At 42.6% G+C, this 282,284-nt stretch overlaps 2 protein-coding genes, 1 long non-coding RNA gene and 3 pseudogenes across 9 annotated transcripts; 2 read left to right on the top strand and 4 right to left on the bottom strand.

Annotated features, from left to right (window-relative positions):
- Positions 1-55,314: 55,314 nt before the first annotated feature.
- Positions 55,315-91,240, bottom strand: LOC143664353 (14-3-3 protein zeta pseudogene; annotated as a pseudogene).
- A 23,560-nt stretch (positions 91,241-114,800) lies between these two features.
- LOC143664148 (uncharacterized) lies at positions 114,801-120,791 on the bottom strand. Its single transcript, XR_013166348.1, has 3 exons — positions 120,709-120,791; positions 117,171-117,240; positions 114,801-115,164 (listed from the first exon to the last, which is right to left on the bottom strand). It is a non-coding gene; the product is annotated as an uncharacterized LOC143664148 (long non-coding RNA).
- Positions 118,274-119,715, top strand: LOC143664739 (polycomb group RING finger protein 6 pseudogene; annotated as a pseudogene).
- Positions 120,792-121,283: 492 nt separating the features above from the next.
- Positions 121,284-208,724, top strand: THOC3 (THO complex subunit 3). Of its 5 annotated transcripts, XR_013166347.1 has the most exons (7): positions 121,285-121,606; positions 122,245-122,401; positions 123,780-123,984; positions 127,529-127,690; positions 127,809-127,909; positions 136,055-136,272; positions 141,193-141,447. XR_013166347.1 is itself a non-coding variant. In XM_077137695.1 (6 exons), the coding sequence occupies exons 1-6, from the start codon at positions 121,340-121,342 to the stop codon at positions 208,409-208,411; spliced, it is 903 nt and encodes a 300-aa protein (XP_076993810.1). In that variant the 5' UTR covers positions 121,284-121,339; the 3' UTR covers positions 208,412-208,724. The 5 variants fall into 5 exon arrangements, 4 of the variants coding, with proteins under 4 accessions (XP_076993810.1, XP_076993811.1, XP_076993809.1 ...); XM_077137695.1 differs by lacking the exons at positions 136,055-136,272; positions 141,193-141,447 and adding an exon at positions 208,401-208,724 and having other exon boundaries at positions 121,284-121,606; XM_077137696.1 differs by lacking the exon at positions 136,055-136,272 and having other exon boundaries at positions 121,284-121,606; positions 141,193-141,451.
- LOC143664145 (aldo-keto reductase family 1 member B1 pseudogene) lies at positions 150,008-151,312 on the bottom strand (annotated as a pseudogene).
- A 12,318-nt stretch (positions 208,725-221,042) lies between the features above and the next one.
- On the bottom strand, positions 221,043-245,321 carry CPLX2 (complexin 2). Of its 3 annotated transcripts, none has more exons than XM_077137692.1 (4): positions 245,027-245,321; positions 226,878-226,996; positions 226,580-226,755; positions 221,043-225,157 (listed from the first exon to the last, which is right to left on the bottom strand). In XM_077137692.1, the coding sequence occupies exons 2-4, from the start codon at positions 226,906-226,908 to the stop codon at positions 224,960-224,962; spliced, it is 405 nt and encodes a 134-aa protein (XP_076993807.1). In that variant the 5' UTR covers positions 226,909-226,996; positions 245,027-245,321; the 3' UTR covers positions 221,043-224,959. The 3 variants fall into 3 exon arrangements, with proteins under 3 accessions (XP_076993807.1, XP_076993806.1, XP_076993805.1); XM_077137691.1 differs by lacking the exon at positions 245,027-245,321 and adding an exon at positions 233,668-233,772; XM_077137690.1 differs by lacking the exon at positions 245,027-245,321 and adding an exon at positions 233,326-233,439.
- Positions 245,322-282,284: the final 36,963 nt, after the last annotated feature.

The following is a 282,284-nucleotide window of genomic DNA, read 5'->3' as shown; positions in this document are numbered from 1 at the left end:
GAGTTGTTTAGTTAGTAACAGGATAAGAAGCTGAAAAAAGCACAAAGAGAACCCGTAAAGTAGCAGAGGCTAGGAATAACTAAATATTATCAGTAAGCAAAAGTTATAAAGTTGATAAAATATATGTTGAATAGAGGAAGAAGTGATAAGTAGTTGGTTGGCTGGTTTTAGGACAGGATCATTAAAATAAAAAGTAGGACCTGTGTTACAGTAAATGTGGGGTATTGACAAACTTCTGCTGCTCCAGATCCAGCAACTTGGCAAAATATATGAACAGATGCAAAGAAAAACATGTTTATCAGAAGGGGGGTTGGTACCTAAAGGAATGGATTTGAGGTGCCACCTAAGCACTGCCTAATGCAGTGGTGTACAGATTGCTGGGTCTCCCCTCAGAGTTACTGATTAAATAGATCCCGGGTGAGGACCAATACTCTATATTTCTAACACGTTCCCAGATGATGTTGATGCTGCTGGCTTGGAGATCACTCTTTGAGAACCACTTATTGTGATCGTTCTTATTGTGAAGGGATTCACTAAGTTGTCATCACCTAATGCCATTAAACATTTATTTGTCTTCCTTGAAACACTATCTTCCTAGGCTTCTGTGACTCTGCACTTAAAAAACATTTTTTTTTTTCTTTTACATGGACAGGCACAAGGAGCCAAACCCGGGTCTCCAGCATGGCAGGCGAGAACTCGGCCACTGAGCTACTGCTGCCTGCACAACTCTGCACTTTTGTATCTTCCTTCTGCCTTTCTGATGACAGTCTTCTTAGCTGACTCCTAATCCTCGACACGTTCCTTAAATCTTGGTGGTCCTCAGAGTCCTGACCTAGGCCACCTGCACAGACCATACCTTCTCCTGAGACAATCTCAACTATTCCCCTGGCTTCAATGATCATTTTTATGCCGAGGGCCATCCCCCGACCCCAGCATTTATCCTCAGCCCAGCCCTGTTCCTGAAGTTTCAGTTGAATAAACCATCCATCTATTGGAGAGATCCCTGTGGAAAACTCACTGGCATTTCAAGTTGAATATGACTAAAACTGAACTCATCCCCTCTTTCCCCACCCCTGCAACACAAACACACTCTTCCCCTCAAAAAAAGCCTGCTTCTTCTCCTGTGTTTCCTGTTTTAGTTAGTGCCAGCCAATTGCTCAAGTCAGAAACGTGGCATTTTCCTTGATCTCAGACTTTTCTTCATCAACAGGTCCTGTCTATTTCCTATCTATATCTCTTGCATCCATTCATATCTCTTGGTCTCTGGCTGCTATGATTCTAGCTAAGCTAAAATGACCTCTGGCTCAGCCTCATGCAATAGCCTCCTATCCAATAGTCTCCCTGGATTTACTCTTGCCCCTTTTATCCTTTTTCGCAAAAGTGATCTTTAAGAAAGCATATAAATCTGATCATGCCTCCTTCAGTGGCTTCCCAATAACACTACAAACTTTCAAATATAAAGACAAATATAAAATATATGTGTTTTGTAGGTTATATAAATAAATAAATAAATATATCTTTATATAAAGTAAATATATAGATGTAAATTTAAAGACGAACTTTGAGCAAGGTTCTGAATGACCCTGGCCTCTTCCTATTTTTCCAGTTTCATCTCAGGCAAGTCACCCTTTTATTCTTCTCACCCATTCTCTGGCCATACTAGATTTTTTCCATTTGGAAAAATAAAACATGTTCCACACTTCCACACATCGTTTCACATGCTATTCCTTTTGTCTTCTTACCATCACCATTTGAACAATTTTTAAAGTCTTTTTTATCATGGAAAGTTACACACATATATAAAAATAGAATAAAATCAGAACAGGGCTTACCTCTGGAGGGGCAGGGCGGGGATTAACATGAAGGAACCTCCTGGAGTGATGGAAATGTGCTATATCTCGATAGGGTTTGGATTGCACGATATATACATTTGTCAAAACCCATCTATGGTAGACTTTTTTAAGGTTTGTGCATTTCACCGTATATCAATTTTACCTTAAAAAACCTGGAAAAATGTTTGAATTCTAGCTTATGATATGTATGCTGTAGTGTTAAGGGGTGAAATATATTGATGTCTATAACTTAATTTGAAATGCATAAAAAATGAGATGGATGGTTGGGTAGACAGACAGGGATAAGACAAATATAGCAAATGTTAACAATCGTCCAACTTAGGTGGCAGCTAAGTGGGTGTTCACTTTTAATTTTTACATCTGTTTGAATATTTTCATGATAAAATGTTGAGAGGAAATTCAAAATTAAAAGAAACTTAAAAAAAGAAGAAGAGTATAATGAATCCCCATGTGTTCATCATCCACTTTCAGCAATTACTGTCTCAAGGCCAATCTTGTTCTATTTATACTCCACTCATTCCCCCACCTTCACCTTCTTGAATTATTTTAAAGCAAATCTTGGACATCACAACTTTCTTTATAAACATTTCAGTTTGTGTCTTTAAAAGATGAGGAGCCTTCATTTGACAAATGGTTGTTGAAGACGTGGCTATACTCAGTGATACAATAATGAACAAAATAGACATGGTCTCTGGCTCTTGTTTAAGGGGAAAACGAACAATAAATTAGTAAATAATCATAAATATGATAAGTGTATAACCAGTTTGAGAAGTCTCAACTTGGGAGACACAAACATGAAACAGTTTTAATTTTTTCCAATAACCTTATCACTGTCTCTAAATATCCTTTTACACTCTGGATAGTGGATTCCCTTAAGACTATCTTCATCTGGTCCTATAATTTTGCGTCACTTTGAGTAATTAATTCAGTCTTATTCCAAGTATTGAGACTGAGGGCTGCCTGTTTTTAAGTATTTGATGTCATATTTAATTCATAGCTCTTCCTGTTCTGTTAGCGCAGCCTGGACTTGTGGTTCCAACTGCTGTTAGTGGAGGGGGTGATAATGTCACTCCCTTCCCTCCTCTTGGCTTTCTTGCTCCTCCCAGGTCAGGAAGAGGAGGAGGGAGAAAGAATGTTCTTTGCAACACTGTCCACGAATAGTTGGTTATACTCTTTCTTCTTGTTTTGCTGCTTGGATAACAGTTCTTCCAGTGTGGCCGACGTCCAGATGCCAGCTCTCTTGCATGGGTGCTTTGTTGCTCTCTGGGAACCTCCCCTACACACTCCCTGACCTGGGAGAGCTCAAACTCAAGCCCTTTCTTCCGGGCATCCGCCATCGGTCCCTGCCAGGGCCAATCTAACACACAGCCTTTTGTTGTTGGAGGAATCCTTCTTGGGAAATACCAGTAAGACATCTTGAGTCTCAGCCACCTTCCGTGTTGACTCACGCATGGGGGATTTAAGGTGGAAAGGAACGCATGCATCTCCTATCCCAGTCCCCTCTTTCGGCACTACCATCTCACTCTTCCCTTTCTTCATCCCCCGAAGCCTTGGGCACTCTGCCAGGTCAATGGTTCTGCAACTTCAGACAAGTTCTCAGCTTGGGGAAGGGGGAGGAATCTCTTTTGCACCTCAAGCTTATGGGAAGGGGCTGGAGGAACAAGTTGAATGCCACTCATCTCCTTCAGCTGGGGAGGAGAAGTGGATGACTGCTGTCTTCAATAAGGAATATTTATTCAAGGATACATGAACTAATTGGGAAAAATTTTAAGTACTTATTTTGTTTCAGAGTTTATGGTAAAGTGATTAGTAAGATGACTTTAAAGCATAAAAAGAATGATGTGACTTTAGGGGCACAGCAATATCTGACTTTATTTATCTCCTTCATCAGCCATCTTGTCTGAAATTAACATTCAGGAAATACACAGAGTCCCTGATAATGTCATATGAAAACATCTTGTCCTTACCTGGCGGCCCAGAGGGATGAATACTGGCCCTGAAGTTGCTTCCCTTAAAACTGTAAGTAGTTATTATGTTTTCTTGGCTATCCTGTGTTTGTCCTGAAATATGCTGTTTACTCAAGACCTCCAAAATGATATCTTTTTCAGAATTAGGGTGTGTGTATTTTTGAAGGTGACACTTTTTCATAGACTTAGTCTCCCCAAGTCCTACATCAATCCCATGTAATTGAGAGGCGAATATAGTCCAATGAATATGGTATTTTTGGTGCCACTAGGTGCCAGGTACCATGTTAGGGGCTGGGGATACAGGAGTGGGCAAGATATCCTTGGCTTGTTTGTGAAAGAAGAAAGAAGTCCTATTTTCCTTACTTTCTTTTTTTAAAAAATTATTTTTTAATTGAAAAAATGATACATGAAAAACCAATAAGTGAATAGTTTCCTTAAAAAAAAAGAAAAAAAGAAAAGCGTTATAGACCAGGCTAAGGGTCCCTTTGACCACCTCCTTCATTCTGCTTCCCAATTCCCTCTCTTCAGTGGCTCAGTGTTTATGTTTCTAGACCTTTTTTCTGTGAATTTCTAGATGGGTATATACCCGTCAAAATGACATAGAACATTGGAAATAAAAATGTTCTAAAGCAATGGGGCTTCCTGGCTTATTAATGGTGATTTTTTGGGTGAACATGCATCTTTAATAGTTTTTTTTGTTTTTTGTTTTTTTCATTACATGGCAGGGTCAGTGCCTACAGACCTGCTTTTGTTTATGCTAAAGCTGGCCAGCTCAGATTTCAGATTTCTTTCCACCCTAGGGAACACTCTGTCCCCACTACTGGACTCCCACATTCGGGTCATTCCTAGCTTTTCCAGTAGACTACCTTAGCAGGCATCCTCTCAGTTTAAATCACTTTATTTAATTCATTTTTTGATATGTTCCCCTATTTCTACTCTAGCTGCTAATTTGGTGAGATGTCAAGATATTTGTAAAAATTTTGCTTTATTCCCTAGGTTCCTCATTTGAGAAAATTAAAGCAGTTCAGAATGGTCAAAAAAGCCGAATGTGTAAACATGTCACACTTTGATTACATCTTTCTAGACCACTCTGAATGGTCAATATCCACATGTGCAAAAATGGTTTGACATAAATGGGATCATATTATACACATTGTGTTATGACTGGGTTTTTTTAAAATTCAAAGATATGTCCTGAACAGGTTTCTGCATCAGTGAATATAGATCTACATTAGCTACCGCCATCCATTTTATTGCCTCAAAATGATATTTTAAAAATAGTATGACATTTGTTTTTGTTATGTTTATGGAAAAGTAGAAAGAAGCCAATAAAAAGGTATATCACTCTCTCCTAGCCCTGATACCGAATGTTGAAAGAGGTTGTATAATTGAAAGAAACATTTCTGTGAGATGAGAAAATTCATACTACAAAAAGTTACAAAATGAAAAGTGAAAGTTGAAAGCTACCCTCCCTTCTTCAGTTCTTCCCGAGGCTAAATACTTTTATCAGTTTCTTGTGAATCCTTCAAAACATACAAAGTTATTACATACACTTATTTCTCTTTTTGTTTGCTTGTTTTTAAATGCAAAATGTTGCACTGTACATACTGTTATTTACTTTGCTTTTCCACTTAATCTATCTTGGTGATCATTCCTTTACTGCAGTGTAAATTTATCTTTCTCTTTTTAACAGCTGCATAAAAAAGTAATTTGTTAGGTTACCGCAATTTATTGAACCAGTTCCCTATGAGGGCTATTTGGTTGTTCCTAAGATTGTGGTTTTGTGTGGTTTTATTTTTACTGCTATAAATAATGTTACAAGAACATCTTTATATTTATTTTAACAAGTCTTGCCAACATATCCCCACAGAAATTCTTAAGCACCGGCAGCTGGGTTAAAGAGTGCATGTTTGTATTTTGCATGTGGTTTTTACATGACATTTGCCAAATTGTCATCCAGAAGTTTGCACAAGATTACACTCCCGCCAATAGTGTTTAAGAGAGCCTGTTTCCCCAGAGTTTCCAAACACTGGTTCTCAAACGTTTCAGTGATTGCCAATCAAATAAATTAAAACTGGTACCTTGTTCTCAATTGCATTTACTTTATTATGAGTGAAGTTGAGATACTTTTCAATGTTTATTGGCCATTTGCATTTTTTCTTTAAATTGCCTGATCATATACATCAACTATTTTTTATTCCTAGACTTTTTCATTAGCTATTGGTAGAATTTATATGAATAGTTAACATTTATTGAACCAGGTATTACCTTGCTTGGATAATTTATTCAAATAGTTTCCCAGTAATGAACACTCAGGACTTTGCAATATTGTGCTGCAGCTTCAAACATTCTTGTACATAACACTTTGCCTAGGGACCAATGATTTCTTTAGGATAAATTTCCAGAAGTGAAATTGCTGGTTCCACCAAATTCTTTATTTCGTGATTTTCAAAATATTGTTTAATGGGTGAATTGACCAAGCTGGGGAGTGGGAGAGAAAAAGAGAGAGGAACTAGATAGTTGCTTCTAATTGCAAGGCCAATCAGCTCTAAATTAGAGCTAAACTATCAAGTTAATTGCTGATGTTATCATTCTAGCTGCTTTCATAAGTAAGCTTCTTAAAATCATAAATCTTTTCCTCTATTTTGTACTCAGACTTGCTGGGCATCTGTGAAATCTATAGAAAAAAGAGAAGTAATTAATTCTGTAGTTCCCAAGTGAATAGTAGTATTAAAAATAATTATAGGCACATTCTGAATCATTTTATGGCCATGCAATTTTAATGCTGGCTTTACATTTCTGTTTACAATGGTCTGAATTGGTGCATACTGTACAAGGACCATTTGGCAATAGAATATTTCATAAATTTGAGTTGAATGGAGGGAAGTAGTGGGAGAATTGAATCAGCTCACCTGGGAGGCCTGTGGGCTCTTGGACAAGCAGAGCTGAAAGGAACCTGTTCACAAGGCAATCGGTTAAATTAGAAGAATATAGGAAACAGTTTTGGGGAGGATGAATTGCACAAATCCTGTCTTTATACCAACCACTTGCTCGTAAACTGCAAGTATAATAGAAAATATGGAGTGAAGAAGTTTTACATTTCTGATTTGACTAATAATGGGAAAAGACGCAATTCAGGCCAGATTGCATTAATGGCCACAATGCCAACCTTGGTTTCACAGGACTTTAAGTGACACCGAATTAAACTAGGCACTCCAGGCTTGTGCAGGGCAGTTTGATCAAGTATGAGGTCTGCCCTGAATGAGCAAAGAACTGAAGTTATTGATACCATTTGGTACAACATAAATATGTGAATAGGCATTTTCTTTTCTCTTTTGTATGCTGTATGGCAGGGTCACCTTTCATTATTTTACCATGTGAATGTCCCGTTATTGCAGCACCATTTGTTGAATTTTTTTGTTTGTTTGTTTTTGTTAGTTTCTTTGTTTGTTTGGTAAGTGTGTGGGCCAGGAATCGAACTCGGGTCTCCCGCGTGGCAGGTGAGAATACTACCAGTCAAGCATTTTCTGTATTTGTATTATTGACATATAAAATTAAAAGACAAAAATTTATTTAGTGTTTTAATATGTATTTGATTTTAACAAGGATATATATATATATTTCATTTTTCCAATCTAACTTCCTTATTAAAAAACAGAGATCCAAGACAAAAAATATCTACTCAGATTGTTTGCCTTTCTTGTTGTTACCACTGGATACATATTCAGTTTTATATATTTGCAACAGTATTATAGCTAGAAATTTTACTTCTACATTTCATTTTATACTATAAATAATTTTCCATGTGCTAATCTTTTTTTCATTCTTATCTTCTTTTACACTCTTGCCTTATACACCCTCTCTTGACTCCCATAATGTAACCAATGTTGTTTGCCCAGGTATGTGAGCTTGCACATCTCTCTCCAAGCATCTGCAAGGAAATACACACATATACACATATAGTAAATCTGAGTTTGTCATTTGCTTCTACAAATATGAAATCATAAAGTATATAGATTTCTAAGCTACATCCATGCTTAATCCATCAGGGTAGCTCACCAGATATAGCTATAGATCCAGCTTTATTTTTTTAATAGTGATAATTATTCATAATATAGTTATACCACATTTGTTCACTCTTCCTCCATTGAGGGCATTAAAGTTGTGTTTAGTTTTTTTTTGTCATTGCAGTGACATCATAATATTCTCATAGATTCTGCCTTAGATCACTAAGACTGGGTTCACTAGATCAAAGCATATGCATTTTTGTTTTGTTTTTTTTTTTGCGTGGGCAGGCCCTGGAAATTGAACCCAGGTCTCTGGTGTGGCAGGCGAGAACTCTGCCTACTGAGCCACCATGACCCACCCTTGTTTTGTTTTGAATGAATAAAGTCATATAACTTACTTAAAAAGTTGTGGAACCTATCACTCAGTATCAATGTGTGGACTTTATTTGGATTGTAAGTCAAACTAAAATAGAAAAAAATGACATTTTAAAACAAGTGGAAATTTGAATGCTGACTAGATATTTCAGTAACTTAAGAAATTTTATTATATTTTTACAGTTCTCTTGTTTTTTTAAAAAAATATTCAGGTGACGTATATACAACCTAAAATTTCTCCGTTTAGCCACATTAAAATATTTAATTCAGTGGTATTAATTGCATTCACAATGTTGTGCTTCCATTTATCTAGATTTTCTTTGATTTATTTCAGCAATATTTTGTAGTTTTCCATGTATAAGTCCTTTACATCCTTGGTTAAATTTATTCCTAGATATTTGATTCTTTTAGTTTCTATTGTAAGTGGATTTTTTCCTTAATTTCCTCTTCAGATTGTTTACTACTAGTATGTAAAAGTACTCCTGATTTTTCACGTATTGTTGTACTCTGCCACTTTGCTGAATTTATTAGCTCTAGTAGCTTTGTTGTAGGGTTTCTGAACTTTCTATTTATAGGATTATGTCATCTGCAAATAGGGAAAAATTTGCTTCTTCACTTTCCAATTTAGATGACTTTTATTTTTTTTTCTTGTCTAATGGTCTGTCTAGAACTTCTAGTATATTGTTGAATAACAGTGGTGAGAGTGGGCATCCTTGTCTTTTCCTGATCTTACAGGGAAAGTTTTCAGTCTTTCATCATTGAGTGTGATGTTAGCAATAAGTTTTTCATATATGCACTTTATCATAATGAGGAAATTTCTTTCTATTCCTGGTTTTCTAAGTTTTTTAATCAAGACGTGGTGCTGGATTTTGACAGATGTCTTTTCTACATCAATTGAGATGATCATGTTGTATTTTTTATTTGTTCTATCAACGTGGTGTATTACATTAATTGATTTTCTTATATTGAACCACCTTGCATTGCTGGGATAAATCCCATTTGATCATGATGTATAATTCTTTTAATGTGCTTTTGGATTCAGTTTGCTAATATTTTGTTGCAGACTTTTGCATCTATATGCATCAGAGATATTGGTCTGTAATTTTCTTTTCATGTGGTATCCTTCATGAGAGTGATGTTGGTTTTGTAGAATGAATTAGGAAGTGTTCCCTTCTCTTCAATTTTTTGGAAGAGTTTGAGCAGAATTGGTATTAATTCTTTGAATGATTGATAGGATTGACCTGTGAAGCCATCTGGTCCTGGGAAATATTGATTACTGATTCAATTTCTTTACTTGTAATTGGTCTGTTGAGATCTTTTTCTTCTAGAGACAGTGTAGGTTGTTTGTGTGTTTATAGGAATTTGTCCCTTTTATCTAGGTTATGGAATTTGTTGGCATAGAGTTGTTCATTGTATCTGCTTGTGATCCTTTTTATTTCTGTGGGGTCAGTAGTAATATTCTCCCTTTTCTTTCTGATCTTAATGATTTGCATCTTCTCTCTCTTTTTTAGTCTAGCTAAAGATTTGTCAATTTAACTGATCTTTTCAAGGAGCTAGTTTTATTTTATTAATTCTCTCTATTTAAAAAATTCTCTATTTCATCTCTATTTCATTTATTTATGCTATAATCTTTGTTATTTCCTTCCATCTGTTCACTTTGGGTGCTTGCTGGTTTTTTTTTTTTTTCAGTTCCTCTGGCTATGTGGTTAGGTTTCTGATTTGAGCTCTTTCTTCTTTTAAAATATAAACATTTAGGGCTATAAATTTACATCGTAGCACTGCATTTGCTGCATCCCGTAAGTTTCATTTTATTGTGTTGTCATCTTCATTTATCTCAAGATATTTACTGATTTCCCTTGTAATTTCTTCTTTGACCCATTTAATTGTTTGAGTGTTTTGTTTAACTTCCATATATTTGTGTATTTTCGAATTCTTCTCTTATTGACCTCTAACTTCATTCTACTGTGGTCAGAGAAGATTCTTTGTATAATTTAAATCTTTTAAATTTTATTGAGACTTGTTTAATGACTTAACATGTGATTGTACCTGGAGAATGATCCATGTGCACTTGAGAAGATAATATGTAATCTGCTATTTTGGGGTACAGTGTTCTCTATATGTCTGCTAGGTCTAGTTCATTTTGCATATTGTTCAACTTCTCTGTTTTCTTGTTGAACTTCTGTCTAGATGTTTCATCCTCTGGGGAACTTGGCATATTGAGCCTCCTATTATTGTACTGGGACCTATTTCTTCCTTCAGTTTTGCCAATATTTGCCTCTTATATTTAAGGGCTGTGTAATTAGGTGCATAAGTGTTTATGATTATTATTTATTCTTTGTGGATTTATCCTTTTATTAACATACATAATTATCCCTTCCACATTGTGACTTTCTGCATTGTGGTTTTGCTATATCATGGGTTGGCATAAGAAACAACGACTGCAAAACATTTGCATAAACCATGAGATTTCACGTCTCTCTCGCATAGAAAGTGCAGCATTCTTTTGGGTACAGGATTGTTATAAAAAAGGCATTCCAATAGACTCTAGCATCATATGAGAAAAGGCTAAGTTCTTTTATGCTTCTGTTTCGGTTGCTTTGCCAAAGCTTCCGAAATGCAATATACCAGAAATGGATCAGCATGTTTTTGGCATGGGCAGGCTCTGGAAATTGAATCTGGGTCTCTGGCATGGCAGGTGAGAATTCTGCCACTGAGCCACCATTGCACCACCCTGGATCAACTTTAATAAAGGGGATTTGTAAAGTTACAAGGTTACAATTCTAAAGCCTTAAAAATGTCCAAACTAAGGCATCTGGAGAAAGATACCTTGACTCTGAAGACAAGCTGATGTCAGTCACATATGAAGGCATGTGGCTGTCATCTGCTGGTTCTTGTTCCTGGTTCTGTTGCTTCCAGCTTCTGATTCCAGTGGTTATCTCTCTAAGTGTCTGTGGGCCCTCACTTAGCTGCTTTGCAAAACTCTGGGTTTCATCTCTTAGCTTAGTATCTCTCATGACCAGAGATTTCTTCTCTTCAAGCATCTGTGTCCTGGTTTCATATGGCTTCTCTAAACATCTCTGTCAACACCCCAGGGATCTCCAAATATCTGCATTTGTGCTTTCTCCAAAATGTTTCTCCTTTTAAAGAAATCCAGTAAAAAAATCAAGACCCACCCTCGGTGGGGGTCACGCCTCCATGGAATAATCTAATCAAAAGGCCATACCCACATTTGGGTGTTTCACATCCCCATGAAAACAACCTAATATAAAGATCCCACCCCACAAGATTGGACTAGATGAAAAAAACATGGCTTTTCTGGGGTTATATCTCAGTTCAAATTCGCATATTCCACCCTCTGAACCCCAAAAGTTATGTTCTTTCCATTTACAAAATACATTCATTCCATCACAATATTGCAAAAAAGCCTTAAACCATTTCAGTAACAATTTCAAATATAATACCAAGTCAAAAACAGTACCAAATCTCACCAAGTCACTTATAGTCATGTTCTGTCCTAAGGAAGAATTCTCCTCTGGTTGTGGGCCTGTGAAGCTTATGCTTCCAGTATACAAAGGAGGGACAATCATAGGATAAAATTCCCATTGCCATAGTGAGGAATCGAAAGGAAAACATGGGTCAAAGGTCCCAAACAGTTCCTAAAACCTGCATGACAAACTCCATTAGATTTCAAAGTCTGAAAGTCATTTATCATCCTTGGGACTTGGGAGAACAGCTATCCCACCCTTTCCAAAGGCTTATGCAGTGGCCCTGTATTATCGAAGCACTAGGATAAGGGTTGTAACACTGAGGAACTTTTGGGAGACCACCTTTTCCTCAGCTCCACACTCTCCAAGCATCGGGGCAATACCTGGACTTTCTTCCATCTCCAGTGCACATGCTCAACCCCCTCAGAACAACGGAGCGGCAACAAAGTTCCTCCAAATCCCAAAGGAATATGCTCCAGCCTCTCTGAGGCCTGGGGCACCAAAACTTCCTGAACATTGAGGCAGAAGGCCAGCTCTCTGCCTTTGGGGCAAACTCACCCTTTCTTTCCCCACATGCGTGAGTGAATCTGCTCTCCTGGCCAGAGATTTCCTGGCTTCAGACCTTGGCTTCCATTGTTCTGCTTTTGACATAATTTTTCCTTCAACCTTTCCCTTTTCTGTCCGTTTTAGTCCAGGCTGGCAGTAGTTCTGTTTATACAAATCTCACAATTTTTTTTTTAATTAAGCATGTAGCATACAGGGATCAAAGCCATCAGAAAATAGGACCTTCCACATATCCTTTCTGGATAACTCCATCCCCAATCCTCACTTGTCCTGTATTGGCTGAATGCTTCCATGTTTGGTTAAATCCTCACATGGGGCACTAGCCTCTGGGGTCTTACTTTCTGGACACCCAGGATTTTTCAGACCATCGATTTTTGTTTTCTGTGTATGCAAGAGTTCATTTCTCAGCTTATCCCTTTCCTGTCACATTTTATTATAAGCCTCAAGAAGAAACCAGGCTGCCCTTTCCACATTTATTTTGGAAATTTCCTCTATTAAGTATCCCAGCTCATTGCTTTTAAATTCTCCTTTCCATTCAATACCAGTACTCAATTTTCCCAAATTCTCTACCACTTTAAAACAAGGGTCAGTTTTCTTCTAGTTTATCATGACATATTCATTATTTCTGTCTAAAGTCTCATTAGAAATACCTTTAACATCCATATTTCTACCAACAATCTACAATCTCTTCAAAGCAATCTAGTCTTTTCCTATTCACCTCCTTACAATTCTCCCAGAAACTTCCCCTTATCCATGTAAAAAATCATTCCAGCATTTTTGGTATTTGAAAATCACAGCACCCCACTTCTGTGGCACCAAAATCTGTTTTGGTTTGCTAAAACTGCTGGAATGCAATATACCAGAAATAGATCATCTTTTTTTTTTTTTTTGGACCAGCTTATATAAAGGGGAATTATGAAGTTACAAGGTTACAGTTCTAAGGTCTTAAAAATGTCTAAACTAAGGCATCCAGACAAAAATACCTTGACTCTGAAGAAAGGCCGATGTCTGTCACATGGAAGTGATGTGGCTGGTGTCTGCTGGCCCTTGTTCCTGGTTCTGTTGCTTCTGGTTCCAGTGGCTTCCTCTTTAAGCATCTGTGGGCCCTCACTTAGGTGCTCTGGGGCAAAACTCTGGATTTAATCTCTTAGCTTAGCTTCTCCTAGGTCTGGAGATTTCTCTTCAAGCATCTGTGGCCAGGTTTCTCTAAACATCTTTGTTGGCACTATGAGCATCTCCAAATGTTGGCATCTGAGCTTTCTCCGAAATGCTCCCCCTTTTAAAGGACTCCAGTAAACTAATCAAGATCTACCTTCAGTGGGTGAGGGTCACACCTCCACGGAAATAATCTAGTCAAAAGGTCACGCCTACATTTGGGTGTGTCACATCTCCATGGAAGCTACCTAATCAAAAGATCCCACCCTACAATATTGGTTTGGGATTAAAAGAATATTGCTGCTGTGGACAGGGAGCAGCCAACCCACTGAGCACTGCATCCTTGAGCTGCTGCTGGCCAAGGGGTGCAGGGCTGAGAGAGAAGGAGACTCAGATATGCTACCTGCTGGCGAGAATGGGTAAGTGAAGGTAGGCTAACTCCCTATCTGCCTTCGTTTTTATTTTTCCTTAATATTCCTTTTTTCTTTCCCTTTTTATGATATATTCTTTCTATGCATTTTTATTAGTAGCATAATTGTCTTTTCATTATTTTTATTTTTATAGATATTTTATATTTTTATTGATTATTTTTTATTTCTTATTTCATATATTTTTTATTATTCCATTTCATTTATTATTATTATTTTCTTAAATTTCCTCTCCCTTTGGTGGGCACCAATCTAACTTCATTCCCAGTATCTTTGGGTACCTCCTTTTTATTCTGGGCCTACTAGTGTTGAGGTGTGGGTTCTAATCTGCTAGCTGTCAGAAGGTAATATACCAGAAATGGAATGGATTTTAAAAAGGGGAATTTAATAAGTTGGTAGTTTTTTTTTTAATAGTTCTAAAGCTGTGAAAATGTCCATATTAAAGCAAGGATATGGAAATGTCCAATCTAAGGCATCCAAGGAAAGATACCTTGGTTCAAGAACATCAATGAAGTTCAGGGTTTCTCTCTCAACTGGAAAGGCACATGGTGAATATGGTGACGTCACTAGCTTTCTCTCAAGACTTCTTGTTTCATGAAGTCTTGAGAGAAAGACTCGGGGGCATTTTCCTTCTTCATCTCCAAAGCTCTCTGGCGGCATGGGCTCTCATGGTTCTTGTGGCTCTGTTGTTCTTTCCAAAAAATGTTTCCTGTTTTAAAGATTTTCAGTAAAGTATCAAGACTCACCTGGAATGGGTGAGTCACGTCTCCATCTAATCAACGTTAATACCCACAATTGGATGAGTCACATCTCCGTAGAGATAATCTAATCCCCAACCTATAGGACTGAATAGGGATTAAAAGAAACAGTTGCTTCCATCAGGATTAAAACATGGCTTCTCTAGGGTACATAATTCTTTCAAACCAGCATAGTGTGTTCTGTTGTTGTTCTTGCTTTTGAATTTGATTTTTAAATTATATTCTTATTTTATTTTATTATTTTTTTTCATTGTCGTTTTTTTGGTGTTTGGGCCTGGAGTTAAGCCTGGTTCTCCACCTGAAGTACCCATGCATCCCAGACTAGCTTCTAATAGATCCACAAGTTGAATTTATCCCTTATATGAGATCTGGACTTTGATTTGGTGGAGAATAACAACAAACCAAGTACAAGAGGAAACCTTTATTGAAAAGTAAATACAGAACATTAGAAGAGTGAAAGAAACCAACTTGCAAAATAACCATGTCAAGATAAACAAATGCCCTGAACACAGCGGACAATCACAAAGCACATGAAGATCTAAGCAGAAATGACCCAGTCAAATAACCAAATAAAAATTCCAGAGGGGACACAGAATACAGAACTACTCAAGGATATTTATAGAGAAATTAAGGATATCAGGAAGGCACTAGAAGAGAATAAAGAAGAATTTGGAGGATTAAATAGAAAAACAGGAGATCTCACAGAAATGAAAAATACAGTAGACAAAATTAGAAATATACTAGATACACATGGTAGCAGATTCCAAGAAACAGAAGGAAGAATAAGTGAGCTAGAAGATAGAACAATAGAACACAAAAGAACAAATGGCAAAAAGATGGAAAAAAATGCAACTGGATCTTAGGGAAGTGATGGTGATGGACAACAAGAGGTGCACAAATAGAAGAATCATTGGTGTCCCAGAAGGAGAAGTAAAGAGTAAAGGGTGGGGAAAGTTAGTTGAAAATATAGTTGGGGAAAACTTCCCAACCCTTATAAAAGGCATAAATATGCAAATCAGAGTGGCCCAATGAATTCCCAATAGAATAAATCTAAACAAGCCTACTCCAAGACACATACTAATCAAACTGTCAGTTGTTGAAGAGAAACAGAAAGTCCTGAAGCAGCACAAGCAAAGCATATCTACTACATACAAGGGAAAGCATATGAGGCTGACTTCAGACTACACAACAGGCACCAAGGAAGCAAGAAGGCAGTGATCTTATATATTTAAGAACCTGAATAAGAAAGGCTTTCAGCCAAAAATTCTATATCCAAATATGTTATCCTTCAAAATTGAGGGAGAAATTAAAATTTTCAAAGACAAAGATTCAGAGAACTGGTCAACAATAGAGCTACCCTACAAGAAATACTAAAGGGAGTCCTGTCGGCTGAAAAAAGAAAAAGACGTGAGAGGGAGGTATGGATGAGGGCACAGAATTGAAGAATATGAGTAATGGTAATTTAAAGAAAAAAGAGAGAGAAGGAAAATAATATTTAGAACTGACAAAAAAACAAAGGACAAGATGGTAGAGTCAAAAACCACTTTTACAGTAATTACTTTGAATGTGAATGACTAACTCACCAATTAAAAGATGCAGACTGGCAGAATAGATTATAAAGCGTAGTCCATCTATATGCTATTTACAAGAGACGTATCTTAGACTCAAGGACACAGTTAGATCGAATGTGAAAGGATGGTAAAAGATGTTCTGTTCAACCTGTAACCAAAAAGAAAGCAGGAGTAGCTATGCTATTATCAGTCAAAATAGACTTTAAATATTAAATATAAAAATACCATAAGAGACAAAGAAGGACACTACATATTAATAAACGTGATAATTCACCAACAAGAAATAACAGTCATAAATGTGCATGCTGCCAATCAAGGAGCTCCAAAGTGCATGAGGCACACATTGTAAAACTGAAGGGAGCTATAGACATATCAGCAGTAATAGTGGGAAACTTCAATGCACCAGTCTCCACTACAGATAGACCAACAAGACAGAGGATCAACAAGGAAATAGAGAACCTAAAAAATGGGATGAATGAATTAGATCTAATAGACATATAGAGTTCATTATACCCCAAGACACCAGGATATACATTCTTCTGTAGAGCACATGGAACGTTCTCCAGGATAGATCATATGCTGGGACACAAATTGAGTCTTTATAAATTTGGTAAGATCGAAGTTATCCAAAGCACTTCCTCTGATGACAATGAAATGAAATTGGAAATTAATAATCACCAGAGCTTTCACAAATATATGGAGATTAAACAACACAACACACTCTTAAATAATCATTGGGTCAAGGAAGAAATTGCTAGAGAAATCAGTAAATATTTGGAGATGAATGAATGAGTATGCAGCATATCAAAATATGGGATGAAGCAAAGGCAGTGTTGAGATGGAAATTTACTGCCCTAAATGCCTATATTAAAAAATAAGAATGAGCAAAACTTGAGAATTTAACTGCTTATCTGGAGAACTTAGAGAAAGAACAGCAAACTAAATGCCAAAGAAAATAAAAGAAGAGAAATAATAAAGATTAAAACAGAAATAAACAAACTGGAGAACAATAAGACAATAGAATAAACAAAAGCAAAACTTGGTTGTTTGAGGAAATCGATAAAACTGATGGACCCTAGCTAGACTAATGAATAAAAAAAAAAGAGGACACAAATAAACAAATATATAAATGAGAAGGGGGTCATTGCCATATATCATGAAGAAATTTAAAATATCATAAGAGGCTATTATGAACAACAATATGCCAACAAACTAGACAATTTGGATGAAATGGACAAATTCCTATAAACACATGATTTACCTATTCTGACTCAAGAGGAAATAGAAGATCTCAACAAACCAAATACAAGTAAAGAGATTCAATCAGTCATCAAAAATTTTCCCACAAAGAAAAGCCCAAGACCAGATGGCTTCACAGGAGAATTTTATCAAACATTTCAAAAAGAACTAATGCCAATCCTGCTCAAACTCTTCCAAAAAATTAAGGAAAAAAGACACTACCTAATACATTTTATGAAGCTAACATCACTCTAATACCAAAATCAGATAAAGATGATACAAGAAAAGAAAATTGGACCAATATCCTAATGAACATAAATGCAAAAATTCTTAACAAAATACTAATAAATTGAATACAACACCACATTAAAATAATTATACACCATGACCAAGTGGAATTCATACCAGGAATACAAGGGTGGTTCAACATAAGAAAATCAATCAGCGAAATACAGTACATTAACAAATTGAAAGGGAAAAAAACACATGATCATATTGATTGATGCTAAAAAAGTGTTTGACAAAATCCAGCATCCTTTCCTCATAAAAACACTTCAAAAGTTAGGAATCAAAGGAAATTTGTTCAATGTCATGAAAGACATATATGAAAAATCTATAGCCAGCATTATACTTAATGGTGAGAAATTGAAAAACTTCCCCTTAAGATTGGGAATAAGAACACTATTATTCAACATTGTATTAGAAGTCCTAGCTGGAGTGATTAGACAGGAGAGAAAAATAAAAGACATCCAAATAGGAAAGGAAGAAGTAAAACTTTCAATATTTGCAGATGACATGACACTTAGAAAACTGAGAAATCTACAGCAAAGCTACTCGATCTAATAAACAAATTCAGCAAAGTGGCGGGATACAAGATTAATGTGCAAAAATCAGCAATGTTTCTATACACAAGCAATGACCTATCTGAGGTGACAACTAAGTAGAAAATTCCATTCATAATAATGACCAGAAGAATTAGGTATCTAGGAATAAGCCTCACCAGGATGTCAAGGACCTATACACAGAAAATTACTAAAAGTTTGCTAAGAGTAATTAAAAATGACCCAAATAGATGGAAAGACATTCCATGCTCATCAAAGGTTGACTGTGATCAAGATGTCAGTTCTACCCAGACTCATCTGCAGATTCAGTGCAATACAAATTAAAGTCCCAACAACCTACTTTGGAGATTTGGAAAAGCTGGTTATCAAATGTATATTGAAGGGGAAGAGACCCTGAATAGCTAAAGATATCCTAAAAAAGAAGAGCAAAGTGAGACTATCACTTTCTTTAAAGCTTACTGTAAAGCCACAGTGGTCCAAACTGCATGGTACTGGCACAAAGATAGAAAGATTAACCAATAGAGTAGAATTGAGAGGACAGAGACTGACCACTAAATTTATGGACATTTGATCTTTGATAAGGGCCCCAAACACATGGAACTGGGGCAGAATAGTCTCTTCAATAAATGGGCATGGGAGAACTGGATTTCAACAGCCAAGAGAATGAAAGAGGACCCCTACTTTACACCCTATACAGAAATTAATTAAAAATGGATTAGAGACCTAAGTGTAAGAGTCAGTACTATAAAACTGATAGAAGAAAATGTAGGGAAACATCTTTTAGTGATAGGAAGTAGCTTCTTAAACTTTACACCTAAAGCACAAGCTGTGAAAGAAAAAATAAAAAATGGGAACTCCTTAAGATCAAGAACTTCTGTGCCTTAGAGGACTTTGTTAAAAAAGTGAAGAGACAGCCAATTCAATGGGAGAAAATATTTGGAAACCACTTATCAGATAAAGACTTCATGTCTGTGTACATAAAGAGATTATAGAGCTCAACAACAAAAGAATAAACAACCCAATTATAAAATGGGCAGAGGATATGAATAGGCAGCTTTCTGAAGAGCAAATACAGATGTCTACAAAGTACATGAAGAATGCTGCTCATCTCCATTGGCTCTAAGGGAGTTGCAAATTATGATGACAATGAGATATTACCTCACACCTATAAAAATGGTTGCTATTAAACAAACAGGAAACTATAAATGTTAGAGAGGATGTGGAGAAACTGGAATACTTATTTATCACTGGTGGGAATGTATAATGGTTCAGCTGCTGTGGTTGTCAGTTTGGCGATTCCTCAGAAAATTAAATGTTGAGTTGCTCTATGACCCGGCAATACCAATACTTAGTATATATCCAGAGGAGTTGTGGGCAGTGGCATGAACAGACATTTGCACACCAATGTTCATAGTGGCACTATTCACAATTGCCAAGAGATGGAAACAGTCCAAGCGCCCATCAACAGACAAGTGGATAAACAAAATGGGGAATATACATATGATGAAATATTATGCAGCAGTTGCACAAAATGATGTCCCAAAACATATGACAGTGTGAATGAACCTTGAGGACATAATGATTTGCGTGAAATAAGTCAGAAACAATGGGACAGATACTGTATGGTTTCATTATGATGACTCTGCTAAAGCCTGCAGTGCTTTGGAGCAGCTAGAAGGAAAAATCTGAGATAAGGGAATGGTGGCCCATGACAAACTCTGGGACCTGTTCTGTAGTTGCTTGTTTTGAAGTGTGCTTTGAAAATTATTGCTTTTTTTTCTTTCTTTGCTTTGTATATATATGTAATATTTTACAACAACAACAACAAAAAGAACAGTGAAAAATTATAGGTAGCTGTTGTAATATTAGATAAAATAAATACCTGAAATAAAAAATTTGAAAAAATTTAGTAACATCAGTCCCTACTGTAGCAAAGTTGATATATGTAATAACTTTCTACTTGATATTTTGAGAACATACACAGTTTTGATAATCAATTGGTACTTAATGTAGTGTTTAATATTTATAATTTAAGAAAAATATCTGTATTTGTAGTTTATTCTTTCCTAGCTTTAATTTTAAATTGGTTTATGAAACCTATTGTACAAATAGGCTTTACAATGGTTATTTAGATACTTAAACATGCCTATAGATAAGCTAACTAAGATATCCATTTTAGGTAGTGTTCTAGCTTGCTAGCTGCCAGAATGTAATATACCAGAAATGGAATGGCTTTTGAAAAAAGGAATTTGATAAGTCACACGTTTATAGTTCTAAGGCCATGAAAATGTCCCAATTAAAGCAAGTCTATAGAAATGTCCAATCTAAGGCATTCAGGGAAAGATACCTTGATTCAAGAAGGCCGATGAAATTCAGAGTTTCTCTCTCGAGTGGAAAGGCACATAGCAAACAGGGTCGTGGTTTCTTTCTCATCTGAAAGGCACATGGCGAACATGGCATCTGCTAGCTTCCTCTCCAGGCTTCCTGCTTCATGAAGCTCCCAAGGAGGCATTTTCCTTCTTCATCTCCAAAAGTTGCTGGCTGGTGGATTCTCTGCTTTGTGGTTCTGCAGCATTCTGAAGCTTTATCCAAAATGCTTCTTTTATAGGATTCCAGTAAACTAATCAAGTCCCACGTAGAACGGGTGGAGACACGTCGCCATCTAATTAAGTTCAATACCCACAATTGGTTGAGTCACATCTCCATGGAGATAACTCAATCAAGTTTCCGACCTATAGTGCTGAATAGGAATTAAAAGAAACTGTTGCTCCCATAAGACTGATTAGGATTAAAACATGGCTTTTCTAGGGTACATAAATCCTTTCAAACCTGATGTTTATATGTTAATTGTAAAAACATTTGTATCTTCATATTTTCCTAAAATCAGTAAAGTGTCTAGTAACATAGGCCATTACTTTAGTAATATAGATATTTATAGTAAGTTTTTAATGATATTTTGAGAACATTCACAGTTTTGACAGCTAATCAAATGTATTTAAATTAGTGTTTAATATTTAGAATTTAAGAAACTGTGCTATCGGAATTTGCAGATTTTTTTCCCCTTGTTGCCTTAATTTTAAATTGGTTTATGAAACTTACTGGGCAAACACAGGCTTTACAGTATTATTTGAATACTTAATTTAAATATGCCTATGGTTAAGCTAACTAAAGTATCCACTTTCGGTGGTTCTAAGTGTATTTTTTTTCTTGAATAGGAATATTTAAAAAAAACAACAAACGTGGCTTTTCTGGGGGTACATAAGAGTTTCAAACCAGGACAGCTTCCCTAAAGGAAAATGAAGGTGAAGGGTCTGCCTGTATGGATTCAAGTCAGCAAGGGCTGGTTTGAAAAAATTTAACAAAGGTTTAACCTATGCAATGTATAAGTAATGGGAGAGGCAGTGTCTGTCAATCAAGAGGCAGCTAGGGAGTTTCCTGAAATCTTGAAAATGAATTTTCCAGATTGTAGGAGTACCACACTCCTAAATCCCATGATGCAGAAGGGATAACTGTTGTGTCTTTTTTTTTTTCTCTTATAACAGTTTTTTTACTTTGTCTATTTTGTCTGATATTAGTATAGCCACCTCAGCTCTCTTTTGATTACTATTTGCATGGAATATTTTCTCCCATTCTTTCACTTTCAATCCACTTGTGTCTTTGTGTCTAAGATAGTTTTTTTTTGTTGTTGTTAGACATGAATTTTATTGGGACTTACGATAAGGAGAAGAATTCTTTCCCAGAGGCAACTGGTGAGGAAATGGAAGTTAATGCTCTCCAGAGGGGACGGGGGAAGTGCAAGGGATTATAAGGGTTATGGCAAGGGTATGAGAACAGGGTTTCAGCAGTGTCTGATGACACAACAGTGATCAGTGGAGGGGTGTTTCAATGCCTTGTTTACGCAAAAATCAAGGCTACTGGATTACAGTTTAACAGTTTCAAATATTTCCTTCTAGTTATTCTATTACACTAAAAACTAAAAAATTTAACTATATAATATGACTCACACTCAGCTTGTTCAATGCATGTACAATATTGTGCAACTATCAGATAGTATTGTGCTATCCATTTCTGGATGTCTACAATCAATCTTGTTGAACATTCTTTCGGTATCTAATGCTCAATCTCTACCCTCTTTCTAGCTCCTAGTAACCTGTGTTCTCAACATTAACTCCCAAAGTTCACTCATTAATGTTAATTTATACTAGTGAGACCATACAGTATTTGTCCTTTTGTTTCTGGCTGATTTCACTCAACATAATGTATCTCACTCCCTATTCATGTTTCCATGTAATTATGGTGTTCTAATAAACTGACCATACAAGTTAAATTAGATAGTGTGCTACAAAAATATAAATTTTGCACCAAAAAACATCTTTCTTTTCCTTTGGTCTCACACAGAAGTTGAAGTTTAAAACACAGGTAATATAATCCTTTACCTTTTAGTTTGATTTGCCTTAGTCCTAACCAGAAGTCTGATCTCTTTTTCAGGTTTTTAAACAGTTGCTGTATGGGGTATTGATGACTTTCATAGCTGAAGAACTTTAGCTGTCACACAGATATCCAAAGTTTCAGGGAACAATCAGGCTATATGCAATGAGCTCAGCATCTCAGAATTTAGAAATAACCGTTACAACTCAGGAATAGATGTGACTGCTGTAAGAGCTTACAATCTAGGAACCTTTACAATAAGCCTTCCCTTGGCATTCAGTGCTCTCAAATTCAATTCTCAGTGTTTGCACATCATAGTTAGTGCATATTAGTGAGGCATTATAGTATTTGTCTTTTCATTTCTCATTTATTTTACAGCATACTGTCCTTAAAGTTCACTCACCTAGTTGCATGTCTCATAACCTCATTCCTTCTTGCAGCTGCACAGTAATCCATTGTATGTATACCCCACAGTTTGCCCTTCCATTCATCAGTTGACATACCCTCGGGCCACCTCCATCCATTGCAAATCATTAATACTGCTGGATAAACACAAGTGTGCAAATGTCCATTTGTGTACTTGCTTTCAGTTCTTCCAAAGTAGATACCTATTAACAGGGTTGCAGAATCATATGGCAGCCCTGTAGTTAGCCTCCTGTGGAACCACCACATTGCCCTCCAGATGGGTTGCACCATTCTACTTCCCTACCTATTAAGCGAATACTTACATCATTCTCTCCATGTTTTCTCTAGCACTTGTATCTTTCTGTTTATTTATTTAAACAGTTTTATTCATACGCCATGCAATCCATCCTACATGCTAAGGTAGATTTTAAAAAAATTATCGTAAAAACTAAATATACAAACATACAAATGTTCTTGACAGAGAAACGTTCCATACATGGTGTACAATCAGTGGCTCATAATATCATCACATAGTTATGTATTCATCCCATAATCATTTTTTTAACATTTGTATCACCCCAGCAAATGAAATAAAGAAAAAATTAAAAACTCATACATACCATACCCCTTCCACCTCTCTCTCATTGGCCACTAGTATTTCAATCTACTCAATTTGTTTTAACATTTGTTCACCCTGTTATTTGTTTATGTTTTATCCATATTTTAAAAATCATTTGTCCATACTTTAGATAAAAGGAACATCAGACACAAGGTTTTCACAATCACACAGTCACATTGTAAAAGCTATATCATTATACAATCACTTTAAGAAACATGGCTATTGGAACACAGCTCTACAGTTTTCAGGTGCTTCCCTCTAGCCACTCCAAAACACCATAAACTAAAAAGGGGATATCAGTATAGTGTGTAAGAATAACCTCCAGGATAACCTCTTGACTCTGTTTGAAATCTCTCAGCCACTGACACTTTATTTTGTTTCATTTCTGTCTTCCCCCTTTTGGTTAAGAAGTTTTTCTCAATCCCTTGATGTTGGGTCCCCACTCATCCCTGGATTTCTGTTCCAAACTGCCAGGGGGATTTATACCCCTGGGAGTCATGTCCCACCTCGGGGTGGGTGTGTGGGTAGGGCAGTGAGTTCACTTGCCATGTTGGCTTAGAGAGAGAAAGGTGACATCTGAGCAACAAAAGAGGTTCTCTGGGCGTGACAGGCCTCATTTTAAGTAGGCTTAGCTTATCCTTTGCAGAAATAAGTTTCATAGGGGCAAACCCCAAGATAAAGATCTTGGCCTATTGATTTGGTTATCCCCACTGCTGCAAGAATATCAGAAATTCTCCAAATGGGGAAGCTGAATATTTCCCCCTTTCTCCCCATATCTCCAAGGGGACTTTGCAAATACTTCTTTATTCACTGTCCAGATCACTCTGGGATTTATCGGGGCATCATACTAACCTGGACAAGCCAATGAAATCTCATGCTGTATTCAAAATTATATGTACTTATGCTGTTCAATTAAACTGACCGTACAAGTTAAATTAGGAAATTTACTACCCAAAATATAAATTTTGCACCAAATAAACATCTCTCCCTTTAGCCTCACCCAGAATTTGAAGTTTTAAAATATGGATAATATCACCCTTTACCCAGTCTTCTGATATACCTTAGTCCTGTCCAGATCAGCTTCATTCATATCTCTACTTGATGTCTAATTGCTTTTTCAACTTTTTAAACAGTTCCTGTATGGGGTGCTGCTGACTTTCATAGCTTCAGAGCTCTACCTCTGAGTCTCAGGTGTCACATAAAAACCCAAAGTTTCTGGGAAAGACCATGTTATATAAACAACTCAGTATTTGAGAATTTAGAATTAATGGTTACACCTCCTGAATATATATGATGGCTGTAAGAGCTTACAATCTAGGACCCTTTACAATATGTCCCAACCTGACATCCCATGCTCTCAAGTTTAGTTCACCGAATTTTTATATTATAGTTGTTAGTCCATATGATTGAGGCATGATAATATATGTCTTTTTGTTCTTGACATTTCATTCAACATACAACTCTTAAGGTTCGTTCAGCTAGTTGCATGCCTCACAACTTCATTCCTTTTTGTGGCTGCTCAGTACCACTGTATGTATACACCATGGTTCCAATTTCTCTTTTGATTGGGGAGCTTAATTTTTTAATATTCAGTGTCATTACAGGTATTACTTCTGCCATTGTCCTTTGTTTTTTATGTCTTTCATCTTGCTTGTCTCTCTTTTCTTTATTACAGCTTCCTCTTATGTACAGTTGAACTTTTGTGATGCATCTGAACTGATTCCTTTCTCATTTCTGTTTCTGTATATTTTAAAATACTTTCTTGTGGTTATCCTGGAGTTTGTATTAAACAACCTAAGTGTATGACCTACTAATTAGAGTGATACCAAGTTATTAACTTCAGTAGCATGCACAATCTTTGCTCCCATAGTCCTCTATTTCCTCTCTTTAGGTAGTTTTGCTACACCTTAACTCTTCATATTTTGTATGTCCCTTTCAAGAAAATATGATGATTTCCTATTCAATTATATTCTGACTCTTGTAGGAAATAAAGAGTAGAGTTGTATACTGAGGATGCAGACTATTGGGTTTCCATTTACCTATGTAATTACCTTTACTGAAGCTCTTCACTTCTTTGTACTTATCCAGTCCACCCTCTCCTTTCCTTACTACCTGAGAAATTTCTGTAACGTTTCTTGCAGGGCAGGTCTTTTGGTGTTGAATTCTCAATTTTTTTTCTCCATGAATGTCTTAAACTCTCCCTCAGTTTTGAAGGACAGTTTTGTCAGATAAAGAGCTTTTGGCTGACTGTTTTTCTCTTTCAGTAACCTAAATAGGACATACCACTACCTTCTCACCTCCATGGTTTCTGATGAGGAATCAGCATTTAGTCTTATTGAGGATCCCTTGTATACGATGAATTGATTTTTTCTTGGTGTTTTCCAAATTCTTTATCTTTAATATTTGACATTTTTATTTGTATGTGTCTCAGAGCAGGTCTGTTAGGGTTTATCCTGTTTGGATTATGTTGTACTTCTTGACTATATGTGTGTGTGTATGCATGCATGCATGTGTGTGTGTGTGTATGTGTGTGTGCGTGTAACTGGTTGATGCTCTTGGAGAGACTGATACCTCTGTGTTTCAGGGCTTATCTGGCCTAGTAACCATCTGAAGGCTTTAGGTTTCTGAAAAATAAACTTAGTGAATGAAACTTTAATAAAGTCTCAGATAGAGTCCTGGGTATTCTGTAGGGTTTACAGGAACACTGTTGTTGGGGCTTGGCATCCCATGGCAATTAGCAATATCTAGCTGAAGTTTGCAAAAGGGTAACCTTCAGAATAGCCACTTAACTATATTTGGTATCATTTAGCCACTGATAACTTACTTTGTTACATTTATTTAAATGTTACAGCATTTATTTTATACATTTTTCTTAGGAAGTTATTGTTGATCCCAGGGTGCCAAGGTGAGGCTCATTCCTGGGAGTCATGTCCCAAGTTGACAGGTAGACTTATACCTCTGAATTTTATGTCCCACATAGGGGGACGGATAATGATTTTACTTGCAGAGTTGATCTTAGAGAGAGAGAGAGGCCACATCTGAGCAACAAAAGAGGTTCTCTGGAAGTATCTCTTAGGCAAATTATAGGTAGGCTTAACTTCTCTGCTACAATAATAAGTTTCATAAGAACAAGCCTCAAAATCAAAGGCTTCACCTATTAACTTGGGGGTCCCTAATGTTTGAGAGAGTATCAAGGGATTTCCCAGGTGGGAAAATTTAGTAATTCTATAGTTTTTCTTCCTCAGTGGACTTGGCCAATATGTTCTTTTGTGTGTGTGTGTGTGTTTGTGAGACAAATGATATATATACAATTAAGCAATAACTTTCAAAGCATACTGCAACAATTAGTTATAGAACAGATTTCAGAGTTTGGTATGGGTTACAGTTCCACAATTTTAGGTTTTTCTTTCTAGCTGCCTCCAGGACACTGGAGACTAAAGGAAATATCAATATAATGATTCAGCACTCATACTCATTTGTTAAATCCTATCCTATCCTCTCTGTTGTAACTCCACCTTCTTCATTGATCTTTCTCCCAATATTTTGGGGTATTTGCACCATGTCCATTCTAACTTTTTTATGTTGGAAAGGGCTATTGATAATGTGGGCTTGGGGATGGAACTAGTTGGTGTTCTGGAGAGGCTGGCCCTTCTGGGTTTCAGTATTTATCTGGCCTAGTACCCATCTGGAGGTTTGTAGATTTCTGGAAAGTAACCATACTGCATGGAATCCTTGTAGAAATTCACATAGAGCCCTAGGTGTTCTTTAGGATTGACAGAAATGGTTTTGGTGGGGCATTGGCAAATCATGATGATAGCAATATCTAGCTGAAGCTTGCATAAGAATAGCCTCTCCACTCTATTTGACTCTCGCAGTCACTGATATCTTATTTGTTACAATTTCGTTTGCCCTTTTGGTAGGAAGACATTGTTTACTCCACAGTGTCAGGGCCAGGCTCATCTCTGAGAGTTATATTCCACATTGCCAGGGAGATTTTCACCTGCAGATGTGATAGCTCATGTAGGGCGGGGGAGGGTAGTGGTTTTCTTGCAGAGTTGGGTTTAGAGAGAGAGAGGGGGCCTATGTCTGAGTAACAAAAGAGGTCCTCTGGAAGTATTTCTCAGGCATAACTGTAGGTAGGCTTAGCTTCTCTGGTATATAAATAAACGTCACAAAAGCAAGCCTCAAGATCAAGGACTTGGCCTACTGATTTAGAAATCCCTTATGTTTGAGACAGTATCAGGGTTTTCCCTGGTGGTAAATAGTTCCATATTTTTTCTCCCATCTCTCAAGGGGCCTTGTCTATACTTTTAAATTATCTACTTAACATTCTCTGGGATGTGTCTGGGTGTTACATTAAGCTATTCAGAATTACAAGCCCTCATTCCCATTCTGGGCTCCATGTGTTTGGGTTGTTTAAATGATCTATAAGAACAGGTTGAGTAAGATTATGTGCTACAGAACATTTGGGTGTTGGGCAAAATAAATCTCTCTTCCTTTGGTCTCATAGAGTAGGTGAAGTTCTAAAATACAAATGATGTCCTCCTTCCCCCTGTGTTCTGATTTACCTCATCCCAGCCCAGTGGGCTTTGTTCTTGTCTCTGACTGAAGCCTGATCTCTTCGATTTCCTCAACAGTTGTCTGTTGTGGCGCTGACTTTCAGTCCTGCAGCACTCCGACTCTGGGTCTTAGGTGTCACTCAGGTACTAAGAGTTCCAGGGAAATAGTAGGATATACATATATAGCAAAGCCTCTCAAAATCTAGAAATAGCAATTACAGTTCTGAACTAAATGTCATTTCTAGAGGAGCTTACACTCTTTCATATAAGTATTTTCTAAATGAGACCATAGAATATTTGCTTTTTTGCTTCTGGCATATTTTGTTTTACATATTGCCTCCCAGGTTCATTCACATCGTTGCATGCCGCATGACTTCATTCCTTTCTGTGGCAGCACAATATTCAATAAAATGTATATGCCACATTTTACCATTCTACATCCCAGTTAGTGTATCCTTCAGCTACCCCATCCATTGGGCATTATGTATAATGTCCAAATTCGGTAGTCCATCAATATTCTCAATTTTGGACAATTTTCATTGCTCCTAAGAAGAAAATAACTGATAAATACACCCTCTCCAAATAGAAAATTCAAACCTCTGCTTAACTCTTGCCCCTACCCCCACCATTATTTACCCCTGGTATTGCCGTGGCACTGCCGATGTTTTCCTGTTAAATATAGCCCATAGCATGCGATAATAGTTTTACCCCATAGCCTGGTATTATTTACTCTTTATACGAGGTTCATATCTTTGAAGTAGTTCATGCAAGAATTTATTTATATTTGTAGTGTTAGTAGGTGGAATACATGGCTCTATATAACTCCTTTCAATCATGTTCACCTTCAATATGGCAGTTTTACTTATAGACCCAGTAACAAACTGCCTTTACTTCTATCCATTCCCTTAACTTAAGTTCAACCTCATTAGCTAACCATTCAGCAATCTCTAGCCTCCATCTGTCTTCCAGTCCCCTATATTCTGTATTATAAGTCTCTGATTTTACCTTTACCATGGTCATGAAAGTGGAGTCATACAGTATCTATCCTTTTGTGCCTGACTTATTTCACTCTACATTATGTCTTCAAGGTTCATATGCTTCAGGACGTCATTTCATCTTACTGGTGCATAACATTCCATCATATGTATATACCGCATTTAGTTTATCTGCTCTTCCGTTGTTGGACACTTGGATTGTTTCCATCTTTTGGCAATTGTGAATAATGCTGTTATGAAGATGGATGTGCAAATGTCTGGTTTTGTTACTGCTTTCAGCTCTTCTGGGTATACAGCAAGTAGTGGTATTGCTGGGTCATAGGGCAACTCGATATTTAGTTTTCTATTTTTTCTTTCATTTTTGATATAATGAAAATGAGCATGTCTTCATGTGCTTCATAGCCATCTGTATTTGTTCTTCAGAGATGTACTTATTCATATCTTTAGCCCATTTTATAATTGGGTTGTTTGTTCTTTTGTTGTTGAGTTGCATGGTTTCTTTATATATACAAGATGTCAAACCTTTGTCCAATGTGTGATTTCCAAATATTTTCTCCCATTTAGTTGGCCCCCTCATCACCTTTTTGTCAAAGTTTTTTGAGGTGCAGAAGCATTTGATTTCGAGGAGTTCCCATTTATCTATTTTTTCTTTTGTTGCTTGTGCTTTGGGTGTAAAGATTAGGAAGCTACCTCCTATTACTAGGCCTTGAAGATGTTTCCCTACATTTTATTCTAGAATCTTTATGGTACTAGTTCTTATATTTAGGTGTTTGATTCATTTTTAGTTAATTTTTGTATAGAGTGTAAGGTAAGAGTCCTCCTTCATTCTTTTGGCTATTGATATCCAGTTCTCCCATGCCCATTTATTGAAAAGACTATTTCGTCCCAGTTCAGTGGATTTGGGGGCCTTGTAAAAAATTATTGACTGTAGATTTGGTGGTCTGTTTCTGCACTCTCAATTAGATTCCATTGGTTAATACTTCTGTCTTTGTGCCAGTACCATGCTGTTTTGACCATTGTGGCTTTATAATAAGTTTTAAATTCAGAGAGTGTTAATCCTCCCACTTTGTTCTTCTTTTTGAGGATGCTTTTAGCTATTCGGGGTCTCTTTCCCTTCCAGGTGAATTTGGTGACTAGCTTTTCCAAGGCTTCAAAGTATGTTGTTGGAATTTTGTTTGGTTCTGCATTAAATCTGTAGATAATTTGGGTAGAATTGACATCTTAACTATATTTAACCTTCCTATCCATGAACAGGTAATGTCTTTCCACTTATTTAAATCTTCTTTGATTTCTTTTAGCAATGTTATGTAGTTTTCTGTGAACAAGTCCTTTATGTCCCTAGGTAAGTTCATTCTTAGGTAGTTGATTCTTTTGGTTGCTATTTTGAATGGAATTTTTTTCCTTAACTGACTCTTCAGTTAGGTCATTGTTTGTGTATAGAAGCATTACTGATTTTTGCATATTAATTTTATAAGCTGACACCTTGTAAGTTTGTTCATTAGCTCAAGTAACTTTGTTGTAGGTTTCTCAGGATTTTCCAAATATAGCATCATGCCATCTGCAAATAGTGAAAGTTTTACTTCTTCCTTTCCAGTTTGGTTGCCTTTTAATTCTTTTTCTTGCCTGATTGCTCTAGCTAGAACTTCTAGTAAAATGTTGAGTAGTAGTGGTGACAGAGGGCATCCTTGTCTTGTGCCCGATCTTAGGGGGAAGGCTTTCAGTCTTTCTCCATTGAGTATGATGCTAGCTGCCAGTTTTTCATATATGCCCTTTATCATATTGAGTAAGTTACTTTGAGTACTATCTTTTTTTGGGGGGGCAGGGGGGTGCATGGTCTGGGAATTGAACCTGGATCTCCCGCATGAAAGGCAAGCATTCTACCACTGAATCACCCGTGCACTCTTTGATTACTATCTTTTGAAATGTCTTTACCAGGAAAGGATGTTAAATTTTGTCAAATGCTTTTTCAGCATCAATCAAGATAATCATGTGATTTTTCTCTTTTGATTTGTTAATGTACTATATTATGTGAATTGATTTTCTTGTGTTGAATCATCCTTTCTTTCCTGGTAGAAACCCCGCTTGATCGTGGTGTATAATTCTTTTCATGTGTTGTTGGATTAGATTTGCTAGTATTTTGTTGAGATTTTTGCATCTATGTTCATTAGGGAGATTGACCTGTAGTTTACCTTTTTATACAGCATCTTTATCTGGTTTTGGTATTAAAATGTTAGCTTCATAAAATTAGTTAGGTAGTGTTCCTTTTTCCTCAAATTTTTGGAAAAATTTTAGCAGGATTGGTGCTAGTTCTTTTTGGAGTGCTTAATAAAATTGTCCTGTGGTGCCATCTGGTCCTGGGCTTTTCTTTGTAGGAAGATTTTTTTTTTTTTTTTTTTTTTTTTTTTTTTAAAGGAAAGACAGAGAGAAGGAAGGAAGGAAGAAAGGGAAACATCTTTAAACATTTTCTTGTTTTATTGTATTTTGTTTTTTTGTTTTTGTTACATGGGCTGGGGCCGGGAATCGAACCGAGGTCCTCCAGCATAGCAGGCAAGCACTTTGCCTGCTGAGCCACCGCGGCCCGCCCCTGTAGGAAGATTTTTGATGACCAATTGAATCTCTTTACTTGTGATTGGTTTGTTGAGATTTTCTATTTCTTCCTGAGTCAGTGTAGCTTGTTTGTGTGTTTCCAGGAATTTTTCCATTTCATCTATATTGTCTTGTTTGTTGGCATATAGTTGTTCATAGTATCATCTTATGATTTCTTTTATTTTTTCAGGGTCTGTGGTAAAGCACCCCTTTTCATTTCTCATATTGTTTATTTGCATCCTCTCTCTTTTTTCCTTTGTCAGCCTTGCTAGTTGCCCATTGATTTTATTGATATTCTCAAAGAACAGTCTTTTGGTTTTTTGATCCTTTCTATTGTTCTTTTGCTCTCCCATTCATTTAACTCTGCTTTAATCTTTGTTATTTCTCTTCCATTTGCTTTGGGGTTATTTTGCTGTTATTTCTCAATTGCTCCAGGTGAACAGTTAAGTCCTCAATTTTTGTTCTGTGTTTTTTTTTTTTTTTTTGCTCATCTAGAAAAACAACAGGCAATAAAGGTCTGTCTTGTTTTTTAATATAGGCATTTAGGGCAATAAATTTCCCTCTCAGCACAAACTTTGCTTCATCCTGTAAGTTCCTGTATATTGTATTCTCATTTTCATTCATCTGCAGATTACTGATTTCTCTACCAATTTATTCTTTGACCTGCTGGTGGTTTAAGAGTGTGTTAATCTTCATATATTTGTGAAAGTTCTCATTTTTTGGTGGTTATTGATATCCAGCTTCATTTCATTGTGATCAGAGAAAGTGCTTTTAATAATGTCAATGTCTTAAAATTTATTAAGACCTGTTTTGTGCCCCAGGATATTATCTATTCTGGAGAATGTTCTTTGCACACTAGAGACGTATGTATATCCTGGTGTTTTGGGGTGTAACGACCTATATATGTCCTTTAGGTCTAATTAATTTACCAAGTAGTTAAGTTCTCTATTTCCTTGTTGATCTTCCATCTGGTTGTTCTATCTAGGAGAGTGGTGTATTGAAGTGTCCTACTACTATTGTTCAAACATCTTAGTGGCTCCCTTCAGTTTTGTAAATGTCTGTCTCATGTCCTTTGGAGCTCCTTGATTGGGAGCATAAACGTTTATAATTGTTATTTCTTCTTGGTAAATTGTGCCTTTTATTAATATATAATGTCCTTCTTTGTCTTTTTTGATGTCTTTACATTTAAAGTCTATGTTGTTTGATATTAGTATAGCTACTCCTGCTTTCTTTTGGGTACAACTTGTGTGGAACATCTTTTCCATCCTTTAACTTTTTTTTTCTTGCGTGGGTAGGCACTGGGAATCAAACCTGGGTCTCTGGCATGGCAGGCAAGAACTCTGCCTGCTGAGCCACCGTGGCCTGCCCTCCTTCCGTTCACTTTCAGTCTATTTGTATCCCCTTGTCTGAGATGAGTCTCTTGTAAGCAGCTGCAAATGAATGCCCTGGGGCAAATGGCTTAGAAGATACTTCTAATTCTTTTCATGACCCACCCCCACCACCCTTCATTTCTTCCAGACCTATAACTAGGTTAAAGTCCCAACAGGCCCTAAAAGGTGAGGTACAAAGTATCACTCATGAGGAGGTACGTTTTTACTCCAAAAGAACTGTATGGGTTTTCCAATTTACATAGACAGAAATCAGGGAAATATGTGTGGCAATGGATTTTAAGGGTGGGGGATAATGGTGGGAGGAATATAAAAGTGGATCATGCTGAATTTATTGATATGGGCCCACTAATGGGCTCCAGGGGTTAGAAAAGGCATTAACAGTTTGGCTTGTTGGCTGAAACATGGATCAAAAGTGGCTGACATTACCTGAGGTTGAAACGCCAGAACTGCCCTGGTATAATGCAGATGAGGGAATCCAGAGGCTTAGTGAGACTGGAATGTTAAAGTGGCTCTATCAAGGAAAGCCTGCTCATACACCTCAGGAATGTCTGGAGAATGAACCTTTTACCAGAACTGTGAGAAATAAATTTGTGAGACTAGTGCCATCATCCCTGAAGAGCTCTGTAGTTGTCCTTCTCTGTAGGTCAGATATTACTGTGGGAACTGCTGTCAGTGAGCTGAATCCTTAACACAATGTGGATGACTGGATCCTGAGTTGGCAGAAGCCACGTAGCAGCACTTAATCACCAAAGACAAGGTGGACATGGCTGTCATAATGGACAGCAGACTCAAAGCAGAAGTCAAAATAGTCTGACTCACAAAGATTTGTGGCATTGGCTAGAAGAGCATGGGGTACCTAGAAGTACAGTAGATGGGCAGTCTACTAAATTCTTGTTTGAGCTGCATAAACAAAAGAGTTCTAGGTCACATGAACAGAAGTCTAATGTGAATTACAGAAACAGAGATCAATTTCCAGACTTGAGACAGTTTACAGACCCAGAGCCCCTTGAATGAGGGTGAGGCTAGATCCCTTTGAGGGAGGACCCTGTTATACTGCCACAAATTTATACTGCTAATCTTCCTCAAAGCTTTCCTCAAGAAGACCAATGGCCTTTCACCAGGGTAAGTGTGCACTGGGGAAAAGGAAATAATCAGATTTTTCAGGGATTATTAGACACTGGTTCAGAAGTGCCATTAATTCCAGGGGATCCAAAACTTCACTCTGGTCCTCCAGTCAGAGTGGGGGCTTATGGAGGCCAGGTGGTCAATGGAGTTTTAGCTCAAGTCCATCTCACACTTTTCCAGTGGGCCCCTGGACCCATTCTGTAATTATTTCCGCAGTTCCAGAATGTATACCTGCAATAAACATACTGAGCAACTGGCAGAATCCCCATATTAGCTCGCTAACTTGTGGAGTGAGGGCTATTATGTTAGGAAAGGCCACGAATAAACCACTAGAACTGCCTCTACCTAGCAAAATAGTAAATAAGAAGCAATACCAGATTCCTGAAGGGATTGCAGAGATTACTGCCACTCTTAAGGATTTGAAGGATGCAGGGGGTGGTGATTCCCACCACATCTCCCTTCAACTCTCCTATATGGCCTGTGCAGAAAACAGATGGGTCTTGGAGGATGACAATGGATTATCATAAGTATCATAAGCTCAACCAGGTGGTAACTCCAGTTGCAGTTGCTGTTCTGGATGTGGTATCATTGCTTGAGCAAGTCAATACATCCCCTGGTACCTGGTATGCAGCTCTTGATCTGGCAAATGCTTTTTTTCTCAATAGCTGTTAGTAAGGACCACCAGAAATAGTTTGCTTTCAGCTGGCAAAGTCAGCAATATACTTTCACTGTCCTACCTCAGGGGTATATCAGCTCTCTAGCCCTATGTCATAATCTTGTCTGCAGGGACCTTAATCATTTTTCCCTCCCACAAGACATTACACTGGTCCATTATATTGATGATATCATGTTGACTGGACCTAGTGAGCAAAAAAGTAGCAACTATTCTAGACTTATTGGTAAGGCATTTACGTGTCAGAGGTTGGGAGATAAATACAACAAAATGCAGGGGCCTTCCCTTCCACCTCAGTGAAATTTCTAGGTGTTCAGTGGTGTGGAGCATGTCGAGATATCCCTTCCAAGGTAAAGATAAGTTGTTGCATCTGGCCCCATCTATGACTGCAACAGAGGCACAATGCCTACTTGGTCTCTTTGGATTTTGGTGACTACATATTCCTCATTTGCGTGTGGTACTATGGCCCATTTATTGAATGACCAGAAAAGCAGCTAATTTTGATTGGGGACCCAAACAAGAGGAGGGTCTATGACAGATCCAGGCTGCTGTGAAAGCTGCTCTGCCACTTGGACCATATGATCCAGCAAATCCAATGATGGTGCTGGAAGTGTCAGTGGTAAATAGAGATGCTGATTGGAGCCTTTGGCAGGCCCCTATAGGAGACTCACAATGCAGACCCTTAGGATTTTGGAGCAGAGCCTTACCATCTGCTGCAGATAACCACTCTCCTTTTGAGAAACAGCTTTTGGCCTGCTACTGGACCTTAGTAGAGACTGAACACTTAACCACGGGCCACCAAGTTACCATGAGACCTGAGTTGCCTATCAAGAGCTGGGTGTTGTCTGATTCACAAAACCATAAAGTTGGGCATGTGCAGCAGCACTCCATCAGAAAATGGAAATAGCATATACGAGATAGGCCAAAGCAGGTCCTGAAGGCACAAGTAAGTTACATGAGGAAGTGACTCAAATGCCCATGGTCTGCACTCCTACCACATTATCTTCTCTTTCCCAGACCAGAGCTATGGCCTCTTGGGGAGTTCCTTACAGTGAATTGACTGAGGAGGAGAAAACTCGGGCCTGGTTTACAGATGGTTCTGCATGATATGCAGGTACTACCTGAAAGTGGACAGCTGCAGCATTACAACCCCTTTCTGGGATGTCCCTGAAGGACAGTGGTGAGGGGAAATCCTCCCAGTGGACAGAACTTTGAGCAGTGCACCTGGTTGTTCATTTTGCTTGGAAGGAGAACTGACCAGAGGTGTGTTTGTATACTGACTTATGGACTGTTTTAATGGTTTGGCTGGATGGACAGGGACTTGGAAAGAGCATGATTGGAAAACTGGTGATGAAGAAGTCTGGGGAAGAGGTATGTGGATAGACCTTTCTGAGTGGGCTAAAAACATGAAAATATTTGTGTCCCATGTGATTGCACACCAGAGGGTGACTTTAGCAGAGGAATGTTTTAATAATTGAGTGGATCAGATGACCCGTTTTGTGGATACCAGTCAGCCTCTTTCCCCAGCAACTCCTGTCATTACCCAATGGGCTCATGAACAAAGTGGTCATGGTGGTAGGGATGGAGGTTATGCATGGGCTCAGCAACATGGACTTCCACTCACCAAGGCTGTCTTGGCTACAGCCACTACTGAGTGCCCAATCTGCCAGCAGCAGAGACCCACACTCAGCCCCCGATGTCACACCATTCCCTGAGATGACCAGCCAGCTACATGGTGGCAGGTTGATTACATTGGACCACTCCCTTCATGGAAGGGGCAGTGATTTGTTCTAACTAGAATAGACACATACTCTGGATATGGGTTTGCTTTCCCTGCATGCAATGCTTCTGCCAAAACTACTATCTGGGGGCTTACAGAATGCCTTATCCATTGTCATGGTATTCCACACAGCATTGCTTTGGATCAAGGAACACACTTCACGGCAAATGAAGTGCGGGAATGGGCACATGCCCATGGAATTCCCTGGTCTTACCATATTCTCCATCATCCAGAAGCAGCTGGATTGATAGAATGGTGGAATGGCCTTTTGAAAACTCAATTATGGTGCCAACTAGGTGGCAATACCTTGAAATGCTGGGGTAATGTTCTCCAGGAAGCTGTATATGCTCTGAATCAGCATCCGCTGTATGGTGCTGTTTCTCCCATAGCCAGGATCCATGGGTCCAGGAACCAAGGGGTGGAAATGGGAGTGGTACCACTCACTATTATCCCTAGTGAGCCACTAGGAAAATTTTTACTTCCTGTCCCTGCAACCCTGAGCCCTGCTGGTCTACAGGTTTTAGTTCCAAAAGGGGGGGTGCTTCTAGCAGGAGAAATAACAATGATCCCATTGAACTGGGATCTAAGACTGCCACCTGGTCACTTTGGGCTACTCATGCCCCTGGATCAACAAGCCAAGAAGGGGATTACATTATTGTCTGGGGTGATTGACCATATTGGGGTGAAATAGGACTGCAACTATACAATGGAGGTAAAGAAGAGTATTTTTGGACTACAGGAGATCCCCTAGAGCATCTTTTAGTACTACCATGCCCTATGATTAAAATCAATGGAAAACTCAACAACTCAATCCAGGCAGGACTACCAATGGCTCTGAAACTTCAGGAATGAAGGTTTGGGTCACCCCACCAGGCAAAGAACCATGGCCAGCTGAAGTGCTTGCTGAGGGTAAAGGGAACATGGAATGGGTAGTGGAAGGAGGTAGTGATTAAACTACAGCCACTTGATCAGTTACAGAAACAAACACTATAATGATGTTTTGTTCCTGTAATACTATTTAAGTTGTAAGATATCAAGTTTACGCATGAATATTACCCAAGGACTTACATCATATTCTGGAGAGATTTAATGTGTTTCCAGTTATATGCAGACAGTTGAGTACTGTTAGGTGAAAGAAAAAATGTGTGTTTCATTGTTTTTTTATTTAGAAATTAGGTTGGTTTAAGGTAATATGTATAGCTCCCAAGTTGACAAGGGGTGGACTGTCATGGTCAGGTTCATGTATCAACTTGGCCAAGTGGTGGTATCTGTTTATCTGTTTGGGCAAGTGCTGGCCTGTCTGTGGTGATGAGGACATTTCATAGAATTGAATCATGATCATGTCAGCTGTATCCACAGCTGATTCCATTTGTAATCAGCCAAGGGAAGTGTTTTCTGCAATTAGTGATGCTTAATCTAATCACTTGAAGCCTTTTAAGGAGGATTCAGAAGAGACAGGCTCTCTTCCTGCTTCATCCAGTGAGCCTCTCCCGTGGAGTTTATTCAGATCCTCCATCAGAATCATTGGCTTCACAGCCTGCCCTGCGGATTTTGGACTCTGCATTCCCATGGTCACATGAGACACTTTTATAAATTATATATTTTTGCAAGTGTTCCCTGTTGATTCTGTTTCTCTAGAGAACTCTAATACAACACTTAAGTGCTGTGAGTATTTAAGGTATGATGATTAAAGAAGTTAACATGGACAGAGCCACCCCTTTCCATTTCCCAAACCAGCTTTTTAAACATCTGTGCTGGCTTGAAAGGATGTATGTACCCTAGAAAAGCTATGTTTTAATCCTAATCCCATTTTGTGAAGGCAGCCGCTTCTTCTAATCCCTATTCAGCATTGGATGTTTGAAACTGTAATTAGGTCATCTCCTTGGAGATGTGATTTAATCAAGAGTGCTTATTAAGATGGATTAGGTAGAGGTGTGTCTCCACCCATTTGGGTGGTTCTTGATTGGTTTACTGAGGTCCTATAAAAGAGGAAACATTTTGGAGAATGAAGGAGATTCAGAGAGAGCAGAGAATGCATAGCCACTAGAAGCAGAGTCCACCAGCCAGCAACCTTTGGAGATGAAGAAGGAAAATGTCTCCTGGGGAGCTGCATGAAACAGGAAGTCAGGAGAAGAAGCTAGCAGATGATGCTGTGTCCACCATGTGCCCTTCCACATGAGAGAGGAACCCTGACTGTGTTCACCATGTGCTTTTCCAGATGAGAGAAACTGTGACTGTGTTTGCCGTGTGCCTTCTCACTTGAGAGAGAAATCCTGAGCTTCATTGGCCTTCTTGAACCAAGGTATCTTTCCCTGGATACCTTTGATTGGACATTTTATAGACTTATTCTAATTGGGACATTTTCTCAGCCTGAGAACTGTAAACTAGCTGCTTACTAAATTCCCCTTTTTAAAAGCCATTCTGCTTCTGGTATATTGCATTCTGGCAGCTAGCAAACTAGAACAACATCCCAGAAGGGGATTATCAATGCCTGAAATTTCCACCAGTTCTTTGGATAAGGCCATTAGGCTTTGTCGAGCTTTGGTGATAGTTCCATTTGGGGCTGTATTATTGGGGATAAATGTACAACAACTCCTCTGACCATAACACAAATGCCTCCCTTTTTAGCAGGTATCATGTCTAGGGCCATCCTATTCTCCCATGTCATTTGGCTAGTAGCATCCAACTTTTTGTTATTCCCTTAACTGCATCCTCAGTGTAACTGATAAATCTTTGCTGATTAAAATTAATCAAATCCACATTTTTATTGATGGTGATCCCCCAAAATAAGGATGACTCAAATCCTGCAGTTACTTGATTCCTAGCCTTAAACTTATCCATGATTCCCCATGGCACCCCTATCAAAGGAACCAAATAAGCTTTTTCCTTGGGTTAGAACTTCCTACTTTTCAAATGCCAGGGTGAATGGGATGACCAATTGGACAACAGCACAGGTTCCCTTCCACTCCTTAGGTAATACTGGTCAGAGGATACCTTTTCCATAATAACACCAAGCCGGGGGTATGGTTAAACTGGAGAAATTGCCAGTACTACCCTCAGTCACATCCCATGCTTGGGTACACAAGGCCATGGTCCCAAGGTCCTGGAGCCCTTCTCCCCATCTAGAGAGATAAGCAGAGTGGTTTCCTGGATCAAGGTAGGAAGCTGGTATGGCCTTGATTTTTCTGCCCCTGGCTGGAGGGAAGAGGGAGGACAATGTATTACAATTTTCACCAGGAGTAGTATTTTGAAAAAAGAGTACCTGCATTCAAACTCCTTTTCATGTTTCTCCATACCCAACAGAAAGGGCACGACAAGAGCAATCTGTTGCACAAGCATAACAGTTGCTTTTGTCTAAACTCTGGACTGTATATTTAATGCATTCCAGGCATTTGTATCTCCATACCTTGTCTTTATTTCTGTTGTTTGCTTCAAATTTTCTGCCCTGACCACCCTGACAACTTTGGGATCATTCTGTACTGGGGAACTGACCTCCAGCTGGGTGCCCTTAGGTGCTACTGAAGAGTTAATTGAAGAGGGTGTTCTTGGTGTTGAGGAGAGGATTTGTATCCTGAACCTTCCCAGAAGGTCCCTCCCAGTAATACCTGCCCCTATTCTATATAATCGATCAGGAGAGGTGTACCTGTTTGAGCCCAAGCTGAATTTCCCACCCTAAGAGGTGATATTGATTGACCGCCTTTTTGATCATCAGTACAAGGCAGCACTGAGGATCCTGGCAGTCTGGTGGGGGATTTCCTTTGTAAAATGGTATTTTATCTTGTAGGTCCCACCATATTTGTGAACCCCAACTGCCAGCCACAATCCACCCCTTATATTGGGTAGTCCACCACATAAATGCTCAGGAGTGGCAAGGCCCCTGTGACCAAGGAGAGTATTTGGGATCACTTACTGGCTGTGGACACAGATACCTGTTTCCCCAACTCAACTACCATTGACTTGTTAAGTCTCTGCAGTCTATTATTTGATAAACATCAAACTGTACAGTTTGGGATTCTAAACCCTTGGTTATATTCACTACCAATTTGACAGGACTTGTTGCATCCCCAATTTGGAACATTATGACTAGTATAATTATTCTCATTTTAAAATTGAGCTTTAAATCGCTCATCTATCTTCCTTGGTAAGACTCTCTGACCTGGGTCACTATTAACTATGTTAGATTAAAATACAGAATCCAAACCTCAAATCCAAAAACCCCTTCTACCCTCCCAACTATCATGTCTTTAACATGATTTTTAAAGGGTTTGAAGTTGAAGTTATTTCTCAGGAATCCGACTGCATTGTTGATTACTTGTTGTCCAGCTCAGGTACTTATCCTTTCACTTGGGTTCCGTGAGTCCAGCCTTTCTCAGCTATCTGGATGGCCATTTCAGTTGTCAGCAGAACTTGATGGGGTCCTTTCTAGGCCGGTTGAAGTTTGGACTTTTTCCACAATTTGATAAGGACCCAACTGCTAGGTTGGTGTTGATGGACAGCAAATTCAAGAGGTGGGGTCTGGGCCAACAAGCCAAGGTGCTTGAGGGATGACAGAATAGAGAACAAAGCAGGCACATAATTCTTAAGGAAGAGGTCCTTTGCAAAGTCAGCTACTGGCATGGTCTGTCCTAAGGCAAAATTCTCCTCTGGCTCTGGACCTGCAAAACTCAGGATGAGTTATTTGTCGCCAACATACAAAGGAGGGGCAGTCATAGGACAGATTTCCCCATTTCCACAGAGAGAAATTGGAAGGAACACAGGGGTCACTGGATCCAAGCAGTTTAAAAAATCTGCAGGGCACATTCCATTAGACTTCAAAGTCTGAGAGTCATTTATCCTCAGGGCTTTAGAAAGTGGCAGTCCCACCCTTTCCAAGGGTTTATGCAGTGACCCTCCTCTTTCCAAGTGCAACCCTGGGGAACACTGGGGAGACCACACCCCTCTTGGCTCGACCCTCTCCAAGCATTGGGGTGCACACATCTCTCCCATCTCGAGGGCACATGCTAGCCTCTCCACTTGGTGGCAGCCAGTCTCTCCCCAGTCCCCAAGGAATGCACTCAACCCTCTTCAATGCCTGAGGCAGCACCACTCCTCCACCATAATGTGGAAGGCCCACCCCTGCCCTTGGGACAAACTCACCCTTTCCAAGTGCTTGGGTGGGTCCACTCTCCCAGCCCAAGGCCTCCCAACTTCAGACCCCAGCCTCCATAGTTTTGCCCCTGAAGCCATTTTTCCTCCAATGCATCCTTCTCTGTCCCTCTCAGTCCTGACTGGCAACAGCTCTTTTTATACAGATCCCACAATATCCTCGTTGGCTTTCTATACAGTAGTCTTGGATCATGGCCATCAGCCAGTCCTACGAGTACCATCAGGTCCCTTCCCGACAAGTTATTCCCTGCTTCTGGAATGTACAGTAGGGGGGCTTATAATTTGATTATCTTCCCAACAGTTCTTAGTGGGTTTGAAAATGGGGACTTTAAATCTTTCCCCCTTTATCCCTGAAACTGTGAGGGGGCTACAGGAGAATTTGATACCCTGTGGGGTGTGGGTCACAGAAGATTGAGCTGCTGCTGTGTCTACCAAAAATGTAATTTCTTCCTGATATGGGCAAACCTTCAGATTTACCAAAGGCTCCCAGTGGGCTCTTGAGACAAGGAGCCTCTGACCTCCCTAATCCTCAAAATTCATGAGGGATATCACTCGACCTTTCATTAAACTTGGGCACTCCCTTTTGAAATGACCAGGTTTTCCACAATTGATCCTCATCTGGTTCCTCAACCTTTGCAGGTAAGCAGAAGGAGTCTTGTCTAAGTTCATTCCTCAAAAATATAATACTGGGGGGGCCAATATGGCGGCTTAGTAAGGTACGCGTGTCTTAGTTCCTCCTCCAGAGCAACTACTAGGTGAACAGAAACAGTGCAGAACAGCTCCTGGGGCCACGGCAGGGAATGGACACACAGCGTACCCCAGTCTGGATTGGCTAGGCTGACTGCGAGAATCTGCTACGGTGAGATCCCCGAGCAGCACGCGATTCCCCAAGCTGCGGCAGCTGGCGGCCAGAGCTCCTCCCTCCCTCCTTCCCGGGCCGGCTGAGAGTCTCGGAGAGGCAAGTTTCCCAAGCTGTGGTGACTGGCGCCCCTCTTTTGCGGGCGGCTTCCTGGACCGGCTATGAGTCTCGGATCAGAGGGCTACCCAAGCCGTGGTGGCCGGCAACCGGCACCCCCCCTCCGTGGGTGGCTTCCTGGTCCGGTGGCGAGTTCCCCAGGCCACGGCGGCTGGCGACCGGCGCCCCTCCCCCTGCGGGCGGCTTCCTGGTCCAGTGGCGAGTTACCCGGGCCGCGGCGGCCGGCGACCGGCACCCCTCCAGGGAGAGGAAGGAATTTCCGACAGTGGCAGGGACTGGGTCCAACCAAACACCAATAGTGGCATTAATAAAGGAGCCACAGTGTCCCCTCAAGCCGCGGCGGCTGGCGCCCCCACCACGCGCAGCCCCCCGGACCAACTGAGAGAATTGGATCGGAAATCCCCAGGCCGCGGAGAGCGGTGACCGGGGGGATCCCTGCTGGGAACGGTGCACTCTCCCGGGCCTCGGCGGCTGGCGCCCTCCCGCCACACTTGGCGCCCCGGGCTGACTAGGAAATTCGGACGGGCGCTCTCCCGGGCTGCGGCGGCCGGCGACCCTCCCCACTTTCGGACCCCCAGGCCGGCAGGCACACTTCCAAGCCACTTCGGCTGGCGAACCTCCCACACGGCAAGAGTTTTCCAAAGTTAAAGGACCCACAGCACCTTTTACTGGTGGGACCCGCAGATAAACATGTGCCACAAGCACCACCTACTGGGCAGGATAAGAAAAACAGAACCCAGAGATTTCACAGAAAAATCTTCCAACCTGTTGGGTCCAACACCCAGGGAAATCTGACTAAATGCCCAGATGCCAGCTGAAGATAATGGACCACGCTCAGAGATTGAAAATATGGCCCAGTCAGAGGAACAAACCAATAGTTCAAATGAGATACAGGAGCTGAGACAACTAATGCTGAATATACGAACAGAAATGGAAAACCTCTTCAAAAACGAAATCGATAAATTGAGGGAGGACATGAAGAAGACATGGGCTGAACAAAAAGAAGAAATAGAAAAACTGAAAAAACAAATCACAGAACTTATGGAAGTGAAGGATAAAGTAGAAAAGATGGAAAAAACGAGAAAGAGAGGATCTTGAAAGCAGCAAGAGAAAAACAATCCATCACATACAAGGGAAACCCAATAAGACTGTGTAGATTTCTCAGCAGAAACCATGGAAGCTAGAAGACAGTGGGATGATATATTTAAATTACTAAAAGAGAAAAACTGCCAACCAAGACTCCTATATCCAGCAAAATTGTCCTTCAAAAATGAGGGAGAAATTGAAACATTCTCAGACAAAAAGTCACTGAGAGAATTTGTGGCCAAGAGACCAGCTCTGCAAGAAATACTAAAGGGAGCACTAGAGTCAGATATGAAAAGACAGAAGAGAGAGGTATGGAGAAGAGTGTAGAGAGAAGGAAAATCAGATATGATATATATAATACAAAAGGCAAAATGTTAGAGGAAAATATTATCCAAACAGTAATAACACTAAATGTTAATGGACTGAATTCCCCAATCAAAAGACATAGATTGGCAGAATGGATTAAAAAACAGGATCCTTCTATATGCTGTCTACAGGAAACACATCTTAGACCCAAAGATAAGCATAGGTTGAAAGTGAAAGGTTGGGAAAAGATATTTCATGCAAATAACAACCAGAAAAGAGCAGGAGTGGCTATACTAATATCCAACAAATTAGACTTCAAATGTAAAACAGTTAAAAGAGACAAAGAAGGACACTATATACTAATAAAAGGAACAATTAAACAAGAAGACATAACAATCATAAATATATACGCACCGAACCAGAATGCCCCAAAATACGTGAGGAATACACTGCAAACACCGAAAAGGGAAATAGACTCATATACCATAATAGTTGGAGACTTCAATTCACCACTCTCATCAATGGACAGAACATCTAGACAGAGGATCAATAAAGAAATAGAGAATCTGAATATTACTATAAATGAGCTAGACTTAACAGACATTTATAGGACATTACATCCCACAACAGTAGGATACACCTTTTTCTCAAGTGCTCATGGATCATTCTCAAAGATAGACCATATGCTGGGTCACAAAGCAAGTCTTAACAAATTTAAAAAGATTGAAATCATACACAACACTTTCTCAGATCATAAAGGAATGAAGTTGGAAATCAATAATAGGCCGAGTGCCAGAAAATTCACAAATACGTGGAGGCTCAACAACACACTCTTAAACAATGAGTGGGTCAAAGAAGAAATTGCAAGAGAAATTAGTAAATACCTCGAGGTGAATGAAAATGAAAACACAACATATCAAAACTTATGGGATGCAGCAAAGGCAGTGCTAAGAGGGAAATTTATTGCCCTAAATGCCTATATCAGAAAAGAAGAAAAGGCAAAAATGCAGGAATTAACTGTCCACTTGGAAGAACTGGAGAAAGAACAGCAAACTAATCCCAAAGCAAGCAAAAGGAAAGAAATAACAAAGATTAGAGCAGAAATTAATGAAATTGAAAACATGAAAACAATAGAGAAAATCAATAAGGCCAGAAGTTGGTTCTATGAGAAAATCAATAAGATTGATGGGCCCTTAGCAAGATTGACAAAAAGAAGAAGAGAGAGGATACAAATAAATGAGATCAGAAATGGAAGAGGAGACATAACTACTGACCTCACAGAAATAAAGGAGGTAATAACAGGATACTGTGAACAACTTTATGCTAATAAATACAAAAATTTAGATGAAATGGACGGGTTCCTGGAAAGACATGAACAACCAACTTTGACTCAAGAAGAAATAGATGACCTCAACAAACCAATCACAAGTAAAGAAATTGAATTAGTCATCCAAAAGCTTCCTAAAAAGAAAAGTCCAGGACCAGACGGCTTCACATGTGAATTCTATCAAACATTCCAGAAAGAATTAGTACCAACTCTCCTCAAACTCTTCAAAAAAATCTAAGTGGAGGGAAAACTACCTAATTCATTCTATGAAGCCAACATCACCCTCATACCAAAACCAGGCAAAGATATTACAAAAAAAGAAAACTACAGACCAATCTCTCTAATAAATATAAATGCAAAAATCCTCAATAAAATTCTAGCAAATCGAATCCAGCAACACATTAAAAGAATTATACATCATGACCAAGTAGGATTCATCCCAGGTATGCAAGGATGGTTCAACATAAGAAAATCAATTAATGTAATACACCATATCAACAAATCAAAGCAGAAAAACCACATGATCATCTCAATTGATGCAGAGAAGGCATTTGTCAAGATTCAACATCCTTTCCTGTTGAAAACACTTCAAAGGATAGGAATACAAGGGAACTTCCTTAAAATGATAGAGGGAATATATGAAAAACCCACAGCTAATATCATCCTCAATGGGGAAAAATTGAAAACTTTCCCCCTAAGATCAGGAACAAGACAAGGATGTCCACTGTCACCACTATTATTCAACATTGTGTTGGAGGTTCTAGCCAGAGCAATTAGACAAGAAAAAGAAATACAAGGCATCAAAATTGGAAAGGAAGAAGTAAAACTATCACTGTTTGCAGACGATATGATACTATACATCGAAAACCCGGAAAAATTCACAACAAAACTACTAGAGCTAATAAATGAGTACAGCAAAGTAGCAGGTTACAAGACCAACATTCAAAAATCTGTAGCATTTCTATACACTAGTGATGAACAAGCTATGGGGGAAATCAAGAAACGAATCCCATTTACAATTGCAACTAAAAGAATGAAATACCTAGGAATAAATTTAACTAAAGAGACAAAAAACCTATATAAAGAAAACTACAAAAAACTGTTAAAAGAAATCACAGAAGACCTAAATAGATGGAAGGGCATACCGTGTTCATGGATCGGAAGACTAAATATAGTTAAGATGTCAATCCTACCTAAATTGATTTACAGATTCAATGCAATACCAATCAAAATCCCAACAACTTATTTTTCAGAAATAGAAAAACCAATAAGCAAATTTATCTGGAAGGGCAGGGTGCCCCGAATTGCTAAAAACATCTTGAGGGAAAAAAACGAAGCTGGAGGTCTCGCGCTGCCTTACTTTAAGGCATATTATGAAGCCACAGTGGTCAAAACAGCATGGTATTGGCATAAAGATAGATATATTGACCAATGGAATCAAATAGAGTGCTCAGATATAGACCCTCTCATGTATGGACATTTGATCTTTGATAAGGCAGTCAAGCCAACTCACCTGGGACAGAACAGTCTCTTCAATAAATGGTGCCTACAGAACTGGATATCCATATGCAAAAGAATGAAAGAAGACCCATATCTCACACCTTATACAAAAGTTAACTCAAAATGGATCAAAGATCTAAACATTAGGTCTAAGACCATAAAACAGTTAGAGGAAAATGTAGGGAGATATCTTATGAAACTTACAATTGGAGGCAGTTTTATGGACCTTAAACCTAAAGTAAGAGCACTGAAGAAGGAAATAAATAAATGGGAGCTCCTCAAAATTAAACACTTTTGTGCATCAAAGAACTTCATCAAGAAAGTAGAAAGACAGCCTACACAATGGGAGACAATATTTGGAAATGACACATCAGATAAAGGTCTAGTATCCAGAATCTATAAAGAGATTGTTCAACTCAACAACAAAAAGACAGCCAACCCAATTACAAAATGGGAAAAAGACTTGAACAGACACCTATCAGAAGAGGAAATACAAATGGCCAAAAGGCACATGAAGAGATGCTCAATGTCCCTGGCCATTAGAGAAATGCAAATCAAAACCACAATGAGATATCATCTCCACCAGAATGGCCTTTATCAACAAAACAAAAAATGACAAGTGCTGGAGAGGATGTGGAGAAAGAGGCACACTTATCCACTGTTGGTGGGAATGTCAAGTGGTGCAACCACTGTGGAAGGCAGTTTGGCGGTTCCTCAAAAAGCTGAATATAGAATTGCCATACGACCCAGCAATACCATTGCTAGGTATCTACTCAAAGGACTTAAGGGCAAAGACACAAATGGACATTTGCACACCAATGTTTATAGCAGCGTTATTTACAATTGCAAAGAGGTGGAAACAGCCAAAATGTCCATCAACAGACGAGTGGCTAAACAAACTGTGGTATATACATACGATGGAATATTATGCAGCATTAGTTTCATTGGGCTTTCAGGGTCCAATAGTCCCTGCCCTGGGGGAGAAGCATAAGGTTGGGGAAGGCTCAATAAAGGGTCCCAGGCTTTAGTTTCTAAAGATTTAGCTTCTGGATCTGGGGTTTTGACCTTTACAGGATAAGGGGGGGGGCGGGAATCTCCTGTCCCTTTAGCCAACACATGCCGTAATCAGACTCCTCTTTGGAGAAGGACTTCTTTTCATTAACATAAAGCATGAGGTTGGCACGAAGCCAATCCTCATCTGCCCTGTATTTTGGCCAGAATACATGGGGTGGCACAATGGTTTCTTTGGTCCAAATACAACAATAATATTTGACCGTTTCCTTTTTGTCCTTTCCCTTGGTCCGATCACTATTGGTCCAATGTTCCAACATTCTGCTTATGGACTATCCAGGGGAATGTTCCCAGGGGACTCTATAGGCACCCCCTTCCCCTTTTCCCTAGCCAGATGACTGCCTCTATTACCCATTCTGAACCTTACCTGGGTCCCTTTGTCCTCCCTGGGGGTCCTCCTCCAAAATCTTGGATCCCAGACGAGCCTCCCAAAATTGTTAGAAAGAAAGCCATACCTGAAAGAGAATAAACACTCACTTGATTGTGGAGAAGAAAAGAATTTATTCACAATCTTGCAGGAATGGGCATACAGCCAAAAAACAGTGGCTGGTACGTGGAGCAACCAAAAGCAGTAGTATTTATTTCCTTAAGCCTAGCATGCAGGTCCCTCCCCTGTTTCTCCACTGATTCGATGCTCCAGAGGTTATAGCCTATCCAGATGGTCTAATTCAAACTTCCTGCTGAAGGTCCCCACTTTTGATTATGCTTTACATTTCAGACACTCGCCATTACTCATTTAAATTTGTTTCTACCTATTTGGCACCAATTCTAGGCTTGCATCAGAGGCTCTCTCCTTCCTCTTTTTCTGTAAGACCAGTTTGAGCTGTCCTGCAACCCTTCCCTGCAGCATCTTGTGTGAAAACTAAACTTAGTTTTATTCTTACAGGGTCATGCTCCACCACCTTCTTTTCTTGGTTACGCAGTCCTAGATGGCCTCATATCCAGCCTAGAGAGCAGTCAGGAAATAAAGTTTCAAGCTTGGGGCTTTGCTGGGAAATGACGTATAGGAACTCAAACTCAGAACTCTGTGACTGGTTCTATTGTTTAGTTTCTCCAGAGTTACACCTGACCTTTTATTAATTGGTCAGTCCAGGCATGTTATGCATTTACCCCTCTGGATACCTGTAAGCTAAGAGGGATGATGAGGTCAACTATTGGCTACACTTCTGTTGGCATGGAAAGTCTGACATTGTCTGAGTGAATGTTGTATTACTGTGTTGACTGGCTTTGCAAGCCAGGCTGATAAAAGTTAAGAACATAGTATCATCATCCAAAGAACAGAAGGTGTCTATTTCAGCCTGTTCCTTGTCTTGGGTTGTTACTTGTTGTTTGCTGAGACCCAAGTATCACTGTAGCCTGAGATCCAGGGCAGGATGAATCTGTTTATGATGCCAAAGCTTAAACTTATATGAAAGGTATGTGTGGGCCTATGGATTATTCCCCCCATCTTAATTTGTGTGTGGATAGGGTTGTACCATTGAAGTATGAGCAGAGGGCCCAGTGTGGAGGAATGGGAGGCTACCGCAGCAAGTCCCCACCAGAGAGTTCAATCCAAAGAACAGCTTAGGCAAAAGCAGGCTAAGCTCTCCTACAAGAAGGGGAATCAGGAAGATGCTACTCCTAGGAAGTCCCAGAGCAAAGTATATGTGTGTATTTTATGAGCTGCTTGGGATGTAATATGTGGGTGGGCTCAGTTTAGAGTGGGGTATATTAGCTAGAGTTCTCTAGAGAAATGGAATCAGCAGGAAATATCCATAGATATAAAATTTATAAAAGTGTCTCACGTAACCATGGGAATGTAGAGTCCAAAATCTGTAGGGCAGGCTGTGAAGCTGACGACTCTGATGAAGGGTCTGGATGAACTCCACAGGAGAGGCTTGCCAGCTGAGGCAGGAAGAGAGACTGTCTCTTCTGAATCCTCCTTAAAAGGCTTCCGGTGATTAGATTAAGTATCACTCATTGCAGAACACACTCCCCTTGGCTGATTACAAATGGAATCAGCTATGGATGCAGCTGACATGATCGTGATTTAATTCTATGAAATGTCCTCATAGCAACAGACAGGCCAGCATTTGCTCAACCAGACAAACAGGTACCACCACATGGCCAAGTTGGCACATGAACCTGACCACGACAAGGGGTATACATGTCTTTAAGCCGTTTCCTGTTTTAGTGATATATTCTATGTATTAAAGTACCTAGGTCTTTAATTTAAAGGCCCTAAGCCCTTAAATCCATATTTAAAGCCCTTATGTTCCTAAAGTCACAGAAGGGACCATGTAATGTGAGCCCTCTTTGGAAGGAAAAAAAATCCAAAGACAAAATTAAAACATAAGTCCTGTATTTCATGAGGGTACAGAAATTGTATGTATAGAAGTACTTTGCAAATGCAGAAATACGCATATGTAGGTTAGTTATTGTCTTCTTTTCTCTCTCAACACTATAGTGCAGAGGAAGTAACACTGGCTTCCTACTTGGGCCGAACTGGTTATGAATTCTGACTCCAGCAGAGATTAATCTGAACCCACTTTCCTCATCCATAAAGTGGGAATAATTCATTGCCTTCTCCTCCAGTTATTGGAGATTTAAAGGAGTTGAAGTATTTGTAAAGTGTCTAGCACAGTATCTGATACACAGGAGATGCTTAATGAATCCTTTTCCCTCGAGGGAGCAGCTCCTAGTGAGAAAACATGTCATCAGTCCATTAGCTTGGTTGGCTTGAAAAGTCATAGTTGCGGGAGCCATGCTGATCATTCCAGGGGTAGGGAAGTGAAAGAAGGAGTCTTATCAATCATCCTGTAGGCATGGTAGGAGCTTCAGAGGAGAAGAATTCTTTCTATATGCTTTTTGCTTGCAGTTTGGCTGGCATATGATGATGCTGGATATATGTGGCTATGAACAAGTGGAGAATAACTCAAAGCTGTATGCCAACAATGTGAAATAAGAGTAGGAGGAGACTAAAGCTCTTATTAGGTGCAGTTGCTAGGAAAAGATCGGGTGGGGAGGAAGTGGACTGCTGCAATAAAGTTGATGCAAATATAAGATAGAGGATATTGAGGATATATGAGAAGTGGGTGCTGGAGATTTGAGCAAAGTCCAGGGTGTGGCAGTGTCCTGAGACATGGAGATGATGATTAGGTAAAATGTGAGATAAATAAAATGAGAGGAAAGGAGAAGAAGGGTGCCAGGCTCTGGACAATTTCAATTTGGACTGGTTAGTGATGTGGCCTGGTGTGCTGGTTTGAAATGATGTGTGCAGCCTAGAAAAACCATGTTTTAATCCTAATCCCATTTTGTAAAGGTAGCTGTTTCTTCTAATCCCTATTCAATACTGTATGTTTGAAACTTTAATTAGATCATCTCCCTGGAGATGTGACTCAATCAAGAGTGGGTATTAAACTTGATTAGAGTTCCATTTGGGTGGGACTTTATTCGTTTATTGGAATCCTATAAAAGAGGAAACATTTTGGAGAATGAGGGAGATTCAGAGAAAGCAGAGAATGCTGCAGCACCACGAAGCAGAGTCCACCAGTCAGCGATTTGGAGATGAAGAAGGAAAATGCATCCTGGAGAGCTTCATGAAACAGGAAGCCAAGAGAGAAAGCTAGCAGATGACTCTGTGTTCGACATGTACTCCTCCAGCTGAGAAAGAAACCCTGACTATATTTGCCATGTGCCTTCTCACTTGAGAGAGAAACCCTGAACTTCATTGGCCTTCTTGAACCAAGGTATCTTTCCCTGGATGCCTTTGATTGGACATTTCTATAGACTTGTTTTAATTGGGACATTTTCTTGGTCTTAGAACTGTAAACTAGTGTTCTAGTTTGCTAGCTGCCAGAATGCAACACACCAGAGATGGATTGGCTTTTAGTAAAAGTGAATTTATTTTTATTAGTTCTTCAGAGGAAAGGCAGCTAACTTTCATCTGAGGTTCTTTCTTATGTGGGAAGGCACAGGATGATCTCTGCTGGCTTTCTCTCCAGGCCTCTGGGTTCCAACAACTTTCCCTGGGGTGATTCCTTTCTGCACCTCCAAAGGCCTGGGCTGAGCTGTGAGTGCTGAGATGAGGTATGCTGAGCTGCTTGGGCTGTGCTACGCTGAACTCTCTCATTTAAGCACCAGCCAATTAAGTCAAACGTCATTCATTGGAGCAGGTACGCCTCCTAGCCGACTGCAGATGTAATGAGCAACAGATGAGGTTCACCTACCATTGGCTCATGTCTACAGCATCAGAAGTAGGTGCTTTCACCTGGCCAAGTTGATAACGGAATATAACTACCACAACTAGCAACTCTTTAAATTCCCCCTTTAAAAGCCGTTCTGTTTCCGGTATATTGCATTCTGGCAGCTAGCAAACTAGAACACCTGGAATGTAGGGAGGTGATGGATAAACCTGGACTCAAATCCTTGTTCTGCCACCACTAACTGGGAGACTTTGGCCAAATTACTTCACCTCCATGAGCCTCAGTTTTATTATATTTAAAATGTTCATAATATTACAACTTTGTGAGGGTTAAATGAGTTGAATTTTGTAGAGTGCCTGGCACTTCGTGGATGTTCAAGCAATAGCAGCTGTTACTGTTATATAGGTATTAATATTCTATTGGTGTGCACTAGAAATCTATCTTATGGGACTTTCAGTGTCCACTGGGCTTATCACATTTTCCCCCATCATCAATATTTATTGAACATTTACAGTGCACTAGGCATCATAGGACATACATAAAATATTGTCGCTGCTCTTGAGGAGCTTACATTCCAAAAGATAAAAATATATACTTCTTTTAAAATGGTGTTTTTGTTTGTTTTCTGCAAGGTACTGAGGAACTAGTCTGAAGGGTGAGCTTTGGGTATAACTTAGTCCCATCATTATTTAGAGAATAGAGGAAGAAGGAGGAGTTAAAGGCAGACAATGACAGACCATTCAAGATAGGTAGGGCTTACATGGAGATAAACACAATCTCATCAACTAAGGAGAGATCTGCTGCAGTAAATAATAAGGGAAGTAGTCTGTGGGATGCAAGCAAAGGAAGTAGGGCACTATCTTAGACATTAAGTAGAGCTGGAAAGATCATGTGGCCTTTTTCCAAGTACACAGCCACCAAGTAGGAATGGATGGTGACGAGATGGAAGTAGGCTAAAAAAGGAAGATGTGTTGGTTTAAAGGATTTATATACCCTAAAAAGCCATGTTTTAATCCTAATCAATCTTGTGGGAACAGCCATTTCTTCTAATTTCTGTTCAGTACTATAGGTTGGAAACTTGGTTAAGTTATCTCCATGGAGATGTGACTCACCCACTCGTGGGTATTTCTTTTGAGTAGAGGGAGATGTAACTCCACCCATTCTGGTCTTGATTAGTTTACCAGAATCCTGTAAAAGAGGAAACATTTTGGAGAGAGTCTCTTTTTTTGAGAAGGATGGGAGCAGCAGAGATGTAAGAACTACAGAGACCACCAGCCAGTGACCTTTGGAGATGAAGGAGAACGTCCTGGGGGAACTTCAGAAACAAGAGGCCTAGAGAGGAAGCTGGAAGATGTCACATGTTTGCCATGTGCCTTTCCAGTACAGAGAAAAACCCTGAACTTCATTGGCCTTTCTTGAGTGAAGGTAACCTCTTGTTGGTGCCTTCATTTGGACATTTTCATAGACTTGTTTTAATTGGGACATTTTCATGGCCTTAGAATTGTAAACCAGCAACTTATTAAATTCCCCTTTTTAAAAACCATTCCATTCCTGGTAAAATGCATTCTGGCAGCTAGCAAATTAGAACAGAAATTAATCTTGTGCACCTAACAAATAGAAGGAATAAAGGATCAAAATTGAAGGTAGGCTACAAGAGTATCAAGAAATTCTTAAAAACCTAGTGTGGAAGCACAAAACTTTCAGTTAATGCTACCCAACATCATGATGAGCCAAGAACGTTGTGGCTTGTGGCTTAATAAGTTAGACAATGTCATATACCAGAAATTTAAATGAAATTACTTTTATTCAATTGATAGCCCCCCCCAAGCTCCCCAAGAGAAATTGATTTGTGGGGGGAGGTAGGGAAGGAGGGAGAGAAAGGAGAGTGGGACATGGTTGGGAACAGTAGTTACATGAGTAGTATTTTTGTTATTCTGATAAACGTATTTAAACTTGGTAAAAGCCCATTAGCTGCCCAAAGGGAATAAGGAATAAATTTCCAAAAATGTACAATTTCTTTTAGAAAAGTTTGAGAGCCAAAATACTAATTTGCATGAACATATGTAGAGGAAGTAGTTGAAAATTCCACTCATGAAACTTCTATTCCACTTACATCAAGTTAATACATGTGTTCTTAACAATTATGCTTGGATTGGTCATGAAAATTTCATAAGACATTGAACAAAGCTAGCCATCATCAAGTTATTTTCCTGTTAACTACTTTTTATAGCACATGCATGTTAGGCATGTATCAAAACAAAAAAACATGAAAGCAAAAAAAAAAGTTAAATATCTGGGTTTTTAATATTACTGCTGTGCTTGATAAACATGAAGTAATGAATATCAAGCAACTTATTTTTACTGTGTCATTATTTGTACATTTGTTCTTAGGTTGTTAAAAACATTTAAATACAAATAAAATGAGTATAGCAAAATAATGAAAGCAAACAGCAGGTAACTTAACAAATAATGGGATGTGAACCATTTCTGCCCTTCTCCTGAGTTAATTGGGTAAAAACTTTGTCTAAAGGAACACTTCCATGGCTGTATTCAAGGGTGTGCACGTTGAGATTGGGTATTCTACAGATACACACGGTTCAACATGTATTCACATCCCCATATTGGCCACATCAAGATGAAAAGAGATAATTCTCTAAATGTTAACTGGCTCTACTCCCCTAATATTGAGCATAAATACCACATGGGAAATACAGAAATTAAAAAAGAAGTAACATATACATGTCATAAATTGTAAACAAAAACTATTTGTGGGACAGCATGGATGACAAATGGTCTACAGTGTTAATTTTAGAATGAGGCAGTACAAGTTGGAAGTCCACTTAATTTGCCTCTCTTTCTCCTGCTTCAGCTTCTTCTGCTTGGGTATCTGATGTCCACAATGTCAACTTGTCTCTCAGTGCACAAAAAAAATAATATTATTAGTGACTAATAATAGCGCACTGTCTTTATATGATTCTTCACTTAATGTATCAAGTTCAGCAATGGCTTCATAAAAAGCTGCCTTTGTGAGAGAGCAGGCTTTCTCTGGAGATTTCAGAATCTCATAATAGAACACAGAAAAGTTAAGGGCTAGACCCAATCTGATTGGATGCATTGGTTGCACTTCCTTTTTGCTGATTTCACATGCCTCTAGGTATGCTTAAGGTGACTGATCATAATCCCTTTCTTGTTATCTTTAGCAGCAACCCCAGGCAAGTAATGATAATAGTCTCCTTTCATTTTCAAATAGAAGACTTTGCTCTCTGCTTGTGAGGCATTGGGGATCAATAATTTTTCCAAAAGAGGCAGTACATCATTGCAGATATCTCTTAACTCGGTCTCAGTTTTCTCTCTGTATTCTCGAGCCATCTGCTGTTTTTCCCCAGCACCTTCCATCTTTTGCTCAGTACTTGAGACGACCCTCCAAGATGACCTATGAGCTCCTACAACATTTCTATAAGCAACTGAGAGAAGATTCCTCTCCTCATCAGATACTTCAGCTCCTTACTCAGTTACAGACTTCATTCATGTCATTATATCACTCAGTCTGCTCGGCCAGTTCAGCCTTCTACATTAGCTCATTTTTTTTTTTTTTTTTTGCATGGGCAGGTGCTGGGAATCAACCCTGGGTCTCCAGCATGGCAGGTGAGAACACTGCCTGCTGAGCCACTGTGGTCAGCCCAGCTCATTTTTTAAAAATGCAATTTTATTGATATATTCCAACAGCATAGAGATCATCCAAAGTGTGCCATCACCCACTGGCTCACAGTGTCATCTCATGGTCCGTCAGCTCATTTTTAGCCATGACAGGATGTTCTGTGTCCGAAGTAGGTGGTGGTGGGCAGATGGGGCTCAGCAGTCTCTTTGCACTTACCATATTCGGGCTTATCACATTTTGTACTAAAGGGAGGGATTGTAAAGAAGATAGTTTAGCCTTAAAGTGAGGATGTGGTGTTATTTGGAGAAAATGAATATTTAATACTTATTTTTTAGTATCCACTTATAGATGTGTTTAGGGACACTAAATTGAAAACTGTTTAGACAGTGATTAAAATTTACTGGCACTTTACATTTTGAAATTGATGCTTAATTGGAGCCGTAAGCTCTTAGACTTCATGATATCCAGCATCTCAGTCTTTCACTGTTATAAGAAGCAGGCCAGAGTGTGAAAAAATAGCTGCTCATTCCAGCAGTGTCATAGTAACAAGTCTCTGGATACAACTTGTCCGTGGCTGAAAGGTTGTCAAGTCCTTCTGGTAATTACTCTTGGAGCTTTCTGTATCTGAAGGGAACAGTAATCACTGGGATCACCACTGATTTGATAAGAACAAGTCTTACTAAACTCAAATTGTTACCTGTTTCTTTTTTGATAAGGTTACTAGAATACATGTCAGGGAATGGAGCAGATACAGCAACATATCTGTCAAAACATCTCAGGGTGGATAGCTGGGCCGGGCCAAGATGGTGGCTTAGCAATGTGCGTGTTTTGGTTTGTCCTCCAGAACAACTACTAAATAACCAGAAACAGTACAGAACAGCTCCTGGGGCCACGTCAGTGACCGGACAACCAGCATACCCCAGTCTGGATCAGCTGGACTGGCTGTAAGCACCCCCAGAACCGTGAGTTCCCCAAGCTGCGGAGGCTGGTGCCCCTCCCCCACAGGCTGCTTCCCAGAGGGGAAAGAGACTTTACCAGCAGCAGGGGCTGAGCCCAACCAAACGCCAATTGTGGAATTAATTAACAAATTCTGACTACTAAAAATAGGCCCCCAGCTCAGGTGAACCTGGTCAAAGCCAAGGTCACTCATTTTTGCCCCAGCACCAAGGGGGCAGTGCTGACGGAAAAAGAAAAAAAAAAAAAAGAAGCAGAGGTTTTTGTGGCTGTGTTTCTACAGAGGCTTGGCTGCCTTTGGATACAGTGGCAGGGCTTCTCAGGCTGCAACTGCCCCAGGCATAGGCAGAAACAAGCTCGTTTGAGGGCTTGTCTGGAGCCTGTGCCTTCTTCAGGGGAGTGGTGAAGCCCAACTCAGGTGGAATCCCTCCCTTAAGGAATTCAGACACCAGGGCTTGGTAATTTGAAGCCATTAAAAGCAGCCTACAACCTCTCCTCTGTCTCCACCATGCCCCCAGCATGGAGAGTCTGCCAAAGTTAAAGGTACCACATCACCTTATGCTGGTGGGACCTGCAGCAAAAAAGTGCCACATACTGAGCAGGATAAGAAAAACAGAGCCCGGAGACTTCACAGGAAAGTCTTTCAACCTGCTGGGTCTCACCCTCAGGGAAAATCGATGCAGGTGACTCTTTCCTCCTGATAGGAGGCCACTTTGGTCTGGGAAAATCTGGCTGGGGTCTATAATACCTACGTAGACCCTCCTAAGGGTAGGGGGAAAAAAGGCACCATACAAGCAGGGCAAGAAACAAGAAAACAAGAACTGAAAAATTCTCCTCTGTTAAACAAAACCTAAGCTAGAGGTCCAGAAAAAGCTGAACTGAATGTCAAAGAACAGATAGACAACAAATTCATCCAGCAAGAAAACCCTAGGTAAAAGAAGTGAAAACAGTCTCCAGAATAAACTAATTAAGATAATTAAATGCCTAGACGCCAGCAAAAAATAACAAATCACACTAGGAAAATTAAAGATATGGCCCAGTCAAAGGAACAAACCAGTAGTTCAAATGAGATACAGGAGCTGAAACAATTAATTCAGAATATACGAACAGACATGGAAAACCTCATCAAAAACCAAATCAATGAATTGAGGGAGGATATAAAGAAGGCAAGGAATGAACAAAAAGAAGAAGTTGAAAGTCTGAAAACACAAATCACAGAACTTATGGGAATGAAAGGCACGGTAGAAGAGATAAAGAAAAAAAGGAAAACCTACAATGGTAGATTTCGAGAGACAGAACATAGGATTAGTGAATTGGAGGACGGAACATCTGAAATATGGCAAGAAAAAGAAAATATAGGGGAAAAAATGGAAAAATATGAGCAGGGACTCAGGGAATTGAATGACAATATGAAGTGCATGAATATACAAGTTGTGGGTGTCCCAGAAGGAGAACAGAAGGGAAAAGGAGGAGAAAAACTAATAGAAGAAATTATCACTGAAAATTTCCCAACTCTTATGAAAGACTTAAAATTACAGATCCAAGAAGTGCAGCGTAACCCAAAGAGAATAGATCCAAATAGATGTACTCCAAGACATTTACTAATCAGAATGTCAGAGGTCAAAGAGAAAGAGAGAATCTTGAAAGCAGCAAGAAAAAAGCAATCCATCACATACAAGGGAAGCCCAATAAGACTATGTGTAGATTTCTCAGCAGAAACCATGGAGGCGAGAAGACAGTGGGATGATATATTTAAATTATTAAAAGAGAAAAACTGCCAACCAAGAATTCTATATCCAGCAAAATTGTCCTTCAAAAATGAGGGAGAAATTAAAAGATTTTCAGACAAAAAATCACTGAGAGAATTTGTGACCAAGAAACCAGCTCTGCAAGAAATACTAAAGGGAGCACTAGAGACAGATATGAAAAGACAGAAGAGAGAGGTGTGGAGAAGAGTGTAGAAAGGAAGACTATGAGTAAAGGTAAAAAGAAGGAAAATTAGATATGACATATAAAGTCCAAAAGGCAAAATGGTAGAAAAAGTACTACCCATGCAGTAATAACACTAAATGTTAATGGATTAAACTCCCCAATCAAAAGACATAGACTGGCAGAATGGATTAAAAAACAGGACCCATCTATATGCTGTCTCTACTCAAAGGACAAGAGGGCAAGGACACAAACAGACATTTGCACACCAATGTTTATAGCAGCATTATTTATAATCACCAAGAGATGGAAACAGCCAAAATGTCCATCAACAGACAGGTGACTAAACAAACTGTGACATTTACATAAGATGGAATATTATGCAGCTGTAAGACAGAATAAAGTTATGAAGTATGTAACAACATGGATGGACCTTAAGGACATTATGCTGAGTGAGATTACCCAAAAACAAAAGGACAAATACTGTATGGCTTCACTGATATGAACTGACATTAGTGAATAAACTTGGAATATTTTATTAGTAACAGAGACCATCAGGAGATAGAAATAGGGTAAGATATTGAGTAATTGGAGCTGAAGGTATACAGATTGTGCAAGAGGACTGAATATAAAAACTCAGAAATGGACAGCACAATACTACCTAACTGTAATACAATTATGTTAAAACACTGAATGAAGCTGAATGTGAGAATGATAGAGGGAGGAGGGCTGGGGGCATAAATGAAATCACAAAGAAAGAGAGACGATAAAGATTGAGATGGTATAATCTAGGAATGCCTAGAGTGTATAATGATAGTGACTAAATGTACAAATTTAAAAATGTTTTTTGCATGAGGAAGAACAAAGGAATGTCATTACTGCAGGGTGCTGAAAATAGATGGTAATTAATATTTTAAAATTTCAACTTATGTGTGAGAATAAAGCAAAAATATTTATTTGGTACAAAATTTATATTTTGACTAGTGCATTTCCTAATATAACTTATGTAGATAGTTGGTTGAACAACATAAATACATGGAACCTTGGGTAGGACATGAGATTTTGTTGGTTTGTCCAGAGTGATGCCCCAATGAATCCCAGAGTGATTTGATCAGTGACTGGAAAAGTATTTGCGAAGTCCCCTTTGGGGAATGTTGAAAATGGGGGAAAATTCAACCTTCCCTAGTAGAATCCTTGATATTCTCACAAGTAGTATGGACAACCAAAGCTATAGGCTGAGCCCCCAGTCTTGGGGTTTGTTCATATGAAACTTAACCCCACAAAGGATAGGTCAAGCCTACTTAAAATGAGGCCTAAGTGTCACCCCCAAGAGAACCTCTTTTGTTGCTCAGATGTGGCCTCTCTCTCCAGCCAACACAACAAGCAAACTCACCACCCTCCCCCTGTCTACATGGGGCAAGACTCCCAGGGGTGTGGACCTTCCTGGCAACGTGGGACAGAAATCCTAGAATGAGCTGAGACTCAACATGAAAGGGTTGAGAAAAACTCTAGAATGAGCTGAGACCCAGCATCAAGGGATTGAGAAAACCTTCATGACCAAAAGGGGGAAGAGTGAAATGAGACAAAGTGTCAATGGCTGAGAGATTCCAAACAGAGTGGAGAGGTTATCCCGGAGGTTATTCTTACACATTAAGTATATATCATCTTGTTATTCAAGATGTAATGGAGAGGCTGGAGTGACGTGCCTGAAAATGTAGAGCTGTGTTCCAGTAGCCTTGTTTCTTGAAGATGATTGTATAATGATACAGCTTTCGCAATGTGTGTTTGTGATTGTGAACACCTTGTTTCTGATGCTTCTTTTATCTACCTTGTCAACAGACAAGTAGAACATATGGAATAAAAATAAATAATAGGGGGAACAAATGTTAAAATAAATTTAGTTTGAAATGCTAGTGATCAATGAAAGGGAGGGGTAAGGGGTATGGTATGTGTAATTTTTTGTTCTGTTTTCGTTTTATTTTTCTGTTGTCTTTTTATTTCTTTTTCTGAATTGATGCAAATGTTCTAAGAAATGATCATGATGATGAATATGCAACTATATGATGATATAGCGAATCACTGACTATATATGTAGAACAGAATGATCATATATTGAGAATGTTTGTGTTTCTTTCTTGTGATTTTTTTAAATTTAAAAATTAATAAAAAAAATTTAAAAAACAAACAAACAAAATATCTCAGGATGTCTTTGGGGACTAAAGGAAATCTGGGCTGGGCACAGGCCAATTTGCATTTAGTCATTCACTGGTAGAGTACCCAGAGTGTGGATTAAAGTCGATGGGAGAAAAGTTTCTCTTCTAAAATGAGGTATCATTGTGGAATTCAGATTGAACATTATCAGACCTATGATTATTTATTGAACACTTATGGTGGACTGTGTCTCCCCCAAAATGGTGGCTGCAGTGCTCCACACAACTCTTAGTAGAGAAAAATCTTTGTTGCATTTGATCAAATCTTTTCTGAGCTTCTTCTATGTTATACTTTGTACAAGGGAGAGAGGGATGTAAATCAGGTTACTTTACATTGGGCCCATTTTACAAAGGAAGCAGGTTTAGGGAGGTTAGGGCACTTGTCCAGGATCAAATGGCCGATATATTTCTTTGAAACCCATGTTCTTTACACTGTATTATGTGCTGGTACTTTGCTCTAAAATCCCAGCTGCTCAGGTTGCATCTAGTCTTGATGTGCTTTAACAATAACATAGCTTTGAAAACATAGGTGTCAGGAGTTTGCTGTTAACATTGGGATTTATCTGATGCTTTGTGGGAGAGGTGTCATGTTGCTGATGAGCAGAAACAGGAGAGGAGGGCAATTTTAGCTTGGTGAACTGAAGGGAATAATACATTAAGGGAAAGAAGATTCATCCAACCCCTCACTCAGCACCTACCCTGTGCTAGGCCTGAGCTGGGCACTGAGGATAAATATGAGGATCAGCCAGTTTCTGTGCCCAGGAACCAACAGCTAGATCTAGAGATGGTGACCATACAATGTTACAGCTTCATAAAAGAGTAATTCAGATCACATCTCTTCCTTGCTTAAAACACTTCAGGGGCTTCCCAGATCTGATCTTTTCAGTCTTTTTCCTTTTCAGCATTCAAGTCTTAATTCAGAATGCACCCTCCCCTCCTATTTTTAATAACAGCTTTACTGTGGTGGGTTGAATACTGTTCCCCCAAACATGTCCATATCCTAATCCTTAGAATCTGTGAATGTTATTTTACCTAGTAAAAGGCACTTAGTTGATATTAAGGATGTTAAGATTATCTGGAATTATCCAGGTGGGCACAGTGTAATCACAACAGTCCTTATAAGAGGAAGACAGAAGGATGAGAGAGAGAAGAAGGATATGGGACAGTGGAGCCAGAGGTTGGAGTGTATTTTGAAGAAGGAAAGGCCCATCAGTCAAGGAATGTAGGTGGTCACGAGAAGCTAGAAAAGGCAAGGTACTGATTTCTTCCCTGAAGCTTCTATAAGGAAGTCAGTCTTACCAACAGCTTAAATTTAGACTTTTGACTTCCAGATATAAAAGAATAAGTTGCTGTTGTTTTAAGCCACTAATTCTATGGTAACTTGTTACAGCAGCAATAGAAAATGAATGCACAGGCCACACAGTTCACATGTTTAAAGTGTACAATTCTGTGATTATTAGTATATGCACAGAGGGTCATACTACCTATCACCTGAGGATGTTGTAAGAAGTCAGTGAGATAATATATGTAAGCACTTAGCATACTTTCTGTCAGACTACATCCAGCAGAAAGTTGTTGTTGTTATTATTATTACCAGTGAGGAGGCTGTTGCAGGAGTACAAGGGAGGTATAATGTAAAGACTGAACTAGGCGGTGGCTGAGGGATGGAAAGAACAGAATCTCATTTCTCCCCAACCAAAGTACTTCCTCATTTGAGACTCCCTTTAGTAAAATCTGCCTGCTGATCCCTGTCTGGCCACTGGAGGGCAGTGGAGCCAAGGCCACAGGTGGAACACTGTGCTCCTGGTGGGTTGGGCTGGTTTGTGCATCCAGCCTTCTTTCTCCTGTTCTGAAGCCTGATTGTGTACTTGCATTGGACTGCCCCCTCCCGCTTTGCTCTCTGTACTTGCTAATATTTTTGGAAAACACTTTGCATGGCAGGGCACCAGCGAGTTCCTGCTCCTTGTGAGGCCTGAGATTAGTCGTGGCTGAAACTTCCCCGTTGGGGCAGCAGTGTTGATTTCTCAAGGGCACTCTGAACGTGGGGCCTGTGGGTGCGGCTCGACAGAGCCGTGGAGTTGTAAGTTGTTCTTCTGCTGATTGGAGATATGGGGCCAGTTCCGTTTTGCATTTCTCCCTGCTTCCCATCCTTTGTTTGCACCCATCCTGTGGGTAAAGGGATAAAGGGAATTCCAAATCCTTAACCCAAGGTTGGTGGGAAGCAGGGTTTTCTAGGGGCCTGAAAACAGTGATGGTTGAATTATTTCAACGAAGTGTGAGTGCTCTTTCAAGGTAGTAGAGCGTGGTGAGGGAAAGCAGAAACAACTGTAAGCACGTTTATATTTGACAGTATACCTTGTACCAAGCCCTGTAAGTACCATAAGAGTAATGAAAGATGCCATTGACAGCCTCCTCCATTTAGTGCTGGTCTCTTTACAATGTGCTTTCACATTTGATTCAAGCCAGTGATGCTGGAGATGGATACACTCATAACTCCCATTTTGTAGATGGGGAATCAAGGCTCAGACTTATAGATGAAGTGCCCAGTCAAGTCACATAACTTGTAAATGGTAAAAATGAGATTCTATCACCAGTGTCCCAGGTTCTTGGCTGGGATTACGTTGATCAAATTGGGGAGAATTGACATTTTAACAGTTCTAAGTCTTCCACTCCACGGAATGATCTCAATTTATTTAGATCTTTTTTACTTTTTCTCTGTATTTTGTAGTTTCCAGTGTACAGGTTTTTCTCATCTTTTGTCAGATTTATCCCTTATTTTGCAGTTTTGATGCTATGTACAGGATATTTGTATCTCAATTTCTGATTGTTAATTGCTAGTATATAGAAATTCAAAGGGTTTTTGTGTATTGATCTACAATACACCAATATTTGTATTTGATACTACAACTTAAATTTAGTATTAAGTATTTAAGTGGCTTAAAACAACATCAACTTATTCTTTTATACCTGGAAGTCAAAAGTCTAAATTTAAGATATTGGTCTCAAGTTTTTTTCATTTAATGCCATTGTTTCATTTCAGTGTCAGAGTAATGCTGTTCTCAGAGAATGATTTTTGAAGTATCCTCTCCTTCCCAATTTTTTTGAATGGGTTTATGTAGAATTAGTATTATTTTTTTCCTTAAATGTTTGGTGGAATTTACCAGAGAAGCCATCTGAGCCAGTGGTTCTCTTTGTGGGAAGGTTTTAGCCCCAAATTCAATTTCTTGTGGAAACTTTCCCATTATCTATTCCTTCTTGAGTGAGCTTTGGTAGGTGGTGTATTGTAGAACAATACACATTTGATACTACAAACTTGATAAACTCGCTTATTAATTCTAGTAGCTTTTTCTCTGTCGAGGATCATATTGTTTGAAAAAAGACAGTTTTACTTTTCCCCTTCCAATCTGTATAGCTTTTATTTCTTTTCTAAACTTATCGCATTGACTAGAACTTCCAGTACAATGCTGAATAGAGGAGTGAGGGCATTCAACTTTATCATGTTTCTGATTTTAGAGGAAACATAGTAAATCTTTCACCATAAAGTATATTAATTGTAGATTTTCTTGGACACACTTTATCAGGTTCAGAAAGTTGTCTTCAATTTTTATCCTGCTGAGAGTTTTTGTTAGGAATGGATGTTGGTGTTTATCAAATGCTCTTTCTGTGTCTATCTAAATGATTATATGATTTTTCATTTTTAGTTTCTTAATATGATTTTACATTACATGAATTTCAGATGTTAAACTAACTCTGCGTTCCTGGGATATCCCCCACTTGGTCGTGAAATACTGTTGTTCTTATATGTAACTGGATTGCTGACATTTGTTTAGAGATTTTGGATCTCTGTTCATAAGGGATGTTGGTCTCCAGTTTTTTTCATTTAATGCCATTGTTTCATTTCAGTGTCAGAGTAATGCTGTTCTCAGTGAATGGTTTTTGAAGTATCCTCTCCTTCCCAATTTTTTGGTATGGGTTTATGTAGAACTAGTATTATTTTTTCCTTAAAAGTTTGGTGGAATTTACCAGAGAAGCCATCTGAACCAGAGGTTCTCTTTGTGGGAAGGCTTTTAGCCCCAAATTAAATTTCTTGTGGAGACTTTCCCATTATCTTTTCCTTCTTGAGTGAGCTTTGGTAGGTGGTGTCTTTCAGTAAATTTATCTATTTCTTCTAAGTTGCCGAATTTAATAGCATACCGTTCTTTATGATGTACCCTTATCCTTTTAGTACCTGCAGAATCTTTATGGGTGTCACCTCTAGCATTCCTGATTTGTTTTTGCTAGAGATTTATCAATTTTATTGATCTTCTCAAAGAACCAGCTCTTGGTTTCACTGATTTTCTCTATTGCTGTCCTGCTATTTCTTGGTTTCTGCTTTGATATTTATCTTTTTTTTCCTTCTGCTTAATTTGGATTTAGTATGCTATGCTTTTTTTGTAGTTTCTTAGGTAGAATCTAAGGTCACTGATTTGAGACCTTGTTTCTTTTCTAATACAGTAATTAGTGCTGTAGGCTTCTCCTTAAATACTGCCTTAATGGTACCCTACAAATTTTGATATACTACATTTCCATTTCATTTTATTTAAAATACTGTCTAATTTTTATTTTGATTTATTCTTTAACTCTTTTAGAAGTATATTATTCAGTTTCCAGATGTTTGGGGAATTCCAGATATTTTTCTGATACTGATTTCTAATTTATTTTCAGTATAGTCAGAAAATGTATTTTTTATGACTTGAATCCTTTTAAATCTATTGAAATTTGTTTCATGGCCCACAATATGGTCTTATTTGGTAAATGTTCCTCATGCAGTGAAAAGAATGTGTATTCTGGTGTCTGGGGGTAGACTGTTCTATAATTGTCAAGTCAACTTGGTTGATAGTGCTGATCAAGCCAACTACACCCTGCTGATTTTCTGTCTATTCTATCAGTTATCAGAAGGCTTTTGAAATCTTTGTTATTGTCCTGCATTTGTTAGTATTTTGCAGAGAATTTTTGCATCTATATTCTTTAGGGAGATGGCTTGTAGTTTTCCTTTCTTATAGCATCTTTACCTGGTTTTGGTATTGCAGTGACGTCAGCTTTATAAAATGAGTTAGGTAGTGTTCTTTTCCCTCAATTTTTTGGAAGAATTTTAGCAGAATTGGTGTTAGTCCTTTTTGGAATCTTTCATAAAATTCCCCTGTGAAGCCATCTGGCCCTGGGCTTTTCTTTGTAGGAAGATTTTTGATGACTGATTGGATCTCTATTTACTTGTGACTGGCTTGTTGAGCTCTTCTGTTTCTTCTCAAGTCAGTGTAGGTTGTTCATGCATTTCTGGAAATTTGTCCATTTCATCTAAGTTGTCTAGTTTTTTGGCATATAGCTGTTCATAGTGTCCTTTTATGATTTTTAAAAACTTTCTTCAGTGTCCATGGTAACGACCCGTCTCTCAGTTGATCTTGTTTGTTTGCATCCTCTCTCTTTTTGCCTTTGTCAACCTGGCTAGGGGTCCATTGATTTTCTCAAAAAAACAACTTTTGGTTTTATTAATTCTATTGTTCTTCTCCAATTCATTTAATTCTGCTTTAATCTTTGTTATTTCTCTTCTTCTATTTGCTTTGAAGTTAGTTTGCTATTCTTTCTCTAGTTCCTCCAGGTGAGCAGTTAAGTCCTCAATTTTTGCTCTCTATTCTCTTTTAATGTGGGCATTTAGGGCAATAAATTTCCCTCTCAGCATTACTTTTGCCACATCCCATACATTCTGATAGGGTGTATTCACATTTTCGCTTGCTTCCAGATAGTTACTGATGTTTCTAGCAATTTCTTATTTGGCCCACTGGTTGTTTAAGATTGTGTTATTTGATCTCCATGTATTTGTGAAAGTTCTCGGTTCTTTGGTGGTTATTATTTCCAACTTCATTCCATTGTGATCAGAGAAAGTGTTTTGAACAATTTCAGTCTTTCTAAATTTATAAAGACCTGTTTTGTACCCCAGAATATGATCTATCCTGGAATGTTCCATGAGCACTAGAAAATAACGTATATCCTGGTATTTGGGGTGTAATGCTCTATTAGGTCTAATTAATTTATCAAATTGTTTAAGTTCTCTTTTTCCTTATTGATCGTTTGTCTGGTTCTATCTATAGAGGAGAGTGGTGTGTTGACGTCTTCCACTACTGTTGTTGAAATGGCTGTTGCTCCCTTCAGTTTCTGTCTCATGTACTTTGGAGCTCCTTCACTGGGAGAATAAGCATTTATGATTGTTATTTGTTCTTGGTGAATTTTCCCCCTTATAAATATGTAGTGTCCTTCGTCTCTTTTGATGTCTTTACAGTTAAAGTCTATTTAGTCTGAGAATAGTATAGTTACTACTACTTTCTTTTGGTTATAGCTTGCATGGCACATCTTTTTCTATCCTTTCACTTTCAAACTATTTGTGTCCCTGGGTTTAAGATGAGTTTCTTATAAGCAGCATTTAGATAGATCATATTTCTTAATCCATTCTGCCACTCTGTATCTTTTAATTGGTGAGTTTTGTCCATTAACGTTCAAAGTTATTAATGTAAGGGCATTTCTTGAATCTGCCATCTTATTTTTGGATTTTATTTGGCAGAGCTATATATTCTTTTCCCTCTTTCTCTTTTTATCCTTTAAATTACCCTTACTGGCACTCTTTAATTCTGTGCATCCCCCAGACCTCCTCTCCTGTCTTTTTCTTCCAGCTGACAGAACTCCCTTTAGTATTTCTTGTAGGGCAGGTCTTTTGCTGGCACATTCTCTCAGGCTTTGTCTGACTGTGAAAGTTTTAAACTCTCCTTCTCTTTTGAAGGACAATTTGGCTGGATAAGGTATTTTTGGCTAGAAGTCTTTCTCTTTTAGGATCTTAAATACATAATGTCACTGCCTTCATGCTTCCAAGGTGCTGTTGAGTAGTCCAAACTTAGTCTTTTGTGGTTTCCCTTGTATGTAGTAGATAGGTTTTCCCTTGCTGCTTTCAGGATTTTCTGCTTCTTTTCAACATTTGACAGACTGATTAGTATGTGTCTTGGAATAGGCCTATTTGGGTTTATTCTATTTGGGGTTCATTGGACTTCTTTGATTTGCATATTTATGTCTTTTATAAGGATTAGGGAGTTTTCGCCCATTATCTTCTCAACTAATCTTCCTAGCCCTTTAATCTTTTTTTCTCCTCCTGGGACACTGATGATTCTTATATTTGTGTACATGATTTGTTCATAATTTCTCTGAGATTTGATTCAGTTTTTTCTGTCTTTTCTTGCATAAGCAGGCACTGGGAATGGCAGGTGAAAACTCTGCCTGCTGAGCTACCGTGGCCTGCCCGCTGTTTGTTCTTTTGTATGTTTGAAATCAATTGTTCTGTCCTCAAGTTCACAACTCAACTGTTTCAGGTACTTCCCTCCAGCCACTCCAATACACAATATACTAAAAAGGGTTATCTATATAGTGCATAAGAAGAGACTCCAGGATAAACTCTTGCCTCTGTTTGAAATTCCTTGGCCACTGAAAATTCATTTTGTCTCATTTCTATCTTCCCCCTTTTGGTCAAGAAGGCTTTCTAAACCCCATGATGCTGGGTCTTGGCTAATCCCAGGATTTCTGTCCCATGTTGCCAGGGAGATTTACTTGGGAGTCATGTCCCATGTAGGCGGGAAGGCAGTGAATTCACCTGCCAAGTTGGCTTAAAGAGTGAGGTCTCATTTGAGCAACAAAAAGGTTCTCTGGAGGGAGTGGGGAGACATTTAGGCATAATTTTAATAGGTTTAGCCTATCCTCTGTGGGAATAAGTTTCATAGGAGCTGTCATTTGTCAACTTGGCCAAGTGGTGGTACCTGTTTGTCTGGTTTGGCAAGTGCTGGCCTGTCTGTTGCCATGAACACATTTCATAGAATTAAATCATGATCATGTCAACTGCATCCACAGCTAATTCCATTTGTAATTAGCCAAGGGGGGTGTCTTCTGAAATGAGTGATGCTTAATCTAATCACTGGAAGCCTTTTAAGGAGGATTCGGAAGAGACAGGCTCTCTTTCTGCTTTGGCCGGCAAGCCTCTTCCGTGGAGTTTGTCCAGACCCTCCATCAGAATCGTCAGCTTCACAGCCTGCCCTGCAATTTGGACTCTGCGTTTCCATGGTCATGAGAGACACTTTTATAAATTTTATATTTGCGAGTGTTTCCTGTTGATTCTGTTTCTCTAGAGAACCCCAACTAATACAGGGACAAACCCCAATATGGAGGGCTTAGCCTTTCGATTTGGTTGCCCCAGTGCTTGCAAGAATGTTAGGAATTCCCCAAATGGGGAGATTGAATATTTCCTCCTTTCTCCCCAGTCCTCCAAGAGGACTTTGGAAATACTCTTTTATTCTCTGCTCAGATTACACTGGGATTTATCAGGACACCACACTAACCTGTATGAATCAACAAGATCTCATGACCTATTCAAGAATCCATGTTGTTACAGTGTTCAACTAAACTGACCATACGAGTTAGATTAGGTAATGCACTACCCAGAATATAAATTTTGCACCAACTAAATATCTCTTCCTTTGGTCTCACATAGCAGTTGAAGTTTTAAAATATGGATGATATTATTGTTTTACCCTTTATTCTGATCTACCCCAGCCTATCCACATCCGCTTCATTCGTATCTCTTGTGGAAGTCTGTTTACTTTTTCAACTTTTTTTAGCAGTTGCTCTACGGGGTAAGGCTGACTTTCATAGCTTCGGAGGTCTAACTCTGAGTTTCAGGTGTCACATAAAAACCTGAAGTTTCTGGGAATGATTAGGTTATGTACAAAGAGCTCAGAATCTCAGAATTTAGAAATAACAGTTATAACTCCTGAATATATGAGACAGCTGTAAGAACTTACAGTATCAGGTCCCAACCTGATAATGCATGTTCTGAACTTCAGTTGACCTAGTTTTTATATTATAATTGGTCTATGTGAGTGAGGCATGATAATATTTGTCTTTTTGATTCTGCCATTTCATTCAATAAACTGTCTCCAAGATTCATTCATTTAGTTGCATGCCTCACAACTTCATTGCTTCTTGGGGCTGCTCAGTAGTCCATTGTATGTATACACTCAAGTTTTCCCTTCTATTCCTCAGTCATTGTACCCTTAAGCCACTCCATCCATGAGAATCTGAGCACTGTCGCTATAAACACCAGTGTGCAAATGTCCATTCTCATCCATACCACAGTTCCTTCAGGTATGTACTGAGCAGCAGGGTTTCAGGATTATCTGGCAACCCCAGTCCTAGCTTCCTGTAGAACCACCACACTGCCCTCAAGGGGCTGCACTCTCAATTTTCCTACCAACAGTGAATAGGTACATCTCTTTGTCTGTGTTTTCTCTGGCACTTGTTTCTCTCTGTTCATTTTTAAACAGTTTTAATCACACATCATAGACTCCAATCTAAGTAAATAGACATGCCTTCACCACCATAGTCTATATGAAGACGTTATTTTTTCTTCCACAAATAATCCATACCTCTCCCCCATGCCTCTGTCCTGTTAACATTTAGTTTTGATGTAATGCCTTTGTTGCGTTTAGTGGAAGGACATTGCAATGTTACTGTTGGCCATAGACCCTAGGTTGCATTGATTATACTTTTTACAGTATACCACCTGCTCTGGTTTGAAAGGATGTATACACTCTAGAAAAGCCATGTTTAAATCCTAATCACATTTTAGAAATCCCCCCATTTCTTCTAATCTCTGTTCAGTACTGTATGTTTGAATCTGTAATTAGATCATCTCCCTGGAGATGTGACTCAATCAAGAGTAGTTGTTAAACTGGATTGGGGGTGGGTCTTGATTGGTTTCCTGTAATCCTATAAAAGAGGAAACATTTTGGAGAAAGCTAGAGATTCTGAGAGAGCAGAATGACATAGCCATAAGAAGCAGAGAGCCCACCAGCCAGTGACCTTTGAAAATGAAGGAGAACGCCTCCCTGGGAGCTTCATAAAGGAAGCCAGGAGAGAAAGCTAGCAGATGACACCATGTTCGCCACATGCCTTTCCAGATGAGATAGAAACCCTGACCCTCTACTTTTCCTTCTGGTTTCATATGTGTCCCCAGCCCTTCTCCCTCAATCATCCTCACTAGTCAGGTTCATTCGGTGCACTTATATTATTGTGCTACAATCGGGTAGTATTGTGCTATCTAATTCTGAATTTTTACAGCCAGTCCTGTTGCCCAGTCTGTATTCCAAGAGCACCAAATGCCCAATCTGTACCCTATTTCTATCTCCTGATAGAAATATCTCAACTCTCAAAGTTCCCTCATTAATGCTAGTTCAAATTAGTGAGACCATACAATATTTGTCCTTTTGTTTCTGGCTGATTTCAGTCAGCATAATGTCCTCAAGGTTCATCCACATTGTTACATGCTTCATGACTTTATTCTATCTTACTGCTGCATAATGCTCCGTTGTATGTATATAAAACAGCTTGTTTAGCCACTCGTCTGTTGATGAATATTTGGGCTGTTTCCCTCTCTTGGCAATCATAAATAATGCTGCTACAAACATTGATGTGCAAAGTCCATTTGTGTCCTTGCCTTCAGTTCCTCTGAATATATACCTAGCCATGGGATTGCTGGATTATATGGCAATTTTATACTTAGCTTCCAAAGGAACCTCCAAACTGCCCTCCAGAGTGATTGTGCCATTTTACATTTCCACCAGCGGTAGATAAGTGTGTCTCTTTCTCCACATCCTCTCCAGCAATTGTCATTTTCTGTATTTTTGATAATGGCCATTCTAGTGGGTGTCAGATGGTTTCTCATTGTGGTTTTGATTTGCATTACTGTAATAGCCACTGAAGTTGAGCATCTTTTCATGTGCTGTTCAGCCTTTTGCATTTTTCTTCTAAGTGTCTGTTCATGTCTTTTGCCCATTTTAAAATTGGGTTGTTTGTCTTTTTATTGTTGAATTGAAGAATCTCTTTATATATTCTGGATACTAAACCCTTACATGATATGTGGTTTCCAAATATTGTCTCCTGTTGTGTAGGTTGCCTTTTTACTTTCCTGACAAAGTTCTTTGATACCCAAAAGTGTTTGATTTTGAGGGAATTCCCATTTATCTATTTCTTTTTTCAATGCTTGTGCTTTAGGTGTAAGGTCTGGGAAACTTCCTATTATTACAAGATTTATAAGATATTTCCGTACATTTTCTTCTAACAGTTTTATGGCTCTAATATTTAGGTCTTTGATCCATTTTGAGTTAATTTTTGTATAAGGTGTGAGATACGGATCCTCTTTCATTCTTTTGCATATGAATATACAGTTCTCTAAACACCATTTATTGAAGAAGCTGCTCTGTCCCAGGTGGGTTGGCTTGACCGCCTTATCAAAGATCAATTGTCTTTAGATGAGAGGGTCTATTTCTGAATACTCATTCAATTTCATTGGTCAGTATATATATATCTTTACACCAGCACTATGCTGTTTTGACTACTGTAGGTTCATAATATACTTTAAAGTCAGGTAGTGTGAGACCTCTCACTTCATTTTTCTTTCTCAAGATATTTTTAGCTATTTGGGGCACCCTGGCCTTCCAAATAAGTTTGGTTATTGGCTTTTTTATTTCAGCAGAGTAAGTTGTTGGGATTTTAATTGATATTGCATTGAATCTATGAGTAAATTTTGGTAGAATTGATGTCTTAACTATATTTAGTCTTCTGATCCATGATCATTGTATGCCCTTCCATTTATTTAGGTCTTCCATGATTTCTTTGAGCAATTTCTTATAGTTTTCTGTGTCTAGGTCTTTTGTATCCTTAGTTAAATTTATTCCTAAATATTTGATTCTTTTGGTTGCTATTATAAATGGAATTTTGTTCTTGATTTCTTCCTCAGATAGGTTATCACTAGTGTATATAAACTAGTGATTTTTTGGGGGTGTTGATCTTGTACCCTGCCACTTTTCTGTACTCATTTATTGGCTCTAGTACCTTTGCTGTAGATTTTTTTGGGATTCTTGACATATAGGATCACGTCATCTGCAAACAGTGAGAGTTTTACTTCTTCCTTTCCATTTTTGGATAACTTTTATTTCTTTTTCTTGTCTAATTGCTCTGGCTAGAACTTCCAGCACAATGTTGAATAACAATGGTGGCAGTGGACATCCTTGTCTTTTTTCCTGATCATAGAGGGAAAGCTTTCAGTCTTTCCCCATTGAGGATTATGTTAGCTGTGGTTTTTTCATATATTCCCTTTATCATGTTGAGGAAATCCCTTCTATTCCTATCCTTTGAAGTGTTTTCATCAAGACAGGATGTTAAATTTTGCAAAATGCCTTTTCTGCATCAATCAAGATGATTATGTGGTTCTCCAGTTTGATTTGTTGTATATGGTGTATTACATTAATTGATTTTCTTATGATGAGCCAGCCTCGCATACATGGAATAAATCCCACATGGTCATAGTATATAATTCTTTTAATGTGCTGCTGGATTTGATTTGCCATCATTTTCTTGGGGATTTTTGCATCTATATTAATTAAAGTGATTGGTCTGTAATTTTCTTTACTTGTAGTATCTTTGTCTCCCTTTGGTATTAGGGTGACTTTGGCTTCATAGAATGGGTTAGGTAGCTTTCCCTCCTCTTCAATTTTTTGAATAGTTTGAGCAGAATTGGTACTAATTTCTTCTTGAATGCTTGGTAGAATTCACATGTGAAGCCATCAGGTCCTGGACTTTTCTTGTTTGAGAGTTTACTGATGATTTGTTCAATCTTTTCACTTGTGATTGGTATGTTGAGATCATCTATTTCTTCTCGAGACAATGTTGGGGATTCTAGGAAGTTGTCCATTTCATCTGCATTGTCTGGTTTATTAGCATATAGTTGCGCAAACTATCCTGTCATTACCTTCTTTATTTCTGTGGGGTCAGTGGTTATGTCCCCTCTTCCATTTCTATTTTTATTTGTTTACATACTTTCTCTCTCTCTCTTTTTTTTGCCAACCCAGCTAAAGGTCCACTGATTTTATTGATTTTCTCAAAGAATCAACTTCTGGTTTTCTTGATTTTCTCAATTGTTTTCATGTTCTCAATTTCATTTATTTCTACTTTAATCTTCATTATTTCTTTCCTTCTGTTTTCTTTGGGGTTAGTTTGTTATTCTTTCTCTAGTTCTTCCAAGTGAACAGTTAATTCCTTCATTTTGCTATTTCTTCTTTTTTAATATAGGTATCAAGGCAATAAATCTCCATATCAGCACTGACTTTGCTGCATCCCATGAATTTTAATATGTTGTGTTTTCGTTTTCATTTGCCTCAAGATATTTACTGATTTCTCTTATAATTTCTTCCTTGACCCATAGGTTGTTTTTGAGTGTGTTGTTTAGCTTCATATATTTGTGAATTTTCTGGCCCTCTGCCTATTATTGATTTCCAACTTCATTGCATTATGATTTGAGAAAGTGTTTTGTATGATTTTAATCTTTTAAAATTTATTGAGACTTGCTTTGTGACCCAGTATATGGTCTGTCCTTGAGAATGATCCTTGAGCACTTCAGAAAAATGTATATCTTGCTTTTGTGGGGTGTAATGTTCTGCAAATGTCTGTAAGTCTAGTTCATTTATCATATTATTCAAAATCTCTGTTTCCTTATTAATCCTCTGTCTAGATGTTCTATCCATTGATGAGAATAGGGAACAAGTCTCCAACTATTATGGTAGAGGTGTTTATTCCTCCCTTCAGTGTTGTCAGTGTTCGCCTCATGTGTTTGGGAGCACTCAGCTTGGTGCATAAATATTTATGATTGTTATTTATTCTTGTTGAATTGTTAATTGACACATAGCGTCCTTCTTTGTCTATTTTAATTGTTTTGCATTTGAAGTCTAATTTGCCAGATATTTGTATAGCTACTCCTGCTCTTTTCTGATTTGTTATTTGCATTAACTATCTTTTCTCAACCTTTCACTTTCAACCTATTTTTGTCCTTGGGTCTAAAGTCAGTCTCTTGTACACAGCATATAGATTGGGTCCTGTTTTTTTAATCCATTCTGCTAATCTATGTCTTTTTTTTTTTTTTTAACATCTTTAAACATTTTCTTATTTTATTATATTTTGTTTGTTTGTTTGTTTTTTACATGGGCTGGGGCCGGGAATCGAACCGGGGTCCTCCGGCATAGCAGGCAAGCACTCTTGCCCGCTGAGCCACCGCGGCCCGCCCCTAATCTATGTCTTTTGATTGGGGAGTTTAACCCATTAGCATTTAATGTTATTACTGTAAAGGCAGTACTTTCTTTACTATTTTGTCTTTGGGATTTTATATGTCATATCTTTTTTTTTTTTCTCTTTTTACCTATACTGATAGTCTTCATTTCTACACTCTTCTCCAGACCTCTCTCTCCTGCCTTTCCCATCTGCCTGTAGTGCTCACTTTAGTATTTCTTGGAGAACCAGTCTCTTGGTCACAAATTCTCTCAGTGATTGTTTGCCTGAAAATACTTTAATCTCCTCCTCATTTTTGAAGGGCAATTTTACTGAGTATATAATTCTTGGTTGGCAGTTTTTCTCTTTTAGAATCTTAACTATATCATACCACTGCCTTCTCATCTCCATGGTTTCTGCTGAGAAATCCACACAAAGTCTTATTAAGCTTCCCTCATATGTGATGGATTGCTTTTCTCTTGCTGCTTTTAAGATTCTCTCTTTGTCTTTGACATATGACAATCTGATAAGTGCCTGGGAGTATGTCCATTTGTATCTGTTCTGTTTAGGGTATGCTGCACATCTTAGACCTATAATGTTATGTCTTTCATAAGAGATAGGAAATTTTCAGTTATTATTCATATATATTCATATTCATGCACTTCATGTTGTCATTCAATTCCCTGAGACCCAGCTCATAATTTTCCAGTCTTTTCCCTATATTTTCTTTTGTGTGTCAGATTTCAGATGTCCAGTCCTCTATAATTCACGAATCCTTCAATTCTACTGTCTCTTCAATTCTAATGTTGTAGGTTTCCAATGATTTTTTAAATCGCTTCTATTGTGCACTTTATTCCCATAAGTTCTGTGATTTGTTTTTTCAAACTTTCAAGTTCCTTATGTTCACCCAATGTCTTATTTATATCCTCCCTCAACTTGTTGGTTGGATTTTTAATGAGATTTTCCATGTCTGTTTGAACACCCTGAATTAGTTGTTTCAACTCCTGCATCTCATTTGAAGTGTTGGTTCAATGTGGTTTGACTGTGCCATAGCTTCAATTTTCCTAGAATGACTTGTTGTATTTTGCTGGCATTTAGGCATTTGATTTCCTTAATTAGTTTATTCTGGATGCTGTTTTCACTCTTTTACCTAGAATTCTCTTGCAAGATGGCTTTGTTCTCTATCTGTTCTTTGACTTTCAGTTTAAGTTATTCTAGACCTCTAGCATAGTAACTGATCAGATGTTTTCAGTTCTTGTTTTCTGTTTTCTTCCCTTGCCTCTCTGGAGTCTTTATTTTTATTTAAGCAGGGTCTGCCAGATATTATAGACCCAAGTCAGATTTTCCCAGACCAGAGAAGCCCATTTCTCAGGACGAAAGAGTAGCTAGCATCAGCTTTCCTTGAGGGTGAGACCCAGTAGGTTGCTAGACTTTCCCATGAACCCTTTAGACTCTGTGCTTTTCCTGTCCTGCCCAGCTTGTGGCACTTGTCTACCCATGGCTTCCCACTAGCTTAAAGTGGTGTGGTGCCTTTGATTTCAACAGACTCTCTCTGCCAGTAGTGTGGTTGGGACAGAGGTGAGGTAGTGGGATGGCTTAAATTGCTTCTGTTTTCCAGTCTCTGGGGCCTGAGTTCCTTGAAGGGGGGATTCCACTTGAGCTGGACCCTGTCCCCTTTTTCTTGGGGATGACACACCCTTTAGGTAATTAACCCCCTTCACCTGACTAGTTACTTTGTCTCTCAGACAAGCTTAATTCTGCTCTTGCCTGGGGTGGTGTTCGAGCCTGAGAGTGCTTCCAGTTCTATCTAATGAGTTGTTTAAGGAGTAAAAAAAAATGTAAAAAAGCCTTTTCAGGACCAGACCCTTACTCCTCAGGTTTGTCAATCAGAACCTGAGTTGTTATATAGTTCTATGTATCTCCAGGCTCTATGTGCCCTCTTTTCTTGGGGTCCAGCCCTTTTCTAGTATTTTGTGTTGTCCAACTCAGAAAACCTCTGATTTTTTTTTTCAGTCAGCCCTGCCCCTTCTCTGCTGAGGCAAAATCTAGTTTCTTTAGTGTTTATTCCAGGTTTATCTGTGCTGGGGCCCTGTTTTCAGTAGTCAGAATTTGTTAATTAATTCCACAATTGGAGCTTGGTTGAGCTAAGCCCTTGCTGCTAGTGAAATCTGTTTCCTTTCCCATGGGGTAACCAGCCTGCCATATCTGTGGGAGACAGGCACTGGCCTCCATGGCTCGGGGGACTTACAGTTCTGTGTGGGGTCTCAGCTTTTTTCCACCTGGTCAAGACTGGTGTACACTGTGCCCAGTCACTGATGTTCCCCCAGCTGTTGTTCTGTACTGTTTCTGGCTATTTACTAGCTGCTGTAGATAAATTCCACGCTTCACTATGCTGCTATCTTGCCCTGCCTCCTTCTAGTGTCTTCTTGATCTTCTTTATGTCATTAGCTAACCCATTGAATTTATTTAGTAGAGTTGTATGAGCATACTTGATTAGTTTTTCCAAAGTGTATATCTCCTCCAGTGTTTTAATTTGGTCATTAGGCTGGACTTTATCTGTCTGCATCTTCTATGCTATGTGATTTTCTGTTGACCTTGAGGCATTTAATTATCTTGATAGGTTTACTTTGGAAGTTGATTTCCCTCAATAGTCTAAGGTTTGTGTTTGCCAGACAGGCATGGGGCAGGGTACAGGGTGTGGGGTGGACTGCTGGCATGGTGGCAGGGTGTGGCACAAAGCTAGGTGTGGAGCTGCAGTGTTATGTTGGTGCCTGGGAGTGTGGGGTGCAGGGCATGGGGATGTGGAGTGGGGGTTGGCATGGTGGCTGTGTTGGCTGTGCGGGGGTGGTGTGGTTTGGGCAGGTCTTGGAATGCAGGTCCGGGGTGTGGCATGGGGGATACAGAGGCAAAGCGTGGCAGGAGGCAGTTCGTGGTGGCTGTGTGTGTGCAAGGAGCACAGGGAGACAAGGCATGGATGGCCTCATAGAGGGTAGGCTGGAGTTGGGGGTGTGGGGCATGGGAGCTGTTGTGGGGGTCCTTGAGGCATGAGTGTAGAGGGGTGGGGCTCAAGTGTGTGGGGTGTGAGGGGAGGGGCGCGGGCTGCCATGGAGGGGGAGTGGCAGCCTTGGGCACAGTGTATTCAAGGAGCACAGCTTGACTTACTTGCTTGTCCCCACCTCCTTGTTTTATGCAATCCTGAGGGCTCCAGGCATCCATTTGGAAAGGGGTGCATTATGCTCTTTGCATTAGCTGGATGGTCTCTGGTTCTCTGCATCTTAATTCCTCAGCTTTTTCATCCAGGACTTCCCTATATTGACCTTCTCAGGTCATTTTTACCTGGAACTACTCTCTCAGTCATTTTTCTGTAACTTCTTAGCTGTTGCTTGTAGCAGGGGTGAACTCGGCCTATCCTATTCTGCCGTCTCTCTACATACTTTTTAAATGCATCTTCATATAGCTTAACCAAGTCCCTTTTCAGTGCTGGGTATTTTAGTAGTGTTATACATATTCTTGAATATTGTTCTGGAATGCAGTTAAGCTACTTAGAAACAGTTTGATCCTTTCAGATCTTGCTTTCACCATTTGTTAGGTAAGATCACAGCAGTGTTTTTTTGTCTAGAGCTCATCATTTCCCAATACTGAGGCAAGACCCCTTTGATTTATAAGATTACATAGCCTGGTTTAGTAGGAATAGGTATTATTCTCAGCCTTGCATGAGCCCAGGCACTGTTCTCTCTACTCTTTTTAGTAATTCCTTCTGTGATCTCTGGTAGCTTCCTCGCACATAGGCTCTGGTCAGTACTCGGCTGAATACTTTAGGCAGACCCTCCACAGGTGCCTGGAATTCTCCCTCTTTCCAGTTTTCTCCTCTGTGCTGCTCTGTCTTGTGAATGCTAGCTGACTTGCTCTGCCCAAATGCTCAGCTCTGTCTCAACTGAGGGAACCTGCAGACTCCTCTTTGTTTCCCTCTTCCTAAGCCTGGATGCTTTTTCTAGGCAAAAGATGGGCAGTCATAAGGCCTTGTTTGTTTTCTGTCTCATGGTGATCATTATTCATTGTTGCCTCATGTATAGTGTCTTGAAAACTATTGTTTCCTATACTTTTTTCAGGATTTTGGTTGTTTCAGGTGGGAGGGTGAATTTGTTCCCTGTTACTCCACCTTGTTGGAAGCAGAAGTGTCTATTACCACTTTATTACATTTTTTCCCCTTCAAAACAAACACCAGAGGAAACCTTCCTCTGCAGGGGTAACTAAGAGCTTGACAAACTGTATTCTCATCATTTGTGACTGCTTTGCTTCTGTAAGGAGAATAGCATACAATCCCTATTGTAGAGGTAAGGGATCAGAGCCTCAGAGAGGTGAAGAGACGTGTCCAAGATCTCAGTCTTTAAAGGTAGAACCAGTATTAAAACCACATCCTGCTACACCATGCTGCCCTTATATGCATAGGAGGGGAAACATGCAGTGTTGGTATTATATTTTTTAAAGTATTTCTTTGGGAGGAGGAATGGGCTCAAAGAGTAATATTTCCAAGGTCATGAGCTAATGAGATAGTGGGATTGGAGAGGGTCAGAGATCTTCGTGAGTTGTCTTACTAGTGTGCCTCCTCTACAACTCACTTCAAAGAAGAGGAACATACCTAACATATCCTGCTAGGCTGGAGAATTGGGCATTATGTCAGAGCTGTGGAGCTGGGGGTCTGGAACTTGGCTTGGCCTTATGAGTAATCACGGGGGTAATAGAGAGTTACTGGCCATTTCAGCCGTGAGGTGTGCATGCAGGGAGAAGAGGAGGGAGCATACCAGAAGATCACAGGGCAGGCTTGTGGGAACTGTGGGCAGAGAGCGTTGAGGTGGGAGTTGTGGGTGCAGCTGGCTTCCACCCCTCTTCACCTGTCTCTTGGCTTGTCTGATAATTGCTTCTCCTCCTCCCTCTGAGTGGGAAAGATGGGAAAATAAAACAACGAAGCCCTGAGTACTGAGTAGGTGGGGTGTTGGGGAGACAGCTTGCCAGGGTGGGCAGCACAGATGACAGGTGGGTAGGGAGGGCAGTAGTGGGAGGTAAATGCATGGATCTGAGCACTGAGATGCTGGGGTGGTGAGGGCTCAGTCTCGGTGCCCAGTAGTGAGTGGTGGCACTGGCAGGAAACACCTCCGCCCCCCCTCCACCCCTCCAGCCTGCCCAGCGCAAGGACTGACAGTCCCTGGGAAGAAGGTTTGTGGTCCTTTCCTGGCCGTAAGGAAATCTTCAAAATATTACTGGAGCTTTTATTTTGAGTGAGGTTCCCTTTGGATTGGATTTTTTAAATTGTGGGATGGAATCAAACATAATAGCTACAATTTATTAAGAGCCTAGCTGCATGCTTGGAGTCCATTTCACATGCATCCACTCATTTCATCCTCACAATTACCATGTAAGGTAGGCATTATTATTAACTCCATTTTATAAGTACAGAATTTAAGGCTCAGAGAGGTGATGGCTCACTCAAACACCCTATGTTTTATTGTTTTTTAATGAGAACGGTGTTCAAGGGGAGCTAGAGCCTGCTTCAGCAGAGTTCAGTTTGGCAGATTTGAGGAGGTTTGAGGGAAGAAAATGAAGTATTGAAGACTGATGCCAAGCACATTGAGTTGCCGTATATACATACTGCATGGTAAATATCATTGGAAGGACGGTATTGTTTGAGTATTCCAATAGCAAACCCCCTTCTAGTGGGAAGCCAAAGCTTTACTTTGTATATATGAACTCTTCAAATGTTTAAATGTTGGCATATAATTAACAAAAAAATCTGCAAATATTTTATCCTTGTCTGTAGCTTATCTTTGCATTTTCTTAGCAATGTCTTTTTTAGTCCTAATTAAGCTCACACTTGGTTTATCAATTTTTTTCTTTTACATATTGAGCTTTTAGAGTCATGTCTATCTCCCTGTCATAAAGATTTTCTCTTATGTTTTCTTCGGAAAATCTTTACAGTTTAACGTTTTACATTCAGATCTATGATCTATTTTGAGTTAACGTTTGTAGAAAGTATGATGTTTAGGTTGTTCCATGCCATTTGTAAAATGTTTAGGTTGTTCCATGCCATTTGTAAAAGCAATCTATTGAATTGCTTTTGCACTTTTGTAAAAAAAAAATAGCTATGTTTTCATGGGTTTATTTCTGGACTTTCTATTCTTTTCCATTGCTCTATTTGTCTGTAAGTTTTAAAATCAGGTAGTTTAATTCTCATATCTTCATTCTTCTTTTAAAAATCAAAATAGTTCCTTTGCCTTTCATATAAATTTTAGAATCAGCTTATCTATAGCGACAAAAATTCTGCAGGATTTTGACTGGAATTGCATTACAACTGAAGACTGATTTGAGGGAGAATTGATCTGTTAACCATATTTAGCCTTCTGATCCTTAAACACGGTATGTCTCTATTTTTGAGGGTCCTTTGATTTTTTTCATAGCGTTTTGCAGTTTTCAGGAAATAGGTCCTGAACATGTTTTGTTAAATGTATGTATGTATTTTCTTTTTATTAATTTTTAAAATTAAAAAATATATATGACAAACAAATGCAAACATTCTTAACTTATGATCATTCATTCGACATATATAATCAGTAATTCACAATATCATCACCTAGTTGCATATTCATTATCATGATCATTTCTTAGAACATTTGCATTAATCCAGAAGAGGAAATAAAAAGACAATAGAAAAAAATTCATACGTACCATACCCGCCACCCCTCCCCTTCATTGATCACTAGCATTTCAATCTAAATTTATTTTAACATTTGTTCCCCTTATTATTTATTTTTATTCCATATGCTTTACTCATCTATTGATAAGGTAGATAAAAGGAGCATCAGACACAAGGTTTTCACAATCACACAGTCACATTTTGAAAGCTTGTTTTGTTAAATGTACATTTAAGCATTATTTTTTTGGATGCTATTTTAAATGGTTTGTTTTTTTTGAATTTCTGTTTTCTAAATTTCAGTTGCTAGTATATAGAATTACAGTTGACTTTTGTGGCTCGACCTTTTGTCCTTTGAATTTACTAAACTCGGTTACTAGTGCTAGGAAGATTTGTGGCCATTCTTTGGACATGTTTTTCTGTAGACAATCATGTCCTCTGTGAATAAGGATACTTTTATGTCTTTTTATCTATATGTCTGTCTTTTTCTTTTTCTTGCCTTATTGCACTGACTAGGACTTTCAATAAAATGTTGAATAGTAGTGGTAGGTATGGACATTCTTACCTTATTCCCAATCTTAGTGGCAAAGCATTTATGTTTCACCATTAAGAATTCTGTTAGCTGCAGTTTTTTAGAGGTTCACTTTATCAAATTGAGGGAGTTCCCTAATATTCCTAGCTTGCTGAAAGTTTTTACCATGAATAGATGATGAATCTTGTTGAGTGATTCTTCTACAGTACTTGATTTGGTCATGTGTGTTTTTATTTGCTAGGCTATATTTAAAGCAATATAGCCATGAAACAAATTGGCTCTTAACAATGGGAAATTTTAGTTTACAAGCTCAAAGTTTTGAGGATGTGGAAATGTCCAAATCAAGGCATCATCGAGAGGATGCGTTCTTCCTGAAGAATGGCTTCTGGGGAACCTGGACTCCTTTGTTACATGGCAAGGCACACGGTGGTGTCTGCTGGTCTCTCCCTTCTGTTCTGAATTTTGTTGCTTTCATCTCCTTGTTTCCATGGCTTTCTTTCTCTGTATTCATCCTTTTTATAAAGGGCTCCAGTGAGAAGATTAAGACCCACTCTGGGCCACACCTTAACTGAAGTAAAATCATGAAAACCTACTTACAATAAGTTTATACTCAGGGATGGATTAGCTTTAAAAATATGATTTTCTGGGATACATATAGTTCCAAACCACTACAATGTGGTCTTTCTTCTTGTAGACCACATTTCTTTCATGTATTGAATCAAAATTGTGTTATAGAATTAAACTATTTGATCTTGATTTTTATACCTTTCTGGGTTCAATTTGCTAATATTTTGTTGAGGATTTTAAAGATTAATTTTTATTTACAGATGCTCTGTACCCGCCATGCAAAAAGTCCCCTTTCTCCAGTTCTTTCATCCTCTAGTAACCTTTAATCTACTTTAGGTGTCCATGAATTTTCTTATATCTCCTTTAAGTGACATCATACAATATTTATCTTTATGTGCCTTTCTTATTTTACTAGCATAATGTTTTAAACGTTCACCCATGTTGTAGCATAGCTCAGAACTTCATTCCTTCTTGTGGCTGAATAATATTCCATTGCATGTATGTACAACATTTTGCCTATCCATTCATTTGGTAATGGACACTTTCTATTAAAGTAAGAGTCATGATTGGAAAAGAATGGGATCCTGAAACTTGAGATGGGGACATATAGGTTATTATGATGGCAATGGGGTTATGGAAACCCTGGATTCTGCTGAGTCTTTGCTAGATAGGCCTGTAATAATGGTCTGTCCTGAGGAAACAGCTGCTCCACTTCCAGCCTGCCTTGAGGAAACAGCTTCCTGGCCTCCAGTCTGCCCAGAGGAGTCTGCCATTCAACCTCCACCTAAAGAGATTAACCCCTCATTGCAAGCTAAATCTGTAACCATCTCCCATGGGGAAACAGCCCTCCTTCCTCTGTCTGGAGCAATTAATTCTGTTTCACCAAATGAAACTGCAATGGAATGCCCTGAGTAATTGGCTTGAAAGATACTTCTAATTCTTTTCATGACCCACCCTCGCTACCCCTCTTTTCTTAAAGATCTAACTAGACCAAAGTCCCAATAAGCCCCAAAAGGTGAGGTACAAAATGTGACCCATGAGGAGGTACACTATATTCCAAAAGAACTGCATGACTTTTCCAATCTATATAGACAGAAATCAGGGGAATATGTATGGGAATGGATATTAAGAGTGTGGGATAATAGTGGAAGGAATATAAAGTTGTATCAAGCTGATTTTACTGATATGGGTCCACTAAGCAGAGATTCTGCATTCATTGTTGTAGCTCAAGGGGTTGGAAAGGGTGTTGACAGTTTGTTTGGATGGTTGGCTGAGACATGGATCCAAAACTGGCCAAAATGATCTGAGATTGAAATGCCAGAACTGCCCTGGATCCAGAGGCTTAGCGAGATTGGAATGCTAGAGAGGATTTATTATGAAGAATATGCTCTCACACCCCAGTAAGGTCCAGAGGACACACCTTCCACCAGAACTTTGGATAAATGTGTGTGATAGCTCTATAATTCCTGAAGAGCTCTGTAGTAGCTCTTCTCTGGAGGTCAAATATTACTGTGGGAACTACTGTCACTGAGCTAGTATAAAGCACAATGTGGATGATTGGATCCCAGGTTGGCAGAAGCCATGTGGCAGCAGTTTATTACCACAGACAAGGTGGGTGTGGCTGCAATAATGGACAGCAGACTCAAAGCAGCTGTTAAAATAATCTGATTCACAGAGACTTGTGGCATTGGCTAGTGGATCATGGGGTACCTAGAAGTAAAATAGATGGACAGTCTACTAAATTCTTGTTTGAGCTGTATAGCCAGAAAGAGTTCTAAGTCAAGTGAACAGAAGTCTAACTTGAATTACAAAAACAGAGACTCACGGCCCCTTAATTCCCAGAATTGAGATTGTTTACAGATCCAGAGCCCTTTGAATGAGGGGAAGGCAGGGTACCCTGGGGAAGGAGCCATTTGTATTTCCCAAAATTTATACTGTAAACTTTCTACCCAGTCTTCCCCAAGGAGACCTACAGTCTTTTACCTGGTGACTGTACACTGGGGAAAAGGAAATGATCAGATATTTTGGTGATTATTAGACATTGGCTCAGAAGTGACACTAATTCCAGGAGACCCAAAATGTCACTTTTGCCCACCAGTCAGAGTATGGGCTTATGTAGGTCAGGTGATCGACGGAGTTTTAGCTCAGCTCTGTCTCATAGTAAGTTCAGTGGTCCGTGGACCCATTCTGTGGTTATTTCCCCAGTACTGAAATGCATAATTGGAATTGACATCCAACAACTGGCAGAAGCCCCACATTGGTTCCTTAACTCATGGACTGAGGGCTATTATGGTAGGAAAAGCCAAGTGGAAGCCACTAGGACTGCCCCTTTCCTGCAAAATAGTAAATTAGAAGCAATACCTTATTCCTGGAGGGATTGCAGAGATTAGTGCCGCTTTTAAGGACTTGAAGGATGCAGGGGTGGTGATTCCCATCATATCCCCATTCAATCCTCCTACTTGGCCTATGCAGAAAACAGATGGGTCTTGGAGGATAACAGTGGATTATCGTTAACTTAACCAGGTAGTGACTCCAGTTGTAGCTGCTGATCCAGATGTGGTATCATTACTTAAGCAAATCAACATATCCCCTGGTACCTGGTATGCAACTATTGATCTGGAAAATGCTTTTTTTTTTCCTCAATAGCTGTTAGTAAGGACCACCAGAAACAGTTTACATTCAGCTGGCAAAGCCAGCAGTATGCTTTCATGATCCTATCTCATCTCTCCAGCCCTCTGTCATAATCTTGTCTGCAGGGACCTCGATCATTTCTCCCTCCCAGAAAATGTCACACTGGTCCAGTATATTGATGATATCATGTTGATTGACTTAGTGAGGAAGAAGTAGCAACTACTGTAGACTTATTGGTAAGACATTTGCGTGTCAGAGCACAGAAAATAAATCCAACAAAAATACAGGGGCCTTAGACCTCAGTGAAATTTCTATGTGTCCAGTGGTTTAGGGCATGTCAGAGATATCCCTTCTAAGGTGAAGAATAAGCTGTTCCCTATATGGTCCCTCCTATGACTAAAAAAAAGAGACACTTTGGATTTTAGAGAAACATTTCCCTCTTTTGTGTGTGCTACTCCAGCCCATTTACTGAGTGACCAGAAAAGCTGCTTGTTTTGAGTGGGGACCAGAACATGAGAAGGCTCTGTGGCACGTCCAGGCTGCTATGCAAGCTACTCTGTCACTTGGGCCATATGATCCAGCTGATCCATTGGTGTTGGGAGTGGCCCAAATACCCATGGCCCCACTCCTGCCACATTACCTTCACTTTCCCAGCCCAGAGCTATAGCCTCTTGGGGAGTTCCTTATAGTCAGTTGACTGAGGAAGAGAAAATTTGGGCCTGGTTTACAGATGGTTCTGCACACTATGCAGATACAATCTGTGTTAGTCAGGGCTTTCTAGAGAAAAAGAACCAACAGGAGAGATCTGTAAATATGAAATTTATAAAGATGTCTCACACGACCATGGGACTGGAAAAGTCCAAAATCCGCAGGGCAGGCTATTAAGCTGGCAGCTCCAATGAAGGGTTTCGACAAACTCCACAGAAGCTCGCTAGCTGAAGAAGTGAAAGAATCTCTCTTCTTTCTTAAAAGCCTTGAACTGATTGGATTATCTCCTTGCTGGGAGGCATGCCTTAGTTGATTGCAGATGTAATCAGCCACAGATGCAATTAACAGACTTTTGATTTAATCAACCAGCTATAAAATATCCTTGCAGCAATGGTCAAGCCAATGCTTGCCTGACCACACACTGGGCATAACCATTTTGCCAAGTTGATGCCAGAACCTAACCATCACACCATCCAAAAGTGGACAGCTCAGCACTACAGACCCCTTTCTGGGATGTCCTTGAAGGACAGTGATGAGGGGAAATCCTGCCAGTGGGCAGAACTTTGAGCAATGCACTTGGTTGTTCATTTTGCTTGGAAGCAAAACTGACCAGAGGTGCATTTGTATACTGATTCACTGACTATTACTAATGATTTAGCTGGATGGTCAGGGACTTGGAAGAAGCATGATTGGAAAATTGGTGACAAAGAGGTCTGTGGAAGAGGTATGTAGACAGAACTTTCTGAGTGGTCAGGAAAACCTGAAGATATTTGTGTCCCTTGTGAATGCTCACCACAGGGTGACTTTGGCAGAAGAAGGTTTTAATAATCAAGTGGATAAGATGACTCATTTGGGGATCCTCTTTCCCCAGCCACTCCTGTCATTGCCCAATGGGCTCATGAACAAAGTGGGCTGGTGGTGGGGATGGAGGTGATGCATGGGCTCAGCAACATGGACTTCCACTCATCAAGGCTGACCTGGCTGCAGCCACTGCTGAGTGCCCAATCTGCCAGCAACAGAGACCCACACTCAGTCCCCCGTATGGCACCATTCCTCGAGGTGATCAGCCTGCTACCTGGTGACAGGTTGATTACATTGGAACACTTCTATAATGAAAGAGGTAGCAATCTGATAGAACTGGAATAGACACATGCTCTGAATTTGGGTTTACTTTCCCTGAATGCAATGCTTCTGCCAAAATTACTGTCCTTGGACTTATGAAACACCTTATGCTGGTATTCCATGTAGCATTGCTTCTGATCAAAGAATCCACTTCACAGTAAATGAAATGAGGAAATGGGCACATGCTCAAGGAATTCTGTGGTCTTACCATGTACCCCATCATCCAGAGGCAGTTCGGTTGATAGAATGGTGGAATGGCCTTTTGAAGACCCAATTATGGCACCAGTTAGGTGGCAGTACTTTGCAGGCTGGAACAATGTTCTTGAGGAGGCTGTGTACACTCTGATTCAGTGTTCACTCTATGGTGCTGTTTCTCCTACGGCTAGGATTCATAGGTCCAGGAATCAAGTGGTAGAAGTGACAGTGACATCACTCACTGTCACCCCTGTTGATACACTAAAAATTTTTTTACTTCCTGTCTCTGAAACCTTAAGCTCTGTTGGTTTACAGGTCCTAGTTCCAAAAGGAGGGAGTGCTTCTACCAGGAGATACACAATGATTCCATTAAGCTGGAAATTAAGACTGCTGCCTGGCCACTTTAGGCTTCTCATGCCTCTGAATCAACAGGCAAAGAAGGGGTTATTGTACTGTCTGGGATGATTGATCCTGACTGTCAAGGAAGTAGGACTGCACTATATAGTAGAGATAAAGAAGAGTTTTCCTAGGATCCAGGAGATCTCCTAGGGCGTCTCTTAACACTACCATGCCCTGTGATTAAAGTCAATGGAAAACTGCAACAACCCAATCCAGGCAGGACTACCAATGGCCCAGAAGCTTCAGGAATGAAGGTTTGGTCACACAACCAAGCAAAGAACCATGGGTAGCTGAAGTGCCTGCTGAGGGTGAAGGGAACATGGAATGGGTAGTGGAGGAAGGTAGTGATAAATATGAACTATGGCCATGTGACCAGTTACAGAAATGAGAACTGTGGTGGTATGAATATTTCCTCCTTGTTCTGTTATACATATGTTTGTATTTGTACATAATGCAAATATCTTTTTTCTAATCATATGACATAAGCTGCATAATGTTCATACTATAGTATTTAGGTTATAAGATATGAAGTTTAAGAGTGAACGTTACCTAAGAACTTGTCCCTATTATGGAGAGATTTGGTGCGTTTCTGGTTGTACACAGGACAGTTGAATATTGTTAGGTGAAACACATGTTTGTTATTGTGTTCTGTTATGAAATTAAGCATGTTTTAAGGTGATGTGTATAGCTACCAAGTTGCAAGGGGTGGACTGTGATGGTTAGGTTCCAGCCTCAGCTTAGCCAGGTGATGGTTCCCAGTTGTCTGATAAGGCAAGTACTGGCCTAACTGTTACTGCCAGGATATTTTTTGTCTGGTTGATAAACCAGAAGGCTGGTTTATTAAATTCATCAGTCAGTTAATTGCAGCTGTGGATGATTAGATCTACTATCAACTAAGGGCATGCCTCCCACAAATGAGATAATTCAATCAGATGGATTTGATCCAATCACTTGAAGACTTTTAAGAGAGTAGAGAGAATTTTCACTTTTTCTTCAGCCAGTGAGCTTCTCCTATGTAGTTCATCAAGACCCTTCATTGGACTTGCCAGATTCACAGCCTGCCATATGGATTTTAGACTCTTAGATTCCCACAGTTGTATGAGACAGTTTTATAAATCTCATATGTAAGAGATATCTCCTATTGGTTTTGTTTCTCTAGAGAAGTCTGACTAATACAGTTTTTATACTTTTGGTGTTATATCTAGGAATCCATTCCTGAGCCCCAGGTCATGAAGATTTGCACAAATACTGTCTTCTATGAGTTTGTGGTTTTAGTTCTTGTGTTTAGGTTCTTGATCCACTTTGAGTTAATTTTTGTATATGGTGTGAGGTAAGGGTCCAAATTCATTCTTTTGCATGTGGATATTCAGTTTTCCAAATTTGCATGTACTTGGTATCCTTATTGAAAATCATTTGGCCACAGAAGTGTTGGTCTATAACAATTCTATTCAGTTGGTCTAGTTGTCTGTCCTTATGCCAGTACTATATTGTTTTGATTACTGTAGTTTTGTAGTACATTTTGAAATTGGGAAGTGTGAGTTCCCCGGCTTGTTATTCTGTGCCAAAATTGTTTGGCTACCATCGGCTCCTTGCAGTTACATATGAATTGGAGGATCCACTTTTCCATTTCTTCAAAAGTGGTTACTAGAATTTTCACAGGGATTGTGCAGAATTTGTAGATTGCTTTAGGCATTATTGGCATCTTAACAATATTAAGTTTTACAACCCATAAACACAGGATGTCTTTACATTTCTTTAGGTCTTTAATTTCTCTCAGCACAACGTTTTGTAGTTTTCAGTGTATTTTCTTTCACATCCTTAGTTAAATTTATTCCTAGATATTTTATTCTCTTAGATGCTATTATAAATGGAATTGTTTTCTTAATTTCCACTTTGGATCATTCATTACTACTGTATATAAACACAATTTTTCCTAACTGAAATGTAATTTTATTGATGTATTCAATCACCATACAATCTAGCCATAGTAAAAACCAATGGTTCACAGCATTATCATATGGTTGTGCATTCATCACCATAATCAATTTTAGAATATTTGCATTACTCCAGGAAAATAAAAAAGAAAGCCCCAAGCATCTCATACCCTTTACCACCTCTCCCTTCCCTCCTTATTGACACCCTAGTGTTACATTCTATGCAATTTAAAGACTTACATTAGAGGTAAGTTAACCAAGACAATGTAGTATTGTCAGAGATAGATATATAGATCAGTGAAACAGTATAAAACTTCCAGAAGTAGATCCACACAGACATGGGCAACCAACTCTTTTTTTTTTTTTTCTATACAGCTATATGATCTTTATCAAAGATCAGAGTTACTGGATTACAACTCAACAATTTCTGGCATTTCATTCTAACTATTCTAATACACTAGAAATGAAAAAGAAATATCTATATAATGAGTCAGTAGTCATAATCATTTGTTAAATCTGAATTTCTCCATTACACCTCCTCCCTCTCATTAATCATCCTTTCAATTTTCGGGGATATGACCATTTTAACTTCTTCATGCAGGAAAGGGGTTGTTGACCTTGTGTGAGAAAGGAATGAAACTAGTTGATGTTCTTGGAGAGACTGGTACCTCAGAGCTTCAGGGCTTATCTAGCATAGGAACAATCTGGAGCCCTTAAATTTCTAAAAAAATAACCTTACTAGGTAAAACACTTATAGAGACTTAGATAGAGCCCAGGGTATTCTTTAGGGTTTTCAGGAATACTGTTGGTTAGAGCTTGGTATACTGTTGCAATTTGCAATATTTGGCTGAAAGCTTGTATAAGAGTAACCTCCAGAATGACCTCTTGACTCTATTTGAAAATTAGCCCCTGAAATTTTATTTTGTTCCATTTCTTTCCCCACTTTTGGTCAAGAAGGCATTCTTAATCTGTGATAAAGATCATATAGCTATATAGCAAAAAAAAAAAAATTGGTTGCCCATGTTTGTGTGGATCTACTTCTGGATATTTTATCCTGTTTCACTGATTTATATATCTATCTCTGGCAATACTACACTGTCTTAGTTAACTTACCTCTAATGAAGCCAGGGACAGGCTCATTTGTCGTAGTCATGTCCCATGATGCCCCTGGGAGTCATGTCCCATGATGCCCCTGGGAGTCATGTCCCATGTAGGGGGGTGGGTAGTGATTTTATGTACAGAGTTGAATTTGAGAGAGAGGCCATATCTGAGCCACAAAAGAGGTACTCTGGAAGTGACTCTTAGATATGGTTATAAGTAGGCTTGGCTTCACCATTGCAGAGATAAGTTTCATAAGGGCAAGCCTCAAGATGAGGGCTTGGTTTATTAAATTAGGTATCCCTAATGCTTGAGAGAATATTAGGAATTCCTCAAGTGGGGAAGATTAATAGTTCCACATTTTTTTCCCAGTTCCTCAAGGGAACTTTGCAAATACTTTTTTTTTTTTATTTTACCCCCAAAATACTCAGGAATGAATTGGTGTATTATCTTAACCTGTACAAAACAACAAGATCTCATTCTGTATTCTAGGTTCCATATAATTAGGTTGTTTAGATAAACTGACCTGACAAGTTAAATTAATGTGCTGCAGAGTAATTAGATTTCAGACAAAATAAACATCTCTTCCTTTGGTTTCACACAGAAGTTGAAGTTTTGAAATATAGACAATATCATCCTTTACCTTGTATTCTGATTTACCTTAGTCCTAACCAGATCCATTTCACTCATTTCTCTAATTGAAGTCTGATCTCTTTTTCAACTTCTTTAACAGTTGCTGAATGGAGTAATGCTGACCTCGAAAGCTGCAAAACTCTAATTCAGGTGTCTCAGGTGTTAGAGATCCAAAACACAAATCATCCAAAGTTCCAGAAAACTACCAGGTTATATACAAAGAGCACAGCATCTCAGATTTTAGAAATAAGAGTTAAAAATGAGGAATAGATATCACAGCTTACACACAATTTTATTTATTATTTTTTTTTGCATGGGCAGGCACTGGGAAATGAACCCAGGTCTCTGGCTATGCCTACTGAGCCACCGTGGCTCACACACTATTTATTTTTGCTCGCTGATATTGTATCCTACCAGTTTGATGAATTTGCTTATTAGCTCTAGTAGTTTCCTTGTGAATATCTTTGGGTTTTCTATAGATAAGATCATGTCATCTACAAACAGAGAGTTTCACTTTTTCTTTTCCAATTTGGAAACTTTTATTTCTTTTTCTTACCTGATTGCTATGATTTCTAGTAAACTATTGAATAACAGTGGTGAAAGTAGGCATCTTGTCTTGTTCCTGACCTTAAGAGAAAAATTTCCTTCTTCCACCATTGAGTATGATAAATGACTTTTAGCATGTTGAGAAAGCTCCCTTCTATGCTTAATATTCCGAGCATTTTTTATCAAGAAAATCTGCCTGATTTTGTCAAATTTCTTCTCTATGTCTATTGAGATAATCATGTTTTCCCCTTTTGTTCTATTTATGTGATGTACATTGAATGATTTTTCTATGTTGAAACATGTTTGCATTCCTGGGATAAATCCCATTTGGTCATGTGCATAATCCTTTTACTATGCTGTTGGATTTGGTTTGCTAGTGCTTTGTTGAGGACTTATGTACCTATATTCATAAGGGAATTTGGTTTGTAGTTTTCTTTACTTGCGATGACTTTGCTTGTGATGACTTTGGTAACAGGGTGATGCTGGCCTCATAAATTAGGAAGTGTTCTCTCTTCTCGATTTCTTTGGAAGCGTTTGAGAAACATTGGTGTTAATTATTTTTTAGATGTTAGGTAGAATTCACCAGTGAATTCTTTAGTGGAAGATTTTAAATTATTGATCTAATTTCTGTAGTTGTTTTTCATCTATTGAACTTTTCTATTTCTTCTTAAGTCAGTTTAGGTAATTTTTATGTGTCTAGGAATTTTTCCATTTCATCTAATTTGTTGGTGTAAAATATTTCATAGTTTTTACTTAAATATTTTTTATTTACTTATTTCATAATCACCAACTTCATTTTTATTTTTAAATTTGCATATTTTCTCTTTTTTCCATATAAATTTTTTTTTCAGATAAAATTTGTCAATTTTATTGATCTTTTTCAGAGAACCGATATTCTGTTTCATGGATTCTCTCAATGTTTTTTCATGTTCTTTTTCATTTATCTCTGAACTAATCTTATAATTTCTTTCCTCTGCTAACTTCGGTTTACTTTGCTCTTATTTTTCTAGTTCATTAGGATGTGATTTTAGATTTTTTTAATTATAGATATTCATAGCTATAAATTTACTACTGAACACTGACTTTGCTAAATCTAAAGAATTTTGGTATGTGTGTTTTTGTTTTCATTTATCTCTAAGTATTTTCTATTTTTTCTTGTGATTTCTTCTTTTACCCATTGGTTGTTTAAGAGTGCATTGTTTAATTTCAATGTACTTGTGAATTTTCCAATTTTCTTTCTGTTATTCATTTCTAGCTTTATTCTACTGTGTTCAGAGAAGTTTCTTCATTTGATTTCAGTATGTTAAAATATACTGAGACTTGTCTTGTGCCCTTACTTATAGTCTTTCCTGGAGAATTATCGTGTCCACTTGAAAAAAATGTGTATTCTACTGTTGTTGGGTGAAGTGTTCTATATTTATCTGTTAAATCTAGGTGGTTTATAGTCCTCTATTTTCAAGTCCCCTATTTTCTTGATGATATTCTGTCTAGATGTTCTATCCAGTATTAAAGTGGTATATTGAAATCTCTAACTATTATTCAAGAACTGTCTATATCTCCCTTCAATTTTGTCAATGTTTGCATCATGTATTTTGAGATCCAGTTGTTAGATGCCTCTGAGTTTATTATATATCCTTCTTTAATTAACCCTTTTATCAATATATAATGCCCTTCTTTTTCTCATGTAATAGTTTTTGGCTTAAAGTATATTTGTCTGATATTAGTGTGGCCACTCAAGCTCTCTTTTGGTTAATATTTGCATGGAATGTTTTTTCCCCATCTTTTAACTTTCAACATGATTGTATTTGGATCTAAGATGAGTGTCTTGTAAACAAAATATGGTGGGTCATGATTCTTTATCCATTGTTCTAACCCCTGTGTTTTATATATATCATATCTGATTTTCCTTCTTTCTACACTCTTCTCCATACCTCTCTCTTCTGTCTTTTCGTATCTGACTCTAGTGCTCCCTTTAGTATTTCTTGCAGAGCTGGTCTCTTGGCCACAGATTCTCTCAGTGACTTTTTGTCTATAAATGTTTTAATTTCTCCCTCATTTTTGAAGGATAATTTTGCTGGATATAGGAGTCTTGGTTGGCAGTTTTTCTCTTTTAGTAATTTAAATATATCATCCCACTGTCTTCTAGCTTCCATGGTTTCTGCTGAGAAATCTACACATAGTCTTATTGGGTTTCCCTTGTATGTGATGGATTGCTTCTCTCGTGCTGCTTTCAAGATCCTCTCTTTCTCTTTGACCTCTGACATTCTAACTAGTAAGTGTCTTGGAGAACGCCTATTTGGGTCTAATCTCTTTGGGGTGCGCTGCACTTCTTGGATCTGTAGTTTTAGGTCTTTCATAAGAGTTGGGAAATTTTCGGTGATAATTTCTTCCATTAGTTTTTCTCCTCCTTTTCCCTTCTCTTCTCCTTCTGGGACACCCACAACACGTATATTTGTGCAGTTCATATTGTCCTTGAGTTCCCTGATACCCTGTTCAAATTTTTCCCATTCTTTTCCCTATAGTTTCTGTTTCTTTTTGGAATTCAGATGTTCCATCCTCCAAATCACTAATTCTATCTTCTGTCTCTTTAAATCTATCATTGTAGGTATCCATTGTTTTTTCCATCTTTTCTACTTTATCCTTCACTTCCATAAGTTCTGTGATTTGTTTTTTCAGTTTTTCTATTTCTTCTTTATGTTCAGCCCATGTCCTCCCTCAATTTATTGATTTCATTTTTGAAGAGGTTTTCCATTTCTGTTCGTATATTCAGCATTAGTTGTCTCAGCTCTTGTATCTCATTTGAACTATTGGTTTGTTCCTTTGACTGGGCCATATTCTCAATCTTCTGAGCGTGGACAGTTATCTTCTGCTGCTGGCGTCTGGGCATTTAGTCAGATTTCCCTGGGTGTCGGACCCAACAAGGTTGTAAGATTTTTCTGTGAAATCTCTGGGTTCTGTTTTTCTTATCCTGCCCAGTAGGTGGCGCTCATGGCACACATTTGTCTGCGGGTCCCACCAGTAAAAGGTGCTGTGGGTCCTTTAACTTTGGAAAACTCTTGCCGTCCAGGAGGTTCGCTAGCCGAAGCGGCTTGGAAGAGTGCCAGCCGGCCCGGGGTCCGAACGCGGGGAGGGTCACTGGCTGTCGCAGCCTGGGAAAGCGCCCGTCCGAATTTCCTAGTCGGCCCGGGGCGCCAAGTGTGGCGGGAGGGCGCCAGCCGCAGCGGCCCGCCCGGGAGAGTGCACGTTCCCGGGGAGTCACGGGTTTGGAAGGGGCCACCCCCCCATCACCGTTCTCCGCGGCCTGGGGATTTCCGATCCAATTCTCTCAGTTGGTCCGGGGGGCCGCGCGTGGTGTGGGCGCCAGCTACTGCAGTTTGAGGGGACCGCCTGTCCAATTCTCCCAGCCGGCCTGGGAAGGGGGAAGGGAGTGACTCCGGCCGCTTGCCGCCCCGCCCGGTGAAGCCCGCGCCCCTCGGCGATCTCACCAGAGCGGGTTCTCTCAGCCAGCCAGCCATTCCAGGATGGGGTACGCTGTCTTTTTTATCTCTGTCGTGGCTTTGGGAGCTGTTCTGTATCGTTTCTACTCCCCTAGTAGCTGTCCTGGAGGAGAAACTAAGATCCGCGCGTCTTACTAAGCCGCCATCTTCTCCGGAAGTCCTCTAACCCCTGTGTTTTGATTAGAGAGTTTAATCCATATACATTTAAGGTAATTACTGATATGGCAAGACTTAATTATCTCATTTTGCCAATTTCTTTTGGCATCTGTGCTGGTTTGAAAGGATGTATGCCCCCTAGAAAAGCCATGTTTTAATCTAAATCCCATTTCATAAAGGCAGATAATCCCTATTCAATACTTTATGTTTGAATATATAATTAGATCACCTCCCTGGAGATGTAATCCAAGCAAGAGTGGTTGTTAAACTGGATTGGGAGAAATGTGTCTCCACCCATTTGGGTGGGTCTTGATTAGTTTCTGAAGTCCTATAAAAGAGGAAACATTTTGGACAAAGAGCAATTCAGAGAGAGCAGAGCAGAAAGACATAGCCAAAAGAAGCAGAGCCCACCAGCCGGTGACCTTTGGAGATGGAAAAGGAAAATGCCTCCTGGGGAGCTTCATGAAACAGGAAGCCAGGAGAAGAAGCTAGCAGATGATGCCATGTTCATCATGTGCCCTTCTGGATGAGAAAGGAACCCTGACCATGTTCACCATGTGCCTTTCCAGATGAGAGAGAAACTCTGACTGTGTTCACCATCTACCTTTCCACTTGAGAAAGAAACACTGAACTTCATTGGCCTTCTTGAACCAAGGTATCTTTCCCTGGATGCCTTAGATTGGACAATTCTATAGACTTGCTTTGATTGGGACATTTTCTTGGCCTTAGAACTGTAAACTAGCAACTTATTAAATTCCCCTTTTTAAAAGCCATTCTGTTTTGGTATACTGCATTCTGGCAGCTAGCAAACTAGAACAGCATCTTAAACCATTTTTGGTCCCTCTTTCCTCCATTATTGCCTTCCTTTTTGTTCAAATTATCTTTTGTAATTAGCCATTTTGAATTACTTCTCAATTCAAATCGTGTCAATTTTTAGATATTTTCTTCATGGTTACATTTAACATTTTAAATCTATTACAATTTAGTTTGTATTGATATCAATTTAACTTCAATACACACTGTTTTTGTATCCCTCTATCCCTTCTTTTTATGTTGCTCGTCACACATTCCATCTTTATAAATTGTATGTTCAGTAATACAAGGTTTATTATTCTTTTTATGTTTTTGAATTTTAGGCCCTATAAGAAGGAAAGGATGGCTTTACAAATGAAGAATACAATAATATTGTCATATATATTTACCCATATAGTTACTTATTGCAAGGTCTTTATTTCTTCACACAGCTTCAAGTTACTTTCTAGTGTCCTTTCCTTCCAACATGAAGGACTCCCTTTAATATTTCTTATAAGGCATGTGTGCCAGTTTGAGGCTATTATGTACCCCAGAAAAGCCATGTCCTTTAATCCCCATTCAGTATTTCTGAGTGGCATCTTCTTTATTGTTTCCATGGAGAAGTGATCCACACAACTGTGGGTGGTAACTTTTGATTAGGTGGTTTCCATGGAGAGATGTCACTACCCATTCAAAGTGGGGTGGCTTACTGGAACCCTTTAAGAGGGAACCATTCTGGAAAAAGCTTAGAACCAACAGAGCCAACAGAACCAACAGAGCCCACACAGTCAGAGACCTTTGGAAATGCCAAAGGAAAGCACCCCCAGGGAATCCTTATGAAATGAGAAGCCAGGAGAGAAAGCTAGCAGATGTCACTATGTACCTTTCCAGCTGAGAGAGAAAACCCTGAATGTCATCAGCCTTCTTGAGCCAAGGTGTCTTTACCTGGATGCCTTTTTGGGACATTTTTACATATTTGCCTTAATTTGGACATTTTCATCAACTTAGTACTGTAAATCCATTTTAAAAACCATTCAGTTTCCGGCATATTGCATTCCAGCCTTTACAAACTAGAACAGCAAGTCTAGAGAAAATGAATGCCCGTTTATTTTTTTCCAGAAAGACCTTAATCTTCCCCTCATTTTTTTTTTTTTTTTAACATGGGCAGGAACTGGGAATCGAACCTGAGTCCTCTGGCATGGCAGGAGAGCATTCTTGCCTGCTGAGCCACCGTGGCCCACCCCCCTCCCTCATTTTTGTAGGAAACTTTTATTAGATATATTGTTCTTGGTTAACAGATTTTTTTCTCTTAGCACTTTAAATATGTAATTCCTCTATCTCTGGCCTCTGTGGTTTCTAATGAAACCATCACTAACATCTAAATCAGATGGTAATCTTATTAAAGATCCCTTGTATGTGATGCATCAATTCTCTCTTCCTGTTTTCAAGTTTCTCTCTTTGTCTTTGAGTTTTGACAATTTAACGGTGATCTGTTTTGGTGTGGATCTCTTTGAGTTTATCTGGCTTGGAGTTCATTGAACTTTAGGATTTGTATATTTGCAATTTTCATCAGCTTTGGGAAATTTTCAGCCATTATTTGCTCAAATATTTTTTTCTACCCCTTTCTCTCTCTCACTCTTCTCTGTTTGGAATTCCCATGACTGTATATTGGTAGGCTTAATGTTGTTCCATAGGTTCTTCAGGGTGTGCTTATTTTTTCCCCCATTCCTTTTTCTTTCTACTCCTCAGACTGAATAATTAAAATAGTCTTATTTTTACATTCATTGAGCCTTTCTTTGGCCTGCTCCAATCTGCTTCAAACCCCTGTATAGAATTTTTTTTCTCTATTGAATTTTCATTTCACTTATTGTACTTTGCATCTCCAGAATTTCTATGTGGCTCCTTTTTATAACATCTATTCATTATTGAAATTCTCATTTTGTTCATATATTGTTTTTCTGATTTCTTTCAGTTCTTTATCCATGTTTTGCTTTAATTCATTGATCATTCAGAGAGCTGATCTAAGGCCTTTGATTACTAGTGATTAGGCATCTCCTGGTTTAGTTCTTGTTGAGTACTTCATTTTCCTGTGACTGGGCCTTACTTTCCTGTCTTGTGTGTATGTTTTTCAGTTTTTTTTTATTGATAACTGGACATTCTGAATATTATGTGGTGAGTACTCTAGAAGTCTAGTTCTCCCACTTACCAATCCACCAGACATGAAAAAGCAGAAAAGAAAGACAGACAAATAGGAAAAAAGGAAAGAAATAAATAAGGAGGAAGAGAAAAAGAAAAAATTACTAACGACCAACCCACACACAAAAAGTGGTGCACTGCTTCTCCAATATATTTGGTAGATGACAGTTTGAAGCTGGAAGCTGCTGCTTTTGAGGCCAAAACTGAGACCAGTGTTCACACTGATCTCTCAGGGATCTGCCAGACAAAAACACACACACACAAAGAGAAAGACAACCAAGCTCCCATGAAAGGTTCACTGGTTTACTCTTTTTTTTTTTAATTTTTTTTAAATTTTAAGTTAAAAAATATGACAACAAAGAAACACAAACATTCTTAATATATAATCATTCCGTTCTACATAGATAATCAGTAATTCACAATATCATCGCATAGTTGCTCATTCATCATCATGATCATTTCTTAGAACATTTGTATCAATTCAGAAAAAATAAAAGATAACATAAAAAGAAATAAAATGAAAACAGAAAAAAAATTATACATACCATACCCCTTACCCATCCCTTTCATTGATCACTGGCATTTCAAACTAAATTTAACATTTGTTCCCCTTATTATTTAATTTTATTCCATATGTTCTACTCATCTGTTGACAAGGGAGATAGAAGGAGCATCAGACACAAGGTTTTCACAATCACACAGTCACATTGTGAAAGCTCTATTATAATATAATCATCTTCAAGAAACATGGCTACTGGAACACAGCTCTACATTTTCAGGCAGTTCCCTCCAGCTGCTCTGTTACATCTTGAATAACAAGGTGATATCTACTTAATGTATAAGAATAACCTCCGGGATAGCCTCTCGACTCTGTTTGGAATCTCTCAGCCATTGACACTTTGTCTCCTTTCACTCTTCTCCCTTTTGGTCGAGAAGGTTTTCTCAATCCCTTGATGCTGAGTCTCAGCTCATTCTAGGATTTCTGTCCACATTGCCAGGAAGGTCCACACTCCTGGGTGTCATGTCCCGCATAGACAGGGGGAGGGTGGTGAGTTTGCTTGTTGTGTTGGCTGGAGAGAGAGGCCACATCTGAGCAACAAAAGAGGTTCTCTTGGGGGTGACTCTTAGGCCTAATTTTAAGTAGGCTTGACCTATCCTTTGTGGGGTTAAGTTTCATATGAACAAACCCCAAGACTGGGGGCTCAGCCTATAGCTTTGGTTGTCCATACTACTTGTGAGAATATCAAGGATTCAACTTGGGAAGGTTGAATTTTCCCCTGTTTTCACCATTCCCCAAAGGGGACTTCGCAAATACTTTTCCAGTCACTGATCAAATCACTCTGGGATTCATCAGGGACTGGTTCACTCTTGCCTTGACTCTAAAAGGCTGAAAAATCATAGACTCTTCCTTTCTCCAGCACCCTGTTTACCACCAACCCCTGAATAAAGTCATCTTTACCTTTTTAACATTGTCCAGTGAGGTTTTTTTTGACATCTAGTCAGTTCCGGTGCCTTTTTCTAGTTCTTTCATTTTTCTGGTGATGGAGTGTTCTGTCAAACTTCCTACTCCTGCATTTGTCATCCATAATATCTAATTTCCTATTCTTTTAGTCCATCAGATCAATCTCATTGTTCTCAATGATTGACCTTATAATAAATAAAAGTTATAAAGTTTTTATCAGAGGTAACAGATCTTTTTAAAAAAATATCTTTATTGAGAAATCTTTACACACATACAGTCCATACATGGTATACAATCAGTAGCTCATAATATCATCACATAGTTGTGTATTTGTCACCATGATAATTTTTAGAACATTTGCCTCCAGAAAAATAATAAAAAGAAAAAAGAAAAAACTCATGCATTCCATGCCCCTTACCCCTCCCTCTCGTTGACCACTACTCCACCATTTTGTGTCTTTATATCTCTAGTTTAAGATTTTTGCATCCATTTTCATGAATGGTGTTGGTCTATAGTTTTCTTGTTTTATACAATTTTGTTGAGTTTTGAGACTCTTCATACATTTCTTCTGTCAATGTGATTTGTAAATATTTCTAGCAGCCAGTGGCTTATTTTCTCATTCTCTTAAGTCTCTTATGAGTAGAAGTTCTTAATTTTGATGAATTCCAGTTCATCAATTTTTTTTTTTTAATTACTGGTTGAGCTTTTGGTATCATGGCTACAAAACATTTGCCTAACCCACAGTCATAGAGATTTTCTCCTGTGCTTTCTTCAAGAACTATGTTTTTAAAAGAGATGGCAGAAATTTATTTTGTATGTGAAATGTTGCTTTTCACATAGGCTACCAATTTCCATACCATTTGTGCAAAATTATAGATATTGGCGGTTTTTTACCTAGAAACAGCATATTACAGGTTTTAGGTTATAAGCAATCAGTCTAATCACAGATGTCTTCTCCTTGGAACAGAACTCAACCTTAACATGATCTTATCCTTTTTCTGTGGTCTTATGAAGTCCCATGAGTTAGGTAAACCACCCCTATCCTAGGTCTAATCAAGTGAACCATATTGTCTGAGGACACACAGCTCAACTCCACTTAGATGCATGGATTACAAATCCTCCGTGGCCATTTGGCCCTGTGCTCTCCAAAGCAGTGCCTCCACTAACGTTTTACTTGGACATCATTTTTTAAATAGAGTCAATTTTTGTTATTTGTGGTAGTTATGTTTATAAGGTCCTGGAACACATGGAATTAGTGAATACTGAACCATTGTCCTTAGGGAAAACATAGCATTAAGTTCCTGTGAGCCTTTAATCATATTTTGTCAAGGGATCAATACATAACTTTGCTTTACTTGTGCTTCCACTTAAAGACCCCTTAAATCTTTTGCTCTCCCCTTAAGTTTGCATGCACTGATTTCCTAGGAAGTTCTTTGTTTCACCAGCCTTTGACAGACTCCCAATCTAAAAATTATCATTGCCTTTGGAACATTTAAAGCAACATGTAAACAAAGTCTCTGAATATAAATTTAAGCAAATTTTAGTCATAAATTATGTTCAGGGACAGGTAATTTTTGCTCATTAGGTAAGGTGTTGATTCATTAACATTGAACAGCACTATAACTGGCTTATCTAAGGTGTACTGTTTTCTATTCTTCAAGCATATCACAGACTCCTTGTGCTTAGGACAAACAATTCAGCTGAGCTATTTTCAGCTGTGAAATCACCAACAAAAACATGAAAATCTGAAAACTGTGGCACTAAATATTTCATGAAATTCACTTGTTTACAGTGTGAGAAGAAAGAAGAAGACAGAATGTTACCTTGTTTGAGCTCAGCTGGGAACACATGCAGTGGATGACTCAAATTTTTTGCTGCTTTGCATGTGTTCTGAAATGACTGTAAAAACACCACAAATATTGATTTTGGGATTACAAGTAAATTTTTGTGTAGGTGAATTAGCACATACTGAATCCCTGAATAAGGAGGATAGACTGTACACATTTAAATATTTAAGCATTGTAATATAAATCAACATGAATCCTCAGATAAGTTGCATACTAAATTTTAACACTTTGGAGACAACACATTTTTATGCTGCTAACTCAGTTTTGTACAAGCTTGACAAATTAAGTAATTTGGTAATTAAGGAGAATACTGAAACTACAAAGCAGGTTTTAAAATTCTGCTAGCATTTCCAACTCCTTTTTTTATGACCTTGGATTTTCTCGATATTTCCAACTTTAAAGAGTTTGTAAAGAATTACAAGACATGCAAAAAAAAAAAAAAAGAGAAAAATATGTTATATAAAAACCAACCCAGAAATAACACAGTTAAAGGAATTAGTAGGCAAGACATTAAGAGTTATTCTGTGTAATATATATTTTAAAAAATAGTAGAAAGATTGTGCATGCTAAATTCAGGTAAATATAAAAAAAAAGGATAGGGCTAAATTCAGTGCTGAGGCTGAAACATGACTGCATCTGTCATCCAGAATATCTAATTTGTTCTCAATGATTGACCTTGTAATAAATAAAAGTTATAAAGTTATATCAGAGGTAACAGATCTTTTTTTAAAAAATATCTTTATTGAGAAATCTTTACACACATACAGTCCATACATGGCATACAATCAGTAGCTCAAATATCATCACATAGTTGTGTATTTGTCACCATGATTATTTTTAGAACATTTGCCTCACTCCAGAAAAAGAAATAAAAAGAAAAAAGAAAAAACTCATGCATCCCATGCCTCTTACCCCTCCCTCTCATTGACCACTAGTATTTCAATCTATCCATTTTTTTACCCTTTACCCCCCATTACTTACTTTTTATCCTTATTTTTTAATTCATTTGTCCATACCCTGGATAAAAGGGGCATCAGACACAAAGATTTGTTGTAAAAGCTATATTATCATATAACCGTCTTTAAGAATAGGGCTACTGGAACACAGCTCAACAGTTTCAGGTACTTTCCTCTAGCTACTCCAATACACCATAAACTAAAAAGGGATATCTATATGATGCATAAGAATCTCCAGGTTTAAACCTCTTGACTCTGCTTGAAATCTCTCAGCCATGGAAACTTTATCTTGTTTAATTTCTCTCTCCCCACTTTTGGTCAGGAAGGCTTTCTCAGTCCCATGATTCCAGGTCCCAGCTCATCCTGGAAATTCTGTCCCACATTGCCAGGAAGATTTACACTACTGAGAATCATGTCCCATGTACCCGGGGGAGGGCAGTGTGTTCACCTGCCAAGTTAGCTTAGAGAGAGAGGCCACATGTGAGCAACAAAAGAGGTTCTCCGGGGGTGACTCTCAGGCATAATTATAAATAAGCTTAGCTTCTCCTTTTCAGGAATAAGTTTCAAAGGGGTGAACTCTAAGATTGAGAGCTCAGCCTATTAATTTGGTTGTCCCCATTGCTTGTGAGAATATCAGGAATTCCCCGAATGGGAAGTTGACTCTTTCCTCCTTTCTCCCAATTCCCCCAAGGGGACTTTGCAAATAGTTTTTTATTCTCTACCCAAATTACTCTGGGATATATTGGAGCATCACACTAACCTGTACAAACCAAGAAGATCTCATGCCATTTTCAAGATTCCGTGTACTTATTGTGTTCAACTAAACTGACCACACAAGTTAAATTATGTAATGTGCTATCCAAAATATGAATTTTGCACCAATTGAACATCTCTCCCTTTGGTCTCACACAAAAGATGAAGTTTTAAAATATGGACCATATTATCATTTATCCTGTATTCTGATTTACCTTAGTCCTATCCAGATCAGCTTCATTCATATCTCTCATAGAAGTCTGATAATTTTTGCAACATTTTTAGCAGTTGCTGTATGGGGTAATTCTGAGTTTGAGAACCTCAGAGTTCTAACTCTGAGTCTCAGGTATCACATAAATATCTGAAGTTTCTGGGAATGACCACGTTATATACAAACAGCTCAGTATCTCAGAATTTAGAAATAACAGTTAAAACTCCTAAATGTATGTGACTGCTGTAAAAGATTACATAACAGGAACCTTTATAATAGGCCCCAACCTGATAACCCATCCTCTTGACTTCAATTTTTCAAGTTTGTAGAATATAGTTAGTCCCTATGAGTGAGACAACAATATTTGCCTTTTTGTTTCTGCCATTCCATTCAACATACTGTCCTCAAGGTTCATTCATCTAGTTGCATGCCTCACAACTTCATTCCTTCTTGTGGCCACTCAGTAGTCTGTTGTATGGATACACCACAATTCCCCCTTCCTTCCCTTAGTCTTTGTACCCTTAGGCCCCCTCCATCCATTGCGAATCATGAACACTGCCACCATAGACACCAGTGTGAAAACGACCATTTGTGTTTCCACACTCAGTTCCTCCAGGTATATACCTGGCCATGGGGTTGCAGGATCATATGGCAACCCCATCCTTAGCCTCCTGTGAAACCACCATGCTGCCCTCTGAAGGGGCTATATCTCAGCTTCCTTACCACCAAGGTAAGCTTCCTTACCTTGTGTCATTTTCCTTTTCCCAGCAGAGGAAGATTACCTTGCCCAGCATCCCTTGCATTTGAATTGAGATGAGTGACTGGGCTCTGGGGACCACTGGGCTATAGGCAGAAGTGATGTATGTATGTTCTTTCTTCCCTTTCTGAAAGGCAAGGGCCGAATCATAGGTGGTGGGAAGCTGGGTCTCTGAGTCACTGGTTGGAGACATGAGGGAGATCTGCTAAGAAGACCCCCCAGATCTGCACTGAACCATGATGTGAGCAAGAAATAAATTTTGTACATCATGTCAAGACACAGAGAAGTTGGGGGTTTATTTGTTAATGTAGCAAATCCTGGTCGATCTTGCCTAATACAGAAATAAACTTTTGAAATAAACTTTCTATGACACATAACTCTTAATATGTTCTATTTTATATTATTTATTATATTTATAATTTATTATATATAATAATTTAATTTATTATATATATAATTATATTTTCAAAGGAAAAAGTTTCTGTTGCTCTAAAGGACTTTGAAATACGTGCTAGAGCCTAATGTCCTGCTCTTACAGGTGGGAAACTCAAGGGCCAGAGAGAAGTGACTTGCCCATGGTCACACAAAAGAGTAGAATCTAGTATAGGGACATCTGTAGTTTTAGCCTGCCTATGGGTGGGGAAACTTCAGATCTGCCGCAAAGGTCTTGACATTTACTTAGAGTAATGATGCAACTTTTTAATAACATTTTCTGGTCAAAAGCTTTCAAGTTTTTTTCTCTTTGTACTCTCTACTCCTCTGATTCTGATTTCCTGAATGTTGGGTCCTGTGCTAAAGTCTGGGAGTAGAAAACACTATACTGAGGTTAGCTTGAGACCAAGCGAGCCTCAGGTACATGATGGAGAAAGTGTTCATTTTTTGTTTGTAACACAGGAGGTGTTCTGTTTCCAGAAATAGTTTCAGATTTTGTTTGGATATACACATGCTCTGTCCATCTGCCTGAGTCAAAATGGGCACATGATGGTTAAATCGCAACATTGTAAATCATCAGTCCCTTATTAAGTATACTAGAAAGGCCCCCAGCTCTTCCTGCTGAAGTCGAAGCGATTTTGCCCCTGTTGCTGCTAGCTGACATTTGATTCTAGGTGGAGATACTGTCTGAGAATGGAGTCAACACAGTGAAAAAGAGTTTCAAGTGTAGGAGAGGGGAAAATTAATTTCTGAGACCATCTTTGGAATATCCCTGCTTCCTTCCAGGTCTAAAGCCCTGATCCACCCTGGGTTACCTTCATCTCCCTAGATGAATATGCTTGAGTGATAGGCTTGGTCAATTTGTTTTTCTCCAAAAGGTACTGAAAAGCAGTATTAGATGACCAGGTTATTAGATATATGAAATAATATTAACATCACATGGACAAAATTTTCAGCCATAGGCAAATCTCCAGCAACCATCCCTGAGCTCTTCACTCCATTAGGCATGAAGACCAGTGAGGGTTCATCAGGTACTTGTGCTCAGCAGGACTCCACACTACCTTTTCCTCCTTCTGTGGTGGCTCCCACCCCTTTGATATCTTCTTTTTTAAATTTTTTTTCTGGAGTGATACAAATGTCCTTAGATATCGTCTTTACTAGCAGCTACTCAACTTGGCTTTTCAATGGTTTTGTCCCATTTGCATGGGTGAGGATGAGAAAGAGAAAATAGTTGGGGTCTTTGGTTGTTTTGGCTTTGATGGGCTATAAGAGTGATATGAGCCCCCAGAGACAGGTGCAGGACCTAACTGTTGTGCATAAACTGAGGGTGCCTGTGGTGTAAACCCATCAAGGCTCCACTAAGCGTGTGAAGATCTGAAGGTGGCACCTCAACCCCAATGGGTAAAACTGATCATTCAGCGTACAGGGTCATACATGCTGTCATGAGACACAGCTTGAGGTGTCCCCAAGATCGTCATCTTCAAAGAGGGCCTAATGATACCCATGCATATATTGGCTTTGTGCTCAAAGATAAGCCCTACACACACTTCTGGGAGGACGGCCTCAGTGTCTTGGGCTGCTACAGAGAGGTGGGGTCTGAGTCTGGTTGCTTGTGGTATGATAGGGCTGAGGTGGGTGTGATAATTGAGAATAATTCACTCTTTCTCCTCTTCTTTTTCCTTATTTCTCACTTGCTGTACTGATGTTGTCCTCACACTCTCTCCTGTATCCCTAGACACATTGCAGCTTCACTATGAACATTCCTACCATTGATGATTAGGTGATGCTTTTGCATATAAAACAGAAAGTTGTTCCCGAATATATTAACACCACAGACATTAAAGATCCTTAATCAGCAACTACCTACCCTCTTTCTGGGCTTGTCCCTACCATCTCAGACTTTACCATAACTATACTTTAATCACATACCATCTTACAAAGCCCACTCAGCTCTGTGACCACTGGCCACTCAGGAATTTTTCTAAAATTCAACCCAGTCACTATTTTTAGGGTGGAAGGTGGGGAGAGCTGGGCCAAGGCAGGAGGAATCAATTTATGTCTCTAACTTTGCATCCAGTTCCATTCCAATTCAGGAGGGCGACCTGAATGCTACTTGAAGTTATGTATGTATTTCATGCTCCAGCTTGTACATAATATGCCTTTCTTCCCCTCCTAGCCTTGCTAAGCTCTTCCCTCCCTTCTCTTTGTCACTCACCTATTTGCAGGACGGGGAGGGAACGGAGAAAGAACAGTGCTTTATCTCCCTCACCTCCATAGAGCCAATTTCCAGCAGTCAGTAACCAAGGTCAGTACACACACATTCACATTCATGTATCTCACACGCAGAACAGTTTGTTCTGTCTCTGATGTTGAGGTATAGAGGGAAGGTGAGTAACCCATGGGGATGCTTTATTTGGGGCACGTGTTTGAACAAGTCCCCCACGCAGCCTCCCTGACAGCTCCCCCATCTGCACACAAAGGACTGGAAGTTCTGTGTTCTGAATTGCTCTAGAATATGGTAAAGGGTAGAAGAAAAACAAGGAGTAGACTGCATTTTCACTGCCCATCTCAGCTTGCACCAAGAAAGGAAGGGCCTCTTAGGTTCAGGTGTTAGTTATTCCCACCAAGAGATTCAGGGACATAGATTTCTTCCAGCCCTCCCAACTCAGCGCCAAGCTTTTGCTCTGTGGGAGGTTACTTGTGTCTTACCATTCCTGGAGGATGAAGGAGGGGAATTTCTGGCCTATTATATCTATATAATCCCACTCAAATACTTTAAACAAATGTATACTTTGTTTAAAGTATGAATTTTGAGGGAATAGTACTTAAGCCAGATCCTGAGGCAATTTTAATATATTCAAAGGTCACTGAAGATTTTATATGAGTATTTTTGTTTTTATAATAACAGGATTAATAAAAGATAATGATCTTTATATTAGGACATATGAGCAGGTACAAATGAACTCAGGATGGTGGTAAGTGTGTAATGCCACTGCCACCTTCTCTCCATGACCTGGGACAGTTTAGAAGTTTAAGTAGGCACGCAATTGGCACTGACACTAATCCCTTCCTTTCTCTTAAGTCCAAGCTACTAATAATCGCTAAGCTTTGATCCCAAACATGGCAGAGACAGAAAACACCACTTGGAAAGAAAAATATGCTCTTCAGAGAATTGCTAATATGGTGTGCCATTTGAATCTGTGGTGGACCCCAGAAAGGCTATTTCCTTTAATCTTCATTCACGGAGGTTTTTGATTGTTCCCGTGGAGATATAACCCACCCAATTGTGGGTGGCAACTTTTGATTAGATGGCTTCCATGGAGTTGTGACTCCACCCATTCCTGGTGGGTCCTGATTAGTTTACAGGAATCCTTTAAAAGAGGAAACATTTTGGAGAGAATCCCTTTTTAGAACCATGAGAACCACGAGAGCCCATGCAGCAGCTCTCAGTCCCCAATCGTGCCTCCCCTTCTGCATGCTCTACTGATTGGCGTTTCTAAGGGCAGTCTTTCTCTTTATTTGACTCTCCATTTGTGCCATGATTCTGACCTGGGTCCTGAAGCTTAGGGGTCCCCTGCTCCTATAACCTCAGCATGTTCTTCTACTCTCCATGTGAATATAAATACCTGAGAAGTGGCCCTCTCCCCTCTGCCTGCTCTGGGGATAAGGCTGTGAGCTCTTGCTATGAGCATGGCTCTGTGGCTCAGCCTTCAATTTGAGCTGTGTCTCATTAGCAAGATGGTCTTTAAAGGATGTTAAAAGATCATCCTTTTAAGTTAAAAATTTTTTAAGTTAAAGAATTTTGGGCTACCAACATTCTTGGTGGAGAAGGCAATTCCTTGGTTTCTGGAGCTCCAGACTACTTAGTTTTACATTTAAAGCTTTTAAGCTCAACGGCTCAGGAGGTGTATTAGGGTTCTCTCGAGAAATAGAACCAATAGGAGACATCTGTAAATATGAGATTTATAAAGGTGTCTCATGCAACTATGGGAATGGAAGAGTCCAAAATCCATAAGGCAGGCTGTGAAGCTGGCAGCTCTGATAAAGGGTCTAGATGAACTCCACAAGAAAGGCTTGCTGGCTGAGAAGCAGTGAAAAGTCTCTCTTCTTCCTTAAAAGCCGTCCACTGATTGGATTATCACCTTGGTGGGAGACACACCTTAATTGATCGCAAATGTAATCAGCCACAGATGCATTTAATACACCAGCCTTCCCTTTTATCAACCTTTTATCGCCTGGCCAGACAACTGGGCATCATCACTTGGCCAAGCTGACACCAGATCTTTTTTGCTTGAGAAGCAGTGGACTCCTCACCCTTAACTTTTCTCTGGATGGTCTAGCCCTTGAAGGAATTCCTAGCATCACATCTCACATTCTTATCCTCTGATGCTCGGTTATTCTCTGGCTAGGGTCTCCTAGGGCACAATTCCCAGTTACAGTCATTCACATATTTCATGCCATTGTTTCAACTTGTAGTCAGCTCTAAGTACTCTATGTCAGGATATTTTTTTCTTCAGATTTTGTTTTTGATTCAGGGTATGTAAGACTAAAAAATTCATCTGTTCTCTTCCCCAGTCTAAGATGTCTTCACAAGGCCGTAACCAATATCAGGGGGAAATGTTTCCATACCTCTGGCTTTCTCACCCACAGAGCTGAAAAATTAGGGAGACAACTACAAGTCTCTTTATGACTTGCATCTCCAGATGCTCCTGGACATAAAGGGTAAGGAAAAGGATGCCACTAGTCTCCAGATGATTGGACACTGGGTCTCCCCAGAGAAAGGTTGACGTGAAAGAAGTTCTTGCTGGAGAACACAGTGTGAGAAGGTGGGGAGGAACAAGCCTTGAAAGATGCCTGCCACCGGGGCATGGTGAAATGGGCACGGGTAGTCCACAGCAGAGAACATTGGAACTGAAGAGATTAATGGGCACCTTCCAAAGACTAGCTTTCTGGAACAGTGGTCAGTAGTTGGAAATCAGTTAAGATGGAGTCTGGCTGTAACAGAGCAGAGAACTTTAAAAGTGGAAGATGACAGGTAAGTAAATCAGTGGGATCCAAGGGTGGGTCAGGTTTGATGAGAAATGGATATACGTAGAGAATATTGGGTCAGCTGAGGTCATGATTTTCTTTACTCTGTGTTGACACTGAAAGACAAGAAAAGAACCAGAGGCTGGGACTCAAGTCTCATTCTCCCTTCTCTAGAAGGAGCAGTATTCATTATTCACAAATAATATCTCTTTCTACATTGAATTCAAGGAGCTTTGTTTTCTTTCCCTGTAAATTAATTTAAAAGTGGATAAAATATTTTCTGCTGGTCCTTCTCTGAGAAATTCAAATAAAGAAGCACTATTGGTATGTGATCCTCAAATGCCCTTGAAGTCTGTCATTTTCTGCTTAAGAAAGGTGCAGAATCTCAGACCTTCAGGGGCAGTTTGCTACAGCAGGTAGGATTTTGCTCTCTGAAAATGGAGCTGAGTTTTTGGCATTTGTTCAGGGGCTTCCATGTGGTCACTATACCTCTCCAGATCAACCCTGATGCAAAGGCTTAGCCCAGAGACACCCTTATAGGAAGGCAACTGATTAACGACCACTGGGGGGAGGGAGGGCAGTCCTGCTGCAGGTGTCCTGCACTCTGTTAATTATCCCAGGACCTTAGATCTAGGGATTTCCCTCTGGAGCCCTCTAACTGAGCCCTCTAGATTTGACTGTCAGCTTTGGATAGAAGCCTTAGTCGCCACTCCAATCCCTGTTCCGTTGGTCCTGTTCCCCTAACAGGATGATAGTCTAATGTTTCGTGGGAGTTCCCATCTGAGACATCTTTCTCAGCAAATGATATAGTAAAGCAGAGAGAGGAACAGGCAAAACAAGAATCAATCTGTTCTGGAGGTTAGGTCTAGGGATCCCTTACCTGATTTCTGTTCTTATTTTTCACAAATATTGTTAAAAATGGATTCCTATGGAGGGAGTAAAGAAACAGAAGGGGGATCCACACATCACATGAGATCTAGAAAATGTCCCATGAAGTTGAGTTTGCACTCAGTCATGGGCACTAAAATTCCTGAGAAAAAAAGATACTTCTTCCTCATATGAAGCACACAATTACCTCAGGTAAACGGACACTGAAGAATGTGCTTTAGCTTAGAGTCCAAGCCTGCATCAGAGCATTGGAACAGTCACAAAGGGCTCTTGAGGCTTGGAAAGGGGACATAAAGAAGAAAGAGAACCCTCAGCATCTCTTCCCCCTGAGTCTCACAGGACCTGCCTTCCTGCGTCCCTCCATCTTTCACTAGACCTTGCTCTTTTCCTATTCCAACCTTTCAGCATGTCATTATATACATTTTAGTATAATTCTCTACATAGTCCCCATATGCCCAGAGATAGGTTCAGCTTTATCTCTGAAAGTTCTCAGCCTGATCTTTCCAATTCCATAGCCTTGAAAGTCTGGAGTTTCCCCATAAATTTTTGTTAATTACCAGGGCTGTACCCTCGCAGAATCTCCTCTGTTTTCAACTCTGTCTTCCCTACTAATCTGATTTTGCCTTATCTCAAGCCCTTCCCCATAGAACCTCAGCCCTTCCCCATCTTCAGATTCCCCCCAAACATCCACTTAAAAAAAAAAAACATTGATGAGTAGTGTAGTCTCCATTACAAAAATACTTTAAGGGTGGCAAAAGAGAGAGAGGTGCCCATAGCAAATCATTTTAAAACCTCTCAATTGGGTTCACTCAAGATGATTGGCCCTACTGCACACATCCCAGTGAAAGCTATTCAGAGATATGATGCTGGAGAGTACCAATCATCTGGTCTCAGTGGGCAGGAAAAGTGGCTTTAAAAAATAAAAAATGCTATCCATGCAACATATTGTCAGGAAAGACACATCTACTGCCATACCATTGAAGCAGAGTATTATATGTAGTGAACTGGTAGAAAATTTTACTCACAGAACCAGAGTGACTCAACATGTATTAACGTATATCATAAAATAACCTTACTTCAGTTATCTACATGGGAATTCCTTTGGTGACCACTCATTTTTCAATCAACAAAAGCAAATTCACACTAGAAGTGAATCATATTGGCAAATTCTTTTATTTAAAAATCCAGCCTTATACCTTACAATGGAAATCACATCAGAGAGAAACCATATGAATACCATCTATGTGGGAAAGCCTTCAGTAGTATTTAAAATTTTAGTCTACATGAGAGAAAAAGCAATTGAGAGAAACCCTATGAAAGTCTTACATGTGTGATAGCCTTCACTTAATGTTCTCCCCTGAGATAGCAGGAGAGAATTCACACTGGAGAGACACCTCATGAATGTCATGTATGTGGTCCACCCTGAGACAACATGAGTGAATTTATATTGGAGAAAAACCTTATGAATGTAATCTTTGGGGGAAATCCTTCATCTGATATTCTTCCCTGGAATGACATGAGAGAACCCACACTGGAGAGAAACCATATGAGTGCCATATATGTGGGAAAGCCTTCATTCACCATTCTAGTTTATATGATGTATTAGTTTGCTAACGTTGATAGAATGCAATATACCAGAAATGGAATGGCTTTTAAAAAAGGAATTTAATAAGTTACAAGTTTACAGTTCTAGTGCTGAGAAAATGTCCAAACTAAGGTACAAACAAGGGGTTACCATCACCCAAGAAAGGCTGATGCTGTCCAGAACAACTCTGTTGGGAAGGCACATGGCTGGCGTCTGCTCATCCCTTGCTCCTGGGTTCCATTGCTTTCAGCCTCTGGTTCCTGTGGGGGATCCTCACTTGGCATATGTGGGCCTTCACTTAGCTCCTCCTAGACACAACTCTTGGTTCTGTCTTGCTTAGCATCTCATGGGAAAGGACATGGCAACATCTGCTGGGCCCTGCATCTCCAAATGTCTGGGTCTTGTATTGGCTCTGTTAGCTCTGAAGCAACTGTTCTCCAAGCATCTGCATCTGTGTCAGCTCTGAGCTCTCTCCAAAATGTTTCCTCTTTTAAGAGACTCCAGTAAACTAATCAAAACCCACCCTAAATGGGTGGAGTCACATCTCCATCTAATGAAAAGGCCAAACCAACAATTGAGCTCATCACATCTCTATGGAGATAAGCTGATCAAAAGTTTCCACCTTACAATATTGAATCCAGATTAAAAGGAACAGCTTCCCCCACAAGATTGAATCAGTATTAAAACATGGCTTTTCTGGGGTACTTAATATTTTCAAACTGGCACACATGACATTGGAGAATTCACAATGGAGAGGAACCCTATAAATGTCATCTTTGTGGGAAAAGCTTCACTATTTGTTATGATATTTGTGGGAGAGTCTTCACACATTGTTTTGGCATTAGAACCAGGAGAGAACTCACACTGGAGAGATACCAATAAAAAAAGCATCTATGTGTGGAAATCTTAGTTTATTTTTATAAACCTAAGACAACATGACAGAACTCAAAATGACAGAAACACTATGAATGCTATATATGTCATCCTGGCTATTTTTATCAATATAGCACAATTCGTACTTGAGAGAATCAATTATGAATGTCACCTATGCACTAAAGCCTTTAGTAGATGGTCTGATATACAACATGAGATAACTCATATTGTACATTAGTTCTGAAAGTGGAAGGGTCTTCTCCCACTGATCCACCAGATAGAAGCCAGAGGATTCAGCCCCTTGAGAGAGTGCCAGAAAATTCATGCGGGAGAGGTTATTCATCATACATTACACAAAATCATTTATTGATACAGCAACACTTGCAGGGCAAGTGAGAATTCACACTGTATAAAACTCTTATCAGTGTCATGAATGAAGGCATGTCTTTAGTGATCACTCATTGCTTAGCATTAATATTCTTATGCTGAGGGAAAAACAGTCCTAAAGTCAATTTAGGAAAAGCTTTGGCAGGATTTCACATCAGAAAATTCATAGTAGAAAATAAAATGCTTTATATGGACACTTTAATATGCAATAGATCAAAAAGCAAAAAATTTTGATCAAGAATTACTATTGAAATTGTGTAGGACTGCAATGTAAGATTTTAAAGTGGCATAGGTATACTGAATGATGAATTTTGTAAGAAGCAATATGAAGTGAAATTAATTCAAAAGAGTAGTACTGAAAATCTAATATGTTGGACACATTCTAGTTTTCTTTTTATGCAACACTAAACACAAAGATTTGAATCAATCAGAAAAGAACTTTGAATGTTAACTCAAACATTTAGAAGAAAAGATTATTATTTTAACTCTTATCTTAGGAGTATAATATATGTGCATGACCAGGATGAAAACAAACATGTAAATAAACACACTCTAGAAGTAGAGTCTTGTGGTACAAAAATATAGTGCTTTTAAAATAACGTTTAATATTGCTATAAAAATTTAGAAAGGAATTAAAACATGAAACTATTTAAATAAAATAAAAATGCATCAATCATGGAGAATTTTTGGTTCATTGGCTAGAGAATTCTCCAGGATCCAGAATTCATCATGGTGTCACTTCTTATATTAGTATTTAACTGAAAAAAGGACTTTGCCAACAAAAGCATAGAGATCACACCAAACAAGGACATGAAAGTACATTGAAGGCATAGGGACTGTTCAGTTTTTCAGAATTCCAATTTTCAGGCTATCCAGTATTCAAGAGGAAGGCACCTGCATCACCTCCAATTTGGAAACAGATGACCTTTCCGGTGATACCACTGCAACCCATGCCACAAATCACCCCAGGAGAGTGCATTCTAGTGAGAAAGAGAAAGATCAGTTGGTTATATTGAGATTGGGATTTTGCATTTGTAGCCTAAACAGGGAACTCCTAAGACCTCCACTCCCTCAAAGCTCACAATTTCTTAAATAAAATTTCAGGGCCTTGTTTCCCTTTAAAAAAATAAAAACAAACAAAAAATATCTCTCAATTTTTTTCTTCCAAAGTCCTCTTGGTTATTCTGGCCCTGAGAACCCTCCAATCTCCCCTCTCTACCTAGTGGTGGCTCACACTGCTAGTTCTACCTGCTCTCTCCTAGGTCCTCTCCCATGCCAACATTTTACCAATCCCCTGCTAACATTTTAAAAATTATTCTTTTACTTTTATGCAGAGCAATTCAGTGCTCTCATATCCTTACCCTGCATACCTGAACCCATTCTGATATGTAGAGTGGGTAAGGCCTTCAGTTTTACATATTCAAATTCTTCAGATAGCATTTGGAGTTCTGCAGAGCAATATCTTTGGTTTGTTTTAAAGTATTCTTATGGCTACTGTGATGGTTTGAAGCTGTTATGTACCCCAGAAAAGATCATATTCTGTTAATCCTTCCTGTAGATGTAAACCTATTGTGGGTGAGACTCTTTGATTAGGTTATTTCAGTTGAGATGTGACCCACTTCATTCAAGGTGGGTCTTAACCCTCTCATTGGAGTTGTTTATAAGAGGATAATAGACATACAGAAAACAGGGAGAAAAAACACAGAAGCTAAGAGAGCGAGGAGCTAGAAGAGAGAAACACACAGAAGCTCAGAGAGGAGGCCACTGCAGCCCAAAGCTGGAAGCAATGAAACTCAGGAGAGAAGGACCAGCAGACATTGCCGTATGTTCTACTATCTTCCTACCAGTCTTCAGGAAGAAGGTATCACCTGTTGATGCCTTTAGTTGAACATTTTCATGGCTTAAGAACTGTAAGCTCATAAGTTAATAAATCCCAATTGTAAAAGCCAACTCAGTTCTGGTATGTGGCATTTCGTCAGCGTTAGGAAACCAAAACAGCTACCTCCACTATAAATGGCTTCCTAATTTTTCCCTTTACACTTATCAGAACTGAGGTTCTTATATTTTAACAAGTGATTTGCAGAATACTGAAAAAAGTCATAAAAGAAATGAAAGCCACAACATATAAAAATACAAAAATACAAAGAATCATACAACATGGAGGTTTCAGATACTAAGAATCAAACTGTAGGTTTTGGAATCAGTTGTAGTAAAGAATTTAGCCTTACCCCTTCCCCTGCCCCCCCAACCCCCTACCCCCGAAAAAAGAGGTCTTGCCTTTGCTTTCAGCATCTGGGAGGTAATCGCTAAGCTCTTTGTATATCATGCCTGATGGGACTGACTTAGTATAGTTTGGGGGCCATACCATCAATGTGATTTAGGGTAGGGACCTTGCATCAGGCCAGATGGCAACACTGCAATTTAAGAGAGGAGCTGTAGGTCATATGGTATCAATGAACATGTGGAGGGGCTGAAGATTATGATTAGGCACACAAGCTATCAGTCATGCCTGTGTGATGCAGTCCCTGTAACAACTCTGGATCCTGAAGCTTGGGTGAGCTTCCCTGGTTGGCAATACTCTGTGTATTTTGCCACAAATAGCTATGGGAGAGTAACACTATCATGATTCAGTGGGGAGAGGACAAGAAACTCCATTTTTGGTACCTTATATGTCTCTTCCTTTGGTTGATCTTAACTTATATCCTTTCCCTCTAATAATTGTAACCATGAGGACAGTTCCGTGTACTCAACAAGTTCTATGAATCCATCTAGTGAATTGTTCAACATTGGGTGGTGTGGGGAATCTCCTGAACTTGCACGTGGTGTCCACAGTGAAGGCAGCCTTGTGTTGACTGTGATTTCTCTAACTTGGCAGTCACCCTAACTTTCTAACAGTCACATCTAAGTTTGAGTCTTTGCTCTGTCAAATACCAGTTATGTGGCCTAGAGCAGGGCATTTTACCTCTTTGTCCTTTAGTCTCCTTACCTGTGATAGGAAGGTATAAATCCCCAGCGGATGTAGGAAACCGTTGTAAGCCAGCATATGAAAAAGATTCCTGAAAAAGAAGGGTAAGGAGGGAAACCTGGACATGAAAGAGACTCCTACCCCAAGATTTCAGTGACTGCAGTGGTATTCTCTGAAGTATAAAAAGCTTTGTAGTCTCCAAGGATTTCTGGTTGCAATAGAGTAGAGAAAGGAAGAGGGTAAAGAAAGGACCTCATTTTTTAAGGCCCTTCTAAGAGCCACATGCTTTTTATGTGGACTCATTGAGTTTTCAGAACTCTGTGACACCCCCACCCCCACCCATGTGGCTAATAGAAGTGTAGACTGTCAGAACCTGTTTATAGGTGTTTTGGCAATATCTAGCCAATTAAAGTGCATATGTGCACAATGAAGTTTGTATATAGATATTCACTGCAATATTGTTTGAAAAGCAAATTAATAGATGCTAAATGTCCATTATGGGAATCAGTTAAGTAAACCATGATACATCCATATCATTAAAGACTGCATCCAGTGAGAAGAATTTAGCAGCTATGCATATACCAATAAGGAATGGTTTTATATATACATACATATGTATGCGTGTGTGTGTGTAATGATTATGTATACTAGGAATGGTATATCAAAAGCAAGTTATGTAAAGAATTCTACACACATCTACCTACCTCCTCCAAGGTGCTTGCTTACACATACACTATCTCTGGAAGGCCACCCAAGATATTTAAACATATTTGCTTTACAGAAGGGGAATTTGGGAACAAGGGAGAGAGAGAGATTTACTTTTTACACTGCTCCCTTTTGTGCTTTTTCCATTTGTTACCAAGTGCATGTTACCTTTATAAAACCAAAAGCATGTGGCTCTTAGAAGGGCCTTAATAAATGAGGTCCCTTTCTTTACCCTCTTCCTTTCTCTACTCCATTGCAACCAGAAATCCTTGGAGACTACAAAGCTTTTTACACTTCAGAGAATACCAATGCAGTCACTGAAATCTTGGGGTAGGAGTCTCTTTCATGTCCAGGATTTGGAAGGAGGTGGGCAGAACTCCTGAGCTATCCTGCCACCTTGCCTTGCCTCTGCCAGGGTCATGAAGTTTTTCTCTGTGGTGAGGGAGGGCAAGTGGACCACTGCCAACGCTGAGGGAGCCATGGTGATGCCAGCCCAGCTTCTCCTCTCCCTGCCAGCCCCGACTTCAGCTGCTCAGGCTGCTGGAGCCAGAGCACAGCCTGGGCTGCTTGAGAAGCTATCTGGAGGACAAGGATGAGGAGCTAGCAAAGGAAGAGGAGGAGGAGAGATAAGCCGCGCTTATCGCTGAGGCTGGAGGGATGCCAACTGGACTGGGAGGCTGAGCAGGTGCTCTTGATTATCTTCTCTGGGCTGACCCCACACATCTTGTGTTCCATTTGTGAAGGTTTCTTAACAGACGCAATTATGTCACAAAATGTCTTCATATGTTTTGTGAAAGCTGCAATGTAAGACATTTTTACTATAGCAACAGATTCTAAAATGCAACATCATCACAACCTCTTTATAACATACGGTGGACAGTTACCAGATATAGCTTACAAATTAGTGGTCCATCCAGAGGAAAGAGATGAAAAAGCAAATGCATGATTTCTATAAGGCCTGGAAGTACCTAAATCTGCTGCTCCACATCCAAAACCTTCAAGTAAGGGAAGATCTAAGAAAATCCTGGAATCAGTGTTTTAGATTCTACCTGAATTTGATATTGTCTTTATTACTGGAGTTTACTGGTCTAATGAATGCACAGGACAGTTTAAACATTTAGAAAATAAATGTGCCCAAGTTTCAGAACTTGAAACTAACTATTGGGCATGCAAAAAATATTCCTCAGAAGAAAAGTGGGTCTTGGTCCAGCTTGTCAAGTAGCTGTCACCTGCCGTGGTCACTTGTTGGAGCAGTACCAGACTCCAAGGCAAATCTGACATGTGATAGATGATGCAGTTGTTCAAGGTGGTCTGCTTGTCCTTCACTATGGTCTTGTTTTTCTTTTCTGAAGATAACTTGAAGATTTTAGGAATATTATGAGGAGAGAAACAAAGCAAGGAAGCCTCTGAAATACTGCATTTCACCAAAGATTTATTTGATGTTATTACTATCAGTTCATGCTGTTTGAATTAAAACATCAATTTTCAGCACCAAGAACCAGAGTATTTGTAAGTGCAACTTGGAATTAGGGCAGCCATCTATTTTTACAAGAGACTGTATATAAAAAGCATCCATAGCTCAGGGAACACGTTCCAAAACATTTAATAATAATAATAATAAAAAAAAACCTTGTCCTTTCAAATACTTTGACACTGATTTTGCTTCCTCATCTCTGAGGCAAATGAGTTACTGCTTTCTTCATCGAGTCATGTCTTTTTCAAGTTGGTGGTTGGAGTTCTCAGGGATGGCATCAGTTCATCACTCATCCTTTCAGAAAAGAACTATGTTTCTGAACTGAAGATACAAAGTCTGTCTTTGTTAAACTACATTTGTGTTCTCAGACAAAGATAAGAATTATGATCCACTTTTGCATATCGCCATCATAGTTTGAATATATACATACAGTAGTAAAATGTACATAGCATGGAATTTTCCATTTTATCCATTTTTAAGGGTACGAGTCAGTGGTATTAATTGCATTTACAATCCCGTGCAAGCATTACTACTGTCTATTTCCAGAATTCTACATCATCTCAAACAGAAACTCAGCACCCATTGAGCAATAACTCCCCACATTTCATTGCCCCCGAGACCCTAATGACCTTGTTTTTTAAAAAAATCCAGGCAACACTATTAAAGAGATGCTAATTTAAATTTAAAAGGGATGAATTAACATCATTCTGTGTGAAGAATGTGGGGTTTGTGGCCTGTACCATAATCCCTCAGTGTAATAAGATTTCCCTACTATATCTTACAACAAAGTGTGCCTCCTTTTTATTCTTTGTCTCATTAACATTCATTTTATTTGAATACATAGTGGTCATTGATACCTTGTAATGGCACTACTTCTGAGAGTAATAGCAAATTTCAGGTGAATCTGAGAAGTTTACAGAATACTTATTCATTGTTTCCTCGTTAAGTCAGTTAAATGCTATTTTCCCATTATTTAATCAGTGGTATAAAGGATAAAGGTGTTTGTAAGCACACTCACTTGCATGCAAAAGACATCAGTTTTAAGCACTATTTTGCTTAAATTTAGCATGGCAACGTGCTCTAAAGGAAATATTCTGTAGACGTTGTTTCACAGCCAAATTTCCAACTCTGTATAGAAATGATTACAAAATTGGACAAGTATTGGCAACTGTTTTGTAAAGAAGTTGAGTCAGGTACATCTTTTTAAATTTAAATAAAATTTGTTTTAACCTACAAAAATTGTTCTTTAAGCTTTTTAGAGATAATTGTAGATTCACTAAAGACGTGTTTTAAATCAAATTTCCATTTGCTTCCTCACCACCGAAAACTTCCCGCACCCACAACCCTCCTCTAGGGCCTTGATGAGGGTTGGCAGCTCACCATCTCCGTCCAGCAAGCAGCCGCGGGACAGCTAGTCTAAGGGAGGGGTGCCGACAGGGAAACGAGTGGATGGGGTGGGGGGCCCCGGGTGGACATTTACTTTTCACTTCTATATCCGTCATAATCAAGTGTATGTTGTATCTTTTAAAACAAAGGATTTGTTTTTAAACAAATCGTCAGGTTCCTCCTCAAGACTTCTCCCCTCCCTCCGCATAACTGGAGACCTTTTCCCGAGTCAACGCACTGGCGGGTCTTTCTCTGAGCCTTTTGGTCTAAAGGGAGAGGGTGAAATTGGGAACAATGCTAGAAAAAAAAGGTATTTTATTTATGGGGAAACGGGTTTAGAAGGGTAGGTTTGGCTCCCTCCCTCGATTAAATAGGGATTCATATATAACTACCAAGGAGTAGGGGAGGAGGACGATAAAGCCCCTAAAATCCTCTGAAGATTGTAAGGTAAACGTGAGGAAGACTCGCCTGTATTTGAAAGCGCAAAGGCGCGCATGCGCTGCATGTCGGGATTTGCAGCCTCTTACGAGACGGCCCTAATGCGGCTGCGCAGAGGCCTTCTGGCTTCCGGGCGCATGCGTACGGCGTCGGCGGCGTCCGCGTTGTAGTCCTCAGGGATGTCGGCATGGCTGTCCCTGCGGCCACTATGGGCCCCTCGGCCCTGGGCCAAAGCGGCCCCGGCTCGCTGGCCCCCTGGTGCTCAGTGACCAGCGGCCCGTCGCGTTACGTGCTTGGGATGCAGGAACTGTTCCGGGGCCACAGCAAGACGCGCGAGTTCCCGGCGCACAGCGCCAAGGTGCACTCGGTGGCTTGGAGCTGCGACGGGCGCCGCCTGGCCTCGGGGTCCTTCGACAAGACGGCCAGCGTTTTCTTGCTGGAGAAGGACCGGTTGGTGAGCTTCCAGGGCCCGGCCTAGGCCAGGAGAGGGGCTGTGGTGGGAAGGGAGGTGTGATGGCGAGGAAAAGGGTGAAAGGGAGGGTGGCGTGAGGAGGGGCGAGGGAAGAGAGGGGGTGTGGAGGGAGTGTGATAGTGAGGAAGGAATGTGTGCTGAGTGGATGGGTGCAGGTGGGGAGGGGGATGAGGACGTGATGAGGGGAGGACTGGGGTTAAGTGGTGTTCGTGATGAGGACTGGATAGGGGCTGCAGTGGTAGGGTGGCGGGGTTTGTCACTGGCGGTGAGGTGGACCTCTATGAAAGTGATAGGGCGTCCTGGGGAAATGAGCAGGTGCGCTGCGGGCTTTGGAGATGGAACAAGGATGGAAAGCATGAAAGAAGGAGGAAGGCTAGGGATGGCAAAACGGTAAGAACATTTTGTGTAACCCATCCTCAAAAAAGTTCAGAGTAATTGAGGAGTAGGGAAGGGGAATATTGAGAAGAGTTTTTGAAGAAAAGGCTGGGAAGAATTGGATTCCTTTTAGTTATCCAGATCCTTTTTGGTTGCAAGATAGCATGGATTGAAGAAGATTTAGAAGTTACACGTGGAGGGCAGGTACATCCATGTGAAGTGACATCTGAATTCTATTCTTTCAGGTTAAAGAAAACAATTATCGAGGACATGGGGATAGTGTGGACCAGCTTTGTTGGCATCCAAGTAATCCCGACCTCTTTGTCACTGCATCTGGGGATAAAACCATCCGCATTTGGGATGTGAGGACTACAAAATGCATCGCCACTGTGAACACTAAAGGTGACAGTTGAGAGGGAACAGTTGGGAGATAAACTACTTTTAATCATTCAACAAGTATTTACTGAACAGCTCCTTGGTGCCTGGCTCTGTGCTTGATGTGGAACATCCTGAGCTGAATAAGAGAAAGGCACATTCTCCAGCTCTAAGAATCTCATGCCTTGTGTGAAGAGACGTATGTGTTGCAAAGCTAACATAATATAAAGTGTTCTTCTCGTAATGGAAATGTCTATAAAATGGCTACTCAGAATAGACATGCTTAAGACTGCTTAAGACAGGAAAGGCCTTACAGAACTTAAGCTGACAGAGTATTCATAGGAATTTAGTGGTCAGGGTACAGTGGGAGAGGAAGTTATAGGGAGGGGGCATGGGAGAAGCAGTTTTAGGAGGAAATAGCATGTGCAAAGGTATGGAGAATTTGGGAAAGTATTGATAGTTTAGAATGGCTGGAACTTATGTTGTCTTGGTGACCTAGGAGAAAATGACCAGAAAGTTGTACAGTGCAGTTACAGGCTCTGTTCTTCATCAGACACTGTCCTGTGAACCTTGAGACCATTTATTATATTTTACTGGCTTTAAGATGTCTGGTTATAGGATGCACCGATATGTTATATACCCTTAAGAAAGCTGTCAGGTAACCATGATACACCCAAAATTATGGGATGAACCCTAATGTATTTTAAAATGCATCATAGATATTACAATTTGAACAAATAGGCATCTTAGAATCTGTGAGGTTGATTAACTTTTTAATTGATGTGCTCATTGGAGTTTGTTAATAAGAGTTATACCTGAAGGTGAAATGGTTCAGTACTTTCCTGAAGTATACAGCTGGTGGTGCATGAAGGATTTAGGTGGTATATGGAATAACATTAAAATAAGGTTGTGTATGTATTTTAATATCTGTTAGAAGAAAATAGCCATTCGTAGAGTTTATTGCTAAAAATGAAGCTAAATTTGTTTAAGTAAAAAAAATTCTGTTGTCATTTTCAAAAACAATATTGAGTAAAGAAAAGTATAGCTATTAATACATGGATAAGATAAAAATTGTGAAGGTGGCATGTGAATGAAAAGTTTGGGAAAAGCTGGTATAAGAGAGAATAAGGGGCTTTGTGATCAAACCTGGGTTTAGAACTTGATTCTCTCACTTAATGCTTTGACTCTTTGGTTAGTCTCTCTTATCTTTCATTTGTTCATCTGTAAAATGAGTATAATATAGTATACCTTTGTGAGGACCAAATGAGGAAATCCCCTTCCCCTGACTAGGACATCAGTGAATGAACCTCTGAAGGACAGCTGTGGTCTTCTTTCTAGAATAGCAAAATAATCTGGAGGATTATGGACGAACAGGTTATCATGCTGATTATATCTGGCTTCCCAGGAGAGAACATTAACATCTGTTGGAGTCCTGATGGACAGACCATTGCTGTAGGCAACAAGGATGATGTGGTGACTTTCATTGATGCCAAGACACATCGTTCTAAAGCAGAGGAGCAGTTCAAGTTTGAGGTCAATGAAATCTCCTGGAACAATGACAATAACATGTTCTTTCTGACAAATGGCAATGGTTGTATCAACATCCTCAGGTGAGGGAATTCTAACTGAGGGGATTGTCATGCCTTCTATTTTTTAACTTTTTTTAATGAGAGAAGTAGAGGGTTTAATGACATAGTGCATAAAATAAAGGGTTCCCATTATCACCCTTTATTAATACCTTGCGTTAATTTGGTGTATTTTAAAAAATTGATGAAAGCACATATTTATAATTATATTATTAACTGTAGTCCATGGTTTACAGGTTCATTGTTAGTGTTGTATAGTCCCATGGAATTAAAAAAAAATTTTTTTATGATAACATACAATCTGGAATTTCCCCTTTTAACCACTTGCAAATATATAATTCAGTGCTGTTAATTATGTTCCCATTGTGTGTCCATCACCACCGTCCATTACCAAAACTTTTCTAGTATCTTAAATGGAAACTCTGTTCAATTTAAGCATTAACACCCTATTCCCTTCCTCGCCCCCATCCCCTGGTAGCCTGTATTCTAGATTCAGACTATGAGTTTGCTTATTCTAATTCTTATTGATGAGATCATATAATATTTGTCCTTCTATGTCTGGCTAACTTCACTCAACATGATGTCTTCAAGGTTCGTGTCATGTTCTCTCAAGTATCAGAACTTCGTTCCTTTTCAGGACTGGATAATATTCATGTGTGTATATACCGCATTTGATTTATCCATTTAGCAGTTGATGGACACAAACCAAGTGTGCAATTGTGAATATTGCTGCTATGAACATCAGTGTCCAAATATCTGTTTGAGTCTCTGCTTTCAGTTCTTTGGAATATATACTTAAGTAGTATGCTTGGGTCATATGGTAATTCTGTAATTAACTGTTTGAGAAACCGCCAAACTGTTTTCCACAGCAGCTGCGCTGTTTTACATTCCTACCAATCCTCAGTTGGGAGTCTAGTCTGGGGGACTGTCAAGCCTTTTAGAATAATGTATTCATTTGTAAATATTGATTGAGCCCCTCCTATGCACAGGGTGCTCTGGTGGATACAGAGATGGATTAGATGTCCTAAAGAAACCTTATGGACAAATAATAAGGAATCCTAAATCTATTGAGTACCTTTGAGCCAGGTACCTTGTATTTTACTGAGTCCTCACAGAAATCCCAGGGATATGCTCCCCATTTGACAGATGAGGAATCTGAGGCTCAGAGAGGGTAGGTCACTAGTCAGCTTGTGAGCATGGAGTTGGATGCACCTTGAATTATGGCTAACTTTTAAAATTTCACCTTAAATATCTCTTTCCTTCTAGGGAAGCCATCTCCACCACCCCTTTAGACAACCCCACCCCTCCAAAAGTTAGAGGCTTATTCTATGCACTTCCTGTTGGAAGCACTTTTCACTCTATGTTGTAATTGTGCATTTACTTGTCTCTATCTCCCACTAGACTGTAAGTTCCATGGGGGTAGGGACTGTGTTGAATCCCTAGCACCTAGCCTAGTTCCTGCTATCCATCATAGGTTTGCAATAAATATTTCTTTGAATGAATGAAATTGTGAAATTGCAATTCAGTTCTGTCTGATTCTATTCTTTCTACTTTATCTCAGGTGAGTAATGCAAGGCAGGGTGAAAAAGGTTCTGTGTTAGGAAGGCTGGGAATTTGCTGTGGAAATCCCAAGGAAAGGAATATAATATTGACTGGGGATTGGAAGAGTCTGCTTCTGAACTTGATCTTGAAAGATGAGTAGAATTTTAAGAATTGGCAGAACAGGCATGAACAAGCATGACCTGTTTTGAGAGTAGTTAGTAGTTAGTATGTCATGGTTGCTGGGGAGCAGTAGCAGAATTATATATAGAAAGTGTATGATAATGGGAAGGTGAATTGGAATTTAATTTGAAACTATGAATTCTGTGCTTAGCAACTTGGGTTTTATTTTGTAGGGAGTGGAATCACAAGTTTTTCTTTTACCTTTTTAAATAAAACACCATGTAACACCATCCATGTTAAGAAATAGTACTTTGCCAGCTACCTCAGAAGTCTATCCATATCCTCTGTCTAAATCACAACTCTTTCTCCTCGAAAGTAACCACTGTCTTGATGTATAGTAATCATTTTCTTGTATTTTTTTTATAGTTTTATCTCCCAAGTATACATTCCTAGATACTCCAGTCTTGCCCATTTAAAACAAATACATGTCTTTTGAGTCTGTTAATTAAATTAAATCCCTCTCCATCATTTTCTTTTTCTTATAACTCTTCTGTTGAAAAACTAGGCTTATCAACTTATGAAGAGTCTCCCAGTCTGGTTTTTGCTTATTCATAACATCTGCTTATTTATTTGTTGAAATACTTTTTATAAAGAGGTACTTCCTGTGATCACTATTGGGTTACCCAATAGTATCATAAATAGTTATTTCCTAATATATAATTTAGGAAGGCAGGATAAATGCTTCTTTCCCTTTGTCACCTCTTTTCAAGATAATAATATTCGTATCACCTCCACGATGACCGGTTAATTTTTTTTTTTAAGAAACAATATGAACTCATGTATTTAAACATAGTTGTAATGTTCTAGACTGTTGTGATTATTATCCTTATTGAAGCTCAAATATCCCGTCTTTGGCCAATAGGAGCCTCTTCAAGTTAATTCCTTTTGGTATAATCCTAGTAGTTTTCTTTTTCTTGCTTTCTGGTAGGACGAGCTGTTCCAGATTCATAGATCTTTAATCAGAAAAATTTCTAAGAAACCCTCCATTGTTTTACTGAGAAATAATGTTAGAACAGGAATGTCTACTGCTGCTGTGTTTATCATTGTTTCTAGGCCTTTGAGTGGACAGAGCTAGGAAATACATGTATTTATTTATTTATTTGTATTTATTTATATGACATCATACTGATGACTTCCAATTAAAATTCGTGACAACAGTGATTTTACTTCACCTCTTCTATAGTAGAAATTTATGTTGATGATTTCTCTAGTCATTTTGGTTGTAAATGTGCTTTCCCTAGTTAAGATTCCGCAAGAAGGGTTCATGACAAGAATGTTCCCTGAGTTCCTACTTATTAGTATAACAATTAAGAACTTATTACTTATTGTATCATGTTTATTATTTGTGATTTATATGTTCAAAAGTCAGTTTTGCTGGCTATAAAAATCCTTATATCATATTTTCTTTTTTTTGATTTATCAATTAAAAAATTAACAACAAACAAACAAAACATTGATATTCCATTATATCATATTTTCTTGCTTGTGTATTTTGAATATGTTAATCTATTTTCTTTTGAAAAAAAACTTTCCTTTACGGTTTTGTTGTCAGATAATCTGATGATCATCTAGTTTTCCTTATAAGACATTTACCTCTTTTTCCTAGCTACCTTTAAAGTCCAGTATATACCTTGGTGTTAGTCTAGGTTTATATTCTCAAGTATGTGCTGAAGTAGTGTACTCTTTCAATATGTAGCTTGAAATCTTTTTTTATTTTAGGAAAGTTTTCTTGAATTATGGTTTTTGGTTTGTTCTGTTGTCTTACGGTGCTTTTTCTTCTTCATGGTCTTTTCTCCATCGTGCCACAGTCCTCGTCCTGTAGACTGATTGCTGTCTTATTTCTCAGTTATCCAGAGTTGAAACCTGTGCAGTCCATCAACGCCCATCCTTCCAATTGCATCTGTATCAAGTTTGACCCCATGGGGAAGTATTTTGCCACAGGGAGTGCAGATGCTTTGGTCAGTCTTTGGGATGTGGACGAGTTAGTGTGTGTGCGGTGCTTTTCCAGGTAAACAAAGCTGCCAGCGCTTTCCTTGTTGGATACATTAATTTTGTTTTATCTTATGTGAAATTCTGCTGTTCTCTTCCTGGGGAATTCTAATCTCTCTTTCCACCCTTTGTTATAGGCTGGATTGGCCTGTGAGGACCCTCAGTTTTAGCCATGATGGGAAAATGCTGGCCTCAGCATCGGAAGATCATTTCATTGACATTGCTGAAGTAGAGACAGGTAACTCGGGCCCCTGCTACCTTAATGAGAATCTTCTCTTTCATTAATGGCCATTAGGATTTCTTGGGGGTCATATGTTTTCATCTGTGTGCATTGTTATAATGAGTTTGTTTCCTTGTGACAAGTTTATGTTATGACTTTACAGTCAAGAAATGAGGGGACAGAGGGTTAAGATCTGAGGGAACATTATTTAGGAAAACATTTTAGAGTTTATCAACTTTGAGTTCTTCATTATAATGAAAAAATTTAAATACAGAAAAGTAGGAATAAGGAAACAGTCACCTGAGGTCCTACCATCTAATGATCACCTGTTTTTTTTTTTTTTTTTTTTTTTTTTAAAGGAAAGACAGAGAGAAGGAAGGAAGGATAGAAGGAAGGAAGGAAGGAAGAAAGGGAAACATCTTTTAAACATTTTCTTGTTTTATTGTATTCTGTTTCTCCGTTTTTGTTACATGGGCTGGGGCCGGGAATCGAACCGAGGTCCTCCGGCATAGCAGGCAAGCACTTTGCCCGCTGAGCCACCGCGGCCCGCCCAATCACCTGTTTTTTAACGTCGGATGTATTTCTATTTTTTGCCTATATATAAACTTAAAATATATATGTATCTTTTGTAATTTAGGGAATTATCAGAGTAGATGTGCTTTACTTTAAAAATTACAAAATAGAACTTGATAATAGAAAAATGGCAGGAGAGTATTCAGTTTACAAAATAATTATTTTTAATTCTCAGATTTGTATTTTATTTACTTACTTATTTATTTTTAATGTTGTGCCAGCATTTTTTGTTGCTGTTTTTGTTTGTTTTAATATATTTATTGACAAATCTTCATGCACGTACAGTCCATACACGGTGTACAATCAGTGGCTCATAGTATTATCACGTAGTTGTGTATTCACCACCATGATTATTTTAAGAACGTTTGTATTACTCCAGGAAAAGAAATAAAAAGCGGCGGGTGGCTCAGCAGGCAAGAACGCTTGCCTGCCATTCCAGAGGACCCGGGTTCGATTCCCGGTGCCTGCCCATGTGAAAAGAAAAAAAAAAAAGAAAGAAAAAACTCATACATCCCATACTTTTTACCTTTTCCTCTTGTTGACCCCTAGTATCTCAGTCTACCCAATTTATTTTACCCCTTATCCCCCATTATTTATTTATTTTTTATGTAATGATTTTTACTCATCAGATTTATTTATTTTTTAAAATATTTTTTATTATAAATAACGAACAAACATACATTCTTGACATACATTTTTGACATACGAACATTTATTTTTTTAACTTTTTTCAAATTGAAATATATGTACAAAAAAGCGATAAATTTCCAAGTACATTTTAACAAGTAGTTATAGAACAGATTTTAAAGTTTGATATGGATTACAGTTCCACAATTTTTGTTTTTACTTCTAGCTGCTCCGCGACCAATGGAAATATCAACATAATGATTCAGCAGTCATACTCATTTGTGAAATCCTATCTTCTCTGTTATACTCCTCCTTCTCTTTAAATAACATACATAAAAGCAAGAAATTTCAAAGTACATTGCAACAATTAGTTGATGAACAGATTTCAGAGTTTGGTACTGGTTACAATTCCACAATTTTAGGTTTTTATTTCTAGCTGCTTTAAGATGCTGGAGGCTAAATGAAATAACAATATGATTTGGCACTCATACTCTTCTGTTAAACCTGACTTTCTCAGTATAACTCCACTATCAACTTTTTTTTTGAAATTTTTTTCTTTGTTTTTTTTTTTAACTTTTTATTGTTAGTATAACAAATACAAAGCAAAGAAATAAAAAAGCAATGGTTTCCAAAGCACTCTTTAAAAAGTGGTTACAGGATAGATCCCAGAGTTTGTCATGGGCTATCATACGATCCTCTACTATTTTTCCTTCTAGCTGCTCCAGAATATAGGAGGCTAGAGGGCTTCAATACTTTTTTATCATCACAATTGACTTTTTTCCTTCTTTTTTTGTGAACAATAACATATATACAAAAAAGCTATAAATTTCAAAGCACAGCACCACAATTAGTTGTAGAGCATATTTCAGACTTTGAAATAGGTTACAATTTCACAATTTTAAGTTTTTAGTTCTAGCTGCTCTAAAATACTGGAGACTAAAAGAGTTATTAATCTAATGATTCGGCAATTCATATTCATTTGTTAAGTCCTGTCTTCTATGTATAATTCTACCTTCTCCTTTGATCTTTCCATACCTCTCTTTGGGTTGTTTGGGCTATGGCAATTCTAAATTTTTGATATTGGAAGGGTCTGTCACTAATATGGGGTAGGAAGATTGAACTCTGATGTTCTGGAGAGGCTGAGGTTTCAGGACTTATCTGGACCAGGAACCCATGTGGAGGTTGTAAATTTCTGGAAAGTTACTGTAGTGCCTGGAACCCTTGTGGAATCTTATATATTGCCATAGGTGTTCTCTAGGACTAGCTGGAATGGTCCTGGTTGGGGATTGGCAGGTAGGTTATGAGAGGTAGCAAGGTCTACCTGAAGCTTGTATAAGAGCCACCTCCAGAGTAGCCTTTCCACTCTATTTGAACTCTCTCTGCCACTGATACTTTATTAATTACACTTTTTCCCCCTTTCGGTCAGCATGGAATTGTTGACCCCATGGTGCCACGTCTGAATTCATCCCTGGGAGTCCTTTCCCACATCGCCAGGGAGACTTTCACCCTTGGATGTCATGTCCCATTTCAGGGGAAGGGCAATGATTTCACTTGCAGAATTGGGCTTAGAGAGACTGAGGCCACATCTGAGCAACAACAGAGGTCCTCCAGAAGTAACTTTTAAACATAGGTAGTCTAAGCTGCTCCGCTGCTTACATAACTTCACAGGAATAAGCCTCATGATCGAGGGCATGGCCTATTGATTTGGGTGTCCCTGAAGTTTGACACAGTATCAGGGGATTCCCTGATGGTAAGGTTGAATAGTTTTTCTATTATTAAAAAGACTAAATCTAGTTTCTCTCCCCTCCCTCAGGGGACTTTGCCAATATTTTTTGATTATCTACTTAATGAACTATAGGATGTTTCCAGACATTACAAAACAGATTTATTTTTAATGTAGCTTTATTGTTTTTGGAAATGAGTCCTCTTAGTGAAAGAATCCAAATGTTGTAGAAAAACATCAGAGAAGAAAGTGAAAATACTTGCAGTCCACTATTTAAAGAATGTTATTGCTATGAATAACATTGCCCGGAGCACTGTCCCCTATGTAGACATGTGGATCCTGTATGCAGTCTTGTGTTCCTGTGAAGCAGGGATTCTCTCCTGCTGCCCTGTGACCTGTGGGCCTCACCTAGCAGCATGCTACTGGCTCTTCTCATATAATGGTCCCCAAGCTCTACTGTTACTTTTAATGGGGTTTAGAATTCTTTTGAACATAGCAGAACATACTTAACTATTCTCAACTATTAAGTGATTTCTAATCTTTCCACCACTATGAATACTGTTCTGATGAGCATTCCTGTGTACTCGTTTTTACTCATGTGATCATCCTTTTGGGTTAAACACTTGAGGAGGGTTTGCTGGATTCAAAAGGATTCACATTTTGTGGAGGACCAAACCACCTTGCAGAAAGTTTTTCTCAATGTATGCTCTTAGCAGGAAAAACATGAATGCGCATGTTTTTCCCATGCCATCTTTGTGCAAGTTTTTCTTTCTTTTTTTTAAAACACAGTTTTATTGAGAGGCACTCACACACCGTAAAAACTTTCTGAAGTATACAATCACTGGCTCACAGTATCATCATGTAGTTTGCATACATCCCCATTGTCAATTTTAGAACATTTTCATTACTCCAGAAAGGAAATAAAAATAGCAGATAAAACCCAAATTCTCCGATACCCCTTTTCCCTCCCCTCCCAGCCCACCCACGCATTGACCCATAGTATTGGTGTGGTACATTCTGTTAACTGTTAATGAAAGAATATTAAAATATTGCTTTTAACCTTAGTCCATAGTTTGCAGTAGATACATTTTTCCCCATGCATCCATCTATTATTTTTTTAATGTTTGTTCTCCCTATTATTTGTTTATTTTTAAACCATATGTTTTATTCATCTGTCCATACCATACATAGAAGCAGCATCAGACACAAGGTTTTCACAATCACACAGTCATATTGTGAAAGCTGTATCATACAGTCATCTTCAAGAAACATGGCTACTGGCGCACAGCTCTACAGTTTCAGGCACTTCCCTCTAGTCTCTCTAATACACCTTAGACTAAAAAGAGGATATCTGTATAATGCCTAAGAATAACCTTCAGGATAACCTCTCAACTCTGAAATCTCTCAGCCGCTGACACTAATTTTGTCTCATTTTTCTCTTCCCCCATTTAGTCAAGAAGGTTTTCTCAGTCCCTTGATGCTGAGCTCCAGCTCATTATAAGATTTCTGTCCCACATTGCCAGGGAGGTTTACGCCCCTGGGAGTCATGTCCCATGTAGAGAGGGGGAGGGCAGTGAGTTTGCTTGCTGTGTTGTCTGGGAGAGAGAGATATGCCACATCAGCAACAAAAGAGGTTCTCTGGAGGTGACTCTTAGGCCTAATTTTATTTTATTTTATTTTTTTATGCATTCATCATCATCATCATTTCTTAGAACATATACATCAATTCAGAAAAAGCAATAAAAAGAAAACAGAAAAAAAATTCATACACACCATACCCCTTACCTCTCCCCTTCACTGATCACCAGCATTTTAATCTACTAAATTTACTTTAACATTTGTTCCCTTTATTATTTATTTATTTTTAATCCATATGTTTTATTTATCCATCAATAAGGTAGACAAAAGGAACATCAGACACAGGACTCTCTCAACCAGTCACACTGCGACAGCCAAATCATCATACAACTATCTTCAAGAAACATGGCCATGGCCACGGGAGCACAGCTCCACATTTTCAGGCAGTTTCCTCCAGCCTCTAAACAGGGGATATCTATTTAATGCTTAAGAATATCCGCCAGGATAACCTCTCGACTCTGTTTGGAATCTCTCAGCCACTGACACTTTATTTTGTCTCATTTCACTCTTCCCCCTTTTGGTTGAGAAGATTTTCTCAGTCCATTGATTTGAATTCCAACTTATTCTAGGATTTCTGTCCCACGTTGCCAGGAAGGTCCATACCCGTGGGAGTCATGACCCACGTAGAGAGGGGGAGGGCAGTGAATTTGCTTACTGTGTCAGCTGAGAGAGAGAGGCCACATCTGAGCAACAGAAGATGTTCTCTTGGGGGTGACTCTTAGGCCTAATTTTAAGCAGGCTTAGCCTATCCTTTGCGGGATTAAGTTTCATATGAACATACCCCAAGATTGGAGGCCTATTGGCTTGGCTGTCCCCACTGCCTGTGAGAATATCAAGAATTCTCCACTTGGGAAAGTTGAATTTTCCCCCTTTCTCACTATTCCCCCTAAGAGACTCTGCAAATAATTCCCTATTCACTGTTCAAATCACTCTGGGATTTATCTGGGCATCACTGTGGACAAACCTACAAACGCAAGGTTCCAAGTACTATGGTTTTCGATTAAGCTGTCCACATAAGTTATATTGGAAATGCACTAGTAAAAATATAAATTTTGTACCAAATAAACATTTTTTGCTTGTCTCACACATACGTTAAAGTTTTAAAATATTAATTACCATCTATTTTCAGCACCCTGCATTATTGACATCCTTTATACTTCCTCATACAGAAACATTTTTAAATTTGCACATTTAGTCACTATCATTATACACTCTAGGCATTCCTAGATTATGCCATCTCAGTCTTGTCTATCTTTCCTTCTGATTTCATTTGTGCCCCCAGGCCTCTTCCCTCTATCATTCTCACATTCAGCTTCATTCAGTGTTGTAACATTATTGTATTATAGTTAGGTAGTATTGTGCTATCCATTTCTGAATTTTTACAATCAGTCCTGTTGCACAATCTGTATCCCTTCAGCTCCAATTACCCAATATCTACCCTTTTTCTATCTCCTGATAGTCTCTGTTACCAACTGAAATTCTCCAAGTTCATTCTCTAATGTCAGTTCATATCAGTGAGACCATACGGTATTTGTCCTTTTGTTTCTGGCTAATCTCACTCAATATAATGTCCTTAAGGTCCATCCATGTTGCCACATACTTCAGGACTTTATTCTTATAGCTGTATAATATTCCATCGTATATGTATACCACAGCTTGCTTAGCCACTTGTCTGTTGATGGACATTTGAGCTGTTTCCATCTTTTGGCAATTGTAAATAATGCTGCTATAAACACTGATGTGCAAATGTCCGTTTGTGTTCTTGCCTTCATGACCTCTGAGTAGATACCTAGCAATGGTATTGCCGGATCATATGGCAATTCAGTGCTTAGCTTCCTGAGGAACCACCACACTGCCTTGCACAGCAGTTGTACTATTTGACATTCCCAACAACAGTGGATACGTGTTAGGCCTAATTTTAAATAGGCTTAGCCTATCTTTTGCAGGGAGAAGTCTCATATGAACAAACCTCAAGATGAAGGGCTCAGCCTGTTGATTTGGTTGTCCCTACTGCTTGTGAGAATATCAGGAATTCTCCAAGAGGGGAAGTTGAATTTCCCCTCTTTCTTGCCATTTCCCCAAGGGGACTTTGCAAATACTTCTTTATGCACTGTTCAAATCACTCTGGGATTTATTGGGGTCTCACACTGGGCAAACCTACAAAATCTCGTGCCCTATTCAAGGTTCCATGTACTTATGGTGTTCAATTAACCTGTCTGTATAAGTTATATTAGGAAATGCCCTAGTCAAAATATAAATTTTGTAACAAATAAACATTTTTTGCTTTAGTCTCACACAGAAGTTGAAGTTTTAAACTATGAATGATCATCTAGTTTCAACACCCTGAAATATTGACCTTCCTTTGTTCTTCCTCATGCAAAAACATTTTTTAATTTGTACATTTGGTTACTATCATTGTACACTCTAGGCATTCCTTGATTATACCATCTCAGACTTTATCATCTGTCTTTACTTCTGGTTTCATATGTGCCCCCAGCTCTCCTCCCTCAATTTTTCTCGCATTCAGCTTCATTCACTGTACTTACATTATTGTGCTACAATCAGGTAGTATTGTGCTATCCATTTCTGAATTTTTACAATCAGTCCTGTTGCACAATATGTATTCCTTCAGCTCCAAGTACCCAATCTCTACCCTATTTCTATCTCCTGATGGTTTCTGTTCTTAACTGAAATTCTCCAAGTTCATCATTAATGTTGGTTCATATCGAGACCGTACAGTATTTGTCCTTTTGTATATGGCTAATCTCACTCAGCACAATGTCCTCAAGGTCCATCCATGTTGTTACATACTTCATAACTTTATTCTGCTTTACAGCTGCATAATATTCCATCATATGTATATACCACAGCTTGTTTAGCCACTTGTTTGTTGATGGATATGCAAGTTTTTCTTAATTATTTACCTTACCTAACACATGTAAATTATGATTTAATTCACATGCAGTCTTGCAGAAATATATTAAATATTGGCTGTCTTAGTTCAGCAAAACAATCTTGTGTTTTTTGGTTTCATATTCTGTATAATTTAGATTAAAAATTCAAAGCAAGGTCATTATCAAAGTAAGACACCATTACACTATTTATATCATTATTTTATGCGTAATGGGGGACAGTCTAAATTTTCATTACGAGGGAAATAAGTTGTGATATATCTGTATTACATTTGTGCTAAAAGAAAGCGATAGCTGTCTATATACTGAAGTGTAATATCTGCAGGATATACTTTTGAATGAGCGCAGCATGTAGTAGATCAGTGTATGTGATACATTCCCAATTAGGTAAGGAAACTAAAGCTAAATTGGTAGAAAAACTTCTGGAAGACATTACACCAGACTCAGCAAATAGCGGCATCTATTATGTAGCATACAGGTAGCCTGCGTTCGGATTCCTGCTCTGCCCCGTACTGGCTGGTGACCTCTCTGTGCCTTAGCGTCCTTCTCTGTAAAATGTGGGGAATGAAAATGATTGTACCTTTTTCATAGGGTTATTAAGTAGATTAAATGAACTAATGTAGGTAAGTACTTAATGAATGTGGGCTCTTATTAACCTATTGATTAGTGTCTCTGCATTGATTTCTGTAGGAGACAAGCTGTGGGAGGTGCAGTGTGAGTCCCCGACCTTCACCGTGGCTTGGCACCCCAAACGGCCACTGCTGGCATTTGCCTGTGATGACAAAGATGGAAAATATGACAGTAGTCGGGAAGCAGGAACTGTGAAGCTGTTTGGGCTTCCTAATGATTCCTAATAAGAGAGCCTGGTATTGGGAGAGGAGCCCCTGGCAGAGGCCTTCCTTTGTGTGGTTAGTTGTATATTAGTCTTGGAGTGCTGGGCACCTGAAATATTTGTATCTTGGTATAAATTATAAGTCTTTTCTCAGGCTGTCTATTCCAATTCCTTTCCTGTTTGTTATGTTGGGAGCCTGGTTTCATTCCTCCCTCCACCACCACCGCCCCCTCCAACTTAAGACTATTCCCTGCAACCTCAGGGTGTATTACCCTTTGTTATCCAAGAACCTCCTGAAATTCTACTCCAGTCTCTGAGAGTGGTTCCCCTCTCATCTCATTTGGTACTTCTCACCTCTTCCTTTAGGAGTTGTTGGTCTGCAACCATACTTGCCAATAGTCCTTGCAGCCTGAGGTTCCCTGGCTCCATGAGGGCTCTGGATTATAACAGAAGCGTGGTCTCTGGGAACCTCCTATCTGAGTGTATGGTGGGCTTTGTTGGGCTTGCTACTGCTTGGACAATACCAATTTTGGAGGGGATGTGGGTAAGGCAAGGTGGGGATGGTGATGGAATTATTTTATAATTAAAAAAGAACTGTGTATATAATTTTGAGAATTGGGCATTTAATAGTACCAACCTAACTCTAGAATTTTTAAAATTATGTTATTACAGGGAGATGTTGCAGTTTTGCCTTTTTAAAAAACACCAGAAATAGATTGAAGATTACTGTAATTCTGTCATTTAATGTCTTAATCAGGAACTCTGGCAAATGCAGGGACAAAACATAAAGTGCATGGATTTTAAAAATCCTTAAAAGTTGTGTTACTTTCTATCTATGTATGTATACTTCGCTTCATTCCACAGAAGATTTGAGGTGGCTTACATCAAACACTGAGAGAAGAAATAAAACATGAATAAGAAATGCAAAAATCAGAGTAATGCAAATATAAATTAGAACAGAAAGTTAAGACTGGAAAAATGAAAAAAAGGAATATGGAAAGAATGAAGGCCTACTTGAATGAATGAACTAATATGTCTCAGCTCTCTGGGGACAAAGTGAAGAGGGAACTAAACTGGTTAGCTTAGTCTTAGTTTTCAATAGGAAAACATGCCAGCTTCTTAGGAAAAACAAAGCTTCCCCCTTATTAGAGAAGCTGTGGGTTTACAGAACAATCATGCGTAAAGTAAAGGATTCCCATATACCACTGTACTGTTAACACCTTGTATTGGTGTGGATCATTTGCTATAATTAACGATAGCACATTTTTATAGTTGTTCTGTTAACTATAGTCAGTGGTTTAGAAAGCAAAGCTTTTGATAGCTCTTACATCAGAACAAATGGCTAGAGTGCACAGGTAGTTTAGTTGTTCGAATGCCCACCTTTCATGTGGGAGACCCAGGTTCCATTCCTGGACCATGTACCCCCCCCCCCCAAAAAAAATAAAAAAATAAAAAACAAATGGCTCAGTGGACTGTATGTGTGTGAAGATTTCTCAATAAAAATATAAAAATAAATGAGCAGAATGGACTTGACAAATTTTTGTGGAAAAAAAAGAAATGACTCATGTGGGGGATTGTATGAATAATATGATTTCTGTTGTATTATTTAATATATTCTGGTATGAAAAAGGAAAACAAAGCAGAAGTATGGCCAAGTAAGTGATGGTTATAGAAAATTTTGGGAAAAGCAGGTAAATAAAACAACATTGCTAGCTCCAAGAGATACACACTATTAGCATTTTGGTATATATCCTTCCAAGAGTTTTCTATACCCATATTTATGTGTAAAAGTATATGTCTTCATAAAATCTGGAGGAGTAGACGAAGCAGTATGGTAAGATAAATCATGCAAGTTGCTCAGCCCAATTTTGGATAGTATTGTAAAAAAATTACAATAGACATTTTTAGCTCTTGGGCATTCTCCTTGAGTGGTACTGTAATAGCCATTTTTTATCAGTTGCCTCTCAGTTTTTGTGACAGACTTATGAGGTTGGGTATTACCTCTATTTTATGATCTCAAGGAGTCTGAGTAACTCAGTGTTACTCTGTAAGTGACAACATAGATCCAGATTTACTTCAAGGCCCATCTGCCTTTTATTAACAGTGGTTTACTTCATCTTTACCAGCATTGCCATTCCCATTTTACAGACGAGTAAACCCTTGGTCTGCGAAGTTGACTGTTGCTCCACATGAGTTAAATGGTCAGTGGAGCCAGGTCTTCAGGCTCAATAGTTTTTTCTCCAGTCCCCAGAACAACCTCTGCTTCCTACCTTCCCTGAAGAATTTTTTTTTTCAATTACAGACCAAATTGTCCCCCTATTATGTTAGCAGTTCAGTGTTCATGTCACTGAGAGTAAACTTGGGCATCTGCTTTCTTCTGCAATTATCTTGTAATTCTTATGGTTGTTGCTGTATTTATATACTACCTTAGCGCTGCTGGAACCAAATACTAAGCGTTTAGTTAGGTCTTAGTGTTTGAACAGTTCACTTCTCTTCCATCCGTGCGGATTTTTTTTCTCATCTGAGTGTGTGTAAAATATCAATCCATGCCACCTGTTACTTAAAGAAGAGATGTAGCTGGTGGGGAACTTGTAAAATCAGGAGGAAGATGAGAAAAGAGCTCTAGCTTGTGGCAGCCTCAATTGACTGTCTTGCTGATACCATCTTCCCTGTGCCTTGGCTTCAGAGACCTGGAAGGACTCAGGCTAAGTCCCAGCTGGGGAAATGATAGTATCCTAGACCTGAGATTCTATGGTTTGAGTGAATTTTCTAGTTTCTTGAGAGCTAGAAGGATGTCATTCAGAGTCCCACTTGACTATTAACTGGTCAGACCAGGCATGTCATACAGTTACTACTCGAAACCCTAGTAAGCCATGAAGGGAATAGTGAGGTCAGATACAGGCTAGATTTCAGTTGGCTGGCAAAGTCTAGAATTTGCTGTGCCAGTGCCCCATTGCCATGTTCACTAGATATAAAAGCCAGGCCGGAAAATAGGTAAAGATTATAGTGTTGTCTTTTGTCTTGCTGAGATCCTGGTATCTCTGTGGCCTGAGATCCAGTGCAGGGTGGACATGTTTATCATGCCAAGGGTTGAGCTTGATTGAGAGGTATGTGTGTGCCTTGTGGATTCTTCCCCCCATCCTGATGTGTGGGGATAGGACTGTGCAGCTGGGGTCTAGGCAGAGGGCCTAGTGTAGGGGATTAGGAAACTAAGCAGGGGGTCCTTGCCAGAGGCAGTTAGATCCAAGGACCCAGCAACAGCTCCAGGGAAGCCTCTTAGCCAAGGAATAAGGGAAAGGCCAATCCTGGGAGAACCCAGAGTCATATGTGTTTGTGTGTGTGTGTCTGTGTGTGTGTGTTTTGAGCTGGCTAGGGAGCGAAGTCAAGTATGCATTTTGTGTGTGTGTGTGTGTGTGTTATGAGCTGGCTAGGTGGCTCAGTTTAGAAAAGCCAGGAATGGAATAAACACGCTCTTAAACTCCTTTCCTCAAAGCTGTATTTTACCTATTAAAGTCACTAAGACCTTCAGTCACAAAAGGGATCATAAAATGTGTACCCTCTTTGGAGGAAAAAAGCCCACAGAATTAAAAGATTAGCCATATATTTCATGAGGGGAGTAGAAATCGTATATGTAGAAGTGCTTTGCAAACTCAGATTTGCTGATGTGTAATGCATTGTATTTTCTCTCCAACTCATGCAGTAGAAATAACACTGGCTCCCTACTGGGCCAGAACTGGATTGAATCCTGTTTCCATCTGTGATTTATCTGAACCCACTTTCTTCATAAAGTGAGGATAATTAATTGCCTTCTCTGGTTGTGGGAGAATTAAAGGAGATAAACTGTAAAGTGTCTAGCACGTGGGAGATGCTTAATAAATCACTTCCCCCTTGAGGTGGAGCAGCTTCTAGTGAGAACACAGAAGCTGTCATCAGTCCATTAGCTTGGTCAGCTTGAAATGTCATAAATGAGGGAGGCATGTTAATCATTCCAGGAGTAGATGCTGTGAAGGTGCTGTGAAGGGAGGAGACTTATCAGTCACTCCATAGGCATGGTGGGGGCTTCAGCGGAGAATTTTATATACCTTCTGTTTGTAGTCTGATTGGCACATGATGATGATGAATAACTCAAAACTCTATGCCAACAGATGAAATAAGAGTAGGAGGAGGTCAGTGTCATCTTTTGTCTTGCTGAGCTCCTCGTATCTCTGTGGCCTGAGATCCAGGGCAGGGTGGACATGTTTATCATGCCAGAGGTTGTGTGAAAGGTATGTATGTGCCTTGTGGCTTATTCCCCCCACCCTAACTTGCGTGAGGATAGGACTGTGCAACTGGGGTCTGGGCAGAGGGCCTTGGCTAGGTGCAGAGTTGCTAGGAAAGGATTGCCTGGCATTTTGTGAGTGTTCAAGGAGCAGCAACTATGACTGTTATAAAGGTGTTAATATCCTGTTGATATGCAATAGAACCTTTCTATCTCAGGGCTGTCACTTGGCTCATCACATTTTGAATGAAAGGGAAGAGTTGTAAAGAAGATAGTTTTAAAAACGCCTTAAAAAAAAGGAATGGGATGGGATTGGAGAAAATGAATAACTTGAATTTTTTTTTGAGCTTTGAAATAGTTTCAAACGTAAAGGATAGTTGTGAGAAATAATACCAACCCCATACAGAATTCTGACATAACCCCCGTTCTAGTTTGCTAGCTGCCAGAATGCGATATTCCAGAAAAGGAATGGCTTTAAAAAGAGGAAATTTATTAAGTTGCAAGTTTACAGTCCTATGGCCATGAAAGTGTCTCAATTAAAGCAAGTCTATAAAAATGTTCAAATTAAGGCACCTGTGGTAGTTAGATTCACTTGTCAACTTGGCCAGGTGAAGGTTCCTCATTATGTTGCTATGGACATGAGCCAATGATACGTGAACCTCCTCTGTTGTTCATTACATCTGCGGTCAGCTAGGAGGTGTGCCTGCTGTAATGAATGATGTTTGATTTAATTGGCAGGTGCTTAAATGAGACTCAGCGTAGCACAGCCCAAGCAGCTCAGCATATCTCATCTCAGCACTCACAACTCAGCCCAGGCCTTTGGAGACGCAGAAAGAAAACACCCCAGGGAAAGTTGTTGGAACGCAGAGACCTGGAGATAAGGCCAGCAGAGATCACCCTGAGCCTTCCCATGTAAGAAAGAACCTCAAATGAAAGTTAGCTGCCTTTCCTCTGAAGAACTAATGAAATAAATTCCGTTTTATTAAAAGCCAAAGGTCTCTGGTGTGTTGCATTCTGGCAGCTAGCAAACTAGAACAGCACCAAAAAGAGGTTACCTTCACTCAAGAAAGGCCAATGAAGTTCAGGGTTTCTCTCTCAACTGCAAAGGCACATGGTGAACATGGCGATGTCTGCTAGCTTCTCTCCAGGGTTCTTGTTTCATGACGCTTCCCCATGGGTGTTTCTTCATCTCCAAAGTTCTTTGGCCACGTGGGCTCTCGTGGTTCTCGTGACTCTGTTGCTCTCTCCAAAATGTTTCCCTCTTTTAAAGGATTCCAGTAAATTAATCAAGACTCACCTGCAATGGGTGGAGTCACATCTCCCTCCAAGCAAAGGTTAATACCCACATTTGGGTGAGTCACATCTCCATGGAGATACTGTAATAAAAAAAATTCCAACCAATGTTCCTGAATAGAGATTAAAAGAAACTGTTGCTCCCACAAGATTGGATCAGGATTAAACCATGGCTTTTGGAGGGTACATAATCCTTTCAAACCAGCACACACCCCACATCCAGGTACCCAAATCCACCAACTTTTTTTTTTTATTAGTTAAAATAAAATTAGCACAACATTTAGAAATCATTCCATTCTACATATGCAATCAGTAATTCTTAATATCATCACAGATGTATGATCATCATTTCTTAGTACATTTGCATCGATTTAGAAAAAGGAATAGCAAGACAACAGAAAAACAAATAAAATGATAATATAGAGAAAAAAATAAAAATAAAAAATAAAAAAATACATATAAAAAACCAGAACAAACAAACAAACAAACAAAAACTATAGCTCAGATGCAGCTTCATTCAGTGTTTTAACATAATTACATTGCAATTAGGTAGTATTGTGCTGTCCATTTTTGAGTTTTTGTATCTAGTCCTATTGCACAGTCTGTATCCCTTCAGCTCCAATTACCCATTATCTTACCCTATTTCTAACTCCTGATGGTCTCTGTTACCAATGACATATTCCAAGTTTATTCTCTAATGTCGGTTCACATCAGTGGGACCATACAGTATTTGTCCTTTAGTTTTTGGCTAGTTTCACTCAGCATAATGTTCTCTAGGTCCATCCATGTTATTACATGCTTCATAAGTTTATTCTGTCTTAAGGCTGCATAATATTCCATCGTATGTATATACCACAATTTGTTTAGCCACTCATCTGTTGATGGACATTTTGGCTGTTTCCATCTCTTTGCAATTGTAAATAATGCTGCTATAAACATTGGTGTGCAAATGTCCATTTGTGTCTTTGCCCTTAAGTCCTTTGAGTAGATACCTAGCATTGGTATTGCTGGGTCGTATGGCAATTCTATATTCAGTTTTTTGAGGAACTGCCAAACTGCCTTCCACAGTGGTTGCACCATTTGACATTCCCACCAACAGTGGATAAGTGTGCCTCTTTCTCCACATCCTCTCCAGCACTTGTCATTTTTTGTTTTGTTGATAAAGGCCATTCTGGTGGAGATGATATCTCATTGTGGTTTTGATTTGCATTTCTCTAATGGCCAGGGACATTGAGCATCTCTTCATGTGCCTTTTGGCCATTTGTATTTCCTCTTCTGAGAGGTGTCTGTTCAAGTCTTTTTCCCATTTTGTAATTGGGTTGGCTGTCTTTTTGTTGTTGAGTTGAACAATCTCTTTATAAATTCTGGATACTAGACCTTTATCTGATATGTCGTTTCCAAATATTGTCTCCCATTGTGTAGGCTGTCTTTCTACTTTCTTGATGAAGTACTTTGATGCACAAAAGTGTTTAATTTTGAGGAGCTCCCATTTATTTATTTATTTCTTCAGTGCTCTTGCTTTAGGTTTAAGGTCCATAAAACCGCCTCCAATTGTAAGATTCATAAGATATCTCCCTACATTTTCCTCTAACTGTTTTATGGTCTTAGACCTAATGTTTAGATCTTTGATCCATTTTGAGTTAACTTTTGTATAGGGTGTGAGAGATGGGTCTTCTTTCATTCTTTTGCATATGGATATCCAGTTCTCTAGGCACCATTTATTGAAGAGACTGTTCTGTCCCAGGTGAGTTGGCTTGACTGCCTTATCAAAGATCAAATGTCCATAGATGAGAGGGTCTATATCTGAGCACTCTATTCGATTCCATTGGTCGATATATCTATCTTTATGCCAGTACCATGCTGTTTTGACCACTGTGGCTTCATAATATGCCTTAAAGTCTGGCAGCGTGAGACCTCCAGCTTGGTTTTTTTTCCTCAAGATACTTTTAGCAATTCGGGGCACCCTGCCCTTCCAGATAAATTTGCTTATTGGTTTTTCTGTTTCCGAAAAATAAGTTGTTGGGATTTTGATTGGTATTGCATTGAATCTGTAAATCAATTTAGGTAGGATTGACATCTTAACTATATTTAGTCTTCCAATCCATGAACACGGTGTGCCCTTCCATCTATTTAGGTCTTCTGTGATTTCTTTTAACAGTTTTTTGTAGTTTTCTTTGTATAGGTCTTTTGTCTCTTTAGTTAAATTTATTCCTAAGTATTTTATTCTTTTAGTTGCAATTGTAAATGGAATTCGTTTCTTGATTTCCCCCTCAGCTTGTTCATTGCTAGTGTATAGAAACACTACAGATTTTTGAATGTTGATCTTGTAACCTGCTACTTTGCTGTACTCATTTATTAGCTCTAGTAGTTTTGTTGTGGATTTTTCCGGGTTTTCGATGTATAGTATCATATCGTCTGCAAACAGTGAGAGTTTTACTTCTTCCTTTCCAATTTTGATGCCTTGTATTTCTTTTTCTTGTCTAATTGCTCTGGCTAGAACCTCCAACACGATGTTGAATAATAGTGGTGATAATGGACATCCTTGTCTTGTTCCTGATCTTAGGGGGAAAGTTTTCAATTTTTCCCCATTGAGGATGATATTAGCTGTGGGTTTTTCATATATTCCCTCTATCATTTTAAGGAAGTTCCCTTGTATTCCTATCTTTTGAAGTGTTTTCAACAGGAAAGGATGTTGAATCTTGTCAAATGCCTTCTCTGCATCAATTGAGATGATCATGTGATTTTTCTGCTTTGATTTGTTGATATGGTGTATTACATTAATTGATTTTCTTATGTTGAACCATCCTTGCATACCTGGGATGAATCCTACTTGGTCATGATGTATAATTCTTTTAATGTGTTGCTGGATTCGATTTGCTAGAATTTTATTGAGGATTTTGCATCTATATTCATTAGAGAGATTGGTCTGTAGTTTTCTTTTTTTGTAATATCTTTGCCTGGTTTTGGTATGAGGGTGATGTTGGCTTCATAGAATGAATTAGGTAGTTTTCCCTCCACTTCGATTTTTTTGAAGAGTTTGAGGAGAGTTGGTACTAATTCTTTCTGGAATGTTTGATAGAATTCACATGTGAAGCCGTCTGGTCCTGGACTTTTCTTTTTGGGAAGCTTTTGAATGACTGATTCAATTTCTTTACTTGTGATTGGTTTGTTGAGGTCGTCTATTTCTTCTTGAGTCAAAGTTGGTTGTTCATGCCTTTCTAGGAACTTGTCCATTTCATCTACATTGTTGTATTTATTAGCGTAAAGTTGTTCTGTTATTACCTCCTTTATTTCTGTGAGGTCAGTGGTTATGTCTCCTCTTCCATTTCTGATCTTATTTATTTGCATCCTCTCTCTTCTTCTTTTTGTCAATCTTGCTAAGGGCCCATCAATCTTATTGATTTTCTCATAGAACCAACTTCTGTCTTATTGATTTTCTCAATTGTTTTCATGTTCTCAATTTCATTTATTTCTGCTCTAATCTTTGTTATTTCTTTCCTTTTGCTTGCTTTGAGGTTAGTTTGCTGTTCTTTCTCCAGTTCTTCCAAGTGGACAGTTAATTCCTGAATTTTTGCCTTTTCTTCTTTTCTGATATAGGCATTTAGGGCAATAAATTTCCCTCTTAGCACTGCCTTTGCTGCGTCCCATAGGTTTTGATATGTTGTGTTTTCATTTTCATTCGCCTCGAGATATTTACTAATTTCTCTTGTAATTTCTTCCTTGACCCACTCGTTGTTTAAGAGTGTGTTGTTGAGCCTCCACGTATTTGTGAATTTTCTGGCACTTGGCCTATTATTGATTTCCAACTTCATTCCTTTATGATCCGAGAAAGTTTTGTGTATGATTTCAATCTTTTTAAATTTGTTGAGACTTGCTTTGTGACCCAGCATATGGTCTATCTTTGAGAATGATCCATGAGCACTTGAGAAAACCAAATCCACCAACTTTTAATGTTTTACCAGATTTGCCGTACCATTTTATCTGCCTATTCATTTAATTATCTTTGTTTTCTAAACATTTGAGAGTAGGTTGTATATACATTATGCTCCTTGAACACTTAATACTTCTATGTACATTTCCTAAGAACCAGGATGTTCACTTATGTAAGTACCTTAAGTTACAGTTACCAAGTTCAGGAAATTTAACACTGATAGAAAGTTTGAAGTTTATATTCCAATTTTTTTCACATGTCCCAATAATATCCGTTTGGACATTTTCTCTTCTAATACATGATCCCTTCTGGGATTGTGTATTGCCTTTACTTGTCAATTGTCTCTTTAATCTCTCTTTTAAAAATTGTGGAAACATACAACATAAACTTTCCCATCTCAGCCACTTCCAAGCACAATTCAGTGGGATTAATTACACTCACAGTGTTGTGCTGCCCTCACCACCATCCATTACCAGAACTTTCCCATCGCCCCAAACAGAAACCCTGCACCTAATGTGATTAACTCCTCTTCTCCCTTGTCCCCATCCCAGTAACCTGTATTCTACTTTCTATCTCTTTGAGTTGGTATATTTTAGCTACTTCACATTCGTGAAATTATACAATATCTGTTCCTTTTTGTCTGATAATTATTTCACTTAACCTGATCTCTCCAGGGTTCATTCATGTAGTAGCATGTATGAAAACTTCATTCTTATTGCTGAAAAATACTCCACTGTATCTATATGCATGCACAAGTTCATTGGAGAAATGTTGATTCAAGTCCTTTGCTTATTTTTGTAGTGAATTAACACTTTATTTTTTAGTACGCTTTTATATAACTGAGGCCCTTCGTTAATGCTTAGGGATTCTAAGTTGAAAATTATTTAGACAATGATTACAAATTTACTATCAGTTTGATTTTTGAAATTTGGAGCCATAAGCTGTTGAACTTCAAGATATCCAGCATTTCAGTCTTTTACCCTTTCTGAGAATCAGGCCAGAGTGTGAAAACATGCCACTCATTCAGCACTGCCATAGTAACAGTCACTGATTACCACTTGTCCCCAGTTGGAATATTGTCAGGTTCTTGTCGAGCTCTTCTGGTAATTACTTTTGAAGCTTTCTGCATCTGAAGGGAATGTTGATCACTGGGTCCACTGTGGGTTTGCTAGAAACAAGTCTTACTAAACTCATGTTGTTTCCTGTTACCTTCTTGAGAGCTAGAATTCATGTCAGGGAATGGAGCAGATACAGCAATGAATCTGTCAGAACATCTCAGGTTGTCCTTGAGGACTAAAGGAAGTCTGAATTGGGCACAGGCTGATTTCACCTTAGTCATGAACTGGTAGAGTAACCACAGTGTGGATTAAAGTCAACTGGAAAAAAGTGTTGTGGAATTCAGGTTGAAGATTATCAGGCCTGTGATTATTGAACATTTATAATGGACTGCATCTCCTCCAAAATGGCAGCTGCAGTGCTCCACACAATGTATACTAGAGAGGAATGTGTTGGATTGATCAAACATTGTTTGAGCTCCCTCTGATGTTCAAGGGAGAGAGGGATAAATCAGATCCATTTTATAAGTGATAATCGAGATTCATGAGGTTATGGAACTTGTCCAGGGTGCAATGTTCAATACATTAGTTTGAAGCCCATGTTTCTTCCACAGTGTTGTACTTTGTACTTGGGTCTAAAATCTCAACTGTTTATGTTCAGTCTAGTCTAAACATGGCTTAATAACACAGATAAAAGGGTTTAAGGGTCTCAGAAGTTTATTAACTGTTAACATTGGGATTTTTCTGGTGCTTTGTGGGAAAGGTGGGCAGAAACCAGAGAAAAGGGGATAATATGTTACAGAAAAGAAGATTCATCCAGCCACTTAACTCTACCTAACCTGTATCAGGCCTGAGTCGTGATGCTTAGTCTCCTACCCCAGGAACCCACAGCTGAGTGTGGAAATGGTTACAATACAGTGTGATGGTAGCTTCATAAAAGCAATATTGCAGCTCTTGTTTAAAACACTTTAGAGGCTTCCTATTGCATTTTCCTCAGATTTGATCTTCCCAGGCTGTGTCCTCTTCAGCATATAAGATGACTTAGAAGGTCCTCTCTTAGAAAGGTGTTCTTTATCCTCTCATGTAGCCTCCCTTTGCCCCTTTGTGTAATTTCTTCTCTGAATTTTATTCAGAGTACTTGTCAGCATCAGAAGCTGTTGTTTCCTTTTTTGTGTGAGCTTCTTCCTAAATAAACTGCTATAGTCTTGGGAACTTTTTCTGACATGCTCATTGCTCTGTCCCCAGTCTCGAGGACGATGCCTGGTACCACCAAGCAGGTGCCCAATAGATATTTGTTAAATAAACGCATGCATGGGAAAGGAGGTGATTTGAGCAGAATGCCAGCTAGGCTGTTAGTAGTTGCTCTGGCAGTCGGTAGAATGGAGGAAGGGAAGAAGCAGGGTAGCAGAGAGGTAAGAAAAGCAAATTATTAAGTCCAGGGAATAAAAGACAAGCTCTCATTTAACTTTCACAGTGATCCTGAGAGGTAGTGTTGTAGTATCCAATTCCCAGAGTAGAAAACAGACGTAGGTTCATTTTGTTGCTCAAGTCATTCAGTTGTGGGGTGGAAGAGCAGGATCCAAACCTCTGCTTGTGGCTGCAAAGCCCAGATCCTTCCCCATAGGTCAGTTTCTCGACCCTGATTGTACGTTAGAATTACTGTTGTTCAGGCACTACTCCAACCAAACACTCCAGGGATTCCAACATCCAACCTCAGTTGAAGACCACAGAACTTCAGTTCTGCTGTTTCCTCAGTCTGGAAAGATGAATAGTGGCATAGAAGTGGCACAGGGGTGCCTGGAAGTGTGGGGAAGAAGGCTTCTCAAAGAGGCATTGGAGTTGGTCTTAAAAGGGTAGGTAGGTGTGTGCCAAGCAGCCCATGGGCTTACCTTTAATTGTCCCTGCATCCAGAAGTGGTGAGCCAAGCTTTTGGTCTCTTGTCTGTCATGTTCCTACCTGTCTCTTCTGGATGTGGTCACCTGAGAACCTCTCAGGGCTTTGGCCTCTGCCAGCTCATGACCCACTGTTATTAGGATCACAGAGAAGGAGGTCAGAGACGGGTTTGCTCAGGAGGGTATTTTGGATGGAGTCATGTGGACCTCAGTCTACTTCCACTTAAGAGCAGAACCTGTGTGGAGAAGCTTAGCCTTGTTCAGAAGTCAGAGCTCAGAGGTGTGGGTTCCCAGCCCAGCTCTGTAACCAGTTGGGCCCTAGTTGCCTGGGAAGCACTTGGGTTGAGGTGTCAGATAACCCCAGGCTGTCATTTTGGCCTCCCTGCTTGCTGACTGTGCATGTGGGTGCATTTTGTCACCTCTCTGGTGCAATGGGATTTCCCCTCTGAGGAATCAGTGTCAGTTCCTAGGGGAGTACTTGCACATACAGAGGGTGTTCAGTCACAGTGAGGCTCTATTCCCCCACAAGCCACTTCCCATGGTTTTGGGGAAGGGGTGATGACAATGAGGCTAAAGAAGTAGATTGGGATCAGTATGAGGCCTGACTGCCATGTTAAGGAGTTAGACTGAAGGCCTGGCAGAAGGGTTTTAAGTGTGTTAAGCAGTGGAGAATTGTGCTTTAGGAAGACAGCTGGGTCAGTATGAAGGGTGTGGTAAACTAGGCCAGTCGCTGAAGGAGAGCATCTGGTTTCTTTCAAACACTCAAAGCCCTTGGATCCTCCTTCATTGGAGACTCCCTTCGTTTATATTTGTCTGCTGATCCCTGTCTGGCCACTGGAGGGCAGTGGAGCCACGGCCACAGGTTGAACACTGCATTCCTGGTGAGTTGGGGCTGCTTTGTGCAACCAGCCATCTATCCCCTGTTCTGAAGTCTGACTGTGTATTTGCATTGGACTAACCCCCTCCCTTCTTGCTCTGTGTACTTGCTGACATTTTTAGAAAACACTTCGCATGGCAGGGCACAACTGAGTGGCCCGGGATTAGTCATGGCTGAAGCTTCCTGGTTTGGGCAGCTGTGTTTATTTTTCAAGGGCACAAGTGGCTCTGAATATGGGGACCTGTGGGTACAGCTCTTCAGTACTGTGTGTGAACCCCAGTTGTTCTGCTGCTGCTTCAAAACATGGGGCCTATTCCATCTTGCATTCCTCTCCTGCTTCCCAGCCCTGTCTGTACTCATCCTGTGGGTGAAGGAATAAAGGGAATTCCAAATCCTTAATCAAAGGCTAGTGGGAAACAGAGCTTTCTAGGGACCTGAAAAGCAGCTGGTTGAATAATTTCAGTGAAGTGTGAGTGTTATTTTTATTTTTTATTTTTTATTTTTTTTGGCTTACAAAAGCACCTTTTATTTGAGGCAAGAAGTCTGGCTGAAAGGAATATAATTCCAAGCAATTCCAACTATTAGTGGCACTATTTTAACATTATACATTTTTTTCTCCTTGCTCAGGGGTATTCAACTTGGATTTCCTAGTTGGGAAAAAAAAAGGGGGGCAAAGAAAACTGGAAGAGACTTCTAATCCACAGATACTGCTCTTTATATCTCACCATCCAGCTGGGTTAGTCATCAGGTTGCTAATGCACTGCTGAGGAACTTGGGTCACATAACACTTGCAAGAAAAAAGGAGGCAGGAAAAACTTGGGGAAGAATCAGCAATCACAGCTTCAAAACTCAGAACTGAAGGGGTAATCCTTGTGGGAGGAAGCGCTCACCAAGGCACAGACCCTCCAGTCCCTGTTGTAACTGAGTAAGGTAGTCATATCCACATCACTTAGTTCAAAGTCAAAGACCTGAAAGTTCTCAGCAATGCGTTCAGGTGTCACAGACTTGGGGATCACCACCATATTCCTCTGTATGGGGAACCGGATCAACACCTGGGCTGTGGTTTTATTATGCTTGGTTGCAATTGCTTTGATCCTGGGATCCTCCAGTAGGGAAGGGTCCTCAGGCTTGGCCCAGGGTCTGTCAGGAGAGCCAAGGGGACTATAGGCAGTCACCACGATGCCTTTGGATTGACAGTACTGGAATAACTTCTCCTGAGTTAGGTACGGGTGGCACTCAATCTGGTTAACTGCAGGCTTATACTTTAAGCCAGGTTTATTTAAGATTCTCTCGATTTGGAGATGGTTGAAGTTAGATACTCCAATAGCTTTGACCAGTCCTTCATCTACCAGCTCTTCCATGGCCTCTCATGTGTCCACAAAATCAGTGTCACTAGGAATTACATTGCCTGTTTCATCCAAAGGGAAAAAGTCCTTTCCAGTCTGAAAGCCTGTAGGCCAGTGAATAAGGTAGAGATCCAGGTAGTCCAGCTTGAGGTCACTAAGTGTCTTCTGACAGGCTCCTTTCACCATGCTTTTCTCATGGTATGTACATCAAAGCTTGCTGACGATGAAGAGGTCCTCACGCTTCACCGCCTGCTCCTTGAGCTTCTCCTGGATGGCCACCCCCACCTCACTCTCATTCTGGTACACATGGGCACAGTCAATGTGGTGGTACCCAATATCAATGGCTGCCTTCACAGCCTCTGTCACTTTGCCTGGAGGGGACTTCCAGGTGCCCAGCCCCAGGATGGGCATCTTGGAGCCGTTGCAGAGCACAATGTGGTTAGCCATGGGTGTAAGTCTTCGTTGACGCCAACCCAAAACTATGCCCGTGAGTGTTATTTTAAGGTAATAGAATGTAGTGAGGAAAAGCAAAAACAACTGTAAGCATGTTTATAATATTTGGCAGTATACCTTGTGTGACGGTTAGGGGTTCTGGTGTCACCTTCGCCAAGTGATGTGCCCAGTTATCTGGTCAGGCAAGCCTTGGCCTGACCGTTGCTGCAAGGATATTTCGTGGCTGGTGTATTAAATCATCAGTTAGTTGATTACATCTGCGGCTGATTACGTCTAGAATCAACTAAGCGCAACTCCCACAATGAAATAATCCAATCAGTTGGTGGCTTTTCAGGAAGAAGAGAGACACTTTCACTGCTTCTTCAGCCAGTGAGCCTCTACTGTGAAGTTCGTCTAGACCCTTCCTTGGAGCCACGAGCTTCACATCCTTCCCTACGGATTTTGGACTTTTCCATTCCCATGGTTATGTGAGACACCTTTTTAAATCTCACATTTACAGATTTTTCCTGTTGGTTCTGTTTTCCTAGAGAACCCTGACTAGCACAGCTTGTGCCAAGCCCTGTACATGCCATAAGAATATTGCAGGGTGCCAATGACAGCCTCCTTCATTTGGTGACTGTGCTCTGGGCAGGTGCTGTGCTTAGTGATTTTCACATAGTGGTTCTTTTAACACGAATAACAGCCCTGAAAGGTATTACTGATCCTAAGGAAACTGAGGCTTGGAGAGGCCACAGAACATGCATAGGGCCATCAGATGGTGCTGTTAGGAATTCAGACCAGTCTAATGACTTCAAAATCCTAGTTCCTTCCTTTAAAAATAATGAGTATGGTTGGTTCCACATTTACCCAAGCTCTTTTCAGAAGTGGTGTCTATAGCAATTTGTAAGAAGGCCGCAGTTAGGAGGAAACAGCTATTAAGCACTCATGACTGCACAGGGCAAGGATACTGGTTCAGAGCATGGTTGTGGAGTTAGGTTGCCTGGGTTCAAATCCTTGCCCTGCCACTTGCCATCTTTGTGACCTTGGGCAAATTATTTGACATCTGAGCCTCAGTTTCCTCATCTGTAAAATGGTTTGAGAGTGGCTTACTCTAAGGGTTGAATTAATGAATACATGAAAAGTGTCTGGCACAAAGTAATAAGCCGGTAAATGTTAGCTATTATGATTATCATGATTATTATTTCTAGTCATGATGCCTTAATCACCTCTGTATTCTCAGGGCCTGGTACTGGGGTTTGGTGAATGTTTATTTGAATGAAATGATGTCTTGGATTCAGAAAATATTTTCTGAGCTCTGGAGGGTGGTGGGTGCTGGCTCGATACAGAAATGAATCCATTTCAGGCCCTATTCTCAGGACTTCTCAGTCTGGGAGGCAGGCCAGGCATGGACACGACTGTACAAGAAAGAGGAGGGGTAGAGAGGAGCAGAAAAGTTCAATGGAGGTCCTGATGTGGCCAGGAGCAATTTTAGAGTGGGGTAGGGGGTTGGGCCCGTTTCAGAGGAGGTGGCCTTTGAATTAGTCCTTGAAAGATGTCTGGGGGAGAAGGAGAGGAAGGTAGACTGGGCTAGAGGGGATTCTTGAGTTAATCAGCATTTTTAATCATGGAACAAATTTTTATGAAGTTTAGTTGGAACCAGGCACTGTGGCTGGTATTCACTGGATATAGTCCCTGGCTTCAAGTAGACTGGGGTCTAGTGGGACAATGGCCAAGGAAACAAGTGAGGATTATTTACCGTGATGAGGGGCTGTATTGACTTGGAGCCTCTTGGTGAAGGTGGGAGACAGTCCACTCAGGCTGGCTTGAGCAGAGAGGAAACTCACTGCTCATGCCGCTAGAGTCTATTCAGGCACTGCTAGATCAGGGTCTTAAGATACGTCCTTTGGAAACCATCTCTTGTCCATGTTTTTTTCTGTGTTGGCTTCACCCTCTGGCAGGCTAAGGTGTCTCCCAGCAATGCTGGCTTCCATTTTACCAGCTTAGGTATCCCTCTGGATGACGGTGCCTTTTTCTCAGTAGTTCCTCCATTGTCATGGAATTGATCTCACTGGGGATCTTTGGTCATATGCCTGTCCCTGAAGGTTCACTGTGGCCAGGGGATCATTTCTCTACCCCTGCAGAGGGTAAGCAGGGAATACAGAGTATCAATCCCACCTGAATCACATGGACTGAGGTGATGGGAGTGGGGTGGGTAGTTTGATTCCCTAAGGAAAATTCAGGTGCCGTCATCAGAGGCTGGTAGAAAGATATCTAGGCAAAACTACAGATGACCACAACAGCTATCACGTGGGAATAGAATATTTAATGAGTTAAAAGACCTGGCTTGGAAGTGTAGTTCCTGGTGATGGAATCTCATTTGCACTATTTACAAGTTGTGAGACCATGGCTGGGTCAATTCACTGTAAGTTTGAGCCTCGATTTCTGCATCTACAATATGGGGGTGTTGAGAGTATTCACCTCCAGCACCACTGGCTTAAATCAAATGTAAAAGCAAGTTGTGAAGAGACCAGGCAAACTCCAGCAGAAATTACTGCAGTTTGTGTGGCATGATCTGTGAAGTCTTTGGATTGTTATCAGACTAGTTCCACGACATGTCCCCAGAGAGCAGTTGGGTGTAGCAGAAAGATCCAGAATACCCTGGTCTCAAATCCTAAATCTGCTATTTACTAGTTAAAGGTCTTCTCTTCCGTGAAGTGAGCATTATTCCTACCTCACAAAGTGATTGTGAGAGGTGATGAGATGATATATAGAATGTTCTGGCACATATCAGTCCAGAACCAATGATAGATGTTGTTCTTAGTACAATTATTACTCCAGAGCAAAGCAGGAGTCCAGGGGCAACTCTAATAGGACAGACCACGTGGGCTGTGAACAAACAGCCATCCTCCTGGATCAAGGGTACATTTGGCCAGCAGCCCTGGGAAGGTTTTGTGTAGTCTCAACATGAGTTGGGTATAGCCTTGCCGAGGTTCATGTTTCACTATTAATTACCCCGCAGGCTCTACTATCAGCCTGTCTTTCATTTCTGCTACAATGCTTTCAGCCAGACAATTTGAACAGAATCTCATCTGGAGTGTGTTAACTCTTCTCCCCCACTGCTGGCAGAGATCTGGGATCAGCTCAACATAAGGACAACTTGTAAGTAAACACACATTTGCTCAAATGTAGCCCCTCCTTCCATTCCACCGCCTTATCTTAGTTTAGGGTAGCTTCAAATCAGGAAGCCAAAGAGTGCCTAGAAAAAATCTTTGAAACCATTTAATGCAATTTACCCGTTTTACTGAAGAGTAAATTTAAGATGTTTGGCTAAGTGAATGTACTAGAGAGAGCTAGTAATCAGCTCTTCTGACTTTTAGTCCATTATTTTTTCCACAATAAACCAGTGTTTCAATCATTCATTCACTGCTTCAATGACATATATTGCACATCTACCTACTCTATTCCAAGTCCTATTCTGGGCACTGTGAAAACAGAGATGAATAAGAAACAATCTCTACCCTTGAAGTTATGATTTCTTCATACATCCGTCCACCCATCTATCCACCCTTCTATTCACCCATCTGCCCATCCATCCATCCATCTACTACATCCCCATCTATATTTCCTTTTTGGAATTCCTTTTGGAATTACTTTATGTCTGTCTATCCACATCCACTCATTTGTATTTTCATGTTTCTGTCTATTCAGCCATCCATCCAACATCATCCACCTCTTTATTATATCCTTTGCTTATCTCACCAAATCTCCATCCATCCACCCACCCATCATCTGCTCACCTGTCCATCAATCTAGCTTTCTTTTCTCATAAATTTCTTCATGCATCCATTTTTCTCTTCATCCATCTATCCAAGCCATCTATGTGTCTGTATAGCACCAAGTACTGTTCTGGTGCTAGAGATTTAGTTAAAGAAAAAGTAGCTTTTGCTCTTAATGCTTTCACATTTGGTGGAGGAAAGCATACAGAAAGATGCCTCTAAGTTATATGTAAAGTGCTCTGCTTATATACAGAGAAGACAGGGGAAAATCTTCTAGGCTGACAGAGCAACACAGGCAAAGGCATGTAGATGCTTGGAGGATTTGATGGCAGAAAGATTTCCATTCATTTGATGACTCCATCATTAAGAGAGCTCATTTTGAAGGGCCATTTTGAAGGGACCTTGAATGCCAGACCTGGAGCTAGAATGTCATCCTGTGGGCACAGTGATAACCACTGCAGGGGGTTTCAGCAGAAATGACACAGATCAGTGTCATTCATTGATCAGATGAGTGAATGATTTAGAAAGATCAACCCAGGGAGTTGAATCAAAGAGAGAGACTGGATGCACAAGGAGTATTTAAAGCCTGTTCTGATACATAATTTGTGGGTTGACATCATGGACAGAATCAAGTTATTGATAATGGAGATAGATCCTAGAGGGTAGGGTTTGAGTGACATGTGGAAGAAGACTTAATAGGGCTTGAATGGTGAACTATCATATGTGGATCCTGATGAAGAGTGAGGAGTTAGAGAAGATTTTGAGATGCAGTATGGGTGACAGGTGATGATGCCTTTTACACAGAAGGAAGTATGTGGGGGTGGGGGAGACTAATTTATTCAGTTTTAGACATTTTGCTTTTGAGGTGTCTGTGAGATAGTTGGGGGCATATCTAGGATGCAGACAGCTTTAAGGATCTGGAGTTTGTGGGAGATGGGGCTGGGAGTGGAGATGTAAGATGTGTTTGTGTGGACAGAGTGGATTGCGAGGGCCTAGACAAACTTATTGAAGGGGATAGGCACTCTAGAGTGGCGCAGGCTGTCCCAGAGAGGAAAAGTGGAGGACTTAGAACAATGTGGATTTTGATAATTGTACCAAGGTAGGTGAGATGTTAACATTAGGAGAAGCTAGATGACAGGTATTTGGAAGCTATCTGTGCTGCCATTGCAGCTGTCCTAGTTTGCCAGGTTTCTCTGACAAATACCACACCATGGCTGGCTTAAACAATGGGAATTTATTGTCTCATGGTATCAGAGGCTAGAAGGCTTGTTTCCTCCTGGAATCAGTAGCATTATGGCTGACTGGCAGTCCTTGGGTTCCTTGGCTTTCCCATTATCACATGGAGATGTCTTCTCCTTTCTCTTCCAGTTTGCATTGACTTCCAGCTTTTTGTCCAGGTGGCTTTCTCTTCATAAAGACTTCAGTAGTAGGATTAAGGTCTACCCTCATTCATTTGGCCCCACCTTAACTAAAAATAGCATCTTTAAAAGGTCCTGTTTACTGGGGTAAGGAAGATAAGTAGAACCTCATCTATTCTTTGAGAGCAAAGGAAGAAAGGTTTATTTTGTCCAGATCCTTAATTTTCTGTAGCACGTAATCTAACTCAACCTATCTGGATAGCTCATTTAAACAATTAAAACACAGGGAGCCCAGAATAAGAATGAGAACCTTTAATCCTGTATAGTTTAATATAATGCCTGGATATATTCTAGAATATATTAAGCAGATAATCAAAAAGTATTGGCAAAGTCCCTTGAGGGATGGGAGAAAAAATATGGAATTATTAAGCTATACCACTATATCAATAAGCCAAGCCCTTGATCTTTAGGCTTGCTCTAGTGGGACTTATGTATGTAGCGGAGAAGCTTAGCCTACCTATAGGCATGCCTGAGAGATACTTCTGGAGGAACTCTGTTGTTGCTCAGATGTAGCCTCACTCTCTCTAAGCCCAGATCTGCAAGTGAAACCATTGCCCTCCCCTCCCCTTATGTGGGGCATGACATACAGGAGTGAAAGTCTCCTGTGGGAGATGACTCCCAGGGATGAGTCTGGCCCTTGTACTGTGGGATCAACAATGCCATCCTGACCAAGGAGGGGGAAAATAACAGTAGCAAATAAGGCATCAGTGTCTGAGAGAGTTCAGATAGAGTCGAGGGGCTATAATGGAGGTGGCTCTTACACAAGTTTCAATTGGACATTGCTACTTATCATAACTTGTCAACCCCCAACCTAAACGGTTCCTGCGAATCATGAAGAACACCTAGGACAATATATAAGATTCTACAAAGGTTCCATGCACTAGGGTAACCTTTCAGAAACCTAAAACCTCTCGATGGGTCCCTGGATAAGTCCTAAAACCTAGAGGACCCAGCCTTTCTAGAATATCAGCTAGTTCCATCTCCCTACCCCATATTATTGATAGCCCCTTCCAACATGAAAAAGTTAGAATGGGCATAGTCCAGATACCCCTAAAGAGTGGGAGAAAGTCCAAAGGTGATGGTGGAATTATACAGAGAAGGTAGGAGAATCATTAAATTGATATTTCTTTTAGTCCCCAGTATCTTAGAGCAGCTAGAAGTAAAAACCTAAAATTGTGGAATTGTAACCCATACAAACTCTGAAATCTGTTCTACAACTAATTGTTGCACTATGCTTTGAAATGTATTGCTTCTTTGTATATATATTATTTTTCACAAAAAAAAAAGAAAAAAAATAGTCAATTGTGACAATAAAAATGTATTTATTTGCTCAGTGGCAGAATTACTGCCTGCCATGCTGGAGACCCGGATTTGATTCCTGGAGCCTGCCCATGCCAAAAAAAAAAAAAAAAAAAAAAAAAAAAATTCCTTCTAGCCTCCAATGTTCTGGAGTAGCTAGAAGGAAAAATCTGAGTTGATGTATGGTAGCCCATGACAAATTCTGGAATATTTTCCTGTAACTACTTGTTGAAGAGTGCCTTGAAAACTATTGCTTTTTTCTCTCTTTGCTTTGTATATATGTTATATTATATAATAAAAAAAGTTAAAAAAAAAAAAAGGTCCTGCTTACAATGAGTTCATAGCCATAGGAATGGATTAAGATTAAGAACATGCTTTCCCTCCACCCCCACCCCCCACCCTGGGGTACATAATTCAATACAATAGTATCTCTTCTGTAAATTTAAAATTATTAAAAACTTAAAGTTTAGAAAAAGACCTGAAGGGTGTTGTACAGCAGGGCATCCTTTATACATTATCTTTTTTTTTTTAAACAGCTTTAACACACCTAATTGCCATATATTTTAATTTGTAAGCTGCCAGAATGCAGTATACCAGAAATGGAACAGCTTTTAAAAAGGGGAATTTATTAAGTTGCAGGTTTACAGTTCTATGGCCATGAGAATGTCCAAACTGAGGCATCCAGGAAAAGATACCTTGATTCAAGAAACACTGATGGGTCCAGAACACCTCTGTCAGCTAGAAAGGCGCATGGCAACATCTGCTAGCTTTCTTTCCTGGTTCTTGTTTCATAAGGATTTCCCAGGGGTGTTCTCTTTGTGCGTCTCCAAAGATCTCTGGCTGTGTGAGCTTTCTTGGCTCTGAGTTTTTCCAAAATGGTTCCCTCTTAAAGGGTCCAGTAAGCAACCCCACCTTGGATGGGTGAAGACACTTCTCCATAGAAGCTACCTAATCAAAAGTTACCACCCACAATTGAGTACATCACATCTCTATGGAAACAATAAAAAAAGATACCATCCAACAATATTGATTGGCTTTTCTGGGGTATGTAATAAATTCAGATCAGCACACCATGCATTAAACTACACAAATTTAGGCTATACAGTTAAAGTTTTGACACATGTATTCTCTTGTGAAACCTGTTACCCCTGTCAGAATAGTGAATATACCTATCACTTACAAACATTTCTTCATGTCTTTTTGTTATCCTTCCCTCCCACCAGGCAACCACTGATCTCTACCTTGTGTCCCTATAGATAGTTACATTTTCTATAAGTTTATATAAATAGAATCATATGGTACATACTCTTGTCTATTTCACTCAGTATAATTATTTTGATATTAATCCAGGTTGTTATTTATATAAATAGTTTACTCCTCCTTAGTGCTGAATTGTATTCCACTGTATTCTACACTTTTAAAAATCCATTCTGTGGGTGGACGTTTAAATTGTTTCCAGTTTTTGGCCATTACAAACAAAACTGCTATGAACGTTTTTGTAAAAGTATATATATTTCCTTTTCTCTTGGAAGTGGAATGGCTGGGTATGTGATATGTCCATGTTTAGTATCACCAGCAGTATGACAGTTCCAATCATCCACATCCTCACCAAATTTTTTTTATCAGATTGTTTGTTTTCTTAGTGTTGAGTTTTGAGAGTTCTTTATATATTCTAGAAATAAATCCTTTATATGTTTATCAGATATATTATTCACAAATATTTCCTTTTAGTCTGTAGGTTATCTTTTCATGTTCTTAAGTTTTTCAAAGAGAAAAGTTTAATTCTGATGAATTCCAATTTATCAATCTGTTCTTTTATGAACCATACTTTTGGTGTCATATCTAAGAAATCTTTATATAATCATAAGGCCACAAATATTTTATCCTGCCTTCTTCTAGGAGCTTTATAGTTTTAGGTTTTATATTTCAGTCTGTTATCCATTTTGAGTTAATTTTTATATATATGGTGAGAAGTATGGATCCACGGGTTCTGTTTTTCTTTTTTTTGTATATAGATATCCAGTTATTCCAACAGTTTGTTGAAAAGCCTATCTTTCCTCCACTGCACTTCCTTTGTACCTTTATAAAAAGTCCATGTATATGTGGATCTATTTCTTGACGTTCTTTTCTGTTCCATTGTAGCTATTTTGGTGCCAGTACCACACTGTCTTGATTAATGTGGCTTTGTAATAATTCTTCAAATCTTAGTCCTCCAACTATGATCTTTTGCAGAGTTTGTGTGTGTGTGTTAGAGATAGAGAGAGAGAGAGAGAGAGAGAGAGAGAGAGAGAGAGAGAGAGAAACTCTTCTAGTTCCTTGCATTTGCACATGAATTTTGGAATTAGTTTGCCAGTTTGTATAAAAAAACCTTCCTGGTATTTTAATTGGGATTGTGTTGAATATACAGAATAGCACATTAACAAATCAAATGGGAAGATCTTATGATCATCTTGATTGATGCTGAGAAAGCACTCGACAGAATTCAGCATCCTTTCCTGATAAAATACTTTAAATGGTAAGAATCAAAGGAAACTTCCTCAATATTATAAAGAGCATATATTAAAAACCTATAGCGAGCATCATACTTAATGGTGAGAGATTGAAGCATTCCCCTTAAGATTGGGAATGAGACAAGAATGCCCATTTTCACTGCTGTTATTCAACATTGTACTAAAAGTCCTAGCTGGAGCGATTAGACAGGAGAAAGAAATAAAAGGCGTCCAAATAGGAAAGGAAAACTAAAACTTTAATTATTTGCAGATGACATGTTCCTATACTTAGAGCACCCTGAGGAATCTTTGACAAAGCTACTTGAACTAATAAATTCAGCGAAGTGGCAGGATACAAAAATCAGTAATGTTTCTATACACAAGTAATGACCTATCTGAGGAGACAAGGAAAAAATTGCATTCAAAATAGTGACCAAAAGAATCAAGTATCTAGGAATAAGCCTAACCAGGGATGTCAAGGACTTTTACACAGAAAACTAGAAAACGTTACTAAAAGAAATAAAAAATGACTTAAATAGATGGAAAGACATCCATGCTTTCCATCAATAAAGGTTGAATGTCATTAAGATCTCAGTTCTACCCAAATTGATATACAGATTGAATGCAATATCAATCAAAATCCCAACAACCTACTTTGAAGACTTGGAAAAGCTGGTTATCAAATTCATTTGAAAGGGAAAGAGACCCTGAATAGCTAAAGAGTATCCTAATAATGAAAAGTGAAGTGCAACGACTAACACTTCCTGACTAAAGCTTACCATAAAGCCACAGTTGTCAAAACAGCATGGTACTGGCCCAAAGATAGAAGTATCAACCAATGGAATAGAATCAAGGGTGTGGAGATAGACCACTAAATCTAAGGATAATTGATATCAAGAAGGCTCCCAAATCTTATGAATTAGGACAGAGTACTTTTTTAAATAGATGAACATGGAAGAATTGAATTTCAATAGCCAAAATAATGAGAGACCCCTTACTCTGCTGATTTGAAAGGATTATGTGCCCTAGAAAAGTCAGGTTTTAATCCTGATCCATTCTTGTGGGAGCAACCATTTCTTTTAATCCCTATTCAGTAATATAGGTTGGAATCTTTTGATTATGTTCTCTCCATGGAGATATGACTCACCCGATTGTGGGTATTAGCCTTTGCTTAGAGGGAAATGTGACACCACCTGTTCCAGGTGGGTCTTGATTAGTTTACTGGTAATCTTTAAAAGAGGAAGCACTTCAGAGAAAGCTTCAGAACAACGATTGAGCCATAAGTGAGCCACGAGAAAGCCACGAGAACCATGAGAGCCCACACAGCCAGAGACCTTTAGAGATGAAGAAGGAAAATGCCCCTGGGGGAACTTCATGAAACAAGGAGCCTGGAGAGAAAGCTAACAGATGTCACCATGTTCACCATGTACCTTTCCAATTCAGAGAGAAACCCTGAACTTCATTGGCCTTTCTTGAATGAAGGTAACCTCTTGTTTTGGTCCCTTAATTTGGACATTTTTATAGACTTGCTTTAATTTGGACATTCTCATGGCCTTAGAACTGTAAATTTGCAACTTAATCAGTCTTTCCATTTCTGGTATATTGCATTCTGGCTCTACCAAACTAGAAAACCTACCTTACACCCTATAGAAAAATTAATTCAAATGGATTAAAGACCTAAATGTATGAACCAGTACCTTAAAACTTCTAGAAGAAAATTAAGGGAAACATCTTCCTGGTGTAGAAACAGGAGGTTGCTTCTTAAACTTTGCACCTTAAGTATACGCAGTGAAAGGACAACTAGATACATGGGAACTCCTTAAGAATAAGAGATTCTGTGCCTCAAAGGACTTTGTTAAAAAGGTGCAGAGGCAGCCAACTCAATGGGCAAAAATATTTGGAAACCACATATTCGATAAAAGCTTGATATCCTGTGTATATAAGGAAATTATACAGCTCAACAACAAAAGAAGATACAACCCAATTATAAAATTAGTAGAGGACATGAGTAGACACTTTTCCGAAGAGCAAATACCAATGTCTAAGAAACACATGAAGAGATGCTCATTTTCATGAGCTATAAGGGAAATGCAAATCAAGATAACAATGAGATACTACCTCACACCTATAAGAATGGCTGCTGTTAAACAAACAGAGAACTACAAATGTTGGAAAGGATGTGGAGAAATTGGAACTCTTATTCACTGTTGGTGGGAATGTATAATGTTGCAGCCATTGTGAAAAGCAGTTTGGTGATTCCTCAGAAAACTAAATATTGAGTTGCCCTATGACATGGCAATACCAATACTCGGTATACAACCAGAAGAGCTGAAAGCACTGACATGAACAGATATTTGCATACCAACATTCATAGCAGCACTATTCACCATTGCCAAAAGATGGAAACAATCTGAGTGCCTATTAACAGATGAGTGGACAAACAAAATGTAGTATATTCATACAATGGAATTTTATACAGCAGTAAAACAAAATGAGGTCCAAAAACATATGACAACATGGATGAACCTTGAGGACGTAATGCTGAGGGAAATAAGTCAGACACAAAAGGACTGTATGATTTTGCTATTATGACTCTGGTAAAGGTTATCTCAGAGGTTATACTGTAGATTATAGCAGACCTAGAGGTACACAGAAGCTAGAAATGGGGGAAAGGCTGCCCAATGAGGTTGAACTGAAATGCAGGGGAATGGACAGAAGTCATGTTAACTAACTAGTGGGGTTATAAGTAACATTGCCATATTGAAGGTGAATATGAGTGAAAGGGAATGTATAGTGCCTTGTATCCCACTGACTGAATCTACAATTATAAATAAGTTCTTGCATGAACTATTTTAGAGGTTGGATTCTGGATAAAGAATCAACAGTAGAGGGCTATTGGGGTGGGGGTGGGAACTAAAATTGCATGCTATGGCGAATAGTTAACAGGAAGACATCAACAGTACCACAGCACTATGAGTTGTATCTAATTGGTGGGAGGGAGATGCAAGTGATGAAGTGTAGTTTTGATTTGGTATTTGGTGAGGCTGTGTTTGTCGGTTCTTAATTGAGAGTGCTGCCAACTGTACAACTAATTGAGGATACTGTAAGACATGGTTTGCTTATTTTAGACATTATTCATATTCATGATGTCCGATAGATGGAGGGAGCTGAAGGGTACAATGCTTGAGAAGCAGAATGGCAAATTATGATACATTTATATGATGGAATATGGTGTGGCTACAAAAAGGAAGGATGTAGAGGGGCACACAACGAACTGAATAAACCTTGGGGACAATGTGTTGTGTAAAATAAACCAGAAACTAAAGAACAAATATGCTGAAATCGTTTTCAGAAAATAGTTATAAGAAAATGGGAGCCTATGAAAATAGATGGTGATTAATATTTTAAAATGTCACCTTATGTGTGAGACTAAAGCAAAAAATGTTTATTTGTTACAAAATTTATATTTTGACTAGTGCATTTCCTAATATAACTTATGTAGATAGTTTGATTGAATGCCATAAGTACTTGGAATCTCAGGTAGGACATGAGATTTTGTTGGTTTGTCCAGAGTGATGCCTCGATGAATCCCAGAGTGATTCCATCAGTGAGTGGAAAAGTATTTACAAAGCCCCCTTTGGGGAATGGTGAGAACGGGGAGAAATTCGACTTCCCCAAGTTGAGTTCTTGATATTCTCACAAGCAGTGTGAACAACCAAAACTATAGGCTGAGCCCCCAGTCTTGGGATTTTTCATATGAAATTTAACCCCACAAAGGATAGGTCAACTCTACTTAAAATCTAGGCCTAAGAGTCACCCCCAACAGAACTTCTTTTGTTGCTCAGATGTGGCCTCTCTCTCCAGCCAATGCGACGAGCAGTCTCACCACCCTCCCCCTCTCTGCGTGGGACATGACTCCCAGGGGTGTGGACCTTCCTGGCAATGTGGGACAGAGATCCTGGAATGAGCTGAGACTCAGCATCAAGGGATTGAGAAAAACCCTAGAATGAGCTGAGAATTAACATCAAGAAATTGAGAGAACCTTCTCGACCAAAAGGGGGAAGAGTGAAATGAGACAAAGTGTCAATGGCTGAGAGATTCCAAACAGAGTCGAGAGGTTATCCTGGAAGTTATTCTTACGCATTAAGTAGATATCACCTTGTTCAAGAAGTAGTGGAGAGGCTGGAGGGAACTGCCTGAAAATGTAGAGCTGTGTTCCAGTAGCCATGTTTCTTGATGATGATTGAACAATGATACAACTTTCACAATGTGACTCTGTGATTGTGAAAACCTTGTGTCTGATGCTCCTTTTATCTGCCATATCAACAGAAGAGTAGAACATATGGAATAAAAATAAATAATAGGGGGAACAAATGTTAAAATAAATTTAGTTTGAAATGCTAGTGATAAATGAAAGCGAAGGGTAAGGGGTATGGTACGTATAATCTTTTTTATTTCTGTTATCATTTTATTCCTTTTTCTGTTGTCTTTTCATTTCTTTTTCTAAATCGATGCAAATGTTCTAAGAAATGATGAATATGCAACTATGTGATGATATTAAGAATTACTGATTATATACGTAGAATGGAATGATATGTTAATATTTTTGTTTGTTGTTATTTTTTTTTAATTAATAAATAAAAAAAAAAAGAAAATGGAAGCCTAGATTGTAATCCCTTATAGCAGCCACACTTAGTCTGAAGTTGAAAGTATATTTCTGGGTTCTGAGATAATAAGCTATATGTGTATCAACCTGGAATATTGAGTAACTATACCGATAGTTTTTCTAGCCTCCAGTGTTTTGGAGAACTCTGCCACTGAGCCACAGTGGCTTGCCCGCCTCCAGTGTTTTGGAGTAGCTAGAAGGAAAAATCTGAAATAGTGGAATGGTAACCCATACAAACTCTGAAATCTGTTCTGTAGCTACTTGTTGAAGTATACTTTGAAAATTATTGCTTTATCTTTCTTTTCTTTGTATATATGTTAAATTTCACAATAAAAAACTTTGGGAGGAGGAATGGACCCGGAGAGTAATATTCCCAAGGTCACAGGGCTAATGAGAGGGGGAGGTTGGAGAGGGTCAGGGTCTCTGTAGGTGATCTTCCCGCATCCCAACCCACTTCAGAGAATGGGAGGGTATCTAACACATCCTGCTAGGCAAAAGAATTGGGCTTTTTGCCAGAGTTGCAGAGCTGGTAAGGAAACTGGCTTGGCTTTATGGACAGTTGTTGTGGGGCAAGGGGTAAATGGAGCTGGGTTGGGAGTGGATGGAGAGTATTGCTTCTCAGCAGCAAGGGGTGTGTGGAACTGTTGGGAGGAAAAGGAAGCCCAGAAGGCCAGAGGGTGGGCTTGTGGGAGCTGTAGGTGGAGGGTGTGGCACCTGAGACAAGGGCACAGCGCACAGCCCTCCTGGTTCCAGCTGTCTCCTGGCCTGTCGCTGTTCCTCCCTATCCTTCTGAGTGAGAAAGATAGGAAAATGAAACAATAATTCTGTGAGTAGGTGTGTTAGGGAGCCAGCTTGCAGGGTGGGCAGCGCAGTTGACAGGCGGGTGGGAGGGGAAGTAGTGGGAGGTGAATGCTCAGATCTGAGCAGTGAAATGCTTGGGTGGTGAGGGTTCAGTCTGGGGTGCAGGGCTATGAATGGTGGCACTAGTGGGTGATTCCACCCCCCCCTTCCAGGTGATCCCCTGGAAATAGGTGTGTGGTCTTTTCCTGGCCACGGGGAAGGCTTTGAAATGTTACTGGGAGCATTTATTTTGAGTGAGATTCCCTTTAGACTAGGGTTTTAGTTTGGAATGAATTGAGCATAAAAGCTACCATTTATTATGTGCCTACTATATGCTCAGAACCCATTTCAACTGCATAAACTCATTTCATTATCACAATTATCCTATGAGGTGGGTGCTATTACTAACTTCATAGTGAGGAGTCTGAGTTTCAGGGATCTGATGACTTGCTTAAGCATGTATGCTTTGTTTTTGTTTTGTTTTTTTTTTTGGTTTTTAGGAAGAGAGATGTTGGTAAAGAGCCAGAGGATACCAAGGTAGAACTCACCAAGGTTTTTTTTGTTATTAATTATTAATTGATTTTCTTTGATACAGGCCTATTCAGATATTCATTTATCCTTGTGTGAGTTCTGGTAGATTGTGTTTTTCAAGGAATTGGTTTTATTAAATTTGTGGGTATAGAGTTGCTGACGCTCTTTGCATTTTTTCTTTCAGTGTTTCAACTGCAACATCTTCAAGTTCACTAATCTTCTGTAACGTGTTATCTGCTGTTAATCTCATCCTGTGTATTTTTCATCTCTAGAAGTTTGATTAGTATCTTCTTTATATCTCCCATGTCTCTACTTAATTTTTTGAACATAGGGAGTACAGTGATTATAACTGTTTGAATGTCCTTCTTTACTAATTCTAACATGTCAGTTATTAGTCAGTTTTGAGTTATTGATTATCCTTTTTATGATTTGTGTTTTCCTGCCTCTTTGTATGCCTGGTAATCTTTGATTGGATGTCAGATGTGAATTTCACCTTGTTGGGTGCTGAATATTTTTGCATTCCTAGAAAACTTTCTTAATCTTTGCCCCGGAATGCAGTTAAGTTACTTGGAAGCAGTTTGATTTGGGGGGGTCTTGCCGTTCTGATTAGTTAGAAAGGCCCAGAGCAGTGCTTAATCAGGCTCAAGTTATTCCCCTGTGAGCACTCTACCCAGTGCTCTGGGTACTTTCAGACTTTACAGTCTGGCTGGTAGCCACAGATACTGTTTCCTCTGATCTTTTTGGATGTTTCTTCCGTAGCCTCAGGTATTTTCCTTATATGCAGGCACCCTCTGCACATGTCTGGAGCTCTCTCTTGGGGCAGCTCTCTCCTTATGAGTTCTCTGGTCTGGGAACTCAGGCTGCCTTCGTTTGTCTGGACATCACCTCTATCTCCTCCACTCAGGGAGTCTGCTGATTCTGTCTCAGTTCCCCTCCTTGGGCTGCAGCCCGAAATCTCTTTCAGTACAGTTGGTTGGGGCAATTCATAGGGCTTATCTTGTTTCTCATCTCTCAGGAGTCATTGTCTTTGCTGTGTGTGTGTGTGTGTGTGTGTATGTGTGTGTGCTTACATGCATCTTCTATTGCACTTAGCACATGATATTGTAATTTGTATTGCATGCCTATCTCTTCCTCTAGACTTTTTTTTTAACTTTTTAAATTGTGTAAGTACACCGTATATACAAAGCAAAGAAATTTTAAAAACGCTAAAGTTTTCAAAGCACTCTTCAACACGTGGTTACAAGACAGATCCCAGAGTTTATCATGGGCTACAATATGATCCTCTCATAGTTTTCATTCTAGCTGTTCCAAAATATAGGAGGCTACAGGGCTTAAATATTTTTCTTATCATCACAATCGACTTTTCTCCTTTTTATTTGTGAAAAATAACGTATATATAAAAAAGCTATAAATTCAAAGCACAGCACCACTATTAGTTTAGAACATATTTCAGACTTTGGCATGGGTTACAATTTCACAATTTTAGGTTTTTATTTCTAGCTGCTCTAAAATATTGGAGGTAAAAGTGATATCAATTTAATGACTCAGCGTTTTATTCATTTGTAAGTCCTATCTTCTATGCATAATTCCACCATCACCTTTGATTTTTCCATACCTCTCTTTGGGGTTGTTTAGGCTATGGCCATTCTAAATTTTTGATATTGGAAGGGTCTGTTACTAATATAGGGTAGGGAGATGAAACTATCTGATGTTCTAGAGAGGGTGGTCTAGGCTTCAGGACTTACCTGGAGCAGAGACCTATCTGGAGGTTGTAGGTTTCTGGAAAGTTACTCTAGTGCCGGGAACCCTTGTGGAATCTTATATATTGCCCTAGGTGTTCTTTAGGATTGGCTGGAATGGTCCTGGCTGGGGGTTGGAAGGTTACGATAGGTAGCAAGGTCTACCTGAAGCTTGCATAAGAGCACCCTGCAGAGTATAGCCTCTTGACTCTATTTGAACTCTCTCTGCCACTGATACTTTATTAATTATACTTCTTTACCCCCTTTTGGTCAGGATGTAATTGTTGATCCTGTGGTGCTGGGTCTGGATTCATCCCTGGGAGCCCTCTCCCATGTCATCAGGGAGACTTTCACCCCTGGATGTCACGTTGCACATAGAGGGGAGGGCAATGACTCCATTTGCAGAGTTGGGCTTAGAGAGACTGAGGCCACATCTGAGCAACAACAAAGGTTCTCCAGAAATAACTCTTAGGCATGTCTATTGGTAGTCTAAGCTTCTCCGTTACCTACATAAGTTTCACAAGAAAAAGCCTCATGATCAAGGGCATGGCCTATTGATTCGGGTGTCCCTAAAGTTTGACACAGTATCAGGGGATTCCCTGATGGTAAGGTTGAATAGTTCCATATTCTTTCTTGCCTTCCTCAAGGGACTTCATCAATACTTTTTGATTATCTGCTTAATATGCTCTAGGATGTTTCCAGGCATTACAATAATCTCTACAGGATTAAAGGACCTCTTTCTTATCTGTGCTTCTTGTGTTTCAGTTATTCAGATGAGCTAAACATGTAGGTTGAATTTGATTATGCATTACAGAAAATTTCAGTTCCAGATCAAATAGACCTTTTTTCCATTGGTCTCAAAGAGTATGTGTGATTCTAAAATACAGACACTGTCTTCCTTACCCCTGTATTCTGAATTACTTTAACCCCAACCTTTTCGGCTTCATTCTTATCTCCAAATATCAGGTGATATATATAAAACAGCCTCTCAAAATCCAGAAATAATAATTACCACTCTGGACTTAATGTGTCTGCTCTAAAAGTTTACAATCTAGGCCCCTGTTTTCTTATAAGCATTTTCTGAAGGTGGCCACACCATTGTTGTTTTTTGTTTCTGGCTTATTTTGTCTCACCAAATGTCCCACCCGTCCATTCACATCGCGGCATGCCTTATGACATTGTTCCTTTTTGTAGCAGCACAACCTTTGTTCATAAGTATACAACATCGTTCGCCAATCTACTTCTCCGTCAGTGCATCCTTCAGCTGTCTGCATTCATCAGGCATCACGTAGAGGGCCCAAAGTCCACAGTCGATCAGCATTTTCAATTTTAGATAATTTCATGTTCCCAAGAGACAGAAAGCTGATAAACACACCCTTGCTAAATAGGAAATCTAAACCGCCTCCTAATTCTTGTCCCTCACCCCATTATTTACCTCTGCTATTGCTGTGGTAGTGCTGATGGTTTCCTTTTGAACACAGCTCATGGCCTGCAATAGCAGTTTTCCCCTGTACCCTGGACTTAAACACTCTTTATATAAGAATCATATCTTTGAAGTAATTCTTACAAGAACGCATTGATATTTCTAGTGTAGGTTAGTGGGGCATGTAGGTCTATACAACCCCTTTCAATCTTGTTCATCTTCAATATGGTAATGTTATTTCTAGACCCACTAGAGAATCACCTTTGCTGCTATCTATTCCCTTACATTGGAGTTCAACATCATTAGCTAAGGGTTCACCCATCTCTAGTTTCTCTGTATCTCTAAGTCCCCACTTCATAAAAGTGGACTTATCCTTTTGTGTCTGGCTAACTTCACTCATCATTATATCCTTAAGTCTTATCTATCATGTCATGTGCTTCAGGACATCATTTTATCTTACTGCTACATAATATTCAATCATATGTATATACCTTATCTTATTGATCCACTCATCTGTTGATGGGCATTTGGTTTGTTTCCTTCTTTTGGCGATTGTGAATAATACTGCTATGAACACTGGTGTGCAAATGTCTGTTTGTGTTGTTGCTTTCAGCTCTTCTGGGTACATACCAAGTAGTGCTATTGCTGGGTCGTAGGGCAACTCAATATTTAGCTTCTTAATGAACCACCAAACAGTCTTCCATAATGGCTGCACCATTATACAATCCCACCAGCAGTGTGTAAGTGTCCCAGTTACCTCACATCCTCTCCAACATTTATAATTTTCTGTTTGTTTAATAGCAGCCATTTTTATAGGTGTGAGGTGGTATCTCACTGTAGTCTTTATTTGCATTTCCCATATAGTCAGTGAAAATGAGCATCTCTTCATGTGCTTTTGAGCCATCTGTATTTATATTTGCTCTTCAGAAAAATGCCTATTCATATCTTTAGCCCATTTTATAATTGGATTGTTTGTTCTTTTGTTGTTGAGTTGTATGATTTCTTTGTATATACAGGAAGTCAAACCTTTGTCTGTTATGTGATTTCCAAATATTTTTCTCCCATTGAGTTGGCTGCCTCTTCACCTCCTTTTTTTTTTTTTTTTTTTTTTTTTACATGGGCAGGCACCAGGAATCAAACCTGGGTCTCTGGCATGGCAGGTGAGAACTCTGCCACTGAACCACCATGTCCTGTGCCTCTTCACCTTTTGACAAAATCTTTTGAGCTGCAGAAGCATTTGATTTTGAGGAGTTCCCATTTATGTATTTTTTCTTTTGTTGCTTGTGCTTTGGGTGTAAAGTTTAGGAAGCTACCTCCTATTGCTAGGTTTTGAAGATGTTTGCCTACATTTTCTTCTAGAAACTTTATGGTGCTAGTTCTTATATTGAGGTGTTTGATCCACTTTGAGTTAATTTTTGTGTAGGTGTGAGATAGGTTCCTCTTTCATTCTCTTGACTATTAATATCCAGTTCTTCCATGCCCAATTATCGAAAAGACTATTTTGTCTCAGTTCAGAGGATTGGGGGGCCTTGTCAAAGATTAGTTGACTCTTTGTGCTTTTCTACTGTCTTCAGTTGATGTCATTTGCTGTCCCACTTATTTTATTAAGTAGAGTTGTATGAACGTCTTTGATTAGTTGGGAAGTGAGGCTGAGGGCTATATGCACAGACAGTTCTAGGACTGCTGTAAAGTGCGGTTCCCAGAGCTGAATGATGTGATTGGGGGCCTGTGCGTATGCGTGGGCCTGAGTGCTGTAAAGGGATGTGCTATGCTCAGGGAGGGTGGGGTGAGGCTGTGCGACACTATGAGTGGGGTAGCCTAGGTATGGAGGTTAGTGTCCTCAGCCTTTCTGTGGTGGCAACAGCCTGCAGGGAACAGGGAGGGGGAGGTAGTGCTCGGGAGTGGTGCAAGAGAGGTGGGTTGGGCTGCACTTGGGGTAGGGTTGTGGGGCAGATATGTGTATGGAGGCTGGTGGTGTGGGGGCTCCTAGAGCACAGGGAATGGGAGAGGGTGATGGAGTTCAGGTGTGTGTGGTGTGGGGTGAGTTGCCGGTCATGGAGCTGTGCTGCTGAGGGTAGTGCACCCAAGTAATGCGGCCTGGTTTACTTCCTAGTTCTGTGCTACAGTCCATGCACTCCCGCGGGCTAAGCAGCTCTGTGCTTCTCAGTTCCTCGGCCTCTGCAACCAGGGCTGCCACATGTGGTGCAGAAGGCTCTCCCAGGTCAGCTGCAGTCCCGAATCGCTGCCTCAGTCGTGCTCCTGTCCCCTCTCCAACCTTTCCCTGGAGCAAGGCTAATCTTGAGCCACTCTAGTCGGCCATCTTTCCAGAAATCTCCTCGAGGAATTATTGTCTTTTGCTGTTTGATGTTCAGTGTCTTGAAAACTTTTGCCTCATATACGTATATCTTTTGTATGCTGCATGGCGGGGGCCACAATTCATTCTTTTTCCATGTGAGTATCCTGTTATTGCAGCACCATTTGTTGAATTTTTGTTTGTTTTTGTGTTTTGGGAAGTACATGGGCCGGGAATCGAACCGGGTCTCCGCTTTGGAGGCGAGAATTCTGCTACTGAACTACCCTCGCACCCCCATTTCATATTTTTAATGGTTTCTGGTGGATAGATGTATTGGAATTCTGTTACTCCATCTTTGCTAGAAGCAGACATTTTCTAAATTTTTATAATGAAAATGTTTAATGATAGAGAAGCATTGAAAGAATGATGCAATGATTACTAATATACACACCACCTAGGTTTAATACCTATTAGTATTTTGTACATGTGTATATGAATACAATGTATATATACATATATTTGATGAATGACTTGTAACTAAACCTTAGACGTCAGGACACTCCAACCCTAAAAAAGTTAGGGTGCTCCTTGAAAAAAGAGGAAGTCCTCTTATATAATCACACCATTATCACACCTGAGAATATTAAATTATTCTCTGTTATCATCTGTATTAGTTATCTACTGCTGCATAACAAATTACTTCAAAACATGGCAGCTTAAAACAACAAGCATTCCTTATCTCACAGTTCCTAGGTGTTAGGGATCTGGGCGCAGCTTAGCTGGATGGTTCTGGCTCAGGGTCCTTGCATGAGGTTGTAGTCAGTCTATCAGCAGAAGCTGCAATCAGCTCAAGACTCAATTAAGCCTGAGGGATCTACTTCCTAGGTCATTCGTATGGCTAATGCCTGGAGGCCTCAAATTCTCGCTGCTTTGTCCTCTCCACTGGCTCCCTGAGTGATGGCATAGCATGTGGCTTTGCCTAGAGCAAGGGAGCTTAGTGAGAGTGAGCCTGCAAGGGAGTACCTAAGACAGAAGCTGTAATTTTTTATAAACTAATCACGGCAGTGAATTAGCATCACTTCTGTTACATGGTATTGGACATATAGACCAACCCTGATACAATATAGAAGGGGAGAAATAAGGGTGTACAGGCAGGAAACACCACCACCCATCTGAGAGGCTGGCTACCACAGCATCTAATACCCACTCCATACTCAAGTTTTTCCAAATGGCTAAGTGTACATGTGTAGGTTGATTTTTTTATTAAACCAAAATCCATTGCATTTGGTTGTTGTTATCTATTTAGTTTCTTTTACTCTAGAACGTTGACCTTTTGAAGAGACCAGTCCAGTTAACTATCTTTTAGAATATCCCACAATCTAGGTTTAATATTGTTTCCTCACTTGACTTGTTCCCCTATTCCCTGTATTTCTTGTGGACTGGAAATTAGGTCAAAACACTAATTAGACATGTTAAACATCCTGGCAAGTAGGCTTCATAGGTGAAGTGCGTATTTCATTTGGAGGCAATATCAGGAGGTCCTACAATTAGTGATGTTAAGTTTGATAATTTGATTCTAGTTGTGTCTTAAACAAACTTTCAACCAGTTCACCTGTTTTAAGTCCCACCTTCATATCCCTTTCAGAGGTATTGGTGCCTCCACTTCCTGAGTCTTTCTGTAGATTGCTGGTGCCATGTGGAGAGCTTCTGAGCTTCCTCCACTGCTAGTGCAGGTTTTAGCTTCCTTATCTGCTAAGACGGTTATCACCCATCCAGTTTCTTTCCAACTTCCATAATTTTTTTTATCTCCTCTCCTTTTCTCTTAGTTATTATGAGTCTCCTTTTCTCTTAGTTATTATGAGTTAATGCCTTGTAAATTCTTCTACTGTCATTTTCATTATATTTTGGAGGGAACAAAGGAATATATACACATGTTCAATCCATCACGTTGGACCAGAAATTCATCTTTGCTTAAGCTAATTCAGTTTAGGATTTTGTCACTTGTGACTAGATAAAATGATGACAGATTATTTCCTTTGCAGATGAAGACTCTGAGGCCCAGAGAGGGTAGTTTATATGCCCGAAGACGTATGGCTGGTAGATGGGGTGATGTCAGGATTGGATTCATGTCCACCTGATTCCAAAGCCTGTCTTCCTCCCAGGCTCTTTCCCCTTCCCCACCCACTCCCACTCCCACTCCCTATAGCCTCAAGCACTTACAGTTTTTAGTATTTCAAACATTAATCAAATTTTGAGGAACTGACACCTGTGACCAAATGTCTGCCAAAAATCAGAAGTCAATATATTTTGTCTAGCCCTTTCCACTGACTGGAATGCTGGCGTCTCCATCTGAGGCCTCCATTTTCCTGGAATTATATAGTCAGTGATGCGTGGAGAAGCTTAACGAAGCATCTTGGATAGGATGCAAAGATTCCATCTGGGAGGGGCATTGATTGATCTCTTAGCTTCCTTCTTTCATTAACAGAAATATTGGTGCTGTATTAGCCCAGGTTAGCAAAGGCTTCTCTAACAGATGTCTCAAATATAATGGCTCAAATAAAATAGAAGTTGATTTTTTTTGTTCAAAATTAGCATTTCCCCTTCAATTGGTGATTCAGGACTCAGCCTCCTGCCATTGTGTGATTCCGCCATCTTCAAAGCTTAACTTCCAAGGTGCTCATCTGCATCAGGCCACAGAAAAGGAAGAACAGAGAAAAGCATTTGGGAAAGTTCTGATGGGCAGTTCTGGAAGTGACATAGATCACTTCTGCCCACCTTCCTTTGGTCAGAACTGTCACTGGGCCACATGTAAATGACTGCAAGGGAGGCTGGGAAGTGTACGGGCTTATCCATACAGTGAGTTTGGAGATTACCTGCAGGCCAAAGTGTAGGGGCCTCACAGATCCTTTCTATGAATGTCTCTTGTCCTGGTCATGAATGCGAGACCTTAGGAATTCCCCCATTTAGAGAGATAGGAATGTCTCCTCTTCCTTGGGAAGCATTTTCCTCACGGTCCTGGGCACTGTACTGTGTGTCATACAGCCCTGCAATCCCAGCGTGACTTGACTGCTCTGCCACAGCACATGCAGGGCAGGGCGAGTTCCAGGATGGAGAGTCCCTCAGGCTACCGGTACCAAGGATCCACACCAGGAGCACAGGAAGGTTCTGTGCCAAGTGGGGAAGGGGTGAGGAGGGGCCATCAGGGTGCTGGGAGATCCTACCACTTTTAAGTAGCCTGTTTCTTGATTTTGTGCTCGCCCTGTTGTTGCAGTCCTTTAGCTGTTTCCTAGAGCTTTGAGAAAGATGTTTCTGTCAGTTCTTGCTGGTTGTTCAAAGCTTCTGTATGTCTTTGTGTGGGACGGGTGGGGTGGGGGTGGGGGTTGAGTGTGGACAAAGCCCTGAAGCATCTCATTCCACCATGCTGAACGAGGCCAGGGCTTCTTGAGTTTTGAAGTGAAAATAATTCTAACCTAAAGTGCATATGTGTGAGCCTAAAGACATTATATTTCATATAGCCACTTTCTGTGCATAAATAGATGTTTAATTCTCAACACCATCTGTAGTAGGTATTATCATCACCCCCATTGTACAAGTGAGAAAACCAAGAGGCTTGTTCAAGATCATGGAGTTGGTCCATCTGAGTAACTTCTTTAGGGATCACTTTCAAATATAACTACGTGGCTGTCTTTGAACCCTGTTCAGGAACAAACCAAATAAATTCACATGTTGACCCTCATTTCTATAAACTCCGTGGGGTGGCTCTCTTTCATGGGTTAGGGTGGCATTTTCCAGAATCATTTACTAAGATTTTACTAATCTCCAAAGGATTAGTGAATAACCCTGTATTTTAGGTTCCATTTTAGAGGTAAGTAAATAGATGAGGTGAAGTTACCTACTCAACATGGCAGAGTCCGTGTTGAAACCACATGTATTTGACTCAGAGTCTTTGTACCAGAGTGTTATGGCAGCGAATGGGGTTTAAATAAATGGAAGCCATTTATTTTATAAGAATTAATGGAAAACTCAGACTAGGTTAAAAATTAAGGTCATTAATTTAATAAATTAATCTAAATTTTAAATTTAGGTTTTAATCTATTCTTAGTTAACAGGAATTTATTATTGAATCTGAGTTCTGTATATTACTAACTTTGTAGACTTGGATGAGTTCTTTGCCTCTTGGAGCCTCATTTATTTCCAACTAGGATGGGGGGTGATAATAATAGCTAATCCACAGGGATTTCTTCTGGGCTAAAGAAGATGGCACATGCGAGCAGGCTTTATACAGAGCTCTCAGAATGCAAACCATGGGGCCTGACCCGCACACCTCTTGATTCTGGTCTGGGAATGGAAACAAATGCCACATAAATGAGTGAAACAGCTAGACAGGAACTGTGGGGATAGTGGGGACTGGAGGACACATGACACAGGCCATTGAAAGGGACAGGAAACACTGTAGGTCAGACCCCGCAAACTGTCTCCACATGTGGGAAACTGATATCAGGGAATAGCTCTAATTTTCCAAGAGAAGCTGAGAGCCTCAGCTCGTTATGAAGACTCCCAGTGTTTCAAATGTCAGCATCTAATTTTTTAAAATCATGTGAGTCCCCAGAATATGTTGAGCAGATAATGAAAGAGTATTGGCAAAGTCCCTCGAGGAACAGGAGAAAAAATATGGAACTGTTGAGCCTTACCACTGGGGAAAACCCTGATACTGTTTCAAACATTAGGGACTCCCAAGTCAATAGGCCAAGCCCTTGATCTTGACCCTTGCTTTTGTCAAGCTTATTTATGTAGCAGAGGATCTAAGCCTACCTGTATTACATCTAAAAGTTATTTCTAGAGAACTTCTTTTGCTGCTCAGATGTGACTTCTTTCTCTCTAAGCCCAACTCTGCAAGGAAAATTATTACCCTCCCCTCTACGTGGCACATGGCATCCAAGGATGAAAGTCCCCTGTAATGTGGGATATGAATCCCAGGTGTGAGCCTGGCTCTGACACTGTGGGCTTGACAATGCCTGCCTGACTGAATGAGGGAAAAGAATTGTAACAAAATAGGGTATCAGTGGCTGAGAGAGTTCAAATAGAGTTGAGAGACTATTCTGGAGGCTACTCTTAAGCAAGCTTCAGCTAGATATTACTTTTCACCATGGTTTGCCAAAGCCCAGCCAAAACCATTCCTGCCAACCCTAAAGAACACCTAGGGCTCTATCTGAAACTCTACAAAAGTTTCACACGCTAGGATTACTTTCCAGAATCCTACAACCTCCAGGTGGATTCCTATGCCAGATAAATCCTGAAACCCAGAACAGAGTAGTCAGCCTCTCCAGGACATCAACTAGTTCCATCACCCGTGCCATATTATTGACAGCCCTGTCCAATATGGAAAAGTTGGAATGGGCTATGCAAATACCCCCAAAAGATTGGGAGAAAGATCAAAGGAGAAGGAGAAGTTATAGCAGAGAAGATAGGATTTAACAAATGAGTATGACTGCTGAATCATTATATCGATGTTTAGTATCAAATATCAATATTTCTTTTAGTCTCCAGTGTCTTAGAGCAGCAAGAAGGGTAAACCTAAAATTGTGGAATTGTAACCCATGCCAAACTCAAATCTGTTCTATAACTACTTATTAAAATGTACTTTGAAATTTATTGCTTTTTTGTATATATGTTATATATCACAATAAAAACCTGTTAAAAAAATCATGTGAGCCAAACTAAAAATTCTTGACTGCAGGCGAAAGGTGGTTTTGGTAAAGGAGATCCTACAGTGTGCCAGGCTCTGTTTTGGGGGGGAGTGGGGCAGAGGGGACAAAGGCAAGTCAGCCTGGTCACCCAGGGAGCCTGCAGTCCAGTGGTGAGACAATTTCTTATTCAAGAAATTGGCAATATAATGGAATTTGGCATAATGGGATTTGCCCTGCTTTATCCTTGAACTCCTCAGGCCTAGACCTGCAGAGTGCTTTTTGCAGCTGAAATTGAAACAGTAAAGCAATTTATGGCACGTGGAAGAGGTGTCTTGGGAAATGTTTCTAGGACTTTACTGTTTCCTGAGGGCTTTCAGGATCTCATTTGATCCATTCTGTTAAATGAGGGTAATCCCATTTTTCTGGTGAGGTGACAAAGGCTCAGAAAAAATGAGTCTGATGTCACACAGCTGGGAAGGTGGGGGGGGGCAGGCCTGGATCCTACGCCTCGGGCATCTGTTTCCCACCTTGCCACACAGTGGCTCAGGGAAGGAAGTGGGACTGATGAGATTTAAGCACTGAATGTTCATGCTTCATCTCATTGGATCTCCCAGTTAGCCCGGTGAGGTAACCTTATCATCTCCATTCTAGAGCAGAAACAGGCTCAAAGGGATGGCATGACTCATCCAGACACGTATCCAAGAAGCTTATGAAAGGTACCAAAGAGTGTCCACGAGCTCCCTGGAGTCATCTGCAAAATGTCTTATGTTTGGACTTTTGTCTGGTTCTCAGTATAAAGGGCCTAAAACTTTCAACAGATTCTCAAAGGGGGTCGGTGATCCCCCCGGGGTAAAGAACCACTAATTTAAGCTGAGGTCCTTCGAACTCCAAGGCTCCTCCACTGGATCCTGGTTAAGGGAACATTCTTTAGAGTCAAATCCACCTAAGACCTGGGCCTGTGTCCAGGCTCTTCCCCACACTGGCTGTGAGGCTCAGTCTCCTTGTTTGTAAAATTGAGACTTGGTGATTTGGCAAAAACTTTATTGAGCCTCTGCTCTGACTCAGTCTTCTGGACACTGAGAACACAGCAGTGAATAAAACAAAGTCCCTGCTTACCTTGATCTTCTATTTTAATGACGAGATACAGACAGTAAACAAATAGATACATGTCAAATGGTGTAAGTGTTGTGGAGAAAAATGAAGTTGATTAAGGGGGACAGGGGATAGTGTAGAGTGGGCTAGATTGGGTGTTCCTGTGGAGAGCCGCCTCCCGGGTCAGGCCTAGTGGTCGCGCTGCAGCCTGCTCTAGAGTTCCCCCCGCCCATCGAGTGAGCCAAGATGGCGCCCGCATCCTGTTTCCGCGTATGACGCACGCGCCCACCAACCCTATCTTCCAATCACCTCTGTATACGTGGCACTAACCTATTGGGTTTGGGCACAGTATATAAGAGGTTACCCGGACAGGGTGGGTGGAGACGACCCACAGGGAGCCGTACCTGACGGCCGCATAGAGGTTGTTCCCCCGCGGGGTATCTTGTCCCGCGTGGAACCTGTAACAGAGAATGCAAGCTTAACTCCAGTAAAGGTCTGTGCTCACAACCGTTGCGTGCCTCGAACCCGTGTTTGTCACTCGAGTCGGTTTGCCTGCGCCTGTCTCTTTCTCCCCTCCTGTTCCCTTCGCCGGCCGGGGATCAGAAGCCGAACGAGACGGCTGCGGACATGTTCCGGGAAGTGTCTCTGGGGCCTGGGGACTGAATGAAGGGAGAGAGCGTGTGGCTGTCAGAGGAAGAGCCTTTCAAAGGCAAGGAGGCAAGATGATTCAACAAGTATTGGGTAAGGTGGTCCCCAGGATAAAGTCTGAAAGCCTTGAGTTGACTTTCAAGGCCTTTCTCAGTCTGATCCTATGTTATTTTCTGATCCTCATCTGGGTTACTCACTCACCTTCTGTGGGTCTGCTTCAGCCTTTTAAAAATTATCTTAATAATTTTTTTTTTTTTTAGCCAAAGCAACCAGGCCAATTCATTTAACAAATACTCATAGGTCTTTGCTCTGTGCTGGGCTGGTATGGAACAGAATAGCTCATTGTCCAATGAGGGAGAAAAATAGAGATGTGGCGTATTGAGTTGTGTGCCCCGATTTAGACATGTTCTTAATCCACCTCTCTGTGGGTGTGAACCCATTGTAAATAGGACCTCTTGAAGATGCTATTTTTACTTAGGTTATGGGCCAAATGAGGTAGGGCAGGCGTAATCCAAATTACTGGAAGTCTTGGAAGAGAAAGTCGCAGGATGGAGCTAGAAGCAAGAACCTGAGAGGAGAAAGGAAAAGACATTGCCATGTGGCAGGAAAGCTGGCAGCCAGCACCAGAACACTACAGTCTACAGAAAGCAAGCAAGCCTTGCTGGTATTGTGATGTTTCATTTCCAGCCTCTGAAACTGAGCCAGTAAATGCTTATTGTTTAAGCTAGAACCAGTTTGTGGTTATTTGTGATAGCTCAGACAAACTTAGCAACAACGAGTTCCAACTGAGTCTGATAAATGCCATGAGATAGGGTTACCCAAGGGCTATAGGAGCAGGGAGGAGAGGGTAACTACCCAAAGAGAGGGGGAGATAAGCACAAGGCTCCGGGGGAGACATTTGCATAGGGTTTTGAAGAATGAGTAGGAGTTTGCCATGTGGCTAAAAGGGAGATATGGGGTAGGATATTCCAAGAAGCACATACTGCAGATGGTATCCTAGCCAGGGAATCATTACATTTTACAGTTAAATATGCTTTGCTATTTTATACCTATGCTTTGGTATAAACAGAAGTAACAAACAGCTAGCTACAGGGCCCAGGGTCCCTACTGAGTCTAGCTGGCTCGGTAGGGACTGGGGGATCTGGACAGTATGTTTCCTACTTAAAGGGGGCAATCGGTTGTGGCTTTGTGGGAGTGTGGCCCCAATGTTGATAGAACTTCCTATTTTTTTATTTGAACTATATTTACATACAGCAAAGTTCCCCCTTCTTAATGTATATTTCAGTGAATTTTGACAAAAGTATACCGTTGTGTAACTACCACCACAGTCAAGATATAGAACACTTTCATCACCCTCAAAATTCTTCCATGCCACTTTGTAGTCACGCTATCCCCCCACTCTTAGCCTCTGGCAACTGTTTTCTATTCCTATAGTTTTACCTTTGTGGAATCATAATCTGTAGACTTTTCGGTCTGGCTTCTTTCACTTAGCATAGAGTGCATTTAAGTTACATTCATGTGTATGAGTCATTCACTTCTTTTATTGCTGGGTAGTATCTATTGAATAGATCTATCACTGTTTATCTACTCCCCAGATGAGGAATATTAGCACTGCTTTCCAGGTTTTGGTGGCTACAAAGAAAGCTGCTATAAACATTTGTGTACAGGGTTTTGTTTGAATATGGTTTTTATTTCACTTGGGTAAATACTTAGGAGTGGAATCACTGGGTCATAAGATAAATGCATGTTTATCTTTATAAGTAACTGCCAAATTATTTTCCCAAGTGGCTGTTTGTACCATTTTACCCACCAGCAAAGTGTGAGATTTCTGGTTACTCCGTATCTTTGTTAGCAGTTGGTATTGTCAGTATTTCTTTAAGACCATTCTAATAGGTGTGTAGTGATACCCCTTATGGTTTTAATTTGCGTTCCCTGACTAATTATGTTGATCATCTTTTTTTATGTGCTAATTGTCATCTTTTTTGGTGAAGTGTCTATTCGAATCTTTTGCCCATTTAAGCATTTTTATTTGTTTTCTTTTTTTAACATTTTTTATTGTGAAATATATATACAAAAAAGCAATAAATTTCAAAGTACATTGTAACAAGTAGTTATAGAACAGATTTCAGAGTTTGATATGAGTTATAGTTCATACAATTTCAGGTTCTTCCTTCTAGCTGCTCTAAGACACTGGAGACTAAAAAATATCTATATAATGATTCAGCAGTCATAGTCATTTGTTAAATTCTATCTTCTCTGTTATAACTCTTCCTTCTCTGTTGATCCTTCTTCCAATCTTTAGGGGTGTTTGGACTTATGCCCATCCTAACTTTTTCATGTTGGAAAGGGGTGTCAACAATACGGGATAGGGGGATGGAACTGGTTGATGTTCTTAGAGAGGCTGACCCCTCTGGATTTCAGGAATTATATGGCCTATGAACCCATGTGGAAGTTGTAGGTGTCTGGAAAGTAATCTTGTAGTGTGTGAAAATTCTGTAGAATCTCAGATAGAGCCTTAGGTGTTCTTTAGGGTTCACAGGAATGGTGTTGGTTGGGATTTGGCAAACCGTGGTGCTTAGCACTATCTAGCTGAAGCTTGCCTAATAGTAGCCTCCAGAATAGCCTCTTGACTCTATTTGAACTCTCTTAGCCACTGATATCTGATTTTGTTACATTCATTTTCTCCCTTCTGGTTAGGAAGGTGTTGTCAATCACACAGTGCCAGGGCCAGGCTCATCCCTGGGAGTCATGTCCCACCTTGCCAGGAAGACTTTCACCCCTGAATGTCATGTCCCTGGTAGAGGGGAGGGTAATTATTTTCCTTGCAGAGGTGGGCTTAGAAAGAGAGAAGCCACATCTGAGCAACAAAAGAGGTTTTCTGGAAGTAGTTCTTAGGCATAACTACAGGAAGGCTTAGGTTCTCTGCTACAAAAACAAGCTTCATAAGAGTAAGCCTCCCAGATCAAGGGCTTGGCCTATTGACTTGGGGGTCCCTAATGTTTGAGACAGTATCAGGAGTTTCCAGTGGTAAAGTTTAATAGTTCCAAATTTGTCTTTATCTCCTTAAGGGACTTTGCTTATACTTTTTAATTTTTTGCCCAATATACCATAGGATGTATCTGGGTATTCCATTAAGCTATACAGAATTAGAAGCCCTCATTCCCATTCTGAACTTCCTGTGTTTGGGTTGTTTCAATGATCTATCCAGACAGGTTGAGTTAGATTATGTACTACAGAAAATTTAGGTTTTGTACAAAATAAACTTCTCTTCCTTTGGTCTCACACAGTAGGTGAAGTTCTAAAATACAGATAATATCATCCTTTACCCTGTGTTCTGATTTATCTTAATCCTGATCTGATCAGCTTCATTCTTATCTCTAATTGAAGTCTGATCTCTTTTTTGGTTTCTTTAACAGTTGATGTATGTAGCAATGCTGACTTTCAGAGCTGCAAAAATCCAACTCCGAGTCTTAGGTGTCACAGAGGTACCCAAAGTTCAGGGAGAGACTAGGTTATACATATATAGCACAGCATCTCAAAATCTAGAAATAACATTTACAGCTTATTTGTTTTCTTATTATTTAGTTTTAAGGATTCTTTTTTTAACAGCTTTATTGAAATAATTTACTTACATATAATTGATCATTTAAAGTATATAATGATTTAATTAACATTTTTAGAATATTCATAGAGTTGTGCAATTTATCACCAGAGCCAATTTTCAAGTATTTTCATCACCTCAAAAAGAAACTTTGTGCTGTTTAAGTATCACCCCTCAACTCCCCATTCTATCCCACTCAACCCTAAACAACCGCTAAGCTACTTTTTATTTCTATGGAATTACCTATTCTGGACATTTCATATAATTGGAATCATAAGAATATGTGGTCTTTTGTGACCTGAGGTTTCTTTATAGAGTCTGCAGACAATTTCTTTTTTTCAATCAGATATATGACTTGCAAATATGGTCTCCCAGTCTGTCTCTTAACAGTATCTGTTGAAGAGCAGAAATTCTTAATTTTGATGAAGTACAATTTATCACCTTTTTATTTGGAGTCCTTCTTTTAGTGTTGCATCTAAGAAATCTTTGCCGAACCCATCACAGTCACAGAGATTTTCTCCTCTTTTTGTTTTGGTAGCATTTTTTTCTAGAGAGGAAACAGAAATCCATTTTTCATGTGAAAATCCCATTTTGCAGATTTTTTAAAATAAAACATGTATATGGGCTAGAAAAGGCCCATGGGCTATCAGTTTTCTTATATTAGTTTATAGCATAGGCAAATGGTTTATATCTGGTTGTTTTGGGTCTATGAAAAGAGCAGTTTTATGTTTTCAACCTAATGCTCTTGTAGGCTGTTAAATTATAGGCAATCAGCTGAGTTAGAGATATCTTCTGCTTGGTACAGAATCGTACCTTACCCTGTTTCCACCCTCTGGTCAAGTGCCATGAGTTTCCTAAGCCTTCTCTAACCAAGGCCTAATGAGACGAGGCATCTTGCCTGAGGACACACAGGAGGAGTGCACTTAGATGCCTGGATTATAAATTTAGCTTAAAGGTCACCTGGCCTCCACGAACATTTTACTTCCACTTGATATTTTAAATATATGTTTAACTATTTAAACATTGTAACAGGTGCAGCAAGAACCTTTAGATATAATGCATGCTAAATTTTAACATTTTGGAGATGGCCAGGACAGTTTCTTATGTCTTTTCTTAACTCTGTTGTGTGCAGGTTTGACACTAAAGTCTCTCCTGCTATCTCTGGCTTTGTGATTGAAGAGAATATTGGAATTGCAAGGCAATCTTTTAAATACGATTAGCATTTCCAACTAGTAGTCTTTGCAACCTTGGATTTTCTTGGTGTTTGCAACTTTAAAAAGGAGAGGGATATGCCACATTTGAGTTTTGAAGTATGTAGTCCAGCTCTTCATATTTTCAAGATTTAATTTTACATTTCTGCGTTTTAAAAAGGATAGCGCTTTAAAAAGTCAGTGCTCAGGTTGAAACATGACTGCATCTATCATCCATAATATCTAATTTCCTATTCTTTTTGATTCATCAAGTAACCTCGTTGTTCTTAAGGATTGACCTTACAATAAGTAAATGCTATCGCTTTTGTGGTAGAGGTACCAACTCTTGGGTCATTTCCTTTTCCTAGCAGAGAAGATTCCATTTCTCAGTGTCCCTTGCATTTTAACTGAAGGGGGTGACTAGGTGCTGAGGGCCACGAAGAGGTGGATGGAAGTGGTGTATGTGCTTTCTTCCCTGATCCAGAAGCCAAGGCTTTATCATGGCAGAACCACAAGAGGTGAGAAGCTGGGTCTCGGAGTCACTGGTTAGGGGAGATGGAGAATAGCCCCCCAGAAGAGTCTCCAGACCTGCAATGAACTATGACAGGACCTGAGGAAGAAATAATATACTATGTCAGACCTCTGATATGTTGGGGTTTATTTGTTATTACAGTAAACCCTAGTCTATCCTGACTAATATAGAATTAAATTCATAAAATGAAATTTCTAATAAACTATAGCTCTTACCTGTTCTAAATTAGGTTCTACTTATTATTTATTGAAAAGTAAAAAAGTTCTGCTGCTGTCAAAGCCTTCAAAATCAGTGACTGAGTCTAACATCCTGATCTTGCAGGTTGAGAACACAAGGGCCAGAGGGACATGACTTGACCAGGGTCACACAGCTGAGGCGGGGCTTGAATCCAGCATAGGGATATCTGTCGTTTTAGCCTGCCCTTTCTTTTGCTGACAACAGTTGACTTCTCCTACCTCGTACTCAGATTGTGTGTTTTATGTGGGACACAGCCTTACCCCTCAGCTCTACCCACCCCCCTCTGAGGGATTATCAGAGCTAATCCATGGGCTTTTGCTGGAGTTACTAGAAACAGTCACTTCTATGGACTGTTGAACCCAGAGGACATAAGTATTGAATTGCTGAGGGTCATCTCAGTATATCTCGGGAAGAACCTGGCTGAGAATTAAGCTAACGCAGGGGAAGGCAGAGCTGGAAGATGGAAAGACACAGATGATGCTTCCTGATTGAGCATCTGGATCCAGCCATCCTTGAAGTCTTAATTTTTAGCCAGATCAACCAACAATACATTTCCTTTTGGTTTAGGCCAGTTTAGGTTGACTTTCTATAATTTGCACTTGAAACTACCTTGACTTGTACATACTGTTCTGTACTTTTTTCACCAAGGGACAGTAATCACTGTATTTTTCTGTTTATTAAGGAAATTGAAGGCCCAGTGCATTTGTAACCAGGTACATGAAGTGACACAGGATTGAAGGCTTGGTGACCTCCCTTTTGTCTTGGGAATGCCCACACATGAGCCCTTCCTTGCTTTCAGACCCTACCCTGGTGGAGACATACTGAATCTCAAGCTTCATCAGAGAGTGTCAAATGCGCTATCTACCATGTGTTAAAACATTGTCAAAATAAAACAAGGAAGGATGTCCCCAACAAGAAAATATACAAAATATATGAAGAGGCAGGTCACAGAAGAAACAAATACAAAGAGCAAACACCTAAAAGATTCTCAATCTCACTAATAATTAAGAAATGCAAATTAAAATGAGATACCATTTCCACCCTGGGTTTTCCTAATACCTGAAAAAGTGTGATGATTTGGAGGCTTTCTGGATCCCAGGAAAAGCACGTTCTTAAATTTAATCCATTCGTGTGCGTGTTCATCTGTAATACGTGGAGCCATTTGATTAGGTTATTTTCAACTGAGATGTGACCCACTCATTAAAGGTGGGTGTTAATCTTCCTACTCGAGTCCTTTATAAGAAGACACCACACAGTGAGGGAGTTTTCCCACCCCCACCACAAGAAGCTAAGAGAGAGGACACCCAGAAAACAGAGAGGGAGCCACTGAAGCCAGAAGCTGAAAGAAGCAAAATTCAGGAGAGAAGGACTAACAGACACTGGCCATGTGTCTTTCCATGTGGCAGAGGTGTCCTGGATGCCAGCAGCCTGTCTTCAGAATCCAGGTATCATCCCCTTGATGCCTTGAGTTGGACATTTTCACAGACTAAGAACTGTAAGTTAGCTAATATATCCCCTTTGTAAAAGACCACTCATTTCTTGTATATTGCACTTCATCAGCTTTACAAAACCAAAACAGAAGAAGGCACCTTTTTTGGAGGGCAAGTTGGCAATATCTGTTAAGGGTAAAAAATATACAAGCCATGTGGTATTCTGCTTGGAATTGATTCTACAAATAAACTCCATCAACTATGCAAAGATGCAAAAGTAGAAGGATGTTCAATACAGAATTATTTATAACAGCAAAAAAACTGGAAACAAACATCCATCCAAAGGGGTCTGTCCAAATGGATCACAATACATCCAAACCATGGAATTAAATCCAGCTGTTACAAAGAAGGAGGTGGTCCCGTGTGTGCCAGGGTAAAGTATGCCCATATTGTTAGGGGAGAATAGGGCGTGTGATATGATATGTTGAAACAAAAACTAAAGTTAAAATGAAGATAAACTGGGAAGCAGGATTAGGAGGCCTTTCATTTTCAACTTATTAATTCCTCCTTATGATTTGATTTTTTTTTTAAATTGTGAACATGTATTACCTTATAATTTTGTTTATTCATTTGAATACGTAATAGTAATCACATGGTGAAAAAATTCAAAAGGCACAAAGGGGAGAGGTACAATTCCCTAGTTCCCCCTCTTTATCAGATAGAAAATTAATTTATTCCTGGCATATATATATATTACTTGGAAGGCAGGGGAGGAGGAGAAATGAGTGAGAGAAGGTGGCGGGCATTGGCAGCTGCTGCTCTGTGGCCAGGCATGGGTGGTCTTCGCCCTGTCCTTGGCTTTTTGGTAACAGCCTCCCGAGCCCCCATGAGGCTGTGGCAAAGAGCCCTGGGGATGCTCAGCTGATGGCTGCTCGGCTGTCTCCAGGTCTGTCTCCTGCACCCCCGACTCCCAGAGAGTGAGATGCCAGAGTCCTCTGGGGCTGGCCCCCTTCCTGCCAGCTCCCCTTGGGCCAGGCTTGCCTGGCGGATGCCCAAACTCTCATTAGAGGAGACGAGTCAGTCGGCAAATATTTATCCCTGCTCAGCTGTGGGCTGAGTGGAGGCCGCAGGTGTGTGCTGAGTCCTGTTTACCCAGTGCCAAGCAGGGCTGTGCAGCCTGTTTGCTCAGTTTCCTTCCTGACCTGGCTCAGATGCCCAGGAGGAAGCTGGGGGCAGGGGGGGATATGTCATGTGGTAGTCGGGGTGGCAGCCAACCTTGCAAAGGTCTCCAGATGAAGTCCCAACTCCTGAGCTGCCCACAATCAGCCCTTCCTCTCCTTTGCAGCTCTGGCTTGGATGCTTAGCAACCTTATGCTCTGCTGTTAGCTGTGGGGTGGGTGGCCCTTCCCCACCTCTTCCCTGGCTGACTCCAGCTCATTCTTGAGTTTGGGCTTAACTGCCATGCCGTGAGGGCCTCCCTGCCCGCCCCGTACTCCAGAGTGGCTAGGCTCTGTTAATTGTTGCCATGGTCCCCATGGCTTATGGCAATTATTTCCTTATTTATTCATGCTTGTCTGGTCAATGTTTGTCTTCTCTGCTACTCTCTAGAAGGGCAGAGACTGGGGCAGTTTTGTGGATGGCTGTTTCCCCAGCACTTACCACAGGGCCTGGCACATAGTAGGTGCTCACTGAATGCTTATGAAGCATTGGCCTGAGTGAAGCCAGGCAGAGGGACAAGGCAGAGAGGCAGAGTGGGGTGATGGGTTAGGAAGAGGGTGAGAATGTGGTAGAGAGTGGGAAACTGGAGGCTGGAAAGTTATGTGCACTGCCCCCACCCCGCCCCTCCCCCAGCTCTCCCCACTCCAAAAGACTTTGAATGTCACACCAAGGAGTTTGGACTTTATCCAGTTGGCAATGAGTAATTGTTGGAAGGAAATGGACGTACAAATAATGCGACAAATGAGAAAAAGATAAACCAGATCTTAAAATCCAACAGGATAATTTCTGAAGTCCTTACAATAGCCTTCGAGGCCTGCCATGGCCTGCTCTCCCCACTGTACCTCTTTCCTATCACCTGCTCCCCAGTCACCCCAAACACACTGGCCTCCTTGCTATTTGTTGAACAGCACAAATATACTACAGCCTCACAGCATTTGCACATGCTATTATGGATAAGTCTTCGCTATCATGGCTTATCTCCTTTGTTTAAATCGTGGCCTCCAATGTCACCTTAACAGAGAGGTCTTCCATGACAGCCTTAATGAAAGAGCCTCCTTTCCATATGTCCTTATCCTGCTTCATCTTCCTTCATAACACAGCTGTTAGGTACTTACACCAACCGCCTGACAGTGGGTATTTGTTTGTCTACTGTCTGTCTCCCCCACAGGGCTGGCTGTCAGCTCTACGGAGGCAGAAAGGCCACCATCTCCCTTGTACATTGCTGTATCCCCTGAGTCTACAGCATGCACCTCTAGGCTCCACAAATGTGTGGTGAATGAATAAATGAATGGGTGAGTGCACCATTAGGCCGAGCCCTCCAGGTCTTGTAATGGTGCTCAACATAGCTTGCATGATTTCTTGATTCCCTTTCCTGTTTCCAAAGCCTGCACATAGCCATTTGCTCCTTTGATCTGCACATCAGCTGGATGGGGAGCATGGGGGAGGGATTATTATCTGCCTTAATATTGCACAAACACATCATGATCACAAGAACAGAAATAAGGATGAGATGCCCACAGGCTGATGACGTCAACAAAACAATTTTAAAAATCTTATGTGCAGGCATTGTGGCAGAGGAAAAAGCCTGCATTTTGAGGCAGGCCTTGCCTGTTTTCAGATACCAGTATGGCTATTTACTTGTTCTGTGACCTGGGGCAAATCAAGTCCCTTCTCTGAGCCTGGCTGCCCATTCTGTAAGATGGAGATCTATCTCCTCAAATAGGTACAATGCAGAAGGCATTTTAACATGGGCACCTCTTGGGCCCTGCCATCTACTCTATCTCCTTTCTGGTACTGTGTAATACTCCCCTGAATGGAGTCACATGCTTTGTTGAGCAGTCAACTATTTCTGGACATGCTCATAGGAGTACTTAGTGGGTGCTTGATCCTGCTGCGTGCCAGGCTGAGCACTGGACATTCAGTCTCTCATTTAATCCTTGCTGCAACCGCAGGAGGTAGGTACTATTAACACTCCCATTTTTGCAGATGAGGAAAGCAAGGCTCAGAAAGCAGTAGGTGGCTTGCCCAAGGCCACACAGTCCATAACTGGAGGAGTTAGAATTGGAAGCCAAATTGTTGAACCTGAGAGCTTTAAACTATTTATGATTTAGTGGGGGGTTTTCTTTGGTTCACATATTACTGATGAGGAAAATGAGGCTCCAGGAGGCAGTGACTTGCCCCAGGCAACATGGGGCAGAGCTGGGATGAGACAGGATCCAGGTCTTCCAGTTTTTGACCTGTGCTCTCCTCCAGCCCATCTTTTTGCACCTCGGAACAGTATCTACATGCCTCATTTCTCTTGCACTGAGGACAGTAAATGGCTGAGGACTTACAGCCACATAACCAGCTGAAGGCTCAAGGACAGGGGCAAAACTTATCAGTGAGCAAAGGAAACCTATTTCCACTCCAGAAACTGCTTTTCTTTCCCTTCCACTTCTCCCTACCCCCAAAGCTCCATACCAATTAATCAGCAGACATCAGAGGCTCCAGCTGGGACCAAGTGGGCTGGACTCATTAGTACAGAATGACAATATAAAAAAAATTGAGACACATGCAATAATTCAGGGCAGGCGCCCATGTGGGGCTGGCTCAGGAACCAGTGTGGGCTAAGGAACCGTGGTACGAAGCAAAAGGCAACAGTCCAGACATGGGAGGAGATCCAGGCTGGGTCCCAAAGATGAGAGGGGCAAAGCAGGGTCCCTGCCCTCTTCTTCAGTCTCACTTGATCCTCCTCTCTGCTGAGGAGACCTCCACAGGGCCGTGCAAAAAAACAAGCCAGAAAATATAACAAGCCTCCACCCCAATATAGGTCCCTGCGGCCTTGAGCAAGTGGGAGAGTTGGCTCTGCATGCCGGCCTTTGTTGTTGGATGGTCTGGATTCAGCAAATCGCTTCATCTCTTTGAGCCTCAGTCTTTTCATCTGTGCTACGGGGTAATAACAGCTACACCTCAGGGCTGGCGAGAGGACTATGGATGTGGACATGCTCAGTAGAAAGAAGGGGGATCAGAGGGGTGGGGATGGCATCTTCATCTTCATACTCTTCTTCATTCTTTTCCCAGCAGTGGAGAACCGCAACACATTTTACCTTTAGGGACCACCAGGCTCTACAGAGGGGCTTCAAAATATGATTTGCTTGTTTGCTGCGCTATTCATTTCTTCACTCACTCATTCAGGCATCACACATTCATTCATTCCTTTACATATTTTTGGAGCCTCTCCTGTTGCCTGGCCATCTGCTAGGCACTGGGGGTAAAGAGGTAAGTGGGACCCAGGTCCCACCTTGGAGGACCTTGCAGTCTAGTGGGGAAGCCAGTTGGAGAGCTTATCACTATTATACAGAGTAAGGAGGGCTGTTGATTTCAGGGACTGTGCAGTCTGGATTTTCTCCAATATCCTCCTTTCAAATCCACTGCCTCACGGTCCTCATTAACACGTTGCTTATTCCTGTCATGTGTTTTTGCCTTAGGAAATGTGGCTAATACCCATGGAGTTCTTTGGTGCCAGGAGAGTGTGGGCTCATGCAGGATAGGAGAGGTGACACCACTGGGAACACAGCAGAGGGATGACTTTCATGGCCTGGAGGATACAGGGGTGGCTGAGGAGAGCCTGATGGAGAAGAGGACAGTGGAGCTGGCCTTTCGCTTTAAGGAGAAATTTGTCAGGTGACCTGGGGGGGTGGGACAGCAGGATATCATTTCTTCAAAAGATTTCTATTGAGTACCTACTATGTGCCAGGCACTCTTCCTGAATGAGGGATACAACTGTGAACGATACAGACAAAAAGCCTCTGTCCTTAAAGAGATGACTGTCTGGTAGAAGGTGACAAGTACTAGGGACAAAATGAAGCAGAAGGGTGATGAGGTGCCTGCCATTTTATGGTGGGGGGGGGGGGTCAGGCAGGCCTCGGTGAGAAGGGGCCATTTGAACAGAGACCTAAATGGGGGCCAAGGGTGTGAGCCAAAAGGCTATTGGGTGGAAAAACCTTGAAGGCAGAGGGAACAGAAATGCAAGGGCTTTGAGGTAGGAGAGTGCTTGCTGAGTTCCAGGAGAAGCGCAGAGGCCAGAGCTGCAGGGAAAGTGGTGGAGATGAGGTTAGGAGGGTGAAATGGATTGAATTGTGTCCCCCACAAAGACATGTTCAAGTCCTGACTGTCTGGTCCTGTGGATATGAACCCATTTGTAAACAGGATCTTTGAAGAAGCTATTAGTTAATGTGAGACCAATATAATTAACCCAATGTGACTGGAGTCCAGCAGGCCAGAGGAAATTTGGGCACAGAAGGAGGACACAAATGGCCATGTGAGAGGCAGAAACTGAGTTATGGATCACCGACAGGCCACCATAAGAGCTCTATCGATTCAGAGAAAGTGCGGCTTGCCAGCACCTTGATGTAGGATGGCTAGCCTTCAAAACTCTGAGCCAATAAATTCCTGCTGTTTGTGCCACCCCGTCTGTGGGATCTTTAGCAGCAGCCCCAGGGAACTGAGACAAAGGGCAGTGGCTGGGTGGGCCCAGACCACCTAGGGCCTTGTGGGTTAAGACTGCCAGACAAAATACAGAGCAGCCTGTTAAATCTGAATTTCAAATTGACACCAAATCATCTTGTAGTGTAACTATGTCCCACGCAAATTTGCCTTCCTCTGAAATTCAGATTTAAATGGCCATCTACATTTTATTTGCTAAATCTGGTGACCCTATTTGTGGGCTTCCATAAACTGATGGCTTTACTCTGAGGTGGAAGCCACTGGAGAGTTCTGAGCAGGGTGGGGACAGGATCTGACTTGTTTTAAGGGGACCCTCTGGCTGCTGTGTTGTGAACAGACTAGTGGGCAAGGGCAGAAGCTAGGGCCTATCCAGAGGCTCTTGCCACAGTCCACGTGAGAGATGGGATGGGTGGCAAGGAGGTGGCAGCTTGGGGGCACTCAGGATGCTTCTGGGTGTGCTCTGAAGATAGAGCAGACCCCATTTGCTGATGGATTCCACGTGAGGACAGAGACAAACAGGAGGTGAGGATGACTCCAGGACTTGTGGTCTGAGCAACCGAAACTTTGAAGCCTTCAGGAGGAGCACATGTGTGCTTGTGTGCCTGAGTGTGTGCACATGTGTGCATTTAAGCATGCACACACGTGTATGTGGTTTTGTTAAGAGATGCCTTCTAGACTCCCAGGAGGCGACTTGGCATAGGCAATTGGAACATGGGACTGGAATTCAGGGGAGAAGGCTACAGTGGACTCCATTTGGGAACCATCAGCATAGATGCCACTTAAAGCGACCAGATTGGCTGAGAGCCCCACGGACTTGTGGCATTCAAGAAGTCATCATACTTCAAACGTATCTGCAAAGACCCAGAGGCTGGGAAGTTCCTGGCTTGCCCAGGACACGGTGAAGTGTTAGGCGTTCATCAAGGCAGTGTGGAAATGGGGTTGGGGTGACCTTGACCAAGGAGCCTGCTCTGCGTCTCTATCAGCAGGAAGTCGTGGAAGGTTGTAAGCAGGGGAGAGATGTTGTCAGATCTGCATGTTATCATAAAGGCCCCACCGGGGTAGGGTAGGATGAGAGAGTGGGCCAGGAGAGCACGAGGAGACCGTGGCACCCAAGCAGGTAAGAAGTGCTGAGGGTGACCCTGGCCAGCTCTGGTGGACAGGACGGGAGACAGGAGGGAGGGTGTGTGTGGCCCTGATGAGGCTGGGCTGCAGGACCGGTGTGGGGACCAGGAAGGTGGGTGTCCAGAACCTCTGGGTGGCTCTCATCTTAAGCCTGTGGGGGGCATGAGGGAGGCTGCTGTATTTGTCTCTGAAGAACAGAGAACGCCCCCACCCCGCCCCCACCCCTCAGCACCCCACGGCCACTGCGCTTGTTAGCAAGGAACACTCCTCAGAGGGAACATATGTGGTGTTATTTTTAGGTGATTGGCCGCACATCGTGGAGCGTTTGTTTGCCAGTCGTTGGTAAACAAAAGCCATTTGTCAAAATGAGATGTTCCAGCCCCGTCCTCCTCTCGCAGACCAGTTGCTGGGCTGAGAATTCCTGTTGCAACAGCAGCGAGGCTAATTAGATCCGAGACTCTTGAATAACAATGGCTGCATTTACTGATGGGTTTGTGCAAGCCAAAGTCATGCAAATGTGATCCCCTAGAAGCCCCAGGAGACTCACGGATGCATGTCACTGGACCCGTTTTGGAGGCTGAGAAACTAAGACTCAGGGAGGTGGAGTGGTTTGCTCAAGACCCTGCATCTAGGAAGCTGAGGCTCTGGGATGCTGATATCTGAATGGCCCGCAGCTGCTCTGTTCATGCTGAACATATCCCCTGCCACCATGGCCTGAGCAGGAACTCTGCAGTCACCACTGAGCAGCTAAGGTATTTAGACACATAGATTTGGCTGCGATGGTGTTGCTTGAAAGGCGTCATGATATTTGTGGCCATTTAATTTAGAGGCTCAGATTCGCGGACATCACAGACTTCAGTGACACAAAAATAGAATTTATTAGGAAAGTAATTAAAATATAAAAGTAATTAAAAGAGTATTAGAAATAAGACATGGTTACATCACCAGGCATCACCAGATGGGATAGCACCAACACCAAAGAGGAGCACTGGGGAATCCCGGAGACAGCATTTTTTCAGGGTCCAATCAGACAAGTCCCAAGTAAAAGCATCCCACTCTCCTCTCGAATATGATTCTCTCTCTCTCATGAGATTTTCCGCCTCCTCCTCCTCCTCCTCCTTCTCCTATAACAGCCTACACACAGTTTATATGGTATCTTTACACAATAGCGGCTGAATTCCAATTAGCTTACGTGACCAGGCTCAGTTTGGGCCTCTGGAAACTGGCTAAGGACCGAGAGGAGCTTCCTGGGACCTAGACACCTTGATCACAGTGCGTCTCCTTCTGGGAGGATGGCCGGTTCTCCCAGCTGGAGTGCACTTTTCAGTAATTTATTACTAAGGTCACGCAATGGCAACAAGTTGACCAGAACAGACTCTACACATTTAGCTTTCCCTTGTAAGGCGGATTCCATCCAAGGGGTCTGCTGTGATGACCTTTGGAGTCTCCAGGTAGATGAAGCTCCATGCTGCAGAGGGAGGATGGCAGTGAGTTTGAGGTTTGTTTCAGTAACTCACAATCAGCGTATGAGCTTGGGCAGGTCTCTGAGATGAAGCAGGGGGCTGACTGAGGAATGCTCTTGAGATCAGTATCTTTGGAAGGAAAGGAACAGAGGCAGGATTGGGCACAGGGAGAGGCCAACCTTTGACACAGTCTCAATGGAAGCCTCAGCTGACCCTGTGGGGAGTTCTGAGAAGGGCATGGCTCTGCCCCAAGTGGAGGCGAAAAGACTGGAACTTTATACATGTGTGGACCCACGATAATGTAGGTCATTCTGGGAGTGGACAGTAAGGAGAGGACAATGTCTTCTGGCCCGTGAATATGAAGTCCTAAGTCTCTTATTCCAGAAGCGGGACTTGGGTGGAGCATCACAGCGTCCACTATAGTCCACCCCTTGTGTTGCTTTCATCCACTTCATTTAAGTCTTGGAAGACCTTTGTCTAGGATTCTGGTGGGAAACTTGAAAGGTTAATGCAAGGAAGTACAGTCCCCACCTGTTTGCTAAAGCTGCTGGAATATAATATACCAGAAACAGAATGGCTTTTACAACAGGGGTTTAACTTACAATTTACAGTCCTCAGGCCATGGAAATGTCCAACTCAAGGCATCAACAAGATGATACCTGGACTCTGAAGGGAGGCTGCTGGCATCCAGGACACCTCTGTTACATGGGAAGGCACTTGGTCAGTGTCTGCTTGGTCCTTCTCGCCACAGTTTCTCTGCTTTCAGCTTCTGGTTTCAGGGGCTTCCACTCTGTTTCTGTGAGTCCTCTCTTAGCTTCTCCAGAGCTTTTCTCTGTGAGTTTCTCTTGAGTTCATCTCTTAGCTTCCGTGTGTGTGATATCCTATTTTATAAAGGACTCCAGCCAGAGGATCAAGACCCACCCTGGGCGGGGGGGAGGGCATGCAAGGGTAGTTCAGCAGCAGAGTTCTCATCTGCCATGCAGGAGACCAGGGTTTGGTTCCTGGCCCATGTACTGCCCCCACCCAAAACTCAACAACTGGTGCTGCATTAATGAGATACTCATGTGGAAAAAGAACAAAACATGACCCCACCATATAGCATACCAAAAAAAAAAAGACCCACTGTGAATGAGGTGGGTCACATCTCACTTGAAAAAACCTAATCAAAAGGTCCCACCCACAATAGGTCTACATCCACAGGAATGGATTAGGAGAACATGACCTTTTCTAGGGTACATAGCTTCAAACCAACATACCACCTCTGAAGCATTTGTGGTCTCAGAAGAGCAACTGATAGGCATCATCTACCTCCCCTAGCTACCGTCTATCCTCTTCACTCTCAAGTGACATCTCTGTTGATGGCACAACCCAGGCGCTCATTCCCGAGGAGACAGAGTCCCCAGCCACCATGCCTTTTTCAGGTCAGGGTTGCTATACTTGTCTATTTACCATCAAACTGGGCAAGGGAATACCAAGAGGCACCCAGTGATCACCTGGGTGCCAAATAAATTCCTGCCTGCTCCCATTGTGTGGCCTCTCCTGTTGATTTGGCTCAATCATCCCTGCTTAGATGGTGATTCCTCTTCTTGCCTGTCAGTCCTTTCACACAAGGAGCTCAAAATGCCAAGGAGCAGCTGCAGCTTGTAGTTTAAGTGACTTGCTGTGTCCACTGGCAGAAGTGTCCTCCTTTTGGGAACATGGACCTCTAAACTTACAGAACCCGGAGTAGAGGGGAGAGCAAGTACAGATTCTTGGGAGGGATGATAAGCAGGGCCACTCTCACTTCCACCTCTTGGTTTGCAGGTCCATGTATTCTACCTACCAAGGACACAGTACCTTTTAAGGTATCTGATTTTAATTGAGTCTGCATCTTGGAGGATGGATTGCAGGTGATCACCCCTTGTGCTGGTTTGAAAGGATATATGTCCCCTAGAAAAGCCATGTTTTAATTAGAATTCCATTTCATAAGGTAGAATAGTCCCTATTCAATACTGTATGTTTGAAATGTAATCAGATCATCTCTCTGGAGATGTGATTTAATCATGAGTGGTTGTTAAACTGGATTAGGTGACGAGATGTCTCCCCCCATTTGGGTGGGTCTTGATAAGTTTCTGGAGTCCTATCAAAGAGAAAACATTTTGAAGAATGAGAGTGATTCAGAGAGAGCAGGGTAGAACGACACAGCCATGAGAAACAGAGAGTCCATCAGCCAGTGACCTTTGGAAATGAAGAAGGAAAACACCTCCTGGGGAGCTTCATGAAACAGGAAGCCAGGAGAGAAAGCCAGCAGATGATGCTGTGTTCACCATGTGTCCTTCCACCTGAAAGAGGAACCCTGACCCTGTTCACCATGTACCTTCTCACTTGAGAGAGAAATCCTGAACTTCATCAGCCTTTTTGAACCAAGGTATCTCTCCCTGGATGCCTTAGATTGGACATTTCTATAGACTTGCTTTAATTGGGACATTTTCTCAGCCTTAGAACTGTAAACTAGCAACTTTTTAAATTCCTCTTTTAAAAAGCCATTCTGTTTCTGGTATATTGCATTCCGGCAGCTAGTAAACTAGAACAGCCCTGAAATGGCTTTTCAACTCTGCCTGAATGAACCGTTACAATATTCCATTGAGCCAGCAGCTTTTGGGTAATAGGGTAGGCAATACAACCAGTGGGCCCATAGCAGTGGGTCAGCCCCTCCCACACCTGCTCTGCTGTAAGGTGAGTTATTTGCTCTGAAGTGATGTTATGTGGGATACCGTGCCAGTAGATCAAACACTTCACAAGCACTGGGCTAGTGGCCTCAAACCAAGGCCCCTGTGGGCAGGAAAGGCAGATCTACACCTCGAATATGTTCCTGTTCCTGGAGGGGTCCAGTGTAGAGCCATCTGTTACCAAGTGGTTGGTTGCTCTCCCTGAGAGACGGTGTTGTATATGTCAGCACTGGTCTTTGTGCTGGGTAGTAACAGTAGCTACAGCCTTGGTAAGTGGGCAGCTCATGCTGATAGGCCCATGCTTGCTTCTGTTCCTGCCACCACAGTTATTTCATTCCTGTGTTCATTGTGGCCAACTCTGCGGTGACGGATGACAAAGGCTGGCTGATGTCAACTGGCTGAGTCATTTAGTCTGACTGTTTAGTGCCTCTTCTGTGGTGGTTGTTTTCAGGTGAGCCTTCCCAAGTGAAATAAAGATCTTCACGCTTTGTGCCTATCCCAAATGTCAATCCTCATGCTTGGCCCACAGGCCTCCTTGTTTCTTATCTTTGAATCTTTTTCCTTCTAGAATCCTGAGCAGCTGCCATGGCTTTTTGCTAGTGCCCATAAATTCATATACATATGAATATACATATGTATACATATATATAATATTTTTATTGAGAAAAATCCATACACTTACAGTCCAAACATATCACACAATCAGTGGCTCACAATATCATCACATAGCTATGCATGCTTCACCACAATTATTTTTAGAACATTTGCATCACTCCAGAAAAAAAGAAATAAAAAGAAAAAAAAAGAACTCATACATCCCATACCTTTTACCCCTCCCTCTCACTGACCCACAGTATTTCAATCTACCCAATTTTTGTCCTTTATCTCCCCCTATTATTTTTAAAACTTTTTTATTGTATAATATAACATATATACAAAGCAAGAAATAAAAAAGCAATAGTTTTCAAAGCACTCTTCAACAAGTAGTTACAGGACAGATCCTGTCTGTCCACAGGGCTACTGTGCTGGTTTGACAGGATGTATGTACCCTGGAAAAGCCATGTTTTAATCCTAATCCCATTTTGTAAAGGCAACTGTTTCTTCTAATCCCTATTCAGTACTGTATGTTTGAAACTGTAATTAGATCATCTCCTTGGAGATGTGATTTGATCAAGAGTGGTTGTGAAGCTGGATTAAGTGGAAGCATGTCTCCACCCATTTGGGTGGGTCTTTATTGGTTTACTGGAGTCCTAAAAACAGGAAACATTTTGGAGAATGAGAGATTCAGAGAGAGCAGAGAAGAACAACATAGCCACGAGAAGCAGAGAGCCCACAAGCCAGCGACCTTTGGAGATGAAGAAGGAAAATGCCTTCCAGGGAGCTTCATGAAACAGGAAGCCAAGAGAGAAAGCTAGCAGATGATGCCTTACTTGCCACGTGCCCTTCCAGATGAGAGAGAAACTGTGACTGTGTTCGCCATGTGCCGTTCCACTTGAGAAAGAAACCCTGAACTTCATCGGCCTTCTTGAATCAAGGTATCTTTCCCCGGATGCCTTAGATTGGACATTTCTATAGACTTGTTGTAATTGGGACATTTCCTCGGCCTTAGAACTGTAAACTAGCAACTTATTAAATTCCCTTTTTTAGAAGCCACTTTCTTTCTGCATTTGGGGAGCTAGCAAGCTAGAACAGCTACCATACGATCCTCTCACATTTTTCCCTCTAGCTGCTCCAGACTATGAGGCTAGAAGGCTTAAATTTTTTTTATCATCACAATAGACTTTCTTTCTTTCTTTTTTTTGTGAAAAATAAACATATATTAAAAAAGCAATAAATTTCAAAGCACAGCACCACAATTAGTTGTAGAACATATTTCAGAGTTTGACATGGGTTACAATTCCACAATTTTAGGTTTTTATTTCTAGTTGCTCTAAGATATTGGAGACTAAAAGAGATATCAATTTAATATTCACATTCATTTGTTAGTCCTGTCTTCTCTGTATAACTCCACCATCACCTTTGATCTTTCTATCCCTCACTTTAGGGGTATTTGGGCTATGGCCGTTCTAACTTTTTCATGTTGGAAGTGTCTGTCACTAAATATGATGTAGGAAGATGGAACTATCTGATGTTCTGAAGAGGCTGGGCCCTCTAGGTTTCAGGACTTATATTGTCCAGGGACTCATCTGGAGGTTGTAGGTTTCTGGAAAGTGGCTCTAGTGCATGGAACCCTTGTGGAATCTTATATATTACCCTAGGTGTTGTTTAGGATTGGCTGGAATGGTCCTGGTTGGAGTTTGGCAGGTTATGATAGGTATAAATGACTAACTGAAGCTTGCAAATGAGGAACCTCCAGAGTAGCCTCTCAGCTCTATTGGAACTCTCTCTGCCACTGATACTTTATTAGTTATACTTTTTTTTCCCTCTTTTGGTCAGGATAGAATTGTTGATCCCATGGTACCAGGGCCCAGATTCATGGCTGGGAGTCATCTCCCACATCGCCAGGGAGACTTTCACCCTTGGAATCATGTCCCATGTAGAGGGGAGGGCAATGATTTCACTTGCAGAGTTGGGCTTAGAGAGACTGAGGCCACATCTGAGCAACAACAGAGGTCCCCCAGAAATAACTCTTAGGCCTACTTATAGGTAGTTTAAGCTTCTCCATTACCTACAAAAGCTTCACAAGAAAAAGCCTCAGGATCAAGGGCATGGCCTACTGATTTGGGTGTCCCTAAAGTTTGACACAGTGTCAGGGGATTCCCTGATGGTAAGGTTTAATAATTCCATATTTTTTCTCCCATCCCTCAAGGGATTTTGCCAGTACTTTTTGATTATCTGCTTACTATACTCTAGGATGTATCCAGGCATTACATTAAGCTATACAGGACCAAAGGACCTCTTATTCTGGGCTCCCTGCGTTTCAGTTGTTCAAATGAGCTCTACAGATAGGTTGAGTTAGATTATGCACTACAGAAAATTTCAGTTCCAGACCAAATAAACCTTTCTTCCTATGGTCTCAAAGAATATGTGTGGTTCTAAAATATAGACAATGTCTTCCTTACCCCTGTTCTGAATTACTTTAACCCCAACCTGATTGGCTTTGTTCTTATCTCTAAGTATCAGGTTTTATATATATGTATATATATATATATATATACATATATATGGATAATTATAATATAATATATATATTGATCATGTTCAATCAGGTTGTATCCACTTTGGTGGTCTGAGAGAACTCAGTTCATGGACAGTTCTGGTTGCATAATCACTTGGTGTCCTGTATCTGGACACTCTCTACTAGAGGACTTGTTTTTAAAAAGGTGAATACTTCTTTTCTGCAAATTATATGGACTTGCTCTAAATCTAGGGGTCTCCACTGTGATTCTCTCACTGGAGGTTTCCATGCTCCACGTGGTATCTTTTCCCATTGTTGTTACATCTGTTGCTATAACGACTGCTGAATTGTATGGGCCAAGGAATGAGGGTGATTGTAGTAACATCCCAAACCTTCTGCTGAATGCTTTCCTGCTCTAGGCCCTGCTAGCCTTCAGGTCACCTGGCTTATGAGGTGGAAGCAGTATTCCTAGGTGTGCTAAATGTTTGTATCTAGGACCCAAGGAGGCCTATCAAGTATTGGGTTTTCCTTTTCACAACGGGAGGTAAAAGATGCAATAATTTGTATTATTGCATTATTTATTTTGGAGAGGAGGGGATATCCCGCATTCCTAAAAAAGTTTATTGAATGTGGTGGGCCCTGGATCTTTGTAGATTTTCTCTCTCACTCCCTGGAGTGCTCGGGTATCTCATCAAGGCCTTCAGCATGTTAGGAACCTCCAGCTCATTTGGCTAATCAGCACATTACATTGACATTTGTACTGTCAATGTAATGAATCAGCATGATGCTCTGCAGGGTGTCTGGAGGGTCCAGAGCTTCTTGGACTATTATGACAATGGGCAGGAGGATTAACAGAGCTTTGCTCAAAATGGTACATCTCTATTGTTGTCTGTTCCATGTTTATGTATACCATTTTTTATCTGCTTTCCAGAGTGGGATAGAAAAAGAATGCATTCATCAAATTAAAGGCATCCTAATATGTACCTGAGTTCCTATCAATCTGCTCTAGCAATAACACTACATCTGACAAGAAAGCTTCAGTTGGGGCAGAATTCTGGATTAAAGCCCCACCTGATTCAGTTGGGCCACACATCAACTGGAGAAACATCTTGAAGAGATCTTATTTACAATGGGCCCAAACCCACCCAAATGCAGGCCAAGACTAAGTACATGAACATGTCCAAACTGGGGGACATAATTCAATCCACCGCAGGGAGACTGTCAGCCCACAAAGGAGAGGGATAGACTATTTCGGTAGGCTCAGAGAGCTCAGGGAAATATAATAACTTTTTTGGATTTCAACCCAGACGTTCCCATCCCATGTGTCAGATTTCCCATCCAGGGCCCTGACCTTGGCCTAGCATACCAGTCTTGGTTGGAGCTTGGGTTCACAGCTCTCTTCCCTCCCACGACAATAGGTGAGAGCCTATTTACATGCCAAGAGAAGGCTCTCTGGCTTCCATGTATAGCTTTTAACTGCTGATTAATTATGCTGGACTTTTTGTTATCTTTTTCAGATCAACTGGGTTTAACAATAGCCACCGAATTCTATTGTCCTTATGGTTACTCTTTCCCCCATGTTCTCAAATGCCTTATTCATCATACTGGTGAATGAGTTCCCTTTCACCGGTCTACATCCTAGTTCATCATTCATGCTGCAGCTCTCTGTGAAGGGGTCCTCACTGCCAGCTGGCAGCAGGTGCACCAGCTCGAATTCTCATCCAAGCATCTGCTTTCTTGACCCACTTATGGTACCAAATCTAACAGGCTGGGTTCCCAGGAAGTGGACTCTGAGACAGAGTCCAGCATGAAGGATATTCTTATTTGTATGTGGGATAATTATACTTCGGATCAACAGCTGTGGAAAGAAAGAAAGAGAAGGAAGCAGGATAGAGCAGAACGGGAAGCCAAGTGGCAACACACTCTTGACAGAAGCCTCAGTCAACCCTGAGGGACATTCTGGAGGTTAGATGACCTATTAGAGTTTTCCTGAGTTGGGGCAAGAAGGCTTGGCATTTATATTCCCATGTTTATCAGTTGTTGGATGGAGGCAGCTCTGGGAACAGGGTGTGGCCTTGGGTGACGTGGGCTCTCTTCTGCTGGGACAATCCGTGAAACTGCTGAGACCTGTCTGGAAGTGGCACTTCCAGGAATTGGGATAAAAGGTCCTTTATTTCTAAAGGGGGATCTAAGTTGTAAATCATGATATCTACCACACCACCTACAAGTACACTTATGTGTAAAACAGTCATAATTAAAGTCCTTAGCTAGTGCCTGGCTAATGTTAAACACTCCATAGATGTATTTAGGAATACTAGCTTCAGGAATGGATGGATCCAGGAGCTAAAAGGATATCATCAAAATGGGTTTCAATCCCTCTTCCTCCTTCCCTCTCCCCTTTTTCTCTTTCTCTTTCCCTCTGTCCCTCCATCTCTTAATCCGGATTTCCTCTGCATTGGTCTCAACCTCAGACAGGGTCTTCCCTTATGGAAGTAAAGATGGCCCTAACAACTCCAGGTTCATATCCTTCCAGCTCTGAAATAATGGCAGGAAGAGTGGACCAAGAAAACCATGCCACTGATTAATAGTTCTAGGAGAAATCTCAGCACCTGACACTGTCTGGCTAGGCCTGGGTTATGTGCCCATCCCTAGAGCTGGGGGGATGTGGTAAGCCCCTCTGGATCAGCACTTGAGGAGAGGAGGTTTCCTAAAAGAAAACTGAGACGCTGTAAATAAAATATGGGGGAGCAGATGCTGGCAAAAAAACCCAGGCAGCTACTTCCTCTCCACCTTGGAAGACCTTGTCCTTTCTATCCAGAGGATGAAAGGGCCTCAGGCTGGTCCCTGTGTGGGGCATGTGCTAAGTTCAAGAATGTCTCACATGTCTACATTTGACATGCGTCTGTGTGTCTGTCTGGAAACATACTGCATGGCTCACTGGTCACATTTCTGGGATGCTTCAGGCTGTAAGAGCGTCCAGCATCAAAAGTGCCCCAGCTTCCTCCTTTAATACATATATATTCTTCCATATATATATATATAAAGATTCTGGAGTGAAATAGATATGGGATGAAATTGCATGTGACCTTGGGGTTAGTCTCCTATTGATATTGAGCCTTGGTAACCCGTCAGCATCCTCATCTGAAGAGAGGACCTGATTCTCATTGTGAGAATGAAGTGGGAGCATGTCTATAAAGCCCCTGGCACAGGCCTGGTGCAGTTTGTTTTCAATACATTATCTGAGCCTATTTTAAATTGTGCTCCTTGGCAGGTAAGATAGCCCAGAGGGGAGGTGGTGGTTGCCCTGGAAACGTGAGTTTTCTGCACAAGGGATCAGGAATGCTGTGAGGACTGGGCTCCCTTCTCTGATTTCCCCTGGAGTGGGGTTAGTCTGTCCTAAACCTCTTTTCCTCCTTTGGCTAAAGCTATTGATCTCTCAAGGAGCTCAGTGGACAGAGTCATGGCCATTTGGCCTACATATCATGAAAATGTGGTTTCTTTAGTGATTTCTTGGCAGCAGAACTCCTGCTGAGTCAGCTCTAGGGCATGAATCCTTGTCTCTGGCTCTGAGGCAAAGTCCAGGCAGGTTGGGAGGTCACCTTTGATTCCAGTTTGTCTCCAAATCATTCCGTCTGCCAATCTTGCAACCATTCAATCACATCTAATGGCACCTACATTTGCCAGCCCCAAAGCTGGGCTCCATGATGACGTCGGATGCCTCCTCCCCAGTGAGGGGTCAGAATGTCAAGGGCCAGGCCCCGTGGGCTTCCATGGGACAAGGCAGCTGAGAGCTGAGAGGATAAGGGGGAGCCAGGCCCTGCCCGAACCAGCAGCCTGAGCTTATCTGGCCATTAGAGGTACTCTTTTGGTCTGCGAATGCTTAAAAATATTATTTTTACATTACTACATTATTTCATCAAATCTACAATGCCACTGATTGCAAGCTGTGTTGTTATGTACCCCTAAAAAAATGCTCACAAACTCTAGCATGCCAACAATTGTAAAATGTACCCTAACTTTAGTGATGTAAAAATGTAAAACAAATGTGCTTCTTTGTATTAGTGAAATAGAGTGATCGCCAGCATTTAAAAAATGGACTCCTGTGTTCTAGTTTCTTTTGAATGCAACTGCAAAATCTGGTAATGCAGGGCCACCGTCTTTGCATGGCAATGATCAGCTGAAGATGAGTGGGACTTTCCTCTTTTATTATTTATGTTATTTTGGTTTGTTTTAGATAATACATCTCAGGAGCTCAAAAAAGCAAAATAATATAAAACAGTATAGAATGAAAAATCTAACTCCCACACCTCTTGCCATTCATGCTGTTCCCGATGCCACCACATTTAAACTCTGTATTCATTTCTTGTGTATTCTTCCAGTTTCTTTATGCAATTGCAAACAAATATGAGTAGATATTCCTTCAACCCTCTTTCATTTATAACACGTTCTGCTATTGCTTTGGTCACTTAATGATATGCTCAGCAGATATTTCCAAAATCTGTGGGGGGGGGGAAGCTGTCCCCATCCTGGGGTCCGGCTTGCCATTACTGCAGCCCCCATCCTCCATGTTTTCTGCTGCACATACCCAGCGCACTGTGGAGGCCTTACAGTTCAGCTCCCTGATATAGCTCCGGGAGACTCTGGGTGACTGTCAGGGTTTAAGAGTGGAGACAAAGCAGGTTGGGGGTGAGGTGGTGGGATGAAGAGGAGAGAGTACTTGCACATTTCTCTTGGGGGTCAGCACACCTCCGTCTGGTGTAAAGGATCCTGGGTGAGAGGAGAGGGATGCAGAGATGAAAAAAGTCCAACTTCGACATCCAGGGAGTTTGTTGTCTTGTGAGGGACAGAGAAAAATGAAACAAGACGGACAATCTTGGGTAAGTTAATGCAATTCTTTAGCTTCTGATCTCTTATTTGCAAAATGGTATTAACTTCATTTCAAAGAGGATGCAGAGCTGAGACCCACACCCAGTTCTGTGTGACCCTGAGCCCAGTGCTCCATGCTCGCCTCACATATGAGCGGTTTACTTCATTTATACCACATTAGGGGTTTGTAAGTTGAGCTGCTGTGAAATGAGTGGTGGTTTTGTCCTTTGAATGAGGGGAGATCACCTAGTGCTTGAGGGTTCAAACATGCGTCTTACCACCTTTACTTTCCTCTCTGAGTTTCCCTCGAGATGGGTTCTTCCCACAAGACAGCATGGCAAGTTAGGCATCAGCAGCTGCTTTACTGGCTCATCCACTGCAGAGAACAGACAGTGCTTTTTCCAAATCGTCCCATCTAAAAAGTCTTACACAGAACTCTCACTGGTAAAACTCAGGTCACATGACTATCACTTGAGTGTAGTCTTCTCATTGGTCAGAACTGGGTCATATGGTCATTACTGAGCCAATCACTGTGGTTAGGGGAATGTGAGTCTCTCATTGGCCAGACCTGGGTCACATGGTCATTCTTGAGCCAATCACTGTGGCTAAGGGAATGTCCTCTCACTGGTCACTCCTGGGGCACAGCTATGGCTCCTGGAGCAAGGAAATAAGGACGATAGCTACTGATGGTGGGGGGAGGGTAGTCCTGTGAAGTACCACTAGGGTTTTGCTCCCAGAATAAGGGAGGAGGCTGGCTGGCAAACTCTACCTTTACACCTCATTAAACCCCAAAGAAGCCCAAGGCCCAAGACTGAGAGAGATGCCTGTTGAATGGTCTCTTACAACCCTGGGGTGGGAGAATAGGTGCTTAAGGCCGGGATTGTCAAGAACGCATTTGTGGAGAAGCAGGAAAGTGCATTCCGTGGAGATATCATGGGTATGATGGACTTGAGAGTGGAGAAGCTGTGCAAATGGAGAGAGATGGGCAGGATGTGCCACTTGGGTGGAGAGGCTGAGCGTGCCTGTCTCCTCCCCACCCCCAAGGGCTACTCATTCATGCCTCACACTTGCAGTGTGGAGTAAGGAGATGTGATGGAAGGAGCTGAGCTCTCATAATTCATGGGCCAAAACCTCACCGTACATTTGACAGGGCCCTCCAGGGATTAACATCTTAACCAAAGGCAAGAAAAGGGTTCTGTGGATTAGTATAACTCTTGGAGGGACAACGTCAGCCCTACATGAAACCAGAGAGGTGAGCTCAATCCCTGTTAGCGTTCACTGACCCTTTGTGCAGAGAAACCTGTTTCCAGGGCAACCGCCACAACCTGATTGGACCACCTCACCTTGCCAAGGAGTGCAATTTGAAACATTCTGGCATATAATTTAGGAACATTCTGTGCACTAGGCCCGGTTCCAAGAGTTTTACATACATGATCTCCTTTCATTCTCACTGCCTGAATGGGTATCACTGTCCCCATTTATGGACAAAGGAATGAAGATTCTAGGAAGTTAGGAAACTTCTCCTAGGGTCACTTGTCACTCAGCTAGGAGGCAGTGAAGCCAAGATTCCCCTGAATCCATTTGACTTGCAAGGCCTGATTCTTTCAGTTTCTTCTGGGAAGCTGGGGCTTTTCTTGATACTGGGAACCCGAGACCCAGTTATAGCCAATATACCCCGGAAGTGTGACAGGTGGGCCATCTGGTTGTTTCTGGGAGCCACACAGCTAATGTTCTGAGGACACTCAAATATGAGGCCCAGGCAGGAACTTCACTTTTTGGCCCCAGACTCTCTGCTCCAGACATTTCCCTTATTTTACAGCCTGTCCCAGGACTTGGCATTCCCTTTCTGATCTAAAGCCTGGCAATCTGGGGCCCAGACAGAGAATCCCAGGCCTTACTGATTTAGTGGAGAGGTTGGGAGGCTTAGAAGAGGGACTGGAGGGATATGAGTAGGTGGGGAGGGGGCAGGGTCCAGAGCCTAGGGCCCCAGAAGAGGCGGGAGGCAGGGAGGCAGCTTCATTAGCCTGTCCCCAGGGGACTTGGCAGCCAGTTATTAAACGTGCTCCAGGATGGTGGGCTTGGGGGGTGAGAGAAGAAAATGACTGGTAGGAGATATAGGGGTTGGGGGTTGGCTCTGCCTGGACCAGGAAATCCCTTCCTCTCATTTTGTGGAGAGGGGGGTTATCTAGGACACTTGTACCGTGGTGCCCACCAGTTCTTGGTATCAGGGATGGTGTCATGGGTATCCTTGGATACAGGCAGGGAGCGGCTTCCAAAGCTGGTCCCTAGGATCCCTCCATGATTCAGCCTCACCCTGGGGGCTTCTTGGCTACCAAGATGGCTGGGCCAGGGGCTCCAGAACCTCATCCCTTATTATTTTTGTCACCAAGAATACTGCTAGTTCTCTTTGTAGTCTTGGTCATCTTTCTGCTGTCCAGATTATACTATAGACCATATCACTTTCACTTTTCCCTGTAGAGAGAAATATGTTACCTGAGTGTATTCCCCAAGCCTCTGCCCTGGGCTCTCTTCTCTTCGCCCTCAACTCCCACCGCTTGGGCCATTGGCTCATGGGGCCTGGGAGTTCATCATTGATGACCTATGTCCCTACCTCCAGCTCAGACCTCTCTCTTAAGCAACCATTGCTCCTGTCCAGCTGCCCCCTGGACATCTCCTCAGGGTTCTTCCAGGCTCCCCAGATTTAACCCACTCCCTGATGAGCTTCTCACCTCTCCTCAAACCAGTTCCACCTCCATGATGCTCCATCTCTGAGAACGGCTGTGCTGTCTGCCTGCTAGCCTAGGCCATAAAACTGGGAGTTATCTTCAGCTCTGCTCTTTCCCTGCCTCACCACGGGCAAGCCACCTCCAGTTGGTTTCACTCCTTCATTAGCTCTCTAATGCCTCCTACCACTGCTAGCCTGGGTCACGCTCCTTCCCTTCTTTCCTGGACATTGATCTCTGAGTCTCCAGTCGACCCCCTCACTGCTCATCTCTCCAGCATCTCTTCTTCTTTGGATGAAGTCCATACTCCTTGTGCTGGTTTGAAAGGATGTATGTCCCCTAGAAAAGCCATGTTTTAATCTAAATCCCATTTCATAAAGGCAGAATAATCCCTATTCAATACTGTATATTTGGAACTATAATCAGATCATCTCCCTGGAGACGTGATTTAATCGAGAGTGGTTGGTAAGCTGGATTAGGTGACGACTTGTCTCCACCCATTTGGGCGGATCTTGATCTTTTATAGGAGTCCTATAAAAGAGGAAACATTTTGGAGAATGAAGGAGATTTGGAGAGAGCAGAGAATGCTGCAGCACCATGAAGCAGACAGTCCACGAGAGAGCAACCTTTGGAGATGAAGAAGGAAAACACCTCCTGGGGAGCTTCATGAAACCGGAAGCCAGGAGAGAAGAAGCTCGCAGATGACACCTTGTCCGCCACGTACCCTTCCAGATAAGAGAAGTACACTGATCATGGTCACCATGTGCCTTTCCAGATGAGTGAGAAACTCTGACTATGCTCGCCATGTGCCCTTTCACTTAAGAGAGAAACCCTGAACTTCATTGGCCTTCTTGCACCAAGGTATGTTTCCCTGGATGCCTTAGATTGGACATTTCTATAGACTTGAGACATTTTTTCAGTCTTAGAACTGTAAACTAGCAATTTATTAAATTCCCCTATTTAAAAGCCATTCCATTTCTGGTATATTGCTTTCCGGCAGCTGGCAAACTAGAACACTCCTTTTCCTGGCATTCAAAGCCACTCCTGGCCTGGCCCTTACCCCAGCCTCTGCTCTTCATTCCCCTCCAACCCTTTTCAGGCTCCATGCTCCATCTCCCACAATGTGCCATGCCCCTGCCCCCCCCCCGCCCCGCACTTCTGGGTCTTTGCTCATCTGTTCTCTCTGCCTGGAATGCCACCCCCTCCCTTGTTTTTAAACCTAGGTTAACTTGATAGTAGGCTTAGCCTTTGACTCCTCTAGGAAATATTCCCTGAACATGCCCTCCCCACCCCCAGCAGGCTTAGGTGCCTTGTGGCACTTCTCACACTTGTATGGGAGCTCACTACAGATCTGCCACCTGCCCCCAGCTGCCTGGGAGAGCCTGGAGGGCCGGGGTTGGCTGATACCTTTATCTCACCATTTCTAGCATCCATTTCAGAGTCTAGCATGAAGCAAATGCTCAGCCAGGGCTGGAGGAATAAATGAAATGCCAGTCCATTTCACAAATGCCAATATCCAGTTCTATCAATGTGTGTATTAGTTTCCCACTGCTGCTGTAATAAATCACCACAAGCTTAATGGTCTAAACAACACAAATTTATCATCTTTCAGTTCTGGAGGTCAGACATCCACAATGTGTCTCACTGGGCTAAAGTCAGTGTGTGGGCAAGACTTTGATCCTTCTGGGAGGCTCCAGGGAAGAATCCGTTTCCTTGTTTGTTTGTTTTTTTTCCAGCTTCAAAGCCACCCATTTTCCTTAATCTGTGGTCCCCTTCCTCCATTTTCCAAGCCAGCTGTGTTGAGCTTTGTCCTTCTTATGCTGCCATATCTTTGGTTCTCCGTCTTCCACTTTTAAAGAACTTTGTGATGACTTTGGGCTCACCTGAATAATCCAGGATAATCCCCCTATTTTAAGGCCAACTGATTAGGAACCTTAATTTCAATGTGCCCTAATTCTCCTTTACCATGTAAGATAACACATATTCACAGGTTCTGGGAATTAGGATGTGAATATCTTTGGGGAGCCAATTTGTTCACCACATGTGGGAAAAAATGGAGAAGCCAGTGCCACTTGGAGAGAGGGATACTTTGCTCTGTAACACTATAGGAGTGAGGAAGAGACCAAGGGCAGAACTGGTGAACATCAGGGAGCAGGATGATTTAATGTGGGTAGGAGGTTTCTGGGAGAGGCAGAAAGAACTTCCCATTTGTGTTGATCAGGTCTGCAAGTGATGAAATGCAACCTCAAGTGGATTTAAGTACAAGGGAAATTTACTGCCATGTGGAACTAAATCCTCAGGAAGGAACTCCTCCAGATATGGCTTGGCCAAGGTTCAGCTCCATTTCTCCCTATCTCTCAGATTTCCTCCCTGCTCTGGGTTGGCTTTATCCTTAGCTCATGTGAGAGGCAACATGGCAGCAGTGACTTCTGTCTCACAAGTTTAAGTGTGCTGGAGGACAGCAGTTGCTGAGTCTCAGCAAGTCTCACTGCCCCATCTTGCCCCCATCAGTCTAGCCCCCAACCAATCACTGGAGCCAGGGGGACACCTTGTGCTAAGTGGACTGGCTCTTACCCTTGTTATGGGTAAATAATAGGGAAAGTGAGAACTCCCAAAGGAATTTTGGGAACTGTCTTACCAGATGAGTGACACTGCCTACTCTATCTTAGGGAGCCAGGACAGTGTAGTAGAGAGAGCGCTGGGTTGAGAGGAGACCAGGGTTCTGATTTTGGTTCTGCTGCTGGGTGTGTGACCTTGAGCAAATTATTGATGGACTTCTCTGGGTCTTGCTATAAGATGAGGGGGCGAGGCTGGATGCTCTTTAAAGGACCTTCCAGCATCAACAAGCTCACCACTCAAAGGCTTTTCCCATCTGTTAAACCCATCTGTTTTCTTGTGCCTCTAGATACTAGTAGTAAAAAATCCTTAGAAAACCCAGTGGGTATTCTGTGGGAAAAGATGCAGAGCACAGAGCTAAGTTTGGGATCTGCTGCAGGCTTAGGGAGGCTTATTTTTTCACGTAAGGTGCTGCAATAAGGGGGGAGCCAGCAATCCTTGGGTTCCTGGGAGCAATTGGTCAGGAACTGTCAAGACTCAGGTCTGTGTCTGCCCGTGGGGTTGAGGTTCATATTTTGGTTGATGTCGGGGCTTAGAGTGGTCAGAGTTGGGATTCACTGTGTGACTGGAGTTGGGGTTACTCTATGGCTGAGATGAAGACTCAGCAGGAAATGGGACAGATGCTGTGCACTGGCATGTGGGTGACCAGGTGGCATATGAAAGTGACTTGGGCTGCATGTAACTTCTCAAGCTCTCATTATCATCCAACAGATTATGTATTTGGCTAACTCACTTGTTTCTTGTCTGCTGTCTTTGACTCTGAAGTCCATGATGGAAATGACTTGTCTTCTGCAGCACCTCCAGCTTCTATAACAGACCCTGGCCCATTGTAGATGCTCAGTGGATAATTGTGGCTTGGCTGAATGAGTAATGCCAAGGGACGTGTTTCGAAGTGTAGCCAGTGCTGTGTGCACCAGACTGACAGATCCCTAACTCTGATGCACATTAGGACCTACCTGGAGAGCTTTTAAAAGTCCTGATGTTCTGGATGCTTCTCTGAACTAATTAAATTAGAATGTCTGGGAGTGGGAGCCAGGCGTTGTTTTTTTTTTAAAAACATGGGCAGGCACCGGGAATCGAACCCGGGTCTCTGGCATGGCAGGTGAGAACTCTACCAGTGAGCCACCGTGGCCCATCCCATTAGTATTTTTTAAAACTCCTCAGGTGATTCCAATGTGCTGCAAATCTGAGACCCACTGCCTTTGGCCACGTTAAGTGCGAGCAGATGTGGTTGCTTCTTGGGGACACACTCACAGTAGGAAGGAGTGAGACTAGAGATGATCAGCAGTGAGGCTCAGGTTCTGGGTGGTCAGATGGAGACTGTTTGTCCTAGATCTCTATCACAGTCTCCGGACACCCGCCACGGAGGTGATTACTTTGCTATCACAGAATGGATTTTGGTCGCAAGTCAAGAAGTGCACTCGCTTCCCAGCCAAAGGATGGCAAATCAATTTGAGGTCTCGGCTGGAGCTGCTGATTAGGGTTGGCAGCCAGGGAGCCTCAGGCTATTGGGGCCGAGGCAGAGCTGGGGAAGGCCTTTGGGAGGAAGATGAAGGCAGGAGCTGTTTGCCAGCCTTCTCTTGGGGTTGGGGGAGGCCTAAATGGGTTGCTGTTCAGATTTTGGGATGCGATATCTGTTTATTGAGTTTTTTATTTAGAATTGTAACATTGATGGTATGAGTTGTCATTTGTGGAGCTCTTGTTATGTGCCAGGTGCTTTAATACATTTGTTGCAACAACTGGGCAGTGCAGATATTAGTATTTTTTTCCAGAGGCCCTGAGAGGTGAAATAATGTGCTCCAAGGCCAAAGAGTTTCAAAGTTCCAAGGCCAGGTTTGGAACCAGGTCTGTCTGAAAAAAATCAGAACCTTTTATCATTCTGCTCAGCTGCCTGGTAGTTTCCAAGGCTGGACCATGAGCGCTTGTGAAAGTGTCAGATTCAAGTCTGAAAACATAATGCCTGGTGTTTGGTCATGGGAGAGGCTCTCCAGGGAGTGTTACTGAAGGGAAAGAGGAATGGACCACCATGGATGGGTGAATGAGTGTTTGCTGGGTGCAGACCGAAGGGTGGGGCTGCAGGTGGCCCCACAAAGGGATGCTTTGTGTGGTGGGCAGCCTCCAAGGTGGGCTTCTCTCCTGCCAGTTGTGCTTTTGTGTAGGCCTCTCCCATACTGAGTCAGAGCAGGTCTGTGTGATCAATAGAATACTGCTGAAGTGATGGTGTTTGACTCCCAAGGCCAGGGTAGAAGACATGACAGATGCTTCTATTCTCGTGTATAACTCATGCTGGGAAAAGTTGGCCGCCATATTGTGAAGACACTCAAGTGGCCTGTGGCGAGGGCCTGCTGGAAGGAAAGTGAAATCTCCTGCTGACAGCCGGCACCAGTATGCAGTTGACAGTTACCTTGGAGGTGGCCCCTTCAGAGGACTGCAGCCCTGGCTGATGTCCTGATTGCAACTCCAGGATGACCCTGATCCAGAACTACCCAATCAAGTACTCCAGAATTGCTGACTCAAAGAAACTGTGAAAGCAAAAATATTTATTGTATTGAGCCACTAAGATTTGGGTAAATTTGTTACACAGTGTTAAATAACTAACACATATTGCTAAATATCTTTTGAGCTGCATGGCTGTAAGTGGGAGTTCAGAGGACAGAATGTCACTTCTGGGTTAGAGATTTGAGAGGGCTTCCTGGAGGAGGCAGTTATCCCACTTCTGTCCCTCTTCTCCCCACTGAACTTGTGACCCTTGCCTCATGTTAGAGCAGAAAGGTGTGAGGCAGATTTCGTTTTAAATTCAGACTTCCCAAGTTACCAGGTTGGGAACTGGAACTTGGGGATTTTTAATATATTTAATTCTTCTCCTTAACCTGTTCATTTCTTCTCTTCCCTTTCCTCACTTCCTCCTCCTTTTGTTTTTCTTCATCAGTCTAGTCATAGCAATATTATTTCACTTTAAAAGTACCTACTATGTGCCAAACACCATTCTAGGGGATCTAGAGACATTTTTTTAAACTTTTTTTATTGTCTAGTATAACATATATACAAAGCAAAGAAATAAGAAAACAATAGTTTTCAAAGCACTCTTCAAGAAGTGGTTACAGGAAAGATTCCAGAGTTTGTCATGGGCTACCATACTGTTCTAGTTTGGTAGCTGCCGGAATGCCACACACCAGAGACAGATTGGCTTTTAATAAAAGGGGGTTTATTTTGTTGGTTCTCCAGAGGAAAGGCAGCTAACTTTCCACTGAGGTTCTTTCTTACGTGGAAGGCACAGGATGGTCTCTGCTGGTCTTCTCTCCAGGCCCCTGGGTTCCAACAACTTTCCCCGGGGTGACTTCTTTCTGCATCTCCAAGGCCTGGGCTGAGCTGCTAGTGCTGAGATGAGGATTGCTGAGCTGCTTAGCAGTGCTACATTGCAATCTCGCATTTAAGCACCAGTCAATTAAGTCAAACAACACTCATTGCAGCAGACACGCCTCCTAGCTGACTGCAGATGTAATTGGCAACAGATGAGGTTCACTTACCGTTGGCTTATGTCCGCAGCAACAAGACTAGGTATGCTCACCTGGCCAAGTTGACAACTGAATCTAACTAACACATGTCCACCCCTTGTCAACTTGGCAACTTCAAGCATCACCTTACACAGATGTAAAAAATTCTCTTGCTGTGGACCTGTGAATCTCAAAACAAGTTGTCTGGTACCAAGATGCAAAGGAGGATATTCACAGGATATAGATTGTCATTTCCATAGGGAGAAATTGGAAGGAAAACCTGCAGGCAAACACCACTGGATTTCAAAGTCTGAAAGTCATTTATCCTTTGGCTGTAGAAAGTGGCAGTCCCACCCCTTCCAAGGACCTATGCAGTGGCCGGCCTCTTTCCAAATCAACCTCGGGGAACATCGAGGAGACCACCTCTGGGCTTCACTCTCTCCAGGCATCAGGGCCACCCCTGGGCTCTCTGCCATTTCTGGGGCACACGCTCAACCCCTCCACGTGGTGGCAGCCAGGCTCTCCCAGTCCCCCAAGGAGCATGCTATGCCTTTTCCAAGGCCCAAGGCTGCACAACTATTCCACTGCAATGAGAGGGGAGACTCATCCTCGCGCTTCAGGGTAAACTCACCCTCTCCACGCATACAGGTGGGTCCACTCTCCTGGCCGAGGTTTCTTGCCTTCAGACCCGAACTTCCATGGTTCTTACTCTGCAAACTCTAATTTTTCCCTTTTGTGTCCTCCTTTGCCAAGATTGGCAGTGGTTCCATTTACACCAACAGTCTCTTCAAGCCCTCCAGGACTTCTCCATCATTCTCTTCACAGTTCCTCAAAAATCTTCCCTTTAGCCATCCAAAAATTGTTACAACATATCTGGTATTTGCAAACCGCAGCAGCACCCCACTCTCCGGTACCAACTCTGTTCTAGTTTGCTAGCTGCCGGAATGCCACACACCAGAGAAAGATTGGCTTTTAATAAAAGGGGATTTATTTTGTTGGTTCTCCAGAGGAAAGGCAGCTGACTTTCCACTGAGGTTCTTTCTTACATGGAAAGCACAGGATGGTCTCTGCTGGTCTTCTCTCCAGGCCTCTGGGTTCCAACAACTTGCCCCGGGGTGACTTCTTTCTGCATCTCCAAAGGCCTGGGCTAAGCTGCTAGTGCTGAGATGAGGATTGCTGAGCTGCTTAGCAGTGCTACATTGCAATCTCTCATTTAAGCACCAGCCAATTAAGTCAAACAACACTCATTGCAGCAGACACACCTCCTAGCTGACTGCAGATGTAATTGGCAAAAGATGAGGTTCACGTACCGTTGGCTTATGTCCGCAGCAACAGGACTAGGTATGCTCACCTGGCCAAGTTGACAACTGAATCTAACTAACACACATACAATCCTCTCATATTTTTCCTTCTGGCTACTCCAGAATACAGGAGGCTAGAAGGCTTAAATACTTTTTTATCATCACAATCGACTTTTTTCCTTCTTTTTTTTGTGAACAATAACATATATACAAAAAAGCTATAAATTTCAAAGCACAGCACTACAATTAATAGATTAGTAGAACATATTTCAGACCTTGACATGGGCAACAGTTTCACAATTTCAGGTTTTTACTTCTGGCTGCTCTAAAACACTGGAGACTAAAAGAGATATCAATTTAATGATTCAACATTTATATTCCTTTGTTAAGTCCTATCTTCTATGTATAATTCTACCATCACCTTTGATCTTTCCATACATCTCATTAGGGTTGTTTGGGCTATGGCAATTCTAAATTTTGATACTGGAAGGGTCTGTCACTAATATGGAGTAGGGAGATGGAACTGTCTGATGCTCTGGAGAGGCTGGGCTAGGTTTCAGGACTTATCTGGACCAGGGACCCATGTGGAGGTTGTAAGTTTCTGGAAAGTTACTCTGGTGCCTGGAACCCTTGTGGAATCTTATACATGGCCCTAGGTGTTCTTTAGGATTGGCTGGAATGATCCTGGGGGTTGGGGGTTGGCAGGTTACGATAGGTAGTAAGATCTACCTGAAGCTTGCGTAAGAACAACCTCTTGACTCTATTTGAACTCTCTCTGCCACTAATGCTTTCTTAATTATACTTCTTTTCCGCCATTTGGTCAGTATGTAATTGTTGATCCCACGGTGCTGGGTCTAGATTCATGCCTGGGAGTCCTCTGCCACATCGCCAGGGAGACTTTCACCCCTGAATGTCATGTCCCATGTGGTGGGGAGGGCAATGATTTCACTTGCAGAGTTGGGCTTAAAGAGACTGAGGCCACATCTGAACAACAACAGAGGTCCTCCAGAAGTAACTCTTATGCATGCCTGTAGGTAGTCTCAGCTTCTCTTTTACCTACATAAGCTTCACAAGAGTAAGCCTCATGATCAAGCGTTTGGTCTGTTGATTTGGGTGTCCCTAAAGTTTATCACAGTGTCAGGGAATTCCCTGATGGTAAGGTTTAATAATTCTATGTCTTTCTCCCCTCCCTCAGGGGACTTTGCCAATACTTTTTGATTATCTGGTTAATATACTCTAGAATGTTTGCAGGCATTACAATAATCTATACACAATTAAAGGACCTCTTTCTCATTCTGTGCTCTCTGTTTCAGTTGTTCAAATGAGCTATACAGATAGGTTGAATTAGATTATGCACTACAGAAAATTCCAGGTCCAGATCAAATAGACCTTTCTTCCATTGGCCTCAAAGAGTATGTGTGGTTCTAAGATATAGACACTGTCTTCCTTACCCCTATGTTCTGAATTACTTTAACCCCAACCTGTTCGGCTTCATTCTTATATCTAAATATCAGGTGATATATATAAAACAGCCTCTCAAAATCCAGAAATAGTAATCACCGCTGTGGACTTAATGTGTCTGCTCTAAAAGCTTACAATCTAGGCCCCTGTTTTCTTATAAGCATTTTCTAAAGGTGGACCTACCATTGTTGTTTTTTTGTTTCTGGCTTATTTTGTCTCACCAAATGTCCCACATGTTCATTCACATCGTTGCATGCCTCACGACATTGTTCCTTTTTGTAGCAGCACAACCTTCGTTCATAAGTATACACCATCGTTCGCCAATCTACTTCTCCATCAGTGCATCCTTCAGCCACCTGCATTCATCGGGCATCATGTAGAGGGCCCAAAGTCCACAGTCCATCAACATTCTCAATTTTAGATAATTTCATTGTCCCCAAGAGACAGAAAACCAATAAACACATCCTCACCAAATAGGAAATCTAAACCTCCTCTTAAATCTTGTCCCTCACTCTATTATTTACCTCTGCTGTTGCTGTGGCAGTGCTGATGGTTTCTTTTTGAACATAGCTCATTGCCTGCGATAGCAGTTTTTCCCCTGTACCCTGGACTTAAACACTCTTTATACAAGAATCATATCTTTGAAATAATTCTTATGAGAACACATTCATATTTCTAGTGTGAGTCAGTGGGAATTCTACCCCTTTCAATCTTGTTCATCTTCATTATAGCAATATTACTTCTAGACCCACTACAGACATTATTTTTTTTAATTCCCTTGACAACCCTGGTTTTTAAAGACAGATGAGGAAATAAAGGCCAGAGCAATTGAGTCACTTGCCTAACACTAGACAGAATCAGATTCAAAGTCAGGTTCGTTTGAATCCAGAACCTATGTTCATTCCTGTTACAGGCTCTTATATCTCTTTATTATCCTCATCTTTCTCATGTATGAAATGGGGATAATACTGACCTCACAGGTCCCTGTCAGGATGAAAAGAGGTGATGCCTTTAAAGTAGTTAGCCCTTGTGAATGGCGTATAGCAGGTGCTTAGTATGTGGGGGCTCTCTAGCCCTCTCTTCCTCCCTCTCTCACCTGTATGTGCTCTGGGATGGTCTTTCTTGGCTGCTGCATGGACAGGCTCATGCCTGGTGCATCTCACAATGGGAACAATAGGGAGTTGACGCAGCCGAGAGCTGCAGACTACTGGGCCTGCCCCAGGTGAAGGTGGGTGCTCCGGGTCTGCAGTCCAAGGAGAAGGGGGCCAGAACTCTGGCCCCCCACCCACTGAGCCTGTCCCATGTGCCAGTTCCATGCAAGGAGAGGGAAAGTGCCCTACGCAAGTACTCCCAGAGAGCTGGGAATGGAAACTACATTTGTACTCAGGTCAGTGCCCCTGGAGAGGCTGGGGTTTTAGAGATGTCTCCAGTTTGGAGAATCCCAGCTGAGAAAACATCATCCTCAGGGGGTATTGAATCATCTCTCAGATCAGGCAAGAAGCCCCAATTAATTACAAGTGCTAAGTGAGTGGCCTGGAAGCAGGGTTTTGAAGTCAATTAAAGACATGCTAGGGGAGACTTCATCGACCCCCTGCCTCCAGGCGGCTTTTGGTTCAAGAGAAAGATGGGACCCGCCTCAATGATGAGCTTCCCAAAACTGCAGGAAGTGCAAGCAGAGGAGAGGGCCATCTACCAAAGATGGCACAGAGGGATTCCTGTGTTGCATGGGAGAATGGATTTGACTTTAAATCACCTTCCCACGCCAGGTTTCTTGATTTCCTGTGCTTTGGCCCCTGTTGTGAAGCAAATGGCCATGACAAGGTTTTGAGGTTAGCCCATGCAAAGTGCTATTTGTGTGTTTCCTGGGTCAGCCAATATGGACAGCAGACTGCCCACTGGATTTTCTCTCCAGGCCCCTCAAGCCCAGCAGCCCCAAACCAATCTCTACAAACCTGTGCTCCACTGGTGTTCCAAATCTTGTATCCACCCAAGATGGAGATACAAGCATTGGCCTAGGCCAATTCTGCCCATTTTCTCTCCTTTGGAGCGCTTCAGTCTGCCTGCTTCTTTCCATCCCTTTGTCACTGCCTCAGGTCAGGCCTCACTGTCTGTGACCTTGACATTGTACTACTCTTCCCTGGAGTTCTTGTTCTGATCATGTCACATGTCTGTTTAGTACCCTTCAGTGGCTCCCTATTACCTGCAGATAGAGGCCCAAGCTCCATGATGACATGCCTCACCACTGCCATTCACTGTCAGCCTTTTGTCCAGAACTCAGTAAGTTCTGCAGAAGTTGTTTCCTACGTCCATCTCCCTCCATACCTCGGGCTACTTTTCTCTTCTTCACGCCTCTCTCATGCTAACCCCTCTATCTGGAATACCCTCCTTCTCAATCACATCGACCCTTCCTTCCCTTTTAAAGATGTGCCTCAGATGTCACCTCCTCCAGGGAGCCTTCCTCAAATGACCCCAGTTTACCTATATCACTGTGCATGTTGTGGTAGGTAATTAGTCTCTTGATCTGAATGTCTCCTCCATTAACAGATAGATGCCTGCATAGAAGGGGCTGGGTGATGTGACCTTACACCTGGTAGGAGCTCCATAAGTGCTTATTTAATCAAAAGAGAAGAACTTTTGATTAAAATATGTGAGGATGCTAACATTTACCGACCAGAGCACAGGACACATTGGGAATAGGCTGGTATTTATGGAGGCCACTGAGTGGAAAGAAGAGAGGGGAGCAGAGGAGAATCATCTGAGGCCTGGGCTTAGCATGTTTACTGAGGGAGGGACTTGGGTCTTGGGAGGACAGTGCTTGGGGTGCTGGGAAAGGCACACAGTTCAACCCCCAGGGAAGCTCAAAGCCCCTGTGCCACTATCTCTCCAATCTCTGGCATTGGGAGACCCTCAGAGCCCAGTCTAAAGGTTCTGGGAAAGATGTCAGCCTTGCAGAAGCCCTGGACGAGCTCACCACTGGCTGCTGCCCCAGCTACGGGACACTTCCTTCACCATCTGGGGCCCTGTGGTTTAAGAGGCGCCAAGAGTGTGCCGAGAGTGTGCATGCAGTCCCCCATTTCATCCTTAGAGTAACCGCTGAGGCCAGAGTGATTATGATTATCCCATTCTGTTTGGGAGGAAACACTCAGAGGGGTTAAGTGGTTTGTTCAAGGTTACTCTGCTGGGTGCGGAGCCCAGATGCAAACCCAGTACTGTGTGAGCACTCAGCCGTGATGACTTGTGTTGTGTAAGCCCGGCAACAAACTCTGCTTTGGTCAGGGGGAAAGGGTCTCTATCAGCATGGGCATCACATAGGAAGTGACATTTCTGTTGGAACATAAGGAGAAGAGTACACCAAAGAGGAGAAAGGTACCTCTCCTTCCAGGCACAGGGGCTTGAATATGCCCACATGGCATGTGTGGGGTATAGGGGGTCTTGGTAGGCTTGGAGCACAGAGTTGAATGATGGATGGGATCTCATCACACAGGGCCATTTTGACAATTCTGATGTTATCCTGTAGGCAGTGCAGTGAGAAGCCACAAAGGTTGTTGGGCAGGGGGTAATGTGGTCAAACTTGCATTTTAGATGTCTTCTGTATAGGTGCGGGGATGTAGAGAGATGATGGCTGGAGGGGAAAAGGCAGAGGCTGGGAGACCTATGTGTGGGGAATGGGGGGTATGCCCCCCTGAGCAGAGAGAAGATGAAGCCTAACTTAAGAAAGAGGCATGGGGCGAAGCCAAGGGCTCCTGGAATGTTGAGTGTTCCCTTCCCTTCTGGATTTCACCTGATGTTGCCTCTTCTACAAGGCCTGGGAAATGCCTGTGTCCAGGGGGTATGCTGTGGGGTGTCCTCTGTGCGTGTCCCACAGGCTGCCTATGTCCTGGCACATGGCAGCTGCTCCATCATTGTTGAGGATGAACGACTGATATGACTGTGCCTGCCCACGTGACCTGGCTATATCTCAGGACATCGCACCCCAACGAGCTTGGTGGAGAGTCTGGTCAGAGTTGAGGTCTGGGGATGTGGCCAGCTTGGGCCACTCAGGCCCTGGAGGGCAGGGAAGTGGGACAACCCTGAAATTCTGGATCTAAACCTAATTCTGGACTCAGTTGATTTCTGGGGAAGTTTGCACAATGTCCTGACCAGAAGCAAGGGTACAATTGAAGATTTTCTGGGTCTCTTGGGCTCTGTGAATTGTTTCCCACCCACCTCCACCTGCCTGGGGTGAGTTGGTGCCCCCCATCCGGCCTTGGTTGTGCCGATTGACAGAAGAAGACAGACGGACCAAGAGCTGCTGTACAAGGTATTTTTTTTTTCCTTTGTTGTCATGGTTGGTTTGTACATCTGTAGATAGCATTTGCGTCATACGAAGGGGGAGCAACAGCCATGGCTTTTGGTCAGGTTCAGGGGGGCATGAGGGGGTGCCCCTCCCCTCCCCCCAGGCACTGACACATTTAAAGGAAGCAGAGCGACGAGGACACAGCACAGATGTGGGAAAGGGGTTCCCCCGCGCGAGCAGGATGGTCGTCCTCATCTGGGTGTCATGGGAGTCCCCACCCTGGGGCCAGCCCAACTCTTCCTATCTCCCCAGTAGGAGGGCGTGGGCAATAGGAGCGGAGAGGGGAACAGGGGACAATTGGTGGGAGGCACATCCTCTGGCTTCGGAAACATCCCCTCATCTTAGCTGGTCTGACCCTCTAGCCTTTCTACACAGTTAGGGTCCTATGGGGCCCTACAAGGATGGAAAGTGGGGCAGCCCTGTCATCTGGGGCCCAGGATTTCTGAGGAGTCCATTCCATCCTGCTCTCACCACAAGTCTTTGAGGAGATTGCTTGTCCCCACCTGAGAGGGACTTGGGTAGGAATACTTCTGTTCTCTGTCCCTCTCTCTTTTCTTCTCTCACACATTTACCTGGGAAGGTCTCTTTGCATCTTGCTTCCTTTTGGAGGGACATAGACATAGCTTTGCAATTAAGGACAGCTTCCGGGGGCTTCTGGACCTGGAGCAGAGTGGCACCTACTCTTGGGAATCCTGGCCCATTGCCAGCACTTGGCTTGGGGAGATCCAGAGGGATTTCTGCAGTCCTTCTGTCTGGTGGTGAATCCCCAAGCACATGGCATGGTGGTGCTTGCCTCCCTGGCAAGCTCTCATGCCACATTGGGTGGCACACATACCCTGCACTGCATTTTGTCTTCACCCATGTGCAAATAATAGGTCCTGCCTATTCCCCTGCTGGGATTCTCTCCCTTGTAAGGTGTGTGTGTGTGCTGAGTGATGGCGCCTGCCGCTTCTGCCTCCTGAGTGTGTCTCATGCACACTGCCCCATTTGATGTAACACGTCCATCCCCCTCCTGTCTAATGGGTCACACACACCTCACGCCCTTGTCACATCATATGGCCATCCATTCCCCTGTTAGAGCTTCATTCACAGATTTTTGTCCCCCCATGAGTGTGTTGCACACCAACGTCCTCTTTGGCCACCCACTAGCTTCTCTCCACAGTCCGAAATGACAGTCATCTTGTCCTCCTGGACCTGAAAGCGATCACCTGGTAGTGGTGGGAACCAGGTATGCCCTGGTGTAAATTCTCCCCCTGCTCCTTCCTCCAGGAGGACAAGTCCTGCTCACCTGGACTAAGCCATCAACCTGGAGGATGCTTCCACATGCACTGGGATGGGGCTGAAAAGCCCTGAGCTCACTTTGGGGGTAGTCAGAGGGTCTGCAGAGACCACCAAGGATGCCCTCTAAGGACCTGACATCTCTCAGGTCCAAGTCGGTTATTTGGGATAATTGGGCTCCCTTGCTCAGCTGTGGCTCCCTGGGCTTCAGGCTCCACTCTCCACCTGGCACTCTCTGTGCCCTGAGAAGCTGCTTTCAAGGGACAGTTGCTCTAAACACTCCGGGTCCACCCTGATTTCCAGATGGGGCTCACACAAGGGTCTGGGGAGGCTTGGGGCTCCTGGACTGGGCCCTGTCTGTCTCTACTCCCTGACCCTAGGGCTCTAGAGGATGACCATTCTGCCCAGGATAACAGAAAGAGACAGACAAGCAGACAACAGGGGTGCAAGGTGGCTCCCCCATTACAGACACAGGCACAGACACGGGCCCCTGGGGGGGCAGAAACAGGGGCACAAAAGGATGGGGATGGGGCGGGGGAGAAGGGTAAGTCCAGGGAGCTGGGGTTGGTTCCCTAAACATATGGATTGTTTTGTCTTGTCTTTAAAGTATTGCAGTCTAACTGATATGGCTTTAACTATTGGAAACAGACAGAGAAGACACATGTCTCTCTGAAATAAAAGCATAAATCCACTAAAATGGAAAACCTGCAGAATGCAAACTGGGGCCAATGGTGCAGGGGCTTCAGGGGCAGGCAAGTCGCCCCCTCCCTGGCCCCTGCTTTGGGGATAGGCCCTGGTGGGGGCACAGCATGGCTTCCTGGGGCACTGCCTGGGCCCATCCCAGTGGACTTTTGAGGACCTCAGGCAGGAACCCCCCAAGGGGGGAGGACTTGAGGCCAAGGACAAGGTCTCCTCCTGGATGTGGTCCCCTATGACTGATGGTCTTGGAGTTGGGAGGGGGCATCTCACCCATGTTCCTGCTCCCCAGCACACATCCCTGCAGTGAATGTGTTTTCAGACCCACACACATACACACAACAGCATTAGCACATCTGACAACTCCCTCAAACACACGCTTCTAAACCTGTAATGTACACACCCATCACTTCTGACACACATGCCATTTTAAAAACATGCAAATACGTGCAATCTCTAAAATACATAGGAGATGACTAGCACAGACACGACACAATCTGAACACATATACACTGCCTCAAACAAACACACACGTGTAAGGATGTCTATTATACACAATCTCTAAAATATGAGCATGATGACAAACACACACACACACAAACACACACACACATACACACAGTCCTAACACATCCACTCTTAACGCACACACAAAATCTCTGGCTATATAAAATCATGCACTCATGTGGGCCTGGACGCACACTTTCCTCGCACATTTGCTCTATCCATACCCACACCCGTGTTCCCCAAGCCCACCTCCAGTTCTCACACAACTGACTGAGTAGGAGGCCTTGACAATTTGGGGAAAAATAAATGCCAGGCCCAGCTGGGTCCTACGTATCCCAGAGGAGAGTTTGTTCTTGGCCAGTGAGATGGAGGGACAGATTCCTTCTGTCAAGTGGGAACTGGCTTCTCCCCGAGGGTTTGGGGCTTTGGCTGGGAAGCGTCCTCCTGGGGACCGTGGAGCCCTGGAAGCACAAGGACAGGACAGGGTGGGGGTGAGGGGTAGGTGAATAGGAATGGGGGCAGCATGGCCACACCAATGGGGGGGTCCCCATGGCATTGGACCATCACTGCCCAATGGCTCCAAGTGTTTTCTGGGGGGCCTGGGCAGCCCCTTGGCTGGACAAACTGGTCCCAGCCTGGCAGTGGGGCCCCAGGACCTAAGTAGGGTGGCGGATAGGAACAAAGGGTGACCCTACCCTGGGGCCCCTCCATAGATAAGCTAAAGTCCAAAGAGGATCCATTTGGAGGGATGGGCTTGGCGGGGGCTATGCCACTATGGGCAGTGGTTAGGGGAGGGGGTGCTCCTGGGTTGAATGTCACCAAAGGGAGGGATAAAGGAGAGCTCCAGCCTCCTGTCCAGAACTTGGCCTGGCCAGAATTCGGCGGGGCCTCTCAGGCTGTGCCCTCATGGGGGCAAGTTTACCCTGACTACCTTCCTCAGGGCCAGGCCACTTGGTGCCCTTACCCTGACCTGGAGGCCCAGTGGGGGGGGAGGTCAGAGGCCAAAGGTCAGCATGCTGGGCAGGGCTGGAATGTGTCATTACTTTGGCTGGCTGGGGACAGTGGTCCTCCTGGCAGTGGGGAGCATGAAGGAATGTATGGGGGGTACCAAACCAGCATAGACCCGAGGCCTCCAGAGCTTTCTGCCCTGGGTCCTGTACCCCTGCCAGGGAAAAGCTACTTAGGAGAGGGGCCCAGGGCTGGATACCCCGGGAAGAAGGTGGGTGCAAGGGAGTACTGACGGGGAGGAGCCCCTGGCCAGGGAAGGGGAGCAGAGGCCAACTGAGGTTTTCCCCATTCAGAACTGAGACTTAACTGAATAAAAAGAAAGAAAAGAAAGAAAAAAAACAAAAAATATATAAGAACGAGTGGAGTGGGGACGGAACAGGAGGGCCGGTTACTTCTTGAACATGTCTTGCAGCGGCCCAGGAAGGTATTTGAGCACCGTGTCCAGGATGCTCTCCTCTTCCTCCTCCTCCTCGTCCCCGCAGCCCGCCGGGATGGCCTTCTTGGGCCGGGTCAGGCTCCCCTCGCAGGGCTGCTCCAGGGCTGCCTTCTCTTCGGCCTCCTTCTCCTCCTTCTTCTTCAGCCCATACTGGGGAGGGGGAGCGGAAGAGACAGAGCATGAAGGAGGGGGAGGAGGGGATCAGGGAAGAACTGGGTCATGCAGACTTGGCTCAGGCTCTGGAAAACTCCCTGAGCCTTGGTTGCCTCATCTACAAAATGGGGACATGGAGGCCTTCCTTATAGGATCGTATCTGGTCCTTAGCGGATGCACAACGAAAACAAAGCCTTGTGTGTCCTTTCCTCTAAAATTAATCCCTGCCCATAATAACTCATCTGCTATTTTGGAATCCCCCAAAATGTGAAAACTGAACTTTTCTCATGTTTGGAGCCACATTTTGGGGCCAAAACATGCCTGAACTGATGGGAGGCTTTTTATAGCCTTAATTTATGGTGCTGCTGAGACCAGACCTTTAACTGTGGCATAGGGTGCAGCTCCAGACCTGCTGGGAAGGATGTATGACAGTAACAAAAGATATTTGGTTCCAAGGATTTCAGGAACAAGATGGTGGACTCGCAGGGACAAACATAATGGAGCACCTCCTGTACTCATTATCTTACTGAATCCTCAAAAACAATCCTTTGAGGGAGGTGATCCTGCAATACCCATTTTTCTGATGAGGACAGTGACGCTCAGAGAGAGTTAGATTTAAAATAAGGGCTGGGACATGGCTCCCAGGGGTGTAAATCTCCCTGGCAACGTGGGGCAGAACTCCCGGAATGAGCGGAGACCCACCATCAAGGGATTGAGAAACCTTCTCAACCGAAAGCGGGGGGTGGAGAGAGAAATGAGACAAAATGAAAGTGTCAGTGGCTGAGAGATTTCAAACAGAGTAGAGAGGTTATCCTAGAGGTTATTCTTATGCAGTAGATAGATTTCCCCTTTTTGGCTTATGGTGTATTAGAGTGGCTGGAGACAAGTACCTGAAACTGTAGAGCTGTGTTCAGTAGCCTTGATTCTTGAAGATGGTTGTATTCAAGAATACAGTGTGACTGTGTGATTGTGAGAACCTTGTGCCTGATGCTTCTTTTATCCACGGTATGGACAGATGAGTAAAAAAAATATGGATAAAAAATAAATAAATAATAAGGGGGTTAAGGGGTAAAATAAATTGGGTAGATGGAAATACTGGTGGTCAGTGAGAGGGAGGGGTGAGGGGTATGGGATTTATGACCTTTTTATTTCTTTTTCTGGAGTGATGCAAATGTTCTAAAAAAATGATCATAGTGATGAACACACACTACGTGATGACATTGTGAACCATTGATTGTAAACCACGTATGCACTGTATATGTGTTAAGATTTGTCAATAAAAATATTTTTAAAAAAATTAAGGCTGGGATTCAGAGGGAGTCCAAGGCCGGGATTCTGAGGGACCCTTTTCACCCCTCTTACCCCCTACCCTCGCTGGCCGGCGGAGGGCAGGGTGGGGGTGGGGGGCGCGGTGCGGACCTTGTCTCGGATCTGCTGCCGGACCTTCTCCCGCTCAGCCTCCATGCGCGCGTGTTTGGCCTTGCGCTCCTCCTCCTGCTGCCGCAGAGCTTCCTGCCTCTCCTCCTCCTTCTTCTGAGCATCTGGGTCCTTCTCCTCCTCTCCCCCCAGCATCTTCCCCATATCCTTGGTGGCCCCTAGGGAAGGGAGAGGGTGAGATCAGCCCTGGGACAGAGGCCCCCGAGGGGGATGGAGGGCCCCGGTGTCCTGATGACCCCTCCCACCTTGGTGGGACCCCAAGGGCTAGGGAGGGCCTCACCTCCGAGGGCCTGCTTCATGACAAAGTCCATGCCGCTGGCTCTGGTTAGCGTGCCCTAGCCCACTCTCGAATTTGCATGCAGCGCTCCTGGCAGGCCCGGCTCTGCGAGATGTGGCAACCTGCAAAAGAGGAGCTGAGGGTCAGATGGGAGGAGAGGCTCCTGGGCAGGCAGGGCAGTGGAGTTAGACAGATGGCAGCCTCACCCTGGTTCAAGCACCTGGGCACCATCAGACTGAGGCACAGCCCCTGGGCACTGGTACCCAGTGGGAAAGGAGATGGAAAGAGGCTATTAAGTGAACATTTGCTATGTGCCAGGCATGTGAGTGTTGCCAAACGGCTTCTGATCCCTTTTTTCATATCTTCATCTTGACCATATTGTTCTAGTTTGATTGAAGCCAGGAGTATTGGAAAGCGCCTGGAATTTGGAGTTGGCCAGAGTTGGGTTCTAATGCCATTCCTACTCCATCTGTGTGAGCCTCAGCAGGTTACTTAACCTCCTTGAGCCCCAGTTTCCTCTATAACAGAAATGGCAGTGCTGCCTTTCCCTGGGCTACAGTTAAGTCTGGAGAGGATTCCAGTCCAGGCAGATGACGGCCACTGCGTTGATTCATAGACTACTTAAGCCTGCACTCAGGAACCCAGCAAATCAGAAGCGGGTACAAAAAAAAAAAAAAAAACCAAAAACTGTGAGAACATCCAGCTTTGCTGAACATATCCAGCTTTTGGAATTAGTCAAGCAGAGAAATCAGTTATTTTTATTGCCATATGCATGTAAGTTTTATATCTTAATATTGATTTTTATTTTGAGTTAACACGTGGGGTGGGGGAATTGGAGGCTTTAAAATCTTTATGGGGCTCAGGGCCTTTAAAGTACCTCGCCTAGGGTCTTGGGGGTACTCAGCTAATATTAGGTTTCCTTTACCCCCTCCCTAAATCACCAACTTTCAGTTTTTATTAGATTTTTTATTGTTCTTTTTTGTCTCCAAAGATTTTCTTTTCTCCAAATAAAATCTTAATGGGAATCTCAAGATGCAAAATACGTAAAAGTAGAGCTATTCTTATCATGTTCTCCCTCCATCCCTGGGAATCTGAACCCTCATGCTCAGACTCATATCTTACATAGCTTCTTTTTATTTTAGCCATTCCATTTCACCAGTTCTTTGATTGACCAAGACACTATCAATCCCCTTTTTAGGAGTTTAATGGTGACATGCATGAGCCGGCCAAATTGTGACATGGATGGATGGTCAGCTGAGGCCAGACCCCCACTCCCAAAGGCCTTTCCTCCTACAGAGCCTTGGGGTCTTTATGATTTGCTGGGAGGAAAAAGGTGAACCTGGGAAATGATGGCGGGGAAACTGGGCCAGATACGGCAATCAACTTGAGTTCAAGGTCACCAGTGGGCTGTTCATTGATGATGGATTTTCCTCATTTCTTTTAAAATAAGAAAACATATCAGCAGATTGAGAACTTTCTGTAATATGGGGCCCAAGAGCTTATCTGAGGATTTCTATGTGATATGTCATTTTGAGGAGAGAAAGTCATGGTGAAATGCAAAAACATCCCCACTGGCTTTGGCATCAGAACCCCTTGTTCACAATCCTGGCTCCAGTACTTACTGGCTATGGGTCCCTGGGAAAACTTCAAAGTTTCCCCTTGCAAAATAGAAGGCTCTTAAGACCACCCTTGACTTGATGTTTGAAGGAGAAGAGAAGATACAACCAAGTGCCTGGTGTATAGCTAGAGCTCATAAAATGTTAGCTACTGCCGAATACATATTTATGGGGACAAGCTAAAAGGGAGTAGGGCTTTTCAAGGAAACGCAGAAGAACGCAACATGAGCCAGGATTCCTGGCTTGAAGTTTGCTCAGCTCAGTCAATTGAAATGTTTCTATTTAATTCAATACATTGTGAAAGACTGTATTTCTAAGAACAGGAAATGAACAATTTAATAATAAAGTGATTTCAGGAACCACTGGGTTCCTACTGCATGTTTACATGGAGCTCAAGGAATAGCCAGGTGGTGGTGGAGGATGCAGAACTCTAATTTGAGATGTTTCAAATTGACAGGACACCTGGGCTTTAGTTTCAGCCCCTTCCCTAACTTGCTGGGTAAGTCTGGCAAGGCTCTTGCCTGAACCAGATGATCTTTTAGGGTTTTCTCTGTGCTTCTGCAGGAGGAATCCTCCAGCATTTGAACAGCTGACCACCATACTATATCTTCCAACTCCTCTCCTTGGTTCTGTGACTCAGTTCTATTTCCCCCACCCCCCGGCTCTGACTTCTCTCTCTCTCTCTCCCCTTTGTTGGTTCCTTTTCATCCTCCTGTTTCTTAAATAGGCCTTTCCCTAAAATCCAGACCTCAGCCCCTGCCTTACAAAAACAATTGCTTTCTAGTTTTTCCCTGGATATGGGACTTTAATGACCACTGACGCTGATGCCATGTATTCATTCATTCAAAAAGTATATTTTGTGTGTGTGTGTATAGGAAAATAGGGAATAAATAAGTCAAGAAATACATGGACCTTCCTCTTGAAAACCTGTCTCTGAATGTCCCCCAGTCACCCCTCAAACTCAACCATCTCTCTATAGCCAAACCATGATCTTCTGCAGAGTCTTCTGCTACATACATTCATTCACTAAACATTATGTATCTCCCCCTACCCCCACCATATGCAGGGGCCGAGTCTTCTTTGTGCTCAACCCCCTTATCATTCTAGGTAGCTGCTAGTCTGGGCTTACTGGGATTATTTAGCCATGCTTCTCAGGCCCACTCCAAATTCCTGCTGTTTAATTGCAGTATGGCCCTCTCAGCTGTTAAGCAACCTCTCTGTTCACCCTGTCGTGACTCTCCTAATCAATTGCCTGTTTCTTAAGGCCCAACTTACCCCTACCCAATCTCTCCCAACAGGTAACTTCTCTTCCACTTTACATGGTACAGGGGGTAGCACATGGGCTCTGTGGTCAGGCACACCTGACCTGATTCTGCTGTGTTTTCACTGTGTGATGGTGAGAAACTGGCTTAACCTCTCTGAGTCCCAGTCTTCTTTATAAAATGAGGGCTATAATACCACTTCAAAGGATTAGAAATAATTTACGGAATGTGTTTGGCCCATCCATGATGAGGACCTGGTAAATAGTGGCTGTTATCATTATCAAAATGATTAAATACCAGCTAATGTGTACTCCTGCAACCTTCTCTCCTCCTAGCTCCTAAGGAAGAGGTTTCCTACTGTCCACCTATGTTCTGGATTTTCTCTTCTTATCCCCACCTTGCCCGATTCATCACTCCCTCTTCCTCACATCTTCAGTCTCTTTTCTACAGTCCCTTTCATCCTCTCCCTTTTCCAAGTCCTTCCCTGAACCTTGCCTCTCCCTTAATTTCTGCCCCCTAACTTTGTGATGCTGGGTTCTCCACAGGGTGCCTCCATTCCCTCTCCTCCCAGTTAAGCCCTGCAACTTCTGCCTTGCTGCTGTCACTGCCCTCGCCAGTTGCCAGAGGCCTCCTAAACACCAGTACCGGTGGTGTTTTCGCCGCCCTCCCCCACCATCTCTCGGCAACGTCAGATGCTGCTGCCGACACCCCTCATTTTTTTCAGCCTTTTTGAATTTGCTCTTGAAATCTATGACACAGCACTCTTGGGGTCTTCATCCTACTTCTCAGACAGGGTTTTTTTCTCCCTCTCTCCCCTCTGCCATCACCTCCCTTTCCTTTAAAATGTAGCTGTTTCTCAAGCAATCTTTCTCCTCCTCCTTCTCCCACTCTGCCCTCCTCCCCTATTTTCTCCCTTGGGAACCCCTATTGGTTAGGCGTTCTTCCTTAGCCATAGATGTTCCTCCCCCCTGCCCCTCTCCAAACCTGCATATTTAACTCTCTGCTGCATGTTGTCACATCAATAATCTCAAATTCAATCTGCTCAAAGATCAGTCTCATCGTTAACGATCCCACCCAACCATCTTTCCTTCTAGCAGGCCTCGTTCCAATCACCTCAATGCAAAACTCCAGACTCAGTGGATTCTTCATTCATTCTTTCACTTATTCACTTGCTCACACTACACATATTCTTTGAGAACCTTCTGTGTGCCATGCACTGTTCTGGGTACTGGGGCTGTGGCAGAAAACAAGAGAGTCCCAGCACCTGCCCTCCCAGCATTCAGTCTGCTGAGGGAGGCAGACACTGGACAAAAGATCACACAAAGAATTGGTGAGCTGCAGTTTGGAATGGAGGTGCTGAAGGAAAAGGAGACGTGAGCCATGCTTCCTTCATCCACACCCTGCTCTCTTCTGCTGCAGCTAATACCTTAATGCAGGGCCTCCAGGTTCTGGATTTGTGCATCACCTCCGACTATGGCCCTCCTCCAGCTCTCATCCGTTCTTCACTGGCTGTCTGACTAATCTTCCTAAAGGGCAGCTATGCTCATGCAAATATACCTTGCAATGGCTCCCCATGGCCTTGTTAAATGGATCAGAGTCCTTGTGCTGACCTTCAAGTCCTGTACAGTCTAGTACCTGCCTGCCTTGCCAACTCATCTCTCATCCCCTTCCTGTGGTCCTGCTTCTGATGTACCCCAGCACATATTCTTCCCAAACACCCCTGGGCTGCTCGTGCTACTCCCACAGCCTTGGACCCTCTTGACCTCATCTCTACCAGTTTAAATCCCAGCTCCACCACTTATCACATGACCGTGAGCAGGTGGCTTAATCTTTTCTCATCTGGAAAATGGAGTACTAGCATCTATGTCCAAACCTTGTGAGGATTAGGTGAGCTAGTCCAAGTAAAGTCTGGCACATAGTGGGTGCTCAATAGATCAGCAGCAGTAGCAGCATTAATTTTCTAGATCCCTTTCAAATATCACATCCTCCATGAAATTTCTCTCCATCTCCTTGGCTGGATGTGATGGTGTCTTCCTCCTCAGAGACCCCAGGGTACTTTCCCTGGCAGCCTTGCCTGCCTTTAGCTTGTGCTGTAGCTGTCCCACTATGTGTTTTTCTCTTCCAGGCCGCTCTCAGTTTCGCTGAGAGCAGGGACTCAACCTTGCTCATTTCTTCTTTTCCCAGAGTCACTATATCTCCTGGCGCATGGTAGAGCCTCAGGACATATTTGCTGAGTTGAATTTCAGGGAGGGTGCAAGCACGCGAGCATTCGGAGTGCCTAACTCTGAACTTAGACACCGTGTGAGTCTGTGCGAGCTCTTGTGCAGCCTGGCCTGGAGCTATGTTGCCACAGGCTTGTAGGAGGGCTGAGGTCCCGCAGGTTGCTTGTAATTGCTGATTTTGACGGTGCCGCCAGGAGGCGCTCCCTAGCTCTTCTGCAGGAAGCCCTGGTCGATCCCTGCGCGGGAAGGGTGGGGGTGGGGAGGGTGGGCGCGGGCATGCTGGGCTGGGGGAGGGGAGGCAGCGAGGTGGGCAGAGGGTGCTGCCAGCGCCAGGTTTCCGCACCTCCCAGCGCACTCGGGACGCTGGGAGCGTCTTCAGCTACCCCTCCCCGACTCTCTGCCAGGCGGTCCCTTCCCGAAGCCAGTGGAGACACCTTCTCTGGCAATGCCTTCTGAGCCCCAGGCGACTTTCGGGACTGGGCCCGCCATCTGACAGGCAGCCTCAGACACCTGCAGTGTTTGTCCTTGTGACTGTTTTTCCGTTTGTCGGTTTTCCGGCTCAAGTCCGGGCTATATACACCGCAACTCCACTCAACAGTCATTTGCTTTTTGCGGGGGACCTTACCCTAATGACAGAGACAATGATGTCCCTCTACCCCCCCCCCCCCTTCTTCCCACGGCCCGGGAAGGGAGAAGTATTGAAGAAAGGGAAGGGGCAGCAGGAGATGGGAGGGGGTAGGAAACCGGCTCCAGCTGAAGAGCGGAAGTGGCGGGGACCTTCCCGGTCCCGGGCCAGAAGAGGGGACAGGAACCCAGGCGCCCCGCTCCGGGGCCCCGCGGAGATGACACTTTGAGCAGCTCTGCTCCGGTTCCCGATGGCCACCGAGAGCGCCCCTCCCCCCAACACACATCGCTTCAACTCCCAGACCCAGTCGGGTCTCAAACTTTCTTGGGGGTGGGGGAGGGCAGAGTAGGGCTAACGGCGGGGAGCCTAATGGGGACAGGGCTCTTCTTCTGACCCCAGGAAGCCGACACGTGCCGCTTGAACCTCGGCCTCTCCGGAGAGGAGGATAAAGGTCCACTGAGTCCCCAGCCCCCAACCGACGCTTGGGTTTGGGTTCTCCTCCCCTCCACCTTCGGTCTCTCAGGCCCCCTCCCGCCACCCAATGACTCACTCAGGGAACCCAAACTGTATGTACCCCGCGGGCGGCTCCTCCTCAGAGGTGCAGATTTGCCCTGGCGGGCTCCGGGTCAGCCATAGCCCGAAGGTCCCTCATCCCCACCTCCGCGAGCTCTAAGTTATTCTCCAGGTTCAGACTTGAACCTCCCGACGCCCTCGGGACGGTCCTACCTCCCCGGGAGCCGGGCTGTCTTGGGATTCTGCCTGGGGGTCTCTGGCTCCGGAGCCTACGACTTCTTCCCGGTCTGCTGCTCAGTTGGGAGCAGCCTTCCCCCGTCCGCTCTGTTTCCCCTCGCGGGGAGCTGTCCGTTCAGCACCACGGCGAGCGCCCTCGGGAGGGTACCCGCCGCGGCCGCGCAGATCCCCATTCCCGCGCCCAGGCAGTCCCGGGGGTTGTCCCCCAGAAAGCCGGACACCCCAGATTCCCCGGTTGCGCTGCGGCCTCGAGGCGAGAGCCGGGACCCTTTTGCCCACAGCCCGACCCCGCCCTCCCGGCCCGCGGCCAGCACCGACCTGGCGGTCCCCGCAACCGTCTGAGCCACTGCAGGGCTCCGGCCCGACCCAGCGAGGCGGTTCCTTCTGCTGTTCCGGCTCCCGCCGCCGCCTCGTGTAACTCCGCCCGGAGAGCAGGGGCCGCGGCTACTGCTGCGGGCGGCTGCCGGAGGCACCCTCCAATCACGCCCGGCGGCCGGGCCCTGACGTGCTACCGCTCCTCTTCCAGATGGGAAATTCAAATCTCTCTCTCTCTCTCCTCTCTCTCTCTCTCTCTCTCTCTCTCTCTCTCTCTCTCTCTCTCTCTCTCTCTCTCTCTCTCTCTCTCTCTCCTCTCTCTCTCTCTCTCTCCTCTCTCTCTCTCTCTCTCTCTCTCTCTCTCTCTCTCTCTCTCTCTCTCTCTCTCTCTCTCTCTCTCTCTCTCCTCTCTCTCTCTCTCTCTCTCTCTCTCTCTCTCTCTCTCTCTCTCTCTCCCCCCCCCTCTTTTCTCCCTTTTCTCTCTCTCTTCTCTCTCTCCTCTCTCCTCCCTCACTCCCTTTCTGTTTCCCTTTCTCCTTCTCCCTCCCTTCCTCTTCCACTTCCCTTCTTCCTCGCCCTTCGGCTGCCCCCCCCTTCTCCTCTCAGACACCCGGGCCAGTCTCCCTGCAGCCACGTCGTCCTGGCCACAGTTCCAAAGGCCACAAGCTTGCTGCTTCAGTACTGGGGAGCGTTAAGATGGGGGTGGGAGGTGGGGGGGGGGTGGCTCTAAAGTAGAATTCAAAGGTCATCTCCTCGGGGAAGCCTTCCTTGATTCCTCCAGGCAGAATTGCTCACACTCTCCTCGGGTCTGCCACCCCTAAATCCACCCCTGTTTTGGCCATTTCTGTGTTTATCCCTCCAGGATGGGACCACAGCCAGATCCTCTTTGCTTCCTCTCAGCCTAATGCCTAGACTCTGGGTACTCAAAAAAAATCTTGATTGAACAGTGTGGGGAACGTTCCCATAGGGAGTCAGACACCTTCCTTGTGGGTCCAGAGTGAGATGACTGCCGCAAAATGGCAGTGGCACCTTAGATGAGTCACTCACTAATTCCTTCTAGATCTGAAGAATTAGGAACCCCTCTGGCAAATTTTGTTCTAGAAGGTCGTTTCTTTTCCTCCTATGCCCAGGGAAACATCTCCTCCCCCCACCCCCCACCCCCAGCTTTTGTTCCATTTCTCACTTCCCTCCTATTTTTTTCCCCTCCTTCCTAATGAGCCTCTCCATTCTGCCTGCCATCTTTTGGCTCAAAAATGCTTCCTTTAATCCAACCCAATGCGTAGGAAAATGGATTTGGAGGGGAGGGGCCTAACACCAGGTCTTTGAAAGATTTGCAGGAGTTTATGCTTCAGCCAGGGTTGTGTCAGAGTGGAAATGTCTTCAGCTTCTGTAAGTGATGGCTCCCTTCCAAGGAAGGAACAGCAGAAGCTGCACAAGGACAGGATTGGAGAGACGACGGAGGTGGGCTTTTTTTTTTCTAACCGAGGAGACCGTTCTTTACACCTGGTCACAGCAGAGACCTCAAAGTCAGAGACCCACAAAATCAGAAGCCCTGGGTGGTCTCACCCTGGTTCCCTGGAGAGTCATCTTCTGAAGCTCATTCCTATTCTCTCCTTACAGCCTTTGCAGCTTTGTGCAGAGAAGGCCCTCCCTTTGTTTAGCATTGTGTTGGGACAGCAGCATGCTCACTCTTTATTTCCCTTGCCTTTCCTATGGCAGACTCTAAAGGGAGTGGTTAGGGGGAAGCTGTTTGATTATAGTAAATTAGACTTGTCCCTAAACCCTGAGCAGATTTCTGGGTAGGGAGAGCTGACATCATGTCATTGTGAAAACCACAGTCCTCCTCTCTCCCTCCTTCTCCCTCTTTCAACCCTGTTCTCTGAGAACAGAGGCTCAGTGAATGGGACCTGGCCAGCAGCACTGCAGTTATGACTGGGATTTTTCCACAACTGGCGTTGCTTTGACGTGGATGTCAACTCAGCCTCTAGAAAAACACCAAACTAAGTTCAGGCCACCACACTTTGAGGTGGACTTTGACAAGCTTGAGTATGTTTAAGAAAAAAGAGGGATGGCTCAGTGGCCAGTGTCTGGAAATCAGCTCAAATGAGGGAATGTTGACGGATTGGAAGATGTTCACTGGAAAGAGAACACTGAGGGGGCATTAGCCCTTGAAGGACTGGCAAGTCTTGCTAGATTTGTAATTTCAGCCCTTAGCATGGTGCCTATCAAAATATGTACTAGGGGAATGCTTGTTGAATGAATAAATGACCATCACAAGGAAACAGAAGTGCTATTATTTTTACTATTGCTAAAAAAAGAATTAGGGCAGTAGAGGAAAGGGTAAAGGGAGGCAGATATAAGCTCTGTACAAGGAAGAAAGAACCGTCTATTAATTGCAGCTGACCAGGTATGGCATGAACTGCCTCATGTGAGGCAGTGAGCTCCCATCCCTGGAAGGCTGGGTGGGGGAATGGACCAGGTGACAGCTAAAGCTCCTTTGAACTCAATCTTCTCTGAGTCCCCAAACTGTGTGAGCTGACATGAACCATGTCTAGCTACAGAAAATCTTACTGGTGAGTAGCAGAAGGACAGTTCAGATCTGAGTTTTGGTGGCTTCACCCTGGTGAATAAGGATGAATCATGACATTCAAGAAAGGTGATAGAGAGATGAATACTTGCTCCCAGCTCAATGTTACCAGTTTGAACATGGCTCCCAAATACTCTTTTATCAGTGCAGAGAAGTTGCTAACTCGTACAAGTACTTCCTAATGATGACAATACTACTAATCATAGCAACCATCTGCGCTTCCATTATGTCTCAGATACAAACCTGGGTGCTTTATGTAAAACACAGTCTCTCATTTAGTTCACAAAAAACCCTATTTCAGGGCCTTTTGAGAGCAGTGACAATACTCTGATGATGCTGTAATGGTGGACACATGACATTATATAGTTGTCAAAACCCATAGACCTGAGCAACACAAAGAGTGAACCCTAATGGAAGCTATAGACTTCAGTTAGCGATAACCTATTGATATCGGTTCATCAGTTATAACAAATGTACCAGACAAATGTAAGACATTAATAATAGGGAAACCTGTGGGAGTGGGAAGGGAACACATGGGAATTCCACTTTTTGCACAATTTTTCTGTAAACCTAACACTGATCTAAAAACAAAGTTTATCATAAAAAACATCAAAGATGGGGAAGTTGAGCCCCAGAAGATTTCCAGCCCAGGTCTGCCTGACCCTGTGCTCCGTGATCCTTCCACCACACCAGGCTGCTTCTCTTTGACACATCCCACAGTCTATGGAAATGTGACTTTTGCTCTGAAGATATGTATTTTTTACATTGACATTTATAGTCTTCCCTGTATTCCAGCTTCTCACTAAAAGAAAAAAGAAAAAAAACCTGCTATGCATTCACACCCAGATTGGGGTCGTCATGTCATGTGGGTTGTCATCATTTCCTTCATCTCCTGCATCCCTAATCCTGCAGCAGCCTGTGAGCGAGCGCGAGAACAAACATGAGCGGAGAACAGACCCAGCCTCGGGTCTCTGCAGAGCCTGCTTTGTAGGCAGCTCCTAAGAGTTAACCTGGTGAAATATGGATGGGGCTCTCCTTAAAATGCCGTGCCTTGACAGGTGCTGAATTTCCATTTTATTTATGAACCCTGCGGGTTGGGGGAGGGGGCCAGAGTTGAACCGATTTTTAAAAAATGATACATGCCTTGAATGTTCACTGGAGAAGCCAATCAAGAGAGCTAATGACAGTACTTTGTGTGAGGCTCGAGGAACAATGTGTGAGGAATGACAACTGTCACAGACCATGGATGTGCTGATCAGTGAGGACAGTTTACAAGGGGTGCTGGTCTGAAGCCCAGACCATTTCTTCCCTGTAACTGCTTCAGTCCCAAGGGCACTCTGCGTGACATAGGGTTGGGGGTAGGTGGGTGAAAAGGCTTCTAGGAAGTGTTGGGCACCCCCCCACCCCACTCCCCCATCCCAGATTTGGAGCTTGCTGAGTTTTGCTGGCGGGTGCAGGGAGAGAGCTGAATGCTCCAGGCTCTGGTTCCGCAGGCTGCCATTCTAGCTTGAGCCTGGAGGGGCAGCGTTGGTCATGGTTTGAGGGGGTGGCCATGTGCCAGAGGCAGAAACAGAACTGCGGGGGCGGTATGCTGAGCAGGGCTCTAGGCCACCTCGCTCATCTGATGAGTGCCTCCCCCTTGTCGCCGAAAATGTCAGGGTGTGACGCGAGGGTCCCAGCCTGTCTCTTTCAACATGGAACGATGCAGTGTGAAGGCAAGCCCATCAGTGCACCATGTGACCGTGCAGGTGGGAGTGCCACGGCACCCCAGCAGGAGGACACAGGTGTTGATGGTGCAGGACAAGATGTGACTCTCCGTGGGTGGTGGTGCGAGGGTGTCATCTGGTGTGTGATGGTGTCGAGCCAAGTGGGTGATTGCTAGCGTGGAATATGCCAAGGAACAATGTGTGAGGCCTGATAGTTTGTCCATAAGGCAAGGCTACCGCATCCGGTTGTGCAGGTTGTGCCCTGCGCAACCCCAGGGGGTACCATTTACATACACCATGTGAGACTCAAAGGCTCCGGAGACATCACCATTTCTGTGTTGCCGTGTCAGGTCTAAGTGTAGCTGTCTGTGAGGGACGACATGGGTGAGAGTGTGCTGCCTCAGTAAGAGATGAAGATGCACCTTCACCATCAGGGGTTAGGGGGCAGATGTTGTGTGCCACATGAACTGTTGTATGCGTCACTGTGCTTGTGTGGTACATTAGGGGTGTGAATGTGCAACCAGGAGTGTGCCACTGTGCTGGCATGCAGACGAAATGTCATTGAGAGTGATCAACCCCTCCTTTCCATTTTTCCCCCATCAGAGAAGCTCTTAGCAAACCAACCCGCTGGCTCCTGCCCCACCTAGGAAGCTGCAGAAACTCCAAGGCCACCACCCGCCATGTTTGTTTCTCAGGAAGAGGGTACCAGGTTCTGAGCATCTGGTGCCTGAAGTCTGGTTGGAAATTTCTGTGAAGAGCCCCCTCTGTAGCCCAGAGCCCTGCCCCCACCTCAGGTTCCCAGGGCCCAGCATCCGCCTGCCAGCTCCTCCGAGGTCGTCCTTGGCAGTGCTTCATCCCGTCCCCACCCTCCTGGATCCAGGCACTCATTAGCATGTCAAAGCAGTCCTCTTTTAGCCCACACTTTGTACCCCGGGATATCCCTACACGGTTAGCTCCCTCTCATCTGGAGCTTTCCTGAAACCTTACATTTTCCTGTCTGCTGTACCAGTCTGCCTTCCCCCCACCAGTCGTCACAGGGAGGATGTTTTGCTGATAAATCTTTCCTCTCTTGCTTCTGGTTCTTTTTTCAGCTCTCTCCCATGACTGCCACCTCCCCTCCTCTAACCTGAGTCCTTCTAGCTCTTTGGGATGTGGTTTGGGTGACGTTCCCCCCCACCCCATCAGGAACTCTTCTCTGATGGCCCCAGATATACACGTCACTCCAGAATCAACACACCCAGCCTGACCCCTCTATTTCTCAGTGCAAGCTCTGGATTTGCTCATGCACAACTGGGGCAGCACAGAAGTTTGCTCTCTGAGCCCTCCGGAGGCTCCAGTTCCCGAATGTTCCTATCGTGTGACACTTGGTTCCTTTCCCCTCCCCCATGCTCACGAGGGTAGTCTTTACAACTTAAAATCCTTTCTTTAGACACGTGGAGACAAAATAATAGAGCTGTAGCATACTAGACTCATAAGCAAAAGACCATTTTAGAATCACAGAATCTAGACTTACAGGCTCCCTGAGACACTAAATCTTAAAGAGCAATTCTCTCTTATTCACAGCCACTGGTGTTGGGGGCTTGTGAAAAAAAATGTCAAATTCTTGGGCTTCATGCCACATGGACCAAATTGGAATCTCTAAGATTGGAGCCCAGCAATTTGCATCTTTTACCTAGTTCCTCAGGTAATTCTGACGCACTGGCTGTGAACAACCCCTGTCTTTGGGTCAATAGAATGTGAGAATTGTATGATCTCGGGCCCTGTTCTTACAGGAGAGCCGAATCAGAGTCATAGAGTATTTTAAGATTAATTGAATCTTAGAATCGATTAATTGCATGCATTCACACCCAACTTCAGAATCTCAAATTCGATGAATCTTAACATCTAAGAATTGTGGAGTTGGAAATGGCCCTGGAGTGTGATTTCGTTCCTATTCTAGGAGGAACTTTTATGTTTCAGCCTTGTCGTTCCTTTTGGAAGGGAAGTCTTTCTGTCCCTTGAAAGGCTGCCTCCCCTGTGTTGCCCACATTTGTGGAGATAGATGCTCATTGCATCTTGGTGCAAGGGTGGCCGGCAGAGCCCTTGCATTTGCAGAGCGAGCAAGCCGGATATGACTTCTCTTTCCCTTTAAAGACCGGTATGCATTGGCCTGCAAAACAGATCTTGCTCTTTGATAAAATGAAGGCATTATTGCTGTTTTACTAACACAGGGTTATCTGAAGAACACGGACAGCAGAGGTTAATACGAATAAGCTCCTGGGGCTTCTGGTCAAGGAAATGAAAGAGAGGGGGCAGTGGAGGGGCCTCACAGGGCTAGTTGGGAGTTTGGTGGGCACACGTGTCTGTAGGTGCTCGTTGAGCGTGTGTGCATGTTTTGGGGGAGGGGCGGAGTGAGGGGGGAAATGCCACAAGCATAAAAAGTCAACAATGGCCATCTAATCCATGCCCTCAATTTACAGATAGGGAAACTGAGTCCCAGAAAGGGGAAGGGACTTTCTCAAGGTCACACAGCAGGTCAGTGAAATGCAAATCTCCTAACTCCTTCATCAGCATACTTTCTTCAGTCATAACTCAGCATACAGCTCCCCAGCTCCACATTTCTTAAATACCTCTAGGCTGGAAAGCATTGCTCTGGGGACATTACAGATGTCAGCCCCTTTAGCCGCACGACAAACCTTATGGGGTGGGTGTTTGTCACTCACTCACTCAACCAGCCTCCATCAAGGGTCTCTCTGGCATGCCAAGTGCTCTCCTAGGCAGACAAAGGTATATAAGAAGTTTCTGGGTTTCTATCCCGCTCTTTATTCCACAGCGAGAGATGCAAATACTCCATAGAGAGACGACACACGGGCCAATTCACACACTTTCAAGATCCTTTCAGATCCGAGACTCCGTGATTCAAAGCACTCAGAAGCGAGTGAGCGGGGGAGAGCTGCCCACAAACAGACGACAGTAATGCAGCACGCTAAGTGCTGTCCTAGTGAAGAGGGCTCTCTGAGGAGGAGAATCAAAAACACACAGCTTGCGAGCCAGATGGAATTGGAAGCCCGAAGCAGGGAAGGGGCAGGGGCAGCTGGCACCTGCTCCTGACACATGAAGGCTCTGGGGCTGCCCCAGCCATCTCCAAGCACCGTGGAGGAGGAGACAGCCATGGGCTCTGGGCTTGGAGAGACAGGCATGCTTAAGCCTCCGTCTTCAGACCCCTGGTGACCATGGGACCTGGGCCAAGACCTTTTACTCTGAGATTTGGTTTTCTGATCAGTGAAATGGGGGGTGGGGTGGGGAATGATTCTCTTCTCCCAGGATGGTTGTGAGGCTCAGATAAAACGTTTCTGAAACAATGGCACAGCCTCAGGAAGCGGTAAGTCCCATGCTCCCTCCAATACCTGTGCAAGGAAGAGTGTTTTTTCCTGGAGTTTGGGACAATGTTACATTTGGTCAAAGCTTCCTTGAACAATCTTCTTGGTCAAAAAACTCTGCTTCCTGATTTCCCTGAGTCTGAATTTAAATGAGAAAGAGTTCAAAGCTTAGAGGAAAATAAGGGAGATGCTTCATCTACTTCTTCACCTCTATTTTGACTTATTCTCAGTATGCATAGGGCTGGGGTAGTGTGTCCTTAAATAGGAACTGCCTGGAAGAAGTATGGAAGGGGCTTAGGTTACAGACTTGAGGCCAGGAGGAATTTTCCACTTACTAACCTAAAAATGACTGCTCCTTGCCATTCAACTTCCAGTTGTTTCTCGCCGGTGGAAAAACAAAATTAAACAAAACCCCTTTGATTTGGCAAATGAGCAAAGGGGTTGGAGAGGCCCTGGGAAGACAAAGCCAAGGAAAAGCTTAAAGGGCTAAAGAGGGAAGGGATTTTCATTTAATGAGCCTCTCACCGCAGTAGGAGATTCATAATCTTTATCTGATTTAATCCCTACACCAAAGCCTCTGGTAACTTCAATGCCATTATCTCCACTTTATTGATAGAGGAATTGAGACTCAGAGAGGTAAAGAGCCTTGCTCAGTGTAGCACAGCTGAGAAGCAGCAAAACCGGCATTTGAACCCAGCTTGGTGTATGTTGAAAGGTGGACAAATCCCCAGAGGAGTTTTGGGTGGGTTTCTAGGAGCCAAACTTGTGCCTGCAGCTTCAGGGCTACTCATGCCAGACTTTGGGTAATCCTGCTAAGGCAATGGGACTTTATGTTCCAGGTCTGAAGGTGATCAGAGGTGATGAAGCTGTAGGTCAGGGCTGGGGAATGAAGCTCTGAGAACTTAAATAATAAATTCCCCTCTGGTGGCAGCACTTTGCTCATTTTTGCTCAGTTTGCCTCAGCCTGGATCCTGCCATCAGCCATCTAACTATTGCCCCTGGCTCTACTCTTTTGCTTTCTAATTTACTAACTGGCTTCTGGACCTTGTAAGATGATCATAGCTTTTCTAAAACATGGATTTGATCACACTATTTTCCTCCTGTAAACCCATAGTGATGCAGCTGATTTTGCCACCTGTAGCAACCATCCCTCCTGCTTGTGGCACTGGCTTTGGAAGTGCTGACCTGTGTGTTTCATCTGGACCCACGGGTGGATCACCACAACCTGAGCCAACCCAATCGACACCCACCAGCCCCCTGGTCCCAGAAATCGGTCTAGGGGACAGGCACGTGACTAAAATCAGGTCAGTGAAGACCACAGACACTCACTCCTGAGACTTCCTCTTGGACTAAGGGAAATGGACTCCCTTTTTGGCTCCACTATGATGTGAGTTGGCATTCCAAGAGACCAATACTTGGGGATCCCAAATGGGACTACAGCTCAGGGCAGACATTGCTGAGAAAAGAAGAGCAAGAAAACGGACCTGTTGACACTGTTTAAGTCTTGTGTCAAGCTGCTCCTGAAGCCCTCCTAGGACTTGTCATTTCGATAATTCCCCTCTGCTCTTCTTGTTCTTGTTAAAGGCACGTAAAGTTGTTTTTCCTTTTACTTGCAATCAAAAAGATCCCAGCTGATATACTGTCTTCTCATTGCCAAACTGGCCTTCTGTGCCGTCCACGGTCAGACCCTCGTGGGTCTCTCCAGGTTCATTTACAGCTACCTGTGCTCCATCGACCACAAATGACTCGTAGTTCCTGGATACACCATGACCTCCTATTTCTGAGCCTTTGCCCATGCTGTTTGCTCCTGGTGGAATGCTCTTCTCTGCCCTGCTCATTTGGCAAGCTTCAACATTGGCCATCGAGGCTCAATTAAAGCATAAAGAAACCTTTTCTTGGAAACAGGGCTGCACAAAGTTTCCTCTGTGCTCACACTGCCTTTTGTGTGGACCTTTCCATGGTAGCACCAAATCCGTTTCATGCCTAAGGTTGATTTGCTTATCTGACTTTATTCTTAGATTATGAATTCTTTGGGGATGGGGACTCATGGACGGTGAGGAATTCACTCACTCACCACATATGTACTGAACTTCTTTTATGTGCCAGGAACTCTTCTAGGTGCTGGGCATGCTGGAAAAAGATATACAAGTTCCCATCTTGTCTAGTAGGGGAAGCAGACACAGCTCAGTAAACACAGCAGGGCAGGATAACTTCAGAAGATGATAGGGCTATGACATAATAAGACAAGGGGATGCCTGCTTTATATCTCTGGGTTCAGAGCCTAGAGTAGGGCCAAGTCCAAAGCAGGGCCCCAGGACATGGTTGTGCAATGAATGATAAGGAACATCCCCAGACACCCTGGTGCCCATCTGTCTTCCTTTATGCCTGTCACTCACAACTCTACTGGATCCTCTTTGTTAGTGATTCATTCCTGATTTCCAATCTATCCCCCTGTTGGGGAGGTCATAGTTATAAAAATGACATTTTTGCATGTGTGCAGCACTCAGTTACCTTTCCTGATGGGTGTTGAACAAAGAAACATTCTCTTTGACTTCACGGTGCAGCCTCATCCCCAGCCAGAAAGTAGTGAGTCCTCCTGTGTTCCCTGCCAGGCTTTATCAAGGCTTCTTCTGACCTTCATTTTCCCAGACTGGGGTCCTCACTCTATTGTCTCCCCTGAACAGGCCTGTTCCCAGCCCTTTGATCTTGTCCATGACTCTTCACTGGGTCTTATCTGGCTCCATTAAGGCAATGAAACTTCATCTTGCTCATATCACTCCCCTGCTCAAAAGCCTTCACCATGACTCACTGTTGCCTACAGCATCAAGTCCAAACCCAAGAGGGCCCCCCAAGATCTTTCCTACATAGCATTCCCTGCTGCAGAGCACTCAGTACTTCTGATATTTCTTTTGTTCCTTTATTCATTTACATGTCATTGATTGTCTTCTCCCACTGCATCATCAGCTGCTTGGGGGCAAGGACCACATCTCATTCATCAGCGAATCCTCTTACGAAACCTAAGACCTTTCACATTGCAAATGCTCAACCAGTATTTATAGAGGAGAGATATGGTGAAATACCTTCTTGGGGTTGAAGTTGGTCATCCCATCACATGAGAGGGCTTGCTGAGGTGGGCCTCTTGTTTGCTCATAGCCCACACTGGTAGCTCTGGCAACCTTGCTTAAGTCTTGCCCTTTCCCCTTCTGAAGGATTATTTTCTTTTTGCCTTTCTCAGCCCCCATCTATAACCCCACAAGGTGCTTCTATACTTGGGCCCCATCCCACTGGAATGTTTTTTGGTGTAATTTGTCATGATGATACACCTTTTTGGCCTGTCCAGTATCTCTTTGGAGTCCCTCTCCTCCCTTAACCTCAGTCCTTAGAGCCTGGGTGGGATTGACTCCTCACCCCAATTCCATGGGTGGACATTTGACCCAGAGGAGGCTAATTAGAGCACTGGGCATCCCTAGGCCACAGTGATTGGCTCGGGGATGGCGAGTGATACAAACTATGCCAATGAGAGTCAGCCCCAGGACTTAAGCTGGAACTGGTGGGAAAGGAGCGTGCTGTTCTCATGGAATTTCTGAGACAAGCAGAATGTGGTCCTGGAACAGCCGGTGACTATTTTGCCTTCACCCAGAGAGAGCGTGCCCAAGGTTGATGCCAACACAGAGGAAAGCAAAGCCAAGAGAAGGGTGGGGGACAAATACCTGATGATGGCGTTTGAGTACCCAGATTCTGAGATGCCTTTAAGCCCCATCTGCTCATGAACTCTTCAGCTACATGAGCCAGTAAATGCTAACTTTCTACTTAAGTGGGTCTGAAGTAGGGTTCTGTCTCTTTCACCTGGGGAAGACCTGCTGGAATCTGAAACCTTGAAGCTGTGTGTCCCCTTCTCTGCAAAAGTGCTAACAAAGGAGGCTCAAACCCTGGAATATTCTCCCATTCTAAGAAGGAGCTCATCATCCTTGCTCAGGATGGTGTCTCCCTGCTGCCTGCTCCCCTGCTACAATATGGTCCCCACGACGATAGCACCTTAATTTAAGTTAGTTCACAATGCTCAAAGCCCAGACTTCATACTCACTGATCCCTGTTCATATATCCGCATCCCCTCAAAAATGCACATATTTTTGGCCAACAGCTTCACAATTTCACCCTTGAGTGGCAATCAGCATTCTTGGGCGGGCGCCATCTGTTCCTGGTGATTTGTCTGCATCTAGTTTGTCAATTGGAGTTGGAACACTTGCCCGCCAGAGCAGTGCCTTCGGCGCCCCTGCTTCCAAAAGGCAATTTGGGAGTAGGAATTTCCCTGAGGTCCTCCTCAGTGAAGTCTGAGGCGGAGGCTTCGTCAGATCTTCTTGATATCTTTTTCATCTCTGAGCTGGCTCCCAGAGCTGCAATCATCAAGCATCTCGCCTGTTCTTTATCTGACCCCTTTCCATTTGATGGATTTGAAAGCCCTCTTATTCTTGGCTCTATGGTCCTTCGCAAGGTGACTTTCCAAGTGTCTTTGGATTGCTTGATTTCGAGACCTCGCTATCCTGGGTTGGCCTCTTGATTTCAAGTCATCTGTTTTTAAAAACTTTCTGAAAGATACCTTTTTCCTCGCAATGGCTTCTCGGACATCTCTTTTTAGCTTGTTGTTGTTTTGTTTCTTATCTTAATGGTCAGGATAAGAATGTGATACGCTATGGTTAGAGGAAGGAGGCCGTATGCCAGGTTGGCGGGGAAGGGGCTCCTGGAGGTTCTACCATCTCACGATGTCACCATCTCAACATGCGGCTTGCAGGGTCACTGTGGTAGGAGGGCAGAGCCAGAGCGTCTCAGAGGTTTCCACTGCCCTAGCTGGGAGGTGACCTTGTGGCCTACCCTCCGTTGGCCCCTCATATCCACACTCCCCCTTCTCCTCCTTGGTCTGTGCCAGGAAGCTGACCCACATGGTCCTAGAAGCCCTTTGTCCTCAGGCTTCTGGTTGGATTTTATCCGTGGGAGAAACTGGCAGGGATTCAAAGTCAGAGTGGCCCTGGGCTGAAGGCCACAGTGCTTGTTGAGTGGTCTTTTCTATATAGGTATACTCTCTTTTGCATACAGGTGCCCTCTTCTTTCCATACAGGTGGGCTCTCCAGGCCTGACAGCAGTGACTCCCTTGCTCGTCAAGCTTAGAGGTGGTAATGATTTCCCACTGATGCTGACCTGGGGAACTTCACCGTCTCTTGGAGGACCTGTCCACTCCCCTCTTACCCCCTCATCAAGTTCTCCTCAAATAGCCTCTATGGAGCATTTCATGTTCCTTGCCAGGACTCTGACTGGTCCACTCATCCTATCACTCTGCTCACCATGCACTGGCCAGACTAAGTGCCCTGAACCAGCTGACTGCAAGGGTGCCAGGAAGGTCGGTGTTCATGTGCTCAAGATAAGAGGTAACCTGGATACATCGCATAACTCCCAGTGCTCAGCAAAGAGTCATCCTGCCTCCCGGAAGTTCTTTTCAAATGACTTCTCACCCCTGCTTATGTGACCCGCTCTTCAAAGCTCCTCATCTCAGGGCACGTAGAGTGAAAGGAGCTTGGCCAGGTACTCACTGTGCAACTTTGGGCAAATCGACTTCCCTCTCTGAACCTGGGTTTCCTTGCTTGCAGAGTGGGGCTATTGACATCTGTCTTGTAAACACTCAGCAGAGCTGAGTGATAATGTGTCTGCTAAGGCCCCTCCATGTGGGAGACACATAGATGCCAGCCACTGTGGTGTACCATTGCATCCCTGCCTTGGAAGGATTGGCATCTCTGCGCTCACTTAACCTTGTTCCCTGTGCCAGTCATACATTGTGGCTGGACCACTGGGTGAGCAGACTAGGTCCCTGCCTCTGGGAGTGGTTGTGGTGGGAGCAGACAGGCAGTGAACAAATAAATAGAGAAACAGACAATTCGGAGAGTTGGAAGTTCTCAGAAGAAATCAAACCAAGTGATGTGAGACAGATAGATTGGGCAGAGATGGTCCAGAGAGAGCTTCCTAGAGATGATGTTTGAGCTTGAACTTGAGCTGAGTGACTGGAAGGGGCTGGCATGCAGACAGAGGACAGAATGCTTCATCCAAAGGCCACTTCCCTGAGCTGGGAGTCAGCTTGGCCTTCCCCAGGGACTGAATGGAGTCCATGTGGTGGGGACAGTGGGGAGCAAGGGGTAGAGGGTAGAAGGTCAGAGGGGCAGGTGCAGGCCCTGGTGAGAGGCCCGAATATTATAGGATGTGAGGCCATCAGGAGGTCTTAAGCAGTGGGTTGAGCCTGCAGTAAGTCCCTCGCTGAAGTTTCCTCTCCATCCCAAGTTCTCTGATCTCATTTTCCTGGTCAACTTCTTGAGCACATCGGCATGCTTGGAGAACTGAGGGCCTCTGTTAAAGAGCCCAACAGGCGCCTCTGTTGCCTATGGGGAAACTGAGGCCCGAAATCCTCAAGGTCAGGTCCTAGTTGCACTGATAAGGCCACAGCCACCCACTTCCCACTCCCTGAGAACTGCTGCTGTGCTGCAGGCGTGAGGCAGGCCTTTCCTATTTGCAATTTCATTTCATCGGCTTAATCTCCTGTGGGGCTGGCATCAATATCTCTGCTTTACAGAAGAGGAAACTGAGGGCCCAGCATCTCCCACTCTCTCCTCACCTCAGGACGCCTCTCTCTCTCAGGCACCAGCCCCCACATGGCACACGCATCCTGTAAATAACTGTATGTTCCCAACACCTCTCCTTCTTCTCCTTGGAAACCCGCACTCTCTTTGGACTTGGGCTGCAGTATTGTTAAATTTTCTGGCATGGCTCAGTGTGGAGTGTGGCCATTGAATCTGAAGGCCTGTGGCTGAGCACCAGCTGGGTGACCTCAGGCAAGTTACTTGACCTCTCTGAACCTTATCTGAAGAGCAGGAGTATAAAGAGTAACATCTGATGAAACGAGGACTTGCACATAAGTACTCAGCCTGGTGTGAGGCATACAGTAGGGTCCCTAAGGAAAGTGAGTTTCCTCTCATCTTCCTTCTTTCATTCTCCTTTCCCTCTTTTCCTTCTTTTATCAGTTCTGGTTCCTAGATGTTTCAGAGGAGAGGGCAGGGTCCATATAGACACAGGATGCTACTGGACTCCAACTGGAGTGAACTTGAGGTATTCTTATGTGAGACTTCCTAATTTAGAAATAAAATTTAAACGTAATAAGCACTGTCCAGAGCAAAGAAAACACACAGCTGGGCCAGAATGGGACAGCAGGTGGCCAGGGCAGGAGTATGAGGTTTTGAGTTTTACATTGGGCACATTCCAAATGTTTATCTCCACTGTTTGAAGAAGTTCCTTGGAACCTTCAGGCTGGAGAAGGGCATGGGAGGAAGCAGGCTTCCTGGGAAGGACCACACAGAGCCTGAGACATAAACACTCAATAACAGCTGTTTTGCCATTCAATACTATTTCAGATGCAAGTGATAGAAAAATCAATCTAAATGGTGTAAGGGCCAAAACAGAGTGCATTAGTTCAGGTAACTGAAAAATTCAAGGATTTTTGATTTCAGGAAGGGCTTGATCCAGGAGCTCAAACAATATCATGAAGTGGAAGGCAGAAGTCAAATGTGGCCTTTCACTGGCTTTGGTGGGTGTTTTGGAAGAAGTGGGAAGGGGCTTTACGTGAGGGGAGGGATGAGTCAACATGACCTCTGACGTTCAGAGCCTGCAGGGATGATGATTAAAAAAAGTAGCCAAATTTACAGAGTTGCTTTTTGCCAGCCATTGCCCTAAATATTTTACATGTACAATCTCATTTAAGCTGCATAACAACCTTATGAGGTGAATACTATTATTGTGGCCATTTTACAAATGAGGTAAAAAGTAGAGAGAGAATGGGAAATTGGCCAAGCCCACATCGCTAGACAGATTTGAATCCATCTTGTCTGGCCCCAGAGCCTGCACTCTTCTTTTAAAAAAGTAATTTTCCATTTTACCCATTTCTAAGTGTACAATTCAGTGGTATACTGCGCTTACTTCACAAGGTTGTACAATCATCATCACTATCTATTTGCAAAACTTTTTTTATCACCCCCCCAGAACAAATTCTGACCTGTTAAGCTATAACTCCCCATTTCCCTTCCCTCCCCCAGCCCCTGATAACCTCTAATCTACTGAGTAATATTCCATCATATGGATATTTCATCTGTTCAACTGTTGATGGACATTAGATCTTGCACACTTCACCTGCCTGCTCTTCTGGGACCAAAATGTCTAAGTGGAGGAAGTTCCAACTCCTCAGGCTGTGGGGGATGGAGGCATCTGATGGTGTGGGGCATCTGTGTGGGAACATGCTGTGGGGCAGCACCATGTCATTGCAGTGTAGGATGCGGCAGCACAGAGTGCTGTTTGGCACTGTCAGCCTGTGCTGGTCCCTCTGTAGCATGCTGTCACTCACTGCTCCTACATGGCAGACCCGTGTCTCCAGGTAATTGCTGTGGTAGATGTAACATGGTCTAATTTTGTCCTGGAGCCCTTCTTCCTCACCACACCTTAGTTTTCCTTTGGGAAGCCACCCTTTCCCTCTTCTCTGGCCATGTGGCTTGAATGGACAAAAATTCCTCCTCCATTAAGTTTTAGGGATTTGCACATAACCCAGAGCTAAGATTTAGGGATGGATGCATGATCCAAGATGGTTCAGTGAAGATTCAGTTTTGGGGATTATTCTGGAAGTATTAGAAAAGGAAAGTTCTCTTTCTATGGGGGTTACTGAGCAGGGGAGGTTTGAGCCTTGAACTGTAGGGTTGGAAGGAGGAAAGAGCCTATCCAAGAGGGAAGCCTGCCCAGAGGGAAGCCAAGCTGAGAGACAGAGAAACTGGGTCCTGATGGGATTGTGTGAGCTCCTGGATCAAGCCCTTCCTGAAATCCAAAGCTCTTTCCTAGAATTTTTCAGTTACATGAACTAATACAACCCCCTTAGGCTGTTTTTGTTGACTTTTCTGTCACTTGCATCTAAAACAATATTGACTGGTAAAGCAGCTAAGTTATTCAGTATTTACATCTCAGGCATTATACTAAATAAGTACACTGTTATTTCACTTAATCCAGAGAGGTAGTTGATACTGTGCCCATTAAACAGAAGAGGCAACTGAGGCTTGAAGAGATTTATTATGTTGACTAAGATGTCACAGCTAGTACGTGGTGGTGCTAGAATTAGACTCCAGGGATTCTGACCCCAGACTGGACTTTGACCACTTCTAAATATCTCTTGCAATGCCAATTCCTCTGCCTCTATACTACATTCTCTTGGTTTTATCCAATTGCTCTTCCTGCTTCTACTTACTGCCCACTTATTTGGGGAAGCCTTTCCTGGCTAAACCCTCACGGTAGGCTCTGCTTCCCGGTGGACATTTTTATGGCATAATGTAAAATGCATACTTCTAACGCTATTGATTTCAATTATTACTTGTTCCAGCTTTATCACCTTTTCTGGAAGAAGTTCCATGGGACCAGAGACGTTATTTGTCTGACCATCGCTATAACTTTGTCATCTGGCCGTGGTGGATACCTGGAAAATGATTGCCAAATAAATGAATTGTGCAACTTTTTCCACTCCCACTGTGGCATCGACCACCATACAGCTGTTTGCAGTATCGTATCATTCTGACACTGCAAACTTCAAATGCTACACCTCTTGTAAGACATCTGTGATCTTGGATGCTTACTTATTTTTTAATTTTCTACATATGGTTTTCCCTCCGAGACACTGAGTTCTTTGATGACAGGGGCAGCGTCTCCCACCATCATCCCTTGAATAGCAGTAATAGTAACAACTATAAAATACAAATAAATATACTAAATGAAGAGCACTTACTATCTACCAGGCATAGTTTAAGGCTTTGCATGTATTTTCTCATTTAATCCTTATAACAATTTGTATGACCCTATTATTCTTAAGGGCAAACTGAAGCCCAGGTAGGTTATGTTAGCTCTTTTTCCTAGCCAACTTCAGCTGGGCTTGTGCCTGATGCAATTAGAAGAGCCCTTATTTTTTCAGTGGTAAAGGGGGGAAATGCACAGCTGGGTTGGAAGGCTGTAAGGGCGGCAGAAAGGCTGACCCCACAGACGAAAACTGCTGTCCTCTGTTCAGGGAGCCTCGGGCTTCTGGGGAAAGGGTGCCAGACTTGAGCCAGAGAGCCTGGGCTCCTACTACTTTCTGGCTGTGTGTCCCAGGGTAAGGCATTGCACTTCTCTGAGCCCATTTGCAGGGCTGATGCCAGGCTTATGATAACACCTGGCAATTGCCTAGCCAAGGCCTGATGTGGAGTAGCAGGCATGGTGTATGGAACATGGGCTGTTTGTGGGAACTCATGTGACCTTCCCAAAAGCCTAATGAGGGGGGACCCTGCTGATCCCACCTACAGGGGAGGAAACTGGGGAGAGGAGTGTAGCCACTTACTCAAAATCATAAAAGAGGGAGCTGGGGTGTGAACCCTGACTGTTTGGTTCCAGCACCTTCACTGCACCATTTTGTTCATCTCAAGAAGGGTTTGCTTGAGAGAGGGAGAGGTGAGAGAAGGGATTTCAAGTTTTCCCTTTCATGATTTTATTCTTAAGCAGCCCTTCCCCTTCTCCCCAGCATTTCTCAGTGGCTGACAGACAGACATTTGTGGCAAACCTGTGGTGCCCTGTGTTGGTACGGGGGCCCACGGGCAAAGCAGACCCCATGCTTGGCACTCTCAGCAGGGGAGGCCAGGTGGGGCTGTTTCCTATCTGTAAAACTGTGAACAACAGGGGCACCAGGGACAGCTCCCGAAGGAGGAGCATTGGGGCTGGTTTTCTCGGGGAGGGGGTGGTGGAGGAGGAGAGCTTCGTCGCTGCTCCCTCAGGGGATGCCGAGGGAGGCGGCGGCAGCAGAGCTTGGCCCCTGACTGAGGAGCCCTGGTGTTCCCAGCCATACTCGCTGGAGTAGCACCTCCTCAGATTTCCCAACATCTGCATACCACTTAGGCTATTTACTTAACATCTCCCCTTAATTTCATTCACTTGCAAAAATAAAGCCCTCCATTGCATTTGTTTAGAAAGAAAACGTTGCATTGCCACATTAAACGGGAAAACCAGTATCGCTTGCTGAAAACAGAAGGTACCAACGGGCATCAATGGCGTGAAAAGGAGACGTGCATTCGAGGCTGACTCTGGGCGTGGGGCTGGCCTTCTAGGCACTGACAGGCGGATGGGTTAAAGAGGCATTCAGGCGCAGCCTGAGACTTTCCCTCAGAAATCATGAAGTATTGAGAGAGAACTGAAAAAGGGGATGAATTCCTGACATGCAGCTTGATATTTATTGTGGTACTTGTGGAGCCACCCTGAGTCACGGAGGTGCAGAGAGCGATCCCCTCCCCCCTTTGGGAAACACCCCTGGACGCCTGAACACCCACCCTGCTCTCCGCAGGACCCGGTCTCACTTCCCCTCCCACCTCTGCAGTTCCTGGACCCCAGCTCCTCAGTCCCAAAGGAGAAAAGGCCTTTGAGGCTGGGTCTTCAGGGTGCCAGACCCAGCTTGAAACTGCTTTCTTTGTAGCCATATGGGGAAGCCGCATTGTCTTTCTGGTCCACAGTCTTCCCATCTGGAGGATGAGGATAACAATGCCTTTTCCCAGGGCTGTTTGGCAGCTTAAAGTGGGACACTGGGCGTCACAGGAACTTTGCATGGCGCCCGGCACAGAGAGCAGGCACTGGGGCAGTGTAGCCTTCCATTCTGAACTGATCAGAGTAAGAACTCGGTTTGCAACCATCTTTGCCTCAGTTCCATTTCCTCCTTTTCAGGCTTTTTCTTTCTACCTACAGGGTCCAGTGACCTTGTGGTCAAATCTCTCCCCTATCGCTTCTGGGTCTGGTCACCAATCTGAGCCTCAGTTTGTTCATCTGAAAAATGGGGCTGATGGCAGCCACTTCAATGAATCTATGGGCAAGGAAAGACGTTGTCATTGGTTAGACCTTGGACACATGTAGACTTATTTCTCTTACTTGGAATCCTCTGGGGTTGGAGAGTTAGCCAAGTATCCCGGGCGTCCGACTGCCTCCCCTCAAGGGAAATCATCTGTGTTTAAGCCTGCACCAGAAACTTCCCGAGTTCATGACAGGTTGTGCGCTGATGTCTCTGTTTCTTGGAGGGGGATATTGTGGGCTCCAGCTGAGGCAGCTTCTGTTTTTAGCTGGAATCATTGCCGCTCAGCCCCCCTGTGTGGAAGAAGCGAACACGGTGCAGAAATAGTCTGTCCCAGGGGCTGCCCAAGAGAAGGGCTTATTTTGACTCAGGATGCTGCGGAAGCTGTGGCAGGCTTGTCAAAATACATCTGCCTCTCCTTGGGCAGCCCACGGGTCCTCAGACTCGCGCCAGGACCAAAGCGTGGCTGCCAGATGCACACATCAGAACCCAGCCCCCGGGAGCCCAGGACAGCTCCGGCTTTGATTCCAGTGTTAACCATCCCAAGCTTGGGAGGGCAGGCATGAAGGAGCCCACCTTGGTCTCTAGGTTTATTCATCTCTGTGTGCCCGATGGTTGGCACAGGGCCTGACAGGGTGCACCAAGTGGATGAGGGGGTGCCCATCAGGCAGTCCCCTGTAGACCTTGCAGAGAAGGCCACCATAGGGTTATTGCACCCATTTCATAGGTGGGGAAAGCTGAGGCCCAGGCTGCCAAGTGGAGCAAATGGCCTTCCTGATTTCCCGATGATGAGATATTGTTCCAACCATGTGCGACTGCTTACCCTTCTCCTGACACACCCCAGGGCCTTTGCACATGCCGTTGCCTCTGCCTGGGAAGCCCTTTCTCCTTTCATGAGTGTTCAGGATTCAGAATCCTCATCCTCTCCCCTGGGTAGAGTTGGTCCCCAGCTCCTTGGGACTTTGTACTAGCTTCACGATGGCCCTTATTTTCCTGCCTGGTGACTTGGCACATGTCTTACCCTGACAGAGGTTTACTGAAGAACTGAAGGAGGTGGGTAGTGGACTCCTCAACTCAGTCAAGGAAGAAAGACCCACGAGCTCCTCTCCAGCCCACAGCTCAGCCTCCTGATTGCCTTCCACTGCGCTGGCCCATCTCCATTCGGCTCCCTCACCTCAGGCTGACTCCCAAGTCCTCTGCCTGCCCTCAGGTCTGGTCCTGCAGCTCTGACCTGTTCACAGCAGTTGGCAGCTTCCAGTGGCATTCTTCAAAGTGGGTTCTTCATGCCTCAGTGGGGGGTTGGTGAGTAAGGAGGCCAGGGGTCAAATGAGTGGGAATTTCTTTCTCCTGCAGGACTTTTCAGGGCCTTTAACATGCTATTGTGCGTTGTGCTTCTCAGAGAGGCAGGTGACGTGGTGGGTGACATTCCTAGAATTTATTTGATCAAGGCAACTTTTTCGTGCAGACACCAAGAGGACCCCACTTTGGGAAATGCTGGTCTACTGAGCAGAGCTTAAACTTTTCAACTCAGGGGTCAAGCCTTTTACAGTGTGGCCGCAGGCACAGACTGCTACTCTGGGCCTGTCCCCTAACATACAGCATGCTCCAGCCACCAAGAACCTCTGGATGCTCCTTGTGCCTGCTGTGGCTTCCCCACTCTTGTCTCCTGTCCCTGTATCCAGGCTCATTCTCCATATGCCAAACCCTCTGTTTGGGCCCAGCACAAATGTCACTTCCCCTCCCCTTCCCATGAAGCCTCCCCAAGCAATGGCAGTGTGCCCTCCTCTCGCCCCAGGGCCCCCAATCTGGCGGATGTTAGATCATTCTGTGCACCAGCGAGTGTGACATGATTATGCGGGAATCTTTGGATTGGTTTTCATTTCCTCAAAGAGTCATTTGCAAGCTTCAGTATTCTAATTGGTGTCCGTGGCGAGTCTGTCACTCAGAATACATCTAACCATCGACATATCTTGATACAGGGGTTGTGACTGCTGCATGGACTGCACATTCCCCGAGGGTCACATCTGTGTTTGCGGCCCCTTCCTAGCTCTGAGCGCCCCAATTCAATCACAGACAGACTGGTGCTCAGAGTCACGTGCCATGCCTCCCCACCCCCACCCCCAAAGGGCAATTCTATTAGCGTTCAGGCAGGCGACTAATGTTTAGTGAAAGATCACTTGGTACGGGGACACCAAGCTAGGTGCTTTACACGTGTCGTTTTACCCGATGACAGGGAACTTCTGCTTCCCCCGCCCCGCCCCGTGCTGCCCCACACTTCTGAGCTTTGGCAGAGCCTCGGCTTACATGCTTCTCTCCCCCACCAGGCTGGGAGCTCCCCAGGGTCACATCTTATTTTCCTTTGCACCTCCAGCATCTGGCCTGGGGCTTGACTGTGTGCAGGGGTTGCATGTGTGAGGGGAGGGAGGAGTGTTTCTTAGCTCAAGTAAGATTCCGGGCCTTTGTGGGCATAGCCTTCTGAAGACATACTCTGAGGCCCAGTGCTCTGAAACTCAGCATCCTGTACTCAGAGTTAATCGGCAAGTCCAGCCTCTCAGGGGTGACTGTCCTGAGCATAGACTGTGGACAGTGCTTCAAACCACAAACCTCCAACAGGAGATGTCTAGTGACTAGACAGGCCAGCCCCACCCAAAACAGTGAACTGACTGATTTTGTTCTTTGCTTACACCTGCTGAAATGCAGATGTCGGTACATTATGCACAGCAAATCCCAGTTGACATTAAAACACACACCAACACATCTTCCCCACAGCAGGCAGAAGGAATCCTGAAAAAACATAAATTAGCTCCCGGTATGTCTCTGCTTAAAACTCTCTGTTAACTTAAAATAAAATCACCACACTTCGAATGCAATCCAAAGTTCCTTCTGGAGTCTCCAAGGCCTTAAGTAGGCTGAGCTCTCTCTTCTTTCCACCCTTGTCTTCTGCTGCTCTGCTCTCACTCACTCCATTCCCAGCGAGGCCATCCAACTTGTATTCCTTGAGCTTGCCAAGCTCGTCCATGCCTCAGGGCCTTTGCACATGCTGTTCCCTTTGACTAGAATACAGTCCCCACCCCACCCACCAACATCTTCACCTGACTACCTCCTTTTTGGCCTTCACATACTGGCTCAAAGGTCACCTCCTCAAGGAGGCCCTCCCTGATCACTCTGTTTAAGCCAGGATGTTCCTTCCTATCATGCTGCCTTGTTAAATGGCCTTTATATAGCCTTCTCACAGTCTGAAATTATTTTAACTATTTGTCTACATCTGTATTGCTTTCTCTGCCCAACTAGAATAAAATCTCCATGAGGAAATTCTTCGTCTACCCCATTCCCTGCAGTGTCCCACCTCCTGCAATAGATCCAGTCCAAGGAGGACAATTGAGAGATTTGTTTACTGAACAGAGAGTCAGCGAGGTGGTTTGGAATGCAGACTCTGGAGCCTGATGGCTGGGGTTCAAATCCCAGCTCTGCCTTGGTAAGGTTCTGAATCTCGTGCCCCACAAGGTTGGACCTCACTCCTAACCCTAGGAGGATGCTGATAGGGTCCCCTCAGAGGGCCACCAGGCGGATCAGTGAGTTAATCACGTTAAGCAGTATTCAGTAAGTGGGGACTATTCATCTCATTGACATCCCCACTTTACAGATGAGGAAACTGAGGCCCAAGATGGTTAAGTAACCCGTCCATTGATGAGTGTGTCTGTTCAGAGTGCGGTCTGCACAAAGTGCCCCTGTGTTTGGCCCTCGCTGTGTCCCTGGAGCAGGGGCAATGGTCACCAGTCCCATTAGCTAAGGAGCTGTAGAAGCTGGTGGCCCCCTTTAGAGTCACCAGTACCCGTTAGGCACCCTGCAACTCTGCTGCTTGCCTCCTCGCTGCTCCCGTGCGACCAGACCCTCAGCATCTGGCCTGGATTGCAGTCGGAGTGCCCTGTGGACTCCCAGGTCTGACCAGCGGCATTCCCTACTGAAGAGCGCCTCCCTACTCTGCCTTCCAGATAAACCCCCCTGTTATCTCCATCTGCAGCCATCTGTCAGCCCCTTTCTTGGGCCCCTCATTATGCCCACAGCCTTTGTGCATACCGGCCACTCTATCTGGGATCATTCTCCCTCTTCCTTGCCTACCCTGTACCTGGTTACCCCGATCCACTCTGCAGGTCTCTGTGTAGGAACTTCTCTGTGTCCCTCAGGCTGGGTTAGGGACCTCCCTTGAATCCTGCAGCCACCAGCGTTTGCCTGCATCACAGCGTCTACCCCCACTGCACTTCATGGTTGGAGCATCACTGTGGCCCCCAGGACCATGCCCAGAGCCTGGCACAAAGCAAGCATCGAAGCCGGTTTGTTAAATGAATGAGCAATGGTCATGAAACCCGGTGAGGCAGCTGCCAGGTGGGGGGACAGGAAGCAGCACTGGCAGCATCAGTGGCCAGAAAGCAGACCGCCGAGAGGGCTTGAGTCTCATAGGGCACAGCCAGTGGCAGGGATTGGAGGAAAGGGATTGGGGGTCAACTGAGAGCCTCTCACCCCTGGTGTGGTGGTCGCCTGTGCCTCTCTCTCTCCCGCCTGCTGAATGGCAGGGCCTGGGGAGGGCAGGGTTAAGCGCAGTCATGGTTGGTACCAAATAGTGGGGCCTGACTGTGCCCTGGGCAAGTTCTGCAGTCCCTGATTATGCCAACCTGGGCGCAAACCCCAGCTCCTCTGCTTTACTGCAGAGTAGGACGAGCGTGGCAAAGGGTGATGTGCAAGACTGCTTTGTGATTGAAAGCGGCTGACTTCGCTTAGAAGAGGAGCTTGTTTGTGATTTCCTGGAGGGTCCTGGAGACCCCCGTCTGGGCTGGGGAGAGGGGACCTCTGGAGCCAGCACCCACTGCTCAGGTTGTCTCAGACACCGAAGGGCTGGGAGAGAGGGGGGTCCTTATTTGCAATCACATCTCTTAGGCATAAACGCTGCTTACACTCCTCCACACAGCTCCTCCAACCCAACCTGTACTCTGTTGCCAGAAAAATCTTCCTAAAATACTCTTCACAGCACATCACTCCCCTGCTTAGAAACTTCCTGCAGTGGCCTTACATTGCCTGGGATGAGCCCGAACTCCTTTGCCTGGCCCCCCAAATCCTCTGTAGCACCTTACTTCTTCATTTTTTTATTCGGGGTCCAGTCTAGAGTCTCCCTTTGTTTCCTCGGTACCAACATTTCATTGACTCATCTCAATAGCCCCCAAAGATGGGAACTAGTCTCACTACTTGATATACAAGGAAGCCGAGGCTCAGGAAGCCAGATGGATTTGTTCAAGGTCAGGCAGCTGGGATCTAACTGGCACCTGGGGAACTTTGGGCTTCCTGAGCTCAGTAGGGGGCAGTTAGTGTTGACCAGAAGCCCGGTGCCCAGAGGACCTACTGCCGCCAGGCCTTAGTGCCGCAGGCCTGACTTGCAGAAGTGGGGAAAGGACACCGAGGGACGGCCTGAAGCAGCAAAGGCGTTTTGAGAAATTGGTGAACACCTGTGGGAGTCCCAGCGCTGCCACTTACCAGCCAGGAGGCCTTGGGCAACTCTTTTTATCTCTTTGAGCCTTGGAGTTCTGATGTCTACCAGGGAATGAAGCCACAGGTTTGCTGAGAGAATAAAACATGACGATGGCATGGGGTCCATGGTCAATAAACGCCCAGCACATTAAAAAAAATCCCTTTCCTTCTCTTTGGAGCTGGAAGATTTCCTTGGATATCATTTAATTTACCTTGTTTTCATTTTGCAGGTGAGGAAATTGAGGTCCCAAGGACGGAAATGACTTGCCCAGGGTCTCACAGCTTGGGGGAGGTAGAGAGGGGCTGAGCCTGGCTCTCCTAGCTCGTCACCCAGCCCTTCTGTCTCTTTACCCCACTGCAGGGCTGGCCACGTGTGCCCTTGAGCTCCCAGAAACCACAGGGCATGTGTCATCCTTTCTCTATGGATCGAGATTGAGATTCCAGTGGAGTCCTACCCCTCAGCCCTGGCGAGGACTTGGCCAGACACTGGGCAAGGTAAGACGTGTGTGTGTGTGTGCTTGTGAGTGTGTATAGCAGAGGAGGTGCAGCGCAGAAGTGGCTAACTTAGGCGGGCCACGGTGGCTCAGCAGGCAGAGTTCTCACTTGCCATGCTGGAGACCTGGGTTCGATTCCTGGTGCCTGCCCAGGTGGGGGGGGGGGAGGGGGAAGGCCCTAGGGGCGGGCCACGGTGGCTCAGCAGGCAAGAATGCTTGCCTGCCATGCCAGAGGACCCGGGTTCGATTCCCGGTGCCTGCCCATGTAAAAAAAAAAAACAACAAAAAAAAACGAAGTGGCTAACTTTATGAAAGGAAGGGAAAAGCCCCGGGACCCATGAGGTCAGGAGGATTAACCTTCCCCTAGCTAAGCCCTGGTCCCAGCTGATTTCAGGACGGGATAAACAGAGGCAGGCAAGGAATAGGTAATCCACTATATCACTCAAACAAGGACACTCCCCTCCTGGGACCCAGGACCACCCTCCTCAGGTTCCCCTCAAAGTGGTGGAGCCCAGGAAAAAGGATTCAGGCCTTAGATCAAAGGGCTGGGAGGCAATGACCTTGAGCACATGAGTCAATTGTCCATCCTACAAATATCCCCTAGACTCTTACTCTGTGCCAGGCAGCTTGCCACACCCTAGGGGACAGCAACACCAAGATCCCTGCCCTTAGGAAGCTGCCAGTCTAGGAGGGGCAGCTGACAATACCTAAGCAAACACAATTCAAAATAACTTCAGACAGTGATAACTATTCTGAAGAAACTAACACAGGGTGAGGTGATGGGGGCAGGAAGTACTCTAGGGGAAGCAGCCCCCAGGAGCAGGCACATATGAGTGACGGAAGGACATGCCAAGGAGCGCAAAAGGCAAGTGCAAAGGTCCTGAGGCAAGAATGAGCTTGGAGCTTTGGAGCAATGGACAAGGGCAAACGCAGCAGGAGCTTGGTAAGCAGGGAGAGAGCTTGGGAAATGGGGCCAGAGGGGCCGGCAGGGGCTAGAAAAGGAGTATGAATTTTAGTCTAAGGTTAGCGGATTCCATAGGATTATAAGCAGGGGAGGGACACGATTTGGTTTAAAAGACTTCCGTGGTTGTTGCATGGACAATGGGTGGAGGAGGGGGCTGGGAGTGGGCAGACTGGCTAGGAGGCTGTCGTTGCTCCCCACGAGAGATGATAGTGGCTTGGGACCAGACAATGGAGACATTGAGAGGTGTTCAGGCTCCATACTGGGTCAAATAGTTCTGAATTCATGTCCTTCTTGGAACCTCAAAATGTGGCCTTATCTGGAGATAGGATGCTTGCAGATGCCATTAGTTAAGATGAGGTCATTCTGGAGTAGGGTGGGCGCTTGACCCAAGGTGATTGTTGTCTTTAAGAGATTGGAAACAAGACACAGCCACAGAGTGGAGAACACCAGAACAACAGAAACTGGGAGAGAGTTGAGGAGGAATTCCTCCCCCAGAACCTTTTAGAACAAGGCCCTCCTAACATCTAGATTTTGAACTTTTAGCCTACAGAACCGTAATGAAATAAATCTCTGTGATTTTGAGCCATCCAGTTTGTGGTACTTTATTACGGTAGCCCTAGGACACCAACAGCCTCTTTACATCTAGGAACTTAAACTTTTTGGTATGTAAATGGGGTCTTGCTGTCTCCTACTACACAGAGTTGTTGTGAGGATAAAAATGAGAGAACACGCAGGCATGGGCTGTTGCCATAGACACAGGTGTGTGCCGTCATGGGCGGTGGGAATCGCGGGCACTGGGAAGCATCCCAAGTTGACGTCCTGGCAGCCTGGAGTCTCCCTCTCTAAGAACAGATCCTTGAGGCGTGATGTTCTGGGTAGCGGGGTGGCTGGGAGCCCACTGAGGCTTGCTCACGTGGCTAGTCTGGTCTCTCCCATCCCTTCTAGGAGCTCCTGCATGGATGCATGTTTTTCTGAAGTACAATCCAGCCCCAACACACAGAGAGACCCATCTTACCAGCCCCTGGGATTTATGAATGTACCCAATGGATCCCCCTTGCAAAGTCCCACATAATCTGGTCCTTTCTTCCTCTCAAAATGCATTTTTATACCCACTGACCCTTTTAATTCATTCACTTTATTTCAGCCTCACAGGGCTTCTTCCTGTTCCTCAAGTCATGACCAACTCATCCCAGCCCCAGGCCCTTTGCACTTGCTCTTTCCACTTCTTGAGCTGTTCTTCCCCTCATTTATATCACAAAACAAATTCAGGCCACCTCTGACTTTTCCTGTCATTGGGCTCATCTATCTGTCTCCTTGTTGACCATCTGTCTTCCCCCACTAGATTTAAGCTCCACATGAGCTGACCCTTGTCTGTCCCGGTTTGCCTCTATAACCCCTGTGCCTTGTACAAAGTAGCAGCTCAATAAAAGCTTGTTGAGTCAATGAATGACCAGTTTCTATGAAATAGAAACTCATTTTCTTGATGAAGAAACAGCATTTTCTTACTTCCCTGAGCACTCCCATTTCTGTCAGTGAGGCCCTCCTCTGCCCTACCACAAATATTCAAAATCCATTGCATGATCTTGGGTTCCCCCTGATGTCCTCCCAAAGGCTGGCCTTTGATCATTCACATTTGGATGGTGCTTTCACTTTGCAAAACTCTCCCTAGAGAGTGTTGTGCATGAATCCCACCCTTCCCTTTTAGAAGGATCCTTAGTCTTGCTGTACAGACAGATAACCAAATTGAGAGAGATGCTGGAGTGTCCCCAAGGTCACGAGGGTGGTGAAGGTCATTACTGGGATGGGGACACAAGCCTTCAGCCTTCAAATCTCCCCCGCACTAGGCAAGAACCCAAAAGAGGGAACCATAAACAGATGGCTGTGTGGGGAGAGGCAAAAAGAGGTCTCAGAGATGGAGGAAGTGGGGAGCGGCTCCCCAGAGCTTCACGCTCCGCCACAAACCTTCCTTATCGCAGGTTCCGAGCTGCTGTTTTCCCAGCTTCTTGGCACCAGGCCTCGGGACTGAGCAGCAGCCTTCCCTCCCCACTACATTCTCATCAGTTAGAGGAACCCAGGCGAGAGGAGCAATCTGCATAATTTTGAAGCCCACTGAACCTCCTCCTGCCTTGTTAACCCCTTGCTGATGAGTAGCCATCTCCTTCCTGAAATCTTCTTCAGCCCTTTGGGTGGCATGGAGCTTGCAGCATCCTTGCCCAGGTGGGGCCCTCAGCAGGGGAGCCTGAGTGCCTCCATTACAAAACAGTGAACAGGTGTGTCTGTATGGATGCATGACTCTTTGGGCAGGTGCATGATGTTACACAATGCACACACATGAGTGTGTATGTGTGTGTGTGAACACAATGCATGCTCCTCAGGGCCATGCTTTACAGCTGCTGGTTTTCTAACACTTTGAGGTGTCAAGAGGAGTTGGGTGGCCATCAGGTCATCATACCCACACATCTGAGTTTGGCATGCTCCTCTAAGGCACATGGACAAGACCATGTTGGAGAGAGAGGCTTGGAAAAGTAGGTGAGCGCTGGGCCAGCTTGTTGGTAGCTGACCAGCTGGCCCCACTGGCTGACTCAGAGTCTGGCCAATGGGTCCCGGGTGGTTGATGCTGCCTGCCGGGCCAACTGACCCTCCTAGTGGCTGGCTGGCTGACCCTGCTAGGCTGGGTGATTCATCTCACTCAGCACCCCATTGTCTGGAAAGCCTGCTTTAATCAGAGCTCAGCCTGTAGGCTCTTAGTCTTTTGGAGCTATGACTCTGGATTCCCATGGCTGAGGCAGAGAGAAGGGTCTTTAAGGCCTCACTTCCCCAGGGCCCATAGGGGAATCCTGTTGTAAGCCATTCTTCCGAGCTCTACCCTCACCTCTGGGCCCCTAGTCTTAGCTCTCCTTAGTTTCCTCCTCTGTGAAATGGTTGTCACAGCTATGATGTGTGGTGAGAGAGACTAAGAAGGGTAGAGCTACCAGAGGGTGGGCTTGGGAAAGACTGCCTTAACACCTAGAGGCACAGGCCAGCCCCGGGACTGCTGCAGAGCTGACTTGCAATTGCAAGAAGACCAGCTGGGCGCCTGAAGCTTCGGACCTGGCCGGGGCCAGAGGAGAAAGGATTAGGGTTACCCAGGAGTACTGACTCCATGGCTAGCCTTCCACAGGATGCCGAGTGTTTGAACTGATATCTGAGCCCAGAGCATACAATCTGTCTTCCCAAAGAACCCTGGGAAAAGGCACAACCAGGAAGTGAGGGGCTGTTTGTTACAGCAGCCAAGAGAAGGGAATATCCGGAGAAGCGTGGGGTTTGGAGTCTCCAGCTTGACTTTGATTTCTGTGGTTTTCTTTTCCATAGGATGAGATAACAATAGCTTCTTTCCAGGATTTGGGGCATTGATTCATTAAACATGGTCCTGTACATAAAGTGGCTGGCACATGGCAGGTGTTCAATAAGTATCATCGTTGGGAGTGGTCAAGGAAATCAGCACAAAGGGCACTAGAAGACGTGCTTTTCACAATTTTTCTGCAGCCCTATGGCTCCCTCCTGCAAGACTGGCTTGTGGGGCCCTCTTCTCTGCCACTTCCTCCTCTGGGCAACCACAGTACCCCATTTCCCCCCTCATTCTCAGCATTTCCTGATGGACAATCAGTATCTGTTTACATCTCTAGCTTCTCCGTATTTCTCTGAGCTCCTGGAGGGGAGGAACTACAGCAGTATTCCTTGTGGCTGGCTGAATGCTATCCATCTGTCTGACATATTGGTCAGCATGGGACACTGGCAGGATAAGGGCAAGGGGCAGCTTATTAACATTTATTCAGTTCTTACTAGATGCTCTACCTACTTGGTCTCATTTCTCACTAAACCTTGCAAAGTAGGCATCATTACCCCCATTTTGCTGATGAGAAAATTGAGATTCAGAGAGAAGAGAGACTTGTCTAAGGTCACTCACAGCTAGGCAGGAAAGGAGCTGTGCTTCTAATCCCTGTGCCATTCTGGTCTAGGGCAGAGAAAGGAGACTCCAGCCCCAGCCCCTCTGCCTGGAGCACCATGGCACTGTCACGTGCCACAGGATGCCTCTGCAGCAGAGGTGCCCATGTATCCCTGCTGGACCGAGACTTCCATCCTCTGGAGCCTGCAAGGTGGAGGAGGCTCAGGGTGGGGGTGGGAAAAATATGCTGCTCGCTAGTAGCAGGTGTCCACTTTGCAGAGCTGTGCACTGTGGGTTCTTGCTCAGGTCATGTTTGCAGTGGGTAGGAGAGTTTGCACAAATTGTACCTCGGGGCTGTTTGTGGCCGTGAGTTCTTACCATGCTTCTGAGTGTTTGCATCCATGTGTGAGTTTGTGGAGTGTGTGTGGAGGGGCATGTGTGGCTGGGTGGAGGGTTGCATGCAAGGTGCAAAACTGCCAGAGGGTACATATGGGGACAAGGACTTCCCAGCAGTCACTCCCCTTTTCCCAACGGGGTCTCTGCTTCCTGAATCATTCATATAACAAAATTCAATGCTCTCCTTAAAACATTTCTGGCTTGGCTTTTCTACTTAGAGAGTTCCCAGTTCGAATCCCAGCTCCACCACCTGCTAGGCATGAAGTTGGTAAATTACCCACTTCTCTGGGCTGGCTTTCTTGTGGGGATTGTGATTAATTGGATTGTTGTGAAGATTGGAGTTGGCACTTGTGTGCCCAGCACGGAGGAGGTTCTTAGAGCTGCATGTGCTATAAAAAGAAGTCTTGTCAAACCTTCTTGCTTCCCCCATGTGTGTATGCAGGGGATGTTTCCTTGGCACTCTTGCAAGATAATCTCCCTATTTCCTAGCTATGCCTGTCTTCTTCTCTGGCACCAACTAATCCGGAAGAGACCAGACCTTCTCAGACCTGCTGCGTGACTCTTGCCTTTGTACTGGGAAGATGTTGCTGGTAAGGGCTTTCTCGACTTTGTCCTGAGATAGATTATGCAAATTTTTCACCCTTTGTGGGAGGCTAGACATTAAGCTCTAACGAGAGAGGCATTTCCTATTTTAAAATGAATGGAATACACAGATTTTTTTGAAGCCATGGACTTGATTAGCTAACGTGGGTTTGTCTTGCAGATTCTGTGCCCTTCTCAGGCAGGCTCCCCCCGATGGTGAAGTTTGCTATTGCAACCCAGCTCTACTCTACTGTGTTGAATTCCCAGGGAAAAGATGCATATTAAAAAATGCTTATTGAGAGCACCGTGGAGCCAAGCATTGCACTTGGTTTGTTGCCCATGTGAACCTCATTTTCTCTGGTGAGATGGCTACCCCATTTTACAGGTGAGGTACCCAGCCTGCTTAGGGTCACTCACAATTAAGCGAGGGTGCTGAGATTTGAATCTTGGTTTCCTAACTCCAAGCCACAGCTATTTTTCAAGCTCTTTTAAAGGACTAGATCCTATTATCAGATGAATTTGATGTGGAAGCCAAATGTAGAAAGCAGCTGAAGTGAAGCTGCTCTGGCTAAGGTAGTAATAGGCCTGGAAACGCCTGCCTGGGGCCTCTGACACCTCCAATATGGCCTGTGCAGCTTGTTGTGGAAATCAGGACTTCAAGGGCACAACTAGAAACCATGTGGACACAGAGTGTGACTCTACGAGGAAAGCCCTACCCTGCAGCTTGTGACAGTAGACACCTCCCAGGCAGGGAAAATATCAGAAACCCTGGGTAAGTATAAAGATGAAAGAAGGAAGATGTGGAAAATTCTAGAGACAGCCAACCCCTGCACGAGAATGTAGGGGAGGGAATTATGGTGCCCTGTATTTCCCAGGATGTGCCCTCGACAAAATTCCTGCGTCCATAATTCTGTCCACTGTGATCACTTCCTTCCCTTTGGGAGCACACATCTGATTTCTGACTGGATTTGCAAGAAAAATAGTACCATTCGTACCACTGGAAGCATTTTTGAGGTGTATGGTGGTTTAAAAAGCTCATTTACAGAATTGTTTTCCTATAACCTCACAATCACAAGCTGTCACCATCCTGCTTATTTAATATATTTTCTTGCTATTTTATGTCTCCCTATGGGAGCAGGGACCGTGTGTGTCTTGTTCTGGGTGGCACCCTGGTGCCTGCCCAGTGGATGTTCAACAAACATTTGTAAATGCCCAACCAAACCAATGGGGAGTATTATTTCCATTTTACAGAGAAGGAGAGCAAGGCTTGGAGAAGTTAAGGGGCTGTGCATGATCAAGAAGCCGGTAGAAGCCAACTCAGTTTGGATCCAGTTCCCTGCTTCATTGTTAGCTTTAGAGCAAAAATAGATTTAGTGAATTTACTCACCCCGCCCCCATCCCCACGAGGAGAGGTGGAGCTGACCAGGCTCTGATGAAGGCCTTGCCCACAAAGCTTTGAATCCACACGATCCAGCCACCTGGCCTGGCTCCCATCAGCCTGAAGGCCACCAGCCTGTCTGCAGAATGGGGACACAAAGACGGGGAGCTCTCTCTGGGGCCTGGGGAGGATTAATCAGCAATTAGTGTGCAAAACACTTTCCAGACAAATGTTGAGGATTATTAGTATTTAAATTTAGTTTCATCTCCACCTGCATCCTGACAAAAGGGAACAGATGGCCCTGGCTCCAGGTGGAGAAGGGGAGGGCGGGGTCAGTCCACACCAGGAGGGAAGTTTTCCTGGCTCCGGTTTCCAATTAGCCTCTGCCTGATGCCGGAGGCCGGCATGGTACTGTGGGTCATGGGGAGGCCTTGCTCATAAAAGCTGTACAAAGGTCATGGGAAAGCGGGGTTTGGAGTCTGAATTCCCCTTCCTAGCTGTGTGACCTTGGCCGAGTCAGCTCCCCTCTCAAAGCCTCAAGTCCATGATACCTGTTTGCAGAGCTGGAGTTGGGAGGGAATGAGGCTGAACCTGGAAGACACTGGCCCAGTGCTGGAACTTGGAAGGGCCTCAGTGAGTCATGACTTCTTTAGGGCACCTAAGCTTGGTTCTGGATTTCTCTAGAGAGGTTTTCTGAAACTCGGAGATGCTCTCCAGACATGGAATCTTGCAGAGTCAAATTCAAGCAACAGCTCCTCCACCTGCATAGTTTTCTCCACTCTGGACCTCACAGTGGCTTGTTTGGAAAATGGATGTGACATTAGCACTTGTTCTTTCTGCCTCAAAGGGTGAAGATCAGCCCAGGCAATGAGATGCTAATGTTTGCTTCCTGCTCTTTGCCCCAGGGTCTCTTGTTTTTTGGGCTGTGTTGGGGAAAGCAGGAGATGCAATGCTTGGTAAGACCCACGTGTAACCCATCCTGGCTGAACTCTGATTCTGGGCTCCATCTTCTCCCTCTTCAACCCCAGTTCAGTTAGGGAAACCAGAACCCAGAACGTGAATGTTTACAACACACGATCGCATCTCTTCCTCAGTGGGATAAGGCTCCACGTGCCTGAAATATCTGTGGCATGAAGAACCAATGAGCCATTTAGCCTGGCAATGAGTAAAGGGAGTGGGCTTTGGAATTTAGAAGCTGCCACTTCTTAGCTCTGGGACCCTGGACAAGTGGCTTTGTCTCTCTAGTCCTCAACTTCCTGATCTGTGAAATGGGGATGATTATATGGGGATCAAATGAAGTGAGAGAAAATATGGGCCCCTGTATAATGACCCAAAGCAGATTGTCAGTAAATGTATCCTGGGGTTACTTTGCACTTTCTCAAAGCAGAATAAAAAGGGAAAGAACTATCGATTGGGTGCTTTTCTTTCTACACCATTATTTTTACTTCCCTGCTTTCCGTTTGCTTTGCAAGTGTTTTACTGTTTTACTGTTTGGGGAAATTTCTTTGTCCCAAGTCTAGCCTATCAGATCATTGCATCCTTCTGGTTTAGGGAAGGCTGTTACCTAAGCCATTCCCATCAAAAGTCCACTCCTAGGACTTCTCTGGGTGCTGTCAGGAAAGCAGTCCTCACTCTCCAAATGACTTGCAGCTGGTTGGACAATCAATGGGTGCTAATGACAGACATTTTGCCGTTCTGTGGAGAGAGCCTGCTGGAGGAGGGGACAACCCATGGGAGAGCATTATTGAGGGATGGAGAGAGTTGGCTTCCTGATGATGTCACCGAGGGCCTGAGTTCTCAGTAACACCTGGATCCAGCACTCTACCTTTCTCTTTGTATCTAAGTCAGTCGGCATTTTTAAAAACCACTTACAACTGAGACTTTTCTTACTAACAAGAAATAATTTAATTCTAACCAAACCCTTGATTTCAACCATGGGAACAACTCAGACTTGAGCATTGGGGAATAAGGCATAGCTATTTGGATTCAATTTGCTAAGAATTTTGAGTCTATGCCCATGGGGTATATTGGTCTATAGTTTTCTTGTAGTATCTTTGTCTGGATTTGGTATCGAGGTAACATTAGCCTCTTAAAATGAGTTGGAAAGTCCTGCTCCTATTTTTTTTGAAAGATTGTATAGAATTGGTATTACTTCCTCCTTAAATGCTTGGTAGAATTCACCCATGAAGGATGATGCAGAATTTTGATGCTATAAGTTACTAAAGAAAAGGAGCAGTTTGGTTCACAATTTTTGTCTGATGTGCTGATTGAACTATTTCTCAACATTTTGGGACCCAAATTTGCATTTTAGGCTTCATCTTGGGCTCCACTAACTGGTAATATTATCTAAATTCATGTGTTATGATTTTGTGGCTTTTACTTAAAAAAAAATTCAACAAATCATTTGTAATCTATTTAGAAGAAGTTAATGGAATGCGATTAACTTTTATCTTACAATCGACGTGTGCTATTGGCCTTTTCAGTCTCATCTCTTGCCCTTTGTGGAACACCAAATTGACCTCTTGGTCCTGCCCCCTCGCCTTTGCCTACGCTCTTTCCTCTGCCTGGAAAATTCTTCTCTTCGCCCTGCCTCTCGTGTTCCCTGGTTGACCCTGCTGGGGTAACATTTCTGGGAAACTCTTCTGGATTTCCAGGGCTGGCCAAAGGCCCTTCCTTAGCTTCCCCTGCCCCTGCTTCCCAACAGAAATCACATTATATTGAAATTATCTGTGTCTGTCTACGTCCCAGACTGTGAAATTTTTGAGGACAGACCCTGTGTCTGCTGCTCAGTTCTCCACTAGATTCCAGCTGGGGACACAGGGCCTGGCACATGTTGGATATTTGTTGAATGAATGAACATTTATTGTTCTTCTTGATCATGATTAAAGTTATAACAACCACTGTGTTGTTTACAAGCATTTTCACCTGCATTATCTCATTTTAGTCTTCACCATAATTCTGTTTGCGTCATATTTGTGGATACTGAGGCCCAGAAAGAAAGTTGTAGTAACTAGCCAAGCTAAGTGGCAGAGCTGCTATTCAAACGTGGGTCTTTCTAGTTCCAGACCCATCTCAGTTAGATGCCAAGAAGCTGTTGGCTTGGAAGATGTTTTAGGATTCACCCCTAAGAGAAAGCTTGTGCTAAAACAGCGGTCAGAGAGGGTGCTTGAGGGAGGTGTTCTGGGCTGTCCTTGGGGGCTGGAGCCAAGGGGAGGAGCCCTTGGGTCCTAGTTGGATGGGTCTGCAGCCCACCAGGAAAGGTACATGAGGCTGGGAACTGGAGCTGGTAGCCGAAGTCAGGCAGCAGGCCAGCCCAGAGTCTGAGCTGAGTTCCCAAAGAGGGACCTGGTCAGAGCAGGGGTGGACAGGGTGCCCCCTCATCAGGGGACCAACTGACTTTGGATGTAGGATCAGCTATCCCTTCCTCAGCCTTCCATCCTCGGAGTTTTGTTCCTGAACCTCTCCAGACCACACTTGTCTAATGGGTTGTATCAAACCAGAACTGCTAAATGAGTCCATTGGTTGGACTTTGGGCTTTTGGCAGGAATCTTTCATTTATTGCTTCATTCCTTCCCATTCTTGTTTGCTTGATTGACTTGGAATCCTCCTCAGGTCTTAGGTTAGATATCTCCTCCTCCAGGAAGCCTTCCCTGACTCTCCATGCAGGGAGAGGGTTCCCTATGTACCTCTATAACCCGCCCCCATGCTTCTTCTTATCACAGTCCCAGTCACCCTGGAGGGTCACTATATGTTCATGTTCTTGACCATGAGGTCCTTGAAGGCAGAGATTATGTTTTATTCATCTCCATGTCCCTACTAACTAGTGCCCCTCATCTGTAAAATGGAGGTAGCAATTCCTAATCATAGGGTGGATTGTAAAAGTTCAGCAACAGATGGAATTTTAAGACAATCCCAAACTTTGAAATTGACATACAATATAGACCAGTAATTTTTCCCTGGCTGATGTTAAGAAGAGTTTACTCTGGGGCAAGCTGTGTACTAAGGGCTTCCCATGTGTGGCCTCCTTGGAGTCTCTCAGTATATACCTCCCTACTTTTGGCCTGAGTAGTCAAGAGCTCTGGGCAATGACCCTTCCCTGGAAGGTATGGAAGTTGATGTAGGGCCCCAGCCATGTCCCTGGGTCTTCTCTCTGTCCCCAGTCTGACCTCAAAATTGCTGGGCCTACACTGGCTCCTAGGAGAGAAGAAGTTTGAACCCCCTTTCTTTGGGCCCAAATACACATGATCACCCCAGTGCCTTGGAGTGGGGGGCTCCCCAGCTTAGCTCGCATTTCCAAAAGGAACTTAACTGAAAGCACAGGGGTCCAGTAAGGAGCTGACTACAGACAAAAGAACAACAGAAACAGCAATTTCCAAAGCCCATGTTTTTTTCTGATCTGGCAGGCAGTCAGCCCAGATTGGCAGAAAGGACCCAGACCTGTTTTGACTCTTAGCATAGTGTGTGAAACCTCAGTTCATCTCTCTGAGCTTCAACTTACTTTTCTGGAAATGAGATAATTGGAAATGAGACCTGTGCCCAGCATGACTGGGTGTCCGTGAGTTTGCTTCCCATCCCTATGGTCCTTTCCAAGCCTCACTACACTAAGCACACAGCCAAGCATATAGAATATGAACGGCTATGGGTTGGTTGATGATTAGCTCCTTTCCATCACACGCCCTCAGAACCTGAGATAATGCTTGTTACACAGCTGTATCTTCAATAATCCTTTCAGGTCTGGGTGCCTTTTAATGCCCAGGACACATTTGCTGAAAGAATGAGTAAGTTGCAGATGGTGGAAATAATTGGAACACAGACAAGAGATATGGAAGGCAGGCCAAACAGAGCCTGAGAATGGTCCAGAAGGGAGTTGAATCTCTCTAGAACAAACTATCAGACTAGGGAATGCCCTTTGTTTTTCCATGTCTGGAATACTTACTTGTCTCTTAAATGTCAACTCAAATATTGCCTCCTCACTAGCTTTATTTAACCATCTGGGCAGAATCAGTTGTGCCTGCCTCTGTCTCTGCAGAATTCTATTCATGCCTCCACTGGACACTTTCATGTCATGTCATAGCTTTTTATTTACCTGCCTTACCTCCTGCCAGACTGAGAGCTTCTTGAGGACAGGGACAACTTCTGACATCTCTCCATGTACCCACTGCTGGGTATCCAGTAAGCTCAGCTCATATTCTTCCCCCACAGCAAATGTTGTTGAACTGATGAATTCTACTTGGAACCCATAGTGATACACTTGTGTCAGAACACCTCCCTCTTTCTACCAATCAGGACATTGTATCCAGGGGAATGGAATGCACCGATTGGCCAAACCCCTGCTCATGTGTCCTTAACCGGAGCCCCAGGCTGGGGTTGGGGGTTCAGGCCCACCTAAACCACATGGAAGGAGACTGGGAAAGGGGTAGTTCCTCTAAAGTAAATGGGAGTGCTGTCACTAAAAGGAAGAGAAATGGATGCCTGGAATGCGAAACCACAAGATGTCCCCTTCACCTCCCTTCCATAGCAGCCTGGGCTCCCAGAGTGGCCACCATGCCTTCTAGCATTGGTTTCCATATCTGGTTCCTATAATAGGGGCATGCCATTCATCTCCAAGGTCCAAGAGATGGATAAACAAGCAATGAGATGGACTTGACCTTTTGCACATTCAAAATAACAGCCAACTAGGCCCAGTTGGCTCTTTCTTACATGGAGCCAGAGAGGGAGCAGCTGTTGACCCTGGAAGTGGGGCTTGATTGGGACAACTGGATAGACAATATTTGGGAGCAAGATGCAAATCTGGGTTTGAGTCCTACCTATTGCAGACCGATCTTCAGCAAGTCCTTTCTCTTCTCTGAGCTTTGATTCCCCTTTCTGTGACTTGAGGGGTGATGAGAGAGGGGGTGGAGCTCCAGAGATACCCAAGAGCCCTCTTAATTTTAAAGTTCTATACATTTATTTCCTTCACCTCTTGGAATCTGACAGATATGCATACACACTCTTGTGTACACACACCTACACACATGTACACAGCAATAAACAAACAGATGCAGAGACACATAGGGTGGAGTCACATCAACACACTGATTTTCAGAGATCAGAGACACATAAAGCCACATTTGAAAACTAAGGGGAGACCCTAAGGCTGCCACGATCACACACACTGGGCTACACATGGCTTGGTTCTGTAACACAAATATACACACAATTTCCTTTGTACACACAACTGTGTGAGCACCAGCACATACACTTTCCCTTTGGAGCACCAAAGCCCCTTCCAGCTGGTAGAGTCAGGGACCTTTTGCAACCAACACAAGTCTCTTCCCCCAGCAAGTGATGTGTCCCCTCCCTTCTCTCCCAGCCCCTGGCCAAGTGCTTTTTGCTTCTTGGCTGAGCCTTAAGCAGGGTGAATGCCTCCCTCAGCCCAGAAGGGTGAGGATTGCGATGGGAACTCATCTCCCAGGTTACTGCCTGAGGATGCTGCTTTTAAAAATAGCTTCCTGCTGTTTCCAGTTAAGCTCAGGGAAACAAGGACTCCAGAGATGGGAATCAACTTGTCTGTCTCTTACCTGCCTGCTGAGCTACATATGCGAAGTTCTCCCCAAGAGCCCACCAGTGGGTCAGCCAGAGGGTGGTTTCCTTGGAAGAGGAAGAGACTGAGGGTGGTGGAGAATGCTGGGGAGGGGAGTTTCCCTGCTGGCCTTTCCCTCCTAGAGGAATAGGACATGGCACAGATCCTAGATGGAAGCAGGACACAGTTGTTTTACCTGGGCTCTGTGACAAACTGGCTTTGCAACTTGGGCAAGTTGCTTAATGTCTTTTACCAAAAAATGGGACTAATCCTCTCTCCTCCTATGAGTTGCTGTGAAAATTAAGTCACATAAGGTTGGCAGGATCTCTCTCCTGCTTGGCTGTGCATCCCCCAAGGGTAGAGATAGAACTGGCTTCCTTTGGCATCTTTAGGCCTGCCTACAGTGCCAGTACCTTGCTTCCTGTCCCTCTTCCACAGCCTCCTCTTCTCACATTGGCCCGCTTGTACCCATTTGCCCTCCCTGCTCATGTGGTCTCTTTACTGGATCATCAGACACCACTTATGTTTGTCTTCAGGACCCTGGACAGCGCAGGGGCTCCACTAGGTCCATGAGTTGGAAGGACCACCAAGCAACAACCTGGGACTGGCTCCCGTCAGCAGAAGGCACCGCAGCTTTGATGATGAGACATCAGTCTTCAGTGAGGTCCTGGGAAAAGGGGAGCCGTCAGCTGGTGGAGACTGGGGCTGATAAGCGTGTCACTGGCTGTACGTCACCTCCTTGGGAAACCCGTGGCTGCAGAGGACCAGCGCTAAGCCTCCACGGGAGAGCTGAGTTAGCTCTGTCAGAGTGCAAAGGGTCTGCCTCTGGCCTCAGGGACTTTGCACAGCTCTGGCTCTGTGCCTTACTGAGTGGGCACAAGATGCAATCTCTCTATTTCCTCATCTGTACAGATACTCTGTGTGGGGCCATAGGTTTCATCCCAGGCCAGATGGAGACATCAAGTGAGGAAACATAGAATGACGCACTACTAGAATATTAGAGCCCCTCATTTTATAGATAGGGGAAATGGAGGCCCAGAGAGGGAAAGTAGCTGCTCCAAAAGACCTAGCAGAATTTTTAGGGTAGATGAAACTCCAGGCCCACTGAATTCCCTCCACCCCCTTGCTCCCTCCTTTGGCAATACTGTCAGAGGGATTTGGCGTTTGGGTCTGGCTCTGGCTGACTCCTGGACAAGAGGCACATTCCTAGAGGATTCAGTACCTCCTTCTAGAGGGTGAGCTTCTGAGCATGCTCAGAGTGGGCGCCCGGTTTGATCAGGTGGGTCTGGTCCAAACACTTTCCACTACTTCTTTTTTTTTTTTTTTACATGGGCAGGCACTGGGAATTGAACCCGGGTCTCCAGCATGGCAGGTGAGAACTCTGCCTGCTGAGCCACTGTGGCCTGACCCCACCATTCTTAACTGAGTAGCCTCAGACACATCTCTAGTCTCTCTGAGCCCCAGCTTCCCCCACACCCCCCACCAAGTTGGAGGCGCGGATGCCTCTCTCACAAGGTTGTTGTAAAGTCAAATGAAGCCACTCATCATGAAGAGACCTGTAGGGAAATGCACTTTCCAGCTCCAAGGTGCTGTTATCTGCTTCCGTCTCTGCAACTGCCCTTTGGACCTTGAACCTTTGCTTCATTGGCTCCCAGGATGTCTGTGGATCAAGGGCCAGTGGTGAGGGCACGACTCACGTCGTGAGGTGCAAGAGGCCCAGGTAGGGGTGTGTGTGTGTGTGTGCGCGCGCCCGTGTGGTTGCATCCTGCCCAGTGGCTGGTTTCCTCCCACCTGTCAGATGGGGGACGTGTCCCCCATGGCTATGAATCATAGCATCTCTAGGAACAGAAGGTGCAGACAGAAGCTGCCTCGCACCTGTGGGTTTGATGGGCTGCTTTGTTCAGGCAAGGGGAGCCTCACTTAAAATGTGCATAAAACAGTAACTGTCTGAATGTGCAGAGGCAGGTGTAAATGCTGGAGGCGAGACAAAGCATTTAGAAGAGGAAGAAGCTCTAGGGCTATCTAGGCCACTGAAGCTCAGGGAGGGACAGGACGTCACCCAAGGTCATACAGCAAATAGTGACTGAGCCAAAACTGAAAGCCAAGGTTCAGTAATCTCGTGGTTTGGTAGTGGCTGAGGTCTTTTGGTCCGACTTCCCACCCAAGAAGCTCTGCTTACATACCTCCAGGAACAAGGAGCTCACTACATTTCATGGCCTATTCATTTCATAACAGCTCTGGTTCTTAGATATTTCTCATTCACACTAAGGCAAAAATCTATTACTCTGACTTCTGCCCTCAGGATCACCAGACATTACTTCCACATACAGATATTTGACAATAGAAATCACATGCCCTGGAACCTTCTATTGTCTACAACTTTGCAGTTCCCTCTTCAAATAGGATGGTTTCCAGGCTCTCACCCTCTTAAGGAACCATCATACCTCAGCACTCAAATCCAGACTTCCAAAGAATAAACCCTGAAAATATCACAGGCTGCCTCCACAAGGATGTTCAATAAAAGCGATAACAATTAGGTATTTTTATTAGTGAAGACAAAATTGACTCAGAAGTAAAAGGGGAATTTTAAAGGCCTTTTCAATTCATGTGAGACAGTTAATCTAAAAGCAAATAAAAATCTCCAAGTGCCAGAAAAAAAACATGCAGCGAAATGTTTTTTTTTTCAAAGAATAAAGTCTGACTCTACTAAATTATCAGTGAATCATACCTAAAATAGGCTCTGCTGACTGTGAACTCCTTGGGGGCAAAGTCTGAGTCTTTCTATCACCCGTGGTGGTCAGAGCTGGCTAGGGCACCCAGCAGGTAAATAAGCATACGCAGGAATAGTTCCAGTTGGCTGTCATTTTGAATGTACTAAAGGCCAAGTCCATCTCACTGCTTATTTATCCATCTCTTTGACCTTTAGAGGTGTATGAGAAGATCCTTGGACATTGGACCCTGTATGGACACCAGTGCCGAGAGGTTTGGTGGCCTCTCTGGACAGTCTAGGCTGCCATGGAAAGGAAGTGAAGGGGACAGCTGGTGGTTTTGCATTCCAAGCATCCATTTCTCTTCCTTTTAGTAACAGCACCCTCACTTTCTTTGGAGGAATTACCCCTCTGCTAGTCTCTTTCATGTGGTTTAGATGGGTTGGGCACCCCCAGGCTGGGGCTCCGGCTGAGGACACATGAGCAGGGTTTGGCCAATCAGAGCATTCCATTCTCCTGGTGACAGTGATTGGTTCAGGGATGGGCATGTGACCCAAGCCAGGACAGTGAGACTCAGTTCTAGAACTTTTGCTAAAGCTTTTGGGAAAGAGAAGCCCTCCTTTCTATGAGGAGTTGCTGAGTGTGGAGCTGCAGGAGCCACTGTGTGGAGACAGCCTGCCTGAGCAGGAAGCCGACACAGAAAGTGGAGGCAAGACATGGAGAGAACCGGAGACCTGATTTCATTATTTCAGTCATCCCTTAAACTTCTCAGTTGTAGAAGTCAATAAATTCCCCCTTTAGCTAAAGTCACTTTGAGTGGAATTTCCTTCACTTGCAATTGAAAGCATTTTGACCAGCACAAGAGATAAACTTCCTCTTCAGTTTCGAAGGAAATAGCTAATAAGAAACCTCCTCTTTCCAAGCTTCCCTGAGTCTCTGGGATGGCCTGGGCATTGGGGGAACATCTCTCCCTACCCCAAGCAGGGTAGAGGGACAGGAAAGGACCAAAAATCAGGGCATCAACCTGGGAGGCTCCACCCTGTCTCTGTTCTCCACATCCAATCAGCCTTAACAAAGTCAATCCATCCACTCTCTATAAAACCTGTCCAGCCTAGTTCAGAACCAATCCAAGGGTGCCTGGATTACTGTTCCTGTTTGGGAACATCTGCCTCTGGTTTTGCCCTTGTGAATCTTTTTTTTTTTTTATCTACAAACAGAGAAATGTAGTCTGACCACAGACATCCTCTTCACCATGGCTCTCTGTGGATGAAATCTGGGGCCCATGCTTATGGCAAAGGCATTCAAGCTCCTTGGCCATCTGGTACCATCTAGAGTTCCCGCTGTTGGGGATTGAATCATGTCCCCCATAACGATGTGTCTGAGTCTTGATCCATATTCCCGTGGGTGTGAACCCATTTATAAATAGGACCTTTGAAGATGTTATTTTGAGTTAAGGTGTGGATTCACTTGTGAATAAGAATTTTGAAGATCTTATTTAGATGAGGCCAATTTGAATCAGGGTGCAAGTTTGTCTGTATTACTGAAGGCCTTAAAGGCAGAGGAAATTCAGATGCAGTCTGTGAGTAGAAGCCAAAAGTCAGAAGAAGCCAGAGAATGAGGAAGATCAGCAGGTGATGGAGGCAGAGATGCAAGCCAAGAAACCTCAAGGATTGAGGAAATCTAGCACCAGAATGCTACAGACTCCAGGAGAAAGTCTTTGTCAAGACCTTGATTTTGGACTTTTAGCTTCCAAAACCATGAAACAATAAATTTCTGTTGTTTAAGCCAACCAGTGTGTAGTATTTGTCATAGTAACCCGAGAAAACTAAGTCTTACTTTTTGTCAATCCCCTAGCATTCGGATAACCCAGAATTCTACTTTAAGTGCCCTTACAAGTGCCACCCTTCTATTCGTCCTGACTTTATGATATTGTCTTTTCTCAGCAGGCTCAGGCCAAAGGTCCATCCTCAGTGAAGTCTTCCCGTACTTCCTTCTCTACTCAGTCAGACCTGCTCTCTCCCCTGGGCTCCCACATTGACCTTCCCATCCCTCTCTCACTGACTCTAAACTGTTGGGGCATCCTACTGTGCCTCCTCATCCATCATTTCCCCCATGCTGGGAGCTCCTTGAGAACAAAGCTAGGACGCATTCATCTCTGGGTCCTCAGTGCTCAGCTCATTCCTATCTCCCAGAAGTACCTTAGAAGCCTCTGACACATGGAATTCATGCCCAAGAAATGTTTAGTGCTCCCTCCAAGTTACCAAGTTGTTTGCATGTATTCACAGAAAAAACATTTCTGGGGGAAACTCAATCTCCACCTTGTCTGAGGAGAATAGCTGTGGCAAGTCCAGCAAGATGCCCCTCTCCAGCTACCATGAGCTCAACCTTCCACTCCTTCTAACCTTCTTTAGATTGTCTTTGAGAAATAAATGGGTCTTCCAGGTCTTCAAGCCATCCCCATTTGAGGTCAACAAAACCAGATGTGGAAGCAGATGGCTGTGGCCAGGACAGCATTCTTGCTGGAGATAAAGCTCCTACTACTACCTTGCTCTTAGAATCATTGGACCAGAAGAAACAGTCCATTATAATTGATACCAAGGGAGAACAAGACCATGTTTTCCCAATCTATAGCCCATGATATCCCCTAAAACACCAGCAATCAGATCTCGTGTCCTGGCTTCCTCCAGCTTGGAGGATTTTTCACAAGAAAAGGGGAGAATGTGGGCAGTGGAGCCATCTCTACACAAGCTCTGTGTTGGGGGATTTAAATTCCATTTTTCTGTTCTTATTCTCCACACTCACTCAAGGAACATGATGCTATCTCAGTAGGCAGATGAGGGAATGGAGACTCAGAGAGGGGAGATCATTAGCCAAATTCACACCATGGGTAAGTGGTGAGCAGAACTTCCTACCTAGTCTGAATGACCTCCCCACTCCATCCCAGCCAGACCAGTGAGGTGGAAAGAGCTGGAGTCCAGTCAGTCTGCTGAACCTGTTGGAATCCTAATCCTCCATTCCCCATTCCTAGGGGTTATATAAACCATGGAGCATCTTTGACATTGAGTTTCCTCTTCTGCACACTGGAATCAAAATCCCACCTCTCAAGGTCATTGTGTGAGAACAAAGTGGGACAATGTGTCTATTGGGTCTAGCACATAGTAGGACCACAAAGGTGGTATTGGCTATGACGACTCTTTTTGCTCCTGCCTTGCCCTTGACTTTCAGATCCATTGGACAACTTCACTCATTGCCAAGTACTAAGCCAAATTAAGACTGGGAGGGTGGGACCTCAACCTTCAGATTCCACTGATCCTCTATCCTCAGGAAAATCATTCATCCTTCTGGGTCTCAGTTTACTCCTCTGTGAAATGAGAGGGCTGGACTGTATCCTGGCTTGCAACCTGGGGCACTTGTACCTCTGGAATTTTTCCAAAAGTGTTGGTGGGCAGGTGACAGGGAGAGAGGGCATTTTACAGCAGCAAGGTGGGTCTGGCAAACAATTATGTCATATTTCTTAGCTTTGGGTTGGAGTGATATCAACTCATAGCTTACCTCTTGCTGATCAAAGCTCTGACTGGCAGTTAAGTGTCTTTGATTAATAAAAAATAAGGATTAATGAATTAATCATGACTTAAATGCAGTGTGTTTGGGAAACAATCTTTAAAAACTCAAATCCACTGCGCCCAGGAGGGGAAAAGCGTGTCCTTGTTGGTGAAAGGTTAAGAATCCCTGAAACGAACGTCCATTGAGTCCTCAAGTTGTGGACTGCCCACCTGTATGGGCTGGGGTGGATGTGGGTGCTGCCACCAGGGAAGGGAGGCTTGGTTCCTTTAAGGCGCCTCTCCCCGCACCGCCCTCCCCCCCACAAACCCCAGACCTCTGCGGGGGAGGACATGCATTATTGAAAGCGCATTTCAATACCTATTCACTCTCCTCCTCCTCCTGTGGGTGGCAATCACAGTTTACATAATCTGTCTCTCTGTCCTCCCAGGCAGCTGCTCCCTTCTGGCTGAGTGGTTTGAGGAGGGGGAGGGAGGGGAGAAGAGAGAGTTGTTAACTCTGTGATGCCACCTCAAGTAGAGGCCAGGCTGTGTGCTGCCATCTCAAGTTGAGGCCAGGCTGTCTTGAAATTAGAGCTGGCTTTGCCAGCACACAAACATGCCATGTTATCTTGGGGGTGGGTACCACTTTCTGCTTCTGTGGTCGCTGCTACAGTCTCAATGCCTATAAGTCCCAAAGTTTTGCTTCCAGCCCAGATCCCTCTCCTATACACCGGGTCCATCGATTAATAGCTGAGGGACAGCTTGTTTTCTGTGTTCACAGGCACCCCAATCTTAGCACATCCCAAACTGATCACACCAGTTTCCTTCAAAATCTATCATCATTCATTCACTGAACCACTCATCCATCCATCCTTTCATCCATCATAGATGCCACCACTCCTCCTTCCTTCCTCTCTCCTCCCCTCCCTCCTTCTCTTCCTTTCTTCGTTCCTCTATCACTTGTTTAACCATTTATCCATCCACCCATCCTTCTACCCATCCATTTACTGTCCAGCACTTGTCAACCCTAGGGGTACAGAGCAGAAAAAAAAGACCCTGGGTTGACCCAGAGTCCTATGAAGGAAACAGACAAAAACAGAAAATTATTTAAGGGTGATAAGCGTGATGATAAGGGAAGTATAAAGTCACACAGGAGTTTAGAATGGGACACCAAACACAGCTTTAGGGGGTCAGAGAAGGCTTTTTTTTTTTTGAGTAGATGACTCCTGGGCTGAGACCTGAGAGATGAGAAGGCATAAGTCTGTTCTTTTCCTCTGTGTCTCCTGTCTCCATTATCTAAAGGGATTGACATCCAGCACCTATTCCCCCTTCTTCTTGTAATAGTGTGTCTTTAGGAGGAGTCACTCCTTTCTCACTTATGGTTCCTGTGGATTGAATGGAAAGATCACATCATCAACAGCTCCAGGGGGTGGTCATGTGACCTAGGCATGGCTACAAGGATTGACTAGGACTAATCCACTGAGAATCAAACCCAATACCTTGAAACCATTGAGAATGAGATGCCCTCTTTCTATTGTAGTTCTTTGGCTCATAGAAACACCATAGTTACGTTGCTATGCATGCGAGTGATGTTAACATAGAGGAGAGCCGAACTGAGAGATGTAGAGTCTTGAGCTCATCATTTGAACCTCTGAATCCAGCTATGCCTGAAGTCCAACAATCTCACACTTTTCTTTTTTACATTAAGCCATTTTGAGTTGGGCTTCAAGCCTCATTAATGATAAGAAACCATTTTCACCTTCTTGTCTTATTTGTTTTTCATATCAGTTCTAAGAGGCTATTTATGGGTGAAGAAACAAAGAATCAAAGAGTTGTGTCCGTAAAACTCAGACCTAGGTCTGCCAGACTCCAAAGCCTGTACTTTATTCAGTCTATCTTGGAAGTTATGTAGAAACAGTGCTGGAGAGTATGACTTAGATTTGAGAGGAGAAGGTAGTAGGAAAAAGAAGTAGAGGGGAAAGCTCAGAAGGGGTATCTTCTGGTCTTAGGAGTAAGGGTGGCAGATGAGGAAGAAAGAAATATGGATGGAAGGTGAGAGCAGAAGAATGGAGAAAGTGGTAAGAATTGCGAGTGAATTAGAATCAGAGAACTGTAGAAGTAAAAGAAAGAAACTATTCAAATTTCCCTTGTTCTACCCAAATGAGCTGGCTTCTGTGGAACTGGATATATATCTTGAGCTTTTCCACCCCCAGCTCTCTGCTCCTGCTGTTGCCCCACCGGAAAGGCCCTACCTTCCTGCAGTTAGCCCACATTTCATTTCATGACCATGTTTCAAGGTCTGACTAAAACTGTTCCTTTCTCAGTGAAGTCCCCAGGCACCACCTCCTTGAAGCTCCTGAACCCTCATCAGTGTCTCCTTTGTAACATCAGCCACCTTCGGCCCCCACCTTTCAGTGTATGACTCATCTCCCTTCAGGGCAAGTCCATGCTTCACTCATCTTTGATTAGATCCTAACTCCTCACCTCATGGCTGACAGCCAGGAGGGTTCAATGCACTTTTTAAAAAAGGAGCATATGAAGTAAATTAATGTCCAGATCAGAAGTAAGTTTTGAACGTCAGTTAGAGTGACAGGGAGACAGAGAAGGAAGAATGAGATTGAGTCAGAGATAGGGAGAGATTCACAGAGAAGGAAAGAGACTGAGTGAGCCAGGGGGTGAAAGGCAGAGGGAAGGTGGGGGCTCTGCAAAGAGGACACTTGAGAGAGTCCTGGGCGTAGAGGTTTGGAAGCATCTTGGAGTCTCGTCTGGGGTTCCAGTGCCTTTGCCACTGGTATTTTGTGAGGGAAACAGGTGGAAAAGCCTCAGTTCCCTCAGAACCCATGAGGGCTGGGAGCAAGAAATCCTGAGGGTGGGGGGTGGGGGTGGAAAGAAGCTGGGGAAATCAAAGAGGACCTTCCATGACTCTTCTCCCTGCTACTGGGAGCAGGGGATGCAAGACAATTACAAGGAGTTGGAGGGACCA

The sequence above is a fragment of the Tamandua tetradactyla genome, chromosome 20 (assembly GCF_023851605.1).
Source record: "Tamandua tetradactyla isolate mTamTet1 chromosome 20, mTamTet1.pri, whole genome shotgun sequence".
Classification (NCBI taxonomy): domain Eukaryota; kingdom Metazoa; phylum Chordata; class Mammalia; order Pilosa; family Myrmecophagidae; genus Tamandua; species Tamandua tetradactyla.
This window is presented reverse-complemented; position numbering and strand designations above follow the sequence as displayed.

Bases quoted from the DNA above. Each gene is read 5' to 3' on its own strand.
- CPLX2 (XM_077137692.1), bottom strand. From the start codon at position 226,908: ATGGACTTTGTCATGAAGCAGGCCCTCGGAG. The intron at 226,756-226,877 runs GTGAGGCCCTCC...TCCCTTCCCTAG, and splicing joins CATGAAGCAGGCCCTCGGAG to GGGCCACCAAGGATATGGGG. The intron at 225,158-226,579 runs GTCCGCACCGCG...CCCCCTCCCCAG, and splicing joins GGCAGCAGATCCGAGACAAG to TATGGGCTGAAGAAGAAGGA.
- THOC3 (XM_077137693.1), top strand. From the start codon at position 121,340: ATGGCTGTCCCTGCGGCCACTATGGGCCCCTCGGCCCTGGGCCAAAGC. The intron at 122,402-123,779 runs GTGACAGTTGAG...CTGGCTTCCCAG, and splicing joins CGCCACTGTGAACACTAAAG to GAGAGAACATTAACATCTGT. The intron at 127,691-127,808 runs GTAAACAAAGCT...CCTTTGTTATAG, and splicing joins TGTGTGCGGTGCTTTTCCAG to GCTGGATTGGCCTGTGAGGA.